Source organism: Dipodomys merriami, unplaced genomic scaffold, assembly GCF_024711535.1.
Source record: "Dipodomys merriami isolate MVZ:Mamm:240054 unplaced genomic scaffold, mDipMer1.0.p SCAF_2, whole genome shotgun sequence".
Taxonomy (NCBI): Eukaryota; Metazoa; Chordata; class Mammalia; order Rodentia; family Heteromyidae; genus Dipodomys; species Dipodomys merriami.
The window spans coordinates 119,668,727-119,922,070 of record NW_027203381.1 but is presented as its reverse complement, the minus strand read 5'-3'; the positions used below and the strand labels follow the sequence as shown (position 1 = coordinate 119,922,070).

The window sequence follows — 253,344 nt, the reverse complement described above, 5'->3', positions numbered from 1 at the left end:
TGTGTCCCAAGTGGCTGGGTCCCGCATGACCATGTACCCAGGCAGCTGCCCACTGAGACCCTGTGGGATTTGTGCCTTAGGAATGGGTTTGGAAAGCACCATTCCAGAGAGGTGCTATCAGCAAGCAATTTTTGGAATCTCTGTCAAAAGATGAAAACATGATTTAGCTTAAAAATCTTAATTGGTTAGTTGGGCCCTGGTGGCTCATGCCTATAATCCTAGCTACTCAGGAGGCTGAGATCTGAGGATCACGGTTCAAAGCCAGCCCAGGCAAGAAAATCCATGAGACTCTTATCTCCAATAAACCACTAGAAAACTAGAAGTGGCACAGTGGCTCAATTGGCAGAGGGCTGGCCTTGAGCTGAAGTGCTGAGGGACAGTGCCCAGGCCCAGAGTTCAAGTCCCACAGCTGATAAAATAAAAATAAAAAAATCTTAATTGGCTTTATTTCCCATTCTAGAATTGGGTAATACTTCAAGGCTTAAAATACAGTGAATGCTCCAATGAGCCCAACAAAAGAGCTTGGTTCACAGAAAAGGTCCAGAGAAGAACAACAATGAAAAGGTGGTGTAGAATTTGTTATTCCAAAGTTACTTTCCTTCTAAGACAGGACAGGGAGCAAAAACAATAGGGAAATGACTGATTAGCTAACAACAAGTTACTTCTGGTTAGTGTTTTTGTGTAAGGCATAAGGCAGAGGGAATTTCATTACTGGGCCAGCTGAAACTGGCCCAGGAGATTCAATCCTGCTGACTGAACATTTTTGTTGTTCATCTTCCTTAATTTCAGAAGTAAAACAGTCTCCAAGTGAAGCTTCTAGATAGGAATATGAATGTTCATTCTCAGACATGAAGGTTATTTCCATTTCAATTAATATTCTTCAGCAGAACACAACCTTCCCCTTACTTGTTTTTATAATACATCTGGTGACAATTCCCCAATTGTCCCTTATCCATGCTGTCCACATTTTGATATGTAGCTAGTTCCATTTGAGACACTGGAGAAACTATTCTGAAGGTTTCTTTGAACCTACTAAAACAACCAGTGTTAAGCAGAGTGTGGAGCATGCTTAGCCTGCTCACAGCCCTGGGTTTTATTGCCATCATGTTAAAAACAAAAAATGAATTCACTGTAGCATAGTTGTTTTGAGGCCACTCTGATTTTGGCATCTGAACACAGGGTAGGCCACTCACTAAAGTGGCTGATATAGACAGGAAAAGCAACTGCGCCCTTCCTTGTAGTACAGGGGAGGGGGGTGGGCAGAGATTAATATCACAACTTCAAGCCCAAAGAGAAAAATTGCTAAGTTTCATTTTAGAAGCTGATGAGATGGGGTCAGTATTATCTTGTTATCAATACAGTGATATTGTCAAATGTGTCTTTGGTCTTAGTCCCCATTTCCAGCATCACAGCTGCTGAAGTCCTTGGATTCTTCTGGGGTACTTTTTTTTTTTCAGTGAGTGGACAACCTGCTGGCCACCCCCAGGTGGCCCCAGGATGGGGCCGGTCACTGGGAATACCAGGCAGGGTTACAGGGTTGAGCCTTTCTACATGAAGGGCCCAGAAAGAGTTGATAGTTAAGGTGATTGCTAATGATCAATATGCTTGTCAATCATGTAATTAAACTGAATTGAGCTTTATATTAAAAAATTCTTGTAACAAAGCCTCCATAACACCTGGAGAGGCTGAGGTATGGAGCGTGTTTGGATTGCTGGGCACGTGAAGATTCCTGGAGGAGGAAACCTCAGAGACGGCACAGAAACTCTGTCCCGTCCCCAGACCTCACCCTCTTCAATCATTGCGTTTCTTTTATAATATCCCTTATAATAATATCTAGTGTGTCCTGTCAGTCACTATCAGCTTAATCTAGTCTGAGGAGGATTATGGGAACCCCAAATGATAGCCAGTTATGAGAAACACAGGACACAACTTGGGGCTTTCAATGGCACTAAAGTAGAGGACAGCCTTGGAGACCAAATGCTAAACCTGCAGGGCCTAATGCTACTTCCAGGTAGACAACAGAGTTAAATTCAAGGATTCCCTCCCCCCGCCCCCCTCACACACACCACCACATACAGACCTGCCATCCTAGTACCACAGCACAGCCTCTTTACCATGTGGGGGAAAAACCAACATCTAGTTTCGAGTGTGTGTTGAGTGAGAATGGAGTAGGAAAATTGTTTGAATTGTTCTTACAGAGCAGCCAGCATGATGAGGTCCAACAAGCCCTCTATCCACTAGGGGCATGGGCAAACCTGGTCGGTGTACCTGGTGCAAGGGCAGATGTGGGTCTGAAAAGCAAGATGGATCTCGGACACAGGTGCTGTTCACCTTGACACCCTGGCATGTGCTCCACTGGCAAACTACAGCTCATCGTTACCAGGTGGCATTCTTGGGAATGCTTCCAGGTAAGTATTTGGATGTTCTAAACTTATTATAACCATGCTGTGTCAAATGAATTCAACATGTAGACTCTGTGAAACTGTGGGTGACATCACTGCGGTTCCCCATGGCTGGGCATCACTACCTAACAATTTCCAAAGTGCTGGAACTTTGGTGCTCATTAGCCTACCTCGGGAGGAAAGCAGAAAAGGAGCAGAGCACCTATTTTTAGAAGTAGTAATTTCACAGATGCCAGAGAGCAGACAGAGTACCAGCCCAATTGAGTCACATCTAAAAAGGAGGAAACAATTAAGTCATTTGACCTGGTTTTGGTGAAAGTGCTTCGCAACCAAATGTAAGTTCTATGATGTTTCATCAGGTTCTGTCCTGAAATCAGTGTTCCAGGGCAAACTGGAGGTGAAATTCTGATTAGGATGCTTAAATGTGTCAAGTTAATAGCATAAGCAAGCATGCCACATCTAAAAATGATGAAGTACAGTGGTACTTTGGAAATCAAATTTCAATGCAGACTGATACTCTACAGCAGAATCAGCAGAGGGAGGGCCAGCTTCTAAAGCCTTCAGATTTACGAACACCAAAAAGCCTGCCAAACTTCGGACTCTGTGAGATGCTTGGGGGCAGATCTCTTAGCATCTTCTTGGCCATTCTGTATGTGAGTGGCCACACGAAGTTCTGGTGCTAAGTGAGCAACTTTGCTTGGCTGGTTTGAACAGCCATGGAAAAGTAGATCCATTTCCACCTTCCCTGCTTTCCCACATCCCTTTCCTTCTTTTCTGCACCTAAAACTTCTCCAAGACCTCTTCCCACTGCTACAAGCATATAGAAGACTGCCCTGTCTGTGGTAGGCTAAATAATGACCCCTAAGATAGACCCTCAACTCCAAACCTGTCATGTGGCATCATACAGGAAAAAGATCTTTGAAGCTGTGATTAAAGACCATGAGATTTTTCTGGGTGGGCCCTGAATGCCTTCTTAAGTGTCCCTGAAAGAGGCAGAGGGAGATTTGGCAGACAGGAAAGAGGAGATGGGACCACAGTGCAGAAGTTGAAATGACTCCACCACAGCCAGGGATGTGAACAACCACCAGAAACTGAGGCAGGGAAGGATTTCTCTGTACTCTCCATAGGAGCGTAGCCCCGCAGATACCTGGACTTTGGCCTCCAGAACTGGAAAAGAAGCCGAGCGTGGTAGCTCAAGCCTGTAATGTCGGCTACTTGGGAGGCTGTTATCAGGGGATTGGAATCTGAAGCCAGCTAGGTCATAAAGTTCACCAGACTCCAACTCAACTAATGGCTGGGTGAGGTGGTATGTGCTCACTGATAGTGCTGTCATCTTCAGGGACACAGGTAAACTCAAGCAGTAGGATCACAGCACACTCTAGCCAGGGCAAACAGAGAGCCTATTTCAAAAACAACCAACACTCAAAGGGCTGGAGATATATGGCTCAAGTGGAGAATACCTGCCTGGCAAGTTCAAGACCCTGAGTTCAATCTCCAACAAAAAACCCTGAAAGACACACTTCATGGTCTTCAGCCTCATTTGGGGTGATGAAATTCACAGCACAGAAAGAGATGCCACTCCCTTTAACCTGTGTTATTTTTCTCAAGGCTTATAGTTAATTAGAAATGAGTCTTATGGGCTTTCCTGCCCAGGTTGGCTTTAAACTGCAATCCTCAGATCTCAGCCTCCTGAGTGGCGAGGATTATAGGCATGAGCCTGTACTTAGGCTCTCAGCCTAATTTTTAAAAGGGACAGCCACCCAAACCGCAAGTTTAGATCTCTAGATTTGTGTTCAAATTGAAACACAGATGAGTGAAGCATCCGCTTGCAATAATGAAAATGCTTTTCTAAACCCATACAGATTTATTCCCCCAATTTAGGGAAAGAATGTTTGCTTGGCACAGAAACGTAGGGAGTTTTGCAGCGTTGCTAACACCACAGCATCCAATGCCAATAGTAACCCAATTTCTGAGGGAAAACTCTCACTCACTATGAGGAACAGCAGGACCAGGACCCAGCCCTAGCAACGAGCCCAAAGCTCTGGGAATACACAGGTTACTAGACACTGTCAGTTAGGAAGAGACAGAATAGATGTTATAGGGGCGATGGGAAGTGACCTTGGTAAACATGTGAAAGAGAAATTGATGTTAAACAGGGAGCTAGCTGGAAGAGCTAGTGGGGGCACTGGACTGAGGCAGGCAGAGCCAAGACACCTGGTCTGCCTTGGGCAGCCACACCTCACATGGCCCTTGCAGGCCACTGGGAGCCACAGGAGTGGTACCCAGCTATAGGTGATCATGTCTGTATTTAGAAAGACATCCTGAGGGGTGAGCCTGTTCCAAGTGTGCTGTGTGTAGGTAGGCAAGCAGCACAGTGAAATCCCTTTCATGACTAATGTACACTCATTTGAAAAAAAAAAAAGTAGAATTTTAAAAAGAAAATCTGACTAGGATTAAACTGTTAAGGGAAGAGAGAAATCGGAAACTGGATCATGGCTGAGGAGCTGCATTTCAGCCAGAGATCCTGGAGACCAGGACCAGCAGATGGGGGGGTTGGGGCGGGGCGGGGGGGGGGGGGACAGCCCTAAGGGGCATCTAAGAGGTCAACCAACAGGCACTAGTGACAACTGAAGGCAGAAATTGAAACACATCACATGTTCAGCTTGGAAAGCAAAGCTGAAGGCAGGCCCTTTCATTTAGCAAGACACAGCAGAGAGCAAATGCTGATGTGAGCTTGCTGAGTAGATGGTATGTCTAACACAGTGGCTAAACGAACGATGCATGTTCTGTGTGTGGGGGGGATGCTATGCTACCGAGCACACATGTCACACAACTGGAACACCGTGAGCTTCTTCCAGCAAGCTAAGCACAGCGTTAGGTACACAGCAGGCCCAGGCAGGCACAATCCCCATGGGAGGGGATGCTGAGAAAGCCAATGGCCTCAGAGCATCAACACCAGAATAGACTGAGAAGGTGCCAGAATGGCATGGAGAAGTGGTAGAGCCCAGGAGCAAACCAGGACTCAGGAAAAATGGGACTGGAGTGCCAGGGCTTGAAGGTTTCCACAGAGGAAGCAATTCCCTTGAAGCCCACAGCAGGAGGGTGAGCCTTGTTTAGGGTGTCTGACCAGGGTGGGGGGAGCTGGGCAGAACTATCAGACTCTGAAGAGTTAAGACTTTGAGCTCTAGCCTTGACTTCAGGAGCCAGAGCAGCAAGATCACACTGGCTGCAAAGTGAGGATGGAGTAAAGGGGGGGGAAGGAGCTGTAAAAAAGGGTGTAAGGGGCAGGCAGGCAGGAAGCTGGGGAAGGGGAGGGGGCACTGTGGGAGCTCTAAGGATAACTCAGCCACCTTCCCAGGAATGGATGGACGTGCTCAGGGAGCTCCTGGGAAGCCCCTAGTGTGAGCACTGGCAAGGTGGAAGACATAGCAGGAGAGAGTCACGGAAACCCTGAGCAAAGTAACTGCGGCCACTGTTAGTGAAAAAGGGATGGTTAAGGCTTTGTGAGACAGAGCTCAACTGAAAGATCAAGGTTTCTGTTGCCTTTGGCAGTTAATTCCGTTTCAGTGAACTGGTGACCCCAGGCTTAGAGGAGAGGCCAGCTGGCCTTCACCAAGACACAGCAGGCATTTCAGGTATGCAAGGTGGGGAAAAGAGTGGAGGGAAGCCATTCAGGGCTTCCTAGTAAACTGCAAAATAGAAAAGCTAGCTTCCAGCTCAACTTCAGCTTTGAATTTATTTCCTCACCTACAAAACAAGGGTAACAGTATATAATCACTCAGCTTCAAACGCAAAGCCCTTTGAAAGACATCATTACTAGGCCCTCTACCTCACCTAGGACTCCAGAACATAGAGTCATTTTTTTAAGTTTTTAAGTAGTTGTAGGAGGAAATCTGAGACGTGAAGTTCTTAAGACTCACACCCTTCAAGTTCAGGAAACTAAAGCAACTGTGGAGCTATTGAGGACAACTTTTTCCCTCATCCTTAGCCAAGCCACGCGAGATGATTTCTCCTACTCAGTCCCCTCATCAACTCCCTCGTGACAGGCACAAAAACACCTCTCAAAATTAAGCGCTGAACACTTAACATGCGCTCGTAAGAGGGCTCAAGTTCACTGAACACCTGGGCATTTTTAAAGGGTCTGCTCTAGGATGTCCACGTCCCGCGACGCCGGCCTGCGGGAGGCCCTCCTGAGGGCTGGCGCTGCGCCTCGGGGCTCCTGCTGCGGGCAGAGGGAAGGCGGGGTGAGGGGGCGGCAGGGGGGGTGAGGGGGCGGCAGGGGGGGTGAGGGGGCGGCAGGGGGGTGAGGGGGCGGCGGGCGGGGTGAGGGGGCGGCAGGGGGGCGGCGGGCGGGGTGAGGGGGCGGCAGGGGGGCGGCGGGCGGGGTGAGGGGGCGGCAGGCGGGGTGAGGGGGCGGCAGGGGGGCGGCGGGCGGGGTGAGGGGGCGGCAGGCGGGGTGAGGGGGCGGCGGGAGGGGTGAGGGGGCGGCAGGGGGGGTGAGGGGGCGGCAGGGGGGGTGAGGGGGCGGCAGGGGGGGTGAAGGGGCGGCAGGGGGGCGGCGGGCGGGGTGAGGGGGCGGCAGGGGGTGGGCGGGGTGAGGGGGCGGCAGGGGGGCGGCGGGCGGGGTGAGGGGGGCGGGCGGGGTGGGGGGGCGGCAGGGGGGGTGAGGGGGCGGCAGGAGGGGTGAGGGGGCGGCAGGGGGGGTGAGGGGGCGGCAGGGGGGGGTGAAGGGGCAGCAGGGGGGCGGCAGGGGGTGGGCGGGGTGAGGGGGCGGCAGGGGGGCGGCAGGGGGTGGGCGGGGTGAGGGGGCGGCAGGGGGGCGGCGGGCGGGGTGAGGGGGGCGGGCGGGGTGGGGGGGCGGCAGGGGGGCGGCGGGCGGGGTGGGGGGGCGGCAGGGGGGTGGGCGGGGTGAGGGGGCTGCAGGGGGGCGGCGGGCGGGGTGAGGGGGGCGGGCGGGGTGGGGGGCGGCGGGCGGGGTGGGGGGGCGGCAGGGGGGTGGCGGGCGGGGTGAGGGGGGCGGGCGGGGTGGGGGGGCGGCGGGCGGGGTGGGGGGGCGGCGGGGGGGGTGGGGGGGCGGCAGGGGGGGTGAGGGGGCTGCAGGGGGGGTGAAGGGGCGGCAGGGGGGCGGCGGGCGGGGTGAGGGGGGCGGCAGGGGGTGGGCGGGGTGAGGGGGCGGCAGGGGGGCGGCGGGCGGGGTGAGGGGGGCGGGCGGGGTGGGGGGCGGCAGGGGGGCGGCGGGCGGGGTGAGGGGGCGGGCGGGGTGGGGGGGCGGCAGGGGGGCGGCGGGCGGGGTGGGGGGGCGGCAGGGGGGTGGGCGGGGTGAGGGGGCGGCAGGGGGGCGGCGGGCGGGGTGAGGGGGGCGGGCGGGGTGGGGGGGCGGCAGGGGGGCGGCGGGCGGGGTGGGGGGGCGGCAGGGGGGTGGGCGGGGTGAGGGGGCGGCAGGGGGGCGGCGGGCGGGGTGAGGGGGGCGGGCGGGGTGGGGGGCGGCGGGCGGGGTGGGGGGGCGGCAGGGGGGCGGCGGGCGGGGTGAGGGGGGCGGGCGGGGTGGGGGGGCGGCGGGCGGGGTGGGGGGGCGGCGGGGGGGGTGGGGGGGCGGCAGGGGGGGTGAGGGGGCGGCAGGGGGGGTGAAGGGGCGGCAGGGGGGCGGCGGGCGGGGTGAGGGGGGCGGCAGGGGGTGGGCGGGGTGAGGGGGCGGCAGGGGGGCGGCGGGCGGGGTGAGGGGGGCGGCAGGGGGTGGGCGGGGTGAGGGGGCGGCAGGGGGGCGGCGGGCGGGGTGAGGGGGGCGGGCGGGGTGGGGGGCGGCAGGGGGGCGGCGGGCGGGGTGAGGGGGCGGGCGGGGTGGGGGGGCGGCGGGGCCCACGGACCGCACGCGGCCGCCTCGGCCCTCAGCTCCACGCCTCGGAAAAACGGGGCTCTGCGGGCGGGACGGACGGCGGGGCGCACACCCCGACCTCCTCCGAGCTCCCCCTCCCCCCCTCCCCCCTCCCCCACCCCGCGCTTCCCCCGCCCGCGCCACGGCGCCCCTCGCCGGGGTCCGGGCTTGCAGGGGTCCCGTCCCCGCCACGAGCCGGGCCCGGGGCCGCGGGACCCGGCAGCACCCGGCCGACCGCGGCGAGCACCCCGCCGGCCACAGCGGCGGCGGAGCTGACCGAGGACGGGGCCCCGCCGCGGCGGAGACCCCCGGGCTCGGGGCCCGGACCCGGACGCGCGGCGGCAGCGGCGACGGCGGCGGCGCCCGACCCCGGCGTGGCTCCCGGCGCCCCGCCCTCCCGGCGCCCGCGCCCCCGCGTCCCGCCCCCCGGCGCTCGGCGGCCAATCCCAGCGCCGCGCACGTGACGAGCGCTGCCTGCGATGACCTCATCCCTGGTGTGGGATGACGTCAAATTCAAGATGGATGGAATCACAGCGGCAGCGGCGGCTGCGGCGCGCGCGAGCCGAGTGTGAGCGGAAAGGGGCCCGGCGCCTGCTCCGGGGTTGAAGAACGGTGAGTAACTGTCACGCCCCTCGCCCTAGGAGAAGTGCGGGGCCCTGTAGGGGGCTACTGCCTCCCCGCAAAACGCGGCCTTCCCTGACGTAACTCTGAGGTGATTTCTCTCTTTTTCCTCCACCAGCGGGTTACGGGCTCTAGGCGCTTGTGCGCGTGCGCGGCGCCGCGGCTCTTACTGAGCATGCCCAGACTCCCACGTAGCCGGTTGTGTCTTCACAGTGCGCATGCTCTATGCCCGCACTTGGCCTCGCCCTCGCCACTGCGCATGCCCGGCGTCCTGGCCGGCTGCGCCGCTGAGCCGGGCGGGCGTGCGGGGTAGCGGCCGCGCGGGGCCGGGGCACGCGCCCCTCCGCGGAACCGTTGCAACGCCTTGAGGGGGAGGGACGCGCGGCCCCGCCCCGGGCCGGTGTGGGCTCGGCGGACCGGGGAGGGCGACCCTGAAGCGTGCACGGACGGTGGTCCGGGGCCGCGGGGACCCCACACCTGCCGTGCCGCACGCCTGGGTCCCCGAGGCCCGGAGCGTGCCGGCCCGGTGGCCCGTGACCTTCCCGCGGGCGCCTGGACCTCGCAGCGCCTTGGCGTCTCCCCGAGCCCCCGAAGACCCCAGGGCTTTCCACCCTCGATGGGCCAAGCCCCTCCTCGCCCGGGGAGGGCGCGCGGGGCCGGGCGCCGCGCCGGAGACCCCCGCCTGGCCTGCCGCGCCGCCCCGGCTTCGGGCCCCGGGCCCCGTTCCGTGCTGCTCTGCAGACGCCGCGTCCTGCAGTCCGGGGTCAGCCCCGGCCGGGGCTTCCCGGCCCTGGGGCCCCGGGTTCTGAAGAGAGGCACGCGCGCAGCACGTTGGCAGGGGGTTAGTCAGGTACCGGGGCCGCCCCACCGCGGGGCGCCGCAGCCCCCGCACCCCGGGTGGTTGTGGTTATTGGTGTCATGACTGTGTCTTGGTGCCCGCACTCGCCGCTCCGCTCACCTTTAGGGTCTGCAGGAGTCTGCTGCTGCACAGTCCAGTCGCCGCGGCTCACAAACATGACTCTGAGTCATCGCTCGGGCTTGGACCGTGGTCCGTCCCTTCTAGCTTGGCTAAGAGGAGGTTCCTCCGCTTTGGAAGGGTTCTCATGGATTTTTTTTTTTTTTTCCTCTCCTCTCCTCTCCCTTTATGTGCCGGTGTTGATGTTTGAACTCTGGGCCTTGCCGTTTTTCCACTCAAAGCCGCTGCTCAGTCACTTGAGCTTCACCTCCACTTCCAGCTTTAAAAGCTGGTGAACTGCATGTAAGAATCTTACTGACTTTTCTACACTGGCTGGATTTGAGCCATGATCCTCACATCTCAACCACCGAGAGTAGCTAGGGTTACAGGTGTGAGCCACCAGGGCCCAGCTGGAATAAAAAAACATTTTCCCAGTAAATCCTCCTTGCACCTCTAATGATAAATAGTCACTGAGTTTAACTTTACCCCTAAATGTTGATGTCATACAGACAAGAAAGTTGAAGCTTACTGCCAAGTAATTTTGGGTTTAATTCTTTTGACAATGTTGTACTTCATTCTGTGGAAGTAAAGGTGGAAGAAAAAAGAAGCCCTCCTCTGAGGAATTTGTAGTACTATTTAGCAGAATATTAGATATGTACACTGGGGGGAAATGAGAAGTAGCAGAAGAGGGGTTAGGTAAACCCTGAAATCCCCAGCTAGGGAGCCTTTGTAGTTGTTACTGATACCACACAGTATAGGGATGGCAGTAGGAAGAGTGGGCGGATATTAGGTCTGTTTGAGGGCCCAGTTCACAAGCTGCAGTGATTAGCCAAAATGCAAAGTCGATTTGTAGCTGAGGAGACCTGGCTGGCAACACACCAAACTAAGTAGGGAAAGTGTGAAGATAAGCAGGTGTGAGGGTGAGGTGCCAGATTCTAGGACACAAGTAAACATGTGGGATATGCTAGGATGAACAGGTTCTGTTGGCACCAGAGAGGGACAGCTGTGGGAGTCCTCATGCAGTCTGGACTTGAGACATGAGGTGGCGAAGCCAGGTCTTGAGCCCCAAGTTCAGTGCTCTCTGCGCAGTAGTAGATGCCTGCCAGGGCCTGTACTGGGTGTTAGGAATGCACACATGAAAACAAGTGCAGATGTGCTGAAATCACCATGATCATTGAGCATGTTGGAGTGCTGTAGTTCAGGTGACTAAGCTTCTGACTGGAGTCAAAGCTTTGTAGAGACACTAATGTTTCAGCTGGATCTTTCTATGGAAGATAACCAAGTAAAGGAGAAGTGGGAGATGACTTTTAGGTGGCAGAAGCTGGGTACAGGTTTGCCGGGTAAAAGGTAAGGAGTGCCAGTTCAAGAAGGTTGCAACCTGGTGCCAGTGGCTCATGCCTATAATCCTAGCTACTCAAGAGGCTGAGAGCTGAGACTCACGGTTCAAAGCCAGCCTGGGCAGGAAAGTCCGTGAGACTTTATCTCCCATTAACCACCAGAAAACAGGAAGTGGCGCTGAGGCTCAAGCGGTAGAGCGCTCACCTTGAGCTGAAGAGCGCAGGAGCAGCGCCCAAGCCCAGAGTTGAAGCTCCACGACCGACCCAAAAAAAAAAAAAACAGGTGCAGAAGTGACTTGTGACTGGAGTCAGGAATCTTGTACACCTCTCTACAATTTGGAATCTTCTCTGGGAAATAATAGAGGATAATATACAAAAGGAGTGCGATGTTGTGACCAGCTTTATTTACTTAATTTACATTATGCCTTGGCATAATGTCCAGCCCTGCATTAAATTGGAATAGTAGGTACAAAAAAGGAGAGCATATTTTCTGTTGTACAAGTCATGTTAAGCATTGTGAAGGGTACCAAGAGATGGTAGAGTACCCATCAGTCCTTGAAGAGCTGCAGCTCTGGTACAGCAGGGGAAGCAGGTGGAATAAGGAGGGGAATGAACAAGATGTAAATGGTGCCAGCCCTGAATAGCAGAGCAAGAAGTATGCTCGTTCTAAGCTGAAGCAGTCTGTTTGCTTGGGCTGCTGTAGTAATGTGCAGAGATCGGTTGCCTGTGCTATACTGTTTTCTTCTAATTAACAGGCAGAAAGAGGGATTGGCAGGACTACATCTTTGCAAGTGCTTCCCTCCATGGGTGTCTTGTGTCTTGATTCCTCCTCTCTTAGGGATACCAGTTTTATCAGGCTAGCACACATTTTAACCTACCTCTATAAAGACCTCATCTCCAGATTTGATTGCTGGCGGTTAGGACTGGGGCATGAATGGGGGGTCATAGCTCAGCTTAAATGGAGGCTTCCTGGAGCATTGGAACTTGAGCTGAGCAAGAGCAAGGTACAAATTTGATGTCGTCCAGAATGCTCATACTGGGAAGGGAGAGATGTAAGCTGGGCAGGTTGTGTTGTAGGATCAAAGAATCAGAAGCAGAAAAAAAATATCATGGAAGATAACTAAGGGAAGTTTTAAAGGTAGTTTGGAAGCATGTTTATGGAGCTTGAAGTCCATTTTTATAAGGCTTTACATTCTAGCCTGATGGAGAAACAACATTTTTTATTGTTTTAAGAATGGTAGATGAGCTGGGAAGTTGGCTCAGTGGTAGAATGTTTGCCTTGCATGCATGAGGCCCTGGGTTCAATTCCTTGGCACCACATAAGCAGAAAAAGCCGGAAGTAGTACTGTGGCTCAAGTGGTAGGGTGCTAGCCTTGAACTGAAGAGCTGAGGGACAGTGCCCAGACCCAGAGTTCAGGCTCCACAACTGACAAAATAGAGAGAGAGAGAGAATGGTAGAGACTGGCTTTGTTTGTTTTAGGCCTCAGCCAAAACACTGCATGAAGGTGATGCTTGACAGTTCTCTGCCCCACGAGGAAGTCCTTCGCTTCCATCAAGACGGTTGTCATGCCATTAGCTATCTTCTCAATTTCTTCCTGTGATTATCCCCTCAATACCTCCCTAAAAAGCAGGACCCTGGGTTTCAGATATGTATAACCATGCCTTTCACAACAAGAGGAGTTTAATGAGCTGAGGTAGTAAGAAACAGAGAGACAGAGAAACAGAGAGAGAAAATGTGTATGTTGGATCAAGGCCTTGTTGAAGAAAACTTAATCTAGCAGCAGCATTGTAAAGTATGGGTTTGGAAATACCAAGTGGAAACATATTCATCATGGTTCCTTAATAGCAGAAACAGAAACAGAGCAGCTGACTTGACAAAGGAGTTTATTGTAAAGATACCTAGCTTTAAGGAAAAGCCAAAACCAAAAAACCTTAGGTCAAGAAGGACAAAACCACGAATTTCAGGAATGTATGCATGATTACATTTTCTGGCCTTCACTGAATTAAACTGCTGCTTCTATCTGTTGCCCTCTTAGGACCCTCATTCCAGGGAAGAAATGTCTAATTGGCCTGGCTCTGGGTGTGTGCCTGTGGCCACTATTTGTACTGGTGGGACCACTGTTCTTCCAGAGCTGTATCAAGCCTAGGAACGGGAATGACAGATGGAGGCTGACCTGGGGCCACTGTGCTCAGTGCAGCCTGTTACAGCAGGGTATTCTGCTGATTGCGGCCGAGAACATACTCTTGAACCAAATCCAAACCAGAGAGAGACTGAAAATGTGACGAGGTGGAATACAAGGTAGTAACCTGACTCCTCATGTAGCATCCAGGGAGCTAGTCTGACTTGGAAATCTGAGGAGCTTCAGGATGTCTGCATTGTCATCAAGTAAGTGATGGTAAGACTGAAACGTAGAGCTGGCTGACTTCCTGTCACCATCCAATAGTAAGAGAGCAACTCAGTGCTAAACTCAAAGGCAAGAGCTTGAGATGACTGTGGGCATGTGTTCCAGAATCACTGGAGGAACCTTGGGTGTCTGCCTAGAGTTACGTGCATCTCCTCTTTTTCTGGTATCATGGCTAGGGTTATATAAGCAGTAGACTTGAAAGACTTTTCCGTGGACTATATTGTTCTCTGTGAGCTGTTAGCCATAATGATTCTCTTGTTTTGAAGCTTCAGGAAACCATATGCAAGGCAGAGTTTAGGAAGATAGAAGTATAGGGAATCCAGGTGGTAAGCGAGTCAGCCCTGTCCATAATCACATTTGCAGGAGACTTTCTCTCAGCTCTTTCTGCTGCCCATAGCAAGCCTTTTTTTTTTTTTTTTTTTTTTTTAAATTGCCCTCTTTCCTATGAAGAGCTCCAACTCTCAGGTAGGCTTTTCTACCGTGGCCAGAGAAACAGAACTTGTGTTGCAGTGAGTCAGGTGGAGCTGAGCAGTAGAGGAGAGGGCCCTGGGCCACAGCAACTGGCATTTGTGCAAGAGATTCAGAGTCTTAAAAAAGTCAGATACTGTGAGTCTGACGTACCAGCAAACTTACTGTATCTGGGTCAGAAAAATGTTTTCAGGAGAATGTGTACCCAGCCACAAAATGGCCTCTCTGAGACATGAACAGCAGAGGAATCAGTAGGGTTTTGTTGTTTTTTTTTTTTAGTGGTTTTTTTGTTGTTGTTTGGTTGGTTGTGGGGCCTGAACTCTGGGCCTGGACACTGTCCCTCAGCTCTTCAGCTCAAGGCGAACACTCTACCACTTGAGCCACAGTGCTACTTCTAGTTTTTCTGCTTATGTGGTGCTGAGGAATCGAACCCAGGGCTTCATGTATGCAGGCAAGCATTCTACCACTGAGCCACCTTCCCAGTCCCTAGTGTATTTACTTTGTATTATTATTATTTTTTGGGGGGGGGGGTACGGTCGTGGGGCCTGAACTCTGGGCCTGGGCGCTGTCCCTCAGCTCTTCAGCTCAAGGCTAACGCTCTACCACTTGAGCCACAGCACCACTTCCGGCTTTTTTCTTTTTGCTTATGTGGTGCTGAGGAATCGAACCCAGGGCCTCGAGCATGCAAGGCAAGCGCTCTACCACTGAGCCACCTTCCCAGCCCATATTTTTTATTATTATAAAGGTAATGTACAGAGCAGTTATTGTTACATAAGTCAGATAATGAGTACATTTCTAGAATGTCACTCCTCTCACTCTCTCCCAGTTCCTGTCCCTACCTATGAGTTGTTTTGTTCATTTTCCACATAGTGTCTAATGAGTGCCACTGCTGCATGTGCCCTCTTTGTCCCTCTATTTTGGAGTCAGAAGTTTTGAGGATTCAGTCCCCATTTCAACTGCCACAGTGGTCAGCTGGACCGTCACATGACATTCAGCAGTTGCTATTTTTCCCTGCATTTCATAGTTTTCAGTTAAGTTGCTGGAATCAGTAAACAAGATACACTTAACTATGTTTAAAATAGAAAAAGTCAAAATGCTGTCTCTTTGCAGCTAGATTGGGAAGGGACCATTGTTTCCATAGCATAATAAAAGAACTAAAGTATAAAAGCAAGAGACTTAAGTGAGGATGAGTGGTCCACAGCACCAACCCTCTTCTCCCTCTCCCTTCTCTCCCGATCTTTAGAGCCTTCAGGGCCTGGGGAGAATGGATGGTCACTGTTTCTCTTATAATGCCTCAGTGGCCTTATTTTAGCCCCCAAGACCCCTGTGCTTCGTGACTTCCCCTTGAGCCTCATACCCTCCTCCTCCTGTGTATCCTTTGTTCAAGTCAGACAAAAACACCTATCTTGTTTGTATGTTGCACATACTGCTCTTGTTCCAGAAGTGCCTCCCACCTTTCCTGCTTGTTTCCTCCCTACATTTTCTGATTTCTCACCTGCATGACCATCACCTGCACTGCATCAAGACCTCTGCAGATAGCTGTCTGCTTGATGCCTGCATACTGGACTACCCCAACAGATGACCTTGTCCTGTCCACAGGTGCGATTCCAAGCTCCAGGAGACAGGCCGTGTTGGTCAGGTTGGCATCTCTGTGTCTAGCTCTCCTCTACCCATTCTAACTCCATAAGGTGGTGGGATGCCCAGACCAGACCAGACCATCATCATGCAATGATTAAGAGGCGCCTGGGTTCTATGCTAAGACTCCCAATTCCACTCGCCATCTGTCAGGCCCTCACAGGCAAATGACTGGCCTGACATATCTAGCTCACATGAGAATTTAGAGGTAACTAGAGGAAGTATGAAGGTAAGGTCAAGAGCACAGCTTTGGCCTGATCTTCTGCTTTATCTGAACGGCCTTGGGCAAGTTGCTCAACACTGCGTGCTTTGGTTTCCTTGTCTGTAAAATGGGGATAAGCCCAATGGGTGACTCATCTGTCATCCTAGCTACTCAGGAAGCCCGAGATGTGAAGATCAGGGTTTGAAGCCAGCCCCAGCAGACAAATCCTTTTTTTTGGGGGGGGGGGTCCGGTTGTGGGTCCTGAACTCTGGGCCTGGGCGCTGTCCCTCAGCTCTTCAGCTCAAGGCTAGAGCTCTACCACTTGAGCCACAGCACCACTTCTGGCTTTTTTCATTTTGCTTATGTGGTGCTAAGGAATCGAACCCAGGGCCTTCTGCATGCAAGGAAAGTGCTCTACCACTGAGCCACCTTCCCAGCTCCCAGACAAATCCTTTAAACTCTTCTCTCCAGTTAACCAGCAAAAGGCCAGAACTGGAGGTGTGGGTTAAGTGGTAGAGCACAGCCTTGTGGGGTAGGGAGATGAACAAGAATGTGAATTCAAGCCCTTGTACTAGCACACACAAAAATAAGTAAAATGGAGACAATAATAGTACCTACCTCCAGGATTGTAATATTGAGTTAGTATAGGAGTGGCGTTTGCTCTTATGTATGCAGCAGAGTGAGCATGCAAATAGTAGCTTTTTATAAGTACGCAATTAATGTTTAATAGAATAGAAAACAAATGTAAGGTTACTGTGCACTGTCACAAATTGTTCCTTTGTCAGGAACTTGTACAACTAATTTCCACATTTTTGTTCAAAAAGATAGAAGCCTGTGCTCCAAGATCATTGGAAGCCCTTACTGAAATCCAACATAGGGACCATCAAGGAAGCATAGAGGAATTTGTAAACAATGAAATGTGAGCACAATGTTCTTTCTGCAGTAGAGTACATATGGTATGTGCACTGTCATGCTATGCTTTGTGGTCAGGGATGTGGCCTTATAGACTTATATATAGACTGAGCCTTAAAGTTAAGGGATTTTAATTTCTCTCTGTCTTGGTTTAGAACTCCTAAACCAAGCAGATAGAGGGTCTGTATATGGATGTTTAGCTGGGGAATGATTCTAGAAAGTGCAAGAAAGGGAGTTGAGGAGGATGTCCATAAAGGTATACTAACAAACACATAGCTCACGTCTGTAATCCTGACTACTCTGGAGGCTGAGATCTAAGGATCACTGTAAAGTCAGCCTGGGATAGGAAAGTCCATGAGCCTCTTATCTCTAACTAATCACCAAAAGCTGGAAGTGGAGCCCTGGATCAAGTGGTAGGGTGCTAGCCTCAAGGTTAGCAGCACCCAGGCCCTGAGTTCCAGCCCCAGGACTGCACAGAATTAAAAAGAAAAAGAAAAACATCCCTTGACTCCTCTAGTCACTCTGTTAGAAATCTTGCTTTCCCTGTGCTGTGCCCACCTGGTCCCGGCCTGCCAGATCATGACAATAGGCTCCTCCTAGTTTTACTTTGCTCCCTCATCTATGTCTGTTGTCCACAACATAGGACTGCTATGTTCATAGTTATGCATAACTCAGGCTTTGTCATCCTCTGCTTAGAATCTCCCGTTCTCTGCATGGCACATGTTCCCCCATGGCCCACAGCCCTACCCAGTCAGCCCTCCTTGCTTCTGGGATGTCGTCATCCATGACTCTAGAGCAGGAGCTCCACCCCTGCCTCACCCGGCTCCTGCCTTAGCTGTGCCATTTTCCCATCGGAACCTCCCGGCTTGTCCCTCACTCATCTTCTCAAATGAATAAATAAATGACTTAAGAAGTTATTGGCACTGCTTGTACTGGTAGCAGATACTATCATTTGATTCTCTAGCACTGTGTGGTTAGCCCAGGACACTAGTGGTCTTGACTCTGGCTCCCAGGCAAGGGCGCATTTCCCATCTCATGCATCTGAATGCGGTGCCCACTTGCATATGTCCATCTCATGCATCTGAATGCGGTGCCCACTTGCATATGTGAAGACGTCCAGCTGAAACGGGCTTCTCAAGTTCTTACTTTGGTGCATTCTGACACTTTTTTACTCTGTCCTAGTTTTATCTGTTTTACCTTGCTAGTTTCAAGCCAAAATTGAGCTTAAGAACTCATTAGACCAATTCCAGCTCACCTTTTGCTTCTGATCCACTGCGTTTTCCTGTGGCATCTTCAGAAATTCATTCATAGTGCCACCACTGCCCTGCCAGTACACAGCTGAGTCAATACCTATGGCATTATTAGTTCTTTTTTTCCCCTTCGTAGACCCCCATAAAAGACGAAAACATTTTCTTTTAAACACTGATAAATGTGTGGATTTTTTTTATGGTAGTACTAGAGTTTAAACTCAGCATCTCACACTGGCTAGGCAGGTCCCTACCACTTGAGCCATTTTACCAGCCCAGATGTATGGTTCTTGAAGTATAATAGGTGTAAGTTAAATGGTGCACAGAAGAGGGAACGTCTCTGTCAAGCAGTTACAGGCAGAAGAATTGCACTTTCCCTTTGAGTGTGAAGGGATAAGAGGCGTGAAGGGAAACCCCGAGAATGCTGAAGACCATGTGCTGTGGGGTCACTCTACATGGTGTCTACCCCATTGTTCTCCCTGGACTCCCCTGAAGAGCCTGGGCCTGGCACAGGCAAACACTCCTTGGAGCTAGGAGGGAACATGCAGGTGTCTGTCATGGGACGGGGTGTGATTTGTCAGTCACTTTTGATCCGTTCTTGTAGAAAAAATAAATTTCAAAGCAATATTTTGATATGGTGTTGGGGACTGAACCAGAGCCTCACATGTGCTAAGCAAGCTTCCTATGCTGTCCATGTACTTTTAATAGAATATGGCATTATAAAATGAACCCACAGCCAGGCACTGGTGGCTCATGCCTGTAATCCTACCTACTCAGGAGACAAATCTGAGAATCTCAGTTTGAAGCCAGCCTGGGCAGGAAAGTCCATGAGACTCTTTATCTCCGATGAATTATCAAAGAGCCAGAGGTAGAGCTGTGGGTCAAGTAGTAGAGCGCTAGCCTTGAGGAAGAAAAAAAACACAGGGACAGTGTCCAGGCCCTGAGTTGAGGCCCCAGGACTGACACCAATAAAAACAAACAACCAGGTGAGGTTCTTACGTCACAGGAGCCCACATGGAGGGCCACAGGAGGAGAGCAAGGAGATTCCTCCGTGAAATGGCTCAGCCTTCACCAAGAGCATGGGATAGAAGGTACAAATGCATTAAGTGCCTAGTAGTCCTGCTATCCTAAAAATTATCTGCGTGTTTGTTGAGCACTTAGTGTGTTGTAGAGTCTATCATCTAATTGTTGCCACAGTATGGTTACTACATGGGGTTTGCGCACAGACCAGCAGGCCCTTCCACAGACATTGGCTTGCACCAGAGGAGCCGGCACCTCAGCTGAGTGTGGCACCAGTTCTCACTCTCACGTCGCCTCCTTGGCTTGGTTTTAGACTTGAAGAGAATTTTGGTGAATTTCAGTCTAACCTCATAAGTTTCTGGACTTCTCACTGGGCTTTTTAGCTCAAGGCTGGCATTCTATTACTTGAACCATTGCTACATTTCTGACTTTTTGTTGGTAATTGCAGTTAAGTGTCTCAAGGAGACAGCCAGGCTAGCTCCAAACCATGATCTTAGAACTCAGCCTCCTGAGAAGATATGCTTATAAGCATGAGCCACCAGTGCCCAGCCAAGCTAGAGGGGATTTTGTTTTCTGTTCTTGAAAATGTAATTCAAAAGATTCTAAGGCAAAGAATGAAAAGGAAAGGAAAGATAAAAAGAAAAGAAAGAACGTTATTGATTTATGTTTCTAATGTTTAATAAACACTTTGGTTTTGTAATTATCAAATGATTTTCTCTTTGTAAATTCTTTTTCCACCCCTCGTTAACATTTACGTTGTGTTTATGTGTATATAAATGTAGTAAAAGTGATGGAGAATCATGGACCTAGGAATTGGGATAATCTCATACTTGGTATTCTCTGAACATGAAGTAGAACTAAGTAGCAACTGGGTAAACACCCTAAGGAATAAACCCTTCTTTTCTTTTCTTTTTTTTTTTTTTTTGGGGGGGGGTCCAGCCGTGGAGCCTGAACTCTGGGCCTGGGTGCTGTCCCTCAGCTCTTCAGCTCAAGACTAGCACTCTACCACTTGAGCCACAGTGCCACTTCCGGCTTTTTTCTTTTTTCTTATGTGGTGCTGAGGAATCGAACCCAGGGCCTCATGTATGCAAGGCAAGCGCTCTACCACTGAGCCACCTTCCCAGCCCTAAACCCTTAATTTCAAGTATCACTTCTACATCTACCTGCCAAGTAATAAGGACCTTTTGATAAAAATGCATTTGGTTGGTCTCTGGTTTCTGATATTCTCCAGTTTTAGTGACTGGTAGGCTACAGAAGCCATTTTCCATGTTATTTAAATAGGGCTGTTCAGGGTCCCTGTTGTCCCATCTGTTGAGCTCTGGCTCTGTGGAATGACAGTGGTGGTCTCTGCCCTTTAAGTTCCTCTCCCTCCCCACAGAGAGCTCTTCACCCAGGTCTTAGTGATGGCTTCACCTTCTGTCTTGCAGATCAGCCGAGCGATGGAGGGACTCCTGCATTACATCAACCCAGCGCATGCCATCTCTCTGCTCAGTGCCCTCAACGAGGAGCGCCTCAAGGGGCAGCTATGTGACGTGCTCCTGATTGTTGGTGACCAGAAATTTCGAGCTCATAAGAATGTCTTGGCCGCCAGCAGCGAGTACTTCCAGAGCTTATTCACAAATAAGGAAAATGAGTCACAAACTGTCTTTCAGCTTGACTTCTGTGAGCCAGATGCTTTTGATAATGTTTTGAACTACATTTATTCTTCTTCCCTATTTGTGGAGAAGGGCAGCCTGGCCGCCGTGCAGGAGCTGGGCTATAGCCTTGGTATCTCCTTCCTGACCAACATTGTCTCCAAAGCCCCCCAGGCCCCCTTCCCAGTGTGTCCCAACAGAAAAAGAGTGTTGGTAAGTGAGGACGATGAGACCAGCTCCCAGAAGAGGAGCGTCATTGTGTGTCAGGGTAGAAGCGAAGCACAAGGGAAAGCCAGCAGTCAGAATCTGCCCGACCTGAGCCATGCCTCCCGGCCCGCGCCCTCCACTGCAATCAAGACCAGTAGCAGCAGGCCACACATCGCTAAGGCAGTGGAGCCCCTTCATAGCCTGGCCCTCGCTGACAAGAACTGGCCCAAAGAGCCTGCTGCCGGGTATACAAAGTCTCTTGAGCAGTCTGGATCTTTGGATGATCCCAGTAGAAGCAGTTTGGTGAAGAGAAATGCAGTATTACCCTCCAAGCCTCCTTCAGACAGAGATGCCGGGGACGAAAAGCCAGGTGCGAGCAGTCAGCTTCCGAAGGGAAGAGCTATAGAGATGGCTCTGAAAAGGCCACGGCCACCCGTTCTGTCTCTCCGCAGCTCCTCAGAGACTCCCTATCTGTTGAAAGAATCTAACAAAGGCGGTGGTCAAGGGGAGGACAGAAACCTGTTGTACTACTCCAAGCTGGGCCTCGTTATCCCGTCCAGTGGGTCTGCTTCTGCAAACCAAAGCATTGACAGGAGCGGCCCGCTGGTAAAGAGCCTCCTCAGACGGTCGCTGTCCATGGATAGTCAGGTTCCTGTCTACTCGCCCGCCATAGACCTGAAATCACCCCAGGGATCACCCCCCGTGTCAAACAACGCACCAGGGAATGTGTTCTGTGCTTTAGCTCAAAAGTCAGCTTTAAAAGACTGTACTGAAAAACCAGCGCTAGATGACAGGCCTCAAGTGCTGCATCCACATCGCCTCAGGTCCTTCAGTGCTTCTCAGTCCACGGACAGGGAGGGCGCCTCCCCTGTGACCGTGACCCTGACTGAGGTGCGCATCAAGACGGAGCCCAGCAGCCCGCTGTCAGACCCGGCCGACATCATCAGGGTCACCGTGGGGGATGGGGCGGCGGCCGGCAGAGACCCCCCCGTGAAGACAGAGGAGGACCCCAAGGACATGAGCAGACTGCCCGCAAAGAGGAGGTTCCAGGCAGACAGGAGGTCGCCCTTCAAGAAGGCCAGGGCGGAGGAGCCCGGGCCTGCCGTCTCAGGGGACAGCTGTGAGGAGAGCGCCAGCCCTCCTGCCCTTGATGGCAATCTCCCAGATTCTGACTTAAACAAGGAGGAGTTTGGTGAGTTGGAGGGGACGAGACCAAATAAAAAGTTTAAATGCAAACATTGCCTTAAGATCTTTAGATCAGCTGCGGGTCTTCACCGCCACGCTAACATGTACCATAATCCCGAGAAGCCCTACGCCTGTGACATCTGTCACAAGCGCTTTCACACCAACTTCAAAGTGTGGACACACTGTCAGACCCAGCACGGCGTAGTGAAGAACCCGTCGCCAGCCTCTAGCTCCCATGCAGTGTTGGATGAAAAATTCCAAAGAAAGCTGATTGACATAGTGAGAGAGAGGGAGATTAAGAAGGCCCTGATCATTAAGCTGAGGCGCAGCAAGCCTGGCTTCCAGGGCCCAGGTAGCTGCCCAGCACAGCAAGTCATCAAGAGGAACTTGCGCTCCCGAGCCAAAGGGGCGTACGTTTGTTCTTACTGTGGAAAGGCCTACCGCTTTCTCTCTCAGTTTAAGCAGCACATAAAAATGCACCCGGGAGAAAGACCCCTCGGAGTAAATAAAGTTGCTAAGCCAAAAGAGCGTGTTCCTCTGACAGGTGCGGTAGAGAGCAAGGAGGTTTACCCGTGCCGCCTCTGTAATGCTAAGCTCTCTTCTCTTCTAGAGCAAGGCAGCCACGAGCGCTTGTGCCGGAACACCACCGTTTGCCCTTACTGCAGCCTCAGGTTCTTCTCGCCCGCGCTGAAGCAGGAGCACGAGGACAGGTGTGAGTACAAGAAGCTGACCTGCCTGGAGTGCATGCGGACCTTCAAGTCGTCCTTCAGCATCTGGCGGCACCAGGTGGAAGTGCACAACCAGAACAGCATGGCCCCCGCCGAGAACGTCTCCCTGCCCACTCTGGACCACAATGGTGAAGTGCCCGCCGGGCCCCGGCCCCCACCTCCGCCCGAGCCTAACAAGGTAAACCACGTTGCCACACCAAAAGAGGACACTGCGTTCAGTGACTCTTCAGAGCAAGTGAACTTCGATTCCGAGGATTCCACTTGTCTCCCTGAAGACCTGAGTCTGTCGAAGCAGCTGAAAATCCACGTCAAAGAGGAGCCGGTGGAGGAGGCGGAAGAGGACGCGCCCGAGGCCAGCTCGGCTCCCAAGGAGGCGGGCCCCAGCAAGGAGGCAGGCCTGTGGCCCTGCGAGAAGTGCGGGAAGATGTTCTCGGCCCACCGGCAGCTGGAGCGGCACCAGGAGCTGCTGTGCTCGGTGAAGCCCTTCATCTGCCACGTGTGCCACAAGGCTTTCCGGACCAACTTCCGCCTCTGGAGTCACTTCCAGTCCCACGCGTCCCAGGCCACAGAGGAGCCCGTGCGGAAGGAGGCCGAAGCGCGCCCCGGGCCCACAGACTCCCCCTCGCCACCACCCCTGCCTCCCCCACCTCCTTTGCCCAAGATCCAGCCCCTGGAGCCCGATAGCCCCACAGGCCTGCCAGAGAACCCCATCGCGACCACAGAGAAGCTGTTTACCCCACAGGAGTCGGACACGCTCTTTTACCACGCCCCGCCCCTCTCGGCAATCACATTTAAAAGGCAGTTCATGTGCAAGCTCTGCCACAGGACGTTCAAGACCGCCTTCAGCCTTTGGAGTCACGAGCAGACCCACAACTGACGGGCCCACACTCCTCGCCGGGGGAAGCCCCGGCTTATGGACTGTGTCCCAAGACGCTAAGGAATTTTTTATAAGAGAGTAATAAAGGTTGGGAAATTGTTATGCTTGAATTTAGGTTCGAGATAAACTGATAGTGGTTAGAAATGTCCCCACTAGGCTTTAGGAATAAACGTGGGAATATTGCAGTTTGACCCTCACAGCGACAGGGGCTTGATTTCATGACTGTTGAACTTGGACTGAGCATCACGGGTTCCAGGGTGGCAGTGTGATCCTTTCATTGGGGCTTTTGCTGTGGAACTATTCCTTCTTTGGATTATTCCACACACCTAAGTTCCAGCAAATCTTTGCCATGTTCTTAAGGCCAAAAACGCACCAGGACAAAATAGAGTCGTTTGCAGTATTGACTTACATCCTAGACTACCTTAGCAATAAAAAGATAAACCTCAACTCTTAACAAGTTATCCTGACACTTGATAAAGACAAATACTTGGTATTTTGTGGTCACATAGAACTTTGTTTTTGTATGAAAATGGTGAGATTTAAATGAGCAATAGTCACACTTAGATTTTTATAAAATAACTTGCTCTCAGTCAGTATAACGAATGATGGGCCCAGCATAAGACCACAGCTTAGGTGATTTGCGCGCATCCTCTCAGTCAGTTTACAGGAGGGTCAGTAGTGACTGGCGCCGCTACTACCACACAGTGGTAGGTGAGTGCATCCAGAGCTGAAGGCCTGCAGCTGTTTGATCTCAGTTTTATGCTGTCACAACTTGAAAACCTGAGGGTGATTGGGACAGAACACCGTGCTAGCAGAGGGCACTCCTTTGAACTTGAGATTAGTGTGACAGGCGAGGTTGAGGTAGACCACACACACGGAGGCAGGATACCTAGTCAGGTTCCAGACCACCACTTCCTACCAGAGACCAGGGAGCAGAGCAGAGTGGGAAGCAGGTCTCTAGCAGCTTCGGCCTACTTTCCCAGGATGGCTCATACCATAGACCCTGCAGATACCCATATTGGTATATACGATTTCACTGCCCCTCTGTCCTTTTGAAGACTTCTGTTAGGGTGCATTAAAGTCTGTCAATGGAGTGAGACTGCTGAATCACTGCTTGCTGCTCGGAAATACGTGGTAAAGTACTATGAAGGGTCCCAAACTAGTTTTTGCTAATTATTTGGGTATATAGTATTTGGTATATAGTATTTTCTTCCTTTTCTAGAAATTGTAATGAAAAGCCTTTCAATAAGTGTTACCTAGAATTCCCTGGAGTGTTTTCAAAAGGTAAAACTTTATTTCACTTGTGAGGAAAAAGTTGACATAAAAAGTTACTGAAACTACAAAGCCTTTTAAGATGGTGAGAGATTTCAGTCTGAGTTTTTGCGTTTTTCTTTTGCAAGCTGTTATTTCATGTTTTAAAAGTCAGCTACTGTGACTGAGGATTTTTAAGTTTGCACTCAGCAGAAAAGCCCATTGTTTTCTATACCAACACCACCTCACACCAGTGGAGGAAAGGCTTTGTTTATATTGAGACACAAGCATCTTAGTAAAAACACTGACTGGCCTTATACGGTGTAGAAATATATGAAATATATGAAATTTTGCTCACTTGAAAAACTAAGAATTCTCCCTCCCAATACTTGAGTGGTTTTTATTTCTGTCTGTGAATGTGACAGAAACAGGAAGATGAAATTAAGTTGCAGCTACTGATCTGCCTCTTCATATTTTCTTAGAGTCTGCATTTTAGAGATGAAACAGAAATATATGCCTTTAGATGAAAGGGCCATCAGACCTGACCCCTGTATACTGCCCACTCCCATTCCACAGCTCACCAAACACCTGTGCTCGTCACGTGTAGAAAGCCAGTGCCCCTCGTAGTGCCACCTGCATGGCCATGGAGTAGCTGACAAATTCACATACATAACATCTCGGAACTCGAACCTTTATGCTACAGTTTTGAAGATTTTTGAAATCATATTGCTAATCAGTAAAAAAAAAACTATTTTTGATTTAGAAAGCTCTGCATATCTGTTAGAGTTTAAAATTTACCAGTGTTTTGTCTTGTTCACTGTTTTTGTCTAGGCAAGAAATAAGATTTCAAATAAAACTTTGAACCAAAAACATTTATAATGCAGTTCTGGTTTTTCTATTGCTTTTTATACTGTACCTTATAAGCATTAGGTTGAGAGAGTTTATTTTGGTGGTCAAAAAAAATACGCTTCCACTCATGTAACTATTTTAAATGTTAAGAAGTAAAATAATGAAAGACATTGCTTTATTTAGTAAACAGTTTTTTAAAAGAGTTTATCTCAGCCAGTGAGCGACTATTTAGTGTAAAATAAGTTGGTCTTACATTGTTGCCAATCTTTAGATAGTAAAAATATTCTTGTAAATGTTTTTCTGAGTGTAATTAATTTTTGCAAATGTAGAAAACTCATTCCTTGTAAGTATTCAGGATGCCTGCTTTTTTATGCAGTTATGGAAAGAATGTAAAATGTTTAATATATTCTTTGTTAATCTGAGAACTAGTTATTAAATCGTTTTCTTTTGGGGAGGAGGGGAAAGGGAGTAACATAAAACTTTTTTTTACCAGTAAGCAATGGAGGTAACAAATACTGTGTTTTAATAGTAGTATCTCAAGATTGATAGAATATGTAGCTTTAAAACTTGGTATGCATTTGTAAAACTCATTGACAGTGTGTTATTTGCGTTTGAGGGGAGATTTTTTTTTCTTGGTCTCTGTTTGGAGAAGTGTCATTTATAGCCTTCTCTTTGTAAAGATCTGCCCAGCCCGTACCTGGTGGTCTGAATCCACCTGCAGCCCCTGTGGGCGCTACTGAGAATAGCCCCTGTGAGGTAAGAAGGGGCTGGGCCTCCCAGTGGCCTGCACAGTCAGGGAAAGGAGGTATCCAGTCCACGGACCTGACACTGGTCTTTCTTCTCTCCAGTTGGGGTGCTATGCAAATGCACACATGTACAACTATAATCTGGAGCCTTGAGAAGTGAAATACTTACATTTTCTCGTACACAACTAATTGTCATTCCTAACAGATTTCTTCGTAAATTTCATCTAGTTAACTTAGAATATTACGTCCATTTGCCAATTTCTGATGGCTCATTGAGGTTTTTTGCAATAATTGTGCAATGCATTATTGATTTTTAAATAATGCTATTCCACATTTTTCATACATGTTCTTTAACACTGACTACTTAAACTTTTTTAAGTTTTATGAATAGATTTTCAGCTGGGTGGTGGTTTACACTTGGAATCCCAGCTACTTGGGAGACTGGTAGCTTGAGTCCAGGAACTAGCCTGCAACACAATGAGACCCTGTCTCAAAAAGAAAAAAAGAGAGAGAGAAAAAGGATTTTCTTCTTGTGGCTTTAGCACTTTAAAAAGTTCAAAGTTTGCATAATTTTTTAATGTGTTCCTCTAGAGTGAATCTGTGAGTTTCCCAGCTGGGGGAAATCCTGCTGTAGTTTTCTCTATGAGGAAATAAAGTCAGTTAGGCTCTGGAGAATAGTTAGTGTGAGGTGTTTTAAGTTTTCCTTTAGAGGCAGAGGACTTTACTGTAAATCTTTGAAATAATTACATTCAGTGCTCTTTAGTTATTTGTTAATGCTCTCTGGATTTCCTCAGTATTTTTGATTGATACTAATTCTCAAAAGGTGATAATTTGTTACTGGCATCAATCCAAAGCTATCTCTTGTTTTTTACTGACTGCTTATTGTTTAAACCAGTGAGTGCCAGTGATTGTGTACAAGTTTTGTTGTCAGTTGCCTTTACCAAGTAACCCATTTTTTTAGGAATAAGGTTTTTTTGCTCAGAAAATTCATAGTAAAATAGAATACCTAATGTTAATCCATTGCTTACTTGTATTCAGTTCTATTGTCTGTTTACTTTGCTTACATCTTGACTAAGAATGATTGGAGACAATAAATTTGTACTGTATTTTGCTTTGTGTCATGGTGGTCTTGTGTTTTGAATGTTGATTGCAGAGTGGAGAGAGAAAGCCCTTCTGGGGAGAGGGATGGGAGTGGCCACTGAAGAATTGTGGGAGATTTGTTATTTTTCCAGGTTCCAAGTTACTTGCGTTGTGTGGGCATTAAAAAAATGATCCTGAAAACCAGAGAAGCAGTCATCTTTGTCCACATATATCAGACCTGTTCATACTAGTTTTCAAAACCACCTTTTTCTTTCAAAAGTGGTTATGTGTTGGAGAGGAACTTTAAATACATTTAAAGGCTTCTGCATTCTAATGAGAGACTCTTCATATCTTCATAAAGGTTGCATTTCTTTTTTTTTTTTTTTAATTGGATTAGCTTTCGCTGTCACTGGGAGCTGAGTTAGGTATTTCGGCAAGCTGTCAGAAAGCCAGGCACTCTGAGGCAGAGGAGGGGAGTCCTCACCCCAGCATTGATCAGTCAGTGCCTCTTGTTCTCTGGTCCAGCCTTTTTGCTGGTTAATTAGAGATGGGAGTCTTGGGGACTTTTCTGCCCAGTCTGGCTTTGAACTTCAATCCTCAGATCTCAGCCTCTTGAGTAGTAGCTAAGATTATAGGCATGAGCAATGCACCTGATGATAGGAATTTTTTAAGTCTTCCTTCTGCTTTCACCCTACTGTTCACTGCCAGCAAAGACTTTATTTTAAAACTTTTCCTTCCTCGTAGTAAAAAAATAGTTTTCTGAGGTTTGGTTGTTGCCTTGTTCAGTTGCTCAGGGCTCACAGTGTACATCCTGGCCTTCTAACCTACCCTCAGGTGATACTCTGCCGCAGCTTCCTCCCTCCAGCTCTGCTCTGGTTCTGTTCTGTGAGTCAAATGCATTGGGATTATTTGTGCTTTGGTCAGTTATCTTTGAAGAGAATAAGAAAGCAATTCTTTAGATTTCCAAGTCTCCTTAGGGCATGGGCATGAACTCTTCCTGGAGTGGAGGTCCACTGGTACAGAAGTCTCTGTGTGTGTGTGTGTGTGTGTGTGTGTGTGTGTGTGTGTGTGTGTGTGTGTGAAAATACTTTGCCAACTTTGAAAAAATTTTTTTCTGGATATATAGCATTCTAGAATGACAGGTTGTTCCCCCTCCCCCCAATAATTCAAAGATAATTGGATCTCTACTTCTAGCTTAAACCATTTCTATGAAGAAACCAGCTCCCTGGACTTTGCTCCTCTATCCATAGTGTGTCTTTTTTCCTCCAGCTGCTTTTAAACTTTGTTACTGGATTTTTGCAATCTGACTTGACCTTTTGTGATGTTTTCATGCTGTGTGTGTGCCTGTGTGTCTATGAATACATTTGGCTTTGTTGAATTCCCTGGATTATTTTTTAATAAGTTTGTTATTGTGAAAATACTGTACAGATGGGTTACAGTTACATGGGCAAGGTAATGAGTACATTTCTTATCCAGCATTGTTGCCTCTTCCTTTGTTTTTCCTCTACCTCCCACCTCCAAAATTACACCCTCCCACTCCCCACCCCCATCCCCGGATTCTTTTTTGAGGTTATAGGAGTTTTTAAAGTTGAACCGTTTCAGCCATTATTCCTTCAAATACATTTTTCTGTTCTTTCTACTTCAAAGATTAAATTATGCTCTGCATATATTAGGCCATATACTTAATAGTGATCTGGTCCCACAGATTTATTTCTCTCCTTTTTTTTCTCATTGTGTTTTGTTTAGGATAGTTTGTACAGCTTGTATACATAACTTCCTGTCCACTAACCTTCCCCTTCCCCAGCAACTTTTTTTTTTTTTGGTTGTGGAGCCTGAACTCTGAGCCTGGGCGCTGTCCCTCAGCTCTTCAGCTCAGGCTAGCATCCTACCACTTGAGCCACAGCGCCACTTCCAGCCTTTTCTGCTTATGTGGTGCTGAGGAATAGAACCCAGGGCCTCATGCATGCAAGGCAAGCACTCTACCATTGAGCCACCTTCCCAGCAACTTTTAATCTTTCATACATGCACCTGCTGTGCTCTTTTTCTCAGACATAGTTTGTTGTGTTTTTTTTCTTCATGTCTGGAAGTTTGATTTGGATCTTCCATGCCTTGTTCAACAGGTCCTGTATTTCCTTTAGCCCTGTCCTCCGAGTCCAGCTGTGATAACCTCCAACGCCCTTTTCCATCCCCTCCATCCCCTGTTCTGTGTCCTCATTCTCTTCCCACGGGTTTCCTTCTCTTGTTCCACATACCATTTAATTGCCCTCTGGGCGTGTCTGGTGATTTTCACTTGGATGGTGGGCATTGTGACTTTTACTGGTTGAATACTTATTTTCTTCCATTCTTTTTTTTGGGGGGTGGGAGGTTCCAGTCATGGGGCCTGAACTCTGGGCCTGGGCACTGTGCCTTAGCTCTTCAGCTCAAGGCTAGCGCTCTACCACTTGAGCCACAGTGCCACTTTTTTTTGCTTAAGTGTTGCTGAGGAATCAAACCCAGGGCCTCAGGCATGCAAGGCAAGCACTATACCACTGAGCCACCTTCCCAGCCCCCTTTTTTCCATTCTTATAATTATGCCAGAGCTTTGCTTGGGGGATATGATGAACTTACTAACTTACGTGAAAACAGTTCTCTCTCTGGGGGTTTTGTTTTTAAATTGTACTCAGTAGGGTCAGAGCAGCTTTAAAGGCTAATTTTGCTCCTTTACAGAGACAAACACAGGGCCCCAGGAATCATTTTGAGCAGGAGTTGTCCCCTCTGATCCTCTCGGGTGGTTTCTACCAGGCCCAGGAAGTTTCTCATGCTGAAGAGCTAAAGGACTTCTCTAAGGATGTGTACGTTGTCCACCATTCTCTCTGCATGTTCCCACTCTCCAACTTCCTTCTGTCCAGCACACAGCAGTCCAGCTCTGTCCACCTTGTCTCCCCGTGACCTCACCCTGTACCTCCTCAGAGTCAGGGACACTACTACTGTTCTTATTTTAAAAAATCATTTTTATATGGCCCAATGAAGCTGGATGCCAGTGGCTCACATCTGTAATCCTACTACCCAAGAATTGAGATCTGAGGATCATGATTCAGAGTCATCCCAGGCAGTGAAGTCTGTGAGACTTAACTCCAATTAACCACCAGAAAACTGAAAGTGGTGCTGTGGCTCAAGGGGTAGAGCTCTAGCCTTGAGCAAAAAGGCCTTAGGGCCTGGATAGCACCTGGGCCCTGAGGTCAAGCCAAGTGACCATTAAAAAAAAAAAGTGGCAAGTGGAACTATCTATGTCTCGAGTGGTAGGGTGCTAGTCTTGAGCAAAATGCTTAGGAACAGTGTCTAAGTTCCAGCCCCAGTACTGACACAAAAAGAAATAATAAAATTAACGGCCCAATGAATGTGGTCCTGGGGTGTGTGTGTGTGGAAGAAACAAAGCTAGTCAGACTTGAATTGTATCTGTTGTGATAAACATGTTAAACAAAAAACATCCTTTAATTGAAAAAAAAATCACATTTTCACATTATTTTGTTGTTTCTTTGCAGATTGGGAAACCAGTCTCTGTTACTCCATTTGGGCGACAAGACAAACAGAAACTCAGGATTTCATTACTGATAGGTAAGCTAACATGTCCTAAAGCACTCTGCCCTGGATGTCCGTGGACGCTCTTGACAGTTTCCAAGGAGCTTATCCAAGAAATAGTTCAGTAGAGATGTGGTTTCCTCCACAAACTTGAAAAATCACATAGATCTCCCACTTGATCCGCAATCAACTCACCCCCTCCTCAACTCAGCCTTGGTCAAGTTCAAACAGCCTGTGATAACTTCACCACTGTCTCCCGAGGAGGGAACCGTGCAGGGGAGGGCAGAATGGAAACCGTCTGTGCACAATCACAGTGTTGCACACCTACCAGAGGAGGCTAGTGAGGGCTGGGTGATGCCCTCCATGCCACGGAAGCTCCGAGAGCTGCACAGTAATGCTGCATGTGGCCTGCGTTTTGTTTATTATTATTATTTACAAACCTCACTTGTAAATTCCCAGCCTGACGGTGCGGTGCGTTCCTCTGCTTTGGCCAGGTCCTTAGATGACCTGGGGCAAGGCTGCATCCCTCTGCATTCTTTACATCCTTGGTGACAGCGCTGACCTGTTTCTCTCATGTGATGAGGACACAGGTCAGGAGGGGAGGGGCACCTGTACCCCTGGTACCGGCAGAGGCTGGTATGGAAGGAGGCTGAGGTTTTGCTCTGAGGGTCTCCATGAGGACTTAAAAGTTCTGCCATGCCACTGTAGTTGGGCTCCAAGTTGATTTTGTACTAGTTATCTCTGTCCACCAGATCAAAGTATCTGTCTACCAGATCAGAGTATTGAACAATGCTGAAAGTCTATGTTATTTTTCTCCAATTTCTTGGAAAGGTGAAAGAGTAGAGTTCAAAGTATCACACTGGCCTGTCCTTTCATTTATAGTACACTAGCTCCTATTCATGGCTGTGCTGTCTGGGAAGGCCAGCTCTCTCTCAGCCCCTGCACACACATGCCACTTTAGAAATATCACTCAAACATCCCCTGATTTTTCATGAGAAAGCACAGAATGATCACTGCCACCAAGGAAAGGCTTGGGATATACAAGCTTCCAAAAATGCTTTCTGTGGAATCTTACTGGTCTAGATTGATGATTGAGAGCATTAGCGAAGTAGTCTCAGGTCCACTGCTGGTGGCTCACCCCTGTAATCCTAGCTACTCAGGAGGCTGAGATCTGAGGGTCAAAACCAGCTGGGGCAGGAAAGTCCACAAGACTCTTATCTTTAAGTAACCACAAAAAGCTGTAAATGGAACTGTGGCTAAAGTGATAGAGTACTAGCCGTGAGAAAAGAAGCTCAGGGACACACCCTGTGTTCAAGCCCTAGGACCGACACATAAAACAGTCTCAGAATTTATACAATTTAGAAATTCTTATCTTTGGAATTATCATATTTCCAATGCAGCGTAACACACGGAGCTAGGAGCAGTTTGTCTCCCCAGTAAGTGGTGTGTACGTGTGTGTGTGTGTGTGTGCTGTTAACAATGAGAAGAGGGCTACATTATAGCTAAGTGGTGTGTACGTGTGTGTGTGTGTACGTGTGTGTGTGTGTGTGTGCTGTTAACAATGAGAAGAGGCTTTGGGGGAACACATTGGAGGAACTTTTTACTCCCTAAAATCATGTATTTAAATTGTATTTCATGCAGTGTGTATACATGTATTTATTATTTAATCATCTAGGCCCCAGCCTGAGGACTGACTCTCAGGGCCTCTCCCAGCCTCCCTATTCACATGTAGACTCTGGTAAGACACACTTTCTGGTACTCCCAGACCCCTTGCTACCCACTGGAAGCAAGACTGTGGCTCAGCTGACAAAGGGGGTGCATTCTCAGTCCCACTTTTGACTTACATTGAGCCTTAGCCAGGGATAAGGGACCCTGCTTGGATAGGACTCAGTGAACAGAAAGGAATTTTCTCAATGAGCCCAAGACTGCTATGCTAGTAAGCATACCAGCTGTGCCTGGCTTGGCACCAGGGAACTTGGATTTCAGGCCTTCTCAGAGTCACTGATGACAGCAGCGCGCTGAGCCTGAGAACTGCTCAGACCACGCAAACAAATCTGTGAGACTCTAGCCTTCAATAAGTCAGAAGAAAAGCCAGAAGCAGAGGCACGGCTCCAGTGGTAGAGTGTTAGCCATCAGCAGAAAAAAAACAGCATGAGTTCTTGAGTTCAAGCCTCAGTACTGATCCTGAGTGAGTGAATAAATGAATGAATGAATGAATGAATTCCAGAGATGTGCCCCTTTTGTAGCGCTTACCACATTGATTCCTGATTGTAGACATCTTCCTCTGTCTCACTGGCCATGGCTCCTGTGGCCCCCATAATGTGGGCAAATAACCAGATCTTCTCCCCAGTGGCTTCTAGGGGAAGCTATATCAGAGCCCAGGAAAAACCGAGTGGCAAAGCAAGGGATACGCACCAGCAAGGTGCGTCCTGAAGCAGGCTGTGCTGTGGGGATCAGGACCTCCCTCCTGGGACCCTCTGGGGAAGCATTCGCCATTTTCCCTCCCTCTCCTGCCACCCACTGACTTAGGTCTGTCCCAAGGGGTTACTGTCTTGTCCTTCAAGTGGAGGTGCCAATCCCAGGCAGAGGCAGTAGAGAACCTAAGGCAAGAAGTGACAGGTCCTGGGACGGTGGAGGCACAGGTGCCAGGGCCCAGCGGTGCAGAGAGGCCGAGGCCTCCAGGTAGGTCAGGAGGACAGCAGGCGAGGACTCAGGCAGATGACAGAAGTTCTCAGGTGTGACTAGAATGGGGACACTGCAGGCCACTAGCTGTGACTTAGGGCATAATGAAGGAATGATGGGAACAGTTCACCTTCTGCTCTGTGTGGGAAACACGGGCAAGTCAGCGCCCGGAGCCAGGAGTTGGGTATGTGCACTGACAGGACACGGCAGGTGGTGATACCACTGGCCTGGCCATCCTTGGCTGGCCGGCTGACCTGTCCTCTACATCTCTCATGCCTCCGACACTGATGTCCATTCTGGATGGAGAACTGGAAGTCATAGTGATGTTGATCAAATGCGTGGATAGAATAAAAGAAGAAACACTAGAAGAATATCAAACATCTCAGAGACAAAGCCTAACTTGGAAAGAAAAAGAACTTTACAGGGAGCCAGGAAAAGACTCTTCAACTTGAGTGGGCTGCAGGGAGCCGCAGGGGTAGGTAGCTATGACCCTGGAATCTATTAGACTACACACACAGTCTAGGCATATGAGCAGCAGGGTGTGTGTGTGTGTGTGTGTGTGTGTGTGTGTGTGTGTGTGTGTGTGTGTGTGTGTGTGTGTGTGTGTGTGTGTGTGTGTGTGTGTGTGTGTGTGTGTGTGTGTGTGTGTGTGTGTGTGTGTGTGTGTGTGTGTGTGTGTGTGTGTGTGTTATGTGTGTGTGTGTGTGTGTGTGTGTGTGTGTGTGGTATGTGTGTGTGTGTGTGTCCCTGTGCTTTCTCTGCTCAAAGCAGCAGGGTGTGTGTGTGTGTGTGTGTGTGTGTGTGTGTGTGTGTGTGTGTGTGTGTGTGTCCCTGTGCTTTCTCTGCTCAAAGCAGGTGCCATAGCTTCACTTGCAGCTTTTGGAATTTTGAATTCTTTCCTGAATTTTATTTGTATAACAACCCCGATGTTTTTGTTTGTACATTTGCTTCTTTTCCTGCACCTCCAGAGAGGTAATTCCTTTCTTATCAGGGACTTTATTGATGTCCTAAATTCAATACAAGTCAGAATAATTGAAAACCCACGTACTGCCTTAAAGTACTCAGAACGAGACCTGTAAGGGACAGGGGCTGGGTCTGGTGTCTGGAAGCAGCCTGAGGTTGCCTAGCACTGTAGCACCTTAGGTCAAAGCAAGGACACAAATGTGGGCTGGTATAGAACTTTAGTACACATGTTGAAATCAAAGGTAAATAACAGTCATCTGTGTGTCTGCCAGTACTGGGCTTAAACTCAGTTCTGGGCTTAAACTGTCCCTTCGCTTTTTCTGTCAAGGCTAGCATCTAGCACTTGAGGCACTTCTGGTGATTAATTGAAGATAAGAGTCTCATGGGGGCTGGGAAGGTGGCTCAGTGGTAGAGCGCTTGCCTTGCATGCATGAGGCCCTGGGTTTCATTCCTCAGCATCACATAAGCAAAAAGAAAAAAGCCGGAAGTGGTGCTGTGGCTCAAGTGGTAGAGTGCTAGCCTTGAGCTGAAGAGCTGAGGGACAGCGCCCAGGCCCAGAGTTCAGGCCCCACGACTGGACCCCCCCCCAAAAGAAAAAGGTTTAGAGTTATGTAAGTCAAGTAAAGAGTACATTTCTTTTTTGTTGTTGTTGTTGGTTGGTAGTGGGGCCTGAACTCTGGGCCTGGGCGCTGTCTCTCAGCTCTTCAGCTCAAGGCTAGCACTCTACCACTTGAGCCATAGCGCCACTTCCGGTTTTCTGAGTTGTTTATTGGAGATAAAAGTCTCACGGACTTTCCTGTCTGGGCTGGTTTTGAACCTCGGTTCTCAGATCTCAGCCTCCTGAGTAGTTAGGATTACAGGCGTGAGCCACCGGTGCCCGGCAAGAGTACATTTCTTTTTTTTTTTTTTTTTTTCGGGTCATGGAGCTTGAACTCTGGGCTTGGGCGCTGTCCTTCAACTCTTCAGCTCAAGGTGAGCGCTCTACTGTTTGAGCTACAGCGCCATTTCCAAGAGTACATTTCTTTATGGACAATGTTACCCTTCCTCTTGCTCTCTCCCAGTTTTCCCCTCCCATCCTCACTCACAGTTGTATAGTTCATTTTCAACAGTGTATCTAGTGAGTACCACTGCTGCATTTGTTCACCCTTTTTCCCCTCCATTTTCGTGCCCATCTGTGCATTTGTAGAAGCTGGGATAGTCTTCACACAAGCCATCTTCATATTCAGTCTGGCTGTTTGTGTTGAAAAGTCCTCAAAGCAAGAGTTGGGGGGTGGAGCCTTCGGCGGTGGTAGGTATGGGGTGGTGCTCTCCTCGGGGTAGATATAGAGCAGATGGTTCTTTATGGTGATGGTGGTTCATTATCAAGTAAGTTCAAGCACATCTCACACTCAGCATGGGGCCTGAGGCTGAGCACCGGAGCCTGGGGAGGGAAAAGAAAGCAGCCGGCAGAGCACATTTCCAAAGATGGCCGAGCCAGGTGGAGAGCGGGTGCCCAGGCCTCCCCATCTGCAAGGGCATGGCTGCCTCTCCCTGTGTCAGACGGACCTCCCAGCCGCTCTCACCATGCTGCATTCAGACCTTCGACCTCGGCCTCCAGAACCCTGCCTATTGGTGTTGTTGGGTGCCTCGGCTCACGTTGGTAATCCAGCCATTCAGGAGGCCACGATTGAGATCAGTTTAGACAAAAAACATTCAAGAGACCCCATCTTAATCAATATAAAGCTGGACACAGAGCTCAGTACCTGTGACATCCCAGTACAGACAGTAGTGACTCAGACCAGCCCAGTCATAAATATGATACATACACATGAGACCCTGTTTGAAAAACAATGAAAGCAAAAGGGCTGCGGCATGAGTGCGTGCTTGGAAAGCACAAGGCCCCAGTGCAAACCCTAGTACTGCCAAGAAAAAGATCTGTTGTTTGTCATCCATCGGTGACTCCCAATGTCCTTGACCTTGTCTTGTCCTTGTCGATTCCGGATGCCTCCCTCTCTAGCTTCCCCTTGTTCAATGTGAGAGTCTTGTTTCTACCTTCTCAGTGTCCATCTGCTTCCCATGGTCTCACACCCCATGAGACCACCATGCCCACCCCATCCCCTCTGCCCAGAGCAGTAGAGATGCAAGACCCCAGAAATCACCTTGTCTTGTTGCTTTTAGGGGGAGCCTTGAGACTTCCCTTTTACCCATGAGTTTCTGTAAGGCTGTGGCTGGATTCTGTGCCGCTCTCTGGGTGGGTGGGAAAGGTAGTCCTCAGGTTATTTTGCCCAGCATCCTACTGGACACACAGCTCTCAGGTCCCAACAATGCCAGGGAGAAACAAGTGTCTTGGCGTGCTTTGGCGTGAGGTGCGGGATGGGGCAGAGCACAGTACCTTTCTCGCTCTCTAGGCTCATTGATCACCTTCTTCCTATCACCTGGGTCTTTGGTGACCTACAGGAAGCATCTAGATGAAGAAGCCTAGGCCACTTCCCTCCTGAGAGTTCTGGCTTTGTTCTAGTTGCTCCCTAACTCAAAAGAGAGTCTGGAAGATTGGATGGGAAGGAAAAGGTGGGGTTGCCGGTGGCCTGAGTGCCCTCGTAGGGTCTTCCTCTCAGGGCACCCCCTGGTGGCCTTCCGAACGAGAACTGGGTAATGACGCTCCAGAAGACTTTCAAGTACTCACAACACAGCCACATCTCCCTGCTCAGCTCACTGGGGGAGAGGCCAGGGGCACCGTTCCATAGACCTGCTCCCATGCTCTTCCTCACGGCCCTGGCATCGTACTGTCTGACTGCAGGCTTGGCAGGAAGGATCGTGCAGGAGACACCCAGATTCCAGGGCTCTAGACACTAGTGCCCAGATGAGTGGGTGTCTCTCAGCCTCCACCCACCCTCCCCGATGAGGTGGAAATTCCTGCTCTTTCCTGTTGTGGGAATTCCTGCAAAGCACTAGCAAACTGGTATTTACTGAACCCGTGAAACAGTTCCCTTTGTCTTATTCTTTGGAAAGACATAGACCACATGGTATTGGTTGTAATTAGAACCCTAATCACTAGTACGTAAATGGGAACTTCCTGGTTGTTTGGAAAAGCCCTTTAATAGTAGCTACTGCTGCTTTTCCTCCTCCTCTCCTTTTTCCTCCTTCTTCTCCTTCTCTTTTTTTGGTAGTTAATTAAAGATAAGAATCTCATGGATTTTTTCCCCCCCTGGGCTGGTTTTGGACTGTGATCCTCAGATCTCAGCTTCCTGAGTAGCTAGGATTACAGGTGTGAGCCACCAGCACCTGGCTAGGTTTTGGTCTTGGGGGATAGTGTCTTACTAGGTAGCATGGTCTGGCCTCAACCCCTTCATCCTCCTGCTTTTCCCTGCTGAAGGCAAGGTGACAAGAATGCCCCGCCATGCCCAGCTTTACCTTTAACTCTTAAGGAGAATAAATGTCCCTCCAGACTTGTGTTAATTCTGCTTATAAGGCTTAAAAATAGCCCCAAGGAAAACCTTAGGCTGGAATCAGGTAAAGTGCTAATTACAGGAAAGCTGCACATAGGGGAGTGAAAGGTGCTGTCTTTTGTCCAATCTTGGGTGGCTGAGTCTGATTAGTCCAGCCTGTAGGGTTAGCTCTCTTCCCTAGCAGAAACAGCCAATACATGGAGTCAAGCTGTTTTACTTCGAAGTCAGAACAAATCAACATTCTTTGCAGATGATGATTCCATCCTAGCTTTTTAAAAAACATTTCTATTATCCTTAGGTTGCACAGATGCGTTGTACAGTTGATGAATCCAATGTCTCCCATTCCATTCTCGCCCATCCCTCTCCTACCCACTCCTTTCCCCACTCTTCCTTTTTAAGCATTTTTATCATTAAGGTGAGGTACAGAGGGGTTACCATTTCATAAGTCAGGTGATGAGTACATTTCTTTTTGGACAATGCCACCCTTCCTTTGCTTTCCCCCAGTTTTCTCCTTACAGTTTTTAATATTTCTAAATAGAATGTACTTGTTTTTACCTTTATAAAAGGAGATGGCATTTTCTTGCTGTGTGGCCTTGGGTAGATCCCTCACCCTCTCTGGATTTAGTTTACTAGGATTTGATCTCAAGGCCTGGGCACTATGCCTTAGTTTTTTTCACTCAAGACTAGCACTCTTATCACTTGAGTCATTGCTTCAGTTCTGGCTTTTTGTTAGCTAACTGGAGAAAAGAATCTCAAAGACTTTCCTGCCTGGGCTGGCTTTGAACCTCAACCCTCAGCTCTCAGCCTCCTGAGTAGCTAGGATGACAGGTGTGAGCCAGTGGTTAGCTCCCCTCATTTTCAAAGTGGGGATGATTCAAATCCCAGCATCAGCCAAAGTAATCATAAAAAAGAAAGTGAGACCAGTAAAGTGAAGCCAGCCCAGCACCTCACGGCGTGTCTGATGGTGGTGGGTGCTCTGTCCACACAGCCCTGGCTTCTGGGAACACCTGCCAGGTGTCTGCTGTGCCTGCTACACCTGTGGGACATAGAGAGGTCCCTGGTGTCCCTGTCACTTCGGGACACCCCATTCCTGTTGGTCATGGCTGTAAGGACAGCTGGCCTTCCTCCTGTTCCTCCCCCCTCCTCCTCTTCCCTCCTTCCTCGGGTGCTTCATTGTTCTGCAGGTAATTAAGGTTTGCTTCCGCTCAGGGAAGCAGGGAAGGGAAGGGCAGGAATGCAAACACTAGGCAAATGACCCGCAGGGAGTCCGATGGTGGTGTGACCCTTGCCTGTGTAGGGAAGCCCTCAAACACTTCTTAGCCATGCAGGATGCAGGAGGCCGGGGGCCAAATGTCATCAGGGGCTTCTGGGTGGCTCCCCAGCCCAGCCCCGCCCAGCACAGCCCGTGGCTCTGCTGAGAGGGAATTCGTAGGAGTGGAGTGGGGCTCGAGGAGGGGATTTGTTAGACAGGTGTGGAAAGTGGTCTCATAGCCCTAGGCCAGTCGGGCTGAGCAGTGGGGAAGGCGTGTAAAGAGGACAAATGTGAAGCACTTCAGCGGGACCAGGAAACTCCGGCACTCAGAAACTAGAAACTTTTTTGGATTCTCACTTTGCCTTTCTACTGGGAATTTAAGATAATTAAATTGGAAAAATGTAACCAAAGTCCCTGGTGTGTGTGTTTAAGTATGTTTGAAAACCTGTAAGACTATCAGGTTAGATGGTAAGGAATATTCTCATTGAATAAGTATAATTGTTTCTAGGCATGACAGATGGCAGATGTACTCATTTCTGGAACTACCATGTCCCCCAGCTCCTGGGCTTGACAAGGAAGGAGAGTGCACTGAGGTAAATACTTCCAACCTTGGTGCACAGAGGCAGAAATTGCCTGGAGACTAGGTGACTCCATGGACGGTATAGTGGCTGTGCGATATTCACTGTAGGCTCTGGGAGTCAGTTCCTGTCAGGAGAGTGGAAGGGGATTCAGAAGGTGGCTTTCGTGTGTGTGTGTGTGTGTGTGTGTGTGTGTGTGTGTGTGTGAGTGTGTGTGTGTGTGTGTGTGCGCGCGCGGAAGGGGATTCAGAAGGTGGCTTTCGTGTATGTGTGTGTGTGTGTGTGTGTGTGCGCGCGCGCGCGCGTGCGTGCGCGCATGCCAGTCCTGGGAATAGAACTCGTGGTCTTTCATGTTTGTTTAGCTTTTTCATTCAAAGTTGTATTCTACACAACAAAGTTGTGTTCTACCCCTACTTCCAGCTTCTTGGTTATTTGGGGGACAAGGGATCACAGACTTTCCTGCCTGGGCTGGCTTCAAAGGATGATCCTTAGAGCTCAGCCTCCTGAGTAGGTAGCATTACAGGTGTGAGCCACGATGCCCAGCCAGAATGCAGCTTTTGTATCTCCATTCTTCCAGGCGATCCAGCCCAGTTTGACATAAAGCTCTGGTCTGGGTTCAGAGCCACACCCTCCAGGCAGACAGCATGTATAGCTCAGGCTATGGTCAGCTAGGCACTGTTCCATCTGAGAGTGGGCAGCGTGAGCTCCCCTGGGCTCCTCCAGAGCTCCAGCCCCCCCATCCCCCTTCTCCTAGAAACTCAACCTGAGCACAGGGAGAGAATCTACAATCAGAAGCCTTTCCTTTGAAGAGCAATTAAACCTAACAAAATAGCCCTGCAGAATGGGATGGAGATCTCTGCCCATTTGAGGGCACAGCTGCGGTCTGGCTTCCCATGTCAAAGGAGAAGGGTACAGAAGAGGACAGGACAGGACACCATGCTGCTCTTGCCGTGTGTATTGGGACTGCCCCATGTATGTGGACAAATAGGGCCGACAGTAAGGATTGACAAAGAGGACAGATTCAAACAGGAACAAAGATAAGATTTGCTGTAAATGTGAGGTACAGAGGGGTTATAGTTACGTAAGTAAGGTAATGAGTACATTTCTTTTTGAACAGTGTTACTTCCTCCCTCATTTTCTGGTAGCCTGATTCTTTTGGTGGGTGACAAGGTGTTCCATTTCCTGTCACAGGCTGTGGCCACTTAGCATCCCTTATTTTCCTTCAGTTTGTTTCTAGAAGCCAATGTTGTCATCCTGTGTGCCTACATGCTGGCATTCCCTGTGTACAAACATATGGGAGATGTGACAAATTCCAGACTTGGGTGGTTGTTAGTTCACAGTTTATTGCAAGCCTGTAAATGTGCCACTGGGGTGAGCAGCCTCGGAGACATGTGGAAGGAGGAACAAGACCGGTCCCACCAGTTATACAGGACGGGTGCCTGGCCTCCGCCCACAGCACCATCCTGCAAATGTCTGTGGAGCCGTGAACTCACGTGGGGACAGGTGGTCTCGGGCCTGCACTTCCGGTTACTCCAGTTATGCTGCAAAAAGTCCAGCAGGATTTGAATTATTCAACTTGCTAGATCTGGCGACTGATAGGAAATACTTAGATTTTTTTTCCTCCTCCAAATGAGAAGGGATTTCTTTTGTTTTTACCCAAAATAACTCGGATGTAATGAGTAAGGGAGCAATCCTATTGAAAGCGCAACTCCCGCATGAACATGCAGGAAGTACCTGGGACTGTCCAACGACAGATCTGTGGAGAGAGGCTGGCCGCAGCTCACCTGCCAGCTCCGGCTCCATTCCCACAGCCTATCCAGCTGCCCTCCAAATCCTTGCTCAGGAAGGCCCCGCGGATGCTGGGTCAGGAGCACACGCACTGCGGGGAACACTGACCCTGGCAGGTGCGGGGAGGCTGAATGCCCCAACCCTTGGCCCAGTTTCAGGGTCAGGTGCAGTAAACCCAGGGAGCCAGAATCTTACCTGGAAGGTTGCGGTAGGCCCTGGAGACTCTCCTGCATTTCTCTGCGGGGTGCCATGACACAGCCACGCGTACCCCACGCGGGACCCACCTGCGGTGCATCACCCTGCCCCAGGCGGGGAGGCGGCGCAAACACACGTGGCTGGGGCGCAATACGACCCAGCCAGACCGACCCACACACAGTGGCCGCGGGACTCCGGCGCACCGCGTGGGCACCGAGCGAGCAGCGCCCGAGCTCCCCTCTCCCGAGGGGGCGCGGCCGGGACGCGCGAGGCCTTTAAGGGGGCGGAGGAGGCGTCCCGGCCCGCCGGGTCCCGCCTGTCCCGGACAGGCCCCGCCTCCCCGGCCTAGCCCCGCCCCTCCCGCTTCCCCGGGCGCCCTGGCCCCGCCCTCCGGAAACGCCGGCCCCGCCTCCCCAGGCCGCCCGGCCCCGCCTCCCCAGGCCGCCCGGCCCCGCCTCCCCGGCCTAGCCCCGCCCCTCCCGCTTTCCCGGCGCCCTGGCCCCGCCCTCCGGAAACGCCGGCCCCGCCTCCCCAGGCCGCCAGGCCCCGCCTCCCCGGCGCCCAGGCCCCACCCCCGCCCCACCTCCCAGGGCCCGCCCCCTGCCCCGCCTCCCCGGGCGCCCCGCCCCGCGCCGGGGCCTCCTTCAGCCACTGCCCGGCGGCGGGCGGGCCGGACGCCCGGGGAGGCGCGCCAGGAGGAAGCGCGTCCCGGCTGTGGGCCCCGAGAACTTCCCAGACGCGCGGGTCGGGCGCGCCCGCCGCCCCAGCCGCTCCCGCGTCCCGGGTTCCCAGGTGTGCGGGGGATTGGGGCGCGGAGCCGGGCCCGGGGCCGCCACGCGCGCGCGCGCGGGCCCGGCGTTTCCCCCGAGCGCGCCCCGCCCAGCCTCGGGCCTCTGGGCGCCGCGGCCCCCGACCCCCGGCCCCGAGGGCTCCGACCCCGGTCCCCGGCCCCGAGGGCGGCCCGCTGGGCCGGGCATGCGCCGGCAGCATGGGCCGGCCGGGCTGGTGGCTGGAGGAGGCGCAGTGGCTCGCCTTGGTGTCGCTCTTCGTCGCCGCCCTGGTCACGGTGGGCCTGTACCTGGTCCAGTGCGTCCTGGCCGGGACCCGACGCCCGGGCCCGCGGCCGGCGGCGCCGGAGCCGGGGCAGCGCCCGGCGCCCGACGCGCTGCTCTCCTGGATCCTGACGCTGGACAGCTGGAGGAGCCAGTGGCAGGCGGCCTGGGTGGCCGCCCTCAACCGCGAGGCCCGCAGGAGAGGGGTGAGGGTCCGCGGGCTCGGGCGCTGGGTGGGGGGCGGCCGGGGCGGGCGTGGGGCGGAGCCTGCGGACCGCAGCGCCTGGGAAAGCGGAGGATCCTGGTGGGGTTCCCGGACCAAGTGTCTGCCCCCCACTCCCGAACACCGGGAGCCGCAACTGGGCTCCCCAGAACAGAGTGGCTGTTGGGGGGACACTCGGAGAGCCCCCTCCCCACCCCCTGCCCGCTGACCCTCCCTTCCTGGCCATGCCCCGTGCGTGAGGCATTACTGATCTCGCGCCTGGTAAAGGAGTACTTGTGACCCAAATATGCTTCCATCTCTAATCCAGCCCAACTCTGCCAGGCATTTATTTCTAAAAAGGCTTGCATTTCTGGGCATGTAAAAATAGTACCCATTTGCTTGAGGTCCCACCACTTGGCCAGCCATTTTGATGAGGGTTTTAGCTTTGTATGCCATCTCTGAGTCAGCACAAGTCCCAGCAGAGATGTCCTCACCATTGTACAGGTGGGGAGACTGAGGCCGGGAGGGGTTAGGGCCCCCACAGCCCGCGGGGCAGAGCCTGGGTGTGAACTCAGCTGCTTTGACCTGAAACCCTGGGGCTTGTTGCTGACTCTTGTGCCTCACGTTCCTTGCTTCTTTCATTGTTTATTGCTGGTGACTTATTTTTACTTTTATGACATTTTAGTTTAGTGGCGAGCTCTTGGCGTCTGCTATTTGGAGGCATTCCACAGGAAAAGTGGGGAGCTTGGTGGGTTTACAGCAGCACCTTCTAGCACCGCAGCTGCCCTTTGCCTTCAGGTGTCTACCTCCTTCCTGCACCTGCTGGGAGACCCTGCGGAGAAGCCTGGGGCCACTGGCCTTGGAAACAGCCAATGCCCCAAGGCTGGACCATCAACCTTCAAAATATTCCACAGCAGGCTTCCAGCCTGGTCATTGTGCCCTGGCCTTGGCACATGTGACCGTGGAGTTATAAAAAAACAGGCTTGGAGTGTAAGTCCACATGAATCTAACAATCTGAGAGACTTTGTTCTGAGCCCTTGGAAATAATAATTGTACCTTTTGGACGGAAGCTTCGGGGTCATCTAGCTGACATCCATCATGGTGCCTAGAATTCAGGTCCAGCAACCAAGAGCTGGACACCAACCAGGGTCAGCAAACACAGCAGCACAAACATGGTTTTGCCCCCTGTGAAGCTGCCTTTCCTGACCCCTGATTGACTTGGTGTGTCACAGGCCTTGCTTGTGTGCTGAGCCGACTGGGGCCTGGTAGCCTGAGCGGATGCTAGTCTCATCCACATTCCCACATTCCCTGCAGAATGCCAGTAAAGTCCTGAGCAAAAATTTCCTGATGGAGTCTGAGGCTTAAGGGCAGTGGCCATCCTTTCTAGAAATTGAGGGGTGGTTGGCTTCATGTCCTGTCACTTCTTGGCTTCCAAAAAGCTGGCCACCTTAGGCAAAATATTGCTGGCTTCACTGAACCTGAAGTGTTTGTAGAGAGGGGGACGTCTCTCATCCTGGCATGGGTCTTGATTGAGGGTTTGGGATGAAAACTTGTCACCCAAATCACCAGAGTCTAACTGTGGGCTGGGGGAAAGTACTCAGGCCAAGGAAGGAGATTTGGCTTGTTTGTGTTTCTCTGTCCTCTTTTCTGCTCCTGGCCAGGAGCGGTAGTGGTAGATGTCGCGCAGTAAGGTCCTGGGTTCAGGTTCAGAGCAGCCTGGTATCTCAGAATGGCTATCACATGCATGGACGTACATGGGCATTGTGTACCTCATCTGGGCATCAGGTCACCCTCAGTGAGGCAGTGTTGTCCTGTTTTCCTGGCACAGAACTGCATTAACTGGGATGGGTGCTTGATTTGAATTGAAATGCATGGTTTTGCAGGTAGATAGCATCTCGGTAAGTCACCTCCCTGCTGTTGACTTGTCGTTTCTTAGTGTCCTGGGCTGTCTTGGGGCGAGTGGGTGCTGGTTTTTGTGCTACTGGAGCTCAGGGGCCACGCCTGCCCACAGGAGTTTCTCTGTGCACCCCCGCCCCCCACCTTAATTCCCACTAATCTGAGATTAAGGCTGACACTCCCAGCCCGTGCTCTGCACAGAGCGAGCCACAGCTTAGTGGTCCCCCTGCCCCCCACTGTCCCATCTCTGTTCATCTAGGGAGGAGGGGACCTTGAGGCCGGTCACCAGTGGACAGAGAGGCACGCAAAGCTCCGTCGTAGAGAATCAGCCATGGGAAGTGGGGGTTTTCTATCCACCGGAGATAGTAGCCCCATCCATTCTAAGTTTTACTGCAGTTCTGTGTTTTAAGATGCTTAGAAGCCCCAAACTTTTGACTGTGTATGCTGGTACTGGGGCTTGAACCCTGGGCCTGGTGGCGAGTTGGAGATAGGAGTCTCACAGACTTTTCTGTCCAGGCTGGCTCTAGACTTTGATTCTCAGATCTCAGCTACCTGAATAGTTAGGGTTATAAATGTGAGCCACTGGTTTAGGGTTGAAACCCTAAACTTTCCTGCTAGAACCTCTTCCTGCTGCAGAAGCGGGGGCTGAGGCCTGTGAGCTGGGAGAATGTGCTGCGGTTGGCTTAGAACCTGGGCTGGCTTCCTGATGACCCATTCACTCCTGGCTGCGGCTGCACTGTCTCCTGTGGAAACCATGTGCAGCTCCAAGCCTGAGTGTGTCTTTTGATTGATTTTTTTCCCCCCACCAGTCCTGGGGCTTGAACACAGGGCCTGGGCACTGTCCCCGAGCTTTTTCTGCTTAAGGGTAGCACTCTACCACTTGAGCCACAGTACTACTTCCAGCTTTTTCTGTACTGAGGAATTAAACCCAGGGCTTCATGCATGCTATACCTCTATACCACATGCACTATACCACTAAGCCACGCCCAGCCCCAAGTGTGTCTTTTGAGGGAAGTCCATCAAGAAGGGCCCAAAGGGTGTGGTTGTCTATAGTCACCTTAAGCAAGGAGACTCAGGTCTCCTGGGATCTGAGGACTGAGTTGCTGCTCTGTTATTGATCCCGGGTTCTCTGTATTCCAGTAACCAACGGTTGGAGCAGTGCAGGTTGGGGGTATCGGAGAGGACCCCGGAATCCAGCCCTCATCCCAGAAAGACAAATTTTGTGGGGTGGTGAGGTACTCAGGTAGGAGAGGAGACCGTGGCAGAGCTGCCAACTGACTTAGTGACATGTAGGTGTGCAAGGAGCCCGGAGAACCCCCACACCCGTCCCTCCCACCCAGCGCACACTTAGAAGCCCTGCTTGTGATTTTCACAAGTTCCTCAAGTGCCTTCCAAGGGCTGGGTATAGCCCTGTCCCCATACACTCAGAGATCCTTGGTGGAGGACCAGCAGCACTCTCATGTGTCACCACACAGCCAGGTGTGACAAGCACCCAGATTCTTTCGATGGCCTCACCCTTGGCTCACCTAGAGTGGGAGGTCTCCGCGGGGCTCAGCTGCCCAGGCTGCCCGAGCTGAGCACTCTCGTTATATCATCTGAAGGCAGCAGCTCGGGTTTCCCCTTCGGCCTGTGTTTACACAAACTGGAACAGGAGGGTGGTGATAATGATCGGTTTCACCAGTGATGGTCCACACCCGCCGCCCACCTAGGAGCCCTGCGATTGTTGCTTCCACTGTCTCTCTGGCTCTGGAAGCCGCTGTGCTGGCAGCAGTAGCGCACCGGGCCCGGGGCTTCCTCTCCAAGCTGATGTTCCTGTGACAGCTCTGGTTGCAGAGTAAAGGTGGAGTTTGATAACCAGGTGTGCCTGGTTACGCCCCTGAGTCACACCTAAGAGGGTCCCCAAAGCTGTTAATTTCTTTATAATATGTGTGTGTATAAATGCCTATACATATAATTTTGTCAGTGTTGGGGCTTGAACTCAGGGCCTGGGCATCAACCTTTAGGTTTTTCACTCAAGACTTGGCCCTCTACCACTTGACCCACAGCTCCACTTCTGGCCTTTTTGGTGGCTTATTGGAGATTAGAGTCCCATGGACTTGCCTGCCTGGTCTGGCTTTGAATTGCAATCCTCAGATCTCAGCCTCCTGAGTAGCTAGGATGACAGATGGGAGCCACTGGCGCCCAGCCAGCCTGGGATTTCTTCACAATGTTCTGATGCAAGTTGACCAAGATTCTGTGACAATATGCAGTCTTTGTGGGAACAGGATACTATGTAAACTTCTTAGCACAGTATACAAACGGCTTTGACTTGTCATTTTCTACAAACTACATGTAAACAAAACTTGGAGTTTTCTCCTCACATAATGACCTTTGGGTTGCGCTTACAAACCCCAATAACAGTGACTGAGGTACAGCAAATCCAGTAGAGACATTGTGGCAGCCCTTCTCGGTAGGCCCATGAGTCTGCCCTCCTCAAAGAAGAAACCAAAGAGAAGGGAAGGGGCTTGTGGGAGCCGTGAACTCTGCAACCTTCCCTCATCCCATCTCTCCTGCCGGGGCCTTCCACAGGTTGTTGTCTCTTGCCTGTCTTCTCCTTATTTAACTTCTCTAAATCTTTCAGATCTCAGCTCAAAGGCCCCTGCGGAGGTGCTGCACCAGGCTGACAGTGAGTGGCAGCCTGCGCTGGTCTCCCTGGTGGTTATTTGTGCTTCCTGCCTTGTGAGCCGGGGCAGGACTCCATCCATCCAGGCAGCGCTTGTCCCAGCACCCGATTCAGAGCTGGCTTGGAGCAGGCCCTGGTCAACAGCAGGGTGAGAGAGACGGGCCTGGTGGAGGGGCTGCACATAACACACTGCCTGGACACTAGCCCTCTGGCTTGGGAGTCATCCAAGCCTGGGCAGAACACGCTGTTTAATGGGCTTTGTTTTGCACTTCTGAAGAGTCAACATTAAAGGAGCTGGCCTGTGACTTTGCAGATGTCCACGGAAAGCCCAGCAACAGTGCACTCAGCACTCAGCCCTGCTCCCAACAGACAGGAATTCAGGAAAGAGTGGGTGTAGGGTCACTGCCAGCCAGAATTCAGCCAAAGCTCACTGTTTGTCCCGCCGGCCCACTGCAGGATGCTGAGGAGGAAAGGGACAGCTTTGGCTGCGGGAAACAGTCCCCGAGGGGACTTCCCAGCACTCACCTGCTACACAAGCCCAGACTCTGTGAAGCAGGGGACGTGGCTTCGATCTGAGGAGCAGAGTGCCTCCCAGAGAGATGAGATGAGCCTTGCGTGGCCCTCTAGCAGAATGTCTGGCCTGTAGTGAGTTCAAAAGATGGACTGCTCTTTCTCAGAAGTCTCCTTGTTAAACTCTGTGTTGCATTGCTTTCAGACTGGCAGAGAAGTTGAAAAATAATTCAAGAGTATCTATGCATGCCTCACCAACCTTCTATAATCACAACTCAGTGATTAGAACCAAGGATTAACCTTGGTCCCATGTTACTATAATTCATATTAGAGAAATCAACATGGTACAGTACGAGAAGGTAACTTTGGTACAGTGTTGCCATAATTCACACCCCCATGAAATTAATAATAGATTAGTGCAAGGAAAGATAGCATTGTTGGATACCTTTAATAATGGACTGGAATGGAAACCCTCAGGACTCCAGAGACTTGGTAGCCCCGAAATCTGGGTTCCTCCTTCTTACCTTAAAGTTCATGACCTTGCTTGGGCTAGGCAGTGTTTGTGTATGTATGCCCCTCCTGGGGCTTGAACTCAGAACCTGGGCACTGTCCATTTGCCTTTTGACTCAAAGCTGGTACTCTAGCATTTGAGCCACATGTCCACTTCTGGCTTTTTGCTGGTTAACTTCGAGGTAAGTGTCTTACAGACTTTGCTGCCCAGGCTGGCTTCAAACCATGATCCTCAGATTTCTGCCTCCTGACTAGCTAGGATTACAGGTGTGAGCTACCAGTGCCCAGCAGTGGATCAGTATTTTGATGAATGCCTCTCATTTTGGATCAAGGCTACACAGCCACAGTAGTGGCGCCCCATAAATGCAGTGTTGGGGGGAGCCGTGATGCTGTGGTGACTTGTGGGCAGGAAGTTTGGTCCTGGTCCCTTGGACAAAGTGGTTTCTGGCAGGTTTTTCCTCATACTTTGCCTGCTGTTTCTCCCCTGTACTTAACACCTGTGGTGAGGAGCTGCTTCGGGACTAGGATCCCTTTCACTCCTAGGTGAATTTAGGGTCATTGGTGTATCTCATCTGTAGTAGTGACTTCCTGGAGTGTATTTAGGGATGGGTTTTCCTTCTGCTCTCCTTCCACATTTTTCACTTGGGACTTCCCTTCAGGGAGGAACAGTTACTTCTCTACCATGTATTGAGCCGGTTATTTACGTCAGTGTGGACTGGTGAATGATTGTTTTATTCTGTGGCTTGTAATCTATCCCATCACGATTTATTGCTTCACATACTCTCGTGTGAGCTCCAGCCACTGCCTCCTTCTCTCAGATGCACACTTTGCATTCCACTTCTTGCTTGATGGTTCCAGGAGACTTTTTTTTTAAACGTTTGTCCTGTGTGTTCCCCCCTCCCGTTCCTCTGAGCAGCCTGAGCTGCAGTTTTTGGACTGGAGTCTGCGATCCAGGTGTGCTCATCTGCGTGGCTCTCATTCCTTCTAGATGCTTTCTGTGGACAGGGCACGGCTGTGTGTCCAACAAACTCATGTGCCCGTGTCTGTTTTCCTGTCTTTAGCTTCTGAGCCATGGAAGTAGATATTTTGCCTCCCAACTCAGCAGCAACGAGAACCTCTCAGTCTTCTCTTTTTCTCGGTTTTTAACGTTCTTCTCCAGGAGAAGGCGGGGGTATGGTACTGTTTTCATGTGTATGCAGATGGTTTCTGGATTGTGGAGCCACCCATAGCTTGTTGGCACCTCCTGCACATTCACACTGTTGGCGTATAGTCGGAAATTTGTTTCCTAAAGCTTCTTAGGCCAGACTTGTCATCCCAAGCCCTTCAGGGCAGCTATGTTATTTATTTGTAGTGTCAGGCTCATTTGCTAGTTTGTTTCTCTCTGGTGTTCTTCCATATCCTATTTTTTAATGCCTTTTTTTTTTTTTTTTTAATACCAGTACTATAGCCTGAACTCAGGATCTGGCTACTGTCCCTTACTTTTTCACTCAAGGCTCACACTCTACCACTTGAGCCACAACTCTACTTCTAGACTTTTGCTGGTTATTCAGAGAGAACAATCTCACAGACTTCCCTGCCTGGGATGGCTTTGAACTCTGATCCTTAGATCTCAGCCTCTTATGTATCTAGGATTATAGGCACGAGCCACCGGTGCCCAGTTTCTGTCTGTTCTTAAACATAATAATTTATTTCTTTTGTTAGACCATCCATTCCTGCTAAATCGCCAGCATTGATGACTCACACTGTAATCCTGCGTTCTTGAGAGGCTGAGAGATTGGGAGGACTGCAGTTCTAAGCTTGTGGAGCAGTAAAGGTTTTGAGTCTCCTTCCCAACAGAGTTGGGTGTGGTGGTACATACCTGTGCCTGTCATCCTAGCTACAACAGGATGCCTAATAGGCGTCACACCTTCACAGGAAACAAGACCTGACAAAATGAACCAGCAACACACAGGGCTGGAGGCATGGCTCAGTGGTAGAATGTGTGCCTAGCAAGCATGAAGCCCTGAGTCCAAACCCCACTACTGCCAAAATGCTACTGCTATTATTACGAATACATTTCCAAGCAAACTCTTATGTGTTTGACGTGGAGGCCATCCAGGTGAGAAGGGGCGCCCACCCTGTCTGCAGGGCCACATTTCCACGTTGCTCAGAATGGGCACAGCACAGTTGGCTCTCCTTGGCAGCTGGTGCCTGCCTCTGGCTCTGTGCGAGGTGCTCTCCTCTGAGCCATGTGGTTGGTGTCAGCTCCTGGAGCCTCTGGCCTGCGGCCCCCACCAGAACAAGCTCCAGCCAGGGGCGATGTCACGAGAACAGCCAGAAACTGACTTCATCCTTCTTGATGCTCCATTTCATGCTTCCCTGGTGACGTTTGGGGGTGAGGTGGGTGTCGCGAGTTCAGGGTGAGGTTAGTAGCTTGTAAATCAAAGTGGTCCTTGCCTTGATGAACTGGGAACTCCTCAGATGCCACTGGGCGGCCACTTCGTTGCTTGCTTTTTGCACCACCCTGGCCCCCACAGCTTTGGCACCGTTTCTGTCCCCCACCCCAGGCCAAGTCCCATCGCTGGAACTAGCTCATCATCAGGAGTCTCTGGAGTGGAGCCCACACAGGCCAAGGGGCGGCCTGCATCCTCACCCATCCTCAGAACTTGTTGAATGCTGATGTGCTTTCTGTAGCATGTCAGGACAGGAGTCTGAAGGCTCCCATGTATGGTGAGCCTCTGTGGAAAGCTTGTTTTTAGGAGGACAAGACTTGGTTGGCTACTGCAGTTCATGTTTGCTCTTTTATAAAGTGTTAGTATTAGGGTCTGTGGTCATATTAATCTAACTGCCCGTCTCTCTTTTGGAGAATTTTTTTATATGAGTGTGCTACAACTAGGACTTGAACTCAGGACCTTGCACTCTTTACCTGGCTTTCTTACACTCAAGGCTGGTACTTGAGTAACCACTTGAGCAACAACTCCACTTCCAACTTTTTGTGGGTCTACTGGAGATTAGAGTCTCTCAGACTTTCCTGCCTGGGCTGGCTTTGAACCATGATCCTCAGATCTCAACCTCTGTGGTAGCTAGGATTACAGATGGGAGCCACCAGGGCCTGAAAGTCTTTTGGAGATTTTTTTAAATTCAAGAACCATAAGCTGATACAGCTATGACAGCCTTTACGGAAGGAGCCGGTGTGTGAGCAGGGCTGATGGTGGTCTTGAATGATGAGGACAGAGAGTAGAAGCCAGACAGCTCTGGAGGGCTGAGGACATCCTGTCTGTCTGCTCAGCTCTCCAGGAGAGGCAGGGCCCGGGGTTTCTTCCCACCCCTGCATTGCTTGGGCAATGGGACTGTCACGGGGTTGGAGTCACAGCGGGCCTGTGCACCAGGTTGAGGTTGCTCCCACCGACCAGAGAAGGGACTGCCACCGCTGTCTTAGGATTTGACACACCCTCTTTGACGCATGCCTTCCCGCATGGTCTTGGGGTGTTGTTGATGATGGTCCTTTCCCATCCTTCCCCATCCTGGGCCCTGCCTGCCAAGGGCTGCTTCTCAGGTTTGTGAACCTGGTGATATTTAACCATGTGGTGAATTTGTGTTATGTGTCTGCAATGTAAAGCGTTTTATAGAAAGTTTATAGTTTTTTTTAAAGCATACTGCTTCTCTCTTCTCCTTCAGGGTCCGCTGCCCCTCTCCTTCCAGCAGGACCCGCAGCCACAGGCCCTGGAGCTGGCAGTGTGGGACGTCTCCAGCCTGGTGAAGTCAGCCCAGGAGAAGGTGAGCTGCGTGGGAATAGCGTTCAGCCTTTAAAAAGGGAAAGCAGCACAGATAGGTACCACCCCACAATAAACCTTGAAGACATGCGTCCGTGATGATGCCAGGGTAGGAAACATGTGAGAGCCACCAGCACCTGGATCTCTTCTTAACAGTTTTTGGTGGGTTTCATTGTGCTATTTTCACACGTATAGATAATAGACATTATAAAATTCACTCCTCCCCTAAGAATGTAATTTTTAATTTAATTTTTGTTTTTTGTCAGTTGTGGAGCTTTTGAACTCTGGGCCTGGGCACTGTCCCTGAGCTCTTCAGCTCAAGGCAAGTGCTCTACCACTTGAGCCACAGAGCTCCTTCAAGTTTTCTGGTGGTTAATTGGAGATAAGAGTCTCATGGACTTTCCTGCTTGGGCTGACTTTGAACTGCCATCCTCAGAGCTCAGCCTCCTATGTAGCTAGGTGAGCCAGTGGCGCCTGGCTAAGATGATAGATTTAAACTACCATCTAGAGAGAAGCCCTGCCCTCTGTCCTTCCCCTCCCCGCTGCAGTGACTGTTGTTCTGAGATCCAGCTGCTCTACTTCTCAGTTCTTTGTGTTTACACTTCCCCTGTGACTGGTTGGCAAGATGCTGTGCAGAGCTGGGGATGTGACTCGGGTGGTAGAGTGCCTGCCTCTCAAACACAAAGCCATGAGTTCCAATCCTATTACTGTCCAAAACAAAACCTGTGGGTCCCGAGGAGAGGCTTAGCTGTATACTTAGAAACAGTTAAGATGCTACCTTCTGTAGTATATAGAATTCATCATAAGAATAAAAAAATGTAGACATATGTAGCTTTTTCAAAGGTTTCTTTCACATGGTAAGAGTTGCTTACAACTTGGGCTGAGCTGTGGTTTGCCGATCTTAAGTGCCCCCAAATTTATGACTATGGAGATCGCTTTCCCAGGTGAGGACAGGCTGCATGCAGGCTGTGCCCTGTCTACTCTGTCTCATGCAAATCAGAGGAATCTATTACACTCATCTAATTGTCTCCTACATCGTGAACTGCTGGAGAGCCAGCCCTGCTCATGCTTTGGTGTGTATGTCTTTCCCCACCATTTAGATTAGGAAGCACTTACTCTGCTTCCTCCCATGTTGATAAAATTCTTGGAAATCTTAGCCTGGGCCCAGTGGAACCCAGTCCACTGAGCTGTGGTTGTTTTAAAAGGAGGCGAGCACCATGTTGGATTCTGGCCCTCTCTCCATGTGGCTTAGCTTTGGGTCTGTGTCAGTCGAGCTGGGCATGGGCTAGAATGAATTAATTTAGGGTGAGTGTTGGAGTGTTGTTGAGTTGTAGCTGTTTTCCCTGCCCCTGGCATTGGTGTATACGCGCGTGTTTATCCAGGTTTCTTTCTTTCTTTCTTTTTTTTTTTTGGGTCTGGTGTGGAGCCTGAACTCTGGGCCTGGGCGCTGTCCCTCAGCTTTTCAGCTCAAGGCTAGCACTCTACCACTTGAGCCACAGCACCACTTCTGGCTTTTTTTTTCTTTTTGCTTATGTGGTGCTGAGGAATCGAACCCAGGGCCTCAGGCATGCAAGGCAAGCGCTCTACCACTGAGCCACCTTCCCAGCCCTATCCAGGTTTCTATAAGCAGACGTACTTGGGGAAAAGTGGACATGTTTTTAAGGGTCTTGATGCATTGCCAGGAGAGAGCCTTGGAGCATGGACGATTACCTTGTGTTTGTGATAACGCAGTTGCAGAAATCGGATGTGGAAGTGTACAAACCTGGATGGGGCTCTTAACCTCATTCTTGGCAACTTATTACCTGCTGGAGAGAAGTGGGAAGATGGGCATGGTCTTGTGTGCATTTACGGCAGTTTTCCCCATCATCCTTGACGTTTATGTTTTCTTGGCCCAGTGAGGAAAGAGCCCTTGTCTCTGCTTTCTCATGAACCTGGCTGGCGCTGTCCTCTGTGTTGTCATGGTCTGGTGGTCAGGTGGACCGACCCTCTGGCTCCCACCCCCAGAAGCCCCCTCATGGATATGCCCAAGCCTGCATCCTGAGCCGGTCCCCCTGCCCAGGCCTCTGGGCGCGTGGAGTGGGGGAGGGCAGTGATCGTGTTCATTCTCCCGTGGCCCCTTGGCTTTTCATTTCCTGGACTTGTGGCTTCATTTCCTTTAGGAGGGCATGGAACCAGCTCCATCCACACCTCTGTGGCACTGAGACATCACCCGATATCCTCTTACCAACTGAAGAGAAGACATTGATGTCTCTTTTTAATTTCATTAGTGGCCAGGCTCTGCTGTGTAGAGCACGCATCTCTCGGTTGCTTCTACACTTCCACTGAAGTCCTGGCCAGCGCCCTCACACGGCCTCTACTCTGTAATTCCCGAGAAGAACTGCAAGCTAGGATGAGGATGCCCTCCCCTCCCCCCCCGATCTCCAGGGTTCTGTGACACAGTGATGAGCTAGGATGGGGACGCTCCCCCCCGCAACCCATCTCCAGGGTGCGTCCGAAAGTGATGGAAGGGTTGTGGCGGCCTGAGCTCTGTCCTCTGTCTGTGAGTTGGCCACAGCCCGCTTTGGACCCTCACAGATCAGAACCAGCCTGCCCTGGAGGGGGTGCCCTCAGCTTCAAAGTTTTTCCTGCCTGAGCCACAGGACTTGTCTTTGCAGATACCTGGTTCCCTGGCGGCCTCACCCCGTTGCCCACAGAGTGGGGTGTCCCGCAGCCGGAGGTCAGGCTCAGGATGCACGCCCTGCCGCCTCCAGCCGTCGGGAGCGGCTGAACTGTGTCCGCTCAGGGCCATGCTTTCCACTGTCGCCCAGTCCTCCGACTCTTTGGCACCAGCTGGCTGTCCTCAACTCGAGTCCCTCTGACCCTAGTCTCGGGCAGCTGTCACCACCATCTTAGTTCCAGGCCTGGTCTCTTCTGACTGGCTGGCACTGTCGGAGCGTCAGTGCTGTACCTTGTAGAGATGGCTTATGGAACTCTGTTTCCTTGCTGTATGCAGTTTATGGCAGAGGGTCTGACTCGGGACCAGCCAAGTGGAAGAGAGGTGGGGGTGCGGGGAGGGTGAGGTGGGGCCCTTCCCGGGGTGTGGTATGCACGCCCACCACCTGGCCGGAGGCTTCATTGCTTTGACTTGACACGAGACTGCCCAGTGGGTCATTGGATTGGATCCCAGGCCCCCTGAAGCTCTCTATTCCATCACTTGGGAGACTGAGGGTTTGGGGACCTGCGTGCCAGGAGCCAAGGACAAAGGTGGAATTTGGCTGCTTGCTGGAACTACCCCGCCAGGACGTGCCCTTTTCCAATCCAGGTCCTGAGCTTGCCCCTGGCCACCTTCTCAGGCAGGCTGGTCTCCTGTGAGTGCGCCCAGCCGGGCTCGGCCGGGCTCCGTTCCAGCGGGCCTGCGTAGGAAAGCCTCCCTAGAGGCACCCTGCGCAGGGGCCTGGTCTGCAAGGCCCCGCGGCCACCTCTGCTAGTCTCAACAGGTACCGAGGGAAGGTGTTTCTTCCTGCCAGACTCCAATTACACTCATATGTTAGAACAGGCTCCTACCTATGTCTTCCTTCCTCACATCCTGGGAGAAGTCTCTTCTAGAATGTTCCATCAGAAGATGGCAGCCTCACTTTGCATATTGTGAGTGGCACTGGAGCCAGCCGGTCCTCTTCAGGGCGCCTCCCGACCCTTACACAGCTTTGTGATTGGTTCTGTGTGTCTGACACACTCAGGCAGAATCCCACTGAGACAGCCTGACTGCTGAGAGAGGCTGTGTTTCCTTAGCAAGTGTGCAGGTGTCTCTGAGCAAAAGGTGTGCTTGGAAAACTCCCCAGCCTAAGCAGGGTCACACCGGCGGTATCCTGGAGCATTGTGTGTGATTCACCCTTAATCCAAGGGGCTTGGCGCCGCCAGAGGCTTTGATTGTCTCCATTTTTGGTGCCATTTCTGAGTAAACCAAGGCTCCTGCCCACGTAAGGATCAAAGAAGAGTAGTTTGTTTTTGTTGCTGAACTCAGGGGGCTTGAACTCAGGTCCTGGACATTGTCCCAGAGCTTTTTTGCTCAAGGCTGGCGCTCTACCACTTGAGCCACAGCTCCACTTCCAGTTTTCTGGTGGTTCATTGGAGATAAGAGTCTCACAGACCTTCCTGCCTGGGTTGGCATTGAGCTGCGATCTTCAGCTCTCAGCCTCCTGAGTTGTTAGGTTGACAGGCGTGAGCCACCAGCGCCCAGCTTGAAAGGTTTAAGTAAGCCTACCCGGTGTGAGGAAAGCGAGTCAGCCAGGGAGGGAATGATGGGGTCTGAGCCAGCGGGCCCTGCTTCTTCCTCGGGCTTTAGGCTCCGTGTCTGTCCTGGGCAGAGGACAGGGACATACACATCCGGACAGGCCTGTGCGGACCACCACAGCATCACTGCTCATGCCCGCCGAGAGCGGGAGCGGGCCTGGGTGAGGACCCGTGTCTCTCTTCATTCACGCTCTTGACATGCTCCCCTGCCAGAAGAGGAACTGTAGCCGTTGTCCAGAGGAGAGACTGAGGTGGGAGATGTCATGATGAAGCATCAGGGAGCTCCCACCACAGAGCACAATGAGCAACGCCACTGATTTGCTTTTGTCCATTTTTGCTGTCATCCTTTCACTGAAGCTCCAGCTGCCCCATCTGCCATAAAAGAAACAGGAGGAAGAAAAGACAACATAGAAAGCTGAAAAACTCTCGCTGTCCTCTGTTTATTTGAAACCCTAGCAACACGGAGGCCGTGGACAGTCGCACGGAATCCCCCTGAGATCCTGAGTCCGTGATGTAGGCCGGGGAAATCCACGGGCTGTGCTGGGTGTGTGCCGTGGGTTGTGTGCATTTGCTTCTAACTGTAGGAACTGTGCTTCCCTTTGCACCCTGAAATCTACCCTGAGGTCCGGGGTTCCCCTGTCCCCGCTCCTCACTGGCTTGTAAGGGACAGTGTAATTCACAGTTGGGCAGTTTTGTCTCTCTAGTTACCACAGGAAGCTTAGGACATTTTTTTTTTTTTTTGCTTTAAATGAGTTCAATGCCAGGTGCTCCATCAACGATATTTAAGCTAATAGGCTCATGCTAATAGTGGGTGAAATAGTTTTGAACTGGCATCGTTCCAAGGGCAGATAGTGGAGGCTCCACACGGGAGTCACGCCTCCTGAGGTCCGGTGTAGCTGCTGCCTCCTCTCTCCCCCTCCTCCCCAGGAGTTACGCCTCCTAAAGAGCTACCACCTGCTGGTTGGTGGGTCAGGGCCAGTCCTCTGGGACAGGCTGACCAGCCTCCTGAGGAAATACATCTTCAGCTACCTGTTATGACTTGGCTGTCAAATGAGGCTCGTGTTGTAGATGTTCTGATAGTATTTATCTTTAATGGATTTTGCTTTTTTAATGTGAGGATTCCTGTTCTGTTCATATTGTCTAAGAATATTTACTGAGGTAAATATAGATTGCAGGGTAGGGAAAGATGTCTGATTAGGAACCACAATGGTTAGTTTGGGATTTATTTCCATGGGGTCAGGTGGGGGTTCTTTCCTTATATAGTGTGATTTAAAGAAAAATATTCCGTAATTTGACTCTTTAAGCTGTGTTTTCCCAGCTGTGTTCCTAGTTCCTTTAGAAACAAAACTAATTAAATCATTTCCAGATCTCTAGGGTGTTCTAAGAGAATGAGCAGAGGCCACTGTATCAAAAAATTGAAGGCTGGGCTTCAATTGAAGGCAGTGGCTCACGCCGGTGGTCCTAGCTACTCAGGAGGCTGAGATCTAAGAATTTGATTTGGAAATAAATGGTGTCAGTCATGTAGGATTCTTGCTTCCTTTAGGCGCGTTGTTTAGCAGGGCTCTTGTTCCTGGTCTCAGCTCCGCGGAGCCCTGCTGGCTCCAGGCACAAAGAGCCAGCGTTGGCATTGGGCATTTCAGATGGTGACACTTAAAAACTGCCCTTCAACAGCTCCTCATAACCCAGGCTCTCGCAAAGCTCTCTGGAATGCAGGAACGTTTCCCAGGCAGAACTGGGCTGGGGGAGCCTCAGGTCGTGGGTGGGATCATGGCATTCATAGCTATTAAGGTGGACAGTGGCCTTTGGCAAGGCTGGCCAGAGAGCTGCTCAACTGGCCCAGGGGCTGCCGCCTTCTGCCCCTCGGGGAGAGGACCCTGTCCAGCAGCGAGGCCTTGACCTGGTCTGTTGTGGTTGGAAGAATTTAATCCTCCCTCATGGATAACACCTTAATACATTAAAAGAAGCTTACTTGCTTTTTAAACCTCTTTTTCATTTTGCTCTTGTCCATTTACAAATGGGGCATTACTGTTCTCAGGCCTCAAGGCAGAGTTGGCCTGGGAAAAAGCTGGGTCCTGATGTCTGTCCCCTCCGGCATGCCCCGTCGGGACAGTGGAAGGGTTTTCATGGGGTGCAGCCAAGTGTTGAGGTGGGTTTGCATGGTTTATTTAGTGAGCTTCCTGCTGAGCACCAAAGGTACCTGGCTTTATATTATGCAGAGAGAGAAAGCAGGTGCTGGTGGCTCACACCTGTCATCCTAGCTACTCAGTAGGCTGAGATCTGAGGGTCAGAGTTCAAAGCCAGCCTAGGTAGGGAAAGTCCATGGGATTCTTTCCTTCAATTAACCAGCAAAAGTCTGGATGTAGAGCTGTGGCTTGTGGCTCTAGTGGTAGAGTGCTAACCTTGAGTGAAAAAGCTCAGGGACAGCATCCAGACCTTGAGTTCAAGCTTCTAGTCTGGCACAGAGGAAAAAAAGAAAGTGACTTCCAAGGAAAGAGGGGAACCCCTCCACCCCGGGGACTGAAAGAATGGGAGCCATCCCGGGTTTCTCCTCACTCTACTGGTGTGTCTTGAGAGGTTGGCTGTCGTCATGAGCTTTGCAGTTACCCTGAAGTTTTAAAGTCTTTCCATCGGAGGTTTTTTTTTTGTTTGTTTTTTAGTTGGTCATGGGTCTTGAACTCTGGGCCTGGGCGCTGACCCTCAGCTCTTCAGCTCAAGGCAAGTGCTCTATCAACTTGAGCCACAGTGGCACTTCTAGTTTTGTGCTGGTTTATTGGAGATAAGAGACAATGGACTTTCCTGCCTGAGCCGTCTTTGAACCACAATCCTTAGATCTCAGCCTCCTAAGTAGCTAGGATTACAGGCGTGAGCCATCTGTGCCTAGGTTATTTGAGTTATTTATTGACTTACTTATTTGCTTCCTTTTAAGTGCTTGAGTGTTCTGTTTACAAGGAATGAGTGTGGGAAGCATTCTATCCTGGAAGTCAAAGCTACTTATATGAGTCAAGGCACAAACCAAGCCTCCCCTTCCCCCGCGACCATCCCGGCACTGGGGCTTGAACTCAGGGTCTCAGTTGGCTTTTCTGTTCAAAGCTGGAGCTCTACCACTTGAACCCCACATCACTTCAAGCATTTTGCTGGTTAATTGGTGATAAGAATCTCAGATTTAATGTCTGAGCTAGCTTCGAGCCTCAGTCCTCAGATCTCAGCCTCACAAGTACCTAAGATTACAGGCATGAACTTTACCTAAGATTACAGGCATGAACTTTCGGCACCTTGCCCAAGCCATCTGTTTTCTTAGTCAAATTGCAGTTTGATGATTCCAAAGAGGTGACTGTCAGCATCTGCTTCTTGTGGCTTGACTCTTCAGCAGTAAGAGGCCTGGGCTGGAGGTCAAGGGATGGGTCACTGGTCTCTGGGTGACGTCATAGGTGCATGGAGCTCATCCAGCCTTAAAAATCAGTGTCTTGGATGGAATTGTTTGTAGATCATTTACTTTTAACATGAGTAGGCGACCATTTCTTATCCAAACACTTTTTGTTCCAATGCTTTTGTGAACTGGGGAGATGATGGATATACATAACCAAGCCCTGCCAACCCTCAGTCTTCAGGGAGGGCTGCTACAGCATGGGCAAAGCTTGCCAGTGCACCCCCGGCTCCACTTCTGGACACCGAAGCTGCCCTTGCCAGGGCTCTGTGCTGGTGGGGTGCATTGGAGTTGGAGAGGTGGTGGAGGGGGCAGAGCTGGACATTGGCTTGTGGGCTGTGTGTGGGTGGGTATGGGAAGCCAGCGATGAGAAAGGAAAAGGCAGAGGGCCTAGCTCTGAACTTTGCGTAATAGCTGGTCTTGGCAAAGTAATTATTTTGATAATCTTTCCTCTCAGTATTTTCAATTCTGATAAATCCACCAGAGAATTAAAAGAATTTTCTCTTTTTCCTTAAATGAGTTCCCAGCAGCAGGGTCAGCCTATGCCCTGGGGAAAGTGGAAGTCCTTGTATCACTCCAGACTCCCGGTGGTCAGCTTTGGGCAAACCCTTTGGTTGCCTACCCATGCAGCTTCTCCATCCTGCTGTCCAGGTGTGCCTGGCCACACACCTGGCACCCAGCCCTGGCTTGTTGGAATCTTGCCTGAGGAAGCTGGGATCTTTTTAGAAGATCTACTTCTATCGGGTTCTGTGGCAGAAACTACCCATTTCTCTGGGCTCCCAACAAAGCAATTTTTTTTAAAGGATCCTTCGGAAGGCTTCCGGACCTGTCAGAACTATAGCTTAGTTTATTTTTGATGTAATTGCTTGTCTCTGTCTTTAGCTGCTTATTTTGTAAAATATGTTCATTTTATAATTGCACTCATTATGTAATTCTGTTATTGTTATGGCTATATAATTTTGTAATCATTTAACATTTCATACGTTCCTTAAGTTACTTCCACATTTATGAAAAACAGTGCTATATTAAAATTATTTAGTCAAAACAATTTTTTTAGCTTCTGGGTGAATTTTTTACTTGTAACACCTGTGACTTATTTTCTTAAGGCTTATTTTGAGTGGAAAAATAATAAATCAGAATTTTAAGGGAAAAACTTCATGTGAAGAGCAGTCACAGATAGATTGCATCAGGACAGAGTTTAGCTCCCGAGAAATTCTTCAGGAAGCGAGGCCTCTAGTTTTCGGGTTACCCTATGATAGAAAAGAGAGCACTCTGAGGACTTGTCTAAGTCTGAAACCCTTCAGGTCTTGTCTTCGCGAGCAGAGAAGGTCTAGGCTGCTTCCCTTAAGGAAGGCAGATGCTTCCTGTGGTGTCACCTGTCGCTGTGCCTTCTCCAGGTGGTGATGTGCCACGTGGTGGGTGAGGCCCTCCAGTTCCTGGTTACCGCGGAGCCCACCTTGGCCGCCAGCCCAGGGCAGCAGCTGTACGATGTGCGCCTCTCTCCGTTCCACTTACAGGTAAGGCTGGGTAGAGTGGCCAGGCCTGGCAAACCTGTCACCCTGTGCTTTCTCTGGTGAGTGAGGGGCCATGAATGGCGTGTTTTTACTAATTAATTACCAGTCATGTTGTTATCTTAGAGAGACGGCAGAGCATATGGGCTGGGCATTGCTTCCTTAATCTTGGGAAAAGTAAACTTAAAAAAGAATAATGACAATCCAAGCTAGGCATGATGATCATACGCCTGTAATCTCAGCCACTCAGGAGGTGAAAGCAGGAAGATCACAGGTTTAAAACTAGCCTGGCACCGGTGGCTCATAACTATAATCCTTGCTACTCAGGATATTGAGATCTGAGGATTGTGATTCAAAGCCAGCCCAAGAAGAAAAGACTGTGAACCTCTGGTCTCCAGTTAACCAAAAAGCCTAGGTGAAATTGTGACTGGTAGAGTTACAGCCTTGAATGAAAAAGCTACTGGACAATGCCCTGGACAGGCCTTAAATTCAAGCCCAGTATAGGTACAAAGTAAATTTAAAGAAAAACCTACAAATAGTTTATTGATAGAGTGTGTAGCATGAGTAAGTCCTAGGTTTAATCTCCAGTTCCACACTCACAGAGAAGAAAAAGAGCTCAGCACCAATGGCTCACACCGTCATCCTAGCTACTCAGGAGGCTGAGATCGGAGGATCTCCCTTCAGAACCAGCCTGGGTAGGAAAGTCTGTGCAGTTCTTATCTTCAATAAACTAATAATAAGTGGAGCTGTGGCTCAAGTGGTAGAGCACTAATGTTAAGCCAGAAGGCCCAGAGGCAGCACCCAGGCCCTGAGTTCAAGCACCAGGACTGGCACAAAAGAGAACAAAAAGAAAAAAGGCTCCTTAACTCCTTATTCTTGTAAGTTAAAAAATTCACTGTGCTAAAATCGCAGAAACTAGGGTCCTGTCTGGTTTCTGTAATAACGCTAGCAGAGTACACACAAAAAGAAAAGTATCTGCACTGGATCCAAGATGGGGTAGATCTCTTTTTTAATGTCCAGTGTCCTTTGTCTTTAAGATTTGGTGCAATATGCTGATAGATAATAAGAAATAAATTCCTGGTGAAAAGTTGAAAACAAAATGCTATCTTTTCTTTGAAATACTTTAAAAAATCATATTATCTTTCTGACAATAGATTCACAATGAGACTTATCTATGTAATATATAATACATACATATAGTTTGTTGGGGTTTTTTTGTCAGTTAGGGGGCTCGAACTCTGGGCCTAAGCACTGTCCCTCAGCTCTTCAGCTCAAGGCGAGCGCTCTACCACTTGAGCTACAATGCCACTTCTGGTTTTCTGAGTGTTTATTGGCGATAAGAGTTTCACGGACCTTCCTGCCCGGGCTGACTGTGAATTGCGATCCTCAGATCTCAGCCTCCTCAGTAGCTAGGATTACAGGCGTGAGCCACTGGCGCCCAACATACATATAGGTTTATAGAGAAATGCATATGTCTATAATAGACCTAGAGAAACTTCTAGATGCTGATGTCATGACTGTGCTTCTCGTACATTAAGCAGAATATTCTCCAAATGCTTCCATTTAGCCAGTGTTTAGAAACTGCACATTTCCGGGCTTGTTGTAGCAGTCACCACTGACTGGACCTTGTATTTCATCTCCTCTGTCCTTAAACCTGACTTCTAATTTTGAAGATGAGTCAAAATGTACAGAATTGGTGCTGGGAAAGGTGGCTCAGTGGTAGAGTGCTTGCCTCAAGTGCATGAGGCCCTGGGTTTGATTCCTCAGCACCACATAAGCAGAAAAAGCTGGAAGTGGCGCTGTGGTTCATGTGGTAGAGTGCTAGCCTTGAGCTGAAGAGCTGAGGGACAGCGCCCAGGCCCAGAGAGGCCCCACGACCAACAAAAAAATAAAAAAAAAAAGTACAGAATTCCCAGCTACAGGCTTTGCTTTCAGAGGCAAACTTATAAACACCCTGCTCCCACAGACTCTTAAGTGGCTTTTGTGTGAACCCTACCCCGAGTCTCACCCCAGCTGAGAGCTCACACCACACACCTGTCCTGCGTTAGCCCATGTACACACCCACAGCTTCTGGGCAGCGATGCCTCGGACACTCTTACCCAGCATTTGATGCGTGCTTTGAACTGAGAGAGCTCGTGGGTCACGCGCACGCCGATGGAGTGCCAACCCGAGGCTGCTCCTTGTGCCACAGCTTCGGTGCCCCTCAGCAGCTTGGGCAGAAGGGGTACAGGTGTGTTGGCACAGTCCAGAAGCGACGTGCGGGTTTCCCCCGAGAGCAGGCAGCTACTCAAGGTGGGAGAGTTTTGGTGTCACGGCGGTGGGGGCAGGCATCTGCTTCCACGGCTGCTCAGCTCAGCGGTGTGTGGAGGTGCTGCCGTCAGAACCAGTGTCCACCCACCTGCCCAGTCTGATTACTTGTGGCAGTGAAATTAAAGTACACTTTTTCTGGAACTGTCTGTAGTAGCAGGGTGAAGGAGGCTTTGTTCCTTCGCTGCTTCTGGCGTGGGCTCGGTTCTGCATTGTCACACAACTGAAGCCATACTCCCCTCCCCTCCCCTCGCCTCTCCTCCCCTCCCTTCCCCTCCTGCCCGGGGCTGGGGCTGGGGTGGAGATGTTGCAGCCGCAGCATTCAGTGGGGTGTCTGGCCGAGATGGAGTACACAACCTGTTTGCAGTTGTTGCTGAAGCTCATTAGCCCAGACAGCACGGGTGGCTGTCACAGCGGCCGGCGTCACTGCCATGTCTGCAGCCACAGCGGAGCTCACTTCCTTGCTCGTTGGTGGCATTGGTGGTCAGTTCCCCTGAGGCCTGGGTTCCTGTACCTCACACAGTGTACAAATTGCTTCCAGGTCTCCATGCTCTTTGGCCCATGGTGCCCTCCTCCTCCTCCTCCTCCTCCTCCTCCTTCTCCTTCTCCTCCTCCTCCTCCTCCTCCTCTTTCTCCTCCTCCCCTTCTCCCTCCTGCTCCTACTTTCCCCCTCCTCCTACTCCCCCCCCCCCGTCCTCCCTCTCTGCTACCATGGAGTGAATCTTCCAGCCAGGCCCTGGGCTTTCTCTGCCGCCATATTCTTCCATGATTCCTTTGGGTCACCTGAAGAGCCCAGGGAGCCCTGCCCACCTCTGGGTCCCAGCTAGTCCTCTTCAGGGTCTGGCCCTGGGTGCACAGGCTCCAAGGATGGGAGTATGGCGTCTTTGGGGGTTCTTCCTCCCACAGATGCATTGGCTCAGATGGGCACAAGTAGAGCCAGGGCTCCGGGCTCCCAGGAGAGGGGGGGCTCCGCTGTATCCAGGCATAGTTCCCAGGGCTTGTGCACGCACAGGCTCTGAGCAGGTCTGTGTCCAGGACTAGGGATCAGCAGGGTCCTTCCTCTTCCTCCTCTCTCAGTGCCCTCCCGAGTCCCTCCTCTTCCTCCTGTCTCGATGACATGCCCAGAAAGAGAAATGTGGAGCACAGTGAAATGACTCATTTCAAAAATTAGCCACCAGAGCTGAGGATCCTTCCCGAGAGAACAGCTGGTCAGAGGAAGAGGCCAGAGAGGAGTTGGGGTCCTCTTTCCCATTTGGAAAGCACCCAGGAGGCCGAGGGGGGTGAGCGCTTGTCTGAGAATAAGGGGCGCGCCCAGCAGGCCTCTGCAGGGAAGAGCAGCCAGCCGTCCAGTAACCTTTGTTTGTTTGTTTTCCTAGCTGGAGTTCCATGTGAAAGAGAAGAGAGAAGACATCCAGATCAGGTGGTCCTTCATCAGCGTGCCAGAAACCGCCGTTAGGATCCAGCCCCGGGGTCTGAGAGAGGTCAGTCCGTGTCTGACGCTCCCGCTGTGTGAGCCCCTTGCACGCTAGGACAGTCTCTAGGGATCCAAGGCTAGAATGTCGCAGGCTAGAACTGTCCTGGGCAGCCTTTGCGTGGCTCCAAGGCTGAGCCCCACCTCGGGGAACTCATGGCAGTGGCTCCCCGGACCTGGCCAGTTGCCCTACTTGAGAGCCTCTTGTAGCAATGGGTGCACCAAAGGCTGCTGTGTTTTTCTTGTCACTTCTGCAGGATACCTCCAAAGCCAAGGGCAATGTCTCTAGGTCTTCAGGTTTGAGGGAGAACACTTGGGAGCAGGAACCGGATATGTAGGGGCACTGGGGTGACGCTTTTTTCCCCTTGCTGGGAAAAGCAGAAAAGCAGTTATTCTAAAGACTTGGGTTATCAGGAAGTTGCTTTTGGGGGGTTTTCATGGAATGTTGTTGTAATTTGACTCTTTTAGCCTCGTTCAGGTACTGAGTTCAGCTGAAATGTATGAATTTAACCATTTAATTCCTTTCTTTGGTGGCCCTGGGGACAGAACCTAGCTAGAGCTTCTGTATCTAAACAAATGTTCTACCACTAAGCCTCATCCAGCACTATCAGAAAATATTTTACCCTTTATGTCGTAATATTGTTGTGTTTTTGTTGTTGTTTGTTTTGGGTGCTGGTCCTGGGGCTTGAACTCAGAGCCTGGGCGCTGTCCCTGAGCTTCAGTGCTCAAGGCTAGCACACTACCACTTTGAGCCACAGCACCATTCCAAGCTTTTTGGTAGTTAACTGGAGATAAGAATCTCATGGACTTTCCTGCCCAGGCTGGCTTCAAACAGTGCCCAGCTTTGTTTTGTCTTTGTTTTGTCAGTGTGGGGCCTGAACCCTGGGCCTGGGCGCTATCCCTCAGCTCTTCAGCTCAAGGCGAGTGCTCTACCACTTGAGCCATAGCATCACTTCCGGCTTTTTCTGCTTATGTGGTGCTGAGGAATCAAACCCAGGGCTTCCTGCATGCAAGGCAAACACTCTACCACCTTCCCAGCCCCCTTGTTTTGTTTTTTTTTAATGAATTTATTAATATGAAAGTATAGGTAGATGGGGCTGGGAAGGTGGCTCAGTGGTAGAGTGCTTACCTTGCATGCATGAGGCCCTGCGTTCGATTCCTCAGCACTACATAAGCAGAAAAAGCCGGAAGTGGGGCTGAGGCTCAGGTGGTAGACTGCTGGTCTACAGCTGAAGAGCTGGGGGACAGTGCCCAGGCCCAGAGTTCAGGCCCCACAATGACAAAAAGAAAAAGAAAAAAGAAAGAAAGTATAGATGGAGCATTCCTCACCTGATAATCTTCTATTTAATTTTTATTTTTTAAATTATCTTTAGTTGGACAAAGGAGTTGCCATTTAACAAAGGAGGTCTTGAATACAATGCATCTTGGTCATTGTCACCCCTTCTTCCCTTGCTTTTCTTAATTGTGCAGTCTATACATTGAGTTATTGCCTGTACTCACCCCTTCTCTTCTTCATCTGGCTAACCCTCTCCCCTTGACTCCACCTTACCCCTTGCAAGTACCCACTTCCTGGCGTTTATTTTGTTGAGCTTTGACTTTATCCTTCTTAATAATTACACTATTTAAAATATCCCTAGAATCTGATGTATTTCAGTTAATACATTTGTAAATCCTTACTTATAGGTTTGTAGATAATTTTAGCTTCCATAAAAGAGGGAAGATATGCATTCTCTGGACCTGACTTACTTCATTTAATATAATTTTTTCCAAGTCTTTCCATTTCTTTACAAATGGTACAATATCATTTTTTCTAATGGATGAGTAAAATTTTATTGTGTATATATATCACATTGTCTTGATCCATTCATCCATTGAGTGACATCTGGTCTGATTCCCTATTTTGGCTATGGTGAATAGTACTGCAATGAGCCTGGTTGTGCTGGTGGCTTTATTTTAGCCTTGTTTGTGTTTCTGTTAAATGCCCAGGAGTGGAATTGCTGGGTCATAGTAGTAGTTCTTGGTTTAATTTTTAGAGAAACCTCCATACTACTTTCCAGAGTAGTTGAACACGTTTACATTTCTACCAACAGTGTATTAGGGTTCCCTTTTGACCACATCATTTCCAGCGTCTATTATCATTTGTTTGCTTGATAATGGCCATTCCAACTGGCTAGGGTAGGGTAGAATCTCAGTGTTGCTTTGATTTACATTTCTTTTATGGCCAGAGATGTTGAGCATTTCTTCGTGTGTCTATTGGCCATTTTTACTTCTTCTGAGAAGTTTCCCTTTAGCTCATTAGCCCATTTATTAATTGGATTGTTGTTTCTTTGAGGGTTTAATTTTTTAAGCCTCTGTCTATTCTGGATATAGGCCTCCCTTTTTCTTTTGGTGTAGATTCTAGAGCTTGAACTCAGGCCTCATGCTGTCCCTTGGCTTTTTTCGCTCAAGGCTGGCACTCTTACCACTTGAGCCACACCTTTACCTCCAGCTTTTTGCTGGATAATTGGATAAGCATCTCTCAGATTTGTCTTCCTAGACTAGCTCTAAACCTCAATCCTTAGATCTCAGTCTCCTGAGTAGCTAGGGTTACAGGCGTGAGCAGTTGGCACCAGATTTGTTTTATGTTTGGCTAACACGCTTGAGTGTATTCCTTTGCACGTGCACACATGAGTGTTGTCATATGGGCCTGGCCGTGCACTTACACAAAGCGTGTAGAATACCCATTCAAGTTCATTGTTATTTTTCTTCTTCCCTCTGGTGTTGGTGTCTCCATCCTTCACACTGCCACTTGTTTGTCCTGCCACAGGACACACACCTGAGCTGCCTGAGCCGCTGATGGCAGTCCTGCCCTTGGGAGGAATGTCTCCTGCCCATCCAAAAATCAAATCACTCAGATCATTTCTTCCTCTGTGTAGAATGTTCCTGTTTGATATTGGTTCATTAGCCCCTGTTATATCCAGTGATGTGTTTCTTCCCTCTCTTTGTTGCTGTGTATGCGTGTGCGTGTGTGCGTGTGTGCGTGTGTGCGTGTGTGTGTGTGTGTGTGTGTGTGTGTGTGTGTGTGTGTGTGTGTGTGTGTGTGTATAATCAAAGAAGCGATGGCTGATGAGCTGGGGTCTGAGGTTGACTTTTTGGGGGTGCTGAAAATGTCAACATCTTACGAGCATAGGTTTCCAGCATTGCAAGTATGTGGCATGCCAACGGAATGTCACTTTAAAAGGCTGACATTAATGCCCTGTGAGCTTCACCAGCCTTAAGAGGTAGATTGTCAAATCCTTTCGGTGTGAAAGGATTTGACTCCTGGCTCTTTTGCTTATGTGCTGTGTGACCCTGCACATGTTAAGTGACTTCTCTGTACCCCTGATTCTGTGCTCCTTATCTGAAAGATGGCAGCAGTGGTATTCAAGGCTTAATTCATGAATACGGTAAATCCATACAACCAGGCTTGGTGCATGGTAAGAGCCATATGCCAGCTGTTTGGATTGTTGGTGGTTTAGAGGTCCTGGCAGAGAATCAATTTTAATGAATGGACTGACTTCGTTGTAAGAAGTCTGGCAGAGAAGGGGATTGGCCAGCCAATTCAAGGGCAGCACAGATTGGCTTCACACTGACTTCTGAAAGCCCGAGGAACAGGATTAGGGTGACAGACCACAGGACTCTGAAGCCAGCCTGAGCTTCATACTGACTTCAAGGTCATCGTGAGCTACAGGACTCTATTTCATTAAAACAAGTCCCAGGGACAGAGTTCGGCGGTAGACACTTGCTTAGCCCGCACAAAGCCTTGGTTTGATCCTCCACATTCCAAAATATGTAATAGATCCCGTATGCGTGATAAAGATTGTATTGAGATGTGACCATGTGCCCATCACTGAGCAACGAGCACCCTGCTCAAGCAGGGCCTGGGTTGGCTCCCCAGGTGGTGCCCTTTGACCCCTTCACAGCCCCCTGCAGGGGCACCAGGACCCTGATGGCTTCCTGTAGGAGTTATAACAGATCCACAGACCCAGCAGCTGACAGCAGCAAGTGCTTATCACCCGGGCTCCTGGGGTCCAGAGCCGGCGCGGCTTGGTGAGGTCCGAGCAACGGGTCTCAGCCTGGCTGCACTCTCTAGAACTCGGGGCCTGTGTTCATGAGTTCATTGGCCAAATGCATCTGTGTCTGTGGCTGACAGAGTGAGGGGTCGGGTTTCTCTCTGGCTGGCTGTTGGAGCTGTGCTCTGCACTCTCCCTGGCCAGTGGAGAGCCGCAGTCCAGGACACGAGCCAGCTGCTCCCGCTCTGTGTAATAACGTCAGGTCTACATAGTCACGAGAGGCGCCCTGGCACTTGGGCATGGACGGATCTGACGCTCCCTCCCGGGCCCAGGCGGGTGAGACAGATGCCATGTCTGAAGTCCACCCCCCTCTCTCTCTCCCCTCCTAGGCCCAGGCGGGTGAGGCAGATGCCATATCTGAAGTGCTCAAGGACATCTTGAAGCAGCTGGTCGGCTCCGCCTCTCCATCAGTGGTTCTGAGCACTAGGCCCACGGATGTACAGGAAGCGCAGGTAAGTCCGTCTGCTTATGCGTTCCAGGAACTTGCTTCTGAGCACTGTGGGGCTATAGCCATAGCTCTTGGGGACTGCATGTCCAGAGCTTCCACCTCCGTGGTGAAGCCAGGACTGCGCCAAAGGTGCCTGGAACCATCACACAAGGCCTTAGGGTAGGAACCGAGAGTCAGGGTGCAGGCGCCCAGAGCTCCGCGGGCTGGGAGTGGGCAGAGCCCCCAGCATTGCCTCCTGAGGCCATCATGGTCTCCTGCTTTGCTTGGTTCATGAGACAAATGCCAGTTGGTCTAAGAGTTTAGGCTACATGCTGGGTACCAAGGTCTGGAAACGTGGGGACACGTTGACATCCCCATTTCACCGCCGGGAGGGGACAGCAGGGGCAGCCAGTCCCTGACAGGGAGGGGCTGTCGACCTTCATGGCGGGGTGGGAGGGCAGCAGCTTCATAGGAGGGCAGCAGCTTCACTTTCCTAAAGAGCAGGGCCGGCCCTGTATCCCAGGAGGTAGGGTGGCGTCCTGCCCTCTGTCCCTCCCAGTAATCCCGTCCCAGGGGATCCTTGCAGAGCCTAGGGCCCTGACCGGTTGTGAAGTTAAAGTTGAAATGTGAGAAAGTCCATAACATAGAGAATAGCTTTAGAATCTGTGAAACACAAGGTTCGGGGTGGGTGCCTGTCATCCTGTTTGAGATGCTAAGATTGGGAGGATTGTGGTGTGAGGCCCGCCTGCAGCTTTATCTACAAGGCCCCTAGCTGGGCGTGTCACACCTTTCGTCCGAGCCAGGTGGGAGTCTAAGCTTGGGAGGATTGTGGCTCCACGTCAGACAGGGCAGGAACATCCAACGTCCATCAGAGCGGAAGCAGCGAGGCAGAGTAGTGCACACCCCAGCTATGGAGAGACACTTCAAATAACCTGTAGATCATGCTGCACCCCTGGGCAGGAAGTGAGACTCATCTCAAAGATGGCCAGTGCAAAATAAGAGGAGCTGGAGGCATGGCTCATCAGGGAAACTCCTGCCTCACCAGTGTGAGCCCTGAGTTCAAACCTCAGGTCATTGTAAATCAATAACTGAAAACTCCCATGGGTTTGGGAATGCTTTAAAAGGAATTTGTAGAATATTATTATAAGAATAGCATGTGCTTTGGTCAGGGTTCTCCAGGGAAACCGAATGGCGGGGAGTGGAGAGAGGAGAGAGTGGATGTGTATGTTACCAGAAGGCTCTGAGACGCAGCCATGTGGATTGGCCTTTCTCTATTTAGACCTTCAGCTGATTGGATGAGGCCCATGCCACAAACTTGACTCAGCCTCACAGTTTACATCCAAATTGTCCTCCCATTCACCCCCCACCATGGAGTTCAAGCAAATATCTGAGCAGGCCTGGCCCCGTGAAGTGGACACCTGAACTTAGCCATCACACTTACACATTTGAGAGAATCCCACCCAATCTCACCTCAAGCTGTGGACTGTTGTGTGTACACGTGCGCGCGCGCGCGCACACACACACACATACACACACACCTGGATTTGAAGGACTTTTGCAGTCACTTCCTGGCCTTCCCGCAGCCTCAACTCACAGCGGAGAAGGGCCTGGTTCAGAACAGCGTGTGCCAAATGGTGCCTACAGAACAGGATGTCCCTGGTGGCATTAAAGCCTGTCCCTCTCCAGCGTTCTGGCCAATCAGCACCCAGGAATGCCACCTGCAGGCCATGGTAAAGCCCCGTGCCCCTGTAAGCTCGAGTTCAAGGAGCCCATCTGAGGAATGTAGGCATCAGCCTGTGCCCAGTCCCAGCACAGGTGTGCAGGCTGCCTCCGATCTGAGCTGTGTGCTGTTGGAAACTCCTTTATGCCCCTTTGAGGACAGAAGACGAGAGCGGTGCCTGCCCCGGGCACTGTCCCTGTCCTTTGTGCAGCGCAGTGCAGAGATTCTCAGGGGAACTTCAGGCGGATTCGAGCTGTCGGAAGCAGTCCCAGGCTGGTGACCATGGCCATCCACACATGGCCAGTGCCCACAGGGTGAGGTGGACAGGGGACTCATGGCCTGCAGAGGTCCTTGCTGTCCAAGCACCAGCCCCGGATCAGCACATGGAACTAACTGCTGCTGCTCTCTGGCCACAGCTGGACCTGAGGTCGCCTCTCGGGCTGGTTATGCAGCCACTCGTGTGTGCTTTGGGAAGGAAGAGGTTCCCACGCTGGGGAGAGGTTGCAGCTCTGGGGCCCTGACCTCCGTGAGTCAGGTGCCCTGATGCAGAGCGCACCCGGTGCTCAGGTTCCCGGGCTTGAGTTTCTGCAGACCCCTCCCCTGCCAAAGCCGTGGCCGCTTCCTGGGCGCCCCCAGCGGCACTGCTCTTCATTCTTCTTACCTGCAGAACCTCCGATGCGCTTCATCCACTGCTCAGGAATCCTGTCCACCCAAACCTCCAAGGGCTCATGAACTAAAACTCCAGGTGAAGAACCTCCGGGCCTCACTGCTTGGCCATCCTGGTGCTTCAGGTGGGTGGCCTTTCCGGAAGGAACTGCCCTGGGCCTGAGCCTGCCGGGTCCCAGGGGATCTGGGGGTCTCCTGTGCCGCCCTTGTTGGGCCTGCAGTGCCATCCTATCTGTTGAGGGGCACCTGCAAGGCATGGTATGGATACAGCCGGGTGCCCAGCACAGGTGAGGCGGGCCCTGAGTGTTCCGTAACACAGAAGGGTAATTGTGGCTGATGACAACTACACAGGTGTCTCTGAGTACCTAGGAGAGGATTCTGAAAGCAACAGGCACGAAGGAGCCATAACTGTCTGAAGTGACCCTTGTGCCAGTTACCTTGCAGACAGGACTGGTCAGGCCCTGAGTCAGTCCAGCCCTACTGCCGTCAAGTTCAAGGGCTTTGATCTTGTTTTGGTGTGTGTGTGTCTGTGTGTGTGTGTCTGTGTCTGTGTCTGTCTGTGTCTGTGTGTCTGTGTCTGTGTCTGTCTGTGTCTGTGTGTCTCTGCTGGTACTAGGCTTGATCTCAGAATCTAATAGTCTTGCTTGACCTCTTTTTTTTTTTTTTTTTTTGCTCAAGGCTGGCACTCTACCACTTGAGCCACACCTCCACTTCTGGCTTTATACTTGTGAGATTAAAGAGTCTCACGGACTTTTCTCCCCTGACTGGCTTCAAAACACAATTCTCAAATCTCAGTTTCTGAGTAGCTAGGATGGCAGGTGTGAGCACTACCAGCACCTGGCTTCAGATGCTGAGGTTGAAGGTTTGTAAATGGCAAGTTAAAGAAAGAATGGAATCTGAGAAGTGGGTAAGTCAAGGGCATTTAGTTTAGTTTTGCTTATGTATACAGGCACTGTTAAAGCAGCTCGGAGAATAAGCCAGTATGACATTCCTTTCTTTGGTTGTAGGCAGCTCCTCTAATCTAGTGTGCACCGCCCAGCTGAATGACCCTGCTCAGAGGTTCACCAGCATCCTAGCAAAAAACACTACTGACCTCATGTGCGAGGAAGAATTCACCTTGTGAGTACCACCCACATGGTCCCAGACTTGGGGCTACAGCAAGGTCTGCTCAAAGCCGACAGATCCTGAGCTGCAGTGTAGCACTTTTATACCAAAACACTCTACAGCAACGAAAGAACAAACTCCGGGCGCTGGTGGCCTGTAATCCTAGCTACTCAGGAGACTGTGATCTGAGGATCACAGTTCAAAGTCATCTCAGGCAGGAAAGTCTGTGAGACTTTTATCTCCACTGAACCACCAGAAAACCAGAAGTGATGCTGTGGATCAAGTGGTAGAGCGCTCGCTTTGAGTTGAAGAGCTGAGGGACAGCACCCAGGCCCAGAGTTCAAGCCCCACGACCAACCAAAAAAAAAAAAAAAAAGAGCAAATTTTTGAAGCATGTTAAAGGTAGCTCTGAGTCAAACCTGGGTGTCACTTTTTCCTCTGCTCATGACAAGAGTATCCAGGGGTTCCCCTCTGCCTGCAGAAGCACCACCCAGGGGCCCCCAGTGCCTATGGAAGCCACCCAAAGGTCCCTTCTGCCCATGGAAGCCAGCCAGGGGTTCCCACTGCTCGTGAAAGCCATGCAGGGCAGAGCAGAGTGAACATCCAGCTGGTCAGTCAGGAAAAGGGAGGGTGCAGAGCATTAAAGAAGAACAAGGTAAAGATTATAAATAAAATGTTACCAAATAGAATCAAGCAGTACACAAGAGTAAATCCAGCTGAGGTCCTTCCCCCATGGAAAGATGGTTCACTGTAAGGAAATCTATTAATGACTCCCATGATATCAATAGATCAAAGAAGATAAGTTTATTATCTTTATGTAAGCCCAAAAGGCAGTCAATGACAGTTAATTCCCATTCCTAATATTTAAAAAAAAACAACTTAATTAGAGCTGGCTCATGCCTGTAATCTTAGGTACTCAGGAGGCTGAGATCTGAGGACCATCGTTCAAAGCCAGACTGGGCAGGAAAGTCCCTGAGACTCTTATCTCCTGTGACTCAAGTGATACAGTAACAGTCGAGCAGAAAAACTCAGGGACAGCACCCAAATCCTGAGTTCAAGCCCCAGTACTGGCACAAAAGTTTAAAAAATAAAAATAAAAAGTTTATAGATACTTCTTTAATAAGATTTTTTTAAACCATCGTGAAGGACTAGGGTGTGGCTGAAGTGGTAATGCGCTTGTCTAAAACTACTGTGAATGGTGAATGCCAGTAACACCAACTAGAGCCAAAAAAAAAAAAAATTCTTTGTGTTGCTCTAAGAACTGAAAGAGCAATCAGAAAAGAAGTTACAAAAGAGTACATACTGGTGGGCACAAGGCCCTAAATTCAATACCTGGTAGAGGAGAAAAAGAGTGGAGAGAAAGAGAAAAAGAAGAAACACTAGAAAGACTAGAAAGGCCAAGTGTTGGTGGCTCATACCTGTAATCCTAGCTACTCAGGAGACTCAAGATCTGAGGATTGGAGTTCAAAGTCAACCAAGTCAAGAAATTCTGAGAGACTCTTAACTCCAGTTAACCACAAAAACACCAAAAATGGAGCTTTGGCTAAAGTGGTACAGCACCTCATCCTTCAGCAAAAAAAAGTTAAGGGACAGCATCCAAGCCCTGACAGAGCTCAAGCCCCAATAATGGCACAGGGGAAAAAACTAGAAAGGAAGGGACAAAATAAATGATTTCTTGGAGTAGCTGTTACTGAATATCAAAGACATCAACCAAAACTACTAGAGGTAATAATGAATGTAGTGTAGACAAATAATAGGAAAGAAAAAGGAATAAGAATTCCGTAATGTGCCAGACGCCCGTGGTTCACGCCTGTAATCCTAGCTACTAAGGAGGCTCAGATCTGAGGATCATGGTTCAAAGCCAGCCCAGGCAGGAAACTCTGTGAGACTCTTATCTCCAATAAACCACTAGAAAACCAGAAGTGGCACTGTAGCTCAAGCGGTAGAGCTCTCGCCTTGAGCTGAAGAGCGCACAGACAGCGCCCAAGCCCAGAGTTCAAGCCCCACGACTGACAAAAAAAAAATAATTCCATAATGTGCCCGCTATAACGGTTTTTAATGTTTAAACAATTATAAAGTAGAAGAAAATGTCCTGTGTATGTGGATGTTCACACACAAAGTATTTTATAAATTGCTATGAAAACATGAACAGTTCCTTAGAAAATTAAAGTTTCCAAACTGGAAATACAAAGGCAAGAACCTTAGATGGCCAGAAACTTCTAAAGGAGAAAGGTTGGTCATTTTACAGTCTGGAATTGGAGAAGAGAGTAGAGCTGGGCATGGTGATGTGTGCCTGTAATCCCAGTACTCAAGAGCCTAATACAGGAGAAACATCTCAACTACATAGTGTGTTCCAGGTCAGCCTTGGTTACATAGTGAGCGACTGTCTTGACGGTAAAGAGGAGACAGTGTCCAGTGGAGGCATAAATTGGAATAAATAGACACTTCCTAAAGGTATAAAGTCTTTTTATTTGCCCTTTGACTAGCTATTCAGTTTTTCTGAGATGATCCCATAATGGCAGAAATACACAAGTAGGATGTTTATCTCAGCTTCTCCGTAAGTATGAAAGAGTAGAAACAGTTCAATAAGAGTTGATTATTAGCGACTTGGCCAATCAGAATTTCACAAGGCCAACGAGCAGAGAACGAAATGGCTGTTCACAGGGTGTTGCTTTGTAGTTGGCGATTACCGCAGAAAGAGGCTTTGATGCCTCAAGGAAATCCACTAAAACCATCAGAAATAATCATGGATTTGTGATAAAAACAAAAAAAAACAAAAACAAATGACATCTTAACTGAAAAGAAGGGCACTGAGGAGGGGGGACGTGGCGGGAGCTAGGTGTCTGGTGCCGTCTTCAGTAAACTCTGCAGTCCTGCTGTCGATCTAACCGTTACCCTCAAGTGCTCTTGAATGTATTACAGCTCCTGCTTGCCACGGGTCCCACATGCTCTACCTGTCCTATGGCTGCCGTGTGTGACAGCATTTGTCTGTCCCATCCCATCTTCATGTAGAAGCAGCCCCATTGTTCACCCCCAGAAGGTGGGGCCCAGGAGTCTAACATGGACTCATTCAGGATGGTCAGATTACAGACAGATTACCTACTTTGAGTTCCTTTGTATTAAAGGAGAACTACACACACACACACACACACACACACACATACACACACACACACACACACACACACACACACACACACACACACACACACACACACTCATTTTGTCTGTAATCCTAGCTACTTAGGCTGAGAGTGGGAGGAGCACCATTTGAGGTCAGTCCAAGCTAAAATCCCAAATCTGCATGTCATGGTGCATTCCTGTCATCTGCAGCTACTGGGGAGGCTGAGCTGGGGGAGGCCGTGTGCCAGGCCAGCCCGGGCAGCAAAGCCTAAGACTCCATTCCCACGAGGAAACCGTGGTGCCGTGGTGCCGTGTGCCCATGAGCTCAGTGACTGCAGGAGGCCCAAAAGCAGGCAGACCGTGACTCAGGGGCTCTCCTGGCCAGCAGGTGAGACCCTGTCATAAAAATAACAAGCAGGAACAAGGCTGGGGTGTAGCTCAGTGGTAGAGTGCTATCCCAGCAAGCTCAGGGTACTGAGTTCAAACCCCCAGTACAATGTCTTGAAGAAACCATGACACACTTACACTTTTATGGATTCCTGGTGTTTTTCTTTCCACAGTGAGCTGAATGCCAAGTCCAGGGAGTTACACCTGCAGATCACAGAGGACGGGCAGGCCTCGGAAGGTAGGTGCTGTTCTCTAGACACGCTCTCCTGCTGAGTAACCCAGCATATTGGCTGTGTTTAGGTCTCCATAAGCAGATCAAAGCCGGGAAGATGGCTGACCCTCGTTCAGCTAATCCAGCTGTGTGGTGAAGTCACCTAGTTACCTTCAAGGTACAAGGCAGTTGTTTCTAACTAGCTAGCTGTGACCCGGTCATCAGCAAATGTTCCCAGGCTGTCTTCCTGAATCTTTTTTTTTTTCCAGCCCTGGGGCTAGAACTCAGGGCCTAGGCACTGTCCCTAAGCTTCTTTTTGCTCAAGGCTCCCACTTGAGACACAGCACACTTCCAGGGTTTTCTGTTTATGTGATGCTAAGGAATGGAACCCAGGGCCTCATGCATGCTAGGCAAGCACTCCACCATTAAGCCACCTTCCCAGCCCCGTCTTCCTGAATTCTACAGTCATGAGCTGTGCCAGCTGGCCCTGAGATCTGACACTCCAGGAGATGGTGAGTGGGACTCACAAGGCAGAGCAGCAGTGGGTCCCAGCTCCCACTGGTCTTGGTCCCATCTGTGCCAGACCAGCCTTGCAAAACCAAGCAAAGATCACCCATGCGACCTGTATTCAAAATCACGTTTTTAACATGTGCCCAATGTCCGGTATTCTCCATGCTCGTAGTCAGACCCTCCATCTCTCCTTTTACTCTACCCCACTTCTTACACATACGCACATATTTGAGGATAGATTATGTTTCTCTTGGCTTTTTCTGCCCCTACATTTTTAAAGATGTATGTCCTAAGAACAAACGTACTTTCTCATGCCCACAGCACAGTTAGCATCTTTTGATAGATATTGATCCAATTTTCGAATCTGCCATTTGCATTCCAGGTTTTAGATGCTCTGAGCATTTCCCTCCTCTCCATTGTTACCTGTGACTGTCTTGTGGTGGCTGAGCCACCTCTGTAGCCATCGGTCTTTGATGACACTACTAGCTTGTGAAATTCCTCCGCTCACAGGATGCTCCTCGGGGTGTGTGCCGGTGGCGCCTCCCTGAGGGACTGGGAAAAATGTGCACAGCTAAACTTTCTTGTCTTCTGTTCCTTAGGTCTGTTGGCAACAGCAACAGTTCGTCTGGACTTGTTTAGGAAGCAGCCTTCAGGACTGCAGATCTTCACGCTGAGCAGCGAGCCCGCCCCCGGCAGCTCAGTACTGGGTTCAGTCACTGCAGAGGTATGGTGTGTGCTTCCCGTGGCCGCTCCCAGCCTGAGCCTCCTTTCAGGAGCGTTCACTTGAGTCTGCCAGAGCTTGCTGTTGCCTCTGTGTGATGTAATGTTTGAGGCTCATCTAGGAGAGCCCGGAGGAGCACGGCGGCTTCTACACGGGTCGGGACAGTCCTGCCTGTGATGGGGTCGAGTCTCTGTTGTACAGGGTGACTTCTCGTGCCCATGTCTAGAAGCCCATCTTCTTAAATTTCTCTTTCATTTGTATCTTCACGTGCTGGTTTCTGCTCTCGTGGTTCTATGCCGTTTCTGGGGAAACCCAAGTTAATAGACAATGCTGACTGTCGCCCATGTTCCATTGCTACTCAGCATTCTCCCTTAACCTAGCACATCCACGTGGGATCACCTGTGGATTGAAACTCACTGAAGCAAATTCACTTTATAAACACATGTGGACCTTTTATTTCCAGCCACTGGCCCTTTGGCAGAACAGAATAAACAACTCTTTCCATAGTGTGTACATTATATTATGTGTTAGAAGTCATCTAGAGGCCATTTAAGGGTTGAGATTTGACTACTGACACACAAAGCCTTAAGTGTAAGGCCAGGTGCTGGTAGTTCACACCTGTAATTCTAGCTACTCAAGAAGCTGAAACATGGTTGGAAGCCAGCCTGAGCTAAAAAGTCTGTGAGACTCTTATCTCCAGTGAGCCAGCAAAAAGCTGGAAATGAGGATGTGGTTCAAATGATGGAGCACCAGTCTTGAGCAAAAAAGCTCAGCGACAGTGCCCAGGTCCTGAGTTCAAGCCCCAAGACCAGCATAAATTAGAGTATGTGGATGCATAGATGGCACCATTTTAACCAAGGGACCTGAGCATCCTGGGGTTCGGAACCAACCAGGGGATGGGACAGCGGGACAGTCCAATAACCAACTTCTCTGCAGTTTTCCTACATAGAACCTGGTGAGGGGAAGTCCTGCCTGGCGCCTCCCCCTGTGCCTGCTGCGAAGATAGAGAAGGACCGCACGGTGATGCCGTGTGGCACTGTGGTCACCACTGTCACCGCGGTGAAGACCAAGCCTCGCTTTGACATAGGGAGGGCATCCCCGCTGAGCTCAGGTGAGACACAGGGCACTGCCCTGCGGGAAGTCTGCGCATGCTCATAGGCTGCACCTGCCCTGCGGGACGTCAGCGCATGCTCCTAGAGTGCACTTGTCCTGCAGGAAGTCTACATTGCCCCTAGAGGGCCCCTGCCCTGTGGGAAGTCCGCGTGGCCTTAGAAGGCACCTTCCTGCAGGAAGGCCGTGCATGCTCCTAAAGAGCACCTGGCCTTCAGAACTCTGCGATGCCCTGAGGGTATACTTTGCCTGTAGGAAGTCTGCACATGCTCCCTGGCCTTCAAAGGGCTGCCCTGAAATTTCAGGGTGCCTTGTGTTATAAAATCCCAAGGAGAATTCACAAGACTCATTCAGGCTGGCTTTGGCGTTGGACAGTAATTCTTTCAAAGAAATAAATGCTGACAGGCTAAAGCAAGGTTCAGTCAGTGGTTGTATATTCTGAAGCACAAGTGTAGGAATTCCAAGTTGTTAGATTCTGATAGAATGGGTTAAATCCAGTACTCCCCGAGGTTCATGGAGGGACAAAGCACTATCATGGAAATTCAGCATCGATGGTTGAATATAGGTTAAAAGTCATTCATAAGCCAGGCATGATGGCAGATGTCTGTAATCCCAGCACTCAGGCTGAAGCTAGCCTGCGACACGTACTGAAGCCTTGCCTCCAAAAACAAAACAAATGTTGGGCCATGAGACTCTTATCTCCAATTTACCATAAAAAGCCAGAGATGGAGCGTGCGTGCGCACATGCGCGCGCACACACACACACACACACACGAAGTCTGACATGCTTTCACATCTCAACCTTGGAGAAACCTTGTGGTGTGTGATGTATTATTATTTGATTCATACAGTGTCTCTGCTTGCAAAAGCACTACCTTCCCAGACTAGATGCTGGGCACACACAGGTCAGGAATGCACTTCTGGCTTCATTAAAATAGCTCTGAAACCTGGGCTTCCAGCCTCCCTTTGATCCCACCACGTAAAGAATGATGGCAACTATAGATCTGAGGTTTGGCTCTGACTGGTGCCAAATGCAGGGCCTAGCGGTGCAGTGAATGTGCCGTCCCCCACACCCACCCCGCCCCAGCCTTCCACTCAGCTTTGTTGTGCCTTTGGTGCTGGGTGTCTCTCTGACAGAGTCCCCTGTGAAGACTCCGGTGAAGGTGAAGGTCATTGAGAAGGACATCTCGGTCCAGGCCGTCCCGTGCCACAGCACACCCGTCAGCAAGACGTTCTCTTCCTCAGACACAGGTAGGGGAGAGCACCTGCTCTTTCCTCTCTCCGTGTTTGCACTGATTTCCAAGTTTGGGAAGAGGTGGGAGCTTTTCGTGATAAGTTGCAAGTGAGGAGATCGTGAGCTGGAGGGACACTGCTCCAGCCAGTTTGGGGGAAGTCTTTAACAAGATGTAGAAACCCCAAGGAGGCATTCCTTGCTCTAACTTCCTGAACACTGTGTATTCTTGTCTTTAACACATCAGTGACCCTAATGCCATCAGTGAGCGGGACTGGAGACACATCCCCAGGCACAGCCTGCACTCTGCTTTTGCATCCTAACAACAGTGGCCAGCCCTCTGGGTACCAGTTCTCATATTTAGGGTCGTTTGGGGGGTAAAGATCTTTAAAAAGAGCTTCTTGTTGTAACTCACAGCAGGGTCTGAGTGGAGCACTAGCTTCTCCCTCCTCCTCCTGGGCCCTCGAGAGGGTCCATCAGCCTGCAGGCGGGCAGTTTCTCTCCTCCCCCCTCCTGTTCTCTCTCATCTTGTCCAGGTCAGAGATGGGCAAGGCCTTCTCCAGGAGTTCCTGTCCACTCTGGGCGTGGTCTGTTTTCTCCAGGGCACTGCCCTTCCCTAGAGAGTTCCATGGCCTCTGTGGACCTGCTCCGCTGGCCTCCTGTGTCCTTGTGGACGTAGGCCGGGCCCTCCTCTGCTGTGACTCCCTCCTTCCCCACGCCTCCCTTCTTCACTGCTCCAGGCCCTTCTCCTCGGCAGATGCTGTGCAGAGGGGGGATTACAGTTACATGAGTAGCATTTCTTGCTGAATATTTTTACCCCCTCCTTTGTTTTTCTCCCTTCCCTCCCCCACTTCTCACCCACCCCCCTTTTTTTAAGCCTCTTGGCTGGTGCTCCATGGTGGAGCCAGCACTCAGGTCATGGTCTGCTGTGTAGCAGGTTTCCCAGGCTTCCCTGAGAAGCCCCTTGACCTCCACCCACCCAGGACTGCTCAGAAACTCAGCCTTGGAGGAGGGACTCCTATGTCCCTCCCCAGGAGCATTCCTCTAGACCTTTCTTTCCTCTCAAGTAGGGGCAGGGCTGGCTAAACAAAACATCATGCTTCTACACACAACATTTCCGGGACTAGCGGAGTGATCCCCAGATCTCTACGAGGACCAAACAGGGAGTCCTACAGTTTAGTTCACCTGTGATGGTGCCCATCCTGGTGTAAGCACCCAGTCCCCAGGTGGCCTGTGCTGGGTCTGACTTTCTGGGCATTCTCCTCCTGGGTCTCCAGGGCTTGGTGTAGGCTCGGCCTTTCAATGCAAGGCAGTCCTTCTCGGTTTATCGATCTGTGTGAAGTTGTCCGTGGACAGCCAGAGGAAGGGTGATGGAGGGCAAGTTCCAGGAGGGTAACCGTCCAGGTGCTTCTGTGAAGGCGTGGTGTGCCTTCCTCTTGGCACTGGCTACGGTGGCCACCCAGAGACTCTTGAGTCTACCATTTAGGGATTTAGGGCCCTTCTATCACCTGAGCATAATCTCTGCAATCACTGGTCATTAGAGATTGAACTCAGCCTTCATTTTCTCTTCCTCACCCTGCTCCACAATGTGACAATTTCTGATCACTGTGTTGGTTCCCTTGTCTACCAGTCCCCATCTCCATTAGCATAAACTGGGTGTGGTTGTAAGAGGCTTATTATATATAAGAAAAGACCACCTGGAAAATTGAAGAAAGGCCCGTGTCAGGACTTGAAGAAAGGCCCGATGTTCCTTTCACCTGTGTGCTTCTCAGTGCCCAGCTTGTGCTCCCTGCCTGTGCTCCCTGAATATGGCCAACGCTGAGACGGGAAAGGTTCCTTTTCACCTCCCGCTCTGCCATCTTTTTTTTTTTTTTGTCAGTCCTTGGGCTTGAACTCAGGGCCTGGGTGCTGTCCTTGAACATTTTTGCTCTACTGCTTTGAGCCACAGCATGACTTCCATTTTTTTGGTGGTTAATTTTGAGATAAGAGTCTCATGGACTTTCCTGCTTGGGCTGGTTCGAACCACAACCCTCAGATCTCAACCTCCTAGGTAACTAGGATTACAGGTGTGAGCCACCAGCACCCGGCCTGGTCTGCCATCTTTAAGTGCCTTAGCAGAATGCTGTAAGCTACAACATGGGCTGTGGCACCTGGTGCTGCTGCCTACCTGGTTGCCTAAATGAAGGAGTCATTTTTTATTTTAAGTAAGAGAATCTGCCTCTTAGGGCCTAGAGATGAACACTATGAACCCACTATGATGGGTCCACAAACACCTACAGAAGACAACAGCCGGTGTGGGTGAAGTGTGATCGTTGTCAGCTGGCCCTTCCCAGCTCTGATTGCCATTCTGTGTTTCACCACTCTTAGGAAGAAGGAAGAGCTATATGCCTTTCAAAAATCAAAGCCTGAGCCAGGCGCCGTGGCTCATGCCTGTAATCCTAGCTACTCAGGAGGCTGAGATTTGATGATCACAGTTCAAAGCCAGCCCGGACAGGAAAGTCCATGAGACTCTTAACTCTAATACGCTGCCAGAAAACTGGAAGTGGCGCTGTGACTCAAGTGGTAGAGTGCTCACCTTGAGCTGAAGAGAGGAAGGACAGTGCCCAGGCCCAGAGTTCAAGAGCCATGACTGACAAAAAAAAAGTCAAAACCTTCTAAAGTTCTGAAGATTTAGTCATTCTTTACTATTGTCATTTTCATCAACCCTATGGATGACAATCCTCCACTTAACCCATAACAAAACACATGAATCTTAAGTAGATACTTCAGTGAGGGACCACCCAGGGGTTCAAGTTGTAGATCAAGCCTGGTTAACCAACCGGTCCACAAGTCACATGTGACTTGTCACTCATTTTTATGAATAAAGTTTAATTGAAAGCTAGCCATGCCTGTTCATTCCACATGGCCTCTGTCTGCTTTCACTCCTCAAAACATGATGGGTGAGTTGTTGCAGAGACTGGTAGCCTGCAAAACCTAAACTACTTACTCTCTGGCCCTTTGTAGAAAATGTTTGCCAAGCACCGCTTATAGACCATGTCCATTAGCCCCGAAGTTCTCCTGTTTGCTAGTGAACTCAGCACTATCTTTCACTGGCAGAACTGTTGGTGTTGAACGGCTCAGACCCAGTGGCTGAAGTTGCCATTCGCCAACTCAGTGAATCATCCAAGCTGAAGCTCAAGTCCCCCCGGAAGAAAAGTACTATCATCATTTCAGGGATCTCCAAGGTACAGTCGGCTGGGCCGCTCAGCCTCTCCCCCTGTGAGGGAGTCTATTCACATACCCAACCAACACGTGAAACCTCCTTTCCCCTCATGTCAAATGGTATCCGCCCCCCAACAAGGCAGCTTGGTGGTCTTAGGATGGCACAGGTAATCCTGCTTATGAAGGAAACGTGCAAGGTCCTGGCCCGTGATGCTTTGCGTGTGGACGGTGGGTGGATCGTTTGTATGGTGTGAGGCTTCCCTCGGCTGCGGCGCTGCTTTCAGGGAACTGCCCACCACTGTTTTGCCCATTACCCATATCTAAAGCGTTCTAATTTTTGCAATGAATGTACATTTCTTTTGATATCAGAGACAAAGAAAGGTTATTGTCTAGAATGCTCCATCCCCACTCCTTCCTTCCTCCCGCTTGTGATGTCTGTGGTTCTACATGCCCCACCCCCAGCAGAGGAGGGAAACCAGGCTGCAGGGCAGGCCAGCTCTTGAGACCAGGGGCCACACAGACTCAGGCTCCTCCTTTTTTTTTTTTTTTTGGTCCAATCGTGGGGCCTGAACTCTGGGCCTGGGCGCTGTCCCTCAGCCCTTCAGCTCAAGGCTAGCGCTCTACCACTTGAGTCACAGCGCCACTTCTGACTTTTTTTTTCTGCTTATGTGGTGCTGAGGAATCGAACCCAGGGCCTCATACATGCAAGGCAAGTGCTCTACCACTGAGCCATCTTCCCAGCTTCCCCTCAGGCTCTTTCTTGATCCTTGCAGATGTACATGTGGAGGGGTGGTTGAGAGGTTTTGTTTACAGTGAGACAGAGAGGAAGAAATTTAGCACATGGACTGGTCACTGAAAGGGTGGACAGGAGCGATACTGATACCAAAACAGAATGCCTGAGTCTCCATTGCACCCTGGGCACCAAGCTCAAAGGATAGCCTTGAACATCAGCAGGGTGGGCGGAGTCTCTTCTTGGATAGCCTTGAACATCAGCGGGGTGGGCGGAGTCTCTTCTTGGATAGCCTTTAACATCAGCAGGGTGGGTGGAGTCTCTTTTTGGAGCCTGCAACAGCCAGGTGGTCTCTGGGGCCACAGCCCTGATCTGGCTTGCTGTGGTTCCCAGCCCTGGCTAAATAAGCAAAACAAGTCCACCAAGAGATGTTTTTCATTGGTGCTCAAAGCATCCCCATCTGCATTTGGCCAGCACTAGTGGTACAAGATGCACTGTTGTCAGAAAAGCACAGGTTTCCATCTCATCAAGTAAAGTCAGGTGTCCAGCTGTTACCCAGGTCAAGAGCAGCGTGACTGGCCTCTGAGCAGCCCCCTCCTCCCCAACATTTATGTTCCCACCGAAGCCGCGGCCCTGACTCACCCCACAGGTCCAGTGAGTGTCCATGTGTGTTCCCATAGGAATATAATGTAAAGTCTCTAGTGACCCATACTACTTGAAGGCAGCCTTAAAACACTGTGGGGACAAAGATTAAAAGACTAAGTCTGTTGTGCCTATCTATAATCCCAGTTACTCAGGAGATTGAGATCTGAGGATCGAGGTTTGAAGCCAGCGTGGGCAGGGAAGTCCATGAGACTCATCTCCAATGAACCACCAAGAAGCCAGAAGTGGAGCTGTGGCTCAGGTGGTAGAGCTCTAGCCTTGAACACGAAAGCTCAGGGACAGCTCCCAGGCCCAGAGTTCAAGCCCCAGGATCAGCACCAAAACCCCCAAACAACTGAGTCTGAAATATCCAAGTTCCGCCCTGTAAAACCCTATGTGCTGCCTTGCATTTCACATGCCGAGCAGCTCAAGCACGCCGCTCTCGAGAGGACGTGAGCAGAGCGCTGCCTGCCCCATCTTCCCTGGGTTGGCATTGGCCCTGGCCTCAGCGCCTGATGGTGCCTTCTCCTCCACAGACCTCGCTATCTCAGGACCACGAAGCTGCCCTCATGCTGGACTACGCGGCCTCCATGGGTGACGCCTGCCAGGCGGATGCTGTCTCCGAGCCGGTACCCCCAGCACCCCCAGCGGCAGCAGCCTCTGCCCCCCCTGTTCAAGATGAGCCCACCCCGGCCCCGCCCGAGCCCCGGGAGAATGAGCTGGACTGCTGGGACCTGGAGAAGGGGTCTCAGGCAGCAGCGTGGTGCAGCCCAGCCCTGCTGGAGACCGATGGGGACGAGCTGTCAGAGAGCTCCCTGAGCGCCTCAGAGCCGGGCACTGCCAAGAAGACCAAAGGTACCTGTCGAGCAGCCCTGGGCCTCCGCGCTGCGGCTTCGCCCTGTCCTGGTTTCCATGTGAAGTTTGAGTCCTCATCAGCCTCCCTTCCCTTCGTCTTCCATGAGTCCATCTAGCCTCACCCCCACCTTCCTAAACTGCCCTGTACAGAGTGCGCAAGCCCCCCAAAAGCTGTGGGCATTCTGGGGGCTTGTGTGTGTGTGTGTGTGTGTGTGTGTTTGGTAAGAGTGGCTGCATCACCTCTGCATTTGGGGCTAGTTTGTGTTCGTGCCAAGAGGTACCTCCCCTGCCTGGCTCACTCCTGAGCTAGCCAAGGCATCTGAGGGTCACCAGAGTCAAGTGTCAAGGTAGCCAGGGGCTCCCAGGAGAACCAGGCAGAGACTGGGGCTTCAGCTGCAGGGCTCACTACCTGGACCTCACAGGATCTATAGGAAAGGAAAGCCCTAGAAATTGATCCATCAATTTAATATGTGTGTAGTGATGAACTCCAATTAACCACTGAAAGATATAGATATATGGATACAGATAAATGAAGAGAAAATGAGAGGACTTCAGACCTCCAAATTCTCAGTGCACCTCCCTGTTCATTCTGAAATGCAAAATCTTACTTCCTTACGCTTTCACAAAACACCTTCCCCCTCCCCTCTCCTCTTTCCTCCCAAGAGTCTCCCTGTGTTCCTGCCTTCGCTAGCCCTTGCTGCTCAGAGCCTCTCCTTCTCTGGCAAGTGGACCAATGCCTTTGGGATGTGGGTTGCACTGTGCTGGGGGTAGGGCTGCCTCTGATGATGGGTCCACCCCCTCCCCCCGCTTGGATGCAGGGGCTACCTCGGACACCAGCTTTGAGCGTCTGAGAGGGAGAGGGATGTTAGCCAAACAGCTCACTTCACTCCTGGAGAGTGACTGCCTCAACCCAAGATTTTCTTTCTTTTTTTTTTTTCTGTGTACAGACTTTATTTCAAATACTTGTTATAACACCATTCTTAATCCTTTAGGACATGAACAAAGATCACCTCCCTGCAGAAACATCACAACTATGTACAGAACTTTTTTTTACAGAACCAAGGCAACAAACACTTCAGTGTTAGAAAAGGAAGGAGAAACTTCAGCTGCCATCAAGCATTATCTTGTGGTGGCCATAAACTATACTCTTGTTTTGGAAAGTTTGGGTAGTGCACAGGAATTCCGATTGTCTATTTGGTTACACTCCTGGCTGAGGTGCCATGAGATCAATGTCACTCAAATTCCTGGCCAGCCAAACTCCCGAGCAAATAGTCCGGAACTGAGGATCAAGTTCCTCCGAAAGTCATTCCTATCCATGGCAAAGCGGTAGACGCCCCGGAGTCAGTCTCCCACGTTGTCTGGAATCTCAGGGGCTTCATTTGCCTGGCCGGCTGCACTCACCGCTGCCCTGCTGGAAGCCATAACCGGACTCGCAGCCTCCACACAAGCCCGGACGTCTAGCGCCGGTCCTCAACCCAGGATTTTCTAAAATGAGACATTTGGCAGAGATTTTGTTCTAGTTTTTCACCCAGGGTTTTGGTCTTTCTTGTCTTTTCTTTCCTTCCTTCCTTCCTTTCTTTCTTTCCTTTCTTTCTCTCCCTTCCTTCCTTCCTTCCTTCCTTCCTTCCTTCCTTCCTTCCTTCCTTCCTTCCTTCCTTCCTTCCTTCCTTCCTTCCTTCCTTCCTTCCTTCCTTCCTTCCTTCCTTCCTTCCTTCCTTCCTTCCTTCCTTCCTTCCTTCTCGGTTGTTAGGCTTGAATTCTGGGCTGGGTGCTGTCCCTGAGCTCTTTAGCTCAAGGAGAGCACTCTACCACTTGAGCCACAGCACCACTTCTGGTTTTCTGGTGGTTCATTGGAGATAAGAGTCTCTGGACTTTGCTTCTGGGCTGGCTTTGAACTGTGATCCTCAGATTTCAGCCTCCTGAGTAGCTAGGATTATAAGTGTGAGCCACTGGCACCTGGCTCATTCCAGAGGTTTCTAGAAGATTCCTGTTGAGCATCTCTTGAGATGTTGGCAAAAATCCTAGATAAGTCTGTGTTGTGGTTCCAAGTAGTTTTCATTTCACAACAAAGTCTTTTTGGAAACTGGTACTGGAATAGTTAGTGGAGTTTGTATTGTCTCTGCCATTCTCCGTCTGTGTTTTGAGGTTTAGGGAACTGAGGAAGGGAGGGGTTGCAGGCAGGGTCTTGATTCTGTTGTCCACTTCCATATGGCTTGGGACTACAAGTGTGTACTTCCACACCCAGGTCTCTCCCTCTCTTTTCTGTCTGTCTGTCTGTCTGTCTGTCTGTCTGTCTGTCTGTCTGTCTCTCTCTCTCTCTCTTTCTCATTTATGCTTTCCCTTTCCCTCTCCCTCCTCCTTCCCTCCCCCCATCAGTACTGGGGTTTGAACTCAGGGCTTGGGCACTGTCTGTGAACTTTTTTGCTCAAGGCTAGTGCTTGACCACTTGAGTCACAGCTCCACATCTGGCTTTTTGGTGGTTAATTAGAGATAAGAATCTCACAGAATTTTCTGTGTAGGTAGCTACCAACCAAAGTCCTCAGGTCTCAGCCTCATCAGTAGCTAGGATTACAGCCATGAGCCACTGGTGCCCACTGCCAGTGTTTATTTTCATGTTAGCATGCCACCTGACCCTTTGGTCTTCGCAGGGATTCTGTTCTAGGCTTCTGTTTGGAATCCCCTGGAATTTGGCAGGCTGGCTAGAAATCTAGGTACTGTGATGCTTCAGCTAAGGTTTCCAAAAATAAGTTCATTTTTTTGTCTTGAAAGGATTGGCAACATTGTTGAACACCAAGAATGGACTTGATACCACTAATCCTCACCTGCAGAAATGCTAGGATAGTAAGTCTTAATGTAATTGCATGACTTACCACAACGGCATCGGGGAGGTTTTAAAATAATAACTGGGAAAGGAAGAAAGCCTCCCAAATGCCCTGCATTAGCCTCTTTGCAGGCGCGCGCGCGCGCATGTGTGTGTGTGTGTGTGTGTGTGTGTGCGCGCGTGTGCGTGTGCATATGTGGAGGCGTGTACGTGTGCACGTGCAGGGTGAGTGGCCCCAACTCTGACTGTCCTCCATTCTGATGGTGCTCTTGCATGCTTTTCTTTTTACCTCCTCCGTCTCTGCATCGCGTGCTCATTCCTTTAACTTAAGAGGATCGCTATGCCTACCAGAGTTAATTCCTACACAGTAAGTTGTTTTCGACTTATGTTTTTAAGTTGCGTGTCACTGTACTATGAGAAAAGCACGTAGAAGGTATAGCAGTGCTCACCCGTAGTCCTGGGTTGCTCCCTGCCCGTCTCCCTGGTGGCTGGATGGGTCCTCGTGGTGCTACCTACTGGAAGGGGTCACCATGGAGTTGTGATGGCATCAGAGGTCCTTTACAGTGCCTGGAGTCATGGAACCCAGACTGGGGTCGGAGTGCCTCAGTGACCCTCCTGTCCTAATGGCTGGTGCTGCACACGGACCATTCACCCGTCCATTTGACATCTGCAGCTGTTTGGGAAACAACAGCATTGCTCTTGGCTGTTGTGTTCCTGTTTAAAAGATTTTAAGACATTTATGTATTTGTTTTTGTGGGTTTGCTTTGCTAGTGCTGGTGCTTGAACTCAGTGCCTTGTGCTCTTGCTTGGCTTTCTTGCTCCAGTTGGCACTCTACCACTTGAACCACATCTCCACTTCTGGCTTTTGGCTGGTTAATTTGGGAGAAGCGTCCCATGGACTTTTCTGCCCAGACTGCTTTCTAACCTCAGATCCCAGCCCCCTGAGTAGCTGGGATTAAAGGAATGAGTCAGTGGCACCCAGTTTAAAACACGCTTCAATTAGCTATTTATAGCCCTTCAGGATCACACAGACAAGTAAGATGCATTTAGAAATTCATGCAATGCGAGAGCAGTCATTTAGAAGAAGGTTTAATTCTGTTGTGAATTTGTACATCAGCTTTTTTTTTAAGCCGTACTTGAGTTTTCAACTCAGTGCCTTCTGCTTGCTAGGCGGGGCCTGTACCAAGGGAAGAATTCTTAATTCTTTCTCTCCTCTCTACCCCTTGTTTAAAAACCTTGGTTATTTTATACTAAACATAAGCCTCAGGTTTCATACAATTTCTCTCTAAATTGTATTGTTACTGTTACCATCTCCATTTTATCTTATATTAATTTCCTTTTTCTTTCTTTTTAGTTCCTGTCATGGGTTTGAACTCAGGATCTCCAACTCTTGCTTGGCTTTTTTTTTTTCCACTCTGCCACCTCTGGCTTCTTGTTGGTTAATGGGAGATAAGATTCTCTTGGGTTTGTCTGCCCAGGCTAGCTTTGAACCATGATCCTTAGATTTCAGTCTCCTGATTCGCTAGGATGACAGGCGTGAGCCACTGGTGCCTGACTATTAATCATCTTAATCATAGAAATTTAGGGGTCCATGTGGCCATCTGGCACATGCAGAGAGTGTGCAGTGTTCACGTTACTGCACGGGACTAGAATTAGCATTCCCTTCTCCTTAAACATGAAAAAATGGGCATTGAGTAATACACACCTAGCCACACGGTGTCTGTGGTCTCATCGAACGTATACAGTAGGAGCTGACCAAATCCAGGCCTTTCATATTTTCATCGTTGTGTTTGGAGCCTTGTCACACAGTGAGTGCTTTATTCTGAACTGTGGTGACAGCTGTGCTGCAGAATGCAGGTGGAGTTCAGTCCTGTAGACTGTGTCTGGGCCTCCTCCACCTCACCTCTCCCTGCCCACCCCTGGCCTCCTCCACCCACCTCCCCCTGCCCACCCCTGGCCTCCTCCACCCCGCCTCCCCCTGCCCATCCCTGGGCTTCCTCCACCCCGCCTCCCCCTGCCCACCCCTGGCCTCCTCCACCTGCCTCCCCCTGCCCACCCCTGGCCTCCTCCACCCCACCTCCCCCTGCCCACCCCTGGGCCTCCTCCACCCACCTCCCCCTGCCCACCCCTGGCCTCCTCCACCTGCCTCCCCCTGCCCACCCCTGGCCTCCTCCACCCCGCCTCCCCCTGCCCATCCCTGGGCTTCCTCCACCTCACCTCCCCCTGCCCACCCCTGGGCTTCCTCCACCTCACCTCCCCCTGCCCACCCCTGGCCTCCTCCACCCACCTCCCCCTGCCCACCCCTGGCCTCCTCCACCCCGCCTCCCCCTGCCCACCCCTGGCCTCCTCTACCCACCTCCCCCTGCCCACCCCTGGCCTCCTCCACCCCGCCTCCCCTGCCCGGCCTGAGCTCACTTTTCGACTCTTGCACTCTTCCGCTGCATGGGAGGGAGTTGAGGCGGGGTGCGGGTCTGGTCCCGGGTGGCAGAGGAGGTGGTAGGGGTCACTGGTGAGGAGCCACAGCTCACAGTGATGGGCACTGAGCTCGCCCTTCTGCCCAGAGCAGCAGGTTCCGTGGGCTCAGAATCACACGCCATCACCTTCTGAGCAGCTGTGGTGTCCGCTGGCATCTTCCAGAGGAACGGGGCCCTCAGGCTGGGGTAGGAATTGGCGTTGTTGAGTGTGAGGCCCGTGGCCCGTGGCAGGTTGACGGGACAGGTCGGCAGTTTGGCAGGTGGGAGGCTCAGGCAGGAGCTGCTGTCACTGTCTTGAGGCTTCAGGTGTTGCTTTTTAAGTCCTTCCGCTGATTGGGCTAGGCCTCCCACTTAATCTGCCAAATATTGCCATCAGCCAAACCAAGTAGTTCTCGAGTCATAGAGGAAATGCTTTTGACTCTCAGGTACCACCCAGTCTTAGTAATTTCCTTTCCTTACCAGCCACTGCACAATTCACCTACACAGCAGCACCTAGACTAGCGTTTGACTGAGTCCCTGAGCACCGGGGCCGAGTCGGTACAGACACTGGACTTCCTAGGCAAGCTGTCAGACGGGTTGATTCCCAAGAGCCAGCAGGACACACTGTCACCTGTGCCAACCCCAGAGCTGGGGATGGCTGTGCCCTGGTCACCAAGCAAAGCGTGGTAACTGTGTAAGCTGTGTGGCAGCCAGGTTTAAACAGACTTTTTAGAATTGTTTAGGGGCAAGGCCCTGGATTTGATCCCCCGCACCGACAAGAAACAAAACAACAAAGCCTGTGGCTTAGAAGAGAAAGCTGGATGAACTGGGGGGCGCCAGCTCTCCCACATGGCTGATCCTGGGGTGCCCTGCCCTTCCCCAACACCTCTCCAGAAATAGGATGATTCCAGAATTGTGCTCGAGCCTGTGTTGGGCCACAGGCCGTGCTGAATGGCCCTCCCCAGGGAGCAGACATCTGGCTGCCCTGCTTGAGGACAGGGCCCATCTGTGGGCAGCCCAGAGTTGCTGGGCCTAGGAACAGGTGCTTCAGAGCCAGCGTGGCCAGTGGGTGCCCCAGGCCCACACAAATCAGTGTCGCCTCCTCAAAACTCACTTCTTATTTGTGAGCTGGGCCCTGGCTCCCCCCTCCCCTCCTGTCCACCCCCTACCCGCCTGGCTTGAGTGGCACCTGGCAGACACCTGCACAATTCCAAACCCCCGCCCCCATGTGCCCTCCATGCCTAAAGCCAGAGTGACTGTGCACAACAGGGTGCAGTCCCGTGCCCATCAGAGAAAGCAAGACATCCGCCCCAAAATAACCAGCAACACATGGAGTTGTGGTTCAGATGGTCAAGGGCCAGCCTGTCAAGCCTGTCAAGTGCAAGACCCTGAGTTCAAACCCCAGTACCACCAAGCCTTATTGTCTGATAGTTCTGGCTAGAGTAAATGCAGTCCATTCTCCCAACTTTCCAGCTCCTCTGAGGTAGGAAGTTCAGCCTCATGTCAGCCCCATGGCTGCTGACTGAGGTAGTTTCTTAGGCAGTCAGTGCCAGGCGCCTCTCCAGAGCTGCCGAGGCCCCGCTTTCTCCCCTGCTTTCTCCCCCAGCGCCCACCCCACCCTGCTCTGACCGCCCGTCCTCCCTCTTGCAGGAGGAATGCTAAAGAGAGGCGCCAAGTTGTTCTTCCGCCGGCGGCACCAGCATAAAGACCCGGGCATGAGTCAGTCGCACAATGACCTCGTGTTCCTGCAGCAGCCCGAGGAGCCCCGTGCGAGGAAGGGAGCCACCCTCACCCGGCTCCTCAACAGGAAGCTGCTCTCCAGGCACCGAAGCAAGAACACCATGAACAGCAGCCCCCAGGAGCCCTGCGCCTAGCTGCGCCCCCTGGCGGCTGGAGCTCAGATGGGATGGCCCCGCCAGGGGATGGAAGGGCGGGTCAGATGTCTGCTGGTGTAGCTTGGTTGTTTCCAACCACCTCGTCTTTTAAAGGGAAAAGGCCTGCCACTGCAGCCAGGAGCCTCCCCTAGGCTGGACTGGGGAAGGCCGTTGTGGCCCCAGTGATAGGCTTAGAGGGAGTTGTGTGGGGAGGAGGCTGCGAGCAGGGAGGGGTGAGGGGCGCGGCTCTGGCGCAGGGCTGCGTGCTCCACACAGTGTCCTGAGGAGCAGGTGCCTCTGGTGGTTGCTGTGAGTGAGACCCAGATCACCTGTTCCGACTCGCTGCTTAGAATGAAAGCGTGGGCCTGGCAGCAAAGATGGGCCGGTGCAACCCGGGCGGCTCCTTGGTGGAGACAGTGCTTTATGCTGGGAGCTGAGAGGCGTCGACAAGGGCAAGAAGGGATCCGCCTTTAGCATGAGCCATAGAACTTGAAAACATATGCAAACACTACGTAAGTGCTACGCCCGGCGTGAGGAGCACTTCTCGAGGTTACCAGGAATGTGCATGCCGGGCACCTCCGCAGATGCCCACAGGAGCCCTGCGCTTGTCTCCTGTGCAAAGCTGTCAGCCATCCACCTTCCAGCTGCCTCCCACGGCAAGCTGACACGGGACGCCAGGAGCAGCAGTGCGCAGCCACTCGGAAAACAAGGACACGCGCGCGCGCACACACACACACACACACATACACACACAACACAGGTGTTTGCCAAATATTGCCATCAGCCAAACCAAGTAGTTCTCGAGTCATAGAGGAAATGCTTTTGACTCAGTCTTAGGAATGGAGGTTTTAACAAATGGGCAAGGTGCACATGTGATTCTTCTTACAATTCCTTACAATTCTACTGTGAACACGCCCTGGCCAATGTTTGTGGGAGACCTTGCTTCTGGTCTCCAGTGGGAGAAGAATGGACCTGGAACACAGCTTCAATATGAACACGCATGGGTACACTTGCTGCAGAGCACCTCGCATCGGGGTCGGCGTGGCTGTCCGTAAGATTCACGTCCTTCCGATGAGACTGCGGAGGCCGACGTGGAAACCCGACTCTCATGGGTGTGAAATTGGCTCACTCCTTACCACAGGCACTTTTATTAATCCTCCAACAAATCTATCACAGGTAATAGAGCCATCGGTGAGCAAAAACTCCCTTATGAAAGCCAGAATTAGAGTTTTTTCTTTTCTGTTTTTGAGGGTAAGATTGGAAAGCTCCATTTATCCTTCTGATAAATGTGAGAAACTTGCTGGGTATCTTGGGGCATCCTTCCATTCAGGTACTCGGGAGGCTGGGGCAGCAGGGTTTTGGGTTTGGGGCCTGTGCTGTATAGCGAGCTCAGGTTTAGCAAAGTCCTGCTGAAGCAAAAAAAGGAACAAGGGGAATTTGTTTATCAAGTGACTTGGAAGTGACTTGCAAGCGCGCTTTGTTTTGGAAGCTGGCATTCTGATGTCAGTCACTCGGGGGGACTGTCGAGTGTAGCTATGGGAACTTGAAAGGCAGGTGGCACGTGAGGCCCGGTGGTGGACAGACACTGCGCCACACGGGTTGATTCTGGGAGGAGCGTGTGCAGGCACTCAGTGAGGGCTTCAGCACAGGTCCAGTCTTGCATCTGAGGGGCTTGGGAGGAGACGTGTTTCGCGTCAGAGGCTGACTTCTCCCGCTAAGCCCCCCCACAAGAATTGTAGGATTTTTTTTTAAACCAGGGATGTTCAGCCCTATAGAATTTATATATTTGGTTTTTAAGTAGGCAAGTTCAAGTTACTCACATGTGAGGTACAGAATTTTAGGGTGTACGTTCTCTCAAAACCAAACAAAAGCAAATGCTTTTAGCCACCCTGTTCCCAGCTCCTGTGTGCGAGGCTCTCCTTCCTTGGATGTACTAGCAGGGTCTCCACCAAATACACAACACTAACACTGTGGGGGGGGCGGGACGAGGTGGGGTGCAGGGGTGGGGGAGCAGGGGCCTCAGGGAGCACTGGGAAAATGGGCCGCAGACACTGAAGCTCCTTCCAGCTGTCTATGCAGGTCTGCTTTTTCATGGTGCAGCGCATTTGTGCAAGAGCGAGTGTCACTCAAGGTGAAGATGGAGGGAACGTCCGCATCAGATGCTAGCACTCACGTGCGGCTCACCTTTCACCTTTCACCCTTGCCTCTCATATAAGCTTTAAGGGGTGTCTGTCCTGGTGGGATTTTTCTGAGGAGTGCTATTTCAAAAGCAGTTCCTTGGGGACACTAATCTAGGCGTGGTTCATCACTCTGGAGGCTGGTGTTCAGGTTGTGAGCTGGCCACCTGTCTCTTCTACTCTGTTTAAGGTTGTACCGTGTCCTCTGTGGAGGTATGAAATAGAGCTTTAAGTGTGTGTGTGTGTGTGTGTGTGTGTGTGTGTGTGTGTGTGTGTGTGTGTGTGTGCGTGTGTGTGTGTGTGTGTGTGTATGTATACAGATGTAGCAATAAAAAAGATCTTTGTCCAACCGAAAACCTGTTGTGGGAAAGGGGACTTGGACAGAGCACTTTATTTTAATCAAGTTTAAGTCCAGAGCCAGCCCTGGTCTCCCCCACTCCTCCCCCCCCCCGGCCTCCCTGGCCAGCCGCAGCTGACCCATTACGAGTCAGGTGCTGGTACTGTAGGCTTGCACTGGGCTGGGTGCTTGTGTGGTATACTGGCACTTTCCAAGCTGGAGGGGAAACGTGTGCACGTGGCCCTCACCCCCAGCAGGTGTGTTCAGGACAGGTCCACTCAAGGCGGGCCATGCAGAGCCCTCGGGCCTGACAGGTAGAAACAAGTCTCAGCACCACCCCCCCCACCTCTGTGCTGGGCCCCCTCCACTGGCCAGACTAGCCAAGACGCAATTGCCAGAGACCCCATCAGATCCTGCAAAGCAAGCTCAGGCCCTCCCGTGTGTAAGGCCGCGTTAGGACGCAGCAAGCTGGCGGTGCACAGACACGTGGACTTGGAGTTTGTGCTTTTCTCCCCCAATGTCAGGTCAAACCCACGTTTCCAAAAGGGAAGAAAGCCAGTGTCCTCCCGGTACACAGGCAGGTTTGGGTAGAGGCTGCCTGGCGCCCCGGCTCCCTGACTGTGAGTGTATTCCTTGGCAGCACGTTAGGAATGGGGACGGCTCTGCATGAGGCGCCCCGGGCCCCGGGCAGGTGCCTTTGGAGGGGTGAGGCCAGCCTGTGAACCATGTCTGAAAGAAATAAATGTACACATGAAACACCGCACATGGCGCCCTGTGTTTCCCTGTGTCCTCCTGGGCTTCTGGCCCGCTGGCTAACGTGGAAAGCTGCAACATCCTTTAGTCTTTGGGAAGGGACTTGAACTCTGGGCCCGGGTGCTGTCCCTCCGCTCTTCATCTCAAGGCTAGCGCTCTAGCACTTGAGCTACAGCGTCACTTCTGGTTTTCTGGTGGTTCATTGGAGATAAGACTCTCACGGACTTTACTATCCAGCCTGGCTTTGAACTGAGATCCTCAGGATCTCAGCCTCCAGAGTAGCTAGGATTAAAGGTGTGAGCCACTGGCACCTGGCTACTTTTTTTTTTTTTTAATGCAGACTGGAGCTCAGGCGCTCTCGGCGGCTGTGAGCCCTTGCAGCTCCTCCCTCTCCTTTCAGGTGCTTTGTGGTCGGGAGCAAAGACATGTCTGTCCACTTGGGTGTTTGGAGCCGAGGGCTGGGACAACCTCATTTACTACACACTGGGGGACCGGGGGGGGGGCGATCCTCAAATTCAAGGAGCTTGAATTTAAGGCCTCATGCCTTTACTTGGCTTTCTTTGCTCAAGGCTGGTGCTGTACCAATTGAGCCACACCTCCACTTTGGGCTTTTGGGTGGCTAATTGGAGATTGCCGTGTTGGTATGGGGTCAAGGTTTGGGGCCCAGACCACCATAGAGAGCAGTTCCAGGACCTTTCGGGGATTTGTGAGGAACAATGGGTGCTGCGAGCTGGGGTTGACTTGGCCCAGGCCAGCGGGTGCATCTGGGAGGGGGGTAGAGAGGGGAGGGGGAGGGGGAGCTATGGTGCTTGTCACCCTTGGGAGTCTGCTGTGGGACCCATGTGATCCACTAAGACCTGTGCTCAGCCCTTGGGGGTGAAGGCAGGCGAGTGCTGAGCGAGCCCCCGGATCCTGCTGCCCATGTCCTGCCAAAGCAGGCGGCCTGCATGGTGCAGGAGATGGGAGTCGGCCTGCAGGGCGTGGCAGCCGTGGTGGGCGGTGACACTGAAGCCTGCGTGGTGCAGGAGTCCCCACACCACTGGCGGCACCTCCTCTCTGTGGTCATCGGCAAACGCCTGAGGATCTGGAGACCCCAGAACACTGGGGTTCCCCGGCTCCCCTCCTCCTCTCCCCCTCCACTTGCCTTCCTCTGAGTCATCCTGACCCGCGCCTTCACCTCTGCCAGACAGTGAGTGCATCGAGCATTGAGCTGCCCTTCAACGTTCAAGTCACGCTGGAGCGCGCTTCACACAGCTCGGTGTCCGCAGTCGTGGCCAGTGTAGAGGGGCACAGCTCCCACTCCAGACCACTGCCACACCAGAGCGCCAGGACTGTCCTGGGAACTAAACCGGGCAAACCACACTGACGTTTCCCCATTATTATTATTACTATTATTATTATTATTATATCTGCCAGTACTGGAGCTTGAACTCAGGGCCTGGGCACTGTCCCTGAGCTTCTTTTGCTCAAGGCCAGCACTCTACCACTTGAGCCACAGCGCCACTTCCGCCTTTGTGCATGCAGTACTGAGGAATGAACCCAGGGCTTCATGCATGCTGGGCAAGCGCTCTACTGCTAAGCCATGTTCCCAGCCCTAGTTTCCCCATTTAAACCAAGAGTGTCATTCACAGGTTGTACTTTGCATTAGTGATTAAAAAAATTGGCCTGAGCCGGGCGCTGGTGGCTCACGCCTGTCATCCTAGCTACTCAGGAGGCTGAGATCTGAGGATCGCGGTTCAAAGCCAGCCCAGGCAGGAGAGACTGGGAGACTCCTATCTCCAATAAACCACCAGAAAACCGGAAGTGGCGCTGTAGCTCAAGTGGTAGAGCGCTTGCCTTGAGCTGAAGAGCTGAGGGACAGTACCCAGGCCCAGAGTTCAAGCCCCACAACCGACCAAAAAAAATAAAAACTCCAAGTCCACGTGTCAGTGCACCGCCAGCTTGCTGCGTCCTAACGCGGCCTTACACTCTGTTCTGCAGCTGGTTGGTGGGCTGATGGGAAGAGCTCCATCCTGCACGGTTGACTGTGATGGTGTGGGTCTGCTTCCCTTGCCCTTTGTGAAAATACACCTCCCCCAAACAAATGATGTCAGATAAAGTGCGTGTGGATAACTAATTAGAGTGGAACGGAGGTTTGCTGAAAGTCGGCGGTGGTACGGGGATGCATGTCTTCAGTGCAGTGTTGAGCAGAATCCTGAGCACGCAGGTTTTCTTCAGTGGCGTCTCTGTGGAACCTGTACTCACAGGTAACGGGTCTACTATAGAGTGGCCCTTTGTGTGAGAAGTGTTCACTCTGCCAGGGAATCTGTTTATTTCACCCTCTCCACACATCTGTCCCCCAACCCCCCCCAGTAGCTCTAGCTCCAGGCTAGCACTCCACCACTTGAGCCACAGCTCCACTTCTGTCCTGGGAATCTGAATAGGCACAGGAATTGCAGATGCCTCTCACCGCAATCCCATACACAAGGGTTCCTTTACCTTAGGGGCAGGGCCTCTGTACAGAATGGCTCTTGTGTAACATTGGAAATGGCTGAGCACCATCAGAAGGGTGTACCATGTCCGGCACAGCCACTCACCAGTGCTGTACGGTGGGGTTCGCCTTTCACTCTGCCCCCATTCCACAGCGGCTTCTGGTTGTATTACAGGAAGCCAACCTTTCTCCTACTACATCCTACAGAGCCATAATGTCCCGCCTCCCTCCAGCCTTCCTCCTGTCCCTCTCCCTCATCTCTACCTTGGCTGTTCCAGGTTTCCAAGGCCAGCTCTTCATCCGGGGTCTGCCCATATGTACACTAAATAAGTAACAGCGCACACAAAAGAAAGAGGTGACAGGTCACAGCAAAAGCAAAGGACAGAAGTAACCAGAGATCTCAACCCGCCTGCAGCCTTCATCAGCGCCCTGAACAGGGATCCCAGCCCTGTCTGCCCATGCTGCCCATGTGTTCCCTAGATTTATACCTCCAATTCCAGAGTTGGGGGAGAAAAGGGTGGTGTTGTTTCAGGCCAATTTATTTTATTTTATTTTCACAAAGGGCAAGGGAAGCAGACCCACACCATCACAGTCAACCGTGCAGGATGGAGCTCTTCCCATCAGCCCACCAACCAGCTGCAGAACAGAGTGGGGACATCTTACACATCTGCTCTTCTGTGTGTATGGGATGGTTAACGTGGTGGTTCCGGGATGGTTTTCGGGTAGCTATGCAGTAGTTAAGGGATGACTTGGGTGGTTGTGGGATGGTTATGTGGTAGTTACGAGGTGGCTGTGGGATGGTTATGGGTGGTTAGGAAGGAGGTGGCTGTGGAATGGTTATGTGGTAGTTATGAGGTGGCTGTGGGTGGTTATGGGTGGTCAGGAGGTGGTTATGGGATGGTTATGGGTGGTTAGGAGGTGGTTATGGATGGCTGTGGGATGGTTATGGGTGGTTAGGAGGTGGTTGTGGGATGGTTATGGGTGGTCAGGAGGTGGTTATGGGATGGTTATGGGTGGTTAGGAAGGAGGTGGTTGTGGGATGGTTATGGGTGGTCAGGAGGTGGTTATAGGATGGTTATGGGTGGTTAGGAAGGAGGTGGTTGTGGGGTGGTTATGGGTGGTCAGGAGGTGGTTGTGGGATGGTTATGGGTGGTCAGGAGGTGGTTATGGGATGGTTATGGGTGGTTAGGAAGGAGGTGGTTGTGGGGTGGTTATGAGGTGGCTGTGGTGTGGTTATGGGTGGTCAGGAGGTGTTTGTGGGGTGGTTAGGGGTGGTTAGGAAGGAGGTGGCTGTGGGATGGTTATTGGGTAGATATGGGATGACTTTCAGGAAGTTGTGAGTAGTTAAAGCATGGTTATTGGTTGATGAAGGGATGATTAAGCAGTACTTATAAGTGGTTCTAGAATGGTTATGTGGTGGTTATGAGATAGTTAAGGGATGGTTTTCTGGTGGTTATGCAGTGGTTAAGGGGTGGTGGTAATGGTGTGGGATGGTTGATGAGGTGGTGGGGTGGGGTGGGATGGTAGTGGGATAGTGGTGGTGGTGGGTGGGATGGTGGTGGTGGGATGGAATGGGGTGGGGTGGTCTGCGGTGGCTGAGGGGTGGTCGTGGGGGGCCTTCTCGGCTTCGCCCCTCGCGTGCACTGCTCCGGTGGAACAAGAAGCGCGGAATGGCGGCGGCTCCGCTCACGTCAGAACCATCAGGACCGGCGGCGGCCCCGGGCCTGTCCCCGCAGGGCAGCGGCGGCCAGGGAGGGCGGCCGGCTGCGCCCCGCGCCCGGACCCGGCCACCCCCGGCCTTCCGCGCCCCCCGCCGCGCCCCGCGCCCGGACCCCGCCACCCCCGGCCTTCCGCGCCCCCCGCCGCGCCCCGCGCCCGGACCCCGCCACCCCCGGCCTTCCGCGCCCCCCGCCGCGCCCCGCGCCCGGACCCCCGCCACCCCCGGCCTTCCGCGCCCCCCGCCGCGCCCGGACCCCGCCACCCCCGGCCTTCCGCGCCCCCCGCCGCGCCCCGCGCCGCGCCCGGACCCCGGACCCCCGCCGCCCGCGCCGCGCCCCCCACCCGCGCCGCCGTCCGCCCTCGGTGGCTGCCCAGGCTTCCCGCCCCCGTCCGGCCCGGGCTCACGTGGCCGCCCGTCCCCTCGGGTCGCCAGGTCCCGCTCGGCCCGGCCCCCGCCCCCGGGCGCGCAGCCCCGGCTCCCCGCCGCCCCGCGGACTACAACTCCCAGGATGCCCCGCCGCCGCCCCGCGGCTTCCGGTGCTGCGCGGTTTCCGGAGCGGATCGCAACCCGGAGCCCGGATCCGACCCCGCTCTGCACATTCCAAAGGCAGGTAAAGCCCCGGGCCCGCGCCCGCCGCCCGCCCCGCCGCGCGCCCCCCGGCCCGGCCCGGCCCGGCCCGGCCCGCGCCCGGCCCGGCCCGGCCCGCCGCCGCCCTCGCCCCGCCGCGCCGGCGCGCCCGCCCCGGTCCAGCCGCCATGCCGACTGTTCTTTGTTACATTCGCCGGCCGCGGGCGCCGCGGGCGATCGGAGTCAAAACCCGGCTGGATTTCCGGAGCCGCTCCGGGATCGCCCCGCGCGCCGCCCGCCCGCCCGCCCGGGCCTCCGCCCACCCGGCCCGGGCCGCGCCAACCGTCCACCCGGGGCCCCGGCGCCCACGCGAGCCCAACCGCCCCCGGCCCGGCCCGCCGCGCCCGCCGCCCCCCGCTCCCCCGCCCGGGCCGGCCCGGCGGGACGGCGGTGCGGGGCCCCCGGCGCGGCGCCCTCCCCGGGGCGGCGGGAAAGACCCCGGGGGAGCGCGGAGGGCCCCGGCCCGAGACCCGCGTCCTCGGGGCCCCCCGCGCTTCGTCTTCGGTGGCGGCGGGGAGAGGCCGGCCGGGGCCTCGCGCTCACCTCCGTGCGGGGGCCCCGCGGCGCGCGTGGACAGCGGCGGCGCTCCCGCTCACACGCCGGGCCGCGCGGGAGCCCGCCGGCCTCGCGGGAGGGCCCGGCCCGACCACCCCGGGGCGGCGGGCAGCGGCGCTCCCCGCGGCCGGCCGCCGCGACCCGCGGGGCGGAGCCCGCACGCTCCCACGCGCTCCACGCCGCGTCCCGGCGTCCCTGGAACCCCCGCCCCGGGCCCCGGGAGGAGAGGGCCGGGTTTCCAGCGGAGACCTCGGAGCTGCGGGCTCGAACCCCTGGCGTGGGCCGCGCTGCCAGCTCGTCTCATCCCCGTGATGAGGGAGGGGGGAGGGAGGTTGCTAGTGCAGCGGAGGGACAGGTGCGTCTGCAGACAGGACAGTTACTCCGGGGAAAACAACGACCAAAGCTGGGGTAGTGGTGTCTGTATCCGATCCCTTGATGAGAAGGCGAGGCGGGATCGGGAGCGCGCGGCCAGCCTGGGCTGCAGGGGAGACCCGGTCTGGACACACGCACGCGTGGACACACACGGACACACACGTGCACCCTGGCACGTCAATAGTTTATCTTAAAATGATTGTATTTTAGAAAACAAACTGGCCGAGCCCCGGTGGCTCACACCTGCAACTGTCACCCTAGCTGCTCAGGAGGCTGAGATCTAAGGATCGCGGTTCAAAGCCAGCCCCGGCAGGAAAGTCCATGAGACTCTTACCTCCAATAAACCACCTGAAAACCAGAAGTGGCGCTGTGGCTCAAGGGGTCGAGCCCTTGCCTTGAGCTGAAGAGCTGAGGGGCAGCGCCCAGGCCCAGAGTTCAAGCCCCACAACCGACCAAAAAAAAAAAAAAAAAAAGTGAAACTGGGTTTTTAACCCCAGCACACTGTCTAGGAATTCCACATTTCGGATCTGGCCATTCTCCCCTACATGCCAAATGATGCGAGGAGGTGAAGGACCGAGGAAGATTTAAGATTTACTACATGGCCGCCAGGGGAAGAGAGCGCTTGAGTATGTCTTCAGCCGTCCCCAGACCTCAGCCACAGGTCAAATAGAATTGAGACCTAGGAGAAGGGTTTGCATGAGTAAAGCAACCCCACCCCGTAGGCAGGTTTCTTGGTGTGGGAGGTGGTGTCCGGTGGTCGGCGCTCCAGCTGGGGTTCTGAAGAAGTTGTCCTTGACTCCCGCGGGGGACACAGCCAGTCCTCTCGGCCGCTGGAGGTGGTCCGCCCCGCGGTCTCGGCTGTTCCCATTTGGAAAAGTCTTGCCCTGTTGGCGCAGTCACTAAGAGCATGGCCTTGCCTGTCCGCTGGGGCAGTTGTACCTTTGTCACGGATACTCGTTGGTAAACCCTGCCTTTCCTGGAGGTGGCAGCAAAGTCACACAGGAGAGAATGGCTCAACCCAAAGAACACAGGTGCCCGTGGGGGCGGGGCATGGGGCCCAGCTTCCGCCCTGCTTTTAGCAGGTTGATGGGTCCAGCCAACGCAGCTTGTAGTTGCCTCTTCTAGAACTGCTTGCTAACTAGGACATGGCTCGCCTGTCATGTTCCCTGCTGGCGTCAGGCAGGCGGCCAGGGAAGACCCCCCCCACACACCCCTCCCTCCCCCCACTCTGCTTGAGGGAGATTGAAAACTGCTTCTCCCACTCAGCCCTCCCTGCCAAGTGCGGGTGAGACTGCAGCACGCTTGTAGGTGTGCTCTCGTGAAGTGAATACACACCGCGCCCCTGTCCCACACCCAAGTCCTGGCAGGTGGGAGAAGCAGCGTAGACCGTAAGCAACGGAACATTAGGAGGAATAACGCTGAGAGGTGGGAGGGGCGGAGGAGGAGGTTGAGGCTGTTGGGCTGGGACACCCGGAAGCGCAGCCATGTAGAAGCGTGGGCGTGGGGCGGGACAGTGGGAGACGGCAGGTGGAGAGCAGGGGGAGCTGGTCCCAGATGCAGAAGCTTGTGGGTCTCAGGATGAAGAAGCCAGTGGGCAGATGAGGAGAGAAGACAGGACTGGCCATACAATCTGGGCGCCTTAAACATGTCCTATTGATCAGGGCTGGGCCAGAATCCCTGTCCTTAGGGCAGACCCTGTGGCCGCTGTGTAGGAATCTGGGGCCACGGAGTGCAGCCCCAGCGGGGACCCCCAGCAGGGGGAGGTGAGGAGAGCTGAGCCAGCCAGAGAGGGGCTGCCTTCCGAGGTCCCAGGGCAGGCAGCCGTCCCTGCCCGGGCCATGGGCTACGACAGGCCTAACCTTTGTCCTCTCTCCCAAGGAGAGGTGTGTCCCACACCACCGGGGCAGGAGCCTTGACCTGTGGCCTGTCCTGTCTCCAGGCTTGGCTGGTGTGGCTCTGGCGTGGTCTCCTTGGTGTGGGGAGACGAAGAGTTGCCAGGGTGGACATCTGTTCCCAACAGGCAGGGGACAGAATGCCCTGCCCACTTCCATACCCCAGCTTTTCTCCAGAGTGATTACCTACTCGTGCCAGTGCCCACGCTTGTCCAGGATGCTCACTCTTGCTTAGCTCTCCTGCTCAAGGGTGGTGCTCTACCGCTTGGCCACTGCTTTGGGTGGTTCACTGGAGATAAGAGTCTCTGGGCTGGGAAGGTGGCTTAGTGGTGAGCGCTTGCCTTGCATGCATGAGGCCCTGAGTTCGGTTCCTCAGCACCACATAAGCAAAAAGAAAAAAGCCAGAAGTGGCGCTGTAGCTCAAGTGGTAGAGCGCTAGCCTTGAGCTGAAGAGCTGAGGGACAGCGCCCAGGCCCAGAGTTCAGGCCCCATGACCGGACCCCCCCCCCAAAAAAAAAAGTCTCATGGACTTTCCTGCCTGGGCTGGCTTCGAACCGTGATCCTCAGACCTCAGCCTTCTGAGTAGTTAGGATTATAGGCGTGAGCCACCCGCACCTGGTGAAGATGGTTATTTTTCAAAAAAACAACAACCAAAAAAAACCTACGTAGACGTGTGTGTGTGCGCGCGCATGCTCAGTGGTCCCAATCCAGAGGGAGCCACCGGAGAGGGGCTCACAAGCGTCATAGGTTTCTGTATGTGAGCTCTGGAAGTCCTTGGTGGAGGAGAGCTGGGGTGAGCAGGGAGTGGGTGCTTCCCTGTGTGGGGCCGGGTTTGTGGACCTGGTGGCAGCAGGGCGTATGGGGGGCTGGGGCGTGGGGATGGCGGCGGGCGCGGGGATGGCGGCGGGGCGCGGGGACGGCAGCAGGGCGCGTGGGGCCCTGTTTTCTCCGGCACGATTTATTTCTCGTAGCCTGGAGGCTGCGGCGTCCAGGTTCCGATGCCAGGATGTGGCAGGGGTCCCTGGTCACCCCACTGTGGGGGTGTGGGGGTGCGCTGTCTGTGGGCCACCTCTCAGCCCATCTGCCTCCGAAGCCGTCACAGGGAACCCCAAATCCCAGCCTGAGCTCTGGGGGCCATGTGTACACCGTGCCAGGTGGAGAGCAAGCAGAGCGGGGCGGGAGGTGGGAGCAGGGCAAGGATCCTGGGCTGGGGCCCGCCGAGCCCCAGCCTTCAAACCCTGGCTTGACTGGAGGGGCCATCCCCCAGCCTGCCCCGCGTCCCGGCCAGACCTCGGGGGGTTTGAACCCGGGGCCTTTACAAGCACAGGAGCCCCGGGCTTTGCCTCGCCTTGAATTCATCCACACTGCAGGGGCACTGCCTCTCTGCCTGAGATGCACACTCCCCTGCTGGGGGTGGTTACTGGGCTCGAACTCGGGGCCAGAGCGCTGTCTCAGCTTTTTTGGCACTCTGCCACTTGAGTCACAGCCCCACGTTCAGCTTTTTGCCAGTTAATTGGAGATAAGAGTCTCATGGACTTTCCTGCCTGGGCTGGCTTCAAACCCTGATCCTCAGGTCTCAGCCTCCTGAGTAGCTGGCCTGACAGTGGGGCACCCGTGGAGATTACAGGTGTGAGCCACTGGCGCCTGGCTCACAGCATTCAGCCTAGAGATGGACTCCTCGCTCTACAGAGGGCATCGGAGGGACGGCGTTCATCAAGACGTGGAAGATGCCTCAGGGCTCTGTCTGTGGCCTGTCCCTGGGCTTTGAGCTGTTTAAGAGGCCACAATTTGGGGACCAGGGGCCACCAACAAGGAATGTGTGTCCCAGAACCTTACGTTTAGCTATAAAGTCAGTGTCTGCCTCTGCCTTCCTTAGCGTTTCCCGCAGTCCTCCCGGCTGGTGGGGCGTGGCTGTGCTGTGCTGAGAGGCAGGCCAGGGGCAGGGGGCAGGCCTCCCTGCCAGGCCTCCAGTTCGTCTCTCCAGGCTTCCAGGGTAAGAAAGACCAGCAGACTTCCCAGACTTCCCAGCCCTTCCTCTCTGACCCTGACAGGCTTGCTCAGGACTGGGCTGCCAGGCTCTGCCTGCAGTTTGTGTGGCTTATCATCCCCACTGCAAACCCTTGGGGCTTCAGTGACATAGCGGGGATTGGCAAAGCAGGGGACCCCACTCCGCTGCTGCTCTGTTAGGGCCCTTGGCCTTAAAGGATCCCCCCAAGCTCCTGTGTTGAAGGCTTCTCCCCGGCAGATGGCGCTGTTGGGCGGTGTAGACGGTTTAGGAGGTGGGTCCTGGTTGGAGAAAGTAGATCATTGCTTGTGCCCCTAAAGGGATTGGGGAGCTGGCCTTCCCCGTCCTTTCTTTCCTGGATAGCACCAAGTGGGTGCTCTGCTCTACCACTTCCTCTGCCGTGATGTTCTGCCTCACCACCGCACCGCGGGCGGAAACCTCTGAGACCAGGACCAAACAAGCCTTTCTGATTTTAATTTGTGCATCTCAGATCAGATTCTGTCTTGACAGCAGGGAGCTGGACTGATACGCTGTCTCTCTTCACCTGCTGCTGTCCTCATTCCACACGATGCCCAGCCACCAGAGAGTCTGTTGAGATGAGGCCAAGGCCAGAAGCTGGGTTAGATCTGCTAGGAGCTGGAGGCCCGGTTAATTCTGACACGTGTGTGTGTGTGTGTGTGTGTGTGTGTGTGTGTGTGTGTGTGTGTGTGTGTGTGTGTGTGTGTGTGTATGCACGTGCATGTGTGTGCCAGTCCTAGGGCTCGAACTCAGGGCCTGGGCGCTGTTCTGAGCTTTTGTGCTCAAGGCTGGTACTCTACTACTTGAGCCACAGCTCCACTTCGGGCTTTTTTTTGGTGGTTCATTGGAGGCAAGAGTTTCATACACTTTCTTGCCTAAGCTGGCTTTGAACCCCAATCCTCAGATCTCAGCCTCCTGAGTAGCTAGGCTTAAAGGCATGAGCCACTGGTGCCCAGCTGATTCTGACGTCTTAAGGGCAACGGCAGAACTGGTTCCATTTACTGTTTTGCTGTGTATTTTACAGACGGAGCCAGTGGCTAATAGGAAAAGATGAAACTCCGAGCCCACGAGGGCTCCTCAGTCATGAGGCCATTCGAACCCCATTAGTTAAGAACAGCGTCATCTGCAGTGAATAAAGAAGGTTTCAGATGACTGTGATGAGCGGAACCCCCCTCTGCCCTGCAGGTCCCGCACAAGCCCAGGCCTGGAAAGGCTTGGTAAAAAAAGAAGAAAAAAGAAGTTGCTCTGTACAGTTCCCCATTGACCGGCTTTCTTGTCCCGACAGGTGGCGGCCATGGCTGAGGAGGGCAGCGAGGAGATCATGTTCGTCTGTGAGTGCCCCTGGCTGGCTGTGAGGGGAAGCCTGGGAAATCCGTGTCCACTTTTTTGCTTTCTGCAACAGCAGAGCTGTTTCTTTTAAGACTGGAAGGACTTGACTTGCGTTGAGAGACCCAACCCACAAACCCTGCGCTGCCCAGCCAGGGTCTTCACAAGGCGCCAGAAAAGCCACCCGAGGTTCAGGAAGAGACAAGTCTTAGCTGACTTGATTCTCATTCTTTGGGGGACACCATGGTCGTGGTCCCTCTAGGGGTGACTGGAATGTGAGATGTCTGGGGGCAGCGGGTCCTGTCTCCCCCGTGTTTGGGGGTGCTGATGATCAGGACACACGGCTTGTGACTGTGGGTCACCCCCGTCTGGCAGGATCCCCGTGTCCCTGGTCACGGGCTCTGGGTTTGTCTCCCGGGACGCTGTCTCCTGACTGTGCATGTCCTCGCAGGGTGTGAAGACTGCAGTCAGTACCACGACTCCGAGTGTCCTGAGCTGGGCCCCGTGGTCATGGTCAAAGACTCCTTTGTGCTGAGCAGAGCGAGGTGAGTGACCACGACGTCTTAGGACAGGCCCCGGCCCGCTGGCGGTAGCGAACTGAGTGGCAGAGGAGCGTGAGAGCCAGAGCGGTGGGCTGCGGGGGTGTGGGGGGGCCTGAGCGGCTTGCACCCCCAGGGCATGGCCCCCTCGCTCGACCTCCAGCCTTTTCCCTCAGGATGCGTGCTCTACTACGTGAGCCACAACTCCGATTCTGGCCTCTTGCTGGTTACTTGGAGGTAAGAGTCCCATGGACTTTGCTTCTTGGGCTGATCCTCAGACCTCAGCTTCCTGAGTAGCTAGGATGACAGGCGTGAGCCATCAGCGCCCGGCTGGCTTAGCATTCTTAAGAGAAGGCCATCTTGCCTGGCTGTGTTAGTTTTCGTGCATTGAGCAATATCAAGCAGGCCACCTGTTTGCCGAGTTTCCTCTGTGTTCCAAGACCTGGCCCCCTACTGGCAAGGGAACCATGGGCTGGCAATGTGGTGTGGGGCGTTTACTGGGCAAAGTGTCCAGGTAACTAGCCCAAGCCAAGCAGCTCCTGGACATACACACTGGAGGCCCAGTGGCCAACAGCCGCTCTCCCAGGCAGCCCCGCCCCTTGGCCAGGGCCAGGGCTCTGTGGTGGCTTCAGGGTAGCGTTTGAACTTGAACTCGGACCCATGAAAGGAGGTGCTCCTCAGTGTGCTCCTGGCCTCTGTGACCGGGAGACACGGTCACCCTGCGAGGTCATCCTTGTTATCTGTGAGGCTGCCTGGCACCGGCCAAGGCCCAAATCATGGTCACTGCTTATCAGTACTGTTTCTAGAAGCTTCCCAATTGGCCTCTCGCCACCTGTTTGTCTTAGAGTGCCTTATTCTACTCAGATGAAAAGATGAATGTTTTTGTCTGAAGGAGAGAGCTGTTCACCCCTCTCCTGCCCAGAACCTTCGAAGGCCACCTGCTTTCCCAGAAAATGGCACTGGGGCCATGGTGATGCTGTAGACCCTTCGAGACGCCCCCCCACCCAGGGGCCCTGCCCAGCCTCATGGTGGTCTGTGACTGTGTTGGGGCTCTTGGGCTGGCCCGAGCCTTCCCCCATCCCAGGGTTCCAGCTCTGGGTCCTCCTCCCCCCTCCTCCTGTCCCTGTCCTTGGCCTCCTAGTTGAGGGGCGAGGTCTCGAGTCCTTCGAGAAACCTTTCCCCCACCTGGGCAAGCACGTGGCCCTTGGCCGCGGAGTTCTGCCCTTGCGGCCTCCTTCCCTCCCGGGAGACTGGCTTGGAGCTGGACTGATACCTGCCTCCCTTCACCTGCTGCTGTCCTCATTCCACACGATGCCCATCCACCAGGGAGTCTGTTGAGATGAGGCCAAGGCCAGAAGCTGGGTTAGATCTGCTAGGAGCCGGAGGCCCCGGTTAAGTGTGATACTGTGTGTGTGTGTGTGTGTGTGTGTGTGTGTGTGTGTGTGTGTGTGTGTGTGTGTGTGTGTGTGTGTTTGCGCACGTGTGCGCGTGTGCATGTGCATGTGTGTGCCAGTCCTAGGGCTCGAACTCAGGGCCTGGGTGCTGTTCCTGAGCTTTTGTGCTCAAGGCTGGTACTCTACTACTCGAGCCACAGCTCCACTTGTGGCTTTTTGTGGTGGTTCATTGGAGGTAAGCGTCTCATGGACTTTCTTGCCTGAGCTGGCTTTGAACCGCGATCCTCAGCTCTCAGCCTGTCCGGCAGCGCCCACCCCAGGAGGTTTGGTCCGTGCTGGGTGCCACGAGGCTTTTCACCATTAGGTGGTTGTGCCAAGAAAGTTCCCTTGGGTAAATGGGACGGTGAGCACGGTGCGCCTTGGTCAGGGTCGCCGCTCCTTCGTTCTCTCCCCTGCCATCCCCTCCAGTTCCGTGGCTCTATAGTGACTGCCCGAGCTTGCTCTTCCTCCCAGGGGACTCCAGTAAGCTGTCCCCCATCCGACGTGGCTCTAGACGTGTCCCGCTGGCCCTGCAGCTGGCCTTGGAGAACTGGGCTCAGAAGCCAGGCAGGCCCTATGCTGCGCTGGCCCACAGAGAGGCAGCGGCGGCCTCAGACGCCTTTCCTCCCCTTCCAGGTCCTCCCTCCCCTCCAACTTGGAGATCAGGCGCCTGGACGACGGGGCCGAGGGCGTGTTCACGGTCACGCAGCTGGTCAAGCGGACGCAATTCGGCCCCTTCGAGTCCCGGAGGGTGGCCAAGTGGGAGAAGGAGTCTGCGTTTCCACTGAAGGTGAGGGGCTTGGCGCCGGGGCTGCGCTCGTGAGGAGCTGGGGTGGGGACCTTCGTGAGCGACTCGTGGGCAGCTGCAGATTTCCTGTCAGCTTCTAAGACACGTGTCCTTCTCCCCCCGGTGCGGGGCGTCCGAGCGTGCCAGAGTCAGGGTCCACGTAGCGTGGGGTGTGTCTGGCTGCCCGGGCCCCGTCGGGGCGGGCTCCTCGCACCCGGGGTGAGCCGCGCCCCTCCCCCGCAGGTGTTCCAGAAGGACGGGCACCCCGTGTGCTTTGATACCTCCAACGAGGACGATTGCAACTGGATGATGCTGGTGCGGCCGGCGGCGGAGCCCGGCCACCAGAACCTGACGGCCTACCAGCACGGCGGCCACGTGTACTTCACCACCTGCAGGGACATCCCGCCCGGCACCGAGCTGCGCGTGTGGTACGCCGCCTTCTACGCCAAGAAGATGGAAAAGCCCATGCTGAGGCAGGCCTGCACTGGAGTCCAGGGTGCGTGGAGGCTGCGAGGCTCGGGGGTGGAGGCCTGGGGGGGGTGGGACAGGGAGGAGAGGGACACAGGGAGGGGGACCTGGACGGGGGGCAGGGGGGCACATGGAGGTTGGCCTGACGCTGGACCCCGGGTTCTATCTGCCACACTGAACGTGATGAGACCAGGACTTAAGAGAAATCTTTCTCTACCTCAGCCTTGCTAGGGTTTTGTCGGTGATGGAAAACCAACCAGCAGATACCTTCAGTAATTGCAGAGATCCGTTAGGCGTTTAACTTGCACCTGGGTGAATGTGGAACTTTGTTTTGTTTGGGGCTATACTCTCTGCAGAGCCCAGACTTGCCTGGAACTGGTGATTCTCTTATCTCCTGAGTTGTTTGCTTTTTTGTTTTTGTGCCAGTACTGAAGCTTGATCTCAGGGCCTGGGTGCTGTCCCTTAACTGTTCTGCATACGGCTAGCCCTCTACCGCTTGAGTGACAGCTCTATTTCTGGTGCTTTGCTGGTTAATTGGAGATAAGGATCTCACAGACTTCCCAGGCTGGCTTTGAACTGTGATCCTCAGATCTCAGCTTCTTGAATAGCTAGGATGGCAGGTGTGAGCCACTGGTGCCAGCTGAATAATATTTTTTTTGTGTAGGTTGTGGGGCTTGAACTCTGATCCTGGACACTGTCCCTCAGCTCAAGGCAAGCGCTCTACCATTTGAGCCACAGCACCACTTCTGGTTTTCTGGTGCTTTATTGGAGATAAGAGTTGCATGGAGTTTCCTGCCTGGGCTGGCTTTAAGGATGATCCTCAGATCTCAGCCTTCTGAGTAGCTAGGATGACAGGCGTGCATGGGCCACCAGCACCTGCCTTGAATAAATTTTTAATTGGGAAAATCACTACGCAACTTCAGGTGGTGGAGATGTTAGGAGCGCTGTTATGGGTTTGCTGTGTGTGTTGGGATAAACGGCAGGCAGGTCTTTCTTGGACGAGGGTAAAGGTCACTGATCATGTTGGCCAGCTGCCGGCTGGCCTCCTGCACCTTCCCTCCCTGTGGGGCGCTCACTTGGCTGTCCCCGACTGGCCTTCTCTGAGCTTCCCTGAGGCTTGTTAAAATGGCACTGCGCCCCCCTCCCCCGACTTCACTGCTCCTCCCCGGCCCCCACCTCTGCTCCTCACGTTCCCATGAGTCCTGTGGCTCTCCAGGCACCTGCCACTGTGGAGCAGTGTTGTTGGGGTCTCCCCCGTGCCGCGGACCGGGTTCTGTCGGGACGACGGAGGATACCTAGGGGAGGAACCTGGAATAGGATGGGGAGATGGCAAACAGACAACTCACACACATTAGGAGTGGATGCTGAGTGCTGAGTGCGATTTAATGTAGAGGATAGCAATCTTTTATAACAAGTCTCATGAGAAAGGGCAAAAGGTTACACAATCTTGCTGCATGGCTTCTTTCTTGGGTGGTCACCAGCTGGGCACCTGATAGGCATTTGTCTCCGGCTTATCTCTAAGGAATACAATGGGTTTGGGTTTCGATGTTTGTCACCAATTAACCATTACCTATTTTTATAGAGGCCTTAACTTTCCCATAAGATCTTTCCTGTCTCTTCTTTAATAGTAAACTTTAAGGAGACCTAGCAATTCTCTTAGTAAATAGCAGGAAATTCTCTCTCCTAAATAATTATCTCAGCAATTGCCATACATTCTTTCTGTTTTAATTGATCCTATAGCTTCTTGTAAATCCCTTACAAATAATTCCTTCTGCTGAAGTGACTTTGTGAAACCCCCAATACTTTTATATTTACTTATAACTTGTCTCCTAGCCTCCATAAGAGGGGTTTCAGGGTAGCACTTAACTCTGGTGAGTTAGTCATATTTTTGAGACACTCATCAGATATTGGAGTCGTCAATACTCTTAAGAAAGAGCTTTGAATAAGGGAACGTTGACAATGAGCAAGTACAAAAAGCAGTAGAAGCAGTAAAAGATTAATAGGCACTCTTATACAATGAAGAAAGGCAGAAACACATCTTTTCCCAGGGGTTTGCCAGCCTTTTCCCAGGAGTAGGCCTCTTAGAAGCCCTATTCTCCGAGGTAGACTTCGGTGAAGTCCCAAAACTTGGAGATAGGTTTCTGTAAAGCCCCATTCTCTGAGGTAGACTTCGGTGAAGTCCCAAAACTCAGAGATAGGTCTCTGAAGCCCCTATCTTGGTCTGATAGCTGGTTTCCCATGCTAAGCAGACTCCACTGGAGTTGGCGTGGCACCCCTGGAGGTCAGTGTTGACTGCCTCACTCAGTGGAGGCCAGGCGTTGGAGGCCAGGTGTTGGAGGCAGGCCTGTGTGCATCTCAGAGACTTCAGTAGACAATGAGACCAAGGAAGAGAGCCGAGCAATGTTTAGAAAGTGGCGGCTGGCTGACTGTTCCCAGGTTGGACATGAATCCCCATTCCTGAGCTCTGTGCTGCTCAGCCAGCGGCCCCGGCTGCAGTGCTCAGGGAGACCACCATCCGGGGTGGAGCCAGCGAGACCCTCGTGGCCCTGCTGTGCTTTGGCCCCAGGGAAGGATGGTGTCATCCGTGGCCTTTAGACTCACGGGTGGCCGCAAGCTCAGAAAGCCTCCGCTGAGTCACCCGGTGGTGGCCCCGTTTTTTCCGTGAGTGTGTCAGGATTCCTAAGACATGATTCCATTCCTTGAGGCCGCAGGTACGCACCTGATGGAGAAATGCGTCAGCTCAAGGATTCTGCAGCCACCTGCTAAATCGCGGCAGCCCCAGCGTTGGGGGTTCCGCTGTGACGGTTAGCTTGACGCTGGTACGGAAGCCATGTGCACTGGGTGCGGGTGGTGTGGACTGTCCGGCTGTTGGAATCTGATCTTTTCCCAGCTAGCGATCTGAAGCAAGACTCTTCCTCACGAGTGGGGTGCCGCAGACCCCGTGGGGCCGGGGAGCTCCGGGGCCCCGTGGGGCCGGGCGCAGCACCCCGTGGGGCCGGGGAGCTCCAGGGCCCCGTGGGGCCGGGCGCAGCACCCTGTGGGGCTGGGGAGCTCCGGGGCCTGTGGTCTCTACAGGGCCCTGTGACGGAGCTGGTGGCCCTGGCCGGGTGCATCACCCTTCCTCTCCTGCGCAGCAGGCAAAGTGTGGTTTCACCTGACCTGGCCGTGACCCCTTTTTAAAGTTAATTGTCTAAGCCAGTGCCAGTGGCTCATGCCTGTAATCTCAGCTACTCAGGAGGCCACGACCTGAGGATCATGGTTTGAAGCCAGCCCGGGCAGAGAGGTCCCTGAGACTCTTACCTCTAATTAATCACTCAGAAACCTTCCTCTTCAGAGTGCTGCGTGCCATCGGCCAACAGCTCAGGCCGCCTGCCCTGGGTGGCCGTTTAAGTCACAGTTAAATTGTCCTGGCCTGGGCCCAGAGGCTGTCCTGGTGGACAGCAGGTATCGGTCATCTGTAGGCCCGGCCCAGGCACCGGCTCTGGGTGGGGCACTGTCGCTGCCTCCCTTGGTCCTCCCCTCCCCCATTGTCTGGGCCACTGCGAGACCCAGGAATTCAGCATGGTTTTTTGTGTCTGATGCCCCGAGGAGCCCCACATTTCCACACCCGGCCGCAGAGCCGCAGACCGACCCCGTGGTGCTGCCCGGGGCTCCGCATCTGCTGTCTCCTTGCTGCGAGATGGGGTAGATGTGGTCATGTGGGACGCAACGTGCGGGCCACACGGCACCTGCCCCGGAGACCTCGTCCGTGTCGTCCGTGGGGGCCAGGCCCTGTCCCCGGCCGGGCCACCGGGAACTGTCCCCGGCCGGGCCACCGGGACGCGTCACGAGGTACCTTTACTCCTCTCTTGTTTCTTGCAGCTACAGGACCCCCCGAGCCCAGCGCCCCCCCAGAACCCGAGCGTGGCCAGTGGGTGTGCAAAGTGTGCTCCACTTCCTTCTTTGAGCTGCAGCAGCTCAATGGTAAGGGCCGTGGGCAGCCTCCTCACTGGGGCTACCTGGGGCTGCGGGGTGCCCGGGCTGCGGCCTGCAGATCAGCCACACTCCTCCTCACTTGGGCTGCCTGGGGCTATGGGATACCCCGGGCTGCGGGGTGCCCTGGGCTGCGGGGTGCCCGGGCTGCGGGGTGCCTGAAGCTGCGGGGTGCCTGGGCTGTGGGGTGCCTGAAGCTGCGGGCTGCCTGGGCTGTGGGGTGTCTGGGGCTGCGGGGTGCCCGGGCTGCGGGGTGCCTGAAGCTGCGGGGTGCCTGGGCTGTGGGGTGGCTGGGGCTGCGGGGTGCCTGGGCTGCGGGCTACCCTGGGCTGCGGCCTGCAGATCAGCCACGCGCTCCTCTCTACCTGCTGTCGCATCTCGCCCAGCCAGGCACCCTGCGGTCCCTGCCTCGCTCACCCACCCCGCGCCTCGCCTCTTCTCCCTGCTCCTGTTCCCCGTGACTTTTTCAGCAATCGTGACCTGGCTGGTCTCTGACATGTTCTATCTGCTCAACTTCAGCCAAGAGGTGTTGCCTTCATGCAATGTTTTCAGAGGAAATGTTCCTTCCTACAAGCCGGAATTTTCTTAGTAGTCCTCTAGATGCTGCCGTTATAGAAGACATGTTCATTGCAGCAACAACAACAAAAATTACACATATATGTACATATATATGCATATGCTTAAAGAAGAAAACTAGAATTGCTCATTATTTTGGCATGCGTAGAAAAATGCACTCATTTACCAATGTAGCCTGTCCAGGTTTCTTCTGCGTAGGTTTGTCTGTGCATTTAGTTTTTCCCTTCTGCCTTTGAAGCAAACCTGTCCTGCCTTCATATTTTAAATTACTTTTAGCAAGTTCCAGCTCAGTGGTGAAAATCAGCTGAAAACCCAGAATCTGAAATCCAGGATCTGAAGTGCTCTGGAATTCTGAGACCTGAAATGCACAATGCTCTAAAATCCAAAGCTCTTCTGACCTCACTAGTTTCAAATAAGCCTGGAGTTGTTTGGCACACTGGAAATGTTTTTGTTTTTAATACCAGTGGACACCCAGGCCACGGTGGCTCATGCCTTTCACCCTAGCTACTCAGGAGGCTGAGTTCTGAGGATCGCAGTTCAAAGCCAGCCTGGGCAGGAAAGTCTGTGAGAATCTTATCTCCAATAAACCACCAGAAAACTAGAAGTGGTGCTATGGCTCAGGTGGTAGAGCGCTCACCTTGAGCTGAAGAGCTGAGGGACAGCGCCAGGCCCCGAGTTCAAGCCCCACGACTGACAAAAACAAAACAAAACTAGTGGGCACGTGGCTTCGTTCTGATGCTGGGGCAAAGCAAAGTAACGGGGCGGGCGGCGCCAGACTGCCGACGTGCCAGCCCGCTGCTCTTTCCTTACAGAGCATCTCGTGGGCCACTTGGAACAAGCCAAAAGCCTTCCGCCAGGCAGCCAGCAGGAGGCAGCATCTGACAAGGAGCCAGACACAGCTGGAGGGGACCCGCCAACCGTGCCCGAGAGAGCCGGGGTGCAGAGCGTGGGGGCCGCCCGAGAGCCAAAGAAAAAGCCTCGAAGAGGGAGGAAGCCCAAAGCTTCGAAAGCTGAGCCGCCTCCGGCCACCGCTGGGGAGAAAGTGCCCACAGGTGAGGGGCTGGGGCGGGCGCCCAGGGCCCAGAGAGGTCGGGCTGCACACGCCGCTGCGTGGGCCCCCCGCTGCCCGGGAGCCGGCGCAGAGCCGGCCTGCGCCTGGCCGGCCTTCCCCTGTCCTCTGTGGAGTCCCGTCAACTTTCTGGAGAGCTCTGATCTCTGTGCACTCACACTGCAGGGTGATGCTAAGCGTGCCAGCCCTGTGAGCCTGGCACTGGGCACTCTTTCTTCTTACCATCTGTGGTATTCCGGGAAGAGCATCTTCATGGGCTGTTCTTGGCCCTCCCTCTATCCCCGCCTCCAGCCAGCCCTCCAGCCCCCCCCACCAGACCTGGCCTAGCTCCCCCCTCTGCCTCCTTATCCTCTCCTAACAAGGCCCCTCACTCTCCCTCCCCCCCCCCATACACCCCACCCCTCTGCAGCAGGGCAGAAGGTGGGAGGGGACAGGAAGCATCATTCCTCTCCTGGGTGCTCATGATCAGAGATAGTTAGGGGCGATTCTTACCAGGTTTCCAGCCTGAGCCCCTGTTGTGTTTATTTGATGTAAATTATAAGACCTGCCACATGTCTAAAGTGTTTTTTGTTTGGTATGAAGAAGGATTGAAGTAATGTTGTAACACTATATATACATATACATACACGTATATATATATATATATATATATATATTTTTTTTTTTTTTTTTTTTTTTTTTTTGTCGGTCATGGGGCTTGAACTCTGGGCCTGGGCGCTGTCCCTCAGCTCTTCAGCTCAAGGCGAGCGCTCTACCACTTGAGCTACAGCGCCACTTCCGGTTTTCTGGTGGTTTTATTGGAGATAGGAGTCTCACGGTCTCTCCTGCCCGGGCTGGCTTTGAACCGCGATCCTCAGATCTCAGCCTCCTGAGTAGCTAGGATTACAGGCGTGAGCCACCAGTGCCCAGCTATATATATTTTTTTTAATTCCAAATCTTAACTTCAACGTGAGTTAAGGAAAACATTTTCTTTTGCAGTACTGGGGTTTGAACTTAGGGCCTTGTGCTTAACGGCCTGAGCCACCCCTGGACATGTGACTTTTGCTTTGGTTTCTGTGGGGTGTGTCTGGGTGCTGGGGCCTGAACTCAGGGCTTGCCCTTTGGCTTTTTTGCTCAAGGCTGGTGTTCTACCACTGGAGCCACACGTCCTGTTTTGTTTTGTTTTTCCTCATTAATTGGGGGTAAGAATCTCACAGACGTTTCTGCTGGGGCTGACCTCAGATCTGAGCCACCAAGTACCTAGCATTGCAGGCGTGAGCCCCCGGTGCCTGGCTTGCTTTGGTTTTGGTTTGCGTTTTCGAGGTAGGCTCTGTGTTCATTCCCGAGCCGGCATGGCCCTGCTCCTCCTGTCTGGTGCGTGCCACATCGTTAAGCTGACACACGCGTGACACTTGCCCAGCTTTTCTTTTGAAGTAATTTTTTAATTGAGATTAAGTGATTACATAAATTTCACAAATTTCGCAGTATTGTGGGATAGTGCTACTTAAAAGTCACAAACACATTTTAACCTTCACAAGGCAAATTCTCATTATCGTGGTCTATGAAGTTTGGGAAGTCTATCAGCTTCGGCAATACAACTATTTCTTCTGCAGTGGGTGATATGTACATTTCTTTCCTTTTGCTTAGTATAAGCTGTTCCTGCTTTCTCTTTCCTTCCCTCCCTCCCACCGCTGCCCTTGAGTTGCTTAGTTCATTTTCATCCATGTCCAGTGCAGGGCCCCTCCCATTTCCCTCTGGTTTGCCCAGCTTTTTACTGGTTGAGATGCAATCTTGAGAACTTTCTGCCCTGCTGGCCTCCATCCTCAGAATCTCTGCCTTCCAGTGTGAGCCATCAGGCCCAGCTTTGCTTTTCTTATGACACCGATACTTAGTTCCAGGGCTGGGAAGGTGGCTTGGGGGTAGAGTGCTTGCCTAGCAGGCATGAAGCCCTGGGTTCCATTATTCAGCACCACATACACAGAAAAAGCCAGAAGTGGCGCTGTGGCTCTAGTGGTAGAGCACTAGCCTCGAGCAAAAGAAGCTCACGGACAGTGCCCAGGCCCTGAGTTCAAGCCCTAGGACTGGCAAAAACAAAAAAAGATATATATGTAAGTCCAAAGTACGAGTGGTCTTTCTCTGCATGAGCCTTACCAGTTACGCCCACGCCATTGGCTCCAGGCCTGGGTGCTGCGTCCCGGGGTTGTGTGGCCCGTGCTGACCGGCTTGGTCCCCCTCCCGACCCCCTGCACAGAGCAAGTGGCAGAGACCGTCCCCGAGGGCCTGCCCGAGGAGCCTGGCAGCGCAGCGCCCGACGAGCGGATAATGGAGCTGGTCTTGGGGAAGCTGGCCACCTCCACAAACGACATCAGCTCTGTGCCAAAGTGAGTCCCACCTCCCTGGGGACGGGCTGTGGGGCACTGGTGGGGTGAGGGGTGCTGGAGATCCTGGCAGACTATCACAGCTAGAATTGCATGTGCTCCGGGAGCATCAGGAACGCGCTGGAACTCAGAAGTTTAGTAGGTTGTCCACTGCGAAAACTTAATAAGAACTTGTCCATCTCTAGAACCTTCCATCATCCCAAACAGAAGCTCTGTTCTATTGGCCAGTGGCTCCTAGCTCCAGCACCTTCTTCTGTAGTCTCTGACTCCATCTGCTGAGGGTCTCCCATACGTGGAGTCTTCTGCTGTTTGTCCTTTTGCGATGGGTGTGACTCGCTTAGCTTAGCGCAGTGGTCTGAAGTTCACCGAAGTGGCAGCTGTCGGAATTTCCTTCCTTTTTGAGGCTGCATAATACTCCCTTGGTGTGTGTACCCTCTCTGTTTATTCATCCAGAGGCAGTGTGGGTTACTCTGGCTATAGTGAATAATGATGAACCAGTTTTCTATTGAATTTGAGTATCTACGGTTTAGCTCTGTTCCCTTTTTCCTTTTTGTGAACAGGCATAACATTTATCTTTAAGTTACAATTCCTGGATAAGCCAAGGTCCCATTGGAGTGCCAGAATCTGTCAGGACACTGAGGGCAGGTGGGGTTCCGGGGCACGGCTCCCCCCCTGCCCCCGCTGGTGCTGTCCCCTGGGCGGCCCAGAGCCCCAGTTCTGACCCGCCTCTGCACCCCCCCCCATGCAGGTTCACGCACCACGCGGGTGGCGCCCTGGCCCTCAAGAGGGGCCTGGTGCTGTCCAGCAGACACGGCGCGCGGCGCCGGCTGGTGCGGCAGCTCGGAGAGCACAAGCGCGTGCACCAGTGCGGCACGTGCAGCAAGGTGTTCCAGAACAGCAGCAACCTGAGCCGCCACGTGCGCTCGCACGGTGAGTGTGTATGTGTGTGGGGGTGCTGGCAGCAGTGCGGGGGGGGGGGGGGGCGCCACTCACCCGGCCAAGGCCTGCGGTAGTGAGGCAGCTTCCCTTTGGTGGCCCCTCAGGTGACAAGCTGTTTAAGTGTGAAGAGTGTGCAAAACTGTTCAGCCGTAAGGAGAGCCTAAAGCAGCACGTGTCCTACAAGCACAGCAGGAATGAGGTGGGTGGAACCGTGGATGCTCACGGGCAGCGTGTGCGTGTTGGCGGGGGAAGCGTGGTAGTGCATTGAGCACTTGACTAGAAAGAGTTAAAATCTGCTTCTAGCCTGGCACTAGTGGCCTGTAATCCCAGCTACTTAGGAGGCTGAGATGTGAGGATCACAGTTTGCAGCCAGCTCAGGCAGGAAAGTCCACAAGATTCTTACCTTCAGTTAACCTGCAAAAACCAGACGTGTGGCTCAAGTGGGGCAGTGCCGGGAAAAAGCCAAGCAGCCTCCTCCTTCGAAATCCAAGCAGCCTCCTCCTTCGAGCCCCCGTGTCAGCCCCCAAAAGCCCCACTCTGTCTGTAGTAGAGTAGGAGAGGGGACCTGTGGTGGGGCCGCCCGGCAGGGCTCGCATGCGGTCTGCGTTTGACAGGTGGACGGCGAGTACCAGTTCCGCTGCGGCAGCTGCGGGAAGACCTTCCGCATGGAGAGCGCGCTGGAGTTCCACAACTGCCGGACAGGTGAGGCCCGGCCCCCGCCCCGGCGAAGGTTTTCCCGGAGCGGACAGCCCGCTGCCCTAGCTGCTTCTCCCGGAGATGCTGGCTTGTCCCGCGTCACTTCCAGGGGCAGGCGGCGGGCTGGAGGACGCCGGGAAGGGGGCACGGGGCCTGGAGAGGCCACCCCGCCCTGGCTTCCTCCTTGGTCAGCCCACCACCTTGGCTCTGGGGAGGAAGCTCAGGAGGCCCCATGGACCGGAGACGGGCTGTGGGCACAGGGGGCGCATCAGACAAGATGGCGGTGGTCAGGAGGGAGCTGGGCGGGGACCAGCTGCCTTCCAGAGAGGACTATTCGTGGGGCCCAGGTTCAGGGATGCGGATACTTCTGGAAGCCTTGGAGACTGCATGTGTGCGCGTTGGTGTGTGTGGCATGTGCTGAGGGAGTGAGGTCTGCTGGGAACTGCTGGCTGGTGGGGATCTTGGGGTACGAGGCTTGGCAGAAGGGGTACTGAGGGGCCCCTGGGGCGGCCATGGCTGAGCGGGGAGGGAGGCCCCAGCAGCCTCCCGCACTCAGCCCCGGCTGTCAGGGGAGGAGGGCTGGGTGGCTGGCGTGGAGGATGCGCCCCACCCCACGCGTGGCTGCTCCCGCCGTGCACGCCATGGGCACTCCCGGCCGTGGCCTCCTGCCCCGACCCCTGCTTTCTGCCGCCGCAGACCCCGCGCCAGCCCCGCATCGCGTCTCTTACCCCGGTGTGTGTTTGCCCCTGGACAGACGACAAGACGTTCCGGTGTGAGCTGTGCTTCAGGTTCTTCTCCACCAACAGCAACCTCTCTAAGCACAAGAAGAAGCACGGGGACAAGAAGTTCGCCTGCGAGGTCTGCAGCAAGATGTTCTACCGCAAGGACGTCATGCTGGACCACCAGCGGCGGCACCTGGAGGGTGCGTGCGCGCGGCGCGGGAGTGCGGGGGACGGGGGGAGGCCCGGCCATGCTGTGCGGCCGTCCGATCAGATGTGCCTGTTCTGGGAGCCAGGGAGGGACTTGGAAACAGTGGGGGTTGGGGCACCCAGGAATGCATTTCACTCAGTCACCAAAAGCAGTGTAGTTTACCGTGTGCCAGTCCTGGGGCATGAACTCAGGGCCGGGCTCCGTCACTGAGCTTTTCTGCTCGAGGCTGGCATGCTACCACTTGAGGCACAGCTCCGCTTCGGGCTCCGTGGTCGTGAAGTGGAGGGAAGAATCCCACGAGCTTCCCGCCCCAGGCTGGCTCGGATCAGGAGGAGGATGAGTAGCTAGGGTTACAGGAATGAGCCTCCAGTCTCTGGCTGAAAGCACTTCTTTAAAGAAGTGAGGAGTAGGAGGCTGGCTCGGAGCTGGGCACGGGGCAGCTCGGCCATGCAGAGCAGAGAGCTGTAGTGTAGGCTCCAGCGCTCCCCTCCTCCAGCGCTCTGCCTCCACGCGGCCCCGGCGGTGGAGCCGTGACGCCGGCCTGGGGGCTGCCTGGCCACCCAGGGTCACGAGAGGCCACAGGGACACCCGCCTCGCAGGGACCTCGCAGTGTGGATGTGGGAGGCAGAGCCAGCGTGGGCTGAGGAGCCGGCGGGGGTGGGGACGTGGCCCGAGCCGCGCTCAGGCCGGGCCCCAGGTGTGGCTGCGGCCTCTGTGAGTGGACGGCGGGGAGCCGTTCTCCAGGGCCAGCCCGGAGCTGCGTGCTCTTCCGGGAAACACTTCCCCTGGACCTGCGTTTTGACTCAGCCCCACTTGAAGTCCCACCATGACCTGCTGCCTTTGCCACCAGTGCTGCCCGCCCTGGGCGACGCCGCTCACTGACCCTCTTACCGTCACTATTCCGAGAACACTCACACGTTTGGAAATCATGAGCAGGGTTGCACCTCCTACGCAGCTCTGCAGCTCTGCACTCTTCTCTTTCCCTGGCCGTAGGCCCCCCCGCTGCCGCCTGGGCCCGTTCCGTGGCTGGTCCCGTGGGAGTGTGACGCCCCTTTTCCCGGGACGGGAGTCGGGGAGACCCTGATCGAAGCGCCCACCACAGCGCCACACGTCTCTCCCCCTGTAAAGTTTAGACATTACTTGTCTCACGTGCACTTTTTTGTCTCAAAAACACAAAGCGTCCCTCCGTGTTGCCTGTACTGGCCAGGGTCAGCTCCAGGAAGCCTCCCTTGTCAGCCTCCGTGCCGGAGACTACAGCGTGTACCGCCACACCTCCCCGTGGGAACTTTTGAGTCTTTTCTCAAAGCTCAGTAGACTGGCTCGCTCCTGTAACCCCTGCTATTCAAGAGGCAGAGAGACAACTTGTGGTTTGAGGCCCGCCTGATTACGAAATTAGTGAGACCCCATTTCAAAAACAAGTGTGATGGTCCACACCTGTGATCCCAGCTGCCCCGCAGGCACAGGCCGAAGCTCAGTGTCTGAGGTCAGCCTGGGCAGAAGCGGGAGGCCCAAAGCACCGAGGGTGCGGCTCCCTTAGAGGCCCAGAGATGAACCCACAGATGTGGAAAGGCGGTGTGCTCTGCGCCCAGCCCTGCCTCCCATCTGGACAGCCGGGGCTCCCCGCCCCGTCCTCACATTTCCTGTGGGTGTGGGGTTTCAGGAGTACGGCGGGTGAAGAGAGAAGATCTGGAGGCCAGCGGGGAGAGCCTGGTCCGCTATAAGAAGGAACCTTCTGGATGCCCCGTGTGTGGCAAGGTAACACGTGGGGTGGGGTGGGGTGGATGGGCGCAGGTTACAGCCGGCTCCTGTGTGCGTGGCATTCTCGCGGGGACCTGGGAGTGGGGGCGCTGGCCGGCCGCGCTGGGGGCTGGGGCGGGTCCCGTGCTGTCCTTGGGTTTCCAGTGCATCTGCTGGGAAGCGTTCATGTTCCTCAGCCGTGCTTCCCTTTGCCATGCTCTTCTGCCCGAGCGCAGCCAGCCCGTGCGCTCTGGCTGAGTGTCTTTGAGCCTTGTGCTTACGGTGAGGGCTGGGCGCAGCACACCAAGGGAGCAGGAGGCCCGGGGCTGAGGGCATCACCTGCCGGTGCTGGCCTCCCTGGTAACGGCCAGCCCCCCACAACCATTTTCCAAGTCAGAGGCGACCCCTCCCACGGAAGCTGCTGGATGCGGGGCACCGGCCACGCCCCGCGGGACTGTCTGGCCCTCAGGCCACATGGGGGCTGTCCGCACCAAAGATGACGGCTCACAGATGTTCAGGTGGCCTTGGCAGGAAGAAGCGGCGTCCTGGCCTTGGCTCGTGTCCTGCGGTGCGATCCTGTCTGAGAAACAGCCGGCGCTGCCCAGCCGTGCGGCGCCGCCGTGGAGCCGTGAACGTACCTGGCTCTCTTCTTTTTTTTGCTTGTACCAGAGCTTGAACTCGGGGTCTTGCCGCTCTTACTTGGCTTTGCTTGCTGATGACTGGCGCTCTGACCACTTGAGCCCTGCCTCCAGCCCAGCTCTTTGCTGGTTCATCGGAGATGAAGTCTCCCAAGACCTTACTGCTTTTCGGATTGGCTTCAGACTGTAATCTTCCGGTTCTCACAGATGTGAGCCCTCAGTCCCGGGCCACATGCCCTGTTCTTTGAGCACCTTGTCTGGGCTGAGGTCAGACCCACCACCTCTCACCACCGGGTAGCTGGCAGATGCCCACTGTGCCAGAGGGCTGGACCTCACGGCCCCACAACGTGCATGCTGCCATTGCCCAGCTCCCAGAGAGGGTCCCGTGTGGCCCTTGCCCAGGCAGCTTGGGGGGCGTGCAGGGGGCGGGGAGGGGAGGGTCTCGCTCACTGCCGTAGCTACACGCAGTTTACGGGAGCCACCGGCACCCTGGAGCCATCACACGTCCGGGAAAGCTGAGCCCCACGTGGCCAGCCAACTCCACCCCGGCCCCGGCACACAGGGCCGTACGGCCAAGGTGTTTTTACCTTTTCAAGAGGAAGTGGAAATCTGTATTTTCATCTAAAACCTCCTGATATCAAACCTCCACGTGAGCCGGGCCCCTGGGCCGGCGTGTAACCTGGAGCTACAGGTTGGAGCTGAGGCCGGCATGGGATGGCGGAGGCCGCTCGAGCGGCCTGGCCAGGGCGCCCGTGCCTGCTTCCTGGCCGCAGAGCAGGCTGTCGGAGATGTGCTGTGCTCAGTGCTCCTAGCCCTGCAGGCAGTCCGCTTGCCCACTGCTCTGGGCAGGTGGGCACAGGGGCCTTGCCCAGCCCACAGACACAGTGCTTACCTGTGTGAACAAGTCAGCCTAGACATTGCGCTGGGCGCTGGCATTTCCCACTCACCGAGCCACTGGCAGGACTTAGACGCTGGCAGAGATCACCTGTGCCCTTGTGCTGGCCAAGGCTTCCCCTGAGGACCAGACAGGGCTCTTCCATGCGCAGCCGGGCTTCTCTGTGTCCAGTCACACTTCTCCCCAGCCAGGCCTCTCCATGTCCAGCCGGGCCTCTCCATACCAGCCAGGCCTCTCCATGTCCAGCCGGGCCTCTCCATACCAGCCAGGTCTCTCCATGTCCAGCCAGGCCTCTCCATGTCCAGCCAGGCCTCTCCATGTCCAGCCGGGCCTCTCAGCCTCTCCGTGTCCAGCAGGGCCTCTGTGTGTCTAGCCCGGCCTCTGCGTGTCCAGCCGGGCCTGTCCGTGTCCAGTCGGGCCTCTCAGCCTCTCCGTGCCGCTGTCCTGCCCCCAGGTGTTCTCCTGCCGCAGCAACATGAACAAGCACCTGCTCACACACGGTGACAAGAAGTATACCTGTGAGATCTGCGGGCGCAAGTTCTTCCGTGTGGACGTGCTCAGGGACCACATCCACGTCCACTTCAAGGTGCGCGTCTCCCGGCCCGCGGGCCCCACGTCGGGGCGCGTGTTCCCGGCCTCTCCAGGCAGCACCCGGCCCGCGGGCCCTTGAGCCCCACCTGTCTGGGCGGTGCGGTCCTGATGGCGCCGTGGACCAGGCGCAGCGACAGCGATGTATCCTCCTACCATGGAAGGCCAGCGGCGGCTCTGGAGGGCTCCCCGCTGGTGTCGGCTTCTCCGGGCTTCTTGCTGGGTGCCCAGTGGCAGGGGTGGGGCGAGACGGAGTTCCAGGCCCATTTGTGAAGCACGAGCCTGTCTGCAAGGGCCGCCCTCCCGACCCATCTCCTCCACACCATCCCCGCGGGTGGATCCTGGGTGTAGCTTGCAGACCCTCGCTGCACCCCAACGTGGCCGTAATCAACTTCTCCAAGAAGCTTTTGTACCCTAGTTGCATGGGTCGTGTGGTGCAGCTGAAATTCCAGCCCAGGTGGCTCCTGGGAGGAAGTGAGAGGCAGAGCGGGGCTGTCACCCCCGCCTCGAGGATGGAGGGAGCCCAGGTGGGGGATGGGCGTGATGAAGGGCGGGGGAGCCGCTGTGGGGGTGACCGAGCACCAGACGCCACGCCGTACCCAGGGACAGCAACTGTGACTTGTTGGCACAGGTGACCGGGCCGGCCTGTGTCGTCGGGACCACGGCGGTGGGCGGGGCGCTGGCGGGGCTGTGACGGCTGTGCCGCCCTGCAGGACATCGCGCTGATGGACGAGCACCAGCGGGAGGAGTTCATCGGCAAGATCGGGATCTCCTCAGAGGAGAACGACGACAACTCGGACGGGAGTGCCGACTCGGAGCCGCACAAGTACAGCTGCAAGCGCTGCCAGGTGTGCGCATGCGCGGGGGTGGGGGGGCCACGCACAGCGACCCTGTCCCGAGTCCCTGGCGCCTGCGGATGCTGGCTGCAGGCCTCCAGCCCGTCGGAGCCCACCTGTCACCAGGCCCGCACCCAGGGTGGGGCCGGGCCGGCCTGGCCCCTGTCCCTCATTTCTGAGGACCTCGTGGCCTGCTGGGCCCTGCGTGGCTGTGGCTGGGACTCCCCCCGGGGCTCCTTGCCCGGCCCTGCGTGTCGTGTTCTCCGAGGTGGGCGTTGGCACAGCGGTGTCACGGCCCTGCCCGCCCGCCCGCCCGCAGCTCACCTTCGGCCGCGGGAAGGAGTATTTGAAGCACATCATGGAGGTGCACAAGGAGAAGGGCCACGGCTGCAGCATCTGCCACCGGCGCTTCGCGCTCAAGGCCACGTACCACGCGCACATGGTCATCCACCGCGAGAACCTGCCCGACCCCAACGTGCAGAAGTGAGGCGGGGATGGGGCAGAACGGGGGTTTGTGCAGAGTGCAGGGGTGAGGCGGGGTGAGGGGGTAGAACGGGGGTTTGAACAGGGTGCAGGGGTGAGGGGGGTAGAACGGGGGTTTGTGCAGAGTGCAGGGGTGAGGCGGGGGGCAGAACGGGGGTTTGTGCAGAGTGCAGGAGTGAGGCGGGGGTAGAACGGGGGTTTGTATAGTGTAGGGGTGAGGCGGGGTGGGGCATTTATACAGAGATGGCTCTGGCCAGCCAAGGAGCGTCACCACACCCAGGACCTTGGGGCGGCCTGCGTGTTCCTGACAGCCACTTCCTGGCCTCACCTCTTGCCCTCCCCGGGTGGCCCTGTATCAGGGAACAGCTCCATCCCCAGCCACGGGAGGGACCCTAGGACCCTTGCCCCCCCTCCCTACCCCACCTCCTCTGGAGCCAGTGTCAGTTGCGGCCGGAACCGGAACCAGTGCCGGGTGAGAGCCCTTGGTGAGGTTTGGTGTAGAGGCTGTGATGGTCGAGAGCCACTCGGTGAGGTTTGGTGTAGAGGCTGTGACCGAGGCCACAGACCGGGGCTCAGACACCAGTGCCAGCCACCCCGCCGTTGGCATCTGTGAGGAGGCGCGGCAGGGCTGGTTCCCGTGTCCCGGCCCATCCCCAGGTGTGTGTCCTGGCCGCTGACAAGGACAGGGTGGTGGCCTTACTTCCCCGTAGTCCCCTCTGGAAATGCTGCCTCCTGAGGCCGTGGGGCTCCGGCCTCCGCGGAGGATTCGGGGAGCACCGTGGAGCCCAGTGCAGGGACTAGTGGGCTGAGGCCCGTCTCTGCTCCAGGTACATTCACCCCTGCGAGATCTGTGGGCGCATCTTCAACAGCATCGGGAACCTGGAGCGTCACAAGCTCATCCACACAGGTAGCAGGCTGTTTTTTTGTTTTTGTTTTTGTTTTGTTGGTCGTGGGTCTTGAACTCTGGGTCTGGGCACTGCCTCTCCACTCTTCAGCTCAAGGCGATCGCCCTACCACTTGAGCCACAGCGCCACTTCTGGTTTTCTGCTGGTTCATTGGAGATGAGAGTCTCATGGACTTCTCTTGCCTGGGCTGGCCTTGAACCCCGATCCTCAGCTCTCAGCCTCCTGAGTAGCTGGGATGATGGCGAGAGCCACCGGCGGCACCTGACTATTGTGGAGCGGGTGGGAGCTGCAGGAGGGGCCGCTGGGGCTCACGCAGGTCTGACACGGAGGCTCCCTCACCTTCCTCCCACCCCTCTCCATCTTCTTTCCCTCTCCCGGGCACGCACGCCCCTCCCCATGCAGTGCCCCATCCTGCCACACTCAAGCCCTCCCGGGCCGTCCCAGGCCAGCCCCAGGGAAGCCCCAGGCCCCATGAACAGGTGACCACCGGGGCCGGGCACTGCCTCCTTGCCTCTGCCCGCTTTGCAGTGTGGCTGTGGGCTTGCAGGTGTGAAGAGCCACGCCTGCGAGCAGTGCGGGAAGTCCTTCGCCCGGAAGGACATGCTCAAGGAGCACATGCGCGTGCACGATGACATCCGCGAGTACCTGTGTGCCGAGTGCGGGAAAGGTGGGTGCCGGGCGGGAGGGGCAGGGCACCAGGGTGGGAGAGGTGGGTGCCAGGGCGGGAGAGGCGGGGAGCCGGGGCGGGAGAGGTGGGGCACTGGGGCGGGAGAGGCGGGGCGCCAGGGCTGGAGAGGTGGGGGCCGGGTGGGAGGGGCGGGGCGCCAGGGCTGGAGAGGCGGGTGCCATCCTGGCCTGGGGCCATGCCAGCCACGGAGCCATGGAGCAGCCGTGCTGTGGGCCCTGCTGCTGGCCTATGGGAGGGCAGCAGGGACTGGCAGGTGGCCGCGTGGCGGTGCAGGGAGCGCCACAGGCCTCAATCACAAGGAAAGAAAGGTACAGGAGCATTAACTCAGGAAGATTCCAGCAGAAAAACAAGGTGATCCAAAAGGCACAAACAAGCCCTCCTCCAAGGAGGAGGCTATGCCTGTGCGGTGATCCAGGACCACGGTGTCCACCCGTGTCCACTGGGGCAGCCTCTGGCAGCACCTTGCCACCGCGGCCCAGGAATCCATCCCAGTCCTGTGAAATAAAGCGGTGTGCTATGCCGAACCTCCCGGTACATCGCCCCATCAGCGGAATGAAAAACACGGTAATCCCAGCACGGGGTGTGTGCACACGTACTGGTGCTTGAACTCAGGGCCTGAATAGCGTTTTTTCTCTTTTCTGATGGTCCTGAGGCTTGAACTCAGGTCCTAGGCACCATCTCTGAGCTTTTGTGCTCAAGCAGTGCTCTTCCACTTGAGCCATGGCCATACTTCAGCTTTTTGTGGTTAATTGAAGAGAAGAATCTCACATCTCAGCCTCCTAAGTCGCTAGGATCACAGACCTGAGCCTCTGCCGCCTGGGCCTGGGTAGCTTCTTTTGCTCAAGGCTCCGCACTCTACCACTTGAGCTGTAGATATTGGAGTTAAGTCTCATGAATTTTCCTGCCCTTGGCTGGCTTCAAACAGCCATCCTCAGATCTCAGCCTCCCGAGTGGCTGGGATTGCAGGCACAAGCCGCCAGCACCTGGCCCTCCTCGCTACTGCTGCATAACGAGTCAGGTGTTGGAAGGAGCAAACTGAGACCCGGAATGGTATCTGACCGTTAGTCTGTGTAAGTAGGAGGTGGGGCTTGCTCTGGCCTACTCATGCCCTTTGTAGAGGGTGACATCACACTGTGGCACTGTCACTTGGTGGCACTGTCGCACGGTGGCACTGTCACATGGTGGCCCTGTCGCACAGTGGCACTCACAAACCGAGGACGTTCTGGGAGGCAGGGCCTGAGACCAGGCCTGTGTGCCCGGCGCCTGGCGCCTGCTACAGGACTCCCTTTCTGGCCAGCCTCTCACCGCCTGCAGTGGTGTCCCTTTAAGTGTGTGTGTGGGGGGGGGGAGCTTTTTAAATCAGAAGATGAAGGATAATGTCCTAAGGTCAAAGCTCTTCAAGAGTCGAAGGTCTGCCAGTGCTCCTTGAACCCGAATCCTCGCTGAGCACTCTTGCGCCCCCTGGTGGCCCTGCTGTGTAAGACCCCCTGGCCCCCGTGTGAGAATGCTGGCTGTGTCAGCTCTCTGGCTGGAGGAGTTTCCTGTGCGGCAGGAGGGGGAGGGGGAGGGGGAGGGGGAGGGGGAGGGGCTGATCAGGCCATTGGCCAGCTGCCCATGAGCCACGTGCAGGCCGCTGCCCCCAGCCGTGCCGTGCCTTGGGGGCTTGTCCTCGGGGAGAAGCCAGCCGAGCCCTCGGCCTGCCTCCGGCAGCCAGCAGTCTGCTCTGTGAGCACCAGGCCAGCTGAGTGCCCGCCGTGACCCCTGGCGCACACACTGGCCTCCTGCGTGGCCGGCTGAGACCCTCGCTCCCGAATAGACTCTGGCAACCACATGTCCCTAGCTACTCAGGAGGCTGAAATCTGAGGATCTCGGTTCAAAGCCAGCCCGGGCAGGAGAGACCGTGAGACTCCTATCTCCAATAAACCACCAGAAAACCGGAAGTGGTGCTGTAGTTCAAGTGGTAGAGCGCTTGCCTTGCCTTGAGCTGAAGAGCTGAGGGACATCGCCCAGGCCGAGTTCAAGCCCCACGACCGACAAAAAAAAAAAAAAAAAGATTGGCAGTGTTAAGTTACAAAAGGAGCTTGAGCTGGTGGCTCACCCCTGTAATCCTAGCTGTACAGGAGGCTGAGACCTGAGGATCGCAGTTTGAAGCCAGCCTAGGCAGGAAAGTCCATGAAATGCTACCTCTAGTTAATGAGCAAGAAGCCAGAAGTGGACTTGCTCAAGTGATAAAGCACCCCCTTGAGCGCTAAAGCTCAGTGACGGCGCCCAGCCCTGCGTTTAAGCCCCAGTACCAGCACACGCACACACAGCGCCGGGTGCCAGTGGCTCACACTCAGGAGGCTGAGATGTGAGGATCATGGTTCAAAGCCAGCCTGCTCAGAAAAGTCCCCGTGAGACATGAGACTCTTACCTCCAATAAATACTCAAAAACCAGAAGTGGCACTGTGGCTCAAGGGGTAGAACGCTAGCCTTGAACACAGAGAGGCTCAGGGTCAATGCCCAGGCCCTGAATTCAAGCCCCACAACTGACCAAAGAAGAGGTTAGCCATCACTGTGGGAACCATGCAGTTCCTCCTCAGAGCTGACAGGAAGCCCGCCACGCCGGAAGCCAGGCACCCGGGCCTCAGGAAGTCACCCCGTGTCACCCACCGCTCCCACGGGCACGGGCGGCCTCTGAGGACCCTGGACATCTGTGCCTGTCAGACTGGCACAGGCGTCCCGGGGCGGCCCTGCGGGGCCTCGGGGGCCTGGCACGCGCTGACCCGCCCTGTCCCCAGGCATGAAGACCAAGCACGCGCTGCGCCACCACATGAAGCTGCACAAGGGCATCAAGGAGTACGAGTGCAAGGAGTGCCACCGCAAGTTCGCGCAGAAGGTCAACATGCTGAAGCACTACAAGCGACACACGGGTGCGTGCCCCGCCTGCCGCGCCCGAGCCGGCCGCCCAGGACGGCTGCCTCCCGTGGCCGCTCTGCTTAAATGCTTTTCTTGTATCTGTTGAGATGATCATATGATTTTTCTCGTTTATGCTGTTGATGTGACATATTCATGCTCATTGATTTGCATGCATTGAACCATCCTTGTGTTTCCAGTATAAACCCAACTTGACCCTGGTGAAATGGTATTTTTAATGTGTTGTTGGATAGTTAAAATCATTTTTTCAAGCATTTTGTGTGACCTTGGCAGTTCAGTTGACTCTATCCTAGCATATTTATGTTTCCTTGCGTTTGGTCTTGGCTTTCATTTATTATTTTGTACCATTGTGTGAATGGGCTATGCAATGGGTGTCTGTTTGCAGTAGGTATAGATAAATTAATACTCTCAAAGATATTGTCCCCCTCCCCCCGTAGGCTCCACGCCACGTCTGGTTTCTCAAACAAGCCTTCCTACTCCTCATTTTTTTTTATATGAAATGTCACCGTAGAGGAGTAAATTTTCCAAGCCTCAGCTTTCTGGCTGAGTTTGGAATGGACTTCGTTTACGTCTTCTGGTAGTTTACAGCTCCCTCGAGACACGATAAACACGAAGCACAATGTCTTTTGTGAGCCACTGAGTCAAAACACGTGAAGCAGCTGAGCTTAAGCGAGCCTTTCTCCGCAGGGATTAAAGACTTCATGTGTGAGCTGTGCGGGAAGACGTTCAGCGAGCGGAACACGATGGAGACGCACAAGCTCATCCACACAGGTAGGCAGGCCGCGCGCCCGCAGGGAGCCGCTGTGCCGTTCTGTGGACACCTCTGGGACACCCGGCGCTGCCAAGGCTTCACCACGGCGTCCTTGGGCCTCTGGCGCCCACCACCGCGTTTGGGTGTCCGTTCTCGAGTTCCCAGTATTGGTGAGGGTCGCAGGCCCCTTGCTCGGCGGTCCCCGGCTGCGCCCAGCAGAGGCAGGGCAGGTCAGCCTGGGAGGGGGCCGGGGGCCAGGGGGCCCCCTCCCCCGTGACTCCTGCTTCTCTCCCCCCTGCACGTGCGTGTGTGAAGTGGGCAAACAGTGGACGTGCTCCGTGTGCGACAAGAAGTACGTCACCGAGTACATGCTGCAGAAGCACATGCAGCTCACCCACGACAAGGTGGAGGCACAGAGCTGCCAGCTGTGCGGGACCAAGGTGTCCACCCGGGCCTCCATGAGCAGACACATGCGGCGGAAGCACCCCGAGGCAAGCGCCGCCCCGCCCCGTCCAGCCTCCTCCCGCCCTCCGTGGGGCCACTCTGCCCACCTCCGGCCCTGGGGCGCTGGTCCTGCTCCGGCACGGCCACCGCCTGATCCCCCGAGTCCCCTGGGGCAGGGCCCCTCCCGCCCCTCCCCTCTGGGTGGCTCTCTGCCGCAAAGGAGACGGTGAGGACTGGAGAGTAGTAGCAGGGTGCTCTAAATGACCTTCTCTCTGGAGAGCCAGCTCGGGGCCAGCACGGCCTTCCCCGTTCCCGTCAGATGACTAATACACAAAGCACAGGCACCATGGGGCACCAGGGGACCGCTCCGAAAAATGGATACGGCAGTGGGGTTCTGGCCTCCCCGAGAGCGCCCTCTGAAAGCGGGGCCAGGGTCACCCTAATGTGCTGTGCGCTAGAACAAAAACGCAAGCCGGGCACCAGGGACTCACGCCTGTCATCCTACCTACCGGGAGGCTGAGAGCTGAGGATCGCACTTCAGAGCCAGCCCGGGCAGGAGAGGCCGTGAGACTGACCTCCAATAAACCACCTGAAAACCAGGAGCGGAGCTGTGGCTCAAGGGGTAGAGCGCTTGCCTTGAGCTGAAGAGCTGGGGGACAGAGTTCAAGCCCCACAACCGACAAAAAAAAAAAAAGAAATGGGGTGAATACTCTAGGTCACTGAAACCGGAGATGTTATAAGCATGGAGGTCACGATAAATCGTGAGCAAGTCACTGGATGTGACCACTGGGTTTTAGGATGGGAAAAAAGCAAAGGGCGGGGTGAAGACGGCGCAAGTCACGTGCTCACGCTGTGGAGAGTTCATGGAGGAGCAGCGGGAGGACGCGGGGGCTCAGGGGACCCATGCAAGCCAGGGGCCCCGCAGGGGCGCCCCAGCCCTCCTGTTCTGGCTACTCACCTCACTTCAGAGACCCGTCAGGCTGGCCTCATTACCGGATTCGTCTCTGACATCCGCCGCACTGTGGACATTATCCATCTTCCTGTGTGTGTGAACCGGCACGGGGCTTGAACTCCTTGCTCTGTCCCTTAGCTCTTTTACTCAAAGTTGGCCCTCTACCACTTGAGCCACAGTTCCACTCCCAGTGGTTAATTGGAGTTAAGTTTCACGGCCTTTCCTGCCTGGCCCAGCGGCGGGGGCAGCGTCCTCATTGGCTGCCCTGTGCCCTTGCAGGTCCTGGCTGTGCGGATTGATGATCTGGACCACCTCCCGGAGACCACCACCATCGACGCCTCATCCATCGGCATCGTCCAGGTGAGCGGAGGGCCCGCCCGGGGCCCCGGCCCTGGACAGACAGCAGCCTTGGGTGGGCTGCTTGTGGGTGTCTCATTTCTGGTTCTGTGGCTGGCCCTCTCCCAGAGCCTTCCAGAACATTCTGCCCAGGGTGCTTGTACAGACTTGCAGCTCTGTGTAGGGAACGTGGACACTTTCGCTGTCCCAAGGACACACTGGGTGATCTGAAGCTGGGAAGGAATTTTTAGTTCATTCCTTTATAACAGCTCTGTCGGATCACAAGGCAGCGTGTCGTGTGGTTGGTTTCTGAGAAGCAGCGCACGGTTGGGCAGTGGTCCTTTCTCCCCAGGGTGGAGAACGGTGTCGGGAACAGGAGGAAGGCCTGGCCCAGCCCAGACTCCCATGAGCCATCTGTACCCCTGACACAACACACAGCCCCGCTGCTGCTGCTGGGTCTGCTGCCCCTGGGTGCCACACTCAGTCTGGGTGGGTGACAGTGAGTGACAGGTGCTGGGCTGCCCCGCCCCCCGGGAAGAGGCACAGGTGGGCTCACCTGGCCCTGTGCTGCTGTCCCGTGGGAGCAGCCGGGCTCGTTGGGCTAAATATAAAGTAGTCCTCACTGGCTCTGCGTGGCGGAGGGTGCGCCCCGGCCCCGCACTGGCGGCCCGCAGGCGGCCCCTCCTGCCAGCGGCTTCGCACATTATCTCCGAAAGAGCCTTAGCTGAGCCCAGGTGTGGCCCCCAGCTTCCTGTGGCAGCCTCTCCCCCTCTCCCCCCCGCCCCACTTCACCCCACCAACCCGGTCGGGAGCTGAAAGTGCTCCCCCACAGCCCGAGCTGGGCCTAGAGCAGGAGGAGCTGGCGGAAGGAAAGCACGGGAAGACTGCGAAGCGCAGCCACAAGCGCAGGCGGAGGCCGGGGGAGGAGGCGGGGACCCCGGTCCCCGAGGAGGAGGCCGCCTTCAGCGAGTACACGGAGAAGGAGCCCCAGTTCACGGGCGGCGTGGGCGATGAGACCAACTCGGCGGTGCAGAGCATTCAGCAGGTGAGCCGGGCGCCCCGCGCCTGCCCGCCAGTGCTGCGCTCCGGCCCTTTGCACCTGTCGGAGGTGCAGAGGCGCCTCCCACTCCTGACCAGACCACCCGCGTCGTGGTTAGCAGCCCACGGACGAGAGCTGGCGGGCAGCTCCGGGCTGTGTCCACCTGGGGAGATTCAGCATGGCCGGAGAGGTCAGCACAGGGTCGCAGCCCTGGGCTCTGCTGGCCGCACTGCTCCTCCTCTTCTCCCCTGCTCTGCCCTCCCTCCGTCACCTGTTTCCGAGGCTCCGAGGCTCTGGAGGGGAGCCCGGCTGCAGACAGGCTTGCTCTGCATGATGATCTCCACGGAGGAGGGTTCCCTGCAGGCCTCGGCCGCCCTTCCCAGCCACGCGCGCCTGTCCAGCTTCCACTTGTGCCCCTCAAGGGCGGAGGAGCGGCCGCCTCTGCCTTCTGTCTGGCCAGCCGTCTTCGGGGCTCCGCGCCCCCTCACGGCTTCTATGGGCATCAGCCGCATTTCCTCTTCTGTGTGCACCAGTACTGAGGCTTGAACTCAGGGCCTGGGCGCTGTCTCTTAAGCTTTTTCCACTCAAGACTGCACTGTACCACTTGAGCTCCATTCCCAGCTTTTTGGTGGCTAATTGAAAATAAGAGCCTCCCAGGCTGGCTTTGAACTGTGATCCTCAGCTCTCAGCATGAATCGCTCGTACCCACCTGTATTTCCGCTTTCAATGACCCGGGTTTTACCTCTGGTCCTTCAGCCCAGGGTGAGGTCATCCCCAAGGGACTGCACCCCAGAACCCCTGCCCCCATCCCCCGTAGGCTCCTGAGTTTTCCTGTCTTCAGAAACAACTCACCGTCTCTCGCTGCCTGTGGCCCTTGCAGGTGGTCGTGACCCTGGGGGACCCTGGTGTGACCGCCCCACCCAGCTCCGTCGGCCTGACCAACATCACCGTCACGCCCGTCACCACCGCGGCTGGGACTCAGTTTACCAGCCTGCAGCCGGTGGCCGTGGGGCCCCTCACCACCCCTGAGCGCCAGCTGCAGCTGGACAACTCCATCCTGACCGTGACCTTCGACACGGTCAGCGGCTCCGCCATGCTGCACAACCGGGCGCACGACGTGCAGCTGCACCCGCAGCCCGAGGCCCCCAGCGCGCCGTCGGTGGCCCACTTCATCAACCTCACCACGCTGGTGAACTCCATCACGCCCCTGGGCAGCCAGCTCGGCGAGCAGCACCCGCTCACCTGGCGGGCCGTGCCCCCGACGGACGCACCGCCGCGGCCCCCGGCCCCCCCGCAGCAGCCCGCGCAGCCCCAGGTGCAGCCCGAGCAGCCGCAGATGTTCGGCTACTGAGTCCCTGCGAGTTGGAGGACGGCCAGGATTTGTTTGCTGGATACCAAACAGGGACAGGGCGACGGCGCAGGCCCGCGGGCCGCCCGGGCCTTCCAGTGGCCCTGCCAGCCGTGAGGCCCACGGGTTCGGTGGGGGAGGCTGCGCGGCAGGCGGGAGGCGGGAGCTGGATGGGGCTCCGTGCACGTGTCTCAGCCAGGTAGTGCAGCCCTGCTGCCCGGCTCCACACTCCACTGCAAGCTTGGGGAGAGGGAGGCCCTGGAGGCGAGGGGTTCATTGGTCTTCGTTTTGAACTTCGTTGCTACTGAAACCCAGACAGACAGAGGGGGACAGTCACAGTGTCCGCACTGTGCTCCTTGCGCCTGGCATGGTGACCAAGCAAGCGGATCCCCCCCGAAACGCGGGTCGCTGGAGCCGGTTGTCAGAGCTGGGGACCGAGGCCCCGGGTGGTCTCGCCACCCACCACGCCCGGCAGCGTCTCCGTGTGGCCAGCGGCCACAAGCAGCGCTGGGGGCGGGGGGAGGGGGTAACGTTGCTTTTCATTCTATTCAGGCAGATCTTACGTATTCCAGACCCAGACAGTAACCCTGTCTGTGCATTTTAACATGAAGTCACTCACACTGTAGACCTGTCCGTGTGCGTCCAGCTCTGCCCCCACGCCAGGGGCAGAGGCCTGAGGTGTGGCATGGGGCCCGCGTGGGGCCTGCCTGGGGCCTGGCTGGCTGAGGCTCCAGCGTGGTCTCAGGACTCTCCCACCCGATATATTTATTGTGACTGAAGTTCAGCCACCCCCCCGCCCCCATCGGAGAGCAGGGAAGGGATCTGGGGATCTGGGTTTTTTCTGTGTGAGCCTCAGGTGCAGAGGTGGATGTGCGGGAGGGTTTCCTGGAATTGCTCTCTCCAGGGAGAAGCAGGTGCCCTTTCCCACAGGCGGGGATGGAGCAGCGGGGGGGAGCTCCCCCGGAGAGGCGTGGAGGGTCTCCTGCATGACGCCTCATCCACCAGGGACCACCGTCCCCCGCTGGCACCCCGAGCCGGCAGCCGGCAGCTCTTTAGAGACGTGGGGAAGGGCGGGTCTTGCTCGCCCACTTTATTTTGTCTTTGCTCATGTTACTCTGGGAGCCGGCCCCGTAGAGACACTGGGTAAAGGAGGCCCGAAAGTCTGGGATGGCCAGGGGCCAAGAATGGCTGGTGATGCAGAATGCCACTCTGGACCTCATTCTGAATAGCAGGTTTGGGAAGGGGCAAGAGCTGGCATGCTGGGCATGCCCTCTGCAAAGAGGGAGGTCCTGAGCCAGCCCCGCCCTGCAGCCAGAGGCCCCGCCCCTCCCACATCTGCTGCCAATTTCCCAGGCCTGGGCCCGCCCTGCAGTGAGAGCCTTCCCCCCCCCCTCCATCTACACCCCCGTTCTCAGAGTGGGAGAACATTTGACTTTAATTTATGATTATTTTATGTTATTTATGTATATAATTAACTGCTTTATATGCAGTACCTTCATCAAGTGAATTTGGTTATAGATGAATTCTTTTCTAAAGCAATGTCTTCATTCTCCAAATACCAGGCGTCCGGCAGCCCCCAGGTATTTTCTAAAAACCAGTAACCCTGTCTGTGCATTTACAGAATCTCAAGGCCACGTGACCCAGCAGAGAATCCACCGGGCCTCGACTCACGACTAAACACCCCTAGTCTCCGCCTTTACTCCTCCTCCTTATGCAATAAAGGCCTTGGGATGTTACGTTTTTATTTTTTAAAAGATTTGTTTTGTGCCTCCACTAAGAAGCATTTGATGTTTTTACAGAACTTGGCCCCATGCGGGGCCAATATTTGCTTAAAAACACAGAGGTGTCTACTTCTTGGTGTAATAAGTGAAAATGCAAATAAAAGCCAACTTTTTCCCAACTTTTTCTGTAGATAATATGATTTTCAGAGGGCCGATGTCTTAAAGCAGGTGCAGTGATCTGCGTATGGGAAAACAGGACAGCAGAGGGCGCTGCGCGGCTGGGCCGGTACCGCACATTGTTCTGCGTAGATGACATTGGTTATTGGTGGAATAAAGTATTTGAGGTTTTATGCTTGTCCAAAGTGTGCAGCTAAAAAAGTAGACTGAGCCTGGCACTGGTGGCTCACGCCTGTCATCCTAGCTACTCTGGAGGCTGCATTCTGAAGATTGTGATTTGAAGAGGAGCTCAGTCAGGAAAGTCTGTGAACTAAGAAAAAGTGGGAAGTGGCGCTATGGCTCAAGTGGTAGAGTGCTGGCCTTGAGCTGAAGAGCTGAGGGACAGCGCCCAGGCCCAGAGTTCAGGCCCCACAACCAACCAAAAAATAATAATAATCAAACATCTATCTACATTTCCACTTTTTAATGTAAAAGCTCAAATCAGAAGTAGTAAAATCAGCCAGACGTGGGTGGCCCACGCCTGTAATCCTAGATACTCATGAGGCTGAGATCTGAGAATCATGGTGTGAGGCCAGCCCAGGCAGGGAAATCCATGAGACTGATCTCCAGTGAATCACCAAAAAAGCTAGAAGTAGAGCTGTGGTTCAGGTAGAGCGCTAGCCTTAGTGAAGAGGCTCAGGGACCGCGCCCAGGCTTTAAATCCAAACCTCAGCGTGTGTGCCTGCGCATACACGTACACACCAGCTTTGCTGGTTGAATCCTTGACCACCTGAAGTGGCTCCACGATCAGCCCTGCCCCACCCACCCCTGCGGTCAGGTGTGGTCAAAGCTGAACTTTTTTAGGAGCTTATTCACCCATCAAAGCCAGACTTGTGACTCGCAGGGCTCTGCCGGGCAGTGCAGTGGGAATGGCTGCGGTGGGCCCCCGTGCCGGCTGGCGTGACTCAGCCACGCCCGGCAGCGTCTGCAACCTCAGCTCAGCGGAATCAAGTTTTATAGCCCTTGGCTGCAAGTTGAGGGCCATCATTTCAAGCCAAGAACAGGAACATGGCCGAACTCCCCCAGACATGATTTGTTATTGTATTAGGAAGGAGGGCCGGGGAGATTTCACAACTGCATGCAGCACCCGGGACTCGTAACCGGGTACCTGCTTTTGTTCTGTTCCTGGCTAAGGTCAGATCGAGGATGCCTGGTGGTCGCTTCTGCCTTTAGCCTTGCACCCCCTGGGCCCACGCGTTAACTACTCAGCAGATCTGATCTTCCAGAATTTCCTCCAGATCCTTTCTCCTCTCTGGCTCTCCCAGGAACTCTGGCTCTCTTCCAGGTTTAAAGTCTCCCAGTGTTAGCTGGGCACTGATGACTCGTGCCTGTAATCCTAGCTACTCACAGTTCAAAGCCAGCCTGGGCAGGAAAGTCCATGAGACTCTTATCTCCAATAAACCAGAAAACCAGAAGTGGCGCTGTGGCTCAAGTGGTAGAGCGCTAGCCTTGAGCTGAAGAGCTGAGGGACAGCGCCCAGGGCCAGAGTTCAAGCCCCATGACACACACACACACACACACACACACACACACACACACACACACACACACACACACACACACACACACACACACACACACATCTCCCAGTGTTATTTTGCATGTTCTCACAGAAATATCTATTGGAACAGGAGCTGCGGAGGGTCAAGGAGCACAGGGCACACATAACTCCCGTGCTTTCTTTTGCATCTGAAGTTAGGAGGTGATGATATGGATAAAAAGATAACTGTCAGGACAGATGGACAGTAGGTGACTAATGGTTGCAGTTCCTAGGTCTTGTGTGAGTGTAATTGTGTGTGTATGTGTGTGTGGTGTGTTCATACACATGTGTGTGTGGTGTGTTCATACACATGTGTGTGCCAGTACTGGGACTTGAACTGAGGGCCCTCAGCTGTCCCTCAGCTTTCTTATTCAAGGCTGGTGTTTACTATTTGAGTCACAACTCCACTTACTGCTTTTTACTGGTTGATTGGAAACAAGAGTCTTATGAACTTTTCTGACCTGGCTGGCTTTGAACCTCAATCCTCAGATCTCAGCCTCCAGAGTAGCTAGGACTGAACCAAAATGCCCAGCTTTTTTCCCCCTCAAGTAGGAATTGAACTTGGGGTAGTGCACTTGTTAGGCAAAACACTCAACTACTTGAGCCACACCTCCAGCCGTTCGCTCTGGGTTTGTTGTTCAGAAAGGCTCTCACACAGCTTTGCCCAGAGTGGCTGCAGGCCAGATTTGCTGCCTCGGCCTCCTGAGTAGCAGGGGTGATCGGGTGCCCGCACACTTGGGCAGAAACTATACTTACGTACCATAAAGACAGGAATAAAAATGTAGAGGTTCGGAAGTCAGACGTTTTAGAAAGGATTTGAATTTTTTTCAAGAGAGGGCCATATTTTTCCATTAAAAAAGATAACTTAAAAAAATATTTTTAACCATGAGACATGTTCCTTTTGTTTCTACAGCCCAATCACCACTCAAAAACTCCTAAACTTACTTCTGCTTGTTATTGAAGAGCTTTATCTGGATAGAAGAATAAGAAAAGACATGTTATAGAAAAACCTAAGATTCTTGAAAGGTATCTATCTTCATATCTTTAATATAACTTTCACTGACGGGCCACACAAACTTGTGCTGGGATGACAAATTGAGGGCAAATCCAGATTCAAAACAGATGGTTCTTAGGAACTACCTGATTTTTTTTTTTTCGGTCTGGTCGTGGGACCTGAACTCTGGACCTGGGCGCTGTCCCTCAGCTCTTCAGCTCAAGGCAAGCGCTCTACCACTGAGCCACCTCCCCAGCCCCTACCTGAATTTTCTAGGAACCCTTACCCCAAAATTGCCAAGGCCAGGGGTCCCAGATAGCCCTCTGGAGTGAGAATGGACAGCTGGCTGGCCTTGCTTTCTGTTTCTGAATAAGAAGCCCGCGTGCGGCACGCGGTGGGGGCAGGCAGTGTGTGAGGGTCCTGCCTGGAGTGCATCCTGCTCTCAGCCGCTTAGGCTCCTCAAATCTGCATCTCCCATGGCAGAAAGTTGTTCTCAGTCAGGTGCCAGTGGCTCACACCTGTAATCCCAGCTACTCAGGAGGCTCAGATCCAAGGATCATGGTTCAAAGCCAGCCCAGGCAGGGAAGTCCATGAGATTCTTCTTTCCGATAAACTACTCAAAACACCAGAAATGATACTGTGGCTCAAGTGGTCGAGCACTAGCTTTGAGCACAAGAAGCTCAGGGACAGCGCCCAAGCCATGAGTTCAAGACCCAAGACAGGCAAGATAAATAATGAAAGAAAGTTGTTCTTATAGGAAATGGTGGTAAGAAATTCTTTTCTTGGGCTGGGAAGGTGACTCAGTGGAGTGCTAGCCTTCAGCTGAAGAGCTGAGGGACAGCACCCAGGCCCAGAGTTCAGGCCCCACAACTGACAAAAAAAAAAAAGAAAAAAAATTCTTTTCTTCTGTGAAATCACTCAAAGACAGACCGACAGATAGACAGAGAGGGAGAGGGTGAAGGGAAGGGAGAGGGAATCCTTACACTTGTATAGGGTCTGCTGCTAATGCTTCAGAAGAGATTTTTACCATTGATACTCATTTTGTTTGTCTTTGCAAATGAATGCTTGCAGTCAGTAAAGTGGGTTACAGGTTGAACATGGTCACAGCATTTGCTGATTCATTCTTGCAGTTTTAGCCATTTATTTTTTTTTACCTGTACTTCTTTGCTCTTTATGTGGCTTTATTATTGTTATTATTTACTTCATAGATTTTTTTTAGGGGGGAAAATACAGTGGTGTGTGTGTGTGTGTGTGTGTGTGTGTGTGTGTGTGTGTGTGTGTGTGTGTGTGTGTGTGTGTGTGTGTGTGTGTGTTCCCACTTAAGGCTGGTGCTCTACTTGAGCCACAGCTCTACTTCCGGCCTTTGGTAGTTACTTGGAGATGATTCTTATGGATATTTCTGCCCAAGCTAGCTTTAAACTGTAATCTTCAGATCTCAACCTCCTGAGTATCTAGGATTACAGGCGTGAGCCATAGATGCCCAGCCAAATTATATTTTCTAAAAATTAAAAAAGAAAAAAATCTGTTGCTGGTCCAGGCGGCTCATGCGCAGTCCTCACTACTCGGGAGGCTGAGATCTGGAGAATCAAGGTTTGAGCCCAGCACTGGCAGGCAAGTCTGTAAGATTCCACCTCCAATTAATCAGCAAAATGTTGGACTGGAGATACGACTCAAGTGGTAGAACACTAGCTTCAGTGTAAAAGCTAAGACAGTGCCGAGGCCCTGAGTTCAAGCCCCAGTACCTACCCCCAAATAAAATAAAAACACTTTATCCTAAGCAATGCATTAGTAAGTGATGGAAAGTCTCAACCAGTTCACAGATGGCTTCTTTTGCAAATTGAAGAGCCCAGAATCTTCAAACGAAAGAACTCAACCTGCTATAGATTCTGCTTCCTTTCTAGCGACCCACAGCAGCTGTCCCCAGCCAGCGTCTCCTCTCTGCACCCAGTGACCCTCCCTCCTGACTTCTGCGATACCCGAAAACAGACGGACAAATGTCATTAAGGTTGGTTGACCCAACACTTGGCAGTCAGCCTTAAAAACATACATGGAGCAGGTGTCACAAGTGACATGAATCTTCTGACTCTCTCAGAGAAAGGTGGGATGTTCTGTGTTTTTGTTTTTAATAGAAAGCACCTTACATCCGTCACCGGGATCCCCTAGCATGAGGGCCAGCCCCCCACCCCCCGCCAGCCCCCACCAGGCCTGGCCAGCACTGGGAGGGAGCCCAGGGCACCCTCCCTCTCCAGAGCCAGACCCAGCCGACGCCAGGCTGTCAATCAGTATTTATGCAGCCGCGGCCTGGGCCTCCTTGTTGGCCCTTAGCGCGCATGCCTCTGCGGCCGCCCGGGCTTGCCCCTGGACCTGGCCTGCCTTGTTGCTGGCAAAATTATTTCCCAAGAAAATGTGTCTTCAATACAGTTCTCAAATCATGTAAAACGTATTTAAAATGTTTGGTGCAGGCCAGGCACCGGTAGCTCACGCCTGTCATCCTAGCTACACAGGAGGCTGAGATCCAAGGATCACGGTTTGAAGCCAGCCCAGGCAGGAAAGTCTATAAGACTCTTATCTGTAGTGAACCACCAAAGAAGCCAGAAGTAGAGCGGTGGCTCAAGTGGTAGAGCGCTTGCTTTGAGTACATAGTTCAAGCGCCAGTACTGACCAAAAAAGTAACTGTTTGGTTAATGTAAGCATTAGTGTCAGTTTAATGGTTTACCTATCCGTTTGAGCTGTTGGTCAGTAAGTTTGGGTTTATCTCTGGTAACAAATGGGCCATGCTAGCACAGCCGTCTCAGGGCAGGTATCCGTTGGGAGACTGGAGGCTGGGAAGGGGTGCCGTCTTCTCCCTGACAGCACAGTCCCTCTGCACACCGCTGCAAGGCTGCATGGGGGCACACCCCTCCCCGCTCTGACCCCCGCGTCCCTGGGGGACACACCCCTCCCCGCTCTGACCACGGCACCCCTCTTCTCCTGGGATTCCTGATGCTGCCCTTCAAACCTCCTTTGTTCGCCAGGCACCAGTGGCTCACGCCTGTCATCCTAGCTACTTTAGGAGGCCGAGATCTGAGGACAGAGGTTCAAAGCCAGCTCAGGGCAGGAAAGTCTGTGAGACTCTTATCTCCAATAAACCACTCAGAAAACCTGAAGCGCTGTGGCTCAAGTAGTAGAGTGCTCACCTTGAGCTGAAGAGCTGAAGCCCAGTGTTCAAGCCCCATGACCAACCAAAAGAAACCAAAGCCTCCTCTGTTGACCCATTTTCCTCCATGACACAGCTCACTGCCTTCTGTGGAAGCTTCTGGAAGATGTCTTCAGCTCCTTTCATTTTCAGTTCTATGAGTTCTTGGGGTTCTGGTGTCCTCTTGCTCATCCTGCTGGCGATGCATCGAAGTCCACTGTGAACGCAAGCCCTGGTGCGCGGATGCTGTGTGCTCAGGCTCCCCGCCCCGCACCATCTCTGTCTCCTGTGCGTTCCAGCTGTGTCTCCTGGCCGTGGTGGAGAGCTCCTGTGATCCCAAAGCTCTCGGCCACAGGCAGACCCGGACTCCAGCATGCACAGCGGACGGGTCTTCGCGGCAGATGGTGAGTGTAGGGGTGAAGCTGGTTGTCAGTGCTGAGAGATGGGAGCCATGCTGGAATATTCTAGGCCCTGGGCTGCCCCTGCTGTGGGTCAGCCTGGGTTCACTCATTGGGAGCCAGTGCGTGTGTGCCATATGCGCACACACACACACACACACACACACACACACACACACACACACACACAGCATAAAGCACTCAAGGCTGAGGCAGTAGGTTGGAGGTTCTAGGCCCGCCTAGACTTCCTTAGGGAACCCCTGTCTCAGAACAAACCTCCCCAGACTCTCAGCGTCTCTGTTTTGTACTTGAGCCTTTGATCCATCTGTACCAGCGAGGTCTCCGCCCAAGCTCTGTGCAATGATAAATATTGACTTTTCTTTCAACACATCAAAATCATGCATAATGCTGTACGCGAGGCTTTCAGCTACAAACGAGATGCACAGTCACAAAGCTGGGGGGTGCTTAGACATAATTTAGGGATTATGTTCATCAAGGTCCCTTTCACGCAGGGCTGTCAGAGGGCGTCCGTGCACTGGAGACATCGGGCTAGTCCCATAACAGGCGGGTGGGGCGGGGCGGCATCTCCATCTCCAGCCCCAGGGAGATGGGCTGAGGCTGCACCGAAGGCTGATTTCTGAAGAACTTACTTCCTGAGTTGCAAACACAGCTTGGCCTTGGTTTGTTTTTTAACTTGTCTTTAATTTTTTCTTCTTTTTTTTCCTGAATATAGATTTTTAAACTATTTGCATGATTATTTCTAATTTTTTAAAACAGAAAATGTTTCTATTTTAGAAAAACAAAAGCATCATGTACTTAAGGTATGGAACATGAACTCCTGATACTTGTCCCTGGTAAATCAACCACAGTAGGCAAATCACTGAATAGATCTGTCTCTCTAGTTACCCTGCGTGTATGTGTAGCTGGTGTGTGTGAATGAGCATTGTGTCATTGTGGATATGGTATCATTCTGTGTGTGTGTGGTGGGTGTATAATATGATGGGTTTATAGGATTTTTTTGGTCGGATGTAGGGCTTGAACTCAGGGCCTGGGCACGCTTGTCCCACAGCTTGTTCACTCAAGGCTAGCATTCTACCACTTCAAGCCACAGTTCCACTTCCAGGTTTCTGGTGGTTCATTAGAAATAAGAGTCTCTTGGGCCTTCCTGCCCAGGCTGGCTTCAAACCGCGATCCTCAGATCTCAGCCTCCTGAGTAGCTAGGGTGAAAGCATGAGTCTCCGGCGCTCAGCCATTGTTCTGCGTGTGGCGTGTGTAGATGGTGTGCACATGTGTGCTGCACATGTATATTTTGTGAACCATGTCACGGTGGAGATCTATGGTGAGTGCGCCCAGACCTCTCTCTTGGCACCTGCCAGCGTGCCACAGATGCAGCACTACGAACCGTAATCCTCACCAGGAAACCTTTCCAGTTACTCATGCCGTGTGTGAAGCTGTCATGTGTCTCCTCTTAAAATGGCTCTAGCACTGACCACTAAAATTAGCAGCAACAAATTCAAAAACCAGATAATTCCACCATTGTAATGGATCCATCTAAAGAAGGAGACAATACATATTTACACACATTGTAAATAAACTTTATTCTTTGCAGTGCTGGGGGTCAAACCCAGGGCTTGGCACTTCCACAGGAAGCTTTCTACCATACAGGCTGCTAAGGAAACTTTCAACAACAAGCATCTCGCAGGACATTGGTGGCTCACGCCTGTAATCCCAGCTACTCTGGAGGCTGAGATCTTAGGATCCCAGTTCAAAGTCAGCCTGGGCAAGAAAGTCCATGAGACTCTTATCTCCAATTAACTACCAAAAAGCCAGAAATGGAGCTGTGGTTCAAAGTGGTAGAGCACTAGTCTTAAGCAAAAACAAGCACACACACACACACACACACACACACACACACACACACACACACCACACACCACACACACCCAGAGCCATCAGCCAGCTCCTTGTTTCCTAATGAAACTGCTCACACTGGTAGAAATCTTTGTTTTAATGTATAAAATGTATAAAATTGTTAGCATAAAGGATAGAAGAGGAAGACAGAAAGAACCCTTGTGTGTATTTGCATTATGATGCCTCATAGCACGCATGCATGGGCAGTTTGATTGGTGTGTGTGTGTGTGTGTGTGTGTGTGTGTGTATGCTGGTACTAGGCCTGAACTCAGGGTCTGGGCACTCTCCCTTAGCTTTTTTGCTCATGGCCAGCACTCTACTACTTGAGCCACAGCTCCATTTCCGGTTTTATGGGGTTAATTAGAGATAAGATTTTCAGATGTTCTTGTCCAGGATGGCTTTGAGCCTTGATCCTCTGATCCTCTCTGATCTCAGCCTCTTGAACTAGGACTTCAGGTGTGAGCCACTGGCACCCAGCTTAGTTTTGCTGATTTTAGTGCTGATGCCATGCTGATATTTTTCCTGGCAAATTACAGCTCCTTCATTTCATTCCCTCACACTCAAATTCCCCATCTCCTGAGGCCAAGGTGACCTTAGATCTGAGTACCCCCCCCCTCTCTCTCTCTCTCACACACACACACACACACACACACACACACACACACACACACGCAGAGGGGGGGTAACATCAGCAGTCCCCTCCCTCTCCGTTCCCTTTCACCCCACCCCATGAAGAGTCCATAGAAAATATCCAGAACCCAACAAAGTAATACTCGCCAGGCCCAGCAGGCCATCAGAGATCAGCAGGCATGAAGGGGTGGAGAAGACAACCCCCAAGAGAAAACCTGTGGGCTGAAACCAACACCACCTCTCAGGTGAGCAAGACGCAGGGCATCTGGTGTGTCTAAGAACTCAGAGACATGTTTTGTTTTAAAGACCTAAGCTGAGATTCTAGAGATAAGCACGTCTGAGATGGGAATGTACCCTGGAAGAGTGGCAGGGGGCCACCCCTGGGCGTCCCGGGGAGCCCCACAAAGCAGCCCCAGGATGCACAAGCTCCTGAGTTCACCTTAAAAGCTCTGGAGAGCCTGAGTTCCTAGGGAGAAACTGAGTCAAGGCAGCCAGCCCCCGCCCCTGTCCCGGGGGAGTGTGCTCGCAGGACTGGACCTCAGCCAGGCTGGGACTCCTGCTTCTAGGTCACATCCAACAGGTGACCTGCAGGAGCACTGCAGTGTTGTGAGGTTGGCCCTTCTGGCCACCCGCAGTTCTCAGTGTGGCCTGCAGGGGGCAGCTCGTGGAAACGCTCGCCGAGGATTTGGCCGTGCTGTGCAGGGCGTCTGTGAGAAACCGCGACAGGCCCCTTCACAGTCAGCTTTGGTCTAGGAAGGTGGATCTGGGGTGCAGCTAGGAGACCCTGCTGGCAGAGCCCCGGGCCCTCAGGGTCACTCAGCCTGGTGACACCGCAGGGCGGGGGCAGGCAGCCTCGCGGCTCCCCCGCCCAGGGTCCAGTGGAGGGGGACGGGTCCCCGCTGCCCACCCATCACCGCTGTGCCATGCGGGCTGGCTCCGCTCCCTGCTGCTTCTGGTCAGAGGATCCGTCCAGACAGGCCGTGCGGCGCCTCATGTCTCCTTTGTTCACTTGGCTGTCCTTGCACGGGTCTGCCGGTGGTGTTCCTGGGACCTAGCCACAGTGGTATATAATATTTTATAGAAAGGGATCGTGCAACTTTTCCTTTTTGCTTGACAGTGCTGGGATTTGAACTCGGAGCCCTGTGTTTGCTAGGCAGGCGCTCTACCTCACGAACAACTCCTCCAGCCTCTTTTGGCTTTAGTTATTTTTCCAACCGCGTCTTGTGTGTTTACCTAGTCTGGCCTTGGCCCTCCATCCCCCTCTGTGTACTTCCAGAGTCGCTGGATGGCAGGCATGTACCACCATTCCTGGCTTTTTGTTGGTTAAAATGGGATCTCACGAACTTTCCCCCCTGCTGGCCTTGAATCTTGATCCTCACGATGTAGCAGGATTATAGGGGTGAGCCATCTTGTCCAGGTGAGATCTATCTGGAACCTGGAGTGGCTGCAGTACCTCCTGGACACTGTGGGGGGCACTCTGGAGGCAACTAAAGCTAGATTTACTTTGAAGACCCAAACTGTCAGGTAGGGTGCAGCGGAGAAGCAGCGGTACCCCTCCCAACTCAGCTGGGATGGCGTCTGACTGGAGGGAATCAGCCTGTTTGAGATGACATCACCCGGTCTGGAGGAGGTGCGGGGGGGGGGGCAGCAGGAGGGGACAGGGAAGAACACCTCGGCACGGGAGCAAGGGCAGATGGCCTGAGGAAAGAAGGCATTTGTATTATGGACGAAAGGACGGCCCCGCCTTGCCCCCTCCACACTGGATCCTACGGTGGAGGAGTCAAGGATTAATCAACCAATCAGACTCCTAATACACACAGTGACACACCAGGCCTCAGCCCCCGAGCTAATGGCAGAGGAATGCAATGGCAGGGGAGGCATGAGGAGCCGTAATGGGAGAAGAGCAGGCACGGCTGGGCAGGGGGAGAGGGTCAGCTCTCCTGGCCCGTCAGGCTTCCCAGCGCTGGGGAGCAGCCGGCGGGGAGGGCAGGCCGGAGGAGGAGGGCAGCAGAGCACCGGCTGCAGCTGGAGAGGCAGGTCCCTGCCCATCTAACCAGAGGGCAGACCTGTCCTCGGGACATCCTGCTGCCCCGTGAGGAGCGGACAGGACAGAGGCCCAGAGGCAGCCCAGGGCAGATGGGAAAGGGTATGACCGAGGCCCTGGCACAAATCCTGCATCAAGTGAGTTTGGGTCTGGCACTATGGCTCACACCTGTAACCCTAGTCACTTAGGAAGCTGAGGTCTAAGGATTGCGGTTCAAAGCCAGCCTGGGCAGAAAAGTCCCTGAGACTCTAATCTCCAATTAACCAGAAACAAGCCAGAAGGGAAGCTGTGGCTCAAGTGGTAAAGCACCAGACCTGAATGGAAAATGCAAAAGGACAGAGCCCAGGCCTTGAGTTCAAACACCAGTACCATGCACCAAAACAATATTTAAAAAACAAAGAGGCGGGCTGGGAAGGTGGCTCAGTGGTAGAGCGCTTGCCTTGCATGCCTGAGGCCCTGGGTTCGATTCCTCAGCACCACATAAGCAAAAAGAAAAAAGCCGGAAGTGGCGCTGTGGCTCAAGTGGTAGAGTGCTAGCCTTGAGCTGAAGAGCTGAGGGACAGCGCCCAGGCCCAGAGTTTAGGACCCATGAGCGGACCAAAAACAAAAACAAAAACAAAAACACCAAGAGGCATCTGTGGTCAGTGCTGGCCCTGGGCTGGCCTCTGCCAGCCAGAGGGCCAGATGGCGGGTGTTGGGGTGCGTGAGGTTCCTCTTGTTCAGGCTCAGGTACCACTGCAGTGGGCTGTGAATCCTGCGGGGCTGCACGGAGGAACGGGAGCTCCTGGGTTCCAGCCTTTAGACCACCGTGGCTCATTTCCAGAGTCAGAAACAGTTTGAAGAAAGTAATCACAGGCCCTCAAACACACTGAGGTGTGTTTAGAGATGTGTGCAGACACCACATCAGCTTTTGGGGGTGGTAGAAGAGAGGTCTGCCCAGAGAAACAGCGGAGGCTGGGGTCTAGGGGAGGCTGGGGGGGGGGGGGGGGAGGCCGGGTTGTGTGTTTATGTGGATAGACTACCAGAGGAAGGAAGGAAGGTGTGGGGAGGCTGTGGTAATTACTGGAACTGCACGTTCCCTCCTGCTAGGCCCCTGGGCAGGGGCCTGTCACCCTGTCCCCAGGGCGTGGAATGCATGGAAGAGGTGGGAAAGGCAGGTTGATAACTCCAGCAGATTGATAACTCCTGTCTTAGAAGTCAGTGCTTGTGTAAATAAAGAGATTTGCTTGAGAAAGGGGGGGGGGGGGCGGGGAGGGACGATTTCCACCCCACCACTCCCAAAACACTCTTTGCACTAAAGAATGTCAGAATCCAGGAGGTGAGCAAGTGCTCTTCTCCTAGAAATGATGCTCAAAACACCCGGGGAATTGGCAGAGTTGGTGTGCAGGGTGTGGTGGGGTGGCTGGAGGCCCCGCCTCCTGGGGGAGGGGCCAGCTCCCCATCTCTGGGCCTGGGAGATGAACTGAGCCTGTTGTCTGGGAGGGAGGGGGGGTTGGGATCACTCCACAGACTCTGAGGAGGACAAAGGGGACAATACCTCCTCCACTCAGAGCCCCTCAGTACACAAGCCCAGCAGCAGTAGTAAAGCCCCCCCCCACACCTGGTACATCATCATCGTCATCATCATCATCATGGCCACACATGGCATTACCTCCTCGCAGTCCTGCGTGGGGACTGGAGAAACAAGTACATCACTTCAGACAGCATGGCGGCAAGCTGGGAGCTCACCACCCTTTCCTCTCCATCTAGAAGGCTTATCAGTCCCCACACACACACACCGGGCTTTAAGGCCAGTCTCCTGCCCTTCCCAGATTCAGGGCCTTTGCTGACCTGGCTGGGCCAGTCTGCAGCACCCTCGGCCTGGGTGCGGAAGGTCAGCTCTTGGGCCCTGGGGTAGGTGGGACTTGCCAGAGTAGCTGTCTGTCCCTCTGTGTCCCTCGGTCTCCAGCCACAAGGCATCCTCTGAGCAAGACAGCCTTAGGGCTCTCTTCCTAGCGCCCCACCTGCGCTTGGTGACTGGACTGTGCCCCGTGCCTTCCTGCAGCCCACGCAGAGCAGCTGCCCGCGCAGGTCCTCCTCAGGTTCATTAATGCTGTGGCACGAATCCTCCACTCCAAGATGTACGCCTGCCTGCCTGCCCGGGTTCACTTCCTGTTTTCCTCAAGTCACCCAGTCTTCTTTAGACCTACCGTGTATCTGAAGCGCAACTTTACTTTTATGTTCAGAAATATTAACGACACTTGCTGGTGACCGCTGACCAGGAGCAGGAGTAAAGAGTATCCCCAGCCATGGGGGGGGGGGGGGCTGGAGGAAGGAGCCAGAGGATTAGGCATGGTGAGGTTTGCTTTGGAGTGGAGATGGGCCAGGGCACACACTGTGATCTTTGTCCCTGAAGCCAGGGCCTGGCTGCTTGAGTCTCCTGGGGTTCCCGTCCGGGACGCAGGAAGCCATCCTAAGCCTGCAGCAGACACTCCATAAATATTTGCTGAGTGAAGCACAGATGATTAAATAAATGAAATTGGAGTGTTTTATTGCTCGACTCCTGGCGGTTAGTCAGGGCTGCGGAGCTGGGAGACCAGAAGCCGTGGGGAGAAAGGCATTGGGAGCGGAACCCCGGAAATGGGCATGAGTCACTTTCTAGTCAATTCATTTTCCCTCCACCAAAACAAAGTACTGTTTACTTCAAGTTGCCTTTACATAGTCGAAGCCTCAATTATTCTTAAGGGGATCCCTGGAATGGCAGCTACAGTTGGTGCACATGGATGTTGAAACGGCCGATTGTGCCCTGGCCAAGGCTGGCAGAACAGTGGAGCCTTTCTGCACGGACAGAAGGCAGGCACTGCCCTGTTGGGACCGAAGCAGGGCGGCAGAAGGGACTCAGTCACTGGCTGGGAAATAAGGGGATCCCCCTTGTAAACCTGGAAGCGCTCCCTGCTAGGCACCCCCTCCATTATTCACCTCCTCCTGACACAGCACAGTGGCAAAAACGCGTCACCCCTGACCCACCCACCCTGATGACCCACCCACCACTGACCACCCACCACTGACCCACCTATCTTGCCAAACTGGGAAAATTTCCCTGAAGGTAAAGGAAACACCTTTCCGTTTCCTCCCTCCCTCTTCCTTCCCTCCCTCCCTCCTTCCTTCCCTCCCTCCCTCCTTCCTTCCCTCCCTTTCTTCCCTCTTTCCTTCCCTTCCTCCTTTCCTCTCTCCCTCCCTCCTCCTCCCCGCCATCTTTCCTTCCCTCCCTCCTCGCCTCCCTCCCTTTTTCCCTCCCTTCCTCCTCACTCACTCCTTCCCTTCCTCCTTCCCTCCCACCCTCCTTCCTTCCCTCTCTCCTTTCCTCCCTCCCTCCCTCCCTCCGAGAGGCACGGGTGTACACACACTGAGGCTTGAACGCAGGGTGCAGGCCCGGGGCGTTTTCACTCCAGGCCGGTGCTCTACCGCTCCAGCCACCCCTCCTCCTCCTTCAAACTTTTGGGTCTCACGGACTTTCCAGCCCCGGCCAGCTTCCAGCTTCGACGGGGACGGGGGGGGGGGGGGGGGAGGCTCGGCCTCCCGGCCCGGGAAGCCCTTAGTGGGGGCTCTGTAGAGGGGGCTGGGCTGGCCGGCTGAGCCCGGGCGCCCGCTGGGCCGCCTTCCCCCTGTGAAGGACGCAGGCCGGCTGCAGAGGCGGACTCCGGGTTCGGGGTGGGGTTGGGGTTCGGGATGGGGTTTGGGTTGGGGTTCGTGTTTGGGGTTTGGATTGGGGTTGGGGTTCGTGTTTGGGGTTGGGTTTGGCGTTCGGGGTTGGGTTGGGGTTCGGGGGTGTGGTAACAACCCGAGGAAAAGCCCGGCTGCGCCCCGGGCAGCCCCGGGGTGGAAGCCCAGCTCTGCGCGAGTCCCGGGCAGCCCGGCCGTCGGAGCTGGGGCGGGAGCGGCTGGCGGGCGAGGGCGGACCCCGGAGGCCGCGGGGCGCGCCCGGGACCGCGTCGGGGCCCGGGTCGGGGGTGTGTCCTCTGCGAACGGCGGCCGGGGGAGGTCGGGCCAAGCGGGGGCCTTCCCACCGCGGCCTGCGGCTGGGCCGACGACTTCGCCGACGGGGCGAGCGCGGGGAGCCCCACGCGTCCGGGGGCCGGCCCGCCCCACCGGGCGCCCGGCGGCCCGGCCCGCCCCGGGAGGGCGGCGGGGGCGGGGCCGGGCGGGGGCGGGGCCCGCCGGGCCGGGGGCGCGGCCTGCGGCGGACGTGACGTCACGGGGCGGGCGCGCACCTGGGCACCTGGGCGGCCGCGGCGGCGGCGGGCGGCGGCTAGACGCGCGCGATGGAGGGCGACGGCCGGGGCCCGTGGGCTCTGGGGCTGCTGCGCACCTTCGAGGCGGGCGAGTTCGCGGGCTGGGAGAAGGTCGGCTCGGGGGGCTTCGGGCAGGTGTACAAGGTGCGCCACGTCCACTGGAAGACGTGGCTGGCCATCAAGTGCTCGCCGAGCCTGCACGTCGACGACAGGTCAGCGCGCGGGCGCGGGCGGGCGGGGGGCGGGCGGGGGGCGCGGGCCGGGCTCGCCCCGCCCGGCTCGGGCTCCGGACCGCGGCGCGCTCGTCGGGGCGCCGGCTCCGGGGTCCCGGGTGCCCCGGGCGGGGCGGGCGCGGCGCTGGGCCCCGGGCCCCGGGCCCCGGCTCGCCCGGCCCGGCGTGCTCCGGACCCCCCGCGCGCCGCGGTCGGCGCCGGGCTTAGCGCAATTGGCGTGCGGGCGCCCGCGTTTTGTGAGCGCGGTCAGGCCGCGGACGCACTCGGTCATTTTCGTGGGAGCACAAATTGGGGCAAGACCGTAATTACGGCGCTCGGAGGCCCGGCTGGTCCCGGGCGGGGCGATCCGGGCGGCCGGGCCCCGGGAATTCGAGCCCGCCGCGCGGCCCCGCCGCGGCGATCCGCGCCCGCGGGGGGCAGGCGATGGGCCGGGAAGGACTCTGGGGCGCCGGGCGCGGGTTGTGGTCGGGCCCGGGCGCGGGGACGGGGCGGGAACCACGATCGGACAGCCTTCTGTTCCCCCTGCATTTCCGCGTTTTGTGTGTGGGTCCCCTCGTAGGTGTCACCTTAGACGTTTCAGCTGCGAACCCCCTGGTGAAAGCCACTAATGCCTGGAAGTTGAGAGTGTTACTCGACGACTCAGACATGGTGGCCAGTGCTCCTCTTGTCGGGACGGGGCCTCTGAAGCCCAGCGCGCGGTGCTGTGGTGGCCACGCGCGTGTCCGGGTGTGCTGTGTGACCTGCTAGCACCGCTGTTCTGAGGACCAGGGCCCAGCCCACTCCCTTGCCACCGTCACCGGTGGACAGCATCACCGAGCCATTGGTGGCTGTTTCCTGTAACCCACAAACCCTGTGTTCCCCGGAAGGTTCACCATCGGGTCATCACCACCAGCTTGAAGTCACTTGGGCTGTGTGTTTAAAAAACCCTTCTCCCCTCTCTGCTCCAAGGAGATCCTGGGAACCTCTCAGCCAGGAGGGGTACTGTGGTTACTTTGATGAAATCTACACCATTTTGAATGTGTTGCCAACAGTTAGATTCTTTAAGGTACCCCGGCCTTTTTCTGCCGTGGGTATGTTGCTGTGCTATAGTTTCCTGGGCACAGAGAGCTTAGTTCACTAGCAAGTATGTTGACGCCGTTTTCTTGTAATGGAAAGTAGGTAAACAAGCACCGCCCGGGGCAGGCTGGGTCCTAGCGGCAGCCAGCCCATGTTTCCTGCAGAACCTGGTCACGGGCTTCTCCACCATGGGCAGTCACCTGGGATGTTGCCCGTCTTGATTGAAAGGTGTTTGTCCTTTAACTGGGGAAGTCTTTCCTGCTCTGCCCTAACCAGGCAAGTGGTGGCATGTCTGTCTAAGTCAAGGCCAGAGGATCTTGCCTCCTGCGCTTGGCCCTGGGGGTGTGCAGGCAGGGCTGGCGGCTGGGCAGCCCGGTTGCCCTCGGTAGCTGAGCTGTTGAGGTCCCTGCTATGTTCGGAAGGTTAGTGGCTCAGTGGTTCACAGCTCAGCTGGCGCGCAGAGGAATTTGCCTCTGTCAGCGGTGGGTGGTACCTGAGGGCTTGGTTGCTTCCTGGCCTAGCCAGGTTGCTTCTAAACCTTGAAGCAGTTGTGTTTGGCCCAGTACTTTTCTGATTTGCTGTCCGCCCTGCATTATCCTGAGAAAGGAGTGGGACTCCCCAGGGGCCCGGGCCCTCCCAGCTATGTCTTCTCTTGCCTGTTTGAGGCCCTGTGGTCCGGGCCTTTTTCCAGGACGAATGAAGTCATTTATGGCTTTCTCCACCTGTTGCTTAGAGACCTCCGTGGGTGAGGATAAGGCCTTTTTTACTGGCCAGGGCTATCTGCACAGGGTGGCTTCCCTGGCCCCAGCTGTTAAACACTCTGGGCCTGGCTGGCATCAGACCTTATGAATATGCAGACAAGCTCGTCCCAGGTACATGGTGCCCAGGCCTCTTGGGGCAGAACAGTATGTGCCCACGAAGTACTTTGGGTGGGGGGGGTCACAAGTGACAGCCCGCTCGCTCACTGCATGTGTCTTTATTTCTGGGGCCAGGTGCCCTGGGAGGGTCCAGGGTTGCTGGCCTCTCTGGCCAACACTTATGTGGGTCCCCTGGCCTGGCGAGGGTCTGGACTGGCACACTTACCAGTCAGGAGAGAACAGGGTGACCCCAAAGGCCCTATTCCTCCCCGACCCCTTACCCCTAGCCAAGAGGAAGCTCAGAATCAAAGTGCCTGGAGAGAGCTGCTGATGCAGAGCTGGGCCCTGGCTAGTCGGGGCGAGCCCGAGCAAACCCCGGGTTTGTAAGCGCAGTGCTGACAATTGGACAAGCCTGATTCTTGTCAGTTTTAAAAATAGTAGTGTGGGAACCCCTCCGAGGCTCCCTGGGAATGTAATTGGGCTGCAGTGCTGGGGCCTGGCCGTGCCACATCCCCGCTGCTTCTCCTGGGGTGCTTTCCCAGGGCCTGTGCCATGACCTGCCCGCCTCTCACCTCAGCCTCTTCCCGGCCCCAGTGTCTACAGGGACCTGGGCCAGCTTTGTACATCCCAAGGTCTTTAGCTCTGGAATTTCTTGAGTTAGCTGAGTGCCACCCCCCCCTCCACCATGGAAAGTTCCTTTCTGAAGTGATCAGCAACATGCTTTTCCTGGCATTTCTGGGTACACTATGCTAACTACAGATGAGGAGAAAATGGAACAGAGTACGACTGAGGAATATCTTTAAGATGTGGAACCTCCAACTTTCCATTTAGAATCAGAATGGAGTTGGGGGCAGGAAGGGTACCTTCTCTGTTCCTGCTCTGAAGCCAGGTCCACGCCTCTTCACCTGGGCCAAGGAGATGAGAATATGGCACCCACCCTCTGGGCCTGTGGAAGCAGCCTGTGCATCCTGAATGATCAAACACTACTGGGGTGTATTTTACATAATAATCGCCGTAGGGGGCTGGGGACACTGCTGAAAGCCTGGCACCTTTCACGCTTATTGAGTTGCAGAAGGCTCCTGCAGGCTAGAACTTGGGAGCAGCCTGCTGGACGCCGAAGGCCGGGTGAAACTCAGGAAAGGTTGCAGAGTGAGGTCTGAGGTATTTGGGCTTGGAGATGGCAGATGCAATTTCTGTGAAGGCCTTGACCTTCTGCCCTGAATTGAGGCCGCCACCGCCCCTTCCTCAGCAGCCCGGGTGCCCTGAGGGTTTTCTACTTTTGTCCCTGGGGCAGGGGTTGGTGTGGGGGGGCTGGGGGGGGTGGGGGAGGCAGCCGCCCAGGGCTTCCTCCCTGCAAGCCCCTGTGTAGAGAGCCCAGTGCACTCCCTCAGCTCACTCGAGCTGGGATTGGCTTTGCCCTGCAGCCCAGCACCTGAAGAGCCTTTTAAATGGAGTCTCTGTTCTGGAAAGGCCCCAGGGCTGGGAGAAGGAGAACTTGCTAAACTTGGCACAGTGGAGAGGAAGATGTGTGCTCATTGCCTGTCTCCACTGACCACTGCAGCCCAAGTCCCTGGCCCGTGCAGGTCTAGTCCTTCAGGCAGAGGAGCTCATAGTTTCTACTAGCAAGGTATGCATTATTCACTGAGTTGACTTTGTCTTGAAATACATACCTGCGATCCGTCAAGCTGGAGAAGGGGGCACTGTCGGGATGTTCCTTACGAATGGCTGGCTTGAAAATAAATACTAGCTGGTCCATGCCTCCAGCCCACTGGAGGGCATAACCTGCCCCCTTGGTTATGCGTCTCTCTCTCTCTCTCTCTCTCTCTCTCTCTCTCTCTAGATGGATGGATAGATAGATGCATTGATTGATTGATTGATTGATTGATATGGTCCTGGTGCTTGAACTCTGGTCCTAAGCACTGTCCCTGAGCTTTATTGCTCAAAGCTAGCACTCTACCCTTGAGCTACAGCTCTGCTTTCAGCTTTTGTAGTGCTTAACCGGAGGAGGTAAGAGTCCCATGGACTTTCCCCCCTGGGCTGACTTTGAACTGCCATCCTCCGGTCTCAGCTTCCTAGGATACAGGCATGAGCCACCGGGCTCCTGGCCCCCTGCTCAGTCACTTTGAAGGTCGGGCCCCAAATTATGCCAGAGAATGGCCTGGCCCCATGCCACCTAACAGGCAGGATGGATATAAACTGAACACTTGTTGTGTTGTTGGTTTTTTTTCCAGTTTCCAGATTTGAACTCAGGGCCTGGGTGCTGTCTCTGAGCTCTTTCACTCAAGACTACGCTCTACTACTTTGAGCCACGGCCCCACTTCCAGTTTTCTGTTAATTGGAGGGAGATAAGAGTCTCACAGACTTTCCTGCCTAGGCTGGCTTTGCACCGATATCCTCAGATCTCAGCTTCCTGAGTAGCTGGGATGACAGGTATGAGCCTCCGGCACTTGGCTCTGACCTTTTTTTCTTTTTCAGTCATGGGGCTTGAACTCTGGGCCTGCGTGTTGTCCCTCAGCTCTTCCGCTCAAGGCTAGCATTCTTACCAGTTGAGCCACAGTGCCACTTCTGGTATTCTGGTGGTTCATTGGAGATAAGAGTCTCATGGGCTTTCCTGCCTGGGCTGGCTTTGAACTGCAATCCTCAGATCTCAGTCTCCTGAGTCGCTAGGATGACAGGCATGAACCACTGGTGCCTGGCCTCTCTGGCCACTTTTTAAAAGAAAATTAAATCAGGAGGAAAAAGACACAATGGGTTTCATTCTGAACCAGACAGAAAAAGAAACACCAGCGGGTCACAAGTCCCACTGCGACACAGCAGGTGGAGTTAGGGTTGTCGTTAGAGATGGTCCTTGGTCCTTGAACTAAGGACTGTTTTTAATTTTTTTCCATCCTTGGGCTTGAACTCATGGTCTCACGTTTGCTACGTCTACCCTTGAGCCATGTCGATAGCCCCACAGGGCCTGGTTTAACCAACTGGCCAAGAGGAGCGCGGAGCCCAGGCCAGCCCAGCCCAGCCCAGTGTGTCCTTTTTCTCCTCCTCCTGTGAGCAGCTTCCTTTACGTGATGCTTGACACTGGCATCCAAACCCGGATTTGCCTTTTCTTCAAATGCCTGCGGTTGGGGTCTGGACTGTGCCTGTCGCCAAGCCAGAGGTGGCCCCCGGCGCTCTGCTTCCCGGTGGTCTCCAGCCCTGCGGCTGCAGGTTTGGTTGTCCCGGGCCAGGCACGAGGCTCTGGAGGGAGGGGAGAGTAGGTAGGTATGGGAACCTTGCCCAGGGGCCTCCCTGCCACCCAGCCAGGCATCCCGTGGCCTGGCTCCACGCCTCTGGGAGTGCCCCGCCTTTCAGTCGTTGGCCATTCGGCCACAGTGCAAGGAAACGCTCCCTCTTGGACCCTGTTTTCTAGTCGTCAGTGGTCCATTCCTGACGTCCGATCCACCCGTTCCTGGGCCAGGAGTGAGTCTGCTCCCTGAGACCTTGGGGTATGCCCGCAGCCTGCGCCGCTCCCCTCCTCCACCCCCATTAGGGGGTGCTCCCTGGAGATGCTCAGCCCCGAGGACTCGGTGCTGTGGTCGGGAAACGCGGGGTCCCAGGAGGCTCCTGCCTACCACATCCTTTTAGTTGTGGTGTCATGCCCTCCAGCAGGCCGAGCTGGAAGCAGGGGTAGGGTATGCTCCCAACCGTGCTCTGGGCCCGGGAGAGCCCCTGGCGGGCAGGGGCCCAGCTCTGCCCGAGGTTGCCCGCAGGGACTTGTGCCGGACTCTGCATCCTGCCCGGGCCTGTCCAGTTCCCAGCTCCAGTAGCTTCCCTTGGGAAAAGTGGATTATCCTAGAGAGCAGATTATCCCTGGGTTAAGGCCGCCTCCCCAGCACTTCCGTGTCCGCTTTGGGGAGATACGAGATGCGTACCTGGGTGGCTAGCACAGCCTCCGGCATCCAGCCCTTTCCCCGCCTCACATGCTGGCTTCTAACCCCTGCCCCTGCAAAAACAAAAACCAAAACACCACACCAGGAACCTCTGTAAAAATACCACGGAGGTGACCTCAGCCCGAGAGTTACCAGATGTTCTCTCTGTAGGGCTGGAGGGCAAATGTTCAGGCTCTGAAAGCTGCAGGCCCGTGTGGCAGCTTCTTAGCTCCACAGACCATGTACCAACAAAGGGGATATGTCCCTGGTAAGAATTCATTGACAAAAGCAGGTGACTGTACATGAATGAATGAGTTAATGAATGAAGCATGGTATATTCATGCACTGAAGTATTAGCTGTGAAAATGAACTTTGTGTACATGCTGGTCTGTGGTCTTGAACTCAGGGCCTAGATGCTGTCCCTTAGATTTTTTTTTTTTTTTTTTTTTTTTTTGCTGACAGCTGGCACTCTGTCACTTGAGCCACAACTCCACTTCCAGCTGATTAATTGGAGATAAGAGTCCCATGGACTTCCCTTCCTGGGTTGGCTTTTAATAATCATGATCCTCAGATCTCAGCCTCCTGAGTAGCTAGGATTGATTACAGGCCTGAGCCACTAGGTTCTGGGCACATCGTTGTTTATGTTTTAGTGTAAAGGTAAATATGGCCCCTGCCTGGGGCCTCAGCCCTGCCATGGGCTGCTACGGTTCTGTTGGCCAAGGGGGGGGGGGTCCAGAAATGGTTGGACTCGCACAGAGGACTTGAGTGGGCTTCTTCTGCTAGATAAATAGCAGCTGTCCATCATATGTAAATGGCTCCTCCATCATCCTGCTTGAACTCTCCTGTCTGCCTCCAGACTCGGGGCCTCAAGCACTGCCCCTTGCTCTGCCTTACGATGACCTGAGGCAGAGGTGGGTTTGGACCACTGAGGCTGGAGACCCCCCAGGAGTCTCAGCTCACACGCGGAGCTGGCCGAGTCCTGGCCAGCAGCTCTGGGTCCGTTGCTTGGTGACTGCTTGCTGCCTGCTCCTCACGGCTTCGTCTTTTTCAGGGAGCGCCTGGAGCTTCTGGAAGAGGCCAAGAAGATGGAGATGGCCAAGTTCCGCTACGTTCTGCCTGTGTATGGCATTTGCCGGGAGCCGGTGGGCCTGGTCATGGAGTACATGGAGACGGGCTCCCTGGAGAAGCTGCTGGCCGCCCAGCCGCTGCCCTGGGACCTGCGCTTTCGCATCGTGCACGAGACGGCTGTGGGCATGAACTTCCTGCACTGCATGTCCCCGCCCCTGCTGCACCTGGACCTGAAGCCCGCCAACATCCTGCTGGACGCCCACTACCACGTGAAGGTGGGGACCACATGTGCCCCGGGGGGTGGGGAGTGGGGTCTCTGAGCCAGGATATCTGGGAATCAGGAATAGAGCTGGGAGTTGGGACAGAAAGACTTGATCAAGGGTAGGGTCTTTTCTTGGGATAAAGATTTCAGGGTGCCCAGCTTGTCCCCACTGCTGGAAGCACACTGAGGCCTCTTTCCCATGTCCTGATGCTTGACTGAACTCTGCACCCTTGAGACCCGGTATGGACTTAGAGCCAGATTGACTCGAGGTCTCTACGTGGGCTAAGGGAGCGGCTGCGCACTCATGCAGCTCGGGTCCCCGTGAGGACACCGGCTCCCTGCAGCGTCGGGGACCCGGGCTCCTGCCCCGCACCTGCCCTTCCCCTGCCAGTGGCAGAGCGTGCCGTGCTGCTTTGCTGCGGCGCTGCCTTCCTTCCCTTTGCTTTGTGTTCCCTTGGAGGGTGGATGGGCACTGCGGTGGGAGGCTGTTGTGGCTGAGTTGGCACTCAGAAGCCGGAGCGCTGTTGCCATCTTCATCTCAGGTGGTGTTGCTTTGGCTATCTGGCATCCTCCCCAGCGCCTCTGTATCCCACCTTCCATCCCGGAGGTGATGCGTACATGGAGGGCACATGAGGGCCCCGAGGACCCCGCGAGCCCAGGCCTGGCCCCTCCCTCCCGTGCAGGGCAGAGCAGGCCGAGTCCTGGCCGCGTGCCCACTCCCCTGGCTCTCCCTGCTCCCACGGCACTCCGTGTCCGCCCTCCTCATGTGGGCCTGGCCGCTAGGGACCTGAACTCAGGATGCACTCTGCTCCTCGCGTGGCCTGTGTGGCCTGCGTGGCCCTGCAGGTGGAGAAGTTAGTTGACCTCTGACAGCCGTCACCGGGAGTCGGCTCCGCAGGCCTTGCGCAGTGAGAGGTCAGCCCTAGCCTGCGGCAGAGGCCAGAGGAAGTGGAGAGTGTGGAGACTGACTGGTAGCGCCTGGCTTGGGCCGAGGCAGCTGCCCTCAGCTCCGGCATGTGCCCGCGCTCTTCAGCATGTGCCCGCCCCCGGCCCCCGATTCCCGTTTCCTGCTGGCTGGCAGGGCTCGCTTCAGTTCTCCCGGGGCAGGGCAGCTACGCCCTTCCCTTTAGAGTGGATGGTGGTCACTTGCCAGCAGGGCTGTGGGTAGATTCGAGGTCAGGGTCACGCAACAGGAGCCAGAACCTGGTGCTCTCCTCCTCTTCCTGCTTGCACACGGAAAGTGGTTGGTGATACGCCACCGGGCACTGGCGGTTGGTGCGGGGAGGGGAGGAGAGGGTTGCAGACTATTCCATGGCTGAATCTGGGGCAGGGCCTTCAGGCAGGCAGGCTGGCTGTGGGGCGTGCAGGTGAGGGGATTTGAGGACGGTGAGGTGGGGGCTGCCTACTCCCAGTGCCGCTGCTCAGGGGCACCTGCGGCTGTGGTCCCAGAGCCTCTGCAGAGACCCTCAGCACAGCGGGTGCTTGTCCTCTGCCTCTTGTGGCTGGCACACAGTGCTGGGGTGAGCGGAGGAGACACGCCTCAGAGGACAGGGATGTCCCCTTTCTGGGGTCATCCCGGGAGTGAGGTGCGGGCCCGCCCCGGGGGTGCCGCGTTCTTGTTACGGGTAGGTCACCTTGCCCCCAGGTGCTGGTGCACACCTGGCGCGGGCCCAGCAGGCCCTGAACGCCCGCCCGCGGAGGAAGCGAGGGCTCACTGCTGACAAGTCTGCAGGTCATGGTGCCTTCGTGCCCAGGGCTTGGGCTTGTGTCCCCTCCGCTCTGACGCAGCTGGCTTTGAGGAGCCGGGGCTGCTCTGGTTGTTGGTGAGGAGTCCTGGCGGTCAGCTAGCGAGGTGGGGACAGCACGGGCCATCTCCCAGGGTGTGACCCAGTGCCCGGCTGCTAAGAGTTTGTGCCTTCGAGCCCCGGCCACAGCTCAGGTGCCTTGTGTCGCCCGGCCTCGGGTTTCTGGGCAGTTTTCAGTGGACTGTCACTGACTTCTGTTCTGGAATCTCCAGGCAGGAGCTGCCCTTCTGCCCCCTCTCCTGCCACCCGCCCCTCTCCTGCCACCCGCCCCCCTCCTGCCACCCGCCCCCCTCCTGCCACCCGCCCCCTCTCCTGCCACCCGCCCCCCCTCCTGCCACCCGCCCCCCTCCTGCCACCCACCCCCTCTCCTGCCACCCGCCCCCTCTCCTGCCACCCTCCCCCCCTCCTGCCACCCGCCCCCCCTCCTGCCACCCGCCCCCTCTCCTGCCATCCGCCCCCTCTCCTGCCACCCGCCCCCTCTCCTGCCACCCTCCCCCCCTCCTGCCACCCGCCCCCCTCCTGCCACCTGCCCCCTCTCCTGCCATCCGCCCCCTCTCCTGCCACCCGCCCCCTCTCCTGCCACCCGCCCCCTCTCCTGCCACCCGCCCCCTCGTGCCCCAGGCCCACACCGCCATTCTGCACGTGAATGAGTAGGGCTGAAATTCCACAACACTACTTCAAGTTTTTACTTCCCATTATCATCATTATCGTTATTCCTGTTGTTATTATTATATTGTCCGTATTAGCATCCTGTTCAGGACTCTGAGTGTCTGTGCTGGGGTCGGGTAGCCAGTGGAATACCATGGTTTGGTTCTCATGCACCGGCTGGTCCACACCAGGCTCTGCAAAGCCCTGGCGTGGGAGGGCGCGGCCTGGCGCGTCTGCGCTGCCTCTCCTCGAGGCCCCAGTGGGCCACGGGGTTGGTCCCGTCCAGCCAGACTTGAAGTGGAGGGATTACGCTCTGAGTGCTCCTGTGCGCCTTGAGCTCCTGGGGACACTGAGTCATGTGCCAGCTGGAGAGCGGGTTTGTGAATCACGAGGCGTTTGCTGCCCGTCGCCGTGAGCTCAGGGTGAGTGGGAAAGGCCGTCTTCTGCCCTGGTGTGCACGTGACGCCAGGTCTTACATGGTGAGGTGACTTTCTCATCACCGAGAGCATTCTGAAGGTCTCTGGCGATGACGGGGAGGAACAGAAGCAAAGCACCTGGCCCTGGGGTCAAGTCCTATTGTACCTTCATTCTGGAGTTTAAAATCTTGCCAGTTGCGGGTACTTCTCTCTCTAAACCTGCTCCTTGCGAGTCTGCCGAACAGGGTGGTGGCTTTAAACTAGGGAATTGGCAGATTCCTTCCCAGAGCTGTGGGGAAGGGGGGTTGGGGTTCCCTCCCCAGGCCTTAGGGGCTTGTGGAGCCAACAGAACCAAGCTGGCCCCAGCTTGGTGTCTGTGTCCCTGACTGCAGGGCCGGTCCCGGGGATTGCCCTCTCCCCCTCACCCCACCTTCTTCCCCTGGGCTCAGGGATCACTGGAAGAGCGGCTCACCTACTGGCTTGAGTTCTTCCTGCTGTGAAGCTGTGGAGACTGATGCCCACGGCTCCCTGTGGGCATGGCAAAGCCCTGACTCAGCCATTTCCTCTCGCTGCCTGGGTGTGTCTGAGGAGGAGCCCAGGAGCAAATTAAAAGGCTTAAAAATACATCAGCCTTGAAGGGGAAGAGAAAGGGACTGTTGAGGGCCCTTCAGGAGGTCTACAAGCCTTTAATCCCACCTAGTGGCACAGAGTCTGGTCTACACCAGGAGAGGCCGCCCTCCCGACCCAGGCCTGCCAGTCCTGCCAGTGGTGTCTGGACACTGCCCAGCGGAGACCTGCCTGTAACCACAGACTTGGGGGCAGGCGTGGCTGCTTTTGAGGGCGCTGGGCATGGGTGGCAAGGGGCGCTGTGTCTGGGGGAGTCAGCGGGCGCCTGGTGAGGAAGGGTGCCAGGTGTGTGTTGCTCTTTAAAGCCTCTGCGGGCACTCTGTGCTGTCGAGGACGTGCTGCCACTTGTGGCTCCCCAGCTGGCAGGTTGCATAACCGGATGCCCGGGCTTCCTCACGTGTCCTCTTTGCCTGAAGACTGAGGGCTGCGTTTCTCCAAGCTACACCGATGCTTCTTACAGAAGGGCTGTTGTTCTCTAGTTCCTTAAAATCAATGTCCTCCCTCAAAGCACCATCTTTTTCCCACCCACCAAGTGCAAGTTCACAGCTCATGATGCCCCCAGATTTGGCTCCGCTGCAGCTTCTGCCCGGAGGCAGGACTCCCTGGAGAGGCCAGGAGCTCTCCAGGAGCAGGCCTGGCCTGACTGTGGGTGGGATCGCGGGGCTGGGGGCCAGTGGCTGGGTGTCTGCCGTGGCCGAGGGCAGATGCTGGCGACGGCCTGAACGGCGCTGGCCTGGCGCGGCTCCATTGAAGACCAGTGTCTCCTTCCCACCACTGTTGCAGATCTCTGACTTTGGACTGGCCAAGGTCAATGGGCTGTCCCACACGCACGACCTCAGCATGGACGGCCTGTTTGGGACCATTGCCTACCTCCCCCCGGAGCGCATCCGGGAGAAGACTCGGCTTTTTGACACCAAGCACGATGTCTACAGGTATGAGCGCTGGACTCCATCCCCGTGTGCCTGGCGGGGTGGGGGTGGGGGCGGGGGCGGGGGAGCGAGGCTGGCTTGTGTGCCCAGAACAGCAGCTTCCTGAATGGCCCGGTGCCCCTCAGTCCTTGGCTGTATGCACACAGGGACTGGCCATGGCTGTCTGGCTCACGGGTTTGCCTGTTGGATCCAGTTACCTGGGCACCCGGAGACCTTTCCTTCCGTGGGCAGTGCTAGCTGAGGGACCTGCTGGTGCCAGGTGGAGGCGGCAGAGCAACTGCCAGTTCTCCCTACACGCTTTGGCGTTAGTGCAGAATGTGGGTTTTATGGCTTGTCTGTCGGAAGCGCCTGCTGCTTTCTGTGGCCCTTGGGTCCGTTGGGTGAGCAGCTTCCGCGGCCCACTCCAGGCCTGTGCTCGGGGTCACCAGCCACAACTCCACCAGCGCCCTGACCCGTCCAGGCGCCCCTCCCTGCCCTCTCCAGCTGGCCCAGGGCTCCAGCACAGCCTTTCTTCTTGGAGAAGGGAGGAGGGAGAGAGCAGGTGTGCGCTGAAGCCTGGGCGGCCCCGGCATCTGGCCCCACCTCCCGCCAGTGCCACTGCCTTCCCGGCAGACTGGTTTGACAAAGCCGGGGTGCCGCCCTCAGCGTCCCGGGGATGGCCCTGCGGGGCTAGTCACGGCTTGTGCGCATCGCGATCGCGCGGGTGACATGCGCTGCCTGTTGGAGAGTCGAGTTTCAACTTTTGAACCTGCAAAAAGCAGTTAATGTTCAGTGGGAAGTCAAGTCTTGGGTGTCTGTAAACAGCTGCTTTCCACACGGGCCCTGGGCAGGCTCAGCGCGTGGATTCAAGGCTTTTATGTTTTGTCTCTGGTTTTAAAAATGAGCCAGGTTGAGCCCACTTTTGGTGTATCCAGAGTAATTTATTTTGTACTCTTCCAATTTTACATGTGTGTGTGTGTGTGTGTGTGTGTGTGTGTGTGTATACAATTTTTTTTTTGCCAGTCTTAGGGCTTGAACCTCAGGGTGGGCACTGTCCCTGAGCTTCTTTGCTCGAGGCTAGCGCTCTACCTCTTGAACCACAGTGCCACTTCTGGCTTTTTCTGTTTATGTGGTACTGAGGGATCAAATCTGGGGCTTTATGCATGCTAGGCAAGCATGTATAACCACTAAGCCATGTTCCCAGCCCCTGTTTTATATATATATATATATACATATACACACACACATATACGTATGTATACACACATATATACATGTATACACATATGTATACATATAATGTGTATATATATACATATATATATATAAGGTTATTCTGGATATCTACATATATCTACTCAGAGTATGTATAGTATGTACATATATTTATGTGTAGAGAGAGAGAGAGAAAGAAATACAGACAGACTCGAGCTCAGCTACTTGTTTCCTGATAATACTTTCTGCGTTTTTGGTGGGATAGGGTTTGGACTCAGGGCTTTGTGTTTGAACCATGTTCCTAGCCAATTTTTCCCGCTTATTTTGGACATATAGTTTCCCTTTTTGCCCCAGACAGCCTGAACTACTACCTTCCATTTATTTCCTGCTGCCAGAGCTAGTGACACGGTGCTCCGCGGTCTCAGCCTCCCGAGTAGCAGGCATCTGTGCACTCTTCAACAGCCCTTGTGGGCTGCCAGGGTTTTGGTTAGAACCTGAATTTGTGTCTCCGAGGGTTGAAGCCACAACAGAGAAGAGATCGGTGCCATAAGCAAGCCCCGTCTTCCCTCATTGTTGCCCTTATTCTGCAGTGCTAGCACCTGCCTGTGCTGGGGCCACTCCTCCTGGGAGCCCCGGGCCCAGCTGCAGAGCTGCTCTGGGTACCTCGCTGCTGTCTGAGGCCTAGCTCAACTGGCAGAGTCGCAGCTGCTGAGCATCTCAGCTACAAACCATGGGCTTCCTCCGCTGCCCCCCCCCCGCCCTCTGGAAATTTCTCTGGCCCTGGGGTGATATGCCAGTGCCCTGGGTCTTTTTGGAGGCTCCAGCTCACAGGTGAACTCACATCCCTGTGTCCCTTTCAGCTTCGCCATCGTGATCTGGGGTGTGCTGACACAAAAGAAGCCGTTTTCAGGTGAGTGGCCCTGCCTGAGATGGTGGGGGGTGTAATTCCAGTGCCTTCTCAGCTCTTGCGGTGGCCCCCGCTCTGGGGCTGTGCCTGCCCTGTCCTGTCACGGGGCGTGGAGCCGCCTCATTGCAGGCTAAGAATTCTGCTGCTGACCAAGCACCGGCGCCGTCTTATTTACATGTGGGACAAGGCAGGCCTGAAGGTGTCTCTGTGTTTGTGCTCGTCAGTTTTTTTTTTTCCGGTGGTGGTGGGAAAATACACCTAGAATTTTCTTAGTTTTACCATTTAAGTGTATAATGCTGTGACATTCAGTATGCCCAAGCAGCACCACTCTCTGATTCTAGAAGATTCTCATCTCTCCAGATGTCTGTCCTCATTCCTGCTCCTCCAGCTCCTGGTGGTCTTGCTCTCTGTCTCTATGGATTTGCCTCTGCTGGACGTTTCCAGATAACACCTTTTCCTTTTCGTTTACAAACAAGCAATCCAGGCATCAGTGGCTCACACTTGCAATCCTAGCTACTCAGCAGGCTGAGAGCTGGACTCCCTGTTAGCAGCCAGCCAGGCTGGAAAGTCCGTAAGACTCTTATGCCCTGTTAACCAGGGAGGAAAAAAAAAAAGCTGGAACAGAGCTGTGGCTCAAGTGATGGAGTGCTCAGGCCCCGGGTTCATGTCCCAGGACCAGCACAATAAATACATACATATATAGCTTTAATTGTAAAAAAGGACCTAAACTGATGCGGTGCAGTTCTGACATCCCAGCCCTTGGGAGACTGAGGCAGGGAGCTCGTGAGTTGGTGGATGGCCTGGCTGCTACGTGAGACCCAGGCCCACGAAAAACAAAAACATAAAAAGCAAAGCAAGGAAGAGTCGTGGTGAAGACACCGTGTTGGCCGCGAGGGTGCAGCTGTGCAGGGGAGATGCTCGCACCCTCGGCGAGGGCGTGTGGAGTGGGGGCGGGTGGACCGCCCCATTCCCCAGCGGATTCTGGCGCAGCCGAGAGCCCCGCGTCTCTCGGGCACCCCCGTCCCCACTTCCGCCCTTGCGATTTGGATACCTTGACTGGGGTTACTGTGACCCTTGAGTGGCTTCTGGCTGCACTGGGAAGTGATTTTTTCCTTCCTTCCTTGGCTGGCACCCCTGTTGTGTGGCGCGGCCAAAGAGGTTCGGAAGTAGAGCTCCCGCTTACCCGCAGAGGCCTGGGAGCCCATGCTGGCTCCAGCAGACGAGGGACAAGTGAGATTGCGTGTCTTGGGGACTTGTGAAAATCCAAACAGTCACCCGGCATCTCTTTTCTGAGAGTTTGGCGTCTGTGCTGTCTCCTGGCGCATGGCCCTTTCATCCCAGTGGCCCCTGTGGAACCCCGTGCTCTGGGGTGTGTGCCGGCCTGCCAGTTGGGTATTCAGTTGTCCAGTAGAAGTGACACCGGGAGCCAGCTGCGTGGTGTCTGCATTGCCCACCGCGGTCCTGGTGTTCTTTTGCCTCCTGTCTGGATCTGGGGCTCGGGGCGGGCACCGGCGTCCCGCATGCCTCTTCGGCCCATACTTGGCACAGAAATGCTCCCAGGTGTTGCCTTCACTTTCATTTGGTTGGTGAGCCTGTCGGGGTTGGAAAAGTCTGCAAGGTGATGGAAATAACCTGCAGGGATGGAACACAGCTGTTGCACAAGACTTAACGGGAAAGTGGAGCGGAGTCGGGACGGATCCCCGCCAGCGGCCTGTGATGCTGGGCCAACTTTCCACCCTGCCTCTGCGGAGGGCGTGTTTGGAAATGTAGGGGCGGCGAGGGCTGTGGGAATGGGAGAGTGCGGGCGGCTTCGTGCATGGACCGCGTGGTTTAAGTGGAACAGAAAACAAATCTGGCTTCCTTGGGGTCACCTGGGCTCCTTCCTGCAGAAACTGAGCCAAAATAACAGAATGGCGGGGGAGCCAGAGCAGTAATGGTGATGACGGCGGAGCCCTGCTGCTCTGTGTCCTGGGTAGATTGTGTCCTCCAGAGACAGACCCTATTTGGTTTTTTGTTTCTTTGGGGTTTTTTTGGTCAGTTGTGGGGTTTGAACTCTGGGCTTGGGCGCTGTCTCTCAGCTCTTCAGCTCAAGGCGAGCGCTCTACTGCTTGAGCCACAGCACCACTAATGGTTTTCTAGTGGTTTATTGGAGATAAGAGTCTCACGGACTTTTCTGCTTGGACTGGCTTTGAACTGTGATCCTCAGATCTCAGCCTCTTGAGTAGCTAGGATTACAGGCGTGAGCCACCGGCATCCGGCTACGCTATTTGTTTTTGTGAGCTGGAATGGGACCTGAGCTCGGGGCCTGGGCACTGACCCTTAGCCTTTTCATTCAAGGCTATTACTTGAGCCAGATCTCTACTTCTGTTTTTTTTTTTGTTTTTTTTTTTTTGGTCATGGGTACTGAACTCTGGGCCTGGGCGCTGTCCCTCAGCTCTTCAGCTCAAGGTGAGTGCTCTACCACTTGAGCCACAGCACCACTTCTGGCTTTTTCTGCATATGTGGTGCTGAGGAATCGAACCCAGGGTCTCATTACATGCAAGGCAAGCGCTCTACCACTGAGCCACCTTCCCAGACCCTGCTTCTGGCTTTTTTATGATGGATGGGTGATTCATTTTTTGTGATTCCTGCCTGGGTTGGTTCCCAATCAGAGCTGCTGGGTAGTTGGATGCGACAGGCTGTTTGTAAAACCTGGAAGATGGGGCAGCGGTGCCTTCATGTGTCCTTCTCGCCATTGCAGATGAGAAAAACATCCTACACATCATGGTCAAGGTGGTGAAGGGCCTCCGCCCCGAACTCCCGCCCATCTGCAGGCCCCGGCCCCGGGCTTGCAGCAACCTGATCCACCTCATGCAGAGGTGCTGGCACGAGGACCCTCACGAGCGGCCCACCTTCCAGGGTGAGTTGGTCACGTGACCTGGGCAGGCGCGGGGGCCAGCTCAGGTGCGGTGGGGAACGGCGGGTCGTGTGGACGCGGCTCACGTGGGTTGGCTCAGGCCTGGCCTTGGTGGTTCCGCCCTCCATGCTGGGCCGGGGCTGTGGGAAGCCAGTGCTCAGCTCCATCCGTCCCTGCCCCTGGTTCCCAGCCTGAGCCGTATTTGCTGCCCAGTGGAGCCCAGGGAGATCAAAATGCCCAAGTTCAAGTTCTGATAGGGCAGCACGTCGTTCCGGAGATGACCTGCCGGGCGGCCTGCCGCCTTCCTTTCACTTCTCCTGGGTCTAGTCTTCCCGTGAGGGACTGTCCCTGCTGACATTCAACATGAGGGCGCTGGTGGGGGCAGCGGGTGACTGGGGAAGGCACCCACAGAGCCCGGGGAGCCCCTGCAGATGGGTGCCCACGGCACTCGCTCCTGGCCCTGCTTGCAGCCTGCCTGGGAAGTGGCAGTGCCTGGCTTGCTGTCTGCTGCCAACAGGTCTCAGGGTCTGGCATCCTCTGTCACCTCAGGATCCCACAGATACCATTATCTGTGAGCCGGTGGCTCACACCTGTCATCCTAGCTACTCAGGCAGAGATCTGAGAATCATGGTTCAAAGCCAGCCTGGGCAGGAAAGTCCATGAAACTCTTCAGTAAACCACCAGAAAACCAGAAGTGGCGCTGAGGCTCAAGTGGTAGAGCATGCGCCTTGAGCTGAAGTATCAGGAAGAGCGCCCAGGCCCAGAGTTCAAACCACACAACTGGGGGGGGAAAAAAATCATGTGCTTCTTGTTTTCTCCCCCTGAAGAGATTACTTCTGAAACGGAGGACCTGTGTGAAAAGCCTGAGGAGGAGGTGAAGGAAGCCACTCCCGAGCTGGGCGGGAAAGGCTCCCCTGAGCCCAGGAGTGAGGTAGGGGGTGCTCCACAGTAGAGTTTTCCAAACCTTCCTCTCCTGAGCCCGACCTGCGCCCATCCGTTCACGCGAGCGGATCCCATGGGCGGCCTGTCCCGCCCGGTGCCTGTGCTGCGCGAGCCGCAGGCGCACACCCAACCCCGACGGACGCAAGGCCCCTCTCCCGGGTGCCTGCGTCCTCTGCACCTGAACCGGCCTGAGAAGCCGGTCACTTTTTAGCTGCTCATAAATGGTTTACTCGCCAAGTGTCACTGAGGTCACTTCAGAGATGATAAGAGGTTCCAAATGCCAGGCTAGCCGAGCGCCCTCCAGGTACCAAGGCTGGGCAGGTGTGCAGCGTGAGGTCTGATAAGCCAGCTCTACAGCTCAGCCTTATCTGGCATCGGGCAGTTTCTCCAGGGAGATGGGTAAACATGGAAGGCTCGGGTGAGAGTCAGGACAAAGGTGCTGGTAGGTGCTGGTACAGGTGGACCTGGCCCCTGATAAGGCCACGAAGGCAGCCAGGCGTAGCACGTAGCAGGTAGACGGAGCTCAGTGTGCCAGGCCACCGAGTGGAGTAAATACAGCGGTGGATGTGGGGAGAGCGTGCGTTCCGTCAGGTTACCGGGCACAAGCCACACCTCTTTGAGCCACCCAGTAGCCTAGCGTTGGTTTCTGATGGCTTGTTGTCCCGTAGCCTGGCCTCACCCTGCTCCTTACCCCTGCGCAGACCCCAAGCTGGGCTTAACACAGCTCAAAGGCAGGGCAGGGGACCCAGCCCAATTTCCTCTCCTTCTGGTCCCAAGCCACTGGCCTGTTGTCTGGACGGTGCCGGGGGAAGGGAGGGCAGGCAGAGAGCTCCGTTACGGTTTCCGTGTTGAGGAACGTGCTCTCCTCTCACGACGTCTTTGTGGTGGGAAGCCTGGCGGAGGCAGAGCCCTCACCGGCTCCCCCTTCTCTGTGTCACAGGCTGAGCCAGGGTCCTCCCGCCTCCAGCCGGCCTCCGCCCCGCCCTTGGATAACGACTGCAGCCTGTCGGAGCTGCTGTCCCAGCTGGACTCGGGCATCTCCCAGGCCCTGGAGGGCCCCGAGGCGCTCAGCCCAGGCTCCTCCGAGTGCAAGCGCCCGTCCTCCAGCAGCAGCGGCAAGAGGCTCTCCGGGGTGTCCTCGGTGGACTCCGCCTTCTCTTCCAGGGGGTCGCTGTCGCTGTCCTTCGATCGAGAGCCTTCAACGGGCGGTGAGTGACGCCTGTTTCTCTGGGCTGGTGGGCAGCGTGTGGCCCAGTCAGTGAGCAGGAAGAGGGACGTTGCGTCACCCACTTTCTTGCCTTGATAGTATCAATCCTGGTTTTTGCTGCCCCCTAACTACTGAATTATGTGTGCGTGCTTGTGTGCGCATGCGTGCTGGCAGTAGGGCTTGGACTCAGGGCCTGGGCACTATCCCTCAGCTTCTCTCTCAAGGCTGGCTTTCCGCCACTTCAGCTGCACCTTCACTTCCAGCTGTTTGGTGGCTGAGATAGTCGTCTCACGGGCTGTCCTGCTCGGGCTGGCTTTGGACTGTGCTCCTCAGGTCCCGGCCCCTGAGTAGCCAGGATTTCACTGTGTCCCGCATGAGCTCTTCCCCTTGTGGAAGCGGGTTCCCATACCATGCTCAGCTTCCCAGGGTGCTCCGGGTTCACATCTTCACCCGGTCTCCACCCCATGAGGTGGCTAAAGGGCCTTCCAACGTGACAAGATCACCTCTGCGACCTCATCCGTTCCCCGGCCCGATGTACAATAAACAAGGTGGTGGGGTGTGGCTGCTCCCCCCTCCCCCTGAGAGCCCTCTGGGGCGGAGTTTCCCCCGCCAGCGGCCAGGCCCGGAGAGGCCGAGGGGGCACCAGCCGCGCCCTGACCGCCCCTCTCCTGTCCCCATAGATCTGGGCACCGCGGACATCCAGAAGAGGAAGCTGGTGGACGCCATTGTGTCCGGGGACACGAGCAGGCTCATGAAGATCCTGCAGCCCCAGGACGTGGACCTGGCACTGGACGGCGGCGCCAGCCTGCTGCACCTGGCGGTGGAGGCCGGGCAGGAGGAGTGCGTCAAGTGGCTGCTGCTCAACAACGCCAATCCCAACCTCACCAACAGGAAAGGCTCCACCCCGCTGCACGTGGCCGTGGAGCGGCGGGCGCGGGGCGTGGCGGAGCTCCTGCTGTCCCGCAAGATCAGCGTCAACGCCAAAGATGAGGACCAGTGGACGGCCCTGCACTTTGCGGCCCAGAATGGGGACGAGTCCAGTACGCGTCAGCTGCTGGAGAAGAACGCGTCCATCAACGAGGTGGACTTCGAGGGCCGGACGCCTATGCACGTGGCGTGTCAGCACGGGCAGGAGAACATCGTGCGGCTCCTGCTGCGCCGGGGCGTGGACGTGGGCCTGCAGGGGAAGGACGCCTGGCTGCCCCTGCATTATGCTGCCTGGCAGGGCCACCTCTCCATCGTCAAGCTGCTGGCCAGGCAGCCCGGCGTGAGCGTGAACGCCCAGACGCTGGACGGGAAGACGCCCCTGCACCTGGCCGCCCAGCGGGGGCACTACCGCGTGGCCCGCATCCTCACGGACCTGTGCTCCGACGTCAACATCTGCAGCTTGCTGGCGCAGACGCCCCTGCACGTGGCCGCGGAGACGGGGCACACCAGCACCGCCAGGCTGCTCCTGCACCGCGGCGCGGGCAAGGAGGCCGTGACCGCGGAGGGCTGCACCGCCTTGCACCTGGCGGCCCGCCACGGACACCTGGCCACCGTGAAGCTGCTCCTGGAGGAGAAGGCCAACGTGCTGGCCCGGGGACCCCTGAACCAGACGGCCCTGCACCTGGCCGCGGCCCACGGGCACTCAGAGGTGGTGGAGGAGCTGGTTAGCGCCGACCTCATCGACCTGTCCGATGAGCAGGGCTTCAGCGCCCTGCACCTGGCGGCCCGGGGCCGGCACGCGCACACTGTGGAGACCCTGCTCAAGCACGGGGCTCACATCAACCTCCAGAGCCTCAAGTTCCAAGGCAGCCCGGGCGCCACGGCCACGCTCCTGCGGCGCAGCAAGACCTAGTGCGCTCCCGCGGAGCCGGGGCTCCGCGTGGGCCTCGGTCCACCGCCGTGCCGTGGTCCATGTGTGGACAGAACCACGGATGCCGTGCTCACACTCCGCTCGCCCTGTCGGGGGCCGAGGCACGGAGCGGAGGCTGGCGACGGGAGACGCAGTCGGTCAGGGCAGGTGCTGTCCGCAGGCACCGCCCGCTTCGTGCCAGGTTGTCCCGAAGGCACCCGGCAGCTGCCCCACCCACCAGCCAGGCGCTTGCCCTCCCAGGGGAAGATAGGGTGGCATTTTGCTGCGTGCCTTAAAGGCCGCCCATACGGGTCCTTGTGGCAAAGCCTGGGGAAGGATGTCCCCTCTCCTGGAGATGGAGCCACCGGGTCTCAGCCAGCGGTGTGCAAGCGCGTGAGCTTCGCCTCTACGGCAGACGGAGGGACCCCGAGCCCCAAGTGTCGTGTGATGGACTTCACCTGAGTCAGGCCGGTTAAACGTCCCTCACTGAGCAGCCTACACTGAGGGGTGAATGGAAGCGCTGGCTCTGGAAGGGAATGTCAGCAGCATTTCCACCTGGCTGTGTCCCACCCCGACAGCCACACCCAGGGCCCAGCACCGCCCCTGCTAGGCTCGCTTGTGTCTGGTTCTCCTTCCTCGTGTGAAAGGCTTGGAATGCCAGCAACGAGCGACGACGCAGGTAGAAGTCATTTACGAACTCCTGATTACTTCAGTTTGGATTCACAGAGCGCTGCCGACTCTGCACTCACCTGGCATCTCTGACGTGGGTGAGGTGGTTGTCGCGTTGGGGGCACTCACTTGGCGTCCTGGGGTTTGCCGACCTGATCCCTGATCACCTGCCGGGCATGTGAGCTGCGGAGTCGGGGTGCTGTCCGCGGGGCGTCGGCTGCGGTCCTGGGGGCCGTGTGGCTTCGCTGTCAGCCCCCGCCCGGTGCCTTCCGCCTCTTGTATAAATTTGTTGTAGAAGATCTCCTGTGTAAAATGTGTGTGTGGCCCCGTGTGCGAAACAGATTGGTGTTAACGTACCGTGTACGTGGATGTGAATCTAAGGGCAAGGACTTCTTTTCTATGACAGAAAATAGCAACCCGTAGAAGTGGCTATGTTTTAATAGGCCTCCGCGTGCCGTGCCGGGCTGCGTCCCCGCAGGGGCGGCCGCGTCTGTCTACCAATAAAGCAAACGCGCACCTACCCTTCGGAAGTCAGTGAGATGACCTTTTATTGTAAGCAAGCTGCGAATGTCTGCTTCTTGAACATCAGAGGTGTCGGGGAGGGTTGCGCGGCTTGGAGATGCCTTGCTGAAGGCTGTCGCGGCCTGAATGAACCCGGCAGTGCCAGAAACCAAAGGCAGGTGGGGCCCGCCATCCCTCGCCATGCCTGCCCCACGCAGAGCCTGCACGGGCCTGTCAGCACCAAAGCTTGCATCTTGTTGACTGCTTATCGCTCTTATTTTTGTCTCTATGTGGAATACATCCACGGGCCACCCACCCGTCCATCCACCCTCTTGCCTGCTCCTCTGCTCACTTCTCCACCCAGCCTCCATCCACCTCAGTCCAGCCAGCTCATCAGCGTGCAGTGCAGACACAGGTAGACACAGGGCGGGTAGCAAGAAGGCAGGGGTCTCTGGTGGGGAAGGAGCCTCGTCCGGAGCCTCACCGCTCCCCTGCGGCTCGGTGGAGGCGGCATCTGTGGAAAGGGAAAGCTGCTGGGACAGCACTGAGGGTGGCAAAGGCTGGCACGAACATCGCTGTGGTCAGCCTCACCCTGAGAACTAGAGAACGTTCCAGAGTCTCCTGGTCACTTCCACAGGCTCCACAAGGCGGAGTAAGTGCCGGTAGCCAGCGGCAGAGCTGGTTTAACATTGGAGGCGTCTGTGCTGGAACGGGAGGCGTCAAGCCAGCGTTGCTGGGTGTTGGGTGAGGAAGAGGTGGCAGAGGAAGTGGGGGGGCTGCGGACGGGGAACGGCGCCCCAGCATCCCTTCCACGCAGGCATTGTGTAACTCTAACCTTGTGTGGCCCTTCAGAAAGATGATCCCCCAAACTTGAGAGCGTGGGCCCCAGAGTGGGACTTGGGGTGCTGGGGGAACCCCCCGTTTATGTTGTCATCTCTGGGCTGGATGTTGGTGCGGCCACCTTTTCTGGGAGCCTGGAGAACGAGGTCGCGCTGGTGGCTCCTCCCCCTTCGCATCCTCCCCTCTCCAGACACGGCTGGACCGCTGGGCCACTGGGAAGGGAGGGGACAGGTGTGGGCTCTGTGCGCTCCGGGCTCCGCTGTCCCTCTTTCTGTCTCCCTGTGCGGTGGCACTGGGAGGAGACCCAGCCGCAGACACGCACAGCCTGGCCTCCAGGGCACCACGTGGGTCATGCCTACGCCACCAAGGAAGGAGGATGGCCGAGTGCCCGAGCACCCCATCCCCGCTCAGAGACAGGCCCTGAGGAGGGTCTCCTGAGGGGTGGCCTCAGGGGTCCTCCCAGGGGGACAGGAAAGGTGGATGGAGGAGCAACGGCTCGGGAAAGGGTCCCGATGGGAGTTGAATAAGACGCGGAGGCTGCATCGTGGGGAGGAGCTGGGAGAGGCCTTGGCTGCTTTCTGGAGGCTTCCTTGGCCTGGCATTTGACAGGCCCACTGTTCCCCCTGACAGGGTGGCCACATCTGGGTATTGTCCCCCGGTGGACCAGCCATGGGCCTGGTATAGACTGTGGTTAGCGGGTGTCACCAGGCTGTCACCCAGGCTCTGGGCACTGTGTCCCCAGTCCACAGTAAGCCAATGCAGACACAAGGACGCACATAGAGAAAGCAGCTGCAGGAAAATTTTATGCCTATTAAATGTAACCTTAACTATGTAAATCTTCGAGAGTGAGGGCGCCAGACAGGGCAGAGTGGAACAGAAGGAACAGAGCCCGCTGGGCACAGGGCATGCCTTCAACATGAGGACAAAGAACCAACCCAAACTTCCAACAAGCCAGCGGGTGGGTGTAAGAAGCTAGGGAAAACCGAGAAAGCTACGATTGTCTCATACCTTCAATAAATGAAAACCAGCATAGGTGTGTGTGTGTGTGAGAGAGAGAGAGAGAGCACTTAAGAGACAAACGTTGAACACACATTTTAAATGTGATGAGAGAAAAAACATTGCAGGGAAGAAGATAAGGTCTGGAAATCAAAGACAAGAAATCTTCACAGGAAATGCAAATGGACAAAATGAGGGAAACGTGGAAGAAGGAGGATATAGAGAATTACTCCTAAAGAAAACAGCAGGGCTGAGAAGGTGGCTTGGTGATAGTGTTGCCTAGCATGCATGAAGCCCTGGGTTTGATTCCTCAGTGCCACATACAGAGAAAAAGCCAGAAGTGGTGCTGTGGCTCAAGGGGTAGAGTGCTAATAACCTAGAGCAAAAGAAGCTCAGGGGCAGCGCCCAGGCCCTGAGTTCAAGCCCCAGGACTGTCAAGTAAAAAAACAACAACAAAAACTCAACAACAGGAGTTACAGAAAAAGAAAAGGAAGAGCATGTTACCAAACCAAAGAAAGCAGCTCTGATGTCTGGCAGGACACCCACCTAGCCGAGGGCCTGGGGTGGGGATGGACGGGCGACCTGCGTACCTCCAGGACAGGAGGGGACAGGGCACCGTCAGGAATCGACGCACCCTAATTCTAGACAACAAAAAAGCTGAAAGGCAAGGGAGCACCCAGCTGGAGCTCCTATTGATTCCCCCTCAAGCGTCCACGCGGGCTGGGAAGCCTTCACCTGATTATTTCACCACCTGAGGGTCTTTGGGAACAAATTGCTCTGATCAAGCTGTTTCCTTGTGCGTGTTATCATGCTGGCTTGTAAATTCACTTCTAGCACTGCGCTCACACTACCTGTGGCGATCATTGAGCCTGACATTTAGTGTTTGCCAGACTCCCAGTTGTACTGCCAAATGGGTCATCTCTGTGCTGTCTTCCCAGCTCTGTGGGCGCGGGACAAATCCAAAGTCCAAACCCACCGACAGGCATTGTCATCATCCCAGCACTTGGGAAGATCACGAGTCAGCCTAGGCACCAAGTGAGATCCAGATTCAAAAGCTAGAATCCACAAAGCTAAGGAGCAGACACCATTAAAATTCCTGGCCCTTCAAGCACTTCCCGTGCAATACCCAGCCTGTCTGTACACCGGGCCTTCCCTTTCGCTCGTCTCTGGAACGTTCCTCTTGGGCTTCTCGGGTACAGAGCCCAGCACAGTCCCACACACCACTCTAGGACCAGAAGAATCGGTTTTTCTTTTGCCCTGGAGACTCCATCCCTGTCCTGCCCTGTGTTGAGCTGGTTCTTTAAAAGGACTCTCAAGCCCAGGGGGACAGTGGCTCTCATCTGTAAGCGAGCTACTCAGGAGGCTGAGATTTAAGGATCAAGGATCAAAGCTAGCCTAGGCAGGAGAGTCTGTGACACTGTTGCCTTGAACTAACTGCCCCCCAAAAACCCCAGAAGTAGAGCTGTGGCTCAAGTGGTAGAGTGACAATCTTGAGTAAAAAAGTTTGGGGACAGTGCCCAAGCCTGAGTTCAGTCCCTTGTAACTAGCACACACACACACAATGATTCTCACATTGTAGCCAACATTCTGATCCCTTCACTAGGAATATTTTCTGTTACCGGTAAAGAATGTGTTTTCACCAGGCACACATGACACATGCCCGTAGTCCTACTCAGGAGGCTAAGATCTGCAGCCACATCCATGAGAACTCTTATCTCCAATTAACCACCAAAAAGTCACAAGTGATGGTGTGTCTCATGTGGTCGAGTGCTGCCTTGAGCCTGAAAGCTCCGGAACCCAGCAGCCAAGCCCTGAGTTCAAGGCCCAGGATGGGCGCACACACACACACACACACACACACACAGAGGAAGAAAAAAAATGCCTTCTCCAAGCTAGTGCTCAGCATCCCACCAAATGATCAGGCAAGGGTGGCTGTAATGACATTACCCTAGTCATAATGATGTGTAAGCAATGAATTTGGATTTCATTGTCAACGGTGACACAACCAGACCGTGGGTGTGGCTGTGGCTGCTGTGAACAAATGCCAGTCACCAGGGCTCACGCCTGTCATCCGAGCTACTCAGGAGGCTGAGATCTGAGGATCGAGGTTCAAAGCCAGCCAGGGCAAGAAAGTCTGACACTCTTATCTTCCTGGTGGAAGCCAGGAAGCCAGAAGTGGAGCTGTGGCTCAACATGGTAAAGCTCCAGGCTTGAGCAGAAGCAGCACAGGGATAGCACCCAGGCCCTGCGTTCAAGCCTCTGAGAAAAAGGAACAAAAGAGAAGTAAGGCTTTATCTTCCGTACCCAGAGTCTTAAACCCAGCAGGCGAATGCAGAGCAGTGACCACATGATGGGTGGACTTTAGCCGTGAAGGCCGGCCTCCCGCAGGTGCGAGCCGCAAGGTTACAGCTCCCGACTTGCTGGATTGCTTCCTCCTTGAAAGTCCTGCATTTACTCGGTGTACTTCTGTTAATCCAGAAAAACAATAACAACAACAAACAAGCTGTCACGGAGGAACTGAAGGTGCTTAGGATAGTGAATTGTGTGCAGGCGGTGGGGCTCGTGAGGCTCTGGAGTGACGGATAGATGGGATGAGGGGTCCTCCTCCCAGACATTGCTTTGACCACAGTACAGTCAAAGTCTGCTTTCACCTTCACCTCCGGTTTGGTGGTTAATCAGAGATCAGGGAGAGTCTCACGGACTTTTCTGCCCGGGCTGGCTTCAAACCTTGATCCTCAGATCTCAGCCTCCGGAGAAGCGAGGGTGACAGGCGTGAGCCGCCAGTGCCTGGCTCTGTGCTCACTTTTTCTGGCTACTGTCTTGAGTGTCGACGTCCGGTCTCACCAGCACCACCATTTCTTCTCTGGTCTTAGGTCCCCCTGGCTGGCCAGATGTGGAGACTCGCACAGCCCTGCTGAAGTCAAGCCTCCTTGGACGTGGAGCCGGGCAGACTCCCTAGCGGCTGCATTGACGTGCAGCGGGGCAGCTGGCGCTGCAAGGGACCAGATTCTCTCCGAGGTGCCGCGAGGAGCCGGTGCACTGAGGGCCTCTTTTCCTCTTTTCTTCCCTTGGCCCCCGGTGGGAGGAACTGGTGTTCTTCCATTGGGGAAGCAGGCGGGGCTTCTACAGCAGCCCCTTCCTCCAGCTCCTCTCCCCCCGCCCAGCCACTGACTAGCTCCGAAAGGAAGCAAAGGCTGGGGCCTTCTGCCTTTGACCCCCAGGGCAGTTCCAATCTTGCTCTCCCTCGGGGTCCTAACCAGGTGCCCTCTGACTGCCCCAAGCTGCGCTCTGGAAGCTGGCCGGGCCCTGCCCTGGACAGCACCGCCCAGGGCCAGCCCAGAGGATGTTGCCTAACCTATGAAAGGGAGGAGAGGCTCCGTCCATCGCCTTCCACGGCCTCTTTTATCAGGACACCCTAGCTTCTCAGGAGGCTGAGATCTGAGGATCAGGGTTCAAAGTCAGCCAGTCAGAAAAGCCTCTGAAATTCCTGTCTCCAATTAACTACCCAAGAAAGCCAGAAGTAGAGCTGTGGCTCACGCGGTAGAGCACCAGCCTTGAGCTGAAGAGCTCAGGGACGCGAGTGCCAGGCCGTCTCTCAGCCAGGATGCCCCCTCCGCTTCCTTTGGCTGTCAGTACTGGGCATGGGCGACCCCCCTTTTATTTGGATGAGCCTCCTGATCCCCGCTCAGCACGGAGGTGACGTGGGGGACTCCGGGGACCGTGGCCGTCGCTGTACTCGGGAGGGAAGAGGTGAACAGGCACTGGAAAGCGCTTCCCCTCCCCAGCCACATTCCCCCTTCATTTCGCAAGGCCAGCAGCAGTGGCCTGTTGGGACCTGTCACTGGAAGTCATCCCCTGGCCCGCCCGAACTCAACCTTCCTGGACGGTGGGTGTGTGCTCTGAGGCACAACCCTGGTCCCCTGGTCGGTCAGGAGCTCACTTCCTCCGCCCAGGGCTCTGGAGAGAGCACGGGAGGGCGGCCGGGAGGGGACCTGCGCGGGACTCCTTTGGCACAACAGCTAGTGTCCCCTCAGGGGACACAGGCCATCCTGCCCAGGAATCAGGCACGGCCTTGGGGAACCAGGCCTGAGCAGGGACACCCTTCTCCCGGCCTGGGACTGAAGGCCTGCGGCCCCACCGTGGAGGCTGTGTGAGATGAGTCCTGGAGGCTGAGGGGACAGCACGCCCCTGGGCTCCGGCACGGAGCTCTCTCACTTCAGCTGTGCGGGGGCCCAGGCCTGCCCGCTCTGCGTGCGGCTCCCACTGGGTCTCCTTGCCTCTCTCTAGCCTTGTGCAGCCAGGCTTCCATCTCCACCCCTCCTTCTAGAACGTGTCCTCCATTCGCAGTCCTTCCTCCGTCTCAGCAGGCACTGCCCTCTGTCCCACGACAGTGCCATGCCTCGCGCTGCCCGCCCAGGCCTCTCGCAGGGTGTTTGCAGGTCTGCCCCACGCCCCACGGCCCTCCCTCGGTCAGAAGAAGAGCCTGCGCCTTCCTTTCCTCCTGATGCACCCTGCGTGGGCGTCCTTTCTCCTGAGTGGGCCAAAAGCGAAGCAAGCACCGCGCCCTCCAGGGCTCTGGCTATGGAGGCTTCTTGACCCTCGTAGCAGCGCCCCTCCCAGCACTCGGCTCCATGCTAACAATTTCTTTTTGCTTCGCAATAGTATTACCTCTGACCACAAAGAAAGAAAGAGAAGGTGGCAGGATGGAGGGGAGGAGAGAGGGAGAGAGAAGAGGAAGGAGGAGGGAAGAAGGGAAGAGGGATGGAAGAAGAGGGAGGACTTCAGACTACCCAAATATTTGCTGGATTGATCTTAGTTCACCTTCGGCGGAGGAGAGGACGCGCGAGCCGCGCAGCCAGGCCCCATATTTGGCACGGTCAGAGCCAAACTCGGTTCTCTCAGCTCTGTGGTCACCGTCATTCTGTTCTCGGTGGGACCACGGTGGGGCTGGAAGCCCAGGCTTAAGATCAATTTCAGAGTCGTTTTAGTGAAGCTGCTGCCTTCCTGATCTGGCTCAGGAATAGCCTCATCTGGGGAGGGAAAGCTTTTTTTTTTTTTTTTTTACCCAAACAACATAATCAGATTTATTTAGTTCAACAGTTCTTCTGATCTAAAAAAAATGATGTCAAAAGAAAACATACATATAGGTACCCACCCGGATAAACTCAGATAATCTACAGAAAAAGAAAAGGCTAAGTTCTGTTTTACAGAGAAAATTATCTTGGTTTCTGGAAGCTGTTTCCACGTCCCATTCCACGTCCTCTTCCTCTTGCAGCCACTTGGGCCTTCAGAATAGCAGCTTTTCCATGGCCAGCCCCCGAGCCTTGGTTTTTATTTTTCATGCTCTTTAACATTGGTGCATTTTTTTTAGCATATCAGGCAATATCAGAAAGCGGATCTTGCTGCCACCGATGTACACCTGCTCCAGCATTCAGGTAAGGGGTAGGTTTATTCAGTAGACCTGCTGGGACCAGGCAAGGTTGGCAATCCACGTGGCTGGGAAAGAGAGGAAAGAGCAGCAGAGAGAGGGGAGAGGGGAGAAAGAGAGAACAGAGAGCTAGAAAAAGGCAGAGAGAGCAGAAAAGAACAGAGAGAAAAGAGCTAGAAAAGAGCAGAGAGAGCAAGAAAAGAACAAAGAGAGGAGGGAAAGCTTTTGCATGCAGGGACACTGTAGACATCAATAGCTCATCATACACCACAAGATGCTACATCCAAGGTTGAGGCTGTGGGGCCACATACAGAAGTTAGCTGGAGCTGAACAGACACAGCATGGCAGACTTAAACCTTTTTTCCTTTTTTTTTGGTCAATGGGGCTTGAACTCTGGGCCCTGGGCACTGTCCCTGAGTTCTTCAGCTCAAAGTGAGTGAGTGCGCTACCACTTGAGCCACAGCACCACTTCTGGTTTTCTGGTGGTTAATCAGAGATAAGAGTCTCATGGACTTTCCTGCCCAGGCTGGCTTTGAACTGTGATTCTCAATTCTCAGCCTCCTTAGAAGCTAAAATGACAAGCATCAGCCACCAGTGACTGGCCAGACCTTCTTATCAATGATTGTGTGTGTGTGTGTGTGTGTGTGTGTGTGTGTGTGTGTGTGTGTGTGTGTGTGTGTGTGTGTGTGTGTGTGTGTGTGTGTGTGTGTGTGTGTGTATGTTTGTCCTGGGGCCAGTCCTGGGGCTTGAACTCAGTACCTGGGCTGGCACTCTACTACTTGAGCCACAGCTCCATATTTGGGTTTTTGCTAGGTAATTGGAGATAAGTCTCACAGTTTACTGCCTGGGCTGGCTTTGAACCACGATCTTCAGATCTCAACCTCTCGAGAAGCTAGGGTAACAGGTGTGAGCCACCGGTGCCTGGCTGAAAAAGCAATTGTTTGTTGTGCTTGAAGTTCAGATTTCACACAGCACCAGGTGTTTATCTGCAATTCTACTTATGTGAGATTTTCCTGTTTTTTTACTTGGAAACAAGTCTTATTTTTAAACGCTGATGAATCTGAATTTCTCCCATAAAGTTTATTGTGCCACCATGCCACCCTGAAACTCATGCCAGGGCTAGCTGAGGGGCTACTGCTGCAGGACACAGAGACATGCTGTCACTGCAAGGCCAGAACTGACGGGAAGGGAAAGTGGTGTCTTTGAGCAGGGTCCTGGGGCTTCGAGAAGTGGAGCTAGTGGGGCCACAGCCACAGGCCAGGAAGCCAAACCTCTGCAGCCTCTGGCTCCCTCGGCAGCCGAGGGGTGCCCACCCGGGAGGGGGTCCGGATTCGAGGACTGGAGGAGAGGGTCCGGATTTGAGGACTGGGGAGGGGGTCCGGATTTGAGGACTGGGGAGGGGGTCCGGATTTGAGGACTGGGGAGGGGGTCAGGATTCGAGGGCTGGGCCCAGCCCAGGGGCGCCCACCCGGGAAGGGGTCCGGATTCGAGGGCTGGGCCCAGGGGGAAGCTGCGGTCCCGCACACGGGGCCCGGGCCTCTCCTGGTAGCGGCAGGGCCACTACCTAGTCATCAGCCTGGTCCGATGAGTCCAGACGAACGGGTGAGACGGGTGCCAGCCGGTCCCACGGGCGTGGTGGGTGTGGGGATTTCCCGTGGGTGGAGGAAACATGGGGGCGGGGCATCGGGCACCAGGGAGGAAGCCCGTTCTTCCGGTGCCAGGCCTGTGGGCAAGGCGCTGGGGACGCAAGGGGAGCCAGCGTCTGTGGGCGGGGCCGGCGGTGTGGGCGGGGCCGGTGGTATGAGGGGGGGCTGACAGTGTGGGCGGGGCCTGAAAGCGGGTGGGCCTGTGAGGTGGAGTGGGCGGGGCCTGGTGGTATGGGCAGGGGCTGACACTGTGGGCGGGGCCTGATGGTGTGGGTGTGGTGGGGCAATGTGGGTGGGGCCTGGCAGTGGGCAGGTTGCTGATGGTGTGGGCGGGGCCTGGCGGCGTGGGCGGGGCCTGATAATGGCCAAGCAGAAGGTGGACCGGGTGTGTGGGCAGCTAGCTCCTTGCCACACTGGATTTAGCACAGGCCCTCAGCTAAGCCTGATCTGGGAGATCTGATAGACAGTGCCACTCCCAGAAAGAAAGCAGGTCCTGGATGTGGAAGGAGGAGCTTGGGCCAGGAGGAGGCCAGTTCACCATCCTCAGAGCTACAGGCTGGGCAGAGGCCCACTAACCCCGGGGGTTCTGACCTCTGGGCCTGACAATGCTTCTATTGTACAGATCAGAGGTTGGATCTTACAGACTTTGGCTCCTAACTTGAGCTCATTCTATTAAGACGGTATGACTGGGAAGGAGCTGATTGTCATCTACTTATCATCTATCCATCATGTATCTATGCATCTATGAATCTACCATGTATCTATCATCTAGACCTACATATCTATCATCTACCCAGGCATCAGTGAATATCTGTATATCTATCTATCTACCTATCTATCATCTATCATCTGTCTCTGGTGGTGATGGGATTTTATCCCAGGACTTCCTACTTGCTACACAGTTGCTCCATTACTTGAGCTACACCTCCACCCCTTTTTTATTCTTAGTTACTTTTTCAATAGGATGCCACGTTTTTCCTGGGTCTGGCCTTAGATATCAATCCTTCTCTCCGCAGTCTCTGAGGAAAGCTATGCACCACCACATCCAGCTTGATTGTTGAAGCTGGGCCAGGCAGGCGGGGGTGGGAGAGGTGTGGGGGGAGGGTCTTGCTTGCTTTGCACTCTGGCTGGCCTCCTCAGAGCAGCACTCCTTCCGAATAACTGGGATTACCCGAGTGAGCCTTTTTGCACCAGACTGTTTTGCCCCTTTTTAAAAATCTAGCATGTTGCTGATTGATGCCCTAGAGTTTGGTGACCCCTCCACCCTTGAACTAGAGCGTAGAGCCCTGTCCGTCTGTCGTGCAGACTTCAGGACCCCAGGTGCAATAGGCAGGATGGGGAGGAAGCTGTCCTTGACAGAGTGAGGCTCCAACCTCCAGGCGGCCTCCAGCCTCCACCTGCCTTTCTTTTTTTCACCTACCCCTGTTCAACCAAATGTCTTCAAACCCAGCCCCCTCCTACTTGGTCCCTACCAACCCCTCCCCAGCCTCCTTCACTTTCTGCCCGCAGCAGCCCCTGGACATGGCTGCCCAGGCCCTGCCTTGGTCACTGTCCAAGTGCCAGAGGTCCCGGCCTTGGCCTGTCACAGCGCCCCCTTCAGTCAGTCCCTGCAGGCCTCCCCCAGCCCCAAGCTTACAGGGGCTCCTCCTGGGGTACAGCATGGCCTCCTGCTCACTTTCTCCAGGAAGCCTCTGGGCCACCTTGCTGTGACCCATCCTCTCCTGGGAGCTATGGAAGGCTGCTTTGCTGTGTGTCTGCATTGAAGAGCCCGGGACGGTGTCTCCCAGACAAGTCCCCAGTCCCCAGAGAGACCATCTGTGCAATCAGATGGAGAATCGGGGGCATCTTGGAGGAAAAGGAGAAGCAGAAAATGAATGAAGGATCTAGGTAGCATAGTGTGTGTGTGTGTGTGTGTGTGTGTGTGTGTGTGTGCTTGCGTGTGTGTGCACATGTGAGTACGTGTGCATGTGTGAACTGTGTGTGTGCGTGAGTGCGTGCATGTGTGTGTGTGTGTCTACTTCCTCTCAAAGCCCATGGAAATCAGAAACACCAGCACCTGTGCTCGCTTCACCCAGACCTTTCTGCTTCCAGGATGGAGGCTGAGTGAGGTGGAAGGGGGGGTGGGGAGGGGGGAGGCTGTCTTTCCCCCTCCTGTGTCCCCAGGCCTCAAACGAGGCCCGGCTGTTACCACACAGTTCCGAGATGACTCCTGTAAGGTCCATGCTGGGAAGGCAGAGCAGACTCCTCCCTCCTCTTGGTTGTCTCCGCCCAGCACCTGCGTCACCTAGGCAACTGGCACACTGGGAGGCAGTCACACCCCCCCCCCCCCCCCCCCCCGTCATATTCATGTCTGGTGTGGCCACACCTTCCACCCTGACCTTGATAAATCGTGGCCTGGCTATGGCTCGACCCTTTTTTTTTTTATTCCTGCTGCCTAAGCTTCCAACTTGACCAGTGGCGGCCTGCAAAGAAACCTCTCCTTTGCCTGAATACCACGTGCTGCTCTCTTTCCTCGCTGCGATTTAATTTACCTAAGAACTCCTAACACGTGTGGCATTTTGTGCGCGTGCTCTCTCAAGCTGCGCCGCCGAGAACCATCTACATGCCCTAGAAGGACTTGTTTCTCCCCCCCCTCTCTTTCCTCCCCTCCCCCCTACAGTTTGAGCCAGCTGGTAATCTACAACTTGAGCCACCCTTCCAGCCCAGCTTTTGGCTGTTTATGTTGGAGTTTTTTGGAATTTTCTGCCTGGGCTGGCCTTGAATTGTGGTGCTTAGGATCTCGGGCTCCTGAGAATCTAGGATTACAGGTGTGGCCACTGGTGCCCAGCTCCTGTAGGTGGGACATTGTGCGGGGGGGGGGGGGGGTAGGTCTGGCTTAGAGCGGGAGCCCTCGATCGCCACTGCAGGGACTGCAGGGAGTGGAGATCTGAGGAGGGGCCCATGTGCAAAGCATCAACCAGACGGCTGTGTGAGTGAGGGGGGGGAGGGCGGGGGAGGGCTCTGGTGCTCAGTAACAAGCCAAAACCCACGGGCACTTAGCCCAGCACCAAGCCTTGTGACGGCCTGATGGAGAACACGCGGTATTTAGGCTGTGTCCGCCCTTGTTACTGACCCCGTGGCTGCATTATTGTGTCGGCATGCATGGCTCTCCTGCCCTCCTCATTTGTCCTGTCAGCATGGTGGCCCGTGCCTCCCATCCCAGCAACTTGGGAGGTAGAGATTAAGAGCACTGTGGTTCGGTAAAGAGTTTACAAGACCCAGGCTGGGAAGGTGGCTCAGTGGTAGAGCGCTTGCCTTGCATGCCTGAGGCCCTGGGTTCGATTCCTCAGCACCACATAAGCAAAAAGAAAAAAGCCGGAAGTGGCGCTGTGGCTCAAGTGGTAGAGCGCTAGCCTTGAGCTGAAGAGCTGAGGGACAGCGCCCAGGCCGAGTTCAGGCCCATGACTGGACTCAAAAAAAAAAAGAGTTTACAAGACTCCATCTCAACAGAGTGGCGTGGCCTTGTCATCCAGCCAGGCATGTGTTAGATACGGGCTGTCCCAGAACACACAAGATGGCGTTGGCTGGGGGTCTTCCCCACTCCTTGTTCTCCATCAAATAAACAATTATGAGGCAGGAAAAGTGGGAGCAAAGGCAAAATTTATTTAAACGTGGGAGAGGCGCCGGGGAAGGGCCGGCCGGCTTCTGACAGGTTGGTGTAGGCCCAACAGGGACTCCAGGCTGGGAGGGCTGCATGGCGCCCTGTGAGATCCTGTCCACAGCTTCCTGAGCAAGGAGGGGAGGGGGGGAGGGGGAGAGGAAGATGAGGGGGAGGGGAGGGCGGCGTCGCCAGTGGGCGCTGCAGGTCAGCTGCTCCCTTCTGGAGGGATGGACGGACACACGGACAGCCTGCTCTCCTGCCTTTTTCAACTTCCAGAGGCCACATGGACTCCATCCTTTAGCCCATTGCTTCTCTGTCTCCTTCCCAGGGGAACCCCACGATCACTCCAGCCCCCCAGACACCCCAGGGTGACCCTGCGTTTCCAGTCCATAACGGAACTGCACTAGCCTTGGTCCCAAAGCCTTCTGGCTGCCGCAGGTCTGTTCTAGAAACAGAACTTGGGCTCTGGTCCTGGTACCCGGAGGGCAAGGCTGGGTGGGGCAGGTGCCAGCACCCCACCCCTGCCCTGGGACAAGCTGTTCGGAGGCTCCCAGGGCTGGGCCGAGAGGGGGGGGGAAGGGCAGGACTTGCAGACGGGAGCCGGCCCCGGGGCAGGTCTGCTCTTGCCCTCAGGGTAGCCATTACTAACTAGACTCTGGAGCGGGAAAGATCGTACTGCGGGCCTTGGAAGGGGGGGAGAATGTACCCCCCCACTCCCTTCCCTGGGGACAGCACCCTGGACCCACCTGACATTCCTCCTCCATGGCAGGTGTCTGGTCTCCAGGGCAACCGCAAGTCAGCTCACAAATACAAGATTACCGCTCCGTGGGAATGGAGCGAGAAGGAAATCTCAAGGAGCAAAGTTTTCATTTACAACCCCTCGGAATGAAGGTGTCGGGCAGGTCTCGGAGCCAAGATTCTAGCAGAATGACTCAGTGAGGGAGCAGACAACACGCACTGGCTTCCTGGCCCTGAGCCCCACGGCCGCACGAGGATGTTTGGGGCCACAAAGCACCAGCATCTAAGGCTCAGAGGCCGAAGCGATGCCTTGGGGATGGTGAGATTTCTCTTGGCTTTCCTTGAAGGGTCGAAATGGCTTCAGAGGCTCCAGGCGTCGCGCATCCCAGTGGAAGCTTGGAAGCAAGCAGTGGCAGCAGCAGCAGCAGCAGCAGTGGGAGCAGCGGCGGCAGCAGCAGCTGGGTGAGCACAGCCGGGTGTCTCTCTCCAGCCCCCTCCTCACCCCGCGCTGTCTCAGCCAGAGGCTGTGCGTGACTTCGCTTCCCCTTCCTCAGCCGGAGTCCGGCGCGTGAACACTCCTGGACAAGTGCACCACTGCACGCGAAGCTTCCCGTTGGTGTTGGGGTGGGACTAGGGTGGGAGCTCATGACCCCCTGCTTGTTAAATTGGTGCTCCACCACTTGAGCCACCCCTCCAGCGTTGGATAAAGTACCCGAAAGAAGACAGAGCAAGCCGGGCGCCAGCAGCTCACACCTGTCATCCTAGCTACTCAGGAGGCTGAGATGGCGGTTCAAAGCCAGCCCGGGCAGGAAAGTCCGTGAGACTCTTATCTCCAATAAACCACCAGAAAACCGGAAGTGGCGCTGTGGCTCAAGTGGTAGAGCGCTCGCCTTGAGCTGAAGAGCTGAGGACAGCACCCAGGCCCAGAGTTCAAGCCCCATGACTGACAAAAAAGAGCAGACACCAGGGAGAGGAAGGCAGGTGGCTCCTTGGAGGGTGTGCTCTCCCCCAGGCCTGCATATCTGCTTTGCTTTTGTTTATGGCTCCTCCTCCTCCCAGACCACCCTCTATTCAGGGGAGGCCATGAGCGGAGTCCCGAGGCCAGCAGAAGGCTGTGTGAAGGGTCAAGGGCAGCGAAGGGAAGGGGGGAGGGGGGAGCAGAGGGTGGTTCCAGCCTGGAGGCTGACCAGAGCTGGGCCTCCCAGGACAGCCAGGGAGTTGACTGCAGCAGGAGACATCCTGAAGAGATCCAGAGATACACACAGCCCGGAGAGACCAGGCCATCCTGGAAGTGGAGGCTCATTGGGGGAAGAGGCCAGGGAGGCTCCTGTTTTGAGGCTCTGCGGTCCTCATTTCTGACCTGGGGTGGAGTGTGCGCCAGCCGTGAGCTGAGACCTCTACCAATCCTGGCAGCTCTTGAACAAATGGACCCCAAAGAGTATTTCCTCCATGGACTGACTGACTCTGTGTGTGTGTGTGTGTGTGTGTGTGTGTGTGTGTGTGTGTGTGTGTGTGTACAGGGCTTGTGCTCAGGGCCTCTCACTGTTCCTTAGCCTTTTCCACTCAAGGATGATACTCTACCACTTGAGCCGCAGCTCTACTTCTAGCTTTTTGCTGGTTAGAGATAAGAGTCTCAAGCCATGATCCTCAGATCTCAGCCTCCTGAGTAGTTAGGATGACAGGCATGAGCCACCAGTGCCCAGCTTGGAATGATTAAAGTTTCTAACATCATGAGAGTCCAATGCTCGGACATCTGTCTTGGCAGGGGCTTGTAAGCAGGAGAAGGTGGGGTGCTGCCCGACCCCCGAGAGGCGCAGGGACCCTGGGTGTCAGAGCTCAGCCATCTGCACTAGGTAGGGCTGCCGTCCAGCCCTTGGGCGCGTCCAGCCCGCAGCTGGCCTGGTCTCCATGCACGGGGCCTCCACAAGCCTGGGCCTAGAGGCTCGTTAATTCCTATATATCATCTTCCTGACATAGAACTTGACCCACACAAGGGCTGGGCTGAGGGCAGAACCAAGAGTCACTCAGGAAAGCCACAAGCGATCACCTCTCAGTCACTCTGCACCTAGCTACAGGAGCCATGGCTGGGCCGAGCTGCAGCGCTCTGTACAGCCCTGGTCTCTAGCCTGTCTCTTTGCGCTGATGGTTGACTCCAGCCCTGGTCTCTAGCCTGTCTCTTTGCGCTGATGGTTGACTCCAGCCCTGGTCTCTAGCCTGTCTCTTCGTGCTAATGGTTGATTCCAGCCCTGGTCTCTAGCCTGTCTCTTTGCGCTGATGGTTGACTCCAGCCCTGGTCTCTAGCCTGTCTCTTCGTGCTAATGGTTGATTCCAGCCCTGGTCTCTAGCCTGTCTCTTTGCGCTGATGGTTGACTCCAGCCCTGGTCTCTAGCCTGTCTCTTTGCGCTGATGGTTGACTCCAGCCCTGGTCTCTAGCCTGTCTCTTCGCGCTGATGGTTGACTCCAGCCCTGGTCTCTAGCCTGTCTCTTCGTGCTGATGGTTGACTCCAGCCCTGGTCTCTAGCCTGTCTCTTCGTGCTGATGGTTGACTCCAGCCCTGGTCTCTAGCCTGTCTCTTCGTGCTGATGGTTGACTCCAGCCCTGGTCTCTAGCCTGTCTCTTCGTGCTGATGGTTGACATGCATGAGACACAGCCACGCCTCCCCCTCCCCACAACCCAGCAGTGTGAGATTTGGACCCTGCTGGCTAGACAGGTGCTCTGTGCTTGAACCACATCTTCACCTCTCTGATGCTTTGTTTATTTTTCAGGTAGGGTTTCACACTTTTGCCCCAGTGCCAGCACCAGACCGTGATTCTCCCTGCTCTGGGACGGCTGGTGTGGACCCCTCCGCCCGGTTATTGATGAAGATGGGGTCTTGCTGGCTGTGTCCTGGGAGGGAGGCAGGGGGTCACCTGTCCTTCCTACGGAAGGTGAGATCCACACGCTGCACCCCGCCACCACGCAGAACCCCGGCTCTCCAGGGCCAGGCTGGGAGAAGGTGGGGGCTGCTCCCTTCCCTGGGGATGTGGCCAGGCCCTCCTCCCCCCACGTCCAGGTGTACACCACGCTCCACCCCTGCATCTCAGCTTTCCAGGTCCCCTTCCCGGCCTCTGTCCTTATCTCTGCCCCGCAGCCTGGCACCGCCTTCCTCCCCCAGCTCGGGCAGATGAGCTACTGATCCTCCCTCCTGGCGCACACGCCTTCCACACAACACTTTCCACATGCTCGTCCCACGCTGGGGCCTTCCCCAGGCAGGCGATGGATTCCGAGGTGACAGGTGACTCTCACTGCGGGCTTGGTGTGTGTGTGTGCGCGCGCGCACACGCGTGCCCTGGCCCAGGTGACAGTGCTGCCCCGAGCTCAGGAGAGCAATTGTGTGCTCTGTTGTCCAGTGGCGCGCCTCTGGACCCTCAAGGGCTGAGGCTGCCCCTCACACCCTCATTCCTGGGGTCCCTGGTGGCAGGAGGAACTGCTCCCTCTTCTTCCTGCCCAGAAATGCCCCCTTACTCCTTACTTTCTTTCTCAGCAGTTTGCTGACTGTCAGGATGTCATCAGTGCCCACCATTTGGAGAGATGTGCTTTTTACTAGAGTGTGCTGGTCCCTGTGTGGATAGGTGGGAGTCACTGCAGCCAGCTTTGGCTCGAGGCCGCCCAGGCTGTCCCCAGCGCTCGCTGCCATAAATAACGAGGTAACAGACCTTCTTGTTCATGATTTTGGGTGACATTTCTGTTTCCTTGCGACGGAGTGATGGAGCAGAGTCTCTCAAAGAGTAAGAACACTCTGAAGGTTTTTCAAGGCTCAGAGTGACTTTCTAAGCTGGGTGGATAATGTGTGAGTACACCCAGCCCCTCCCTCCCTCCCTCCCTCCCTCCCTCCCTGCCAGGTTTCCAGAACGAGCACTGCACTGTCAGAGGAGGTGGGGTCCTGGCTCTTTGCATTCTTGCCCAAGTCTCTGTCTCCATCTCCAGTCTTCCTCCTTCCTCTTTTCCACAACCGCCTTTCAGACTCATCGCACCTGACCCTACTCACCCTGCTGCCCTCTCTCCCTTCTGGCTTCCACTTTCCTCTTCCCTCCTTTACTTTCAGGACCTTATTTTGTTGGATTGTTTATTTTCCCCTAGTTTTCAACACGAGAGAAAAACCTGTGAGTCTTGTCTTTTATGGGGACGTTCATTGTGCTTAACATGGGGGGGTCTCAGTTCCAATCATTTCCTAGCGAATATTCTATTGATTGATGGATTGATTTTTGCTGGTCATCTGGGCCTGGGCGCTATCCCTGAGTTCTTCAGCTCAAGGATAGCGTTCTACCACTTGAGCCACTGCACCACTTCCGGCTTTTTCTGTTTATGTGGTGCTGAGGAATCCAACCCAGAGTCTTATGCATGTGAGGCAAGCACTCTATCACCGAGACACCTTCCCAGCCCGTGAATATTCTTTTTAATGACAGAGTCGAATTTCAGGGTGTATATAGACCTCATTTCCTTTATCCATTCATGTTTGATGGCTGGTTCTGCGACTTGGCTGCTGTGAACACAGCCGCATACAGGTGTGCGCAGGCGTCTTTATAGTCAGCGACTTTGCTTATTTTGGCTTTATACCAGAAGTGATATGGCTGGATCATGGAAATTCTAATTCTTGGGAACCTCTATACTGATTTCCACAGTGGCTGCACTAATTTATATTCCCTCTGACAATCTATAAGAGTTCCCTTGTTCCTTATTATTTCCCTCCCTCCCTCTCTCCTTCCCTCCTTTCCTTCCTTCCTTCCTTCCTTCCCTCTCCCCTCCCTCCCTCACTCCCTCCTTCCTTCTCTCCCTTCCTCCCTGTCTCCCTGCCTGCCTGCCTGCCTGCCCAGTACTAGGCTTGAACTCAGAACCTTGTACTTGCCAGACAGTTACTCTACCTGGGCCACACCCCAGCCTTTTCTGTTTTCGTTAACTTTTCTGATATGTTCTCACATTTTTTTTTTGCCTGGGACAGGCTCAGATAGTGTGATCCTCTTACCTGTCCTCCTACCTTCACTTCTGCCAAACTGGGATTACAGGTGTACACCACCAGCCTAGCCAAGGTGTTTGTTTTCTTGATGATAGCTATTGTGAGGCATGAGATAGAATCTCGGTGAACTTTCCATTTGCATTCCCCGCTGACTAAGGCTGTTGAGCCGTCTTCTTGTGTTTATTGACCATTTATTTTTACTTCCTCATTTGAGTAGTGTTTGTTTAGTTCATTCTCCCCCAATTATTCATTAGATTATTGGTTGTTGAGGCATTTACGTTTTCAGGTTCTTTTTATATAATCTGGATATTAATCTCCTGTCAGATAAACATCTGGCAAACATCTATAGGCTTTCTGGTAACTGTATTTGTTGCTTACCTTTGTTCATTTGTTTTACATGGCACAAGGCTCCTGTACTTGCTAGGCAATCGCTCTACCATTAAGTCATACTTCCAGACCTGTTGGTGGTTTCTTTTTGTTCTGCAGAAGCTATTGATTGATTGATTGATTATTGTGGTACTGCGGTTTGAACTTAGGGCTTCCTGCTCGCTAGGCAAGTGTTCTACTTAATCCATGCCTCCCTGCTCTGCAGCTTTTTAGTTTGATGCAATCGGCTTTGTGAACACTTGCTCTTACTTCCAGAGTTGTTGGAGTCGGATCCAGAAAGTCAGGGCCTTTGCTGCTATCCTCCAGTATTTTTCTGTTTTTGAAGTTTCAGAGTTTCAAGTCTTCTGTTAAAGGTCTTTGATCCTTTCTGACTTGGTTTTACACCGCATGAGAGACGGAGGGGCAAATGTCCGGCCTCCATGTAGATTCCTTTTTGTTTTTCAGTCCTATTTTTGTTAGAGGCTATCATTTCTCTAATGTTTGTTTGGTAACTTTGCCAAGAATCAGATGGGTGGATCTGAGCTTATTTCTGGATCTTCTATTCAATCACATTCAATTGGTCTTCATATTTGTTTTTGTACCAGTACCATGCTATTTTTGTTACTATGGGTCTGTAGTATAATTTTTTTATTAATAAGTTTTTTTATTGTGAAAATACCGTACAGAGGGGTTACAATGACATGGGCAAGGTAATGAGCGCATTTCTCATCAAGCATTGTTGCCTCATCCTTTATTTCCCCTTCCCATCCCTTCCCATCTCCTGCCCACCACCCCCCCTCCCCGCCCCAGCCCGGCCAAAGTTGTGAAGTTCGTTTTTCAGCATACCGTCTTGAACATCTCATTGTTGCAATGGATCCACCTGTATCCCTATTTAAACGATTTGTTTTTCCCCATTCCCTTCCCCAAATTATACCAACATCAAATACAATGAAAACAGGGGTTATACTGTGGGGGAGGGACATACATGTAGTTTAATTTTTATTTTTTATTAATTAATTTTTATTTTGGTTGGTCGTGGGGCTTGAACTTGGCTTGGGTGCTGTCCCTGTGCTCTTCAGCTCAAGGCGGGCGCTCTACCGCTTGAGCCATAGCGCCACTTCCAGTTTTCTAGTGGTTTATTGGAGATAAGAGTCTCATGGACTTTCCTGCCCAGGCTGGCTTTGAACAGCGATCCTCAGATCTCAGCCTCCTGCATAGCTAGGATTACAGGCGTGAGCCACTGGTACCCAGCTTAGTGTAATTTTTATAGTTCATATTGTAAAAGCTTCAGCATTGCTCTTTTTGCTCAGGATTGCTTTTGGATTATTTTGTATTTCCATATGAATTTCAGGATTGAGTTTTCAGTTCAGTAGATGACACTGGGCTTTTGATGAAGATTGCACTGAAGTTGTATACTGGTTTTGATAGAATGGCCATTTTAACCGTCGTGATTCTGCCAGCCCATGACCAAGGAGGTCTTTCCATCTTATAAACGGCATATGTTTTTAACATCTGTAATGGTTATATTTTTGCCTCCTTATTTTTTTAGTCTATTGAGAATGGGTTGTGTTCTTGACTTCCTTTTTCTGTGAGTTTTAGTGTATACAAAAGTGATGGATTTTTATATACTGATTTGATATCCTGCTACTTTCCTGAAAGTGTTTATCAGATGTAGGAGTCTTCTGGTGTACTTTTAAAGTCTTATGTATAGTATTATATAATCTGCAAACAGTGGTAGTTTAATTTCTTCCTTTACTAGATACCTCTTTCATTTCTTTTTTCTTGCCTTATTATTCTGGCTAATATTCCAAGCACTATATTGAATAAGAGTTGTGGTAGTGGGTACTCTTGCTCATTTCTGATTTTAGAGGAAATGCTTCCAGTTTTTCTCCATTCAGCATATTGTTGGCTGCAGATCTGTCATATACAGTTTTATTACTTTGAGGAATGAACTATCTATTCCTGATTTCCTTAAGGAATTTTTACTTGAAGGGATATTGGATTTTGTCAGAAATGTGACTGTTGTCTTGCTTCTGTTCACGGGCTGTGTTACATTTATTGACTTGTGTATGTTGAACCATCCTTGCATTCCTGAAATAAAGCCAGCTTAACCATGTTTTTTGTTTGGCATCTTTTTGTTTGGTTGCAAGCATTTTAACTAGAAGTTGTGTGTGTGTGTGTGTGTGTGTGTGTGTGTGTGTGTGTGTGTGTGTGTTTGTCTGAATCTATGTTCATCAAAGGAAGCAACCCTATTTTGGTTGTTGCTGCTGTTGTATCTTGATCAGTTTTGGGGAGCAGAGTGGTACTGACTTTATAGAATGAGTTTGCATCTCTTCTTTAAAAAGTATTATTCAAGTCTTTGGACCACTTTTTAGTTGAGCTATTATTTTATATTTTCTATAGTTCCCTGAATATTTTTGGATATTTTTTTTAACCCTTTACCAAATCTAGAGTTTGCACATGTTTTCTCCCATTTTGTAGATGGTCTCTTCATCCTGTTGATTTTTAACTTTGCTATGCAGAAGCTGGATATGTAATCATTACCAACAATATTGTGAGGTTTCCTCAAAATATTAAACATATAATTACCATGTGATCCAGAAAGTCAGCTTCTGGTTGTATATGCAAAGGAAACAAAAAAATTACAGCAAAGAGATGTCTGCACACCATGTTTATTGTAGCTAGCATATACAATGGCCAAGATAGTAAAGAAACGTAGCTGGGTGCTGGTGGCTCATGCCTGTAATCCTAGCTACTCAGGAGGCTGAGATCAGAGATTGCAGTTCAAAGCCAGCCTGGGAAGGAAAGTCTGTGAGTTGCTTCTTTGAACTGTGCTCCTCAGATCTCAGCCTCCTGAGTAGCTAGGATTACAGGTGTGAGCCACCAGTGCCCGGCTCTGTGAGACTCTTATCTCCAATTAACCATCAGAAAACTGCAAGTGGTGCTGTGGCTCAAGTGGTAGAGTGCTCATTTGAGCTGAAGAGCTCAGGAACAGTGCCCAGGCCCAGAGTTCAAGCCCTACAACAGACAAAAGAAAGAAAGAAAAGAAAGAAAGGAAGGAAGAGAAAGAAAGAAAGAAAGAAAGAAAGAAAGAAAGAAAGAAAGAAAGAAAGAAAGAAAGAAGCCTAACTGCCTCTCACCAGGAAAGTGGATAAAGAAGAAAGTGTGGTACATATACTCAATGGAATACTATTCAGTCATGAGAGGGAAGAAATCCTTCATTTGTGGCAACATGGCTGAGCCTGGAGGACATTCTATTAAGAACAATAAGCTGGACACAGAAAGACAAGCCTGGCATGAACTTGCTTATCTAAGAAGGCTGACCTCTTAGGAGCAAAGAGCGCAGAGGTCAACAGAGGAGGGACTGAGTGCTGTCAGTCACAGGGTGAAGGGCCACAGAGCCCCATGCCACGCATACAGTGGTAACTGAGGTTCCTCACCATGGGCTGCCTTCTTGAAAACCACTCTGTGAGAACCAGGATGTGAGTTGAAAAGGCTGTAAACACCACACACAGATCTGAAGATCAGACATACACAGTGAGTCTTGAAGAAGCTAAACTTGTGTTCGCCAACGGGGCTGCCTCCCCTGGGGCCTCTGTCCTCACCTTCTGTGGTGGCTGATGGCCCTGGGCTGGGCTTTCTTCCTTTCTGTTCCCTTTTTATAAGGACTCTGTGGTTACCCATCCACCCCCCACCTAGATAATCCATCGCTGCCCTGTGTCTGCAGCCTGAGTCAAACCTGTGAACTCCTCATTTCTGGGTAAGGTGACACCTCAGCTTCCAGAGATGAGGACAAGGACACCTTGGGGGTGTGGGGGGGTGGTCACTGAGTGTGTGCCATCATCAGACAGTAAAGGCAAGAGTCGAGGCGACACTGAGACGCATCTAATGGGACAGGGAGGGATTAGTGCACATGGCACCCGCAGGCATTCAAAGTCTAGGACAGCTCTTGGGGAAGGAAAACAGGGTGACAAGGGGTCATGTCAGCATCATCTAGTGGAAGGAGATCGTGCCAAAGTCTAAATGCATGAGCCAGCTTTTCCCCAGAGACAAGTCTGAGCACACATGCAGTGTCCTAGCTCACAGGGGCCCTGCCCTCCTGTGTCTTCTACACTCAAAGGCTGAGGGTCAGAATCCCTCTGGGTCTTCTCACAGGGCCCCTGGGTAGCCGTCTGCAGAGGCCTTCTCTGAGGGCCCCACGCCCTGCTCTCTGCCCAGGAAGTTCTGCTCTGAGCCACAGTGGGTAGGGGCAGCGACTATTCCAGGCTGGAATGTGTGGTCCTTTGTGGACAAAGCAGCGTGTTCCACCCACGGTTGGGGGCATTTTCCAGCAGCCTGGACCCCTTTGTCTGCCCCTACCTCTGGTCTGGGAGATGTGACTTGCTCCTGTTTGGGCTGAAGGTCACCTCAGAGCCCCGTGCCTGCCTGGGCTTTCCACGGCTAGGTGCGGCCTACAGAACACCAAGAACGCAGAGCAAAGGAAAGGACGTGGCCCTTTGGCTGTGCCCAGCCCCTGCACTCACAATGACCCCGCTGGCTGCTGTGTGTCACATGATCTTGGCGTGCCACAGATGCCAGCCTGACAGCTACCAAACTGCCGATAGAGAGCACGTTAAGTAGGAAAAACAAAGAAGAGAGAGGGAAACCTGGACTCCAGAACTTGGAAAAAAGCTTCCAGCCTGGTGCCTCAGACCCTGCCTTTCTCCTCTCCCGGGCTCTTCCAGGGTCTGCGTGGCCGCACACATCACGTTCTTTTATCAAAACATCAAAACGTGAGCTGAGCAACCCAGAGCCAGGAAATGACGGCTCCTGGAGGGCCAGTGCTGTCTTTGCCCTGCGCACCAGGAATTACCGCAGGCTCTGTGGTGTCCCTCGTCATTTCTTAGCTTGCCAGCCCCGCTCTTCAACTTTATTATTGAACTACCCTTACACGCGTGGAGAGCCAGCGTAGACCTCGCCCTGTGGCACTGGGCCCCAAGTCTCATCCACAGTGTCCTCTCCACGCAGCCTCCCAACTCCCACGTCCCAGCCAGGTCACACCACTCATCCAGCCCATGGCCTGCAGCTGAGCACATTCAAGAGGAGAGAGGAAAAGCCTTTTGTTCTTAATTCTGAAGCCCAAAACAAACAGACTCGCCACGGTGCGGGAGGCGGGAGGCATGCGTGCGACCGTGCTCTGAGCTCTGAACTCCATCCTTTCCCTGGCTGAGCGATAGCTCCCACGTGCTCTGAGTTCTGAACTCCATCCTTTCCCTGGCTGAGCAATAGCTCCCACGTGCTCTGAGTTCTGAACTCCATCCTTTCCCTGGCTGAGCGATAGCTCCCACGTGCTCTGAGTTCTGAACTCCATCCTTCCCCTGGCCGAGCGATAGCTCCCACTGTTCTCTGGCCGTGCGTATCTCCCAGCCAGTCCTGGAAGCAGGAAGTCGAAAGCGGGGAGGCCAGAAGCTGAAGGGAAGAGGGGAAGCTGCTGGCCCTGCAGGGTGCGGTGCAGCTGAGCCGGGAGCCAGGTAGGTTGGGGAGAGGGGTCCTGGGTGTTTCCCACGGTTATTTGTGCCATCACTGCACGATCCCGGCTTAGCCCAGGCTCCCCAGGGCCTTCCTTGGCAAGCCTGCCCACCGCGTGGAGTGCAGCGTTTCTCAGTGTCCCCCAGGCCGCTGGTCTTGGCTGAGCAGCAGCAGGGACTGTGTGGGAGTGCGTGTGGGAGAATGTGACATCGCCCCTCCCACCCCAGGTCAACCCCGCCAGGCCAGCGCCCTCCAGACCAACCTGCTTCTCCGCATTCCTTGTCTCCTGCTTCCCTTCCAGGGCGGATGGGTGTGTGCTAGGCAGTGATGGGCTGAGCCCCACAGATGAAATCACTTCCTGTTCCACATGGAAGGAGGTCAGGGGGGACAGGGCCAGGAAACCGGGGCTGGTGCTTAGAACAAATGGTGAGCCGGACACCGGCACTCACTCAGAGGTGCTGGGGCCCTGGACGGCATGGTGACAGGCAGGTGGCCACCTCCTGTGAAGAGAGGGAACTCCGGCCTCCAGCCTAGTTTCGGGACTTGTCTCTCAGGAGTTGGGGTGAATGACCGAGGCCGGGCACTCCACAGTCTGTGGGGACACAGAGCATGCCCAGTAAGACTGGCTGTTCTCTTGGAGAACTGCCCATAAGCTTTCTTTACTTTCTTTACCCTAGGCTTTGTGCACCTGGATCAAACTCTTCCCGTAAGAGGGATAATTGGCTCCTTTGTGCAAGCACCTTCCTTCCCTCATCAGGAAAAGTGGGGTCATAAACTCGCGCCTGCCCCTCCCACCTCTTCCTTTCTCCCCCTCCCTCCACACTGCTTGGGGAAGGTAGATTACTCTGTCCTGATGGCTGCCTGAGGGCTGGAGGTCAGGGGAGGGTGCGGCATTCTCTCCTCCTGGGGTTTGGAGGCTTCTCCCAACCCGGGTGGGACCTCTGTTACTCTGTTAGAGGTGGCTTGCTGGCCCGCAACGCTGCAAAGCCGCCGTCACGTTATTGATGTCCCCTCTGCTTGCTCACCTGATGCCTGGCGTTCTATTTTTGTCTCTGGACACTCTGGCCGTTTTGAGCAATCGTGTCTGTCGTCCAAAGGCCAGGGGGCCCGGGGGGCGTGGCCCGGGGTTCTGCTCCTGGCGTGTCGGGGAGGCCGGTTGCCAGGGGGCTGAGCCATGGCTGCTGGGGTGTCTGGCCCTGGCGGGGCGGGCCGCTGGGGCCTCCAGGATGAAGTCTTAAGCTGCACCTGAGGTCCTGAGGCAGGAAGGGGGACGGGGAGAGGGGTCATTTTCTCAGGCTGTTCTTCCGGTGTAGGAATGCGCTGTGGGAATTCCGTCAGCTACTAACCAATGTCACACACCAGAGGCTGAGGTGTGAGGGCCAGGCCGGGGCGGATCTGGTGTCTGGGACCTGCTTCCTGGAGCCTTCCAGTGATGATATCTCCCCAGCCCCTAATAAGGCCCCCTCCTGAGCCCTAACTGCCCCCCCAGGCCCATTGCCTCACGGTGACCGTGACAATTTCAACCAGGAGTGGGGGAGGGAGGGAGTCACCCCAGCACTGGGTTTTAGGTTCCTTGAAACTGGAAACCTTGCTCTCCCCCAGCGCCCGCTGGCAGGCACTGTGTGAGGCTCTGGGGGATTGTCAAGAACGGCCCTCCGGCCCTCCGCACCCACAGCTGCCTGCAGCAGACACTAGCAGGTATAGCCAGGGCACACAGGCTCCATGCTGTCCCCAGAACGGCTGTGGGCTTGGTGCTTGAGATGACAGCCGCCCGCAGCTGCCCTCCGGTCAGTGTGTGCGCGGAATCCCAGGAACAGAGACAGCAGACCCCAGCCTACTCGGCACAGCAATTGGTAAAACAACTGGGGAGAGGTGTTGGGAGGCCCTGAGGCCCAGCCCAGCCACTCTTCTAGGCCGCCTCCTGTGAGATCTGAAGCAGGTTCAGTATGCTTGTGGGCTTGGGATTTAGGCTCTTATGTGTGTCTGTGTGTGCATGTTTGTGCACGTGTGTTCACGTGTGTGCTCGTGGTATGTCTACACATGGGCAGGCAGGCATGTACCTATTTGCATATAATGATGTTTGTGGCCTGTGTGCCCGTGTGTGTACATGTGCAAACTGTGTGTGTGCACACTATGTGTGTGTACATGTGCACACTGTGCGCACACTATGTGTGTGCTCTGTGTGTACGCATATGTGTGTGCACACTGTGTGTATGTGTGCACAATGTGTGTGCGTACATGTGCACACTGTGTGCACGCTATGTGTGTGCACTGTGTACACACTATGTGTGTGTGCACTGTGTGTGTGCACACTGTGTGTGTGTGTGTGTGTGTGTGTGTGTGTGTGTGTGTTGGGTAAGTGCCTTTGGGCTGTTGGACCTCAGTCTCAGTTCAGTTCTGAGTTGATCAGGAACAGGATAAATAGACCGGCTACAGCCTCAGGTGCGGTGACTTTGGAGCTGCGGAAGGAAATAGTTATTTACGCAGCCGCGGGCAGAACTCCTGGAGAGCGTAGGGGAGCGGAGACAGGGGCCAGGTGCAGAGGGAACTGGAGGTCTGGAAGTGTGGCTGCGTGACCTCCGCGTGGACCGGTCCCAGTGTCGGGGTGGGACAAGGTGGGGGCCGCCGGCAGGACCTCCTGTGGGTGCTGAGCCACCTGACTCATGTTCCAGAGAGTTCTCCAGGAGCTCTGGTGGGCTTTGGAGTGGGATATGGGAGGGGAATGCGCAGGAGGGGCCCCGTGCCCCACGTGTGCCGCACAGGCAGAATCGTGCCCCGGGGACAGGAGAGGCTTTGATTTCCCCAGGGACGTACAGGAAACACCAGTGGGGGCTGGCGTTTGGCGGGGTGCCCACTCCCTGGGACCTGGGGACAGCAGGACTGCGCAGGCCACCTCTGGCATGAGCCAGGACCAGGACGTGGTGGGGCGGGGCGGGCGTGGGGTCCTCCGCTCCCCTGGGAACAGCAGGCTGCATCCTCCTCCTTCCTGCCCTGGCCAGCGCCAGCTGGGCTTGGCCGCCTTGGGCCGGAGCTCACAGGAGGTCAGGGCCGGGCCCGCCCCCAGCTCCTAGCACTGGGCCAGAGCAGGGCTGTGCCCACCTCACTTCAGCAACTGAGGCTGAGAGGAAAGGACAGAAACGCAGGCCCGATGTGTGCTCACTGTACGCGCGGGTGTTCTGGTTTTCAGGGTTTTGTTTTTTCTTTTTCTTTTGTGCCGGAACCGAAGCTTGATCTCACAGCTTGGACGGTGTCTTGAAGTAAGGAGGCCAAGGTCTGGCCGGCGCCACATGGTGGATGGTAGGGTCTGGCATCTTGTCTTCATGCTGGGAAGGAACCCCCCCCCCCCCCCCCCCCCCCGCATCGCCTGCCTCCCAGGTAACGGGCATGCTCAGACCCCTGGAGGCAGGGACATGCACTTGAATCTGTCGGTCCAGTGCCTGGGACTGGGGATTTCCTGAGGATCTGTCCCCTGCGCCAACTCTATTTAGGCCCAGACCAGCCTAGCCTCCAAGACTCCATGCCACATGCGTCTCTGTGATCCTGTCCTGTGTCCTGTGTCCTGGCTCGTCTCCAGTCATCATGGAGTCCCAATTCAGCTCTCCTTTGGAGCTGAACTGGCTTGTTGGCATTATTCTTGTTATTTCTTTCCTTTTTAGCATGTCTCCTAGCTGGGTTATGCATATTTGCATGCTGCAGGACTTTGTAACAACTGGCAGCCTGCAGCCTGCTCACTGTATAATAAAGACTCCAATATTCTATATTTTAAAATGTGGCTTCTGGGATGATTTACCTTATAAACAGTCTCTCAGCTTTTTGCTCAAGGCTAGCACTCTACCACTTGGCCCCAGCTCACTTCTGGCTTTTTTTTCTTTTTTCGTTCTTTTTTCTTTTTTTTTTTCTTTTGTGGGGGGAGCTAGGAATAGTTTATTGGAGATAAGAGTCTGATGGATGTACTCATTATCTTGCCCATGTAATTGTAACCCCTCTGTATGGTATTTTCACAATAATAAAAAATGTCTCATGGACTTTGCTGCCTAGGCTGACTCTGAACTGCAGTCCTCAGATCTCGGCCTCCTGAGTAGCTAAGATTACAGGTGTGAGCCACCGCCCTGCCAAGTTCTCATTTCTACCAGCAGTTGAGATGGAGGTAATGATAATGAGGGCAGGTGCCCCGAGAGCACTGGGGCCAGGCCGCGGGCACGGGAGACACTGCCCCTCACACTGGTGAGGTCCTAGCCAGCAGTGTCCCCCGGGACTTGAAGATAACTGATACCATGGAGTCACCAGAGCCCTCTTGGGGGCTCTGACATAGGCACAGGAGTTTTCTTTAAGTCATCACCGTCTTTGTCGACATCCATGATTGTATACAATAGTACTACAGACAGGTGAACAGGTGAAGACCAGATGCTCCCTCGCCTCCTAACAGCCCTTAGTGAAGCCACAGAGACTCTGAGCAAACCATCGCTGAGCTGGCGTTCTTTCCCAAATATTAGAAGTGTAGAAAGAACTCCACAACCCCAGAACCCTGGACAAGCCGCTGAGTCCAGGGCCAGCAGCGCTGCAAGTAATTAGCAAAATAAGAGCCTCATGGCTGACTGGGAGAGCCTGTGGACACTCCTGTTTTATCAGAAACAAGGTGTGTGATGAGTGCCCGTAATCCCAGCACTCAGGTGGCTGAAACCCGAGAATTGCCTGAGCAAGGAGTTTGTCATCCAGCCTGTGTGGTACAGTAAGACCTTGTCACCAAACCAAACCCACACCGAACACATCTGCAGTTGGAAATCCTGCTGACTTTGTCTCTTTGCTTTAGCCTTTTGACTCCTGGTTGATTTTAAGAACAAACCTGGTCGGGTGCTGGTGGCTCGTGCCTGTAGAAACTACTAGAAGGCTGAGACCTAAGGATCATAGTCTGAAGCCAGCCCCGGGGGAAGAAAAGCTACTAAATTCATAAAGGAATGGCTCCAGGTGCATCTCAGGGAGGAAAAGGAGTGGGGAGCAGGGGCTGGCAGCCGCCTCTTCCTTCCACGCCTCTCTGCCCGCCTTCCCTGGAGAGGGAAAGGGGACTCTTGGGGCACCCGCCCCCTTGCTGGTATTCTGCCCTGTGCCAAAGGAATTCCACTTTGGCCGCACTAAGAGGCTGCCCTCCAGTCCACTTAGCACTTCAGGACCCCTCGGGGCAGGGCGTCCACTGCCTAGGTCAGCTCCCACCCCAGGAACCCCCTCCATGCCCCAGGGTTCTGCGAGCGCTTCTGTGGGAAGCACACGGTGCCCTTGGGCTGTGGATGGTGCTGGGAGCCCAGCTCTGCAGCCTGGAAGGTGTTGGGGATGGGTGGGTGTTTACATGCCTCCTCAGGCTCCGCCCCATGATGTCACCGCCCTCCAGCCTATTGGCTGTGGCACACCACAGGCCTGGCCTGACTCTAGGGGTATGGCTTAGATGCCACCGTGGAGACCGGCTTCAGCCTAGGGGAAGGAGTCAACAGTGCCTCAGGGCAACCCCACAGCCAGATGGGGAAATTGAGGCACAGAGGGGCAGATCCTTGTCCCCGCCAGGACCTGCACCGTGATCTGCCTGCCTCCGGGATTTGGGTTGTAGATCTTAAGCCACGGGCCCATCTCCCTGGGCCACGGTTACCCTCAGGACTTCGGTTTGGTGGAAAGCAAGTGTGGGCTGGTGTCTGGCTGTCTCCGGCTGTCCTGTCCAGTCTGTGGAGGAAGCCCAGGGCCTTTTCCTGGGGTATGGGTTGCAGACAGGCTGGGGTGTGTGTGTGTGTGTGTGTGTGTGTATGTGTGTGTGTGTGTGTGTGTGTGTGTGTGCGTGTGCGCGTGTGCGCGTGTGCGTGTGTGCGTGTGTGTGTGTGTGTGTGTGTGTGTGTGTGTCGGGCTCATGAATGATTCAGCCTGACAGGAGTCCAGGGAGGAGGCTGAGGCCCGGCGCACCCAGTCAGGGTGGAGGAGGAGGGACCCAGGCTGTACCAGAGGCAGCTGCGGTGGGAGGGGGCGGGCAGAAGTGTTGCTCCCAGCATTCAGCTGGGCTCTGGGCCACCCGGGTCTTCGGAAGCTTCAAGCCTTCAAGCCGGGTCCTCCTAGCTGCCACAACACCCTCCTCTTTCCTGCCTGCTCAGCCCAGCCATGGTGGGGCTCTGCATGGGGACACCCCAAGGGTGTTGCATTTTCTCAGGATTGACAGTCTGGTCCTCAAACGCGGGCCATGCACCTGAATGTACAGCCTCAAACTGGCAACAGCTAGGAGGATTTTTCAGGGCTGCATTTTGCACCTCCAGGCCTCGTGATTGCTGGGCTGGTGCTCTCCCCCTCCAGCACGTCCCAGTCCTGTAGTTTCATTGGCTTCTTTTGGACAGTCTTACTTCCATACTATAGCTCCAAAAGCATGCTTGAGCTGCAGCGTGCTTGCTGTATGTTGCTGGATGCTGCTGGGTTTACAGGTGCACCCTGCCATACCCAGCTCCTCTGTGAAGAGTCTCAGACTTTTCTGCTAAGCTGGCCTGGAACTACGCTTCCCATACATGACAGGCATGTGTCAGTGCACCCAGCTGTGGGTTGAGATAGGGTCTTGGTAACATTTCTACCTAGGCTGGCCTTGAACCACGATCCTCCTGTGTTCAGCCCCCTAGGCGGACTGGTCTGTGCTCTTTTTGTTTGTTTTGTTTTGAGATGAGGTCTCTTAATGTAGCTCAGACTGGCCTCAAACACACAATCCTTTCCTGCCTCCAGCGCCCAAGTTTTGGGATGACAGGCAAGTGTCACCATGCCCAGCTGCTTTATTGGTTTCACCTGCTTATAGAATAGTCTAGAATCTTTTTTGGAAAAGACATTTTGCTGACGAGAGGCATGGCATCTTCCGTGCAGCCGTCAGCAACCCGTGAGGCGAGTTTCCTTCAACCAACTCTGTTGCGTGGAGAACAGACCAGAAAGGGGAGAGCCAGTATTTCCCCTGGACTGTTCTTCCATGAATATCATCTAGGACCAAATAGCAGAGGGACATTTTTCCCCCTTTGAGTTTATTCTATCCTATACAATATATACATATCTAATTAAAATACAAGCTCTATCAAAAATTCAACTCATAAATTGAGATGTTCCAAGGTATTCTCATTTATTCTGTTAGCCCAGGCATCACATAATTTATTCCATTCTTTTTCTTTGGTTGGGAGGAACTTTAATGGTCTTTCTGTGTGCAACCTATTTTCACTGTGTGTGATAATTGGTTAGAAATTTCAAAAGAGAAAGGGTTTGATTTTCTGTTGAATATTCTTTTTTGGGGGGGGTTCCGGTCGTGGGGCCTGAACTCTGGGCCTGGGCACTGTCCCTCAGCTCTTCAGCTCAAGGCTAGCGCTCTACCACTTGAGCCACAATGCCACTTCTGGCCTTTTTCTTTTTGCTTATGTGGTGCTCAGGGCCTCAGGCATGCAAGGCAAGCGCTTTACCACTGAGCCACCTTCCCAGCCTTGTTGAATATTCTTATGAAAAAATTTAATGAAAGATTTCCAAGTGTTTGGGGTTGAGAAAGAAGTTAGAAAAACTATTCCATTCACAACTTTTCTTTGGAGGGGACTATGTATAAACTTAACCGAAAAAGTAAAGGATCTCTACAATGAAAACTTAAAATCCTGGAAGAAGGAAAGCGAAGAAGACATCGGAAGACCTCCACACTCAAGGACTGGCAGGACTAATACCATGGAAATGGCCACAGTACCAGAAGCAATCTGCAGATTCAGTGCAATGCCCAGCCAATCTGTACGTCATTCGTGAAAGATGTGGAAAAATCAATCCTAATTGTATATGGAAGCATAAAAGACCCCAGATAGCAAAAGCAATCCTGACCATAGAGAGCTCTGCCAGCAGAATCTCAACACCAGACTTTGTCATACAGAGCAACAACGAGCTGAACAACATGGCACCAGACCCAAAGCCAGAGGACCCAACAACTAGTAGGACAATTCAGAAGACTCATAAATAAATCTATGTAACTACAGCCATCTGATTTTTTAAACAAGGGAGCCCAAACCATACATTGGAGGAAAGATGGCCTCTTCACCAAATGGTAGTAGGAAAATGGCTATGTACATGCAGTAGAAGACTGAAACTTGACTCCTATCTTCTCATCCTGTGCAAAAGTCAGCTCTAAAATCAACTTTAAGAACTGGGACTGTGAAACTACCACAGGAAAACATAGAGAAAACTCTAGACAACTTGGCGTAAGTAATTATTTCTGGAGAAGGACTCCAATTGCTAAACAGGACCACCTCAAATTAAAAATATCTGCCCAATAAAACCAAATAACCAATGATCAGAACCAAGGGACAACCTCTAGAGTGGGAGAAAATCTTTCCCAGTTATCCAATAAATAAAGGATTAACATCTAGAATATACAAAGGGCTCAAACAATTAAGCAGAAAGAAGACAAATAATAATAACTGGGCAAATGAGTTGACCAGACAATTCTCAGAAGAAGAAACACACATCATTAAATACATAAAGAAATGTCCCCATTCTTAGACATCAAGGAAGTGCAAGTCAGAGCTACATGGAGATCTCACCCCATTCCAGTCAGACTGACCATCATCAAGAAAACAATCACCAATGCTGTGAGGGTGTGTAAAAAAGGAACCTTCATACATTCTGTGAGAATATAAATTAGTGCAGCCTCTATACTAGACTTTCCTTATGATCCTGCTATGGTACTCTTGGGCACACATCCAAAGAAAATCAATATACCAGAGCAACACTTGCATACCTGTGTTTATGGCAGCTCTGTTCACAATAGCCAGATGAAGGGATGAAGAATACGTGATACCTATACCATGGGATATTACCCAGCCACAAATGAAATGGAAATTACCTCACTTCCAGGAGAATGGGTGGAACTGGAGATCATCATGTTGAGTTGAGCTGAGCTCAAACAGCCAGATATCACTTTCCCCCACTTTTTGTGAAGTCTAGATCTAAAATGGTGAGGATTATAACAGAGATGGGTCAGGGTAGAAGAGAAACGGTTTAGGAGGGGATATGGGTAAAGGGGTAGAGGCTGCCTGGTGCTGGTGGCTCACACCTATAATCCTAGCTACTCAGGAGGCTGAGCTCTGAGGAAGGAGGTCCTAAGCCAGCCCAGACAAGAAAGTCCATAAGAATCTTATCTCCAATTAGCAACCAGAAAACCAGAAGTGGAACTGTGGCTCAAACTGTGTTTGGTTAGAGTGCCAGAGTTCTAGCCTTAAGGACAGAGCCCAAGCCTTAGATTAAAACAACAACAACAACAACAACAAAAACAGAGAGTGAATGTCTAGTGAAATCCACCAATCACTGTTTGAGAAGCAGGAGAGCGGAGAGGAATGGAACAGGACATGGTAGAGAGGTGAATGTGTTCAATGTGTGTGGGAAATATCACAACACCCCATTAGATTACAAATATACACCCACTCAAAAACTAAAGAAAGCCAGGCGCTGTTGGATCTTGCCTATAATCCTAGCTACTCAGGAGGCTGAGATCTGAGGATCGTAGTTCAAAGCCAGGAAAGCTCGGGAGAATCTTATCTCTAATAAACCACTAGAAAACTGGAAGTGGCACTGTGGCTCAAGTGGTAGAGAGCTCACCTTGAGCTGAAGAGCTGAGGGATAGCGCCCAGGCCCAGAGTTAAAGCCCCACAACCCCCCCCCACACACAAAATAAATAAAACAAAGCAAAACAACAACCCCCAAATTGGGAACAAAATACACCCGCAATCTAGAAGAGCTGATCATACACACACACGTGTGCACATGTGCACATGTGCACACCCACATACACACACAAGCACATGCAACTGTGTATGCCAAAGGGGCTTTTCCATGATAGCTATACAATTCTAAATTCTCTGATTTGGACATGGGGAGGGGGTCTGCCCGCCCTGTTTATAGTCTTGGTCATTGAATGCTGTCACCAAACCTAATAGATAAAACATATTCATAAGCTTTGATACCTGTGACTCTTCAATTATAGGTAGGTTGCAGTTTAAGATTCGCTTGTGAATGATCTGTTAATATGCTTTATTTTTGTGCTGGTACTGGGGCTTGAACTCAGGACCTCACAATCTTGCTTGGCTTTGTCTGCTCAAGGCTGGTGCTGTACGACTTGAGCCACACCTCCCCTTCCAGTGAATGATTTGCTTCCTACAACAGTTCCAACTGTATTTGTGCCCCATCCTTTCTTAATTTAATGAACACATGTTTTTGCCCTAATGCTGCATATGTATAATATATAACATAATATGTATAATAATGTAATACGATAATATGTATAATCACCAGAAAAACATCATGATATCACCAGGGCTGATATTTAAGTGGATTTACATTAATCTATTGCATTTTCCAAAACAACAAATGACAACACACTTCATAGAATGGATGTTCAAAAGACTTGCTTTTTGTTGAGTGACTTGGGTGAATTAAGCCATTATTCAAATTAACTTAATTGGCTTTTCTGTTTGAAGCATCTGATAACGCACCTATTTGGCTGGCACTGTGTAGCTAGGAAACTCTGCTCACCCAGGCAGCCTCGTTCCATCTTGTAAATGCAGGACCGGACCCGACATTGCACAAGAGCCCAGTGAACTAGAAGCGATATTTGATCCACATGGAGAGCCAGGGCAGTTTGGGGCTCACCCATGCCGGGCTGCGGGGTGGGTGCGGGCCCTGGCGGTCTCTCTGGTAATGGATGCTTTGAAGTGGATGCCCGCGGCTCTTCAGCAGATCCGTATCTTCTGCCTTCGGTGTGATCACTGATGTCAGGGCGCTCGGCGTGTCGAGGCTTGGCTACGGGGTGACCCCGAAGGCTTTGCCTGTCAGAAGCCTGTCCCCGGGGCCATGTTGGCGTGTAGTCCCCAGAGGGTGGGGTATGTTCATGGACAGGATCTGGTAGTTCTTCTCAGGACGGCAATTATGACTGGAAAGAAGCTTGGTCTTACCTTTTTCCGGCTTCCTGTCTCCCCATGGCCGCCCCTGACTCCCCTCCGCCGTGTGACCCCGCCGCGGGGACCTTCTTCTCCACATCTGCAAGCCAAGCTGTTCCTTCCTATATAAAGCTACCCAGCCCTGGAGATTTTGTTACAGCAAAAGAAAAACGACTCATACGTAGCCGATGATGAGTTTCCACAGGCATGCTGTGCACGTTAGACATTCACCAGGAACTTTTCTTGAGAAACAGAAATCCAAATCCTTCGTTCTTTGATCTGAGTATCCATTTTCACAGAATTCATGTATTTATCACCAGAAAAGGATTTATGACAGCTATAAATCGTGAGATGACCAGTGTCCCCCCCCCCCCACCGCAGCACCTGGGACCCCTGTCCGGAGTGGAATGGTCAGACGCCTGTGTGTTCTCTGTTCCTGACAAGCATGCCAGCAGCTTCTGCTGCTTCTCACCGACGTGGCCAGCTTCTGCAGCTGTGTTCTGGGCACAGCCAGCCCCCTTCCCCCCCAGCCCCCCCGCCTCCCTCCTGGCCTGCTGCGGAAGGGCTTGCCTGCTGATGGGCCCGGCTATGTTTTGTTGGGTCTGGAGCTTTCTATATTTTCTTTGGAAGAGCATTGTGGTTGGAAGAGGGATGGCACCTTGCTGACCCCCCGTGTGGACTGACCCCTGATCAGTGAGACTGTCCCGTGCACAGGAGACAGAAGAGACTGTGGAGCCTGGATCCAGGGGCCACCTCTCTAGCGCCCCCTAGTGATGTCACCCTCTGAAGCCAGCCACGGCTCCACCGTCCTGGCCGGCCTGCTGCTGTTCCTTAGCACTCACGCGCTGGGGTTCTCTGAAAAGAAGAGCTTCCTGAACCCTGAAGTTCACATGAAGGGCGGAGCACTGTGTTCTTTAGCTCCGTGGCTTTTAGGGTAACGCGTGGAGACTGTGGCATGGGGGGTGGTGTGTAGGGCCCTGGGGTGGATGGTGGGGCGGGGTGGGGGCACCATTAGCACCTTCTTTCTTGGGAGAGGAACTCCACCGCTTTCCTGCACGCAGTGGAGGGTTTGCAGGGAGGAGGAGGAGGGGGCTCAGAGGAAGTGGACGGCCACACGGCCCTGCAGGTGGGGCGGGAGGTGGGACACGGTCCCGCTGGTCAGGGAGGACAGACTCGGTGCCTGCGGGTCTCCACGTGTGTCCCGCGTCCTGCCAGTGGGAGGCTTTGTCCAGGGGGCTGGCGGCCAACTTGTCACCCCACCCTCTCACTGTGGCCACGCTGGGCTTCGCCACGCTGTGGGCTGCTCTGTGGGTGTCATTAGGCGCTGGCCGGCCCTGGATCAGAGAGGCAGCACAGAGCAAGCCCGGGCCCAGCAAACACGCAGCTTCTGCATGACCCGCTCCTGGGCAGGCGCTTAGAACATGGGGCTCATTCACTGCCCCGTGGTCTCTCCTGGGCCTTCTGTGTCCTGGGGCTACCCTACCTACTCTCCACCCTCCACCCTCCACCCTCCCTACTGCTCCTGTTACTTAAGATGGCTCTCTCTCTCTCTCTCTCTCTCTCTCTCTCTCTTTCTCTCTCTCTCTCTCTCTCTCCCTCCCCCTCTCTTTCTCCCTCCTTCCCTCTCTTATGCTGGTATTGGGGTTTGAACTCAGGGCCTGGGTGCTGTGCTTTTGCTATTTCACTCAAGACTGGTACTCTACCACTTAAGCCACTGCTCTACTTCCAGCTTTATTTGGTATAAAAAGTCTCATGGACTTTCCTGCCCGGGCTGGTTTTGAACCATGGTCTTCAGATCTCAGCCTCCTGAGTAGTGGGGATGACAGGCGTGAGCCACTGGGTGCCTGGCTCAGACAGTTCTCTTTTGGAATGGTGCTGCTGAGCTGGGGTTCAGTGATCCGATCACGCCTGTACCTCCAGACCTGCTTGCAATTTGCTCCTTGAACCCTTTCACGCCTGGGCGAGTCTCTGGACCTACCCGTGCCTCAGTTTCCTCAATGCTAATAGCCAATTAATCCTTCCTAGCCTCCTCCTCAAACCTCAGAAGGATTTGGCGTGAGAACTAAGCGTTTGGTGGAGCTGGGCACTCTATAAACCTAAGCTGTCATTACAATAAACTTAATTACAGGCCCATCGGAATCATGAGGTGGCTCTGTGGGGGTCTAGGCCTGGAGAGATGGGCTCTGCATCTGGATTGTTCTTAAGGCTGGGCCTGGATGGTAGCCTTGGCCTTCCTTCACACGCTTGGTGACCCCGACTTGGGGCCTGGACGCCCTTTCTTGTCAGGGTCTCCTTGTCTCCCTTGTACCTGTTTGCAGGACTGACTTGAGGACTTCCATCTTGAACTATGATCGTCTAGAGAGGGACATGGAGTGTGCCAGCTCCGAGGGACAGGACAGGGCTTTACCCAGACCTTCAGTCCCAGGGCCCAGGCTGGCTGGTGCCCCCTGTGCCCAGGTGGGCACCACGTCTGTGCTAGCCCTGGACTCTCATGCTGCTGTCTGGTCCTAATGAGCAACCCAGCACCAGCATGTGATGAGCGCTGCTGTCCTTCCACAGGCCGGGAAGGATTAATTGGCTATTAGTATTGAGGAAACTGAGGCATGGGTAGGTCCAGAGACTCGCCCAGGCGTGAAAGGGTTCAAGCAGCAGATTGCAAGCAGGTCTGGAGGTACAGGCGTGATCGGATCACCGAACCCCAGCTCAGCAGCACCATTCCAAAAGAGAACTGTCTGAGCCAGGCACCCAGTGGCTCACGCCTGTCATCCCCGCTACTCAGGAGGCTGAGATCTGAAGACCATGGTTCAAAGCCAGCCCGGGCAGGAACGTCCATGAGAGCAGAGGCCAGTGTCCATTGGTGACTGCACAAGAGAAGAAGGAAGAGAAGGGGAGAAAGACAGGGAAGGCCTGCCCAGCAGGCACCGGCCAGCGTGGGCAGGACAGTGGGTGATGGCCCCACTCAGAACGGGGCCGTACGCGTCTCTCCCTCCATCCTCTGCCTCTCGTCGCCCAGCAGGGAGGAGCTGCAGCTTCCATCAGCCCCAGCGGGTCATTCACGGCCCGGGATTTCACTAGAGCAGCCCTGGCACCGGGCAGAGGCCTGGGCTCTCACTGGCAGGGCCAGCTGCCTTCAGTTCCACTGCTAGACAGCTCTGCGCTGAGTCCCTTACCCGAGAGAGCGTGCAGGCTTACTGCTGAGACTTAGCCCCCGTCAGCTCCCACGGTGGCTCCCGTCCTTGGGCTGAGCAAATCTTCCCGGGGAGGGACGGCCTGCGGGCTCAGAGCTGAGGCTCGGGGCAGGTATCCTGCCTGCTCCTCACCAGACAGCCGCTCACCACCAACCCTGCGTCGGTCATGCCCGCTGGGCCTGGTCACGCCTGTGGCCTGGTCACGCGTGTGCTGACACAGGCGGTGGGGCGCTCCCTGAGGAGGCAGGAGATCAAGAACACCTTCCTGCAGGAAGCGGGCTTGCAAGCCGGGTGCCGTAGCTACATCTGCAATCTGAGCTGCTCAGGAGGCTAAGATGTGAGGATGGTGTTTGAAGCCAGCCCAGGTTCGGGAAAGTTCACAGACTCTTATCTAGAGTAAAGCTGGAAGTGGAGCTGGGGGTCAAGGGGTGGAGTGCCAGACTTGAGTGAAAGAGCTGAGGCCCAGTGCCTAGCCCTGAGTTCGAGTCACAGTACACGTGCACACAGAGACACCTTCAGACCAACCCAAAACAAAGCCAGGAAGAAGTGGGCTTGACTCTGGAGGATGTGTGTAGTTTTGTTACCAGTGATCTGCGTCTCCCAGGACCCCATGTTCCTGTGTGGAAGCCCACACCCCACCCGCCCCTGTGCCTCTGGGAAGCTGTTTGGAGAAACCCTCATATCATTAGGGTGCAGTGAGGTTATCAGGCTCTTGCTTGAGCTCTGGGCCTGGGCGCTGTCCCTCAGCCCTCCAGCTCAAGGTGAGCGCTCTACCACTTGAACCACACTGCCACTTCTGGCTTTCTGGTGGTTCATTGGAGATAAGAGTCTCATGGACTTTCCTGCCCGTGCTGGCTTTGATCCTCAGATCCTCAGATCTCAGCCTCCTGAGTAGCTAGGATGATAGGTGTGAGCCGCCAGCGCCCAGCTGTCATCTGGATCTGGGGTCTTCTCAGAGGAGGAGGTCAGGACAAGAGTGAGGAGCTGGTGCGGACACCGGGAGCTGACAGCCTCGGAGAGGCCCAGGGGAGCCAGCCTCTCACGTCTGGGGCTTAGAACCCCCAGGACTGAGTGAGTGAGTGTCTGTCCTTTGAGCCTGGATTGATGCTCATGCGGCGGGCGGGGCCTTGCTCTGGAGGGGCTGCCAGGGAGGCTGGCCTCCCCGGGCACTCAGGAGGCCCGCGCCCCGGTGTTCAGGGAGCTCACTTTGCTTGTGCTGTGTCACTCATCAGAGAGACAGTAACCAACGTGAGTGTTGCCCAGCTGGCCACCAGACCCCTCATGTCACAGAGACCGTCCCTCGGTGGCTTTCTGATCTCGGTCTGGGGGAGTTGCTCTTCCATGACAGATGGCAGAGGGCATTGTGGGATTGCGGGCAGCCTTCTGCGCTCGCGATGCCCGGGAGGGAGGCAAGGCCTGGCCGCGGCCCCTGGGCCTTGCCACATGTGGGCTGTGGCTCAGACCCACCGTCCACCCTCTGTGGCCCCAAGCCAGGGACCCGTGCAGGTCTGGGAAGAATGACCACACGGCCTGCTGCAGTCAGGGAGGCCTAAGTCTTTTGAATCTGGAACCTGAAGAATATTCTAGATGAGTCTGGAGAAAGCATCTTCTGCAGGCCAAAAGCCAAAGCTAAGGGGGCAGAGCAAACCCACAGGGTCAAGGGGGAGGATGGGGAGGGGGCACAACCACCAGGGCGGGGTACAGAGGGCTGGGCCCGGGGTCCACGGCCGTAAGTCCGGGGTCCCGCGTCTCCTCCTGGGTGAGCGCTGGCATGGTTCCTGGCAGGTAGTGCCCTGCTGTGCAGACCGCAGGGCTCCACACGCTCCCCGCCCGGCTCTGAATGAGCAGGGGGGAGATGGGGAGGGGAGCCGCTGACATGTTTCTTTCTGTTGAGACATCCTCCGCTGCCCTCTTTGGCTGTCTGGGGTCCCTCACATGGGGACTCTGGGACTCGCCTGGGACAGATGTGAAGGGGGTCAAATGGTAACTCTTTTCCCAGCTGGTTGCTGGTGATTCTTGGGGGTCTTGGGGTGTCCCCAGGACCCTGCGAGGGGCCTCGGTAGACCTCTTCCATTTCAGAACCCTGGCTCTCCTGTGTTCTACCAGGGCCCCGTTCTCCCCTTCTGCTCCGCTCAACTCAGGCTAAGAGCCAGGGAACCCCAGCCGTCCCCCCCCCAGCCCCCCCGGCCTGTGGACCCTGCTTCTCCTTTCCAGCTTATGTTCATAACCGCCAGGTGCAGTGTAACAGACGTTCCTTCTGTTCAGAATGGATCCAATTCTGCTAACTGTAGGTTGCAACCCTAAATTGTTCCCAGAACCCCGGTCTCCGGGCCTCCTGCGGCCAGGAAAGCACTTCGCCACCAGAGCTGCACCCCTGGCTCTCTTCCTTCTAGTTTGTTTTCCAGGGTTGATCTTGTGCTTTTGCCTGGGCCAACCTCAGACTGCAATCCTCCTTCCTCTACCTCCCAAGTAGCAGGGGTTACAGACATGCACTGCCATGCCCAGCTTGTTTGGGGACACTGGGGTGTGTCTCATTAACTTTTGCTCAGGTTGGCTTCACCTTGTGGTCCTCCTATCCCACCTTCCAAGTAGGTGGCATTATAGGCATGTGCCACTACATCCACCCTCACAATGGAATCTCCAGGGCTGGGCGCTGGTGGCCTATGCCTGTAATCCTAGCTACCCAGGAGGCTGGGGATCGATGTTTAAAGCCAACCTGGGCGGGAAAGTCCATGAGACTCTTATCACCAATTAATTATCAAAAGGCAGGAAGTAGACCTGTGGCTCAAGTAGTAGAATATTAACCTTGAGCAAAAATACTCCAGTGCCCAGTTCCTGAGTTCAAGCCCCTGGATCAGCACCTGTGTACCCATGCATACACACACATAAACACAGACACAGACAGACATACACATGTTATTTTAAAATATTAATCTGTGGTGGGCGCTAGTGGTTCATGCCTGTCATCCTAGCTACTCAGGGGGCTGAGATCTGAGGATTGCAGTTCAAAGCCAGCCTAGGTAGGAAAGTCCGTGAGACTCTAAACTCCAATAAGCCACCAGAAAACCGGAAGTGGCGCTGTGGCTCAAATGGTAGAGCACTAGCCTTGAACTGAAGAGCTGAGGAACAGCATCCAGGCCTAGAGATCAAGCCCCACGACCGACAAAAAACAAAAATCTGAGTGGCATTCATAGTACAAAGCAAGGCCAGAGGAGCCCCTTGTACCGATGCCCCCTCAGCCCCGCCTGGGCTGGCTCTGATGGTGGCTTCACCTCCTCCAGGGTCCTGACCAACTGTGCTCATACTGGAGCAGCTCTGGCTGGTCTTCAAAGCCCAGCATCAAACTTAACATCTAGGGAGGTCAGGTGCCAGGGCAGTGCAGGGAGCACTGTCAGCACCAGGATGGGGCGGTGCTGGGAGCACTGTCAGTCAGCAGGATGGGGCGGTGCTGGGAGCACTGTCAGTCAGCAGGATGGGGCGGTGCTGGGAGCACTGTCAGCAGCAGGATGGGGCGGTGCTGGGAGCACTGTCAGTCAGCAGGATGGGGCGGTGCTGGGAGCACTGTCAGTCAGCAGGATGGGGCGGTGCTGGGAGCACTGTCAGCAGCAGGATGGGGCGGTGCTGGGAGCACTGTCAGTCAGCAGGATGGGGTGGTGCTGGGAGCACCTGTCAGCAGCAGGATGGGGCGGTGCTGGGAGCACCTGTCAGTCAGCAGGATGGGGCGGTGCTGGGAGCACTGTCAGTCAGCAGGATGGGGTGGTGCTGGGAGCACCTGTCAGCAGCAGGATGGGGCGGTGCTGGGAGCACCTGTCAGTCAGCAGGATGGGGCGGTGCTGGGAGCACTGTCAGTCAGCAGGATGGGGTGGTGCTGGGAGCACTGTCAGTCAGCAGGATGAGGCGGTGCTGGGAGCACTGTCAGTCAGCAGGATGGGGCGGTGCTGGGAGCACTGTCAGTCAGCAGGATGGGGTGGTGCTGGGAGCACCTGTCAGCAGCAGGATGGGGCGGTGCTGGGAGCACTGTCAGTCAGCAGGATGGGGCGGTGCTGGGAGCACTGTCAGTCAGCAGCATGGGGCGGTGCTGGGAGCACTGTCAGTCAGCAGGATGGGGCGGTGCTGGGAGCACTGTCAGTCAGCAGGATGGGGCGGTGCTGGGAGCACTGTCAGCAGGATGGGGTGGTGCTGGGAGCACTGTCAGCAGGATGGGGTGGTGCTGGGAACACTGTCAGTCAGCAGGATGGGGCGGTGCTGGGAGCACTGTCAGTCAGCAGGATGGGGCGGTGCTGGGAGCACTGTCAGTCAGCAGGATGGGGTGGTGCTGGGAACACTGTCAGTCAGCAGCATGGGGCGGTGCTGGGAGCACTGTCATCAGGATGAGGCGGTACAGGGAGCACTGTCAGTCAGCAGGATGGGGTGGTGCTGGGAACACTGTCAGCAGGATGGGGCGGTGCTGGGAGCACTGTCAGTCATGAGGATGGGGTGGTGCTGGGAGCACTGTCAGTCAGCAGGATGGGGCGGTGCTGGGAGCACTGTCAGTCAGCAGGATGGGGCGGTGCTGGGAGCACTGTCAGTCAGCAGCATGGGGCGGTGCTGGGAGCACTGTCAGTCAGCAGGATGGGGCGGTGCAGGGAGCACTGTCAGTCAGCAGGATAGGGCGGTGCAGGGAGCACTGTCAGTCAGCAGGATGCAGTGGGCTTCCTGGGAGGGCATGGGCATGGGCCTGGCCCAGCCCTCCTCTCCCCTGCTGTCCCCTCCCCAGAATACTCCCAGAAGGGAGCCCAGCCCTTGTTTTCTTGGCTCCCAGGTGCTGTGGGGTGAGGTCATCCCTTACATGCTGGAGAGGGGCCATTTCATCCTTATCAGATTTTCTCTTCAGGGAATGCTGAACTCCGCAGGCCCCAGGTGGGACTAGAGCCCCATCACAGGCCATATGGGGGGAGGGATGGACGAGATAGAGCTGCCCAGATCCAGTCCCAGATTTGTGTGTGCACATGTACGTGCATGTACGTGTGCCAGTCCTAGGCCTTGAAGTCAGGGCCTGAGCACGGTCCCTGTTTTTGCTTTTTTTGCTTCAAGGCTGATACTCTCCCACTTGGACCACAGCTCCACGTCTGGCTTTTTGGTAGTTAATTGGAGTTAAGAGTCTCACAGACTTTTCCTGCCTGGGTTAACTTCAGACCGTGATCCTCAGATCTCAGCCTCCTGAGTAGCTAGGATGGCAGGCATGAGGGCACCCCCCCCCCAGCGCCATGCTCTGTTTGCACCAGATTGGAAAAGGAATGCTGACCTGCTTTGCACATGAGATTTTATTGAACTGACCCCACTCCCACCTTGGCGATTGCTCTCTCGCTGCAGTGATGAGGCTGGCCTGACGCAGCTACCCACGGCCAGAGACTCCAGAGTGCTTATGATCTGCCCCTTAGCAAATCCCAAAGCAAAGGGGCGGGGCCACAAAGAAGGCGTGGCTAGGGTGGGAGGGGCTGGTGCTCCAGGCCTGGTTGGCCCCCATCCTTTTCCCAGCCCTCAGGATGGCTGGGTGGTTTACAGCTTGGGCTACCTGGGTCACTGGGTCCCTTCAGAGCCTCCCCCTGGTGTGAAAGGCACCTCAGGGCTTGGACTTCAGTGGCAGCCTCTCAGGGCTGAGCTGGGAGGTATACAGGCTCTTACCACACCCCCAGTTCAAGCTTGGTTGAAGAGTCCTCCGTCAGCTGGTGGGCAGTGTCCAGCTGCTGGGCAGTCCATGTTTAAGTGTGACCCTCCCTCCTTCAGAGGATCTCAACCCCCAAGGAGCCATCCTGAGGTGGTCCCACATTGTCCCCAAAGGTGATACTATCCTTTGGCTCTTCAGAGTTTAGAAAATGCTTTGAAAAAAAAAAAAAGTGTGTGTGCCACATTTGGGGCCTGGGTATTGTCTCTGAGATGTTTTTGCTGAAGACTAATACTCTACCACTTGAATTCTAGCTCCATTTCTGGTTGTTTGTTGCTTAATTGTAGCTAGGATTCTCACAAACTTTCCCCCTCAGGCTGGCTTTGAACCTCAGTCCTGAGATCTCAGCCTCCTGGGTAGCTGGGGTTACAGGTGTGAGCTAGCAGTGTCTGTCCACCTCGTTGTGCAGGGAGAAGCATCAGGATCTGGATGCCCGCCGGGACCACAGTCCCCCAGCAGCCCTCCCCAATGTGCACCCCAGCCCACAGATTCATTTGTCACCGTGAGCAGCTCAACTTCAGTAGGTGAGCTGCTGTTGCCTCTTACAGCCCTTCAAGGTCATTTACAAGGGCAATCATAAAGATGCAATTTAATATGCTTGGGAGAATCTGACTTATTAGGTTTGTGAATGTGATTAATAGGGTTAGTTTCAACAGTTTGAATCCATTTGTTGCAAAGAGTCAAATTAAGACCCACTGAACGTGATACCAAGACTTCCTGGCTTCACAAATGAAACAATTTGTAGACAGAGCTTCAAAGCTTAAGGAGAGCTAGATGGTAAAATGTGAAATTTTGTTGTTGTTGTTTTGGTGCTGGTGCTAGGACTTGGGCCTGGGGGCCTGGGTGCTGTCTCTGAGCTCCTTTGCTTAAGGCTAGTGCTCTACTGCCTAAACCACAACTCCACTTCTGGTTTTTTATGACTAATTGGAGACAAGAGACCTATGGACTTTTCCTGTCCCAACTGACTTTGAACCCTCGATCCTCAGATCTCAGCCTCCTGAGTAGCTGGGATTATAGTCGTGAGCTACCAGTGCCTGGCAAAATGTGTATCTCAAAACGTGGACACTAATCTAAAATGAAACTATAGATGACCGTTTGTGTCGTGGCACATCAGCCCAAAATGTTTTTCTTGCCCTCCTTCCCGGCTCCCGGGGATTCACGCAGGACCCTGTCCTTGCCACCACCAACCAACTCCCGGCCCTGGCTCTCCCAGAATCAGAGCTGCCCCGTGAGTGGAGAAGATTCCATGGCTTCTGATGTGAAGTTTCAGGGTGAAATTTGGGGTTAAGTTTCACTCAAGGGCCACCCATGAGTGAAAAAGCTAAGGGACAGTATCCAGACCTTGAGTTCAAGCCCTGTTATCAGCACAACAAATAACAGTGCTCTTTCCAGTGTCTCCAAAGGACCTGCTGCTCACCACCTGACCACGCAGTTCACTCTCCCTTGTGTGTGTGGTCTCCCTGGCAAAGCACTTCCTGGCAGACCCGTCCTCGGGAATCTGGAGTGTGCCCGGCAGGCGCGGAGGATGGACAGAAGAAAGGGGGGAGGGGCAGAAGACCGCACGGTGTCCTGAGCAGGTGGTTGGTTGTGAGTATCTGGCCAGGCCTAGGTGTGGGGCAGGGCGGTGCCTCTGCCTCCCATCCGTGAGGCTCTGGGCTTTGCCCCCCAAACAAACATCTGGCAGGCTGCGCAGCACCTCATGTGACAGAAGCCCCGTGGCCTCAAGTTCCCACACCACAGCTACCCTGAGTAGCAGAGGACTCAGGCCCAGAGGGAGGTCTGGACCGGGGAGGGCTTGGCATGTCCTGGCTGGCCTGGCCCCAACCCCAGCTCTTGCCCTGTGGGGAGGAGGTGAGGGGCCCGGAAGCCTCCACCACCCCTCGAAGGCCTCTGCGGCGTCCCCGGGCTGGAAAGCATGCGTAGGCTCCCACACAGGAAGGGAACCACCTGTGGCTTCTGTGTGCTGGTGTGGTCTCGGCAGCGGGCTGTGGGCTGCAGCCCGTTGGGCTCCAGTGTGGGGAGTCTCCTGCCTTCTGGGCTTCTGGAGCCTGGGCTCTCGCACGCTGTGGAACTGGCTGAGGTGTGTTCCTGGTCTTGGCCAAGGCACCAGAGCTCTGGGCCCAGAAACGTGCTCATGTTCAGCAAGTCCCTCAGTAGAGCTCAGTGTGTCCAAGACACTGGAAAGGCCTTGGATCCCACTGTGGGTCATGGGAGAGGAGCCGGAAAGTTCCAGATCAGGAAGCTGCTCCACCCTCAGCTCCTTCCCCAGGACCACACTGGCAGAGCAAAACACAATGTCTTCAGCACGAGGGGGCAGGGACAGTCAGAGGTCTCCTCCCAACCCTGTCTCCTCCCAAACCTCACACTCATAGAAGAACAAAGCATGTGCGGGCTAGGAGATGAGAGCGAGGAGAGCCCCAGCTGGGGATCGAGGAAGGGCTGCGTTCTTCATCTTCACCAATGAAGGTCCGTCAGAGCCAGCGTTGGATGGATGGACCATTGGATAGAGAGATAAAGAAGTGGATGATGAACGGATGGATTGACAGACAGTTGAATGAAGAATGGATTGCTGAGTGAGTGGGTGGGTGTTGGATGGATCGCTGGGTGTGTGGATGGGCGGATGAATGGATAGGTGGGTAGATGGATCAACTGGTATGTGCGTGGGTGGATGGTGGACGGATGAGTGGGTAGATGGATGGGTAAAAGGTGAGTGCATGGATTGGATGATGAGTGGCGTGGTGGACGGGTAGACAGACAGCCCTCACCTCCAGACTGGGGCTTGGATTCGGTGTTCTTGCCAGCCCTGGCTGCCTGAGCTGCCTTCACTATGAATAGAGGTCGAACATAGGGTGAGTGTGTCACAGGCCGGGAGGTAAAGGTGGAGTAGCTTGGGGCGACCAGCGGAGAGGGGGGTGGGGATAGGGTAGGGAACAGAATGAGGTCAAGGGGGAAAGAGAGAGAGAGAGGTGAGAGGGAAACTGAGTCTAGCTCCTTTGAAGGTTTTCCCGATGATGGCAGGCCCAATTACTTCTAATAACACCCTGCAGCTCGCTGGTGCCTTTCTCCCAGCGCCCCGGAGCTCCCCGACATTCCAGGGGGGGAGAGAAGGCGTGTTATTATGGTCACCGTGTTAACAGTGAGGCCGTGAGGCTCAGAGAGGTGCAGAGGCTTGCCCACGGGATGCAGATGGGCTATCTCTGGCTCCGTGTTTAGTCATTGGATCTATCAAAGTGAGACCTGGGAGAGGCTGGACTCGGGATGGGGAGTCCCGCGTTTGTCCTCGGATGGGGGCCGCGTCCAGCTCCCACACAGCCCTCGGAGGACCGAGGTCCCTGGCTGAGGTCTTGCGGCTGCAGGGTCACAGGCTGAGGGCTCCACAGGCCAGGATGGAGGCGGGCGGCTCAGCCTTCCTCGGGTCTGAGTCAGAGGAAAACCGTCCAATAAAGCAGCTCCGTCCACCCCCAGCCCCCAGCCCTGCAGGCAGGAGGTCCCTGAGAGAGCAAGGTTTAAAGGCGTGATTTCTTGGCTCCAGAAGCGCCCTTTGTACCTTTTTTGAAACAAGACAAATGCATTCTTGCTTGCCATGGCCAAGGGGAAGGCCTGTGCAGACTGGCACAGGCTGCTAATCCCGGAGCCCCGGGCAAGGAGCCTCACTCCCCGGCTCCCACGAGCCTTCCCAGGCTGCCCGTGGGCGGTGCTGGGCCAGGGTGGACAGGGAGGCGGGTCTCAGGGTGACTGATGCTTGTGGCCCCCACAGTAACCATGCACAGCACCCATTGAACCTGCCCTGTCTGCGCCCCCAGCACCGCTGTACCACAGGGCAAGACTCCAGTCTGGAAAGAGTCTGCTCCAGGGATAAGCACGGCCCTTGAAATGCTGGCCAGTGCTCAATACTTTTCTATAAGACAGATGGATGAGGGGTGGATGGATGGATAGGTAGTGAATGGAAGAGTAGATGAGTGACGGTAGGTTGATGCATGACTGGATGTGGATGGATGGGTGGGTGGATGGAAGGACAGATGGATGATGGTTGATGGATGATGAGTAAATGATGGGTGAATGATGCATGGATGGATGAATGATGGGTGATGGGGGGACAGGTATACTAGTGATGTATAGATGAATGAATGATGGTAGATGGATGGTGGATAGAGGATGGAGGGTTAATAGAAGATGGAGGGTGAATAGATGGTGGATAAATTATAGCAAATGGATGTGGGTGGATGGTGAATAAATGGTGGATGACAAGAGCTAATTTGGAGCTGCAGCTGGTCATTGGTGCTAGCTGGAGGCGGCCAAGTGAGGGCGGATAAGACAGCGGGCCTGTCCACCTGCTGGCCAGCCAGCGCTGCTCCCGGACCAGGCAGCCTCTACATGGTTTCCTACTGAGCCTTGGCTGCCACATCTGGCCTGCAGTAAGTCTCCTGGGCACAGGTGGAGGACCTCTGCCTGGAAGCCGATGAGCTGGAGCTCCAGCGCTCACACAGGCACTCAGAGTTCCCGGGAGCTGTCAGTTGTAAGTGAAGAGGGGAAGGATGCAGTCTATGGAAGGGCACAGCAAGGGGTCCAAATTCCCACACCGTAATCATTGCTTGTGAGGATGTGTTCACATCCAAATGGGAGCTGACACATATTTTGATCGTGTGTGTGTGTGTGTGTGTGTGTGTGTGTGTGTGTGTGATTGAGATTGGGATTTGAACTCAGGACCTCATGCGTGCTAGTCAGTCACTCTAGCACTCGAGCCAAGTCCGTTTTGCGTTAGTTATTTTTTCAGGTGGGGTTTTGTGCTTTTGCCCCGGGTCAGCGTTGAACCAGCACCCCCCTCCCTATGCTTCCTGAGTGTGGGAGTTGCAAGAGTTCACCACTAGGCTCACCTTGTATCTGTTAAGATGTGGGAAGAAGATGGGGGAGGTGTCTTTGCTATCTAAGTGCCTAGATCCAGGATCATCGAGTCTCCGCCTCCTTAGAAGCGGGGGTGAAGGGTGTGAGCCACTCAGTGGATGAATAGGAGGGGCTCCCATTGTTTAAATGTTAGTTCTGAAAAATCTGGATGGATTGCGGAGGACTGATGGCCTCAGAGATGAAGGGAAGCTCACCAGTCATTCAGGCCCCCAGTTCTTTTTTTTTTTTTTTTTTGGGTCCGGTCGTGGGGCCTGAACTCTGGGCCTGGGCACTGTCCCTCAGCTCTCCAGCTCAAGGCTAGCGCTCTACCACTTGAGCCACAGCGCCACTTCCAGCTTTTTTCTTTTTGCTTGTATGGTGCTGAGGAATGGAACCCAGGGCCTCATGCATGCAAGGCAAGCGCTCTACCACTGAGCCACCTTCCCAGCCCCTAGGCCCACAGTTCTGTGATCCAACTGAACGTGGAGAATCGCAGCCTGGGGGAGGGGGGGTCAATGAGCCCCAACCTCGCAGGCCACTGACTCAGGTCATGTGTGTGTCCAGCCCTGCTCTGGCCCCTGCCCGGGACGGCTGCAGACCTCACCCCGCTCAGGACCACGTGTGGTGCTGGTGCCAGGGCTGCTCAGCTGTGCAGAATGCCTCCTGCTGTCTGGGCACCTCCCCAGGAGCCACAGGAAGCTAATTGTTTCTCTGTTCACTGCTCGATGGGTTGAATGTCCTCCCTCAGACAGGACAGCTGGTCCTGCTCCTTTCCCCTCTGTCCCCCCACCCCCCTGCCACCGGCTACCCCGTGTCTCCTCCCAGAGGGACGATGCACACGATGCCCATGTTAGGTAGCCGTCCCCTCCTGCAGACCTGCTCACGCCCTCTCTCCCGGGGCTTCCCGCGGGCAGGGAGCAGCCCCCCCATGCCGGCCCTGCCTCTGCCTCACCCCGTCTTTCTCCAGGACAGTGTTGTGGGTTGAGTTGTGCACCCCGGACCCCAGACAGATTTAAACCACAATCCCGGTACTTGGAAACCAAGTCTTGGCGCACATGGGAAGGTCACTTCCGCCACCCTGGGCGTGCCGGCCCCTCCTGGAGAGTGGCCCCCCTAGAGGACAAGGTCGTGGGAAGACGGGCCCAGGGTGGAGAGGAGAGACCGCGGCCTGGTGCCACGGGAGAGAGGCCGGGAGCCGCTTCACTTTGAACTCGCGCCCTCCAGGCTGTGGAGGAAGGAGCCTTGGTTACTTTAAGTGTGCAGTCTGTGGTCTGTGTTCCTGCGGCCCCAGTGGGCTCAGCCTACAGCAGGTGCTCATGCCCACGGCGGCCGTCCAGCTCCCTCCGTGGTGTCCCTCCCGGCCACTCCCTTCCAGGGGCAGGGTCGCAAATGGAGCCCCCCAAGGGCACGTAGCACCCCTGGGGAAGACAGATCTGGCCTCGAACCACATCCTGGCAGGTTTATCTAAGGGTTTTGCTTTTTTGGAGACGGTTCAAGATGTAGGAGATGAACTAAACTTCCCGCTGTAGGGAAAATAATGTTAGGCGTGTGATCCACTCCACGTGGCTATGGGTGTGGGTAGAGACCCTGGGGGCGGTGGGGATGGTGGAAGGAGGAAAGCCTTTGTGGTGACACGGCGGGGTCGCTCGGGGCTGCGTGTGCGGCCTGGCACGGGAGGGAAAGCCAGCGCCTGGTGCACTTCCCTGGGCCAGGGCCCGGTGAGTCACCCCAGGGCTTTTGAAGAGGCGTGGGAGGTGAGCCAGCTTCTCAGGAAGATTAACCAGGATCAGCCCCGAGTGCCTGGCGCAGCCGCTGCAGACCTGATTCACAGGGGTGAGGACCAGGTGCCCCCGGCCACGGCCGACACAGGACGGGCAACGCGGTCTGCCTTTCCCTCCAAGGTGGGGCCACAGGTGTGCGTCCACAGCCTGGCCACACGCGGTGTGTCCACCTCCCCGGCTCACTATTTCTCGTGACTATCTGCCAATACTAAATAAATAAGTAAATTGACAGGCCCGTTTTGTAGACGAGGCTTTTCTGAGATACGATAGCTTTATGTTACTTGCTTTCAGTGACAGTACCAGAACTTGAACTCGGGGCCTGCGGTTTTTCTGCTTACTTGAGCCACATCTTTACTTCTATTTCTTTATTCTGGTGAGTTGGAGATAAGAGTCTCATAGACTTTCCTGCCTGGGCTGTCTTCAAACCTCAGTCCTCAGATTGCAGCCTCCTGAGTAGCTAGGATTCCAGGCATGAGCCATCGGTGGCTGAGTAAGACAAAATAGCTTTAAAACTGGTAAATATCAGAGTCCAAAGGCACACATGGCCGCTGACCACTATGCCAAGCCGCTCATGCGATGCGCCTCATCCCGGGGTTGGGGCCTGTGGCTTTGTGGGACCGGCAGTGCTGCAGATCAGATACAGATACAGTTCCAGGTAATGTCTGGCCGGGGGCTTTGTCAGAGTCACTGAACCAGCAGGAAGGAGTGTGACTGCCTCTTTCTGTGCTTCTCAGACCTCCAATGCCCATCTGCCCCGGGTCTGGGGCTGTGTCCCAAGAGCGGGCATGTGTGCGTGAGTGTCACCGTGAGGGAAAAGCCTCTCTGCTGACTCAGTGCATAGGGAGCGGCCCCAGGCTGAGCTGTCCCTGCTCAGAGCGGTTCCCAGGCATGGAGGAATTTCCACGTCCTGCCCTGAATCAGCTCAGATGCCAGGAAGGATGGCAGGAAGGGAGCGTCCCCTAGAAGCCAGATTCAGTGTCCCAGGCTTGCTATTCCCTCCTGCCACAGGCCCAGCCTGAGCACTTTGGTTCCTCTGCTCTTCCTACCAAGCCAGAATGGCCAGGAGAACCCCTAGGGCGGCCCACACGGTGGCGGTCAGCACGGGTGGCTGAATTAGAGGCACATGCCCAGGAGGGGACGTGTCTCCCATCTCTTCTCACCAGTGTCCCTCGAAGTTCATGACTACCTGGCACCTGAGAATGTGAGCTTAATTGAAGATAGCAGACACAATTTGTTAAAACGAGAACCTAGCTCACCGGGCTGAACCTTGCTGAAGCATGTCTGGCATTCTTACCAGGAGGAAAGAGGCACAGGTGTTCCACGGTGCCCAGTGAGCCCCACGGGAGGAGACGCATCGCGGCCGCCAGAAGGGGAGCCGTGAAACTCAAGCCGAGGGACGCCAGCAGCCGCCAGTCTTCCACTGAAGACAGACAGACAGACAGACAGACTTCCTGGGCGCCTTCAGGGAACTCCTGGCCCTGCTGACACTCTGATGTTGCGGTTCTGGCTGTGCAGGCGTAACCCTTTCCTGTTCAAGTCCTGTTCTTCCTGTTAGCCACAACGCTCAGGGTCCAAGGCCCACAGAGGCCCTGACAAACCAACCTCCAGGGCCGCCTCGAGGAAGGGGAGCTGCCAAGTGGAGGGGGAGCCAGGTAGGAGAACTGTCATTCCCTTGCTAGCCCGAGGCCCCTGGAAGGAAGTGTCCAGGCCTCAGCAAGGGCCTTGGCTCTGCTTTGCTTCTCAGTTCTGTGGCTCAGAATTGACCACAGCCCGGCCCCTAGGTTTGGAAGTACAGCCTGCACCCCAGATGTGAATTCCACTCCAAGGACCACCAGTTCCTGTCCCGAATTAAGTATAATACAATTGTCCTGTCTGGTATATGGGATCAGGGAGAACAAGAGGAACACTCAGAGTGCGATGATATCCTCTCAGTAAAAGATGGTTAAAAAAATTCCTCTTGAGCTCAGCATCCATGGCTCACGCCTGTCATCCTCGCTAATCAGGAGGCTGAGATCTGAGGATGGTGGTTCAAAACCAGCCTGAGCAAGAAAGTCTGTGAAACTCTTATCTTCAGTTAATCAGCAAAAAGGCAAAAGGGGAGCTGTGACTCAAGTGATAGAGTGCTAGCCTTGAGCAAGAAAGCTCAGGGACAGCATGCAGGCTCTGAACTCAAGACCCAGTACCAGCAAATGTATGTACAAAATTGATAACGGAATCTTTTGGGGTTTAGCTTAGTTTTTTTCCCCCTTTTGGTGGTGAAAGAAACAAAAAGAAATAACCAACCCGGAGAGTTGGAGACATGGTTCTGTTGGTAGAGCACTATGAACCAATGAGAAAACGCTTCAGGTACTGAGTTCAACTCCTGGTCTTGGACCCAAAAGAAAAAAGAGAGAGAGAAGAAAATGTGTGTACACTCAAGTAAATTGTCCATCTCAGGTGGAATGGAGTGGTATGCCAGATCTGTTGCCAGACTAGATGTAGACAAAAAGAAAAGAAAAAATAGTTCATGTTTCCATTTCCTGGAGGTCATTTTGATAAACACTGTTTCATATGATCAGAAGCACAGAGGCATTGTACTTTTGTGTTCCTCCCCTACGAACATCCTCCTTTGGTCTCTCTGTGTGTGAATGCCTGGAGTCCTATATCATTCATCATGACCCTGTGTATTTTAGATCTAGCTTCCTGGTAGGGGAGAAAACATGTGCTGTTTGTCTATCTGAGCTTGGCTTACCTCACTTAACATGACTTGTTCTAGGTCCATCCATTTTCCCTGCAAATAATATATTATTTTTTTCTATGACTGTGGAGATTTCACTGTGTATAAATACCACATTTTTTTAGAACCACTCATCTATTGTAGGACATCTAGGCTGTTTCTACAACTTGGCTATTGTGAATAGTGCAGCAATGAACATGGGTGTACAGGTGTCTTTATGGTCTCCTGGTTTGTGATGTTGAGGGTAGATGCCAGGGAGTGGTATGGCTGGGTTGTAGGGAAGATCTATGTTTAGTTTTTTGAGGAACCTCCAGACTGCTGTCCAAATGGTTGTACTAGTTTACATTCTCACCAACAGTGCATAGGATTCATTTCCCCCCACATCCCCACCAACATTTATTGTTCAAACTCATAATGGTGGCCAATCTAACTAGGGTGAGATGGTATCTCAGGGTTGTTTTGATTTGCGTTTCCTTTATGGCCAGGGATGTTGAGCATTTTCCCCATGTGCTTCTTTGCCATTCTTACCTCTTCTTCTGAGAAGTCTCTCCTTAGCTCCTTTGCCCATTTAGGGATTGCTTGATTAGCTTTGGGAAGGGTTAATTTCTTGAGCTCCTCATATATTTTGGATATTAGGCCTTTGTCAGATGTATTACTGGTAAAGATCTCCGAGTCTGTTTTGTTTTTCTAGTTTAGTAACTATGCCCTTTGCTGTGCAGAAAATTTTTAGTTTGATGTAATCCCATTTTTCAGGTCTCTCTGGGACTTCTCAAAAGGTTTCTGCCTCTGCCTGTAATTCTAGTGTTTCTCCTACTCTCTCTTTCAGGTCTGACATTGGGAGCTTTGATCCACTTTGAGTTGTGAATGCATGGTGACAAGCAGGTATCCACTTGTAGTTTTATGTACATGGATGCCCAGTTTTTCCAACACCAATTATCGAAGAGGCTAACTTTTTTCCACTGTATATCTTTGGCTTCCTTATCAAATAGCAGATATCTGTAAGTGGATGGCTTTATTTCTGGATCTTCTAGTCCGTTCCATTGAGTTAAGATCTATTTTTGTGCCAGTACCAAGCTGTTTCTGTTATTATAGCTCTGTAGTAGAACTTGAAGTCTGGGATTGTGATACTACCGGCATTAAATTAAATTTGTAGAGCACTTTTGGCAGTATGACTATATTCACAATATCAATTCTACCTATCCATGAACATGGAAGGTCTTTCCATTTCCTAATGTCATTTTTTTGTTTCTTCAGATTTTTATAGTCTTCATTGTAGAGGTCTTTTGCTCCCTTAGTTAAGTTTAATCCTAAATTATATTTTGAAGCTACTGCAAATAGAGTTGTTTTTCTGATTTCCCTCTCTGCTTGTATGTGGTTGGGATACAGATTTTTGGGAGGTACTGATTTTTGTGGGTTAATTTTGTATACTGCTACTTGAGTTACTCATCAGCTGGAGGAACTTGGGGAAGGAGTCTTTTGGGTCATGCTGCCTATAAGTAGGGATAGTTTGACTTCTTTTTCCCTACGTGAAGCCCTTTTATGTCTTTTTCTGGCCTTATTGCACTGGCTAGGAATTCCAGAACCATATTGAAGTGTACAGCTTCGCCTCATTCCTGATTGGTTTTAGTTTTTCACTGTTCGGTATGATATTAGCTGTTCATTTATCATATTCAAAACTTTTAGTTTTGAATTCTTCTCCCTCTTCTCTCCTAATTATGTGTAGATTTGATCTTTTGGCCAAATCTGCCAGTTCTTGAAAGTTCCTTTGGTATGTTCAGTGTTTTTTCCATGTCTGATTGTATTTATTTATTTTTTTTATTGAAAAATTGCTGTACAGAGGGGTTATAGTTACATGAGCAAGATAATGAGAACATTTCCTATGGAGCATTGTTGCCTCCTCCTTTGTTTTCCCCCTACCATCCCTTCCCTCCCACCTCACAACTACCTTCCTTTGTCCTCAATGCCTGATGTCTCGTTTTCTACTTTGTTTCTTCTGTTGCCTGAGCTTTGAACAGAGAGATGGAGCCTTTCACATTAAGCTCTTTGTGGATGTCCGTTCTCCTTGCTAGTTTTGTCTTTCTTTCCCTCCACTGAGGTGTGTAAGGTTTGTCTTCTTGTCCGTGTCATCTTGATTCTGTGTTTCGTCACCACTCCCTTCCTGTATTCTTGTATTCGTTTGTGGATGCGCCCTTTTGTTTTGTGGGTCAATTCTCTCATCATTGCTTTGGGGGTTCCTTTGCGCCCCCTCCCCCGATTGGTCCCTCTCACTGGAGAGCTCCCCTGCGTTGGTGGTGGTTGAGACTGCCTGATCTTGATTGTTGCTGAGCATCGTGGTCCTCGCTGTGATTTGCTCATCTGGGTTCCAGGGCGTAGAGCACATTAGGATTAGGTATTAGGTGCAGTGGTGATGGACTGTGGTTTTCTTGTGGGCCTGGTGGGGTTGGGGTCCCCGGAGGTGTGGGCAGGCCTTGGGGTCCAGCTGAGTGCTGTGTCCAGCATGGCGTCCGGTGGTGTCGTTTGCAGGCTGTGGGGATGGCCTTTGGGTCCGAGGCATGGACCCTGGCTCTGTGGGCTGCTGCTGGCGCCCCACAGGAGGGTGTCCAGGTGGGCTTGGGGGCGGGCTGGGCGTAGACACTGGCAACCTTGATGGAAAGCATGGACAGGCTTTTGGCTAGGCACAGACCCCAGGTGCTGTGGGTGGGGTGCAGGGGTCTGTGGCAGGGGCTGTAGGGGCTGTCTGGGTGCAGACTTGGTGCTGTGGGGGCTGGAGGCGGCCCTCGGGGGGGTATGCTGGGCGAGGCTGAGTGAGGCTGGATGAGGCTGGGCGCAGACCTCTGGCTCAGACCCCTGAGTGCCCAGCAGTGACCGCTCGCATGTGACCTCTGACCTCTGTGCTAGTGGACACTAGGAGGCCACCCCAGAAAACATCCGACAAGATAAGCCAGGGCCCTGGGCGGAGAGTGGCAGGGGTGGGGGTGGGGGGAAGGCAGCCCACCTCTCCGATCAGTCACAGGCCAACTCCACCTCAGCTGCTCCTAACAGGAGAAATCAGGATGTCAGAAGGAGAGGCGTGACAATCGCCACCAAGTTTAGTGCTGGGCAGAGATAGGGCTGCTGTCCCCCTCCCCCCCCCCAAGCCCAAAGGGCAGCCCAGGGAGCCAACACACCAGCCAACCCCGCTGGGGACTGAGCTCCAGGCAGCTGCGCTCGCTGAGCAGGAGGGAGCAGCAGTGGGAAATATTCTCTTGGCAGGAGAGGTGCAGCAGGGGCTCTGAGTGGAAAGGGCTGGAATAATTCTGCCCCCCAGGGGCTCCTGCCTGGGGAAATGGGTGTGCAGCCTAGCCCACTCCAACTGAGAACCAAGCAGGCTACTCAGAATCGCCCCGAGGCCCATTTCCTGCCTCGGGGATGGAATCGTGTCCCGAGAAGACCTCCACACCTGATCCCCAGAGCCAGGGCATGTGTGGTGTGGCACAGCCCGGGGAGCAGAGGTAGCCTGGGCTCTGACCTCCTCCGTGAGCGAGGCTGGATGGCCCGGTGGTCTGGGGGGGGGCGCAAAGGTTCAGCCTAAGCTTCAGTTCCTTAATTTGATCATTTGAAAAGTGTTTAGTCCATCCAAAAGCAAAACTAAGAATTGCCAGGTGCCAGTGGCTCACACTTGTAATCCTGGCTACTCGGGAGGCTGAGATCTGAGGATCAAGGTTTCAAGCCGGCCCAGGAGTCTGTGAGACTCATCTCCAATGAACCACCAAAAAAGTTGGTAGTAGAGCTGAGGCTCAAGTGGTAGAGCGCTAGCCTTGAGTAGAAAAGCTCATGGACCGTACCCAGGCCCTGAGTTCAAGACCCAGTACCAACAAACACACACACACACTCACAAGCTTTGTAAATGAAGGCTTAAATGTGTATGTGTGTGAGTGTGTATGTGTATGTGTGAGTGTGTATGTGTATGTGTGTGTATGTGTATGTGTGTGAGTGTGTGTATGTGTGAGTGTGTATGTGTATGTGTGTGAGTGTGTATGTGTATGTGTGAGTGTGTATGTGTATGTGTGTATGTGTGAGTGTGTATGTGTATGTGTGTGTGTATGTGTATGTGTGTGAGTGTCTATGTGTATGTGTGTGAGTGTGTATGTGTATGTGTGAGTGTGTATGTGTGAGTGTGTATGTGTATGTGTGTGTATGTGTATGTGTGTGAGTGTGTGTATGTGTGAGTGTGTATGTGTATGTGTGTGAGTGTGTATGTGTATGTGTGAGTGTGTATGTGTATGTGTGTATGTGTGAGTGTGTATGTGTATGTGTGTGTGTATGTGTATGTGTGTGAGTGTCTATGTGTATGTGTGTGAGTGTGTATGTGTATGTGTGAGTGTGTATGTGTGAGTGTGTATGTGTATGTGTGTGTGTATGTGTATGTGTGTGAGTGTCTATGTGTATGTGTGTGAGTGTGTATGTGTGAGTGTGTATGTGTATGTGTGTGAGTGTGTATGTGTATGTGTGAGTGTGTATGTGTATGTGTGAGTGTGTATGTGTATGTGTGTGTATGTGTGAGTGTGTATGTGTATGTGTGAGTGTGTATGTGTATGTGTGTGAGTGTGTGTATGTGTGAGTGTGTATGTGTATGTGTGTGAGTGTGTATGTGTATGTGTGAGTGTGTATGTGTATGTGTGTATGTGTGAGTGTGTATGTGTATGTGTGTGAGTGTGTATGTGTATGTGTGAGTGTGTATGTGTATGTATGTGAGTGTGTATGTGTATGTGTGAGTGTATATGTGTATGTGTGAGTGTGTATGTGTGTGAGTGTGTATGTGTATGTGTGAGTGTGTATGTGTGTGAGTGTGCATGTGTATGTGTGAGTGTGTATGTGTATGTGTGAGTGTGTATATATGTGTGTGTGTGTGTGTGTGTGTGTGCATAGGTAGACGTCATCTGGGACAGGCGGGGGAGCCTCTGGTGGGAACGGCCGCAGGTCCCCAACGCCGGAGCAGACCTGGGGGACTCCATCCCAGGAATGGCCGCATGGATGAGCCCTGGGAACAGTGCACAGTCTCGGTGGGGCTCGAGTCCAGGAACAGCCTTGTCTGAAGCTCTCAGAGGGTCCCTAATGTGGCAAGCAGACACGGGAGGGGCCGAACCCCCAGAGTGGCCTCAGTGGGTCAAGTTGGTGGTCTATCACCGGCCAGGGTGTCTGTTGATGGGACACTGACCTTGGAACGGAAGGGGGAAGGGGGACTTCTAAAAGCCAGGCATGCACCACACATGGGACAGCAGTTCTGAGCCCCGTGGTTTGTCTTCCCCCCAGCCCGTGGGGCCACCCCCTCCAGCCCCCCAGCCCGTGGGGCCACCCCCTCCAGCCCCCCAGCCCGTGGGGCCACCCCCTCCAGCCCCCCAGGGGCCCCTGCTCCAGACAGTGACTCCACTCCTTGTTCTGCTCCTCTTAAGGCAGATCCCAGAGAGCGGGTGTGATGTTCCTGAACTCAAAGCATTGTCACAGGGACGATTTTCACTACAAAGCATAAAAAATGGCCTCTCTCATTGTTTCAATGCTGTAGACAGAGAAGCCTTGGGCCGTCCAGCCTCTGGTGCTCCTGGCCTGTTGGGGCTGGAGGCCTTGCGCCCTGGGGGATGCTGGCCCTGTGGAGAGCAAGGCACAGCAAGGTGGGGCGGGGCGGGGCGGGGCGGGGCGGGGCAGGGCAGGGCGGAGGGCTCCCTCCAGCGGTAGGTGGCTCTGATGGCAGGTGGCTGAGCAAACAGGAATGGCAGAGTGACACTGTCCTTCCAGGTGGAGGCCAGCAGCCCTGGCTCATCTTCCTGGCACAGACACCGGGACTGGAACAGAGACACATAGTTCACAGAGTCCAGGTGCTAGGCGGCACTCCCAGCTTTTGGGTGGTTCATCGGAGGTAAGAGTCTCAGGGACTTTCCTGCCTGGGCTGGCTTCGAATCATGATCCTCAGATCTTAGCCTCCAGAGTGGTCATCATGACAGGTGTGAGCCACCAGCACCTGGTCCCTTCTCTCTGTCTCTGTCTCTCTCTCTCTCTTTGTCTGTCTGTCTCTGTGTGTATATGTATCTCTCTGTCTCTGTCTCTCTCTCTTTCTCATCAGTTGTGGGGCCTGAACTCTGGGTCTGGGTGCTGTCCCTCAGCTCTTCAGCTCAAGGCTAGCACTCTACCACTTGAGCCACAGCGCCACTTCCGGCTTTTTCTGTTTGTGTGGTGTTGAGGAATCGAACCCAGGGCCTCATGCATGCAAGGCAAGCACTCTACCACTGAGCTATCTTCCCAGCCCCCTTTTCTCTTTCTAATGACTGTTCCTATCATTGACTACAGATCTATTTAGCATGAAGCAGGGGATTTGTCTTCTCAAAAATAAAAAACAAAACCATAACCCAGACCTGCACCCAGCAACGTTCTCACTGCTCCATGGCCCTGTTGGTCTGACCCCTGGGTTTAAGTGACCCGCCCGGTGCTCTTCCTCTAGGTGCACTGGCCCAGAGACGCGTGCCCACTGCCCCCTGCTGGCTGCGAAGTGCCATCTCCCCATCTGCATCTCTAACGGCTGGTGTAGGCCACAAGTGCTTGGGAGTCATGTTGAGTTTTGGGGTCCCTGGGATGGTGGCACAGTGGCTCAGCCCAGTGGTTTTCCATGCTTGCTAGGTGTGTCTCTTCCTGACATGGAAGATGGTCCCCGGCCATGGTATAACTTCCCAGTGTGGAGAGAGTTTGGAAGAGACTGTGGATTGCACAGGGACTCCAAGTCTGTGATGGAGGGTTTCAGGGCTGCGTCCTCCAAAGGCGGTGTGTCTCGCGCTCCCCGGTTTCTCTCCCAGGGGTGGGGTGGCGCCTCGGTGTCTTCGACTCTGCCTCGGTCTGCACACGGCCCCTCCCTGCGCTCTGCACCTGTGTCTCCTCCTCTGGAGTTGTCTCCACCCCGGGGGGCACGGGGGCTGCTGAGGACTTGGGCCCGTCTTTTAGGGGAACACCACGGCAGGGTAAGGTATGTTCAGCGCTCGGCCGCACCCCCTCGGAACTCATATGCACCAACAAGAGAGTCTTCCCCAGGGAGGGGGGCCTGAGGGCCCAGCCTCTTCCAGAGGATTCGAGAAACCTCAGGAATGCAGAGCCGCCAACTTCCTTAACCTGAGACAGTGAGAAATCCCAGGCCAAAAGCAACCCAAGAGCGGCGCCTGGAGCCCCGGTGTCTTCCTTGGCGTATCTCGTGTCAGCCTCTAAGCTGCCCAGCTCTTAACCCCTGCCAGGCAGCTGTGCCCAGGGTGCCCTCCCCCCGAGCCCAGGGTGGCCTCCCCCCCCCCAGAGCCCAGGGTGACAGCCGGGTGCTGACAGCCAGGGTGCGGCGCTGTCCCGCTCGCCGCCCCCTTGGCCCCGACGACCCAAGTCCTTGGCCCCGACGACCCAAGTCCTTGGCCCCACACTCTGGTGGGCAGCTGGGCTTAGGGATGCCATGGCGTCCTGGGCTGGGTGTGGCAAGATTGTGGGTGCAGTTCTGGGTGTCCCCCAGCCTGGGACAAGCCAGTGTGTGTCACACCCCACAGGGGTCAGGCCAAACCAGACCCAGGGGTCTTGGGGCACCTCCCCGAGGGGGGCAGCGACACAGGCCTGCTTTCCGCGGGACAGTGGCAGGGACATTCTCTATTCTTGCCTCACTCTGCTCCACTGTTGCGCGTTGGAGGACTCACCCCGGGCTCCGACCCGGTCCTGGCGGACTCCATGTCCAGGTCAGCCCCCTGGGCTCCAGGAGCAGCAGTCACCGCGGTTTTTGCCCTTGCCTTGGCCCCCAGCGGCTGCCCTGGTCTGCAGGGTCTGACTCCACGCCAAGGTCCCACCGGCCATGTGGGTGGAGAATTCCCGCCCGCTGCCCAGGAAGGGGCTGGAAGAGTCCGGAGCTGCTGGGGAACCTGCAGGAACCAAACCTAGGGCTCAGGAGAGAGTTCATTGTTTTGTTTTTAAAGCAGACAGTTTAGTAACCAGACAGGACCGTGGCACGGCCTCTGGGAGGGAGAAGGAGTCTTCAGACCCCGTTCTTTTTCTTAAAAAAACTTAAATCAGGGGCTGGGAAGGTGGCTCAGTGGTAGAGTGCTTGCCTTGCACGCATGAGGCCCTGGGTTCGATTCCTCAGCACAACATAAGCAAAGAGAAAAAAGCCGGAAGTGGCACTGTGGCTCAAGTGGTAGAGCACTCGACTTGAGCTGAAGAGCTGAGGGACAGTGCCCAGGCCCAGAGTTCAGGCCCCATGACTGGACCCAACCCCCCCCCCCAAAAAAAAAAAAAACCCTTAAATCACCAGATACCAATGGCTCACGCCTGTCATCCTAGCTACTCCGGAGGCTGAGATCTGAGGATCACGGTTCAAAGCCAGCCTGGGCAGGAAAGTCCGTGAGACTCTTATCTCCAATAAATCACTCAGAAAACTGGAAGTGGTGCTGTGGCTCAAGCGGTAGAGCGCTCGCCTTGAGCTGAAGAGCTGAGGGACAGCGCCCAGGCCCAGAGTTCAAGCCCCGTGACCAACAACAACAACAACAAACTATGGTGGAGGTGATGTGCAGATGTGCAGAGGGGTTGAGTTATGTAAGTCAGGTAAAGAGCACATTTCTTCAGCTCCTATTGCACCTCCAGGCAGCTCAGGGCCACGGATTCCCAGGATGTGATGTGCCTCGGTCAGCTTGCTCCTGCAGGTGCACGTGTGCCCGGGCTGGTGGCCCGCACTGCCCGTCGGCACGCAACCTGTCCTCCCCACGGGCACAGGGACTCCCGCCCCCCCCCCCCCCCCCCGCCGTGAGTAATGAGGGCTGGGCCAGGATGGAAACCCGGAACCCAGGCTGCTTTGTTTCGCTCTTTCTCAACTATTCAGCCATTCCATGCTGTGCCTGAAGGCTTGTCTGGTTGGGAGAGGTGAGCAAGCTCCGCCATACTGGAGGTCAGCGCCGCCCCTCCCCTCGGTCTCCTGTGTGGCCTGGGCCTTGCGGTCTGTCCTCAGTCCTTTGGTCATGTGGTCCAGAGGGCTGTGTTGTCATGGGTGAGGATGGGGAGACCCGGGGGCTGGTGTGGGGGGAGACAGTGCAGGCCCAAGGTGACTGTGAGCTTTGTGTCTTGCTTACTGGGAGCTCCAGACATAACCAGCAGAGGGTCTCTGGCCATGGGGTGGGTGGAACCCTGGGGCACCCCAAGCCACGACCCAGCTTTCTTGGTGCTGGGTCCTGAGTCGCTGTCACCCCTGAAGTGACCTGCGGGGTAGACACCTGAGCAGAGCCAGCTCTTTTTATCCGCCTCCCCCCCCCTTTTTTTTTAGTGCCCAGGTGGGTCTCCTTCGACATGGCAGGAGTTAAATAGTCCTAGAGTATGTGGAAGAAATGCACTTATGAATCACAACTTGGCCTGCACGAGGGTGCATGGCCCTGAATATGTCAGTTACTGCTGTGTAACAAAATGTCCCGATTCAGTGCGGCACCATATGTCGATGTGTGTTGATGTTTCTGTGGGTTAGGGATCTAGGCAGGTTGGATGAATTCTCCAGGGTGTCCCTCAAAGTCTCACTCAGGGTGTGCAGGAAGCTACCCACAAAGCTGTGTGTGGTGGGCTCCTGGGAGTTCTTGCAGTGGGCGGTGGTGGGATTCGGTGGGAGGGGCCTGAGCAGCTCCGTCCTCTCCCCTGCTGGCTGCTGGACAGACGTCTCCCTGGATCTCCCCGCCCCCCCCCCCCCACCTCTCCAGCACAGCTGCTTTCTTCATGACAGAGCAAAAGTCAGGAAGGCTGCAGAGATATCTGAGGGATGGAAGTTGGAAGGCTCCGAATCCTAAACCCCCCGATGCGCACGGGGGAGGGGGCCCCATGAGGCCCCTCCAGCCGGTGCCCTCCAGGTGGCCGCGCTGCTCTCCTGGCTCTGGTTGAAGACGCGAGAGCACAGAGACAGAATTGGGGGCTGGAAGGTTATGCCATGGCCAGACCGTGGTGGCCCTTCCCCAGGGGATTCTGTTCTGCGTGTGGGAGGGGTGTGTGGGTGTGGGCGTGGGTGTGGCGCGTGTGTAACATCCTGGGCTGGGAGCTGGTGGAATGGCAGAGGATGTGGGGCTGCTGCGGCAGGCCGCGGTGGTGGCCGGTGCTAGTGTCCTGTGTCCCTAACGAACACCCAAGACGACCAGCCTCCCAAGAGGGATGGTCCCCTCGGCCTGCCGGGTGACAGTAGCGGGGGGGGGGGCCCGGGTTTGGGGGGGTTTGTGAGGGGAGGGGAGCTGATGGAGAGAGGAAGTCAGCTGACTTTCCCTGTGGCTTCCTGTGTCATGGTCCTGGTCTCTGTCTGAGGACAGCGGGGCCGGGACGATGGGGATGGACAGCCAGCCGCCTCCTGCTGAGCGCGGCTCCTTCGCTCAGCCACGCCTGCGTCTGTCCGCTGTTTCTACACAGCTCCAGCTCACCCAGCTGAGCTCAAAGCACAGTGCTCCTGGGACTTTGGATCTGCATTTTGGAAGGTTCTGGAAACACAGAAGCCTCTGGCTAAATGAAGATGCCCGCTTCTCCCTTGTCCTTCCAGGAACTGGGCCGTGGGCCGCTGGGCTGGGTTGGCACAGCTCCCTCACCCACCGGCATGACCCTGCAGCTGGGAGAGGGCATGGAACAACCCAAGCAAAACAACCGCTCCCAGGCACTCACCCCTGCCCTCCCCTCCCTCCCCTCCCCTCCCTTCTCCTCTCTTCTCCCCTCCCCTTCCTTCCCCTTCCCTCCCTTCTCCCCTTCCCTCTCATTTCTTTCCTCTCCTCTCTCCTCTCCACCACTCCCCTTCCTTCTCCCCTCCCCTCTTCTTTTCCCTCCTTTCCCCCTTCCTTCCCCCTCCTTTCACCTCTCCTCTCCTGCCCTCTCCTCCCCCTCCCCTCCCTGCCCTTCTCCCCTCCCCTCCCCTCCCCTTCTTTCCCTTCTCCCCTCCCCTCCCCTCCTTTCCCTTCTCCCCTCCCCTCCCCTCTTTTCCCTTCTCTCTTCCCCTCCCCTCTCCCCTCTCATGCCCTCCCCTCTCCTTCCCTCTCCTCTCCTTTCTCCTCCCCTCCCCTCTTTTCCCTTCCCTTCCCCTCTCCTCCCCTACTCCTCCTCTCTTCTCTTTTTTCCTTCTCTTGCTCCCCCTTCCCCCCTCTCCCTAGAACTAAGGCTCCGTGAGCAAGTGCCTGCCTTGTTCTGTTTACCTCTCTCTGCCTGTGACTGTGACAGGATACATGGACTGACTTTCCCGCGAGCCCCAGGCTGAGCCCCAGCATGGCCCAGGCTGCCTGGGGTGGCGAGGGGTGCGGGGAGGGCACAGGCTCAGCAGTGACCCTGGACACAAGGCGGGCACATGCGATGCCACCTACGGGACGTGCTGTTAATATCCTCGCAAGCACGCAGGGAGGCGTGACGTCATCCTGTTTGCTAAGCACTTCACAGACCAGAAAATGGGTGCTACAGCTCACGTTTCAGATTGTGTGTGTGTGTGTGTGTGTGCGCGCGCGCACATGTGAGTGCCAGGACTGAGGCTTGACCTTGGCCCGGGTGCTGGGCCTTTGCGTGTTACACTCAAGGCTAGCGCTCTACTGCCTGAGCCACAGCTCCACTTCTGGCTTTTGGTGATTAATTCGAGTTGAGCGTCTCACGAGCTTTCCTGTGCAACTGACTTCAGGCCTTGCTTCTCAGACATCAGTCTCTGGCATAGCTGGGATTCTAGGTGTCCGCACTGGTGCTCGGCTCAAAAACTTTCCTGATCTTTCTGATTCTGTTTGTCTCTCCGAGCAGAGTCTGGTCCCTGCCTCTTGTCCCTTCTGGCCCGTGTGGCCTTGTTTTCTTTCAAGGTGGCTGCCGTCTCCCCGTCTTTGTGCTAATAATCAACCAGCATTAAGTATCACCTGGCAGGAACAGAATAGTCCGCCCACGTCACTGCCCTCTCCGGTTGCTAGGCAACCCCTCCTTCACCTGAGATGGACAAGAACGGGTTAGGGGAGATACCAGAACGAAGCCGTGTATTTCAGGTCAGCCCCCGCTGCCCCTGGGGAGCACGGGGACAGAGGAGCCTCCCCTGGGAGCCCCTCTTCAGCGGCATCGTTGTCCTCTCTTCTTCTGAGTCCTCGGCTCAGTGGAGGCCGCTGGGGTGCCCCTGGGTGTGGCCAGGTCCCCCGAGAGGAACTCTGCCCCATCGGCCACCAGCGCGTCACTCCCAGGCCAATGAGAGTGAACTGTGCGCTCCCGCCGCTTTCTGGATGCCGCTTTCTTGGAAAAGGCGGCTGACGTGAGCAGGACTGGCGGTGTGGCTGCTGCGGCTCAGCTCTGGGTGCTCAGCCTCGCGGGGTACCAGCTGCCACCTGATGGGAGTTGCCCTGCAGAAGGCAGGCGGGACGCGGGCAGCCCAGCGCTGCAGGGCACACAGGCCCGGCTTGACAGACGGCGCCGAGATCGACTGAGCGCACACCCCAGGCAGATCTGTTTGGGAGCTTCTCTTAAAGAATAATGTGCTAGGGACCAGCTCAACCGCAACGTCACAAAGACGTGTGGTTACAGCCGCACTGCCTGTCACAGCCACACAGCAACCACTGGAAAGACAGCAAGCCCATGAACACACACACAGCGTTGCTGGGCATCACTGTGTACTGGATTACCATGCCGACATTAGTCAGAATGAGGTGGACACACATACTGTGTATGTGTGTGTGTGTGCACGCATGTGCACGCATGTGCCCACGTGCGTACGGGCACTGGTCCTGTGGCTTGAACTCAGGGCCTGGGTACTATCTCTGAGATTTGTTTGCTCAAGGCTGACACTCTACCACTTGAGCCACAGCTCTACTTTTGAATTTTTGCTGGAAATAAGAATCTCACAGAGTGCTTGTCTCGCATGCATGAAGCTCTGGGTTCGATTCCTCAGCACCATTAACAGAAAAAGCTGGAAGTGGTGCTGTGGCTCAAGTGGTAGAGTGCTAGCCTTGAGCAAAAGAAGCTCAGGGACAGTGTCCAGGCCCAGAGTTCAAGCCCCAGAACTGTCAAAAAAAAAAAAATCTCACAGACTTTCATGCTCAGGCTGGCTTTGAACTGTGATCCTCAGCTCTTGCTGTCTGAGTGGCTAGGATTACTGGTGTGAGCTTCTGGCGTCCATCTGCAACGCTGTCTTTAAACCACTGCCTCGTCTTTTGGGCAGAGGAAAAGTTGGCAGCCTCCCTTCCCCGTCCTCTCCTCCCGCCTCCCTCCCCTCGCCCTCCCCCAGGCTGCCGCTCCCATGCCCAGCCCTCTCTCTGGCATGGGTGGGGTGAGCTCCTGGGGTGTGATGTTGGGTGGGTCTGTGGGGTCATGCAGCCCCTCTGAGCTGGAGGCAGCCATGACCCCACTTAGAACAGACTCTCCAGGCCTTGCCATGACCTCAGTGTCATGGCAAGTATGGGGCAGCCTCCCCTCCCCCCCCCCCCCCCCCCGCCCCCAGCTGCCTGGTGATGCCGGGATGTACGGTGGGGACTGCTCTGGGAGATGGCACCCGGTGGGGCTCCTTTGGAACAGCAGTGCTTATACCCCGGAAACAGCCAGCGTCCCAGAGTTATTCAGGGGGTGACGTTCTCGCAGCTGTGGCGCGAACTTGCACGCGATGATCTCGGGGAAGAGCCAGCGGTGGGGCCAATCAAGGTGCTTCACCCAACACACCCACACTTGCTTGGGGATGTTTCTAGAAAGCTAGTTTACTTGCATATCATTTGCAAGCGATGAAAAAGCAGAGACAATCCCAAAGAGGAGGAAAGGAAGAATAACAAAGAAGCAATCAGGGCTGGGCGGTGAGAGGCTGCGGTGCTGCGGGGCGCAGGCTGAGCCAGCGGCCCTTCAGCAAGCAGTGTGGGCGGCTGGGGGTTTAACCATCACCTCTTGCTTGCCGCTGCCCGGTGCGGGGCTCCCGCTGGCTGCGGGCACCTGCCTGCCTGGGGAGTCTGCATCCTGGAGCTGCTTGCAGTCACTGAGACCTGGCTTTGGGGCCAGTCCCCTCCCCAGTTCCTTATGGCTAATAGCTTTATTACATCTTTGTTTATCCTTCCACGGTGATAAAAGGATATAATTGAAAATATGTATGTGTTTATTGTTCCTGCTTCTTGCCAAAAAAAAAATGTAGCCCTGATACCACTAGTAGACAGCTATTCCTGACCTGCCAGGGTCCCGTGTGGTCAGGCCTTCCTGCGGAGCACACACCTGTAATCCCAGCACTGTGAAGGCCAAGGGGGAGGAGGAGAAATTCGAGGACAGCTTGGGTTACAGAGAGACACTTTGTATTATAAAAACAAAACAACAACAACAACAACAAAAAAAAAAAAAAACAGACAAAGACAGCACCGGTGGCTCACGCCTATAATCCTAGCTACTCAGGAGGCTGAGATCTGAGGATCACGGTTCAAAGCCAGCCTGGGAAGGAAAGTCCGTGAGACTCTTATCTCCAATAAATCACCAGAAAACCAGAAGTGGTGCTGTGGCTTAAGTGGTAGCATGCTCACCTTGAGCTGAAGAGCTGCATGCATGTGTTTAAGTAGAGGAAGAAGAGCATTGAAGGCAGCTCAGGAATCCTCTGGCTTCTTGGTGGTTCTATGTTGTTGTTTTTTTGTCGGTCCTGGGGCTCTGGGCCTGGGTGCTGTCCCTGAGCTCTTCAGCTCAAAGTAAGTACTCTATCACTTGAGCCACAGTGCCACTTCCAGTTTTTCTGGTGGTTCATTGGAGATAAGAGTCTCATGGACTTTCCTGCCCAAGCTGGCTTTGAACCATGATCCTCAGATCTCAGCCTCCTGAGTAGCTAGACAGGTATGAGCCACCGGCACCTGACACACTCTCTCTCTTTCTTTCCTTCTTTCTTTCTTTCTTTCTTTCTTTCTTTCTTTCTTTCTTTCTTTCTTTCTTTCTTTCTTTCTTCCTTCCTTCCTTCCTTCCTTCCTTCCTTTCTTTTTCAAATTTTTTATTGTGATTAAGTGGTTACATAATTTCCCAAATTTCACAGTATTGTGGGATAGTGAAGCTTAGTTAAAGTCACAAACACATTCTAACTTTCATGGGGCAGATTGTCTATCATGGTCTATAATATTTATGAGTTCTGTGAGCTTTGCAATACAGTTTTTTCTTCCACATTGGGTGGTATGAACATTTCTTTTGTTTTGCATAGCGTCAGCTGTTCCCTCTTTCCCACTCGTTCCCTCCCTCCATCGCTGCCATTGAGTTGCTTAGTTCATTTTGGTCAATGTCCAGTGCAGCTGATGGGTCCCGCTGTTGTATGTTTTTCCCTGTTTCCCTCTACTTCTATGTCATCCTCCTAGTTTCCCTCCCATGTGCACATATATACCATATATGTGATCAGCAGCATGGGCTTATTTAGTAGTGATTGACCAGATGAGTGGAAGTTCTTTGTTTCTTAAGTCTTGTTAATTTTGTCGTATCACCTAACATTTTGGATTTAACATCCACTTATCAGGGACACCATGTACCATTTGTCTCTTTGCACCTGGCTTACCTCGCTCAACATGATTTCTTCTAGCACCATCCATTTCCCTGCAAATGCCATTATTTTGTCATTTCTAATGGCTGCATAATATTCCATTGTGTATAGATACCACAATTTTTGGATCTATTCATCTGTGGTGGGACATCTGGGTTGTTTCCATATCCTAGCTATTGTGAACAGTGCTGCAATAAACATGGAGGTGCACGTGTCCTTGTATATTGGTTCCTGTTGTTCAGGGTAGACGCCTAGAAGTGGTATGGCTGGGTCATAAGGGAGGTCAATATTTAGCTTTCTGAGGACCCTCCAGACTGCTTTCCAAAGTGGTTATATAAGTGTACATTCCCACCAGCAGTGTAATAGGGTTCCTCTTTCTCCACATCCTCTCCAACATTTGTCGTTGGCTGACTTGAGGATGTGGGACATTCTGACTGGGGTAAGGTGATATCTCAGGGTTGTCTTTATTTGCATTTCCTTCACAACCAGGGATGGTGAACATTTCCTCATGTGTTTTTGTGCTATTTTTCTCTTCTTCTGAGAATTCTCTCTTTAGTTCCCTTACCCTTTGTTAGGTTTGGGAGGGATTAGTTTTTTGAGTTCCCTGTATATACTGGATATTAACCCCTTGTCTGACATATTGCTGGTAAATATTTTTTCCCTGTTAGTTGGTTGTCTTTCTAGCTTGGTTGTGATAGCTTTAGCTGTGCAGAAACTTTTTATTTTAAGGTAGTCCCATGTGTCAAGTCTCTCTCCAATTTGTTACTCTGTTTCTTTCATTGCGTTTCTTTCCCTTGCAATCAAGTCTGTGTCCTCAGACGCTGAGTGGTGGCGTGAAGGGAGAGGAGGAGAAAGGAAGCACTTTCTCGCTGAGTAGCTCCCTGAGGAGTACTTTCCTTAGTCCCCAGACCCTGTCTGGCTCCTGGCTGGGGCCGGTTCCCTGCACGCCTGTGTGAGTGCCCTCACCCCAGTGCACCATGGCAGGTTCAGTGGCTGCTGCCTTGCAAGGCCAGTTTCTTGTGTGCCCCCCGCCAGACGTTCACACAGGTGAGCAGCGTGTGCCCCCCGCCAGACGTTCACACAGGTGAGCAGCGTGTGACCCCCGGCAGGTGTTCACACAGGTGAGCAGCGTGTGATCCCCGGCAGGTGTTCACACAGGTGAGCAGTGTGTGACCCAGGCCAGGTGTTCACACAGGTGAGCAGTGTGTGACCCCCGGCAGGTGTTCACACAGGTGAGCAGCGTGTGACCCAGGCCAGGTATTCACACAGGTGAGCAGCGTGTGACCCAGGCCAGGTATTCACACAGGTGAGCAGCGTGTGGCCCAGGCCAGACGTTCACACAGGTGAGCAGTGTGTGACCCGGGCCAGACGTTCACACAGGTGAGCAGCGTGTGACCCCTGGCAGGTGTTCACACAGGTGAGCAGTGTGTGACCCCTGGCAGGTGTTCACACAGGTGAGCAGCATGTGACCCAGGCCAGGTGTTCACACAGGTGAGCAGCGTGTGACCCAGGCCAGGTGTTCACACAGGTGAGCAGTGTGTGACCCCTGGCAGGTGTTCACACAGGTGAGCAGCGTGTGACCCAGGCCAGGTGTTCACACAGGTGAGCAGCGTGTGACCCAGGCCAGGTGTTCACACAGGTGAGCAGCGTGTGGCCCAGGCCAGGTGTTCACACAGGTGAGCAGCGTGTGGCCCAGGCCAGGTGTTCACACAGGTGAGCAGCGTGTGACCCCCGGCAGGTGTTCACACAGGTGAGCAGCGTGTGACCCCTGGCAGGTGTTCACACAGGTGAGCAGCGTGTGACCCCCGGCAGGTGTTCACACAGGTGAGCAGCGTGTGCCCCCCGCCAGACGTTCACACAGGTGAGCAGCGTGTGACCCAGGCCAGGTGTTCACACAGGTGAGCAGTGTGTGACCTGGGCCAGGTGTTCACACAGGTGAGCAGCGTGTGACCCCCGGCAGGTGTTCACACAGGTGAGCAGTGTGTGACCCCTGGCAGGTGTTCACACAGGTGAGCAGTGTGTGACCCCTGGCAGGTGTTCACACAGGTGAGCAGCGTGTGACCCAGGCCAGGTGTTCACACAGGTGAGCAACGTGTGGCCCAGGCCAGGTGTTCACACAGGTGAGCAGCGTGTGGCCCAGGCCAGGTGTTCACACAGGTGAGCAGCGTGTGGCCCAGGCCAGGTGTTCACACAGGTGAGCAGCGTGTGACCTGGGCCAGGTGTTCACACAGGTGAGCAGCGTGTGACCCCCGGTAGGTGTTCACACAGGTGAGCAGCGTGTGACCCCTGGCAGGTGTTCACACAGGTGAGCAGTGTGTGACCCCTGGCAGGTGTTCACACAGGTGAGCAGCGTGTGACCCAGGCCAGGTGTTCACACAGGTGAGCAGCGTGTGGCCCAGGCCAGGTGTTCACACAGGTGAGCAGCGTGTGGCCCAGGCCAGGTGTTCACACAGGTGAGCAGCGTGTGACCTGGGCCAGGTGTTCACACAGGTGAGCAGCGTGTGACCCCCGGCAGGTGTTCACACAGGTGAGCAGCGTGTGACCTGGGCCAGGTGTTCACACAGGTGAGCAGTGTGTGACCCCCGGCAGGTGTTCACACAGGTGAGCAGCGTGTGCCCCCCGCCAGACATTCACACAGGTGAGCAGCGTGTGACCCAGGCCAGGTGTTCACACAGGTGAGCAGTGTGTGACCTGGGCCAGGTGTTCACACAGGTGAGCAGCGTGTGACCCCCGGCAGGTGTTCACACAGGTGAGCAGCGTGTGACCCCTGGCAGGTGTTCACAGAGGTGAGCAGTATGTACCCCTGGCAGGTGTTCACACAGGTGAGCAGTGTGTGACCCAGGCCAGGTGTTCACACAGGTGAGCAGCGTGTGACCCAGGCCAGGTGTTCACACAGGTGAGCAGCGTGTGGCCCAGGCCAGGTGTTCACACAGGTGAGCAGCTGTGGCTGGGCCAGACGTTCACACAGGTGAGCAGCGTGTGACCTGGGCCAGGTGTTCACACAGGTGAGCAGTGTGTGGCGCCCGGCAGGTGTTCACATAGGTGAGCAGCGTGTGACCCAGGCCAGGTGTTCACACAGGTGAGCAGTGTGTGGCCCAGGCCAGGTGTTCACACAGGTGAGCAGCGTGTGACCCCTGGCAGGTGTTCACACAGGTGAGCAGCGTGTGACCCCCGGCAGGTGTTCACACAGGTGAGGAGCGTGTGGCCCAGGCCAGGTGTTCACACAGGTGAGCAGCGTGTGGCTGGGCCAGGGGTTCACACAAGTGAGCAGCGTGTGACCCGGGCCAGGTGTTCACACAGGTGAGCAGCGTGTGACCCAGGCCAGGTGTTCACACAGGTGAGCAGCGTGTGGCTGGGCACCGGCTCCCCAGCAGCCCCTGGTGGGGCCAGGCCCCCACGCAGGGCTCAGCCAGCGGCCGTGAGGAGCAGGGTGAGCATGTACAGAGACACAGAGAGGCAAGAAGGGCTCCGCAGCAGGGTCAGGCCACGCTGGCACTGACCAGAGCCAGCTGATTGGAGGGCAAGACCTTCTGGGCTGGACGTAGACATGGGGGTTCGGGGCAACTGGCTCTCAGCAATGCTGGGCTCATGGTGGAACAGGAAGATCGCCCTGTGGGAGCAGGGCCCAGCCCCGTGCCCACCCTTTCCACCTCACGGTGGCCTGTCCTGACCTCGCGTGTCACCTGTGGAGCACCTCTGGACCTGAGGCTGGCCTGCTTCCTTGCCTTGAGAGGATGTAGGATGATACAGGGACCAGTGCTGGGGCTGCAGGGAGCTCCGTTCCATCTGTTCCATGCAGAGGGGGGGGCAAAAGCGGGGAGGGCAGAGTCTCCAGAGCTCAGGCCCGGGTCTGCAGGGTGTGTGTGTCGGGGGGTCTTGTGTTCCCACCAGAACCTGGATGTGGCCAGATCCCCACACGGCTCCCATCACACACAATGTGACTAGAGGTGACATTTTGTAGATTGGGAATGAGCGTCCCTCAGTGTCCCCAAGGCTGCATGTCCCCCGGCGTCTCCAGGGCCATGTGTCCCCTGAGGTCTCCAGGGGTCCCCGGGGCTGCTGCTGTCCAGGTCAGACCCTGGGGACAGCCCTTGTCCCCAAAGAATAATGTCATTGTAGCCATAATATTGGTGTGCTCTAAGATGTGCACTGATGGCTCACGCCTGTAATCCTAGCTACTCAGGAGGCTGAGGTGTGAGGGTCACAATTCAAAGCCATCCTGGGCAGGAAACACTGTGAGACTTTCATCTCCCATTAACCATCTAAAAGCTAGAAGTGGAGGTGTGGCTGAAATGGTAGAGCATTAACCTTGAGCACAAAAGCTAAGGGACAAAGCCAGGGTCCTGAGTGCAAGCCCCAGCATCATTGTGGGTGCGGGCACGCGTGCGCGGGCACACACACACACACACACACACACACACACACACACACACACTGGCCTAGCAGTTTGGTTACTCAGAAAGTTCTCCAAGTGTGTGTGTGTGTGTGTGTGTGTGTGTGTGTGTGTGTGTGTGTGTGTGAGAGAGAGAGAGAGAGAGAGAGAGAGAGAGAGAGAGAGAGAGAGAGAGAGAGAGAGCGCTGCCCCCTTCTGGTCCCCGAGCCCTGCCTGTGACCATCTCCTGGCTTTCCGAGCCTGCTCTGGCCTCTCTTGCAGACTCAGCGTGGTTCTCTGGTTATTTCAAACTCCTATGGGACAGAACCTTGCGGCCTCCGTCCTGGCCCTCATCGGCCCAGCACAGAGGTGCGCCCCGGCTCCTGGCTGTCATTTCTGCCTGCTGTGCTTCCTTCCCGGGGGGAGCAGAGCCGAGAGCCCCAGTGTAACCACAGCACTGTGTGCCCGCCTTCCAGGTTGTGCTGGCTGAATGGAGGCCGACTTTCCTGCAGAGCCTGGGGCTTGGCACGCTGGCGGCAGGGTGTGGAGGAAGCTGAGCTCTGTCCCCATCCAGGGCCGGCGTCACCAGCCCCTGTCTGTCACTCCTGACTCACTGGGGGGCAGGAGGGGGTGTCCCTGGGCATTCAGACATGGGTTCCAGTGTTTCTGGCTTCCCAAGGGGGCAGTGGAGAGTCACCAGCTCTTTGTCTCTTGGTGAGTCAGTGGGCAGGGGAATTATCCAGAAAGGGAGACCAAGGTCACCTCCAGGGGCAGTGAGGAGAAGTTGGAAACTGAGTCATTCTAGTGTCCTTGTGATCTTGGGGTCAACCTCTCCCTGCACGGATGGAGAGGGGTGTGGCAGGGCCCGCTTCCCCGTGATCTGTATCCGGCCTGTCTTCTGTGTGGTCTCACTCATCGTCCTCTGCCCGCGCCCGGTGACATCCCTGCAGGGCAGTAGCATCTTCCTCTCCCGCGGGACTCCTTGGAAACCCATCACTCTGCCTCTGTGGCCTCTCATGGAAAGAGCTCTCCAGCTTCTCCCGGAGCTGCTGGCCCGCTGTGGGGACATGCCAGGGTCCCAGCCCCCGGGGCAGCCCCTCCCTGCCCCCCTCCCCTCAATGCCTTGTGCCCTGGCGGGCAGACTTCACGTGGACATTCAAAATCCAGCAGCTTCCTCTGGGAGCTGGAAGGAAGCCACAAGTCTGCCACGAGCAGAGGCTTCCCGGCTGAGCTCCCCCTTTGCGGAGCCTGGTGGATACAGCAGACCGGTGAGTGTCACAGCCACAGCAGGAACAGAAGAAGGAGGAAGGGAAGGAGGGAGAGGTGGAGGGGCAAAGAGAAGAGAGAGAGAAACCCTGTACCCAGCCACCCTGCCTCCTGCCCGCTGCCTCTGGGAAAGCCGGCTGACCCAGCACCAGTCTCTGCTCAGAGATCTGCCGATGTAGTGCCAAGACCCAGCTGCCAGCCTGCCTGGGGCAGGGACAGCCTGGCACAGGACAGGCCAGGTCTCTGCCACCTGTGGGTCTCTGAGGTGGGAAAACCAGGCTCCTAGCAGCTGCTGGAGAGGTACATGGCATTCTTATTGTATTTTTCTAAGGGTAAGGGAATTTATGTGAAGGAGCAAACTGATTTTTGCAAGTGTTGAGCTTTCTAGAAAGATAAAAAGTGGCCAGGTGCCCGTGGCTCATGCCTATAATCCTAGCTACTCAGGAAGCTGAGATCTGAGGATCACAGTTCAAAGCCAGCCTGGGCAGACAAATCCAAGAGATTTTTATTTCCAGTTAATCACCAAAAGCCAGAAGTAGACTTGTGGCTCAAGTGGTACAGCATCAGCCTTGAGCCAAAGAAAAGCGAAGGGAAACTACCCAGGTGGAGTTCAGGCTCCAGGAATGGCATGCATGTGGGCACACACACATGTGCATGAGTACACACACACACACCACACACACACACACCACAGAGGAAAGGAAAGGAAAGGAAAAAAGAAAAATAAGCAGTCAGTGCAGAAACGCCGCTTCATAAGGAAAGGCCATTGGGAGCCACATTTGACGTGGTGGGAGGAGCAGGTGGCTGGTGGCCGCCTGCCCAGCCTGGTGCCGGCCACGGTGAGCGGATGGAGCCCCACGGCCATGGTGCGTGATGCGAAGTCATCCTCTCCATGGCTGTGTTAAGAAATGCCAGGGAGAGTTTTGTGGGGGAGGGGGTGCAGAGAGAGGAGAGATGGGGAGGGGGAGGTTAGAGGGAGAAAATCCTCACTGGCCTGTAATATTATTCCTCACCGTACATGCCACTTAAAGCCCACTGCCTTCTCTCAACACTAGCACAGATCAGCTTCTTCACAGCCCCGCCAGGGACCCATAACAGCCTGGGTGGAGGCAGGGTGTGTGTGTGTGTGTGTGTGTGTGTGTGTGTGTGTGTGTGTGTGTGTGTGTGTGTGTGTGTGTGTGTGTGTGTGTGTGTGCGCGCGTGTGCGTGTGCGTGTGCGTATGTGTATGTGTACGTGTGTACCATGGACCTTCTCTTAGAACCCGGAGCCTGCACCATCGGCACAGATACCGCCCAGTTGTCCATTTCCTCTCGTTTGTATACGCGCAGGTCACGGGCCCTCATCTGAAATGGGAGGTACACAAAGGGCCGTCACGTAGTTAATGTTTTGGTCCTTGAGTTGGTGAAAGCGAGCAGCTGTAGGCTGTAAGTGGAGATGGAAATGTTGGAAGTAGGAGCCATTATTTGGCAGAGACTTTGGGGGAAATCAGTAGTGAAAAGAGACTTCGGAAACTCACCTTTCTTCCTCTGAGTTCTCAGTGACTCCCTCTTCTGGGTATCTGGACTGGGAAGGTAATTTGAACCAATAATCCCAATAAAAACAAGAATACGGCTGGATAAAAGGTCTTTTAAGGCTACTGAATGGAATTTGAGCCGCAGCAAGATGGTAAAAACCACGTGGATCCGGGAAAAGACGGGAATCTAAGGCAACGCGGCCAGCTCCGAGTGTGGCCTTTCTGCTAGGGAAGATGGCCGGGTGTCCCTGAGGGGCTGGGCTGTGTGGTGGGGGCCAAGGGCTGGGGCTTCATAATCCCTCAGAGCTTTGCATTTGGAGCCCAGCAGGTCACACCTGAGGAACAAAACGTAAGCTGGTGCACGCTGGGCTGCTGCTCAGCGTCTACTTGTTTGGGTGACCCTGGAAACATCAGAAACCAGCTGAAATAAAAAGAACTCATGTCTGGACAAAACTAGCATCCTCCTGGGTCTCCTGCTAAACACATTCTCCCAAGCAGTGTCTGGTGTTCATCAAAGACAACCAGAATCCCAAGGAGACGGGACCCCACAAGCAAGAACTAGCAAGCAAGCACGGACAATAGCAGGCCCGGGACTCTAAATGAGCCACTGGACTTAGTCTCCAAAACAATTATGCTTAGAAAAGGGCAGATTGAACATGTCAATGGCGTGCTTTTCTCTCTGCGCCTCCCAGCCCCCAGGTTTATCTCTTTTAGCTGGGCTGTGTTTTTCTGGACCCCTCTGATCATTCTCCTTGGTGGGGGGGCCCTCAAGGATAGACGTCTTGGATGCGGAGAGGACAGGTCCACAAACCCAGTCTTGAGGGACCCGGCCTGTGGACTTTGCTGCCCACGATGCCAAGCAGTTCTGGAATTTACATCTTGGCTCACCCCGGCTGCCACTGTTTGCTCTGCTCAGCCCATAAAAAGTGAGCTTCCCCCCACAAGTCTCCAAAATGAACACCGTGAACACACCCCACCTCTCAGAGCCTCGTAAACCAACCTGGAACCCACAGGCCTTCCTCAAGGGCCTGGCCAAGCCATCCTGGGGTCCCCAGGGCCTTCCAGAGGGCTCTGCTCCCCTCACTGGTCGCTGCCCATCCCTGCAGGCCCTGACCCCCCTCCCCAGCCCTCCCGCTGCCCCTAGCCAGGAGCCTCCTCAGCTCTTCTCCCCCTGCCTCCTCCCAGAGACAGACACCCTGGGCGCTGTGCCCAGCTGCGGCGCTGGGCACCTGGACGCGTGCCTCCCGGTGCCTGGCAGCGCATTCTTCCTCCATGAAGAGCCTTCAGGCCAGGACTGAGCTCGGGTCCCAGAAAGGGACCAGGGGTAAGGTCAGCCTGTGCCCTGACGTCTGCCCAGTGGAGGGAGTAGGTGGGCTGAGTCTTTTTTGTTTTTTCTTTTTGGTCGGTTGTGGGCCTTGAACTCTGGGCCTGGGCGCTGTCCCTCAGCTCTTCCGCTCAAGGCCAGCACTCTACCACTTGAGCTACAGCACCACTTCTGGTTTTCTGGTGGTTTATTGGAGATAAGAATTTCACTGACTTTCCTGCCCGGGCTGGCTTTGAACCGCGATCCTCAGATCTCAGCCTCCTGAGTAGCTAGGATGACAGGCGTGAGCCACTGGTGCCCGGCAAGGGCTGAGTCTTAAAGCCAGACTTTTTCCCTTTGAGTTCCTGAGGCTTTGTGGTCCTTTTGTGCTGGGTTGCTTCTCTGGGGACTATGAACCAAGGCGGGGTTGATCGAGAGACAATCACCCACGGAATGAAGATCCTACTCAGGGCCCGGCTCTTCCCTTCTGGCTTCCTATTCCTATTGTGGTGGTTGTTGTAATGACTATTGAGCTGTCCTGGGGTCTTGAACTCAGAGCCAGGTTGTTGGTTTGGCAGGCATTCTACCACTTGAGCCGTACCTCTAGCTTTTATTTTTTTTGACTAAGTTCTCCCATTGATGCTAGGTGATCCTCCTATTTGTGCTTCCTGTGTAGCTGGGGTGCCAGGCACACCGGCTCACTCTGCTTTCATTGGTTGAGATGGGGTTGGCCTCACACTGTGATCTTTGCAACTTCTGCTTCTCCAGTAACTAGGATTGCAGGCCCTGGCCCCCACCCCAGCTGGCCCCTCCTGCCCGCTGCGGGAACCCCTGCGGCCTGGGGAAGCCAGCTGCTCCTCCATCCTCCTGCTTTCAGGATGGGGCTAAGTAGATCATATAAATGTACACTCGAGAATGAAGACTGAGAAGGCATGTACTAAATAATACCTCCCGAGAGGCTCGCACTGAGTGTGTAACCCGGCTGTAAACGCAGCAGCCAGGTCAGGCTTGGCCAGGTTCCTATTTCGTTTTCAGCATTGGTTAGACAGTGATGGAGAATCTGTGGCGCGCAGCAACCAGCCCGTCTCTCACCATAGGA

The 253,344-nt window shown here is 54.4% G+C and overlaps 5 protein-coding genes, 1 long non-coding RNA gene, 1 other non-coding gene and 1 pseudogene across 14 annotated transcripts; 6 read left to right on the top strand and 2 right to left on the bottom strand.

Moving 5' to 3' along the window:
* The first annotated feature begins 8,791 nt into the window (after positions 1 to 8,791).
* Zbtb21 (zinc finger and BTB domain containing 21) lies at positions 8,792 to 27,265 on the top strand. Of its 5 annotated transcripts, none has more exons than XM_070030757.1 (3): positions 8,792 to 8,886; positions 20,504 to 22,109; positions 22,713 to 27,265. In XM_070030757.1, the coding sequence occupies exons 2-3, from the start codon at positions 20,516 to 20,518 to the stop codon at positions 23,705 to 23,707; spliced, it is 2,589 nt and encodes an 862-aa protein (XP_069886858.1). In that variant the 5' UTR covers positions 8,792 to 8,886; positions 20,504 to 20,515; the 3' UTR covers positions 23,708 to 27,265. The 5 variants fall into 5 exon arrangements, with proteins under 5 accessions (XP_069886858.1, XP_069886854.1, XP_069886856.1 ...); XM_070030754.1 differs by lacking the exon at positions 8,792 to 8,886 and adding exons at positions 9,721 to 9,745; positions 10,093 to 10,153 and having other exon boundaries at positions 20,504 to 27,265; XM_070030753.1 differs by having other exon boundaries at positions 20,504 to 27,265.
* A 14,144-nt stretch (positions 27,266 to 41,409) lies between these two features.
* On the bottom strand, positions 41,410 to 42,314 carry LOC138831794 (uncharacterized). Its single transcript, XR_011373457.1, has 2 exons — positions 42,075 to 42,314; positions 41,410 to 41,632 (listed from the first exon to the last, which is right to left on the bottom strand). It is a non-coding gene; the product is annotated as an uncharacterized lncRNA (long non-coding RNA).
* Positions 42,315 to 42,759: 445 nt separating this feature from the next.
* Positions 42,760 to 95,494, top strand: C2cd2 (C2 calcium dependent domain containing 2). 2 transcript variants are annotated; one of them, XM_070030750.1, is made up of 14 exons: positions 42,760 to 42,866; positions 52,564 to 52,662; positions 61,749 to 61,868; positions 65,546 to 65,650; positions 70,061 to 70,183; positions 72,546 to 72,669; positions 73,552 to 73,663; positions 77,332 to 77,396; positions 78,479 to 78,603; positions 79,537 to 79,711; positions 80,848 to 80,961; positions 84,038 to 84,165; positions 86,051 to 86,369; positions 93,294 to 95,494. In XM_070030750.1, the coding sequence occupies exons 3-14, from the start codon at positions 61,755 to 61,757 to the stop codon at positions 93,515 to 93,517; spliced, it is 1,728 nt and encodes a 575-aa protein (XP_069886851.1). In that variant the 5' UTR covers positions 42,760 to 42,866; positions 52,564 to 52,662; positions 61,749 to 61,754; the 3' UTR covers positions 93,518 to 95,494. The 2 variants fall into 2 exon arrangements, with proteins under 2 accessions (XP_069886851.1, XP_069886849.1); XM_070030748.1 differs by lacking the exon at positions 42,760 to 42,866 and adding an exon at positions 43,032 to 43,332.
* On the top strand, positions 62,743 to 62,915 carry LOC138832726 (small nucleolar RNA SNORA81). The gene has a single exon (XR_011373661.1). It is a non-coding gene; the product is annotated as a small nucleolar RNA SNORA81 (small nucleolar RNA).
* Positions 87,348 to 90,977, bottom strand: LOC138832557 (mitochondrial import receptor subunit TOM6 homolog pseudogene; annotated as a pseudogene).
* A 5,430-nt stretch (positions 95,495 to 100,924) lies between the features above and the next one.
* Positions 100,925 to 104,444, top strand: LOC138831898 (basic proline-rich protein-like). The gene is made up of 3 exons (XM_070028906.1): positions 100,925 to 102,464; positions 104,241 to 104,291; positions 104,407 to 104,444. Exons 1-3 carry the CDS (start codon positions 100,925 to 100,927, stop codon positions 104,442 to 104,444), a joined length of 1,629 nt encoding a protein of 542 aa, XP_069885007.1.
* On the top strand, positions 101,537 to 137,981 carry Prdm15 (PR/SET domain 15). Of its 2 annotated transcripts, none has more exons than XM_070030746.1 (24): positions 101,537 to 101,584; positions 107,729 to 107,774; positions 108,221 to 108,314; positions 110,378 to 110,531; positions 110,772 to 111,024; positions 114,858 to 114,959; positions 116,357 to 116,596; positions 118,844 to 118,973; positions 119,719 to 119,900; positions 120,014 to 120,108; positions 120,524 to 120,611; positions 121,360 to 121,527; positions 123,196 to 123,290; positions 125,260 to 125,391; positions 126,107 to 126,241; positions 126,549 to 126,712; positions 127,540 to 127,619; positions 128,165 to 128,284; positions 131,086 to 131,217; positions 131,909 to 131,992; positions 132,288 to 132,463; positions 133,648 to 133,728; positions 134,537 to 134,749; positions 135,624 to 137,981. In XM_070030746.1, exons 2-24 carry the CDS (start codon positions 107,738 to 107,740, stop codon positions 136,092 to 136,094), a joined length of 3,426 nt encoding a protein of 1,141 aa, XP_069886847.1. In that variant the 5' UTR covers positions 101,537 to 101,584; positions 107,729 to 107,737; the 3' UTR covers positions 136,095 to 137,981. The 2 variants fall into 2 exon arrangements, with proteins under 2 accessions (XP_069886847.1, XP_069886848.1); XM_070030747.1 differs by lacking the exon at positions 101,537 to 101,584 and adding an exon at positions 106,379 to 106,413.
* Positions 137,982 to 152,976: 14,995 nt separating this feature from the next.
* On the top strand, positions 152,977 to 174,966 carry Ripk4 (receptor interacting serine/threonine kinase 4). 2 transcript variants are annotated; one of them, XM_070030744.1, is made up of 8 exons: positions 152,977 to 153,203; positions 160,091 to 160,382; positions 164,649 to 164,797; positions 166,849 to 166,898; positions 169,636 to 169,794; positions 170,619 to 170,722; positions 171,674 to 171,941; positions 172,621 to 174,966. In XM_070030744.1, exons 1-8 carry the CDS (start codon positions 153,022 to 153,024, stop codon positions 173,778 to 173,780), a joined length of 2,364 nt encoding a protein of 787 aa, XP_069886845.1. In that variant the 5' UTR covers positions 152,977 to 153,021; the 3' UTR covers positions 173,781 to 174,966. The 2 variants fall into 2 exon arrangements, with proteins under 2 accessions (XP_069886845.1, XP_069886846.1); XM_070030745.1 differs by lacking the exon at positions 152,977 to 153,203 and adding an exon at positions 157,407 to 157,567.
* Positions 174,967 to 253,344: the final 78,378 nt, after the last annotated feature.

Bases quoted from the DNA above. Each gene is read 5' to 3' on its own strand.
- Zbtb21 (XM_070030753.1), top strand. From the start codon at position 20,516: ATGGAGGGACTCCTGCATTACATCAACCCAGCGCATGCCATCTCTCTG.
- C2cd2 (XM_070030748.1), top strand. From the start codon at position 43,063: ATGGGCCGGCCGGGCTGGTGGCTGGAGGAGGCGCAGTGGCTCGCCTTG. The intron at 80,962-84,037 runs GTAGGGGAGAGC...TTTCACTGGCAG, and splicing joins GTTCTCTTCCTCAGACACAG to AACTGTTGGTGTTGAACGGC. The intron at 84,166-86,050 runs GTACAGTCGGCT...TCTCCTCCACAG, and splicing joins TCATTTCAGGGATCTCCAAG to ACCTCGCTATCTCAGGACCA.
- LOC138831898 (XM_070028906.1), top strand. From the start codon at position 100,925: ATGGCGGCGGCTCCGCTCACGTCAGAACCATCAGGACCGGCGGCGGCC. The intron at 102,465-104,240 runs GTGATGAGGGAG...GCCGCTGTGTAG, and splicing joins TGCCAGCTCGTCTCATCCCC to GAATCTGGGGCCACGGAGTG. The intron at 104,292-104,406 runs GTGAGGAGAGCT...CTCTCTCCCAAG, and splicing joins GGGACCCCCAGCAGGGGGAG to GAGAGGTGTGTCCCACACCA.
- Prdm15 (XM_070030746.1), top strand. From the start codon at position 107,738: ATGGCTGAGGAGGGCAGCGAGGAGATCATGTTCGTCT. The intron at 125,392-126,106 runs GTGCGCGTCTCC...GCCGCCCTGCAG, and splicing joins ACATCCACGTCCACTTCAAG to GACATCGCGCTGATGGACGA. The intron at 134,750-135,623 runs GTGAGCCGGGCG...TGGCCCTTGCAG, and splicing joins CGGTGCAGAGCATTCAGCAG to GTGGTCGTGACCCTGGGGGA.
- Ripk4 (XM_070030744.1), top strand. From the start codon at position 153,022: ATGGAGGGCGACGGCCGGGGCCCGTGGGCTCTGGGGCTGCTGCGCACC. The intron at 164,798-166,848 runs GTATGAGCGCTG...TGTCCCTTTCAG, and splicing joins ACCAAGCACGATGTCTACAG to CTTCGCCATCGTGATCTGGG. The intron at 171,942-172,620 runs GTGAGTGACGCC...CTGTCCCCATAG, and splicing joins TCGAGAGCCTTCAACGGGCG to ATCTGGGCACCGCGGACATC.